General features: G+C 35.9%; 1 long non-coding RNA gene across 1 annotated transcript; it reads right to left on the bottom strand.

Annotated features, from left to right (window-relative positions):
* Positions 1–39,864: 39,864 nt before the first annotated feature.
* Positions 39,865–202,598, bottom strand: LOC116963106. Its single transcript, XR_004407952.2, has 3 exons — positions 202,267–202,598; positions 172,436–172,574; positions 39,865–39,927 (listed from the first exon to the last, which is right to left on the bottom strand). It is a non-coding gene; the product is annotated as an uncharacterized LOC116963106 (long non-coding RNA).
* Between the last annotated feature and the right edge of the window lie 72,263 nt (positions 202,599–274,861).

Genomic DNA, 274,861 nt, shown 5'->3' with positions numbered 1-274,861 from the left:
TTATTACTACACCAAAGAACAAAGTAAAATAAACATATTTTCTTTATCACTGCATTTTTATTCCTGGTGTTTTCTTCTTACATTTCAAAACAAGCATTTTGACATGGTTATCAAATATTGTTATCCACTTTGGCACATGACATAGATTTTCGTTTAGGCAGAGTTGTTTGAGTTCAGTTTGTTTTTTAAACTTTCCTTGTCTAATTTTATCCAAGTTGAACAAATATAGATGAACTTTAATACAGAGGCAAAGGGCATATCTTATCTAGCATGACAAGCTGAACCACCTCCAGGGTGTCCATCTACTGAGGAAGTCATATTCTATCTTGTCCAATGCAATTATGAAATGTGACAATACTACCCAGAAGACATTAGTGCACTTGAGCAGACTGTTCAAGCTTGCCATTGGAAAATCTGGTCAACTGACTTTCTCTCATGGCTTTCATTAGCCAAGGCTGAAGCAGGTCCTGAAACATCACTTTCACCAAGTGACAGTCTGGCTGCTGTGGTCACAGATTACTTTACCTTTTACTGTCTTTATACTCATCGTAATGACTCCATATAGAGAAAAAAATTCTCAAGAGAGAAAAAATTATACAAGAGTATAAGCATCCAACACAAACAGTGATTCCAGCTGCTGCTCAGAATATTTATATGATTTCCTTCATCCTTGAAGATCAGTCATCAGATCTGAGTGTCAGATTTCTTTTTCTTGAGTAGAAGCAGTAGTTCGCAAAAAAGCAAGTTTCTTGTTGTCATGACTTCCTAAGAAAAGATGTTGAAGTCATGGCCATTGTGAAGCCTTTTAGCATTATATCTGAAAGATTTTTATTTTTATTTTTTTTAACTTTTATGACCACTTCTGTGTCTTATTTTGTGACCTGTGATTGTGGACATGGAACCATATGATGACTGGACCTATTCACATGAATAAGCTTGTAGGCAATGCTGGGACATGCTCTCCTTTGACAGCAGAGCCTGCAGGAAGGCACTGGCCACGTTGCCAGCCAGAAGACTTCTCTGTCTATTCCTCTGGATAACCCTCATGCTAGACAAGAATTAAGTTTTCTCTATGAAGCACTTTTGTAATACACATTGTGGCAGCTATTTAAGTATTATAAGCTGTCATGGGGTGATACCAACCCAGAAGCAACTCATGAGACGTTGAGGACATCTGCCCAGCTCTGACTCATACCTCCTTGATACCACCCAAAGCACAGCCAGTGAAGATGATCTTTCCTTCAGAAATTGCACTCCTGACCTGAAATAATATGTTAACATAGAGATACCCAGTATTTTAGATAGAAATAGGAGTACAGACTAATTCTCCTAATATAATATACCTATCATATGTTTTCCCTGCATCCTCCAGAGCCAGCTGACCAGACTACTTCAGTACATGCCTAACTTTGGGTTCCACAAGCTACTTAGGTACTTAAAAAGTGACGTTTACTATAGTGTCATTAATATATATATTATTAGAAAAAATAGTACAAAGTGGAATTCAAACATGACTCCCATTTGAAGATCAAGTATTTTTCAGCAGGAAAAAGCAGAATTATGTATAGACTATAGCCCCTGTCACATCTTTCCCCTTGACAAAACATTGTTCTATGTAGGCTCTAACTTCTGGAAACAAAACCAACATATCCTCCTTTCCTAGACTGGAGGCTGTCTTGTTGAATACCATAACCATACAGTGTGCCTGCTGATACAAGATTCAGGCCATTCATTTCAAAGTCACCACCCTTGCTTTCATTTGTTCTATAACAGTTTTGCTGCTAACAAAAGGCAAATATGCAAGCTTAAAATTAAACTAATTTGTTCCCCTATACTAACGAAGCAAAACAACAGCTCTTACTGGTAGACTGCCCATATACTGCAAGCAGTCACTTCAGTGTCACACAGCATACGCATTAATTAAACCAGTGACTTTTATCCCCTTTTTGCAAAAGAGGGAAAGGGAGAAGAGTAGCAATGTTGCAAGTGAAATAAGCTTTATTTTAAAGTTGACCTCACAGCAGTATTTCTCCTAACAGACCACTATTTGCATTATTGATTTTTCAAAAGTTTCCAGCTGGTGGTCACCTTGACTAAATGTCAGACTATTTAAAATGTCATTTACAAAGGGGGCTGACTTTCAATTATGTGTGCAGATGAACAAAAGGTTCATTGAATCATCGGAAGTAAATCATGAGCCTACCTTAACTCTGACTGGTATGATTATATCAATCCACTGCTTTTTAGTATCATGACAATACACAGGACTTCACATTTGCCTTATGTATCTAATACAAAGATTTCTCATCAGTGAAGCAGAGATGTACAGCTCAGTCAATAGAGAGAACTGGAACTTAGAAGAGAAACAGCAAGACTCCAATTTCTGCTCCAGTCCAAGCACAAGCCACCACCAAGCAGCCCCTCAGTATCCAGTACGATTCAGTTCCAGTCCTTCCCCACCTGACCCAGCTGCACTCTCATCATCCCTTCAGCCAAATAAATTTCTGCTTTCACACTGTTCTCAGAAATTTCTGCCTGAGAGCACTCATGCTCTATGGAACTGAAAAACACTGCTGGAGGATGGTCAGAATAGTATTTCTGCAGTGCCTCTAAAACCTGAGAAACCCTAAGAAAATAGTATTTTTCTTGCTTCATTACTTGATCAGCATTAGTAAGTCCAGTCTCTCTCACAATTTAGCATAACTGCTTAGAAGATTCATCTGTTTGCAGCCTAATTTTCTGGGAGAGTGAAAATGATATAAATAGCTATGCTTTTCAGTAAAATAGAGAACAAACCATTATTTATCCTAAAGCACTGAGCATTGACTATTTTCTAAGCTATTTTGGCTTTGCACATCACAGGCAATTTTCAAGACTTAAACTAGAAAGATTTTGGGCCAGAGTACGATCACTTCAGAGGACCCTAGAAGTAAAAAGGGGCCTGAAATTATCCTGCAAGACAAGTCAAGGCCTTCCAGTCACACGTCATGGGAGCAGACAGCATCCTACACAGAAGTGATTCACCAAGGGAAAAGCAGTCCTCAGTAAGCAATGAGCTGGAAACAGCACAACCACGTCCACCACACATAACTTAAAATACTTAGGACTGTTCCAGACAATAATATAACACCAATGTTTTGGGTGAAACAACTTACAATTTAGAGCCTAAAACAGTCTTACAGTCTAAAATATTCAGTTTAATTGTGCTTTTTTGCAACTAGACTATTAACAGAATAATCCTATCAAGCATCTTTTAATGTCTATATATTGTGTCTAAATATTTGACTCATGTGAACTTTTTCTAAAGTTCATATGAGCTAAAGCTAGTAATTTCCAAAAATTAGGCTGGAAAATGGAAATTTGCAGGGTACACTTTTGCCACAATGCTGTAAAATCAGATCCTGATCTAAGTCAATATTCAGTTGAGGTTTTGGTGCAGGAAACGTATTTACTGCTTGGCTGATTGACTTTGGTACCTTTTGAAATTTCTAGTGTTACATTAAAAACAGCTTGGCTATTTTGCCTAAAGTATTTTTTAATGCTGTGGCTGGTCCTCATTATATTCCTCATTATATTTTTTGCAATACGCTTAGTTGCTATGTAGCCTGGAGTTCATGTACAGCTTGCTTACTCTATTTAAGTTACTACCATTTAAATTTAAAATAGTTCAACAACCAAAAACTCTGAAGTTTCCAAAATCTGAGATTTGGAATCAGGATTTTGAATCACATCCACCTTTAGTAAATATTACTGTGCCTCTACAAATAAAAAAGATGGTTGTCACTCTTGATGTAAGCACTAGTGTTTTGATTGAGAGAAAACAATTTAACAGAAACACATAAACCAAGGTTCTGCCACAGTAATGGTATGATTGTAACCAAGTTTTGCATTTTTTTTACTGAAATTGAAGTGCAAATACCATGCATACATAGTAGTTTTGTTTGTATTATCTACAACATCCAAAGTCTGTTACAGTAAAAACTGTATGTGAGATGTCACTTCACAAAATCATGACTCAAGTTTCCCTTAGTGATAGAAATAGAACAATGTGCATAAAGATTGGTGCTAATTTGGAATTATGGACCTTGAATGTCTAGAAGCTCTGCCCTTTCAAATAGGCTGTCCCAAGAGAAAGGGGAAAAGAGTAATGAGGCACATTTATGGCCTATAAATGGCACACGATATAAAAGAAATGGAGAAGGTACAAGGAGACTATCTTGTGACACACCAGCAGAAAGATAGCCAGTGACACATGCTTCCTCACTTTGCTCACCGATACCCTCTGAGAAACTATCTGTCACCAAAGATGTGCATACTGAAACCAGCACCTCCTCTGACACAGCCTGACCCTAATTTGTTGATAGTGCACCTACTTTTACTGACACTTTACTTTCAGTCAACACATCTCTCCAGCATCTGCTCAACTGCCTTACTCTAATACTGAAAACGCATCACAGTTTAAAACTCCAACACAATTAAATGAATGCTTAACATCATAATTTAAAGTACATGAGCTGTACGGCACCCTGGACAACAAAATCACCAAATGCAGTATACACAGAGCCCTTGATTATTCCCACCTCAAACCCCTCTCTCTTCCCCAGGCATTTACAGAGTTAATAGTCTGTTTCAAAAATACATTTCCTCCAGAACTCCATATGTATTCAAGTGTTTGTGCAAATATCGCTACTTGTTAGATCCTAATAAAACTGTGTACTGCTGAAAATGATTGCAACAGAGGGCAACTGCAGAAGGTCTAATCTTGCATTTCATCCCCAAGAATCTACTGCTAAACTAATTTCTCCCCCTAACAACACAAAATGGACCATAAAATTAAATTTCACAGTTGCTTTAAATTAACCTTTTGGCCAAAATCTCCATCCCCTATTTGGGCACACTTCACAAGTCTCAGATTGCTGCCTTAAAACACTTTGCTTTCTCATCTTTCCCAACACATTAGTGTGGGAAAAGGCACTATTTCAGCAAGCTTTCCTTATGCCTGACAACAGGTAAAACAGGTCAGTGAAAGTCTGATCTCTTCCTTTGTTCTCCTTATATTATCAAACATAATCTGGTGGGGAAGTGCTGGCACTCAGCTGCTTCACCTCCAGGGGACATCAGCACCCTCCCGAGGGCACCCTTCACTCTTCTTCCATTGTAGGATTATGGCCTCATGTCATTAAAGGAAGAGATTACTTGAAGTGCAATACAAACTTAAAACTTTTTGAAGTCTTAGATTCCACTTTAACTTTCTCCTAGTAAAATTTATCCTAGCAAGAAAAATAAATTCATGAAATATCTGCCTGAACACATAATTAAGTCAGTCATTCAAACTATAATGAAGAGTGGACCTTCTAGAGACCACTATTTATTCTATTTAATGATAATATGTCTGTTAGCCTCTAATACCAGAAATCCTGATTACAAATAGACCCTATTGGACATGTTACTCATACTTTCAGGAACCATCAGAAATTTAATGATTTTAAATTAGAATTAAGAATGACACAAATCCACCGTCACCATATAGCATATGCCACAGCTGGAAACAGAGTAAACCAAGCCTCCAGAGTCGTCAATTATTAGTATCCCATTTGTTTCAGAAGCTTTGTACATACAGAAATTGTGAATCTCATATTCCACTATAGGGTACAGATAAATCCAACATGCAATTTTAGTAAATTCATTTCACTTGGAAAAGTTGCAAGGAGGAAGACTAAAGGATGCTTTCTCATTACACAGTTTCAGGCTTCCTCCCCAACTTTCTAGGAAAATCCCAGTGAAAATAGAGTGAAAGCATAGGGGGTGCTTTGTACTGTTTTTTTCATTTATTGGCACATTATTACCTTATTTGAACTACTATTTATCAATTGACTGGAGAAATAAAGCATACTTCTCTATGCCTAGGTAAGTACTTTCTGAACATCACAGGATGTAGAAAAGAGGTTTCAGCTTTGAAAACCAGGGCATCAAATAGCAGCTACCAATAGAAGATGAGAAGCCATAGACTATTTGGCAGCATTATATCCAAAGAACAGGAGACACAGAAAACCTACAAAACAAAAATAGAAAAACTGAGAACATAAGTGAAAGAATGTAGGATGAATGAGGAAACAGAAATAAAAGCATAAGGATACATGTATTCTCTTATATAGAGTATTCCCGGATAAATCTCTTTGTAATATAAGATTTTTAAAGCAGAAATCATGTGTTTGAAGCACATACACCACTGCGCTGCCTTAAGCTTTTACTGAAGCCTACAACACTACCGAATATAAAGAGTAAACAATTGAAGAGTTGCAAAAAACCCCGCTCTCAAAACAGGTGAAAAAAACTGGACTTGCAAGAACCATCTTGTTCTCAGACGATTAATGGAGTATACTTTATCTCCCATTTCTCTGGATACAGCAGTCCAGTAATTACAATGTAATTGTAATTACAATGTGGAGGCACAAGAAAAAAAAACAACAAAACTTTCCTTCCAGAGAAATTTTAGTTGATGTGCTGTACTAACAAAAAGTTGAATATTCCTGTTGCCACTAGCAGCTGTTAAGAGTCAAAGTTGCAATTTATGGAATTAAATTCAGCAAAGCAGCATATCTTTCAGTGGATTCTTTCTCTTGAGCAAACTGATCTCCACTGAAACATACTCCCCACTATCTCCATGAGTGACAAAAAGTGCAACTCATTTGATATCAAAACAAATTCAAACTGAACTTCACGGGTTGCTTCACTTAACTTGATACAGGTTTCTAATAAAGATAGTGTCCACTCAATTTGCGCCTTGCCCCTTAGGAGAGCACCTACCCTTTAACATTTTATTTTTTTTTTTATCTTCTAACTTTACATAAATAAAGCCTTATTTCCCTTCACTTTGAAAGTGGCTCAGGTAACCATCAGAAGTGACTGATTTGCTTTTTGTCTGGGGCTTCTGTGTGGTCTGAGAGTTTCTGCAGCTGTGCCACATTGAAAGCTCAGTTGTTTGTTCTGCCACATTGAAATACAATTACAAATAGATTAGTCAAATTTGGATTCATTTAAATTCTAGATGGAGTATACTTTTACAAGATTACAGTTCTTTTTTTTGGTACACTTCTCAAAACTATCCTAGTAACAGAGTTTACTCAATAAGAAGCAATAACTTTATGCAATTATTAGGGAAAACAAGTATCAGATAAAACTTGTTTTTGAAAGTTGTCTCTGTATCATCAAGAAACAATTTTCAAATTCTTTCAATGTATACAGCCAAGTAATTTTGAATCTCAGTATCATGTAATTAGAAAAACTGCTATCAAACAGAGAAAACTACTGGGAGACATTCCTGGAATTAAAAAAAAAAAATAAAATTAGTCTTTATAAGTTTTGAAGAATATATATTTCAGAAAAGACTGATATAGACATGCAAGTACAGGAAGGTCAACTCTCATCAAACACATTATTTTGCCAGTTCTAAAGCTTTTTTTGCTCCAACACATTTCTAACAGTAAATCTTATTAGTTGATTAGAGACATTTTCTGCAAATAGCTCAGGTCCGAACAGCTTATATCCACTATCAAAATCAATACTAAACCTAATTTAAGATAAGTAAGAAGAGGGCAAGTGGTTCACAGTAGCTTGTGCAGATATACTGGAAATTATCAGAAGCCACAGCTTTTTGATATATGAAGATTTGCCAGAAACAGTCCACTCCCCTCAACCCCTTCCCTTCAAACCACTTGCCCTACTAAAAAAAAAAAAAAAAAAAAAAAAAAAAAAAAAAAAAGAACAGCTTATAAATTTATACATCCCAGAATACTGATGATTATGATTCAAATCTTTGTTCCCTTGTCTCTAAGAACCACAAAGTGGACACTGTTTGATATTAAAAAAAAAAAAAAAAAAAAAAAAAACAAAAACCAAGAACAAAGCTATGAATCAAAGTGTGTCTTAATACGTATCCACCAGATAGTGAATTCTTGTCTGATTGTCAAGGTATATCCCACCCACAGAGCAGTTACTCAAACTAGCAGGACTTTCACCTACTGGATCTTCAATGACCAACTAAAGCATCCATTCGTTTCTTACAAGTGTTTAAAAACATAATATTAATACTAGATTTTTCTGAATATATATATATTTTGCATACATGTCCATATATAATTAATGTTCAAACTTCTTATTTAAATATGAATATATACTATATAATAGCTCTTCAATTAAGATTCGTTCAAATAGTTAAACAGCAACAATATATTTAATTTGTGAAAAGCATCCTCCATATTAAGTATTATATGAAAAGGCTGACAATTCTTAAGTATACTCAAAGGAAAAATTATAGTTTTATCAAATCACAACTTAACACTTGTCCTATTCTAACATTTTTCTAAAAATTGAGCTTTCCAGGTGTCTCCACTTACAGCCATTTATTTTAGTAGACAAGTACTTAAGAAACCATTTTGAAAGAGCAGCAGTAGCCAAAACAATTGTTAGCCCTTCCAGGTGGTTAACTAGGCTAGATACTGAAGACTCAGAACTCACAGCTACCTGCAATCAGGAATTAACAGTGCACACAGCCACTTAATTTCAATGGGTAACCTAGTCAACTAGCAGCTCTGCAAATGTCAACTTTCTTGCTTCTTGTTCCATGCACACCAATATACTCCAAGTTGTCATTGTGCCAAGAAGGACATGCAACCCACATTATAATTGGGGAAAAAAAAAAAAAAAACAGACAGGACCCATGGGTCAGCTTGCTCTTGTTATAGGTTTCTTCAGTGAATACATTATGACATTATATCAGAATCCAGGATCTATGGTGCCCATTCCCTGGAGAACCTGTGTTCAACATCACACCTATCATTGCTGTGAGGATATAATTTTCCAAGCAATTATGTCACTGCAATTCTATTGCAGCTTGTGCTTAAGAAAGGATTTCATGCTTTTAAGAGATCACATAGTGGGCATAATTCACCTGTTCACTATCTGGAGACTGGATGTGTCCCCTATAAGAAGGCAGCTGTCCAGGAAAACTCCATGAGAAGCATTTTCAGGAAGCTGACCTGCTCTATGTTATCAGCTTGAGGCTTTTAATGGAGAGAACTATTATAAAGCCTCTTATTTTTTTTTCCTAGTTCTTTTTAAATGCCTTTGTGTTAAGTTACCAACTCAAAAATATACAATCCAAGTCCTGGCACCAGTTCATCAACTGGAAAATAAGCACAAACCACTGGGTGTTAATGTATGGCTGAACAAGTCATAGAAAAATAGTTATAATTGAGTTCATGAACTATAAACGTCACAAGGGCTCTGAAGCACCTTGAAACTTTCTAAGAAGATTAAAAAACTAAAACTGCTCTCTTTCATCCCCATACCCCCACCTTTCACACAGACATTAAAATCAAATCATGCACTTCTTGCCCTTAATGTTAAAAAAGTACCATAGGCTATTTAATCCAATTTAAATCCCAACTCAAAACTCACTGCAGTCAACTGGAATTTTTCCTGCTGTCTTCTGTAGGTGCAAGATTAACAGACAATGCCAAATGCTGATTTCTGGAGTTTCAGCATGACAGGAACTTCCACTGAAGCCAGTGATACATGCAGAAAGAACAAACTCTGAACCCATCCAGGAAATTACTTCTTGGGTAATTATCTTTACTTTTATGCAGAAGGGGGCTGTCAGCATCTGATCACTGTAGTCAGTTCAAGCTCATTTACAGGTGCTAATCAGAGCAGATTCAACCTCACCTTTTATAGCATATTAAATCTTTGAAAGCTTCTTATAAAGTGCTTCCTTGCAAAGGACTTAGTACATTCAATTCCAGTTCATTCAGTAGAAACTGAATGGGTTTAGCAACCTTCAGGAGTCAGTAATTTCTTAGATTTTTAGAGCTAGAATAGGCCCTTGTGACCACTTAGTCAGACCTTCTGCATGCAATTTTACTGAAGTCTCACAAACTGCACCTAGAATGCCAAGCAGTTATCAGGAGAATGAGAAGCAGCTGCCCTGAGTTTGGCAAACAGCAGGCAACTGAGTTCGGAAAATAGCAGGTAAGATTGGGGTGGTTTTTTGTCTTGTTTTTCTCCAAAGTTTGCTGCCTAGAAAATATTTTGAGTAATGTGTTGGTGTTTGGGGTTTTCTTTTTGGTTGGCTGGTTGGTTTTTAAACATTAATTCCTGATGACAATTACAAATAAAATATAATAACATTTAACTGATTTCTAGACAAAGATCGCTTAACTGAAAGCTTATAATGAAGATCCAGGATTTACATCACATTCCACGGAGGTCACTAATGAAGTAAGGGTTGGGGACTTCTGTAGCTATGATGTAAAAAAAAATTAAGAGTAGTCACAGGAGAGAATGGTAGGGAAATATCAACACACAGGTTTAACTACACTTCAGCTGTTGCTGGAGTACTCCTACAATTTTTGAGTGTGCTAATCAATATTAAGTACCTTGTCTCATGGAAAAACTACTCCATTCAAAACCTACCAATCAATTCACTATCAAAGCAGTTCGATTTATTAGCAACACTTAATCAGTAATGCATGAAGTATACGTTTAGGGTCAATACCAGCAATACAACACAAAAACCACAGTATTAGACCCTTGCAAAGTATTAACATGCATCTACTAATTTCCTAAGCACCCATCAACAACTGATCCCCAAAAGCTGTAATACTGCCTCCCCTCATGTTACATGCAGTTATAAGCGTTCCCCTCACCTCTTACAGAGGTGCAGGTTCCCCTGTTCACACACATCTGTTGGACCTGCAGTTGCTGCAGCTTTACACGTATCCCTGCTGCTCCCTGCAACCTACTAATCCACATGCTGTGAGAAAGCCAAAAAAGGACAGATTAAAAACCATCACTATGAATCTCTTACAAAGTCTTTATACAGGCACATCAAGGTAAGCAATCACTCACTGATTTTGCATTCCAGTGAATACGTTCAAGTAAGAAAGTCATATGGAATAGTCCAAGATTGTTATTACTGGAACTTCACTACAAGTATAAAACACTCAGATAATATAATATAATAAGACAATATTTCACTCGTCAGTGGCATTTTCAGATTGAAAGAGCTATATTTGAAAACAGAGTTTCTTGTAAGATATCAGGCTAAGTTAGAATCTATGAATGCAAAGGAGTGTGGAAGAAAAGAAACTAAATAATATATACTGTAATAACATGAGTTCTGTACTTATTGAAATGGCAATAAATCAAGCTAATCAGATTTTTCCAATGACCTTTCCAAATGAATCTGTAAAATGTCTGAGGCACAAAAATTGGTATACTACATCACATCATCTTAAAATATGATATATGGCAGTACCATAAACTGGTAAGCACTAAGAATAACTGAAACAAGTTTCTGGATCTTCTATCCTGTTCATATTCTCAATGGAACAGCCGTTATCTGATATGAATACACTCTGGACAGTAACAGTACAAAGAACTTATGAATTTTCTCAACATCTACAAATTCAGCAGAATTCCTTCACCATCATGTTCCTAATCTATTGAAATACTCTTTGTGACAGCGAGATAAAATGAAAACTATTGTCATTTTTAGGTACTAGACCATATTTTTAACTCTTAAACTTTAAAAAGATGTGTATTTACCAATGCCAATGAGTCATGATCTTTCAGCAAGACACATTTTCATTCTTTGTACAGAAGAAAATTTGCAGAGGCACCACAACTGAATTTTATGCAATCTCTGAAAATAAAATGTGTTTGGGTTATTGCTAGATGAGTAAGCCATTTCCAAGAGAAAGCAACGTAGTTTCTAAAACATATTGCACAAATTCACCAGCTAACATCCCAGAGGAAAACTGTCATTAAAAAAACAATTTGATAAGTTTGATTCCGAGAATTCTACCAGAAGTGCATCATCTAAACAGAATTACTGAAGTCAGATCTATAATGCAGATTGAAATAAAAAGGAAGTCAATACCAAAATAGGCAGGAGGAAAAAAGTAGTACTGGAAAAAGAAATACAGTACTCTATGTATTAAGTATCAGTGTTAGCAGATAAATATTTATAATATATGTATTTTATATTGTGTACATCAAAATAAATATATCTTTCTTATTAATCTGAAAAAGCAGTTAAATGTTTCATTGGCATTACTACTTTCAAATCAACATGAATGAGTAATAGAACTGGATGTGGCGTACCTCTTTGGTGTCAAATAGTATCAGCGAGCACTGACAGCCTAGCCATTTTTGAAACAGAGAAACCATATTTCCTTTCATGTATGGACAGTTAATGATATAGTTTCATGCCATTCACTATTCCATATGATGGGGAGACCTATTTTTCACAAATCAGTCAAGTGGCTGGGAGGACCCTTCTTTGTAGTCACATATGTTACCCCTTACAGTAAATCACAGCAGTTTAATTTCAAGATCCATGGAATTTTTCAGATATTCTATAGAGGTCTGGCTCCTATTCAGACGAGATTAGCTTTCTTACAACACAAAAAGTACCTAGAAGTTAGATTATAAATCCATCCTACTTTCTAATCATGAGAGCATATAATCTCATTAATATAATTTAAAATACAGACATTGGGGATGGTGGAAAGCCATGAATTAAGGTCACAATTAGAGACAATCATTTCCAGCAATTAACTTCTAATAATAATATAATAAATATAGTATTTTAGGGTTTCACAGGAGGAGCTCTGCTTTAGTCAGTATTTTTGGTTTCATAATTTAACTGTGGAATTAAAACTCATTCTATTTTGTAAGAAAGCTTGATGCAAAGACTGTAAAAATATATCTGGAGGTGTTCTGAGTACCTATGAGGAGCTTTTTGCCTAAGAGTCACTAGGAAAAAAATCACTGGTTTAAAAAAAAAATTCAAATTCCTATATCATCAGAAAACAAACCTGAGTTAAGACAAATACCCATCCCAGTCTAGTAACCCATCTCCCATAGTGGCCAAAAGAACAGTTGAAGTGGTTCATGTACTAGTCTATACTCAGATTTTTCTGCAAATACGTGATGCTTGAAACTCACATCTTCAAACTAAGTTTTATAGTACTATAAAACATATTGCTAAATTAATGCTACTATTTCTATTTCCATCTGACAGACAATACCATAGACTGAATAGTGCAAAGGTCTTTTCAAATGTCTCATCTTCAAAGCTATACAACTAGGCGACTGAGCACCACTCATCTGAAATCTTTTTTTGCCAACAAAAACTTAAAGAATTATTCAGAAATTTTTCATTAAGTATCATTTTTTCACTTCCTTGCTATAATCACTTAAAAATTAATTCTAGGAACAGAATTGGATTAGAAATGAAACCTCTACCACTTATTATTTCTCTTGACTTGTATTTGCTCTCAACTGCATCTTATTTTTCTCCTCAACAGTCTGTGTATGAGGCACACAACAAGCACTTCCTTTACCATTTCTTTTGATTAGCTTGTCATACAGTGTATTTTTCAGAAAAGCAATCTGAGTATCAAGGCACAAAACAAATATATAACATACAGATACACAGATAACTTATGGAGATTACAAGTGTACTTAGATCGGGAGTACACAAAAGTACATTCCATGGGAATTTGAATTTCTTACAGATTTTCATGTAGCGAAAAAGAATTAGCCATCTGAGAGCTAGAAAACCTTTTGATCATTTTCTTTCTGCTCTACATGCCTATGCCCAAGAGGCATTTTGTACTCATTTACACAGGGAATGGAAGGATCATCAAAAGCACAGATGCAATCTCCTTTAATTGAGGACATCTCACCTGAATTTTGTGTTCCAAAGTCCAAAAAATATCAATAACTTTAAATTTCCCTGTAAAACCTAATATGTGCAGATTTCTGAAGGGTCCTATCTCTTTTTATATAGTTGATATATTGTTGCAAGTCTCAGTTTCTCATAGAATGGTATTTAAAACAGACTAGAAATCTGTGTTGTGTCTTTCATTTTTTTGCCACAAAAAGCTATTAACCCAGAAGTCCAAACTCCTAATGAGAATTCAGCAAAATACAGGTTCAAACAAAATTCAACATTTAAATTTGAATCAGCAAAGTGAACTCTGGGGAAGGGGGGGGATGGGGGTACACCAAACAAAAAACAAACCAAAAAACCCCACAAACCAACAAAAAACCCACAGGAACGGAAAAAAAAAAAACAAACAAACAAACAAACCCAAAACACAACAACAACAAAACCAAACAAAGAGAAACAACAGCCAAGCAAACCACAACACAGGTGTTACTGTTAAATCTTAGTATAAGTTAAGGCTTTTCCCTCAGAAAACAAAATCCAAGTTAATTCCCACCCCCCATAACAAGTGACCTGGATGGTCCCTCAAGAAAAAATTGCTGCATATGTTAACACCTCCCATCAGGACTGCCAAACTAGCACAATGCAAATGAACAAAATACTAACAGGGATCAGGGATTTTAAGGAATCTCACCTCAGCTTTGTCTGTAACAGGTCAAAATTAAGAGTCTTGAATATCTACAGCTCTACCTTAGGGCATCATCCCTTCTTGACTTGCCATCCAACTTGAAGTCACCTTGAACACTCAGTCAAGCTACCACAAAGAAGCTATTCTAACAACCAGCCATGACATCCTCCATTTAGCTTTCTGTAAAGCTAAATTTCATTTGGAAAATAAAACTAACCTCCCATCTTCCTTTAATTTAAATGCAAAAGTCACCCCTGGATTTTCTAGATCTCTTCACTGCTCTTCAGTCTCACACAGACATTAACTTTCTACAAATAAAAGTTTTCTTAATATAAGCTCTATGAATTTATGTTCAGATGCTATCACTGAGCCCTATGTGAAAGTATGGTGTTCCCCAGGGTAAAACAAGAGGCAAGACTCATAAGCACACACACAAAAAACCCCAGTTTTCCACTTCTTATCTTTGCAGACCAAACTCATCCTGATTTTAACTAGCTGGCAAGATCACGGCTGAGGGTCGACATAGCAGCTGTGTCCTGTTTTCATACCCAAGTGAAGCAATCACAGGAATCAACAACACAAAAGTACTGAGTGAGCCAGATGTGAGTTTAAGGAGTAAACAGCCGGGAATAAGCTCAAAGCCTTGAATATGCTTGTTAGTCAGGGTTCATACCTTTGGCAAATAAGTTACTTATACGCAATTCCAAGTAACAACCCTCAGTGTGTGGAAATGCATGGCCAGACCTGCAGGTTTCATATTCAGAATAAGACATAATTGTGGGATTAAATTAAATGTGAGCAAGTGTAATGAGTGTGAGAGTTGGTACAAGAAATGGTAGAGGAAGAGGGGCAGAGTGGGCTCTACAAGAATCTTGAGAAACTTCATGCATTTATGTCTGAGTGAAAAATCACTGGCATAAATCATACACTGTCAGCTCCACCATAACAAACTTGTTTATCTGAATAAATGCTATTAATATTCATCTGAAACTAAAGTAAATGTGTTAAGACTTGAAGAGTCAGTATGATAGATCTATTTTATTTACAGGTTTCAGTTCAGTTTTTAGTGTAATAGACTGGTAGAAGTGCTCATGCTTATGAAGTGTTATTCACAAGTATTAAGTGAATTGTATTTGACATTGGTGTTATTTTATCTGATGAACTCTAGAAGGATCTCAACTAACTGAAATAAATTGGCCTTTATAACAAATTCATTTCAGTCTGAGAAGTGCAAAGCGGCATGTCTGAAGAGACAAAAGATCCATAAAATCAGGTATTCTTCAGAGACAGCTGCTGAGGAAACATGACAAAACCACAACTGCTTAATTATTAAGAATCTTGAGAAACCTTGCTCCTCCTCTGCTTATCTTCTAAAATGAGGCTAATATTCTTATATTTACTGTAATAATGCAGACTTGTTTTTCTTTGTCCCATGCAAGTTACATTTTAAATGACATTCACCACCTTCAATTGAGCATTCAATTTTTGTGAATGCTCTGTTGAATACATTCTGAGCTGTACAAAGTGTAGAGATGTCACCTGTACAGCCTGACTTTTGCAATCCTGAAGCCTTGTACATTGAATGATGCATGTACATCTTTGTCCTAGGTTGAGTAAGTGGTGGAGTTTTTTGGTGGCAGGGGAGGGGGTTATTGGGGCGGCCCCCTGTGAGAAGCTTCTCGAAGCTCCCCCAGCTCCAAGTCAGCTCCACTTCTGTTTGGAAACTGAGCCCATCAGCTGTGCCTCTGCGATAACGTATTTAAGAAGGGACGTGGTGACAAGCAGTGGGACTTGTGAGGAGGAGTTGCTACAGCTGCATGAACACCAAGGTCAGTGGAGGAACGGAGGAAGAAAGGAGGGGGGAGGTGTGCCGGAGCAGAGACCCCCCTGTATCCTGTGGGGAGACGGCAGGGCGGCCCCCCCTGCCACCCACGAAGATCTACGGTGGAGCAGACATTGATTTATGGCCTGTGGCTTCTGCTTGATTACTCAGGGTGATGTGCCCAAAGAAGGCCGGGGTCTCATGGGAAAAGGCAGCCCCGCTGCTGTAATTCAGCACTGGGAGGATTGCAGCATGCGGGGGAGTCCCACGCCGGAGCAGCTCGGGAAGGGCTGCAGCCGTGGGAGAGAATCCAGTCGGAGAAAGTTAGTGACCCATGACGGAGCAGTGTGGGGAACACTGCGGCCCGTGGGAGGAACTCATGTCGGAGAAAGTTTGTGGAGGACTGTCTCCTGTGAGAGGGGGACCATGATGGAGCAGGAGGAAGAACTTCCAGAAGTTCCCCCCACTCAAGATGGAAGCAGCAGCAGCACCGACTGCACCCCCCATTCCCTGCCCCCTGCGCCACTGGGAGGAGGAGGTGGAGCTATCGGGAGCAGAGCTGAGCCCGGGAAGAAGGGAGGGGTGGGGGGAAGGTGCTCTCAAGATGTGGCAATGCTTCTCACTGTCCTACTCTGTTAAGTGTTGTTAGTGTCTGTAACGTATGTTCTTTTTTCTTCCCCTAACGAGCCTGCCTTTTGCTTGTGTCCATAAAGGGGGATTATTTTCCCATCCCAGTCCTATCTCTAACCCCAAGCCTGGCTCTCTGTCCCTTCTTATTGCCGGAATAGAAGGGAGAGAGAGTGGCTGCGTGGTGGTTGGCTGCCGAACAGGCCCAAACCACAACAGCCTTTGTGTTTGTAACTTAAGGAAATAAAAGAGAACAAACTAAAAAAGTTACTGCCTATCTTGATTAGTACATTACATGTTTTAAAACAGATTCTTAATTAACAATCATGTATTAAAATTAATCTATTTTACAATTAGAAAAACAGTAAAATTTTATTATTATTCTGCATATATGAACACTTTTCAAAATGAAACCAAATCACCACTTGTTGTTCTTACTGACTACATTAGCCATGGCTGTGGCACAGAAATAAAGAATAACAGAAATAATTTGTTCTTCCAACCATTTTGTCTTTTTCACCCAAGAGGAACGCATAGGGATCTTATCCCAGGCTGAATCTCTGTCTCATATTTGCAGATTTTTGTCCCTTTTTCTTTCTCTTTTAAACATCAGTCTATTGAAGTGGCCATTTAAGTTTTACCTTAAGACAATGAAAATCATTCAAAGAAAGCCACAACACTTTAGTCTTGCTTATCACCACCAACACAGGCAGAGTCCTTCTCCTTTCCAATTTTTGTCTAATTTTTCTTTCAATTGCACTAGTACTGATAAAATGGCAAATAATAAAAAAAAAAAGTGGGTCACAGAGCTGTCACTGAAAACTCACTACTAAGAAAATTACACTGGGGATGCTTGAGCCACTACTAATGATTATGAGGCTGAAATGACAACCCTGTCCTCTTCACTGCATGTTCACACTCGAATCCCAGAACACTTTTCCCCTTATATTTTCCATAGTCTTTATTCCTGCCCAAAAGAGCTTGCTACTAATAAAGGTTTTTCTACAGCTCTAGTATCAATTCTGTTTCACTGACTATGAAACACAAGTGTTCCTAACCTGATTTCTGCTTTCACCCTATAAGCAGTACTTTAAAAATGACAGAACTGGCTGGAGCCTGATAGAACAGCTTTGTGGATATTTCAAGTCAAATAGTTTCTGTATCTTATGAAAATGTATATGAAGGTAAATTGGTAATTTCTGTTGTTAATAATGAAGCAATGTTACAGATATATTTTGTACCACATCAAAACCCACTGCTAACAGGATATGTAGCAAGGAACAAAATCAGGGTGTCTTTGCCCACTTCTCCGCTAACATTTATGTCAAAATTCTTTCATCTTCAATGACTCTTCTGTACCAGACAACATTTATTTGTTGCTCTTAACGTTTTTCTGTTCATTTATGAAGTGATGTCCTACTTGTCTTTAAGATGAGGGGTTTCATATGTGTGGAGGTGGGGATAGCATGTTGAATAGTCTTGTGAAAAGTGTGGAAGGAGTTTTACTAAATTTAAAGGCATCCAGATGCAAGATGCCCTATGAGACCATCACATCTCCCTGTACAAGCCTACCACATCCCAATGCATATTTCCATCCTCCTCATCCACCATTCTCATACAATTTTGTGTTTCCTCAGCCTATCCAAAAGCCAAAGTCCTGCAAGGTCTCCCAATTCTTCCCACACTCTAAATTCCACCTCAGGTTTTCCCATGCTGCTCTACCTTTAAAACAGCCAAGCTCTCCATGCAAATCAAGACTGATTAGTCTTTAGAAAAGATATCTGTCATGGGTCAAGTCTGTGGGTGACATGTTTTTCCTTCCCCTCATGCCCCCTTCATTTATCAGGTTTGAACTCTGAAACATAATTAGCTTAGATCATAAATTCCAAGAGTACAGATAAATCAGAAATGATAACTGGTGAAATTATGATTTTCATAGACTTTCAGTGAAATTATGATTTTCAGTTAACTGAGACCATATGAATTTTCTATACCTTTTCCTAATAGAAATTCTGGATACCATGCTACATACACAACTTGGCCATGTCTTGTTATATGTCTGTATAAGGTTGTTTCCTGATAACACATACCAAATTAACCTCCCCAAAGTTGTTGTTGTCTTTGCTGCGGGTTTGTTTTTGTTTTTAAACAGGAATTAAGGCAAAAGCTATGTTCAGAGATTTCCAAGGGGTGGGAGAGAAATCTTAGAAACAAAGTGCCCTCAGACACACTGCTACAGGCACATATTGCTCACTTTTCATTCATTTCCCACAGTAAGAAACACAGCCTCCCACTCTGTGTGATCAATTAGTGATATTTAATTCATGCAGCAGTGGGAAATATTAGAAAAGCTTAAAATAAGCCCTTATATGTTTCCAAAATATTCTAAGCTAGCATCTTCAAGTTGCAGGTTATTAATTAAATAGAGAGTGTACTAGCACAAATATATCTACCTTGATACCATAGAATCACAGAATGGCTCGGGTTGGAAGGGATCTTAAAGCTCATCTAGTTCCAACCCCCTGCCAAGGCAGGGGCACCTTCCCCCAGCCCAGGGTGCTCCCAGCCCCGTCCAACCTGGCCTGGAACCCTGCCAGGGAGGGGGCAGCCACAGCTGCTCTGGGCACCCTGGGCCAGCGCCTCAGCACCCGCACAGGGAAGAATTTCTTCCTCATGTCTGATCTAAATCTAACTTCTTTCAGTGTATGCTGACACATATTAATTCTAAATAAAAACACTTTATAGTGAGAAGATAATTCAGAATATAGTGGCACTACTCAGTTTTTCACTTTTCTTCGAAACTACAAGGAAACAGCAGAGGCAAGCCTACTCATTTGCAAGAACTGAGGCCACCATTTTAACTCACCAGATGCTGATGGGATCTGTGTCTTTATCAGTCTAAAGGTAGTGCTGAAGCTCAAGATTTTTGCTGGCATCCAAAAAGCTGACAATTAACATCTGAAGCATATAACTCCCTGGTTTCAGGTTCTCTCCAACTTTCAGTCTCCTTCTTTATTCAATTTATTTAAACAGAAATGATGCCTTAAATACTTTAATGGCTTTATTCTCTCTAGCAAGATCTAATAATAGTTAGCAAAAAAAAAGATGAGGCAATTTACACTACATTTACAGACTCTAAATGAGTCTGCTTGCTAAAGCAAATACAAGAGGATGTAAAGCCACCAATCACTTGCATAAGAATAGAAAATCATTCAGTGGAAAACGCCTTGGTAACTGAAGCACATGAAACAAGTCAAAACCACATAAAAACTGTAACATGTTGAATAAAGTTGGGTAATGAGTGCTTAATTACTTTCGTATTTAATTTAAGCATCTTGATCGCATTGTCAAATTTCAGGCAAAGTATGGCTGAAATCTTGACATTACTGTTATGCTGCTTAAATTAAACAAAATTCAGCATTGATTATTTTAGCTGGTTTTACTTAAGCAAGCTTTAGTTGCATGCAGTGGGAGGCATAAAATTTCTCAATTCATCATTCTTTCTTCTCTGAAGGTTTTTAAGTAGAATTTGGGAACCTCACATCAATAGCGGTTTCTTTATTTCATAATAATGGAATTTTTGCACCTACACATTTGCCCAAAATCACTGCTTATTACAGAGACATCACAAGACCTAACAAATTTTGAAGCCCAGAATAATTCCGCTTTCTTCCTGAAAGGGCATCAAAATTGCCTAGGTTTTTCTTGGCAGTTGCAGACTTCACTGAATTAGAGCTGTACCATGTTAAAAAAAAAATAATTTCTGTTCTGGTCATCATGTCCTGTTTGCTAGGGGTGTGCTACATACTTTCAAATTGGTATTGGGCTTTTCTGCTGTGAGGTTTTTCACCAAATATTTCCATTCATGCTTAAAGGAATCAAATAAATTTATATTAGGTCTGTAGGTTCACTTACAGCAGAAGCAGAGAAAGATCTGTCCCTTAAATTCTGTGTGACAGGAATATTGTGAAGGATTATTCTTAATTTCTATCCAGATGAGCATACCCAATGAGATGGGTAAATCCCATTGATGTAGTATACCTCACACTTGCAAGTGGCCATAGTTAATAACTGATGCAAGTGCAGAGTGTACTTCTATCAGTTATTAACTATGTGGTTATAGACAGTAGTTAGCATACATCACATTGGTGGTAGTCATAGTTACCACACATATGGGGACAACTGTGAGGCCCTGAAAACTGGTTGAGCAGAACTTTGAATAGTCGTCGAGATGACCTTGATTAGCAATAAGGAATTCATGAAGGACATACTTTGGAAAATAGGGAGAACGTCTTGGATCATAATAAGAATATCTGGGATTGTGTTGAGGATGAGTTATCTGACAACCTGGCAAAGTGACTATTCAATTAAGTGACTTGGCAATGAAACTACATTTTAAGCTCCTAAGAGTGAACGGCCCTCATTATAATACAAAAAACCACACACACAGGTCAGAACAACCCCTGCCCAGGTTAAAGACTCTTCTCCTGATCATGCATAGTGATAAAAGCCTTATGTAATCTGTATTATAATCAGTGACCAATCAGTTTCTAGTAGCCATGTTTGGAAAAGTACTAACCTGTGATTTTGGGGTATAAAAGAAGCACCTGAAACTGATGTTAGGTGTGATTTGTGGAAAATCCACAGAGCACCCAGGCCTGGATAAAATACAATATCTCTCCTAGGCGTGTTAAGATTGGCTTATTGCATGCCAGGCATGAATCTGCTTTTTGGGTAACACCATCTTAGGGCACATATTTCAAAACATGAATTTGGAAAACCAATTCCTTGGAATTCTTCTCTTGGGGCAAGCAAGAACAAACAGCAAGAGAATGCTGTATCCCTTGGACTAGGAAGGAAAGAGGTCTATACTGGACCTTCTCTGAGCCCAGGATAGTACTGGCAGCAATATTTAAATAAAGAAAATATTAAAGATACTAAACAGCTCTCAATTATTAAATTCTGCCAATTAGAAGTAAAATGAATATTGTATGAAACCCATGTATGAAACATTTATTGAAATTTTATCTGAAGGACTAATCAAGGTTAGCAGTGTCAATATGGAAGTGCTCATTACTTTTTCTCTCTCCTGTGAAAGCTAATAATTAGTGCTTCCCAAAGAGCTCTAATTGGAACAGTGAAACTTTTTTCTTCTCTTTTTAAAACAGATTCTGAAATTGTCCATATTTCATGAATAGCAAGCAATCAGAATAAAGACAATTTTCATTTACTTGACAAATGAGGCTTTTAACTTAACTCCCTCCTTTTTTTGCAATAATGAACGACTTTCCTGCTCCGTTCATCTGGAATACTTCACATTAGGATAGAGAGATTAGAATGAAATGCAGGACAAGGAACTGAACCGAGAAATTTATAGCAGTATCTCCTTCTTGTGTATGTTGCCTTAAGTAATAATATCCAGGCAACAGTCAAGAGTTACTGTTACAATAAATCAGAAAGTTGAAGAAAGACTAGTCAGAGTTGTGGAGTTTTTTTCTTCTTTCTATTTGCATAACTTATGCCACCTGAACACATGTCAATCACAGTTTACATTGATTGTGTTCTCATTGAAGCTGTGTTACTGTGAACAAATACACCTGCAGCCTCCTTCACTCGTCAAAAAAAAAGCAGTATTCCCTCTCAGCTCCTAAAGGCAGAACAAAATCTGATAGTGACAAAAATTTTATTGCTTCAAATTTAAATCAGTAATGCATATTACCCATCTCACCTGTTGGAGCAATTAAGGAAGATCAGTTCATGTTCCACCTTTTACCTCATCACAAGGACTTTGTCTATCACTTAGCTCTGATAGCCTCTTGCCAACCATCCCCATATTCAGACAGTTTTGGTGGAGGTTTAAAGTATGTTTTTATTTCTTTTCTGTAAACTATTTCCAATCCAGTTTTATTAAACACCAAGTATTCCATTGTTATTGCATGGTGCCTGTTGAGCAAAGTTTTTATTCCCTTTGCAGGAAACGCAACTGATGTCATCTACCTGGATTTGTGCAAAGCATTTGACACTGTCCTGCATAACATCCTTGTCCCTGGATTTGATGGATGGACAAGGAATGGGATCCATGGTCACACTTAAACAGTTGCAGTCAACAGCTCAATGTCTGAGTAGAGAGCAGCTGATGTCTCCAGGAAATTTTATACTTTGCTTATTCTAAACTTGTAAATAGAACAATAACAGGTAAGTCACTGATTTAAGAGTGTTGTGATCAAAAGAATGAACCAAGAGATAAGGGAGCAAGTTACTCCAACTTCGTATAAAAAAATACCTATCTGGCTAACACTAAAAAGCCTGATAAGCGTGGAACATCCTGCCCTAGAAGGCACCAGAAGAATGATGATTGTCTGAGAAGCACAAAGTTACCAAAAATTGGCGGTAACTGGGAAAAAATAAAGGCAGCAGTGGAGACTGCAACCACTGACCCATTTTAAGACCAAGATAATGTACTATCTCCCCACTGCCACCCTTTGTGCAAGAGAATTAAAAGACATTGTAACTTTAAGTTGAGATGAGGCATGTTGTTAACAAATGAGGGATAAAGTGATAAGAAACTAACCAATAGTCATTACAGTAAATGCATATTCATGTAGTCTGAAGAGTGTAAGTACATTTAAGTTCTTCTATGAGGTGTGCTAGCTTTTTGGAATTACCAGTTAGCACCCAATTCTGCACAATCATGGAATAAATATATACCTCTGCTCTGTGTGTATATTGGCATCTTGCACACTGGGTAAATGACCCCACTTGTGAGACAACACAGTGATGAGCAGCGTTCCTCAGGGGTCAGTGTTGGGACCAGCACTGTTCAACATCTTTGCTGGTGACACAGACAGTGGGATCAATTGAACCCCCAGCAGGTTTGCCAACAACACCAAGCTGTGTGGTGCAGCCGACACGCTGGAGGGAAGGGATGCCATCCAGAGGGACCTGAGCAGGCTGGAGAGGTGGGACCAGGCAGACCTCATGAAGTGCAACAAGGCCAAGTGCAAGGTCCTGCACATGGGTCAGGTCAAGCCCAAGCACAAATCCAGGCTGGGCGAGGAGTGACTTGAGAGCAGCCCTGCGGAGAAGGACTTGGGGGTAGTAGAGGGTGGAAAACTGACTGTGAGCCAGTGATGTGCCCTCACAGCCCAGAAAGCCAACCATGTCCTAGGCCTCAAGAGAAGTGTGGCCAGCAGGTTGAGGGAGGGGATTCTCCACATCTACTCCGCTCTTGTGAGATCCCCCCTGCAGTGCTGTGTCCAGCTCTGGGGACCCCAACATAAGGAAGACATGGACCTGGTCGAGTGCATTCAGAAGAGGCCACAAAGACAATCAGGGGCTGGAGCAGCTCCCCTGTGAGGCCAGGCTGAGAGAGTTGTGGTTTTTCAGCCTGGAGAAGAGAAGGCTCCAGGGAGACATTATAGGGGCCTGCCACTGCTTAAAGGGGGATACAGGAAACCTGGGGAGGGACTTTTTATTGGGGAGTGTAGGGACAAGATGAGGGGTAACAGCTTTAAACTGAAAGAGGGTAGATTTAGACTAGCTATGAGGAAGAAATTCTCTGCAAGGGTGGTGAGGCACTGGCACAGGGTGCCCAGAGCAGCTGTGGCTGCCCCCTCCCTGTGTTGCAGATACCTTAATAAAACAGTTTGAATCCTAGAATATTATTTTAATTTTAGTTTAAAAGTATGATTTTGATTTAACATGAAGCTACAGTAGCTATGAGAATATAAAGTACATTGAGGCCCTTAGGATTAAGCAACTAGTATGCTGTGTGCCTTGAACATTATAAGAATCGTTATGGACTCTGAATTAACACAATAGGTACTGGTTATGGATCTTGACTTGAAACAATAGGTACCAGAGGAAACTGGTTTGGTTGGGAAGATCGGCCAAAGGAGAAATGAGCATTAGCCAAAGACAAAATGAGCATGCGCAAGGATGGAGTTCAATCAGCCGACACGGTGATGAAGACTATCGACGACCACCAGAGGACCCCCGTCCAGTATAACCATGCATGCGTTAGAGACATCTGCATATGATAATAATTTACAGGAAATAACATGAATATGCTAATCATTGCCCTCCCCCCATTCTATTTAAAACAATCAGTAAAGATGACCAATGATTTCTGTAGAATAGGAATATAGGTAAAGTGAGGTAACTGAAAGCCAATCATTATTAAGATCAACTTAAGCTTTATGAATTTTGTTGATCTTATGTAACTATGAGTCTGCTGAAAAAGTGTATAAATATGTGGTGCTTTGTATCTGTCATTGAACACTTCTTTAGCGGAGTTATCCCCCGTGTTCCCCAGCGCTGGAATAAAGAAGTGCTTGCTTAACTGCTTTGTGTAGATAAGTTCTTTCGCGATTGCGACCACTAACACCTGGAACGGTTCCAGGCCAGGTTGGACGGGGCTGTGAGCAACCTGGTCTGGTGGAAGGTGTACCTGCCCATGGCAGGGTGGTGGAACTAGATGGGCTTTAAGGTTCCTTCCAACACAAATTTGTTTTTATGAAAATAAGAAAAAATAAATTTTTCTTCTATCACTTTGTAAAAGACAAGCCCCAAGTGACTGTACTGTGAGCCTGGGCAACGCACCCACAGATGGGTCTGGCATCATTCCTCCTGACTGATTGTTGTCTCAACCACTACTGGAACTGGGACGAGAGAAGGTTCCAGAAATCCAGGAACTGAAGCCATAAATAGGGTCACGTACAAGTCTGAAGGGGACTGGCCACACCAAATCTCCCTGTTGGCATGTCTGATGCTGGATCCAGGATTGGTGATATCTCTCTCTCTGCCCTGCCTCTCCTCTCCCCCCCTTCCTTTTTCCCTTTCTTCTAGCAAGCCAGAAAGCCAGGCTAATTTCAATATAACTAACCAATAGCAAATAGAAAGGTAATTACAGGCCAATGAGTGTAAACTTAGATAAATTTTTACTAATCATGTGACAAGATAAATAGGCTGTAGTTCCTTTGTGTGGTGTGCTAGCTTTGTAGAACCACCACTTAGTGCCCATCTCTGCCCAGACATGAAATAAAAGAAATACCTCGACCCTGTGTGTATGGGCTCGAATAGTGGGTGAAAACCACTTCTTTCGGGGATAACATTAAAGTGTTAAAGGTCCACCTCAAAGCCACCTATCTTAGGCAGTTACAACTGTGAGTGTACCAACATTTACACCCCATTAAAGTTGATGTTTGTGTGGGGACTTTTGAGTGTTAGCTCCCCTTAGTCCACACCCAGATTGGGGAATGAGTCACTCCTACCCCCTCCCCACAGGTGGGCTGTGACACACCGTTAATTTCTTTACATTAAAAAAATTATGGATTTGTAAGGGATGACTATAAGGCTGCTTTCATGTCAAACTGTTATTCGCCTACAGGTAGCTGAAGACCATGTCACAGGATTATGTATACTATACGGCTCTCCTAAAGAAATGAGCTTTAGGAACATAGTTATCTAAAATACTTAGTGGCAACATGTTCCAGGACGTAGTTAATGAACGAATATGATCAGTGATGAGGGAGAAGGATTAAGACTGATTGAGAACATTATGCAGTCTAACCAAGGCCAGAAAAATCATATATATATACACATATATGCATGCTTGGGTGGAACACTGAAAGCACTTCAAGCATGCTATTTTCCTATGGGATAATTTTAAAAAAGTAGCTTCCAGTGTATTACCTGGAAGTTCATAAGATACTACAGAAGCTAAAGAAACCAAAGAACTGATCAAGGAATAGTATAGAAATCCCAGGCAAGCACTTCGCAGAATCAGCTGCCTTCTCATACTAGGACAGATGCTTTAGAGCAACTAGGGAAATACAGTATATTTTTGAATGATTTATTAGTAGCAGAAGTGAAGGTGTGGAAAGTGATTTAAAACCACGTCTTACAGTATGTTCTGTTCAAGGCCTTGCACACCACATATCCAGAATAGTCTGTGTGCTTGTAGGACGGTTAACTGCATCCCAGCTTCTTGGTCCGCAGTGCAATACACTGAGGACAGAGTTCAGTCATGAGGAATAGAACACTTTTAGATCTCTGGGCTGAAGAATGGTGAAATGTATTAGTACACATACAGACACAGAAGTGATGAAATGCTGCAGAGTCCAAGTCCTCCAAAAAAAGATCTCGAGAGAAAAACAGTCCATACATATATTTCACTAGGGAGTTCATACATTGCCTTTGCCTCGAGATACTTCCGTTCTCAGTCTCCTAGCCTATTATCTAAAAGTATGTTTTGGCTTCCAGCTGTATTCATCAAACAGATCACTCTAATTGCCTGATATAACATATCACCTAAAGGAAAATCAATCAGAAGTCCAAAGGGGGGGGGGGGGGGGGGGGGGCGGGAAGAAAAAAAAAAAAAAATCACACAGAAAAACCCACTGCTTCCTGTCCTCATGGACAAAAAGCCACCTACAGCCTATCCATAATTAACTGACTTGGTAACTTTGGTATCTTATTCTCTTTCAAACAAATTAATTGGCATGAAAAAATTCACTGCTTGGGAACTCTGTCTTTTAGAGGTACTTCTCAAACAGTAGTTCCAGAATATTCATGTTTTAAAAGAAAAAAAAGTATCAACAAAAAAGAAAATCAATAAAATCCAGAGGTTTTGTCTTTTAATGAATCATCTCACATACGCACAAACTTTGTAGAATACTTCCTCATTCCTTGTATAAACTCCAAAAATATTGGACCAAAAATTGGACTAAAAGCAGTTCAGCTAAATGTTAATCAAGGTCCTTTCTTCAGGTTATCTGCTGTAACAAATACAGAAAGATAACTGATCTAAATACCCACTAGTGTGGCCAAATATTCCCTAGATTTCGAATAGAAGGACAGCAATTTAAAACACTCAAAAAAAATATTGTTGGAATATACATTGACATGAATTTTGGCATGTGAAGTTCACATCTAATTAGCAAGTAGTGTGGTTCAGTGTACCCATGGAAGAAAAACACTTAGCTCTGAGGATCCAATAAACACATCACATGCATTTCAGTGGCATTTTCCACAATTTTTGCACACTGAACCAGCTCTAGCACAAAGAGTGCATTCCGTCTCCAGCTGGCACAAATAAATTGAGATCTTAAACTGGACACCTTAAATGCTTAATTCCTAAAAAATTACAAATGCACTTTTAAAGAATTGCCTACCCAAACCCTCCTGAAAATTAATAAATATTTTGAAGAAATCATTAATAAAATATTGAGCCTTATAAACACTTCTAATTAAAGGTTTTCTAATGTTTAGTGCTTTGGAGAAAAGTATAACAGTTGGGATTTGGGAAAAATACACTTACACTTCTCAATACATATTATTTCTAGATGTATCACAGGCTGTCTGTTAGCATTATATAATGGCAGCATACTTTTTTGAGACATCCTACAGATGTTATATGATTGACAAAAGATTTTTTTAATAGACATATCGAATGTCAGCTGATGTTAAGAAATCCATATTAGTATAGAAAATACTTCTTTTATTAGGAATTGCATTTCTGAAAACCAACTGGAGAGCAATAAAGTAGTATTCTGAACAGTAAATTCTAAATAATATAACCAAAAGAAAAAAATAATCATGTTAATCATAGCTTTGATTACAGAAACATGACCATACTTAAAGGATATTCAAAATACAACTTTACTTTAATAGTAAAAGGAAGATGTTTTTCTACTTTCTAATGATGAGGTCTCATTACTCATAAGTATTTCACAAAACATTCTGTTGAAATATTTAACATTTACTACGAGAACACATGCAACACTGAAACAGTGGGGAAATATGTGAGAAGAATGCATCTCTTTCTTGGGCATGACTTTTGTTTTCTAAAACACTTTGCAACCTGTTATGTATACCCTGAAGCTTACTTACTGAAGAAGTCTTTCTAGTGAGGTAATTAACCTTGAGCAAAATACCTTGCTAAACCTAGCCTTGTCCTAAATGAAGAATTATAGTTTTAAATAAAGCATTGATAGTACAACATAAATGTTGAGTGAGTTTTGCTTCACTTTCTAATATGGAACAGTAGCAGGATGACTATCAGGTATTTTCAAAGCACATATTCAACCCCCTCACTAACTGAATGCAAATATCCACTTAGATTCTCAAATTACTTTTTACAAAAGATACGAGTAAAAAAAAATTCACAGTATACATAGATAAGGTCTGAGATACTGTTCTCTAACATCTCTTGCCACAGTGAAGCATAAAATACTCGACTATTAAGAAAGACAGCAAAGCTTTTGGCATGTTATTAACAGTTTCTCTAAACAGCAACCAGCATTTTGCATAATAGAGCATGAATAGCCTGAAACAGCTCTTTCACATGCAAAATGATACAAAGTCACTGAAAACGCAAAAGGTTTCATCAACCAAATAACAAGTGAAAATAATCAAATAGAGGGGCAAACTTTTAAAAGCCATGTTTTAAGCTAAGCTTGCCCTGTCATTTGTGAAACATCAAATACAGTCCAAGGAGCTACATCGGAGGCAACTTCACAGCAATTTCATTCAACTTTCCACAAAGGTTCATGTTGTGCTTCCCCCACCCTCTATCACCCCCCATAAAAGACAGAGTATAAAGGAGTATTTTGGAGAGCTGGAAACTGCAGTGTGACAAGAATCCCTTATCACAGTTCAGTCCATAGTAGAGTGTGTTAAAGTGATGGATGAGAATTCACTTTCTGCATTTCCTCTGTTAGCATTCACAACATTTCCTATCAGAACTGAAACACCCGCAGCTGTTCTTACTTTGATTGAAACAGGACTAAATTGGAGACAATCTCATGGTAATAGCAGACTTTGTTTAAAATACATACATATGCATTCATATGCTCACACTTTTTAAGCTTCTTCAGTGTATTTAAGACAATAGAGGAGTTAACTATTTGATCCTCTGGCAATTTTTCCCTAAAGCACGTAATTTTCTTTTTTTTCAAATGCAATCTACCTTTTCCGTACTGAAACCTGAAGAACATAGCAGTAGGCTATCTACCATGGTGACCAGATTTGCTCCTCCCTCTTCACAACAACAGCTAGATACTTGAAGATCATTAAGATAGTTGATTTTACATGTAGTCTAGACAATTTATTTCTCTAGTTCAGAGGTCTTACCACTGATGAGTCAACTAAAACCTTTATTTGCAAAACAGCTATCTACTTAGCTGTTGCTTCTCAAGTAGTTTTTCTTCCTGGCTGAAGTACAATTTGTACTTTTTCTTATTGAAAAATTTCCAACCTCACTTTCTCCCCAATCATATTCACCAATTAACAAGATGATTTTGAATTCTTAGTATATCTTCCAACATTTAGAACTCTGATAGCTTATTTCAGCTTGGCTTTGTCTGAAGACTGTCTATACCAATCACTCAAACCATTTATGAAAATTAATAATAGTATGGGCTGAAGCACCTGTGGATCTCCATGCAATTTCTATGAAAATACTGGACTTGCTTCTTACAGTTTTCTGACCAGTTCTGTACCACATTGATTTAATTTAATTGATTTTTTTTTCCCCTACATATAACTAAGGTTAGGCTTCTCCATCTGTCTTTAACAAGATTACCTTCTATCTACTCCCTGGTAAAGTTCTGTGCCATGTTTGATAACCACATACTTCTCACAGTGAGATTTCATGTAACGTCTGAATTGTTTAATAGCTAGCTGCTGCCAAAAGTATAAGTTCACAGAAAAATCAAGAGTTGTCACCAAGTTTAGTTCTCCCAGTCTGCTCACTATCTGCTCCAAAGCACCAGAACCAGTTCAAGGAAAGAGACTCGGTGGTAACAAGACCAACCTCTTTGGCTGCAGATAGCTTTTCAAATGATACAGCCCTCCAACATAAATCTTCAGCTTTATCAAGTGACTTCTTATAGTTCCTACTTTTCCCTCTGTAATGGGATGGTATGCATTTGTGCCTTTAATATAATTAATTGGAGAGACTGCAGTTTTCTTTAATACCTCTGAGGAGCCTCTCAGAAGATTTTACTGACCAATTCTGAGTTAAATGGGGATTGTCATACTGAAATATATTGTGTTTATTTTGTTATTATTCCTCCTTCCTATCTCAGGGATCATGACTTACACTGGTGACAGCTGCTCTCACTTAGTATCCCTTCAACCTTGACATTTTAAACACTTTTCTTCTTACCAGTTATAATTAAATCTTCAAAAGCCTATGCCTAATTACTTTCTTCTTTGCATGAAAATATTCTCTAAACACATTTAGGGAACTGTGTTCTGTTTCATCTCCTCACCAACAGATTTCTGGGCAATTAAAAATCTCCTACAGCCATCAAGTCCTGCAACTCAAATGTTGTTTAAAAAAAATGAACCCCAAAACAAAAAAAAAAAAAACAACACTCATCTATGATTCACTTCTCTTTCTTTTTTGAAGAAAAGATCGATGTTATTTAATTTCTAAGACTACTTTGAACTCACAGTGCTTTCAATTGCATGACAAAACTCTATTATACAGAAAATGTTCACTATACTATACTATATACCCCTTTCACAAAAATAAGTAAGTTTTATTTAACTTGAATCTCATTTTTGACCAACGTACTGGTCTTTAAACCTATTGCAGCCTCACTACACACATACACAGGCTTTGCCAATTGCAACAGAAAACTTGGAACAAGGGAGCAATGTAGATTACCTGAAGACTGCAAAGGAATTCTCGGAAAAATAAAGGAAGCAATTGTTTCAACACAGAAGAACTGGTTTTGTTTGCCTCAGAATGAGTGAAACCACGGGCATCTACCAACTCTATCATTAATTGTATCCTACAGGTCTCCCAATAGCACGTAAAACATCAAAAAAATCTCTATAGTAGTATTTTATATTTTCATACCTTCATCATTATGTTAAGGAAATCTTGTAAGACAGCACCACTTCTGATAGAACTCAAAAAAAATATTAGGTACTGAAGAGTTTAATATTTCATTAGACTTCATTAGATAAGAGTAAAAATCAGACCAATATCTTAATGGTAATTTACACAAGGCTGAATTAATTCTCACCTTTAAATGTATGTATTCACTGAGGCTAAATTGATTAGATAAACACATATGGGTTTTTCTGCAAGGCTCTGCTTCATATAATGCTTCAGACTTACAGACAATCCTGTCAAAGGACTAAGCTAAAACTGCATAACGCTACACTGTTAGCTTTTCTTAACTTTCAAGTGCTTAACTATGCAATTTTTTTTTTTTTTTAAGATAATATATATTAAGCAGAATAGCTATCATGTTGTGGCCCAGCCTGTACTGTGTTCCAGTTTTCCTGGCTGGTCTATCAGAACACTAAGGTCTAATTCATGTTTCCAGAAAAAAAACAATTTATGACTATTCTCACAACATGGTGAGGCTCCTCAAAAAGAAACTACATCTGCTCTGAGAATTTTATTGTGGAAGAGAAAAGCAACAAGAAAATACAGGCAAAGAATGGTAATGACAAACTAGGGGTTTTTTTGTTGTTGTTGTGGTTTTTTGTTTTGTTTTTTTCCGTAGAACCTCATTGTATATTATACCTACAAGCAAATGTATAGAGGACAACTAAGAGTCATATCTTGCCTCTTGAATAGTATGAAGAGGCAGGATAAACAACCACAGGGATACTAACTAGTGACTGGATGGAATAAAAGAGAATTTAGAAAATACAACTTAGAGCCTCAAGAAATATAGTAGGAATCTGTTGGTGTAATAAAATATGATACAGCCCTTTATACAGTAAGCATGAGATTCCAGATTAAAAAAAAAAAAATCTCAGATATAGTTGAAAAATTAAATTTATATTCCAGTAGTTCATTTTTTAAACAATTCACATTAAAACTTTTTAAATCAAGCATCCTTGTTGCAGTAATTCTACTTACCCAGAATTTTAGCAAGAATTAACTTTCTCTCATTATTTTCTCCTATCATAAAGAATATTTTACTGTTATTTAACAGATGTTCAGTGTAAATTTGTATTTAAATTGTGAAAGCTGTATTTTAAGATGCTGGGCTTTCACAATAACCATAGCCCTTCATGGTCAAGTTGAATTTCTCTAGTAATAATCTAGTTAGAGTTTATTACTCTAACAGAAGTTATACTGGTTGGTGTGAGAATATGTCATGAATATGAGTACAGATATGTATGTGTACTCATGATCTATCAAGAAAACTAGTTCTGCATTGCTTACAGCAGAAAACTTAATTACAGGCATTGGAGTACAAAGGAGAAGTTGAGGAAAAGCTACATATAATGATCTATTCAGGTTTACTACTGTCAGCATAGTTTTCAAATAGTCCCATAATGGGACTTTTCAGTTTGAAAAGTACAATCTGTCTGACTTGAAAGTTTGGCACTGAATGAAAATTTGTTAGTACCAGGAAGGGAAAATGTGGGAATTGAAAATCATTCATCATTGTAACATTTCACCATAGACTAAACAGAGATAAAAGATCCTGTAGAGGCCATAGTTTCCAGTACACCAGCTGTTTTGTTAACTTGTCATATTGGAACATACAAGATGCACATACATAAAATGATTACTTCTAGGGAACAACCTACAATATTTCCCAAGTTATTTTTACCTTTGAGCAAAGATATTCTCTAATTACACCCCAAGAATATTAATACCAAAGCTCCTTTACTGTGTATAAAATGCTTTTAGTGCAGAGGCTTTTTTTTTTAAATAAAAAAAGCTTTAGCACATTCACTGAGAATACTCCTGGCATTACTTTGCATAGGAGAAAAACTATTTCATAAAACGAATATATTGAAGGGCCTGAATCACCTACCTGTAGTTGCTAATGAAACAAAACAACATCCACCTTTCCATCAATTTTAGACTAGAAGCTTTGTGTTGAAGGGAAGTTAGATTTGAAAGGAAACAAGTTGTGAGAGAGCTAATTTTGTGTTAAGTATCAGTTACTACAGTTCAAACAGTCATGGCACCTTTTTACTGCTAAATGTGGAAGCATTTGTCATTGCTGGATTGCTATCATGAATGAAAAATGGAACAATATTAATCACAGGTCTTTTTTGGTACTAGTATGAGTTTGTAATACACCATGCAAAGAAATCTCCTGGGAAATCCAATGTGATATGACACGAATTAACATCCCCTTATTGATTAGCTTTATATCATCTAATAATAGAAAATAAAGTAAGGCTTAAGAATAATTTCATGAGATTGAATCAAAATACATTTTAGAAATTCAGCAAGTATTTCTCATGTCACTAGGATTCCTTTCAAAAAACTTCTCATTTTTTGGGGGGAGAAGGAAAAAAAAAAATCTACACAAATGTCTTGTTATAACATAGTAAAAATTAAAGCCAACTAGATTGTCATCATATCTTTCGGGTTCTCATCCTTTACTGTTTGCTAAATACAGAGTACCGGTACTAAACTACAAAAAAAATAATATGATTTTAATACAAAAACTTTCTGAACATCATCACATTGAAAGCAGATCAGTTAGGAAACTACTTCACTTTGCTGGTCAAGGTATGATTGCTTATTAATTGTAGTTACCTAGGAAAAGTCAGAAAGCAGGACTAAATTACAGAGAAATGTAATTATTTACAACCAGTTCCACACATCTAGCCTGTTTATTTTTATGCTCTTGGCAAGATTATGTAGTACAGTTATTTCATACAATTCGCGTACGTGGGACAACTTGATGACATTCAGTAACATTCCTCCTCTTAGAAATTAATCACATATGATTTTCCTTAACATCAACAGCTTCCATATTATCCAGAGTGGAGCCTGAGTCAGAATAGTGGTGAAGATCATTCATTTTAATAGCTTAGGGCAGTCATTCTATAACCTAAAATGTCTACCTGCAACCCCTATTATTATTTAGCATACAGACACTGAGCTATGTTTTAGAGGAACAGAAAACTCAAGGTATATGTTTTTGAAGTGTCTCGTTTCATTATAAACATGAAAAATGTTGGGGTTTAAATCTATATTTGCCTGTTCGTGTTTAACACTGTCTGTGCATAACCACCTATGAAAAAATGGTTTTGCAATGAAATCATTTTATGATTCACCTCTTTCCATGAAATGAAGCATTAGTTTGAACCACAAAATCATAACCTCCTCTTTTCACTTCTCCGAAGTATTTTAGAATATAATTCAGCCTAATTCTCTTGATGCCATTCACAAAGTACTCATGTCAATTATAATGTCAGCAAAAACAAATTCAGTGTTCTAATCAGTTGAAGATTTTTATTTTTTGACGTTTCATATCAGCAATTCAAGTATTCCCATCCCAAAATTGGCATAACAATTATAAGACTTTTCGAAAACTCAGAAGACTACAAACACACTCTGCTTGAGACAAAGGTCATCACGTGGAGTTAAAATGTGTTGTAAAATAAGAAAATACAGTTTTAAAGCTATATTATTGCTCTTTCACATTTTCTGTCAATTGCAGAATCTATTTTGAAATAGGCAATGGAGAACAGGTAATTACAAATTGCTTTAAGGAAAAAGGTAGTTTCCTTCTTTATCGATTCAAGTTTTAAGTGGGGAAAAAGTAAACATTTTAATTGGTAAATAAGTCTGATGTATTTGATTTTATTGTTTAATATCAAAATTAGGTTGCTTTGGAAGCAACAACTTTTGGCAAAGTTGCTTGTATTGCTTTTGAGAATAAGACTTATGGTCCTAATTCACCTAAAAAGTTAATCTGTTAACTGCTGTGGCTGAAATTGACTACCACCACATAACAAAAGAATCCATACCCTTCCAATTTTATTGATTTCTTCCAAAACAAATGAACATAACCTTTAGGCTCTAATTCACCAGAGCACTTAATTAGCACACACTTAAAACCTGCAAATCTATGGAAATTCAGCAAGAACTCTACTGCAGTTCCTCTCTTTATTCCTCTGTACTTTTCCACAGTGTTCCTTACTCACATTTTGTTCCCAAATGAAGGTGTTGCCCACAAGCCATAACACTGATTATTAATACCTTCAGTAACTAACAAATATCTTTGGGCCGTAGCCTTTCTTCACCCATCTCCAATGGTTGCAAATCATCATTTATCAATATCTAATTAAAAAAATTACTTTTCTATTTAGCAAATATTTAGAAAGAACTGTGCACTACATATGATAATTTATATAAAATAAAAATGCACATAAATCACATAATTAGAAATGCATTTCCTGCCAAATAGATCTCAACTACTCAATTTAGAATTATGTTGATTATCTAAAATTTATTTTCAGCATTCACATTAAAATTTTAAATTTGATTCCTGTACAGCTACTGTATGTACTATACTTCTGGCTGCAGGTTAAATTATACTGCTCTAAAAACTGGAGATCTTGCTTTTGGCCCAATCCATGGCTAACACAGAAAAGGAAAATGCATTAGTTAATTTCTTACCTTATACTGTTGGACAAAGAATAACTAAAATATAGATCCGCAGACTTGTTCCCTACCACATTCTCAGTTTATTAATGGGTTTAGCTAGTGCCAAGGTAACGTGCATTTTGGATGTATTCTATACTTCAAAGAGTAATCAGATTGTGCCATACACTCTACAAACTTTGGACACCTGTTAGAAACTAGTCACCATTTTGATCTAGAAATACAGAAAACCCCTATTATACCTAGAAATATAGCAATTAACATATATATAAGAAAATATCAGTTATACATAACTGCTACAGAAATGGCATAGGTTTAATGTCTGATATTTACCTAGCACTTTTCATTCCAGTGAATCCTAGTGGCTTTACAAGCTATACACAGGGATCCATTCATCCTGCACTGAACGAAAACAGTCTTGCTAACAATATATTGTGTAAAACTTGGAAATTGCCAGGAGCACAGCATGACTATCTTACCCAGATTGACATGAGACAAGCATAATACTACCCAAGCACACATTAGTTAGGACAAGACAAAATCCATCCGTTAAAAAAAAAAAAAAAATCAAGTACTTCAGAAAATCTAGGCCAAACTTTATATCTTATCTCTGAAATGAGAGCTTCCAAGAACATACTGTTGAGTAAGATCTAAAGTAATTTTAAAATCAATCTAAAGTTTTCAAGCTGTGAAAAAGTACCTTTCTACCTCACCAAAATAAAAATAAATCCCTCCATACACATAAAGGCAAATAGGTTAGGCTCCCATAAAACAAAAGGCAGATGAATAGCATAAAGTCATTTTTGGCTTGTTTTTAACCAAACAATTCTGCCATGCATTAGAAACTTCTTTCAAATGGAAATTTCAGCAATTATGTTCTAATGCATTCTACAGAGTTCTCAAAGACAACCTGTCTTCAGCAATAAAAATTTCCAAAGCCACTCAAAAATGCAATCACTGAAGAGTACTGATTGCACCATTTCCTAGGCAAGCAATACAAGCAACTGAATCGTTCTCATCAGATTCCTTTGGTACGTGGTCATTTCCTGGAGTTCCTTCACCAGTCAATATGAAAGTCCAACCTTTCTTAACAGATGAAAATGCTGCTCCCTTTCTTCCTCTTTCCCTCCCTCCTCAATACCAACCAATAACTTCTCACAAATTTGGAAATTCTGTCCCAGAATTAGAGATAGTTTAAAACATCACTGAGAATTAGACTGAAGAGAGATAGTATGAGTGTGTAGGTACAAAAGTGAAAGCACTTGCATTTTTTGTCGCTTTTCCTGACAGCCAGGGCAAAATTTTTCCTCCCAGGAACACTGTTTCCCATAAGCAGGTACAACTCTTGTTCCAATAAAAACAGTGTTTTATCTAGGGATGGACACTAAACTGGTTAGCTGTTTTCCAATATAAAAATCTGTATCCATATCCAAAAGTGAACTGCACTATTTGGGTTCACTTTAAATACCAACATGCTATGATTACAAGGCTCCTATTCCATTTTCCCACGTGTTAGCTGTTATCCAGATTTATATTCACCTACAGGTCTTCCAACATTTACATGAGAGTTTGGAATATGCAAACAGCAAGGTTCAGACTACAGTATTGAGACCTTATTGCCTTTAAGTAGGCAAAGCATAAACACTGGCTTACCAATACAAAGAAAATTATTTCACATCTCATTGCAACACAAAGACAGCAAATTGTGCACTAGGGAACATCACAAGGTGATGGTCACAGTCTACATACACAGCTTTGGGAATTACACTGACACCAACACTTCTCACCTTAATACACTGTCTAAAATGAGACAAGTCCTACAGCCCAACTAGCAAGTGAAACAGGTATCACTATTTAAAAACTATTTAAACATCTATGGTCACTTGTGCTGTGGACATTATCTAAATGCAGCTAGATAATATCTTCAAAGATGTTTTTACCATAGAACTGTTGCAGTTACCCTAATAAAATAGCTTGAATCCTAGAATATTACTTTGATTTTAGTTTAGAATATGATTTTGATTTTAATATGGAGTTACAGCAGCTATGAGAATAGAATAGGTAACTAGTATGGTGTGTGCCTTGATCACTATAAGAATCGTTATGGACTCTGAATTAAAAAAATGGGTACTGGTTATGGACCTTAAGTCAAAACAATAGGTACCAGAAGATACTTGTTTTAGTTTGGAAGATCATCCAAAGATGAAATGAGCATGTGCAAGGATGGAGTTCAAAAAGCGGACACAGTGTGGAAGACTTCTGATGACCACCAGAGGACCCCCATCCAACATAACCATGCATGCGTTAGGGACATTTGCATATGATAATGACTTCCAGGGAAAAAAAAATGAATATGCTAATCATTACCCTCCCCTCTTTGTATTCAGTAAAGCTGACCAATGATTTTTGTAGAATAGGAATATAGGTAAGGTGAGCTAACTGAAAGCCAATCATTATCAAGGTCAAATTAAGAAGCGAGCATTCTATGCATTTAATTGATATTACATAACCATGACTGATGAAAAACTGTATAAACAGTTTGTGCTTTGTGCCTGTTGGTGACGTCTTTGGTGGAGCTATGCCCCATGTTCCCCAGTGCTGGAATAAAGAAGTGCCTGCTTCTCTGTGTTGTGTAGATAAGTTCTATCCACAATCACGACCGCTTGTTTTGAAACAAGCAAAAGCACTGATTTTGTTAGTCCTAACTACACATTCTGTTAATCTGAGGAGCTCCCTTTACTTTCTGTAGAGGTACACCAAACTTCAGGAAAAAAAGATACTAAGAATCATCTGTATCATCTGCTCATATTTGTACTCCAAATTAACTACTTGTAAATTTTTCTTAATAAGTACCACACTGAGTAAGATGAACTGGTAAAATTAATAGATTGGGTTTGTAACAAGATAGCAGCCTAAGAGTTTCAGGTAATAGATTAGTTACAAACAGGGAAGACAAGAGCAGTTCTTACATAGCTAGAAACTAAGTACAGCACAGTATAGCTGGTCACAGAGCCTTTTATGTGCCTAAGAACAAACCATTTTAGCATCTTTTGTCTACCAGTAAAAGCCTTAAGGAATGCTGAGGTCTGAAAGTGTAGTGAGCCAGCCAAGAACTAAAGCATGCCATGCACAACTGCATTTTCAAGCTCAGATCACTCAGCTGTTGCACCTTAAACATAACATTTTTTTCAAAAGAGATTAACACACTCACTTCTATTCCTCAGTGGTCTTTGGAACACATAATTCTGCTGCAAGAGTGAGAGAACAAAATTCACATAACCATGCTCACAGAGCACAAGAACTGAAGCAGCAGGAGAGGGTTACTTTAGTACCTTTACCTCTTCTGAGATAGGAATAGCTATTTTAACTCTCTCTACTAGAAATTGGGTGGAGCTCCCAGACAGTTTCACAACAAACCAAAAAGTTCAACTAAAGGCAATAGAGCTGTAGCAAGGAAATGTAAACATCTAGCTTGCCAGCAAGAACACAGAAAGCCATCTAATCATCAGACATTGCTAATAATTGTAATGATAGCACCAAACCTTTATTTTCAGATTTTCTGTCTTTCCTTCAGGACTTGAGTAGAAATTGCCATAAATCATTATCTTTCCACCTGATCCTCCAACTCTGGTGCTTTCTTGGATAACCACTTGGACCTGCATAGTGAAATAGCAACAATGTGTACCCTTTAGAAACACAGACACATACGTACATGTATATTTTAACTTTCTCTGAAGTCACTGAACCTTTTCACTGCAACTAGTTTTACAATAGCAATATAATTTGTTTAATAGTCCCTGTGACTTAATAAAAATCTCTTAAAGGTTCAGTGACTACATAACTAGTAATTAAACCCACTTTGCAATAATCATGTTTAAAATACATTTATGACAATAAGAAGTTAGAAAGGATCTGTGAATTTACATTACTGCTCTCAAACAGAAAATTCAAACCCCTCTTTTTTTTTTTTTTTTTATTATGCTAAGTAGTATACATGCAGCAGAAATACTGAGAAGTTGATCAGTTTTGGTGCATGGTATATACCACATATTCTGTGTCATTTCTCATATTAGCACCTCCTCTTGCTTCATCTGCCCACCACTGTACCAACACATTTTAGAGGAAGATTGGTTTACATTTTTTTTCTCAAGGTAACACTGTATGTCTAAGCAATTTAAGAAACTTAATGTGCAAGGGCAAGTGCCTATACTGACTGGGCAACTGTGTCTAGAACCTCACTTTTCTGCCCCTTCCCAGCACCTGGGCTGAGGAGTAGGCCACAGAAGTAAACAAAGCTTCTGCCTTCATTCATATAAAAAAAAGACTTGGTTGGACATTTCCTGCATGCATGAAAGAAGAATTAAATACGTTCTGTCCCGGCAAGTGTAACATTACTAGAATGCCTTCAATGTAATCACTGGATATCTTGCTCAAAGTTTTAGTCAAAAAAAGATACAATGGATTTAAAATTCTAGATATAACTACAGGAATTACACAGAGATTTTTAAGAGATCTTTCAATACTTCAATCTAAAAAAAAGCCATAACTTTTTTTAAAACATCACTGCAGGAACTTTTAAACCAAGAAAAGATTCTCACTAATATCACTATTTTCTTTTTCAGCTACCACCACAAATTATGTTAAAAGGAAAAATTATTTCAAAAAAATAAACCACCACCATAACTGTAGACAACAGGTTTCCATTAGTATTCCATTTTATTCAAACTGCTGTAATTCCAGAATAAGAATGTCTTGATTGAAAGTTTCAGCTAGACAGTATATTTTTCAAGAGCAGCTACTTCAATATAGAAGTAGTGTGATTAATATTTAAAACTATGTTAGGTATTTTTATAGTCCTCACCATTGTTATAATCTGTTGTACTCTAGATGGTTGTGATCTAGCTAGCAAATGTCAATGGTTGGTAGCAGTATAAACAGTAGTGAGTAACTCATGTCAGAAGGATTACATAATTAGTTTTTATAATCCAGGAGTAAGAAATGCTGAATAAATTTTGCAAATGGTTCATGTTTTCTGGACCTAGACTTAAGTTTTTACCTTTACATCACTTCCCAGATATTTTTAAAAAAATAAATACACACACGTTTTTCAATTCCTCCAAGAAAAGACAACTACCCAAGAATCGCTTGGCATCAATCTCAATTTGAACTCTCAAGTTCACAGTGATTTGTGACAGGATGAAAACTCTGACAGACTACCTTTTTTATCATTAAAGATTATGAACTTCAAAAATTAGCAGCCTATCAGCCAAAGCTAGCTTTGAAAGCGTTTTGAGTGATTCCAACGGGATTCTCTGGACTTAATCAGACTACACATGAGACCAACACAAAGTTGTGGAGTTTCTTGTTTGTTTATTTTTTGTCTTTTGAAGGCCTATAATCCAATTCCATCAGTTGCCTGATGAAAAGATAACCAGCGAAAGAAGTTTCACAAAACAAGGGTTTTGGCAGCTTTGACAGTGTAAGAAATTGTCTTTTGTTATCTGCAGTTACAGATTCTGCAGCGCTGTGCCTCCTCATCTTGTGCCAATAAAACTGTTTGTAAGGCTGAATTGAGAACCAAATCGGAGGTCTGGGTAACATAAAAAGAAAAGAGATTATTCTTTATCCACGTAGGTGCCCCGATTCAGTCCCTGCCAGATCTGCACAAAACACTTGTTTTAGTATACCTGTAGAACAGTGCACTGCACAGCAGAGGCAGGAGCAAACAGACAAGAACGGCAACTCTGTAAGACAGAACTGCTACATGACAAAACACCACCCTTACAATCTTGGCTTCCTGGTTTTAAACAATCTTCTGTTGCCAGGGCTAACAGCCTAGTGATGAACTGTTCAAGAAAGAATGAAAAGGTTTTATGCTAAATTCTTCTTTAATTAGAAGAGAATGAAGGGAAACAGGTGATCAGTGTTGAGAGGCTTTACAAGTCTGCAAGGAATTATTGCCAATGGCTGCTCCTTACCAGGATTAAAATTCATCTTCAAAATTTAATACTTACATGATCAGTTGTCACAGGATAGTTTTCCTGCACAACAGACAACCGTAAACTTTACTTCCTAAGCAGGGACAGACATTTAGCACTGCCAGACAGCAATTACTGTAGCATAGCAAAGGTTTTGGGCTGATCCAGGACTAGAAATGTCAAGCACAACACAAGGCATGATCAATGAAAGGATGAACGAAGGACATTCAGCTGTTAATTTAAAGGTGCTAGGCAGCCAACTACAGAATGAAGCATTTTACATCAACCGTGGGAAAGAAACAGTAATTTGTTGTAGCAAAATACTGCATCCAGATCTTTCCCTTATGTCTTGCTAGTTCTATCTCATCATCAGTGATCAGACTTCTTTTTTTAAACCATGTGATCAAAAGACAATTGCTTATTTCACAGTAGCAGAAAGGCAAGATAGTCTGCAGAAAGAAACAATGGCATGCTGGTGCAGTCAAGAAAGCAAGTTATATTTTTTAAACAGAATTTTCTGCTGATTTTTTTTTCCCTACATCAACACATATTCCTGATAGAGCATAAAAGTAATGTCAGCTAGAGGATGTTATTCAAAAGAAGAATTTTTCATTTTTACAAGTGGGGAGAGTTGAACATCATATAATGAATCTACAGTATTGAATCACTCTGAGAAAGTCTAGTGCCTCTTAATGAGTTCCTAAGGCTGTCTGTGACTTAATACATGTAAGGTTGATGGCAACTGAATTGCACAAACTGTGATCTGTGAAGGGATATTTTAGTCTGAAGTAAATCACTGCTATGCTAGGCTGAATTTTGGTTGAACACAACAAGACAAATTGTAATATCCACCATCTGTTCATGCAAAGCATGAAGGCAGATAAAAGAAGCGAGGAGCAGTAGGGACTTGCTGAGCAGCCTGAGGAAGAAAGTCAAAGAAGGTTACTTGGGCTTAGTAGGAAGATGACTGGTTCAACACCAGTGGAGGAAAAACGGTATGTCAAATCACAGAACAGAGTAAAAACAGAGAGAAGACAAGATGATTTACTTTATTTTCTCACTGAAATGCTCATGTCAGTGAAGGGAAATGGGGGAGGGGTATGCTCATCTCCCCAGAAGCATCTGAGATGAAGAGAAACAGATAAATCAACCACCTCCAAAACCAGACTGAGATATCAAGGACAGAGCAGTGAAGACTAAAGGATTAGCAAAGATCGATCCCAAAAGACATTACATGGAAAGGGGTCCAACTTCACTCACTTCTCAACATGGCTCCCAGATTCACAAAATTCAGTGAGTTTTACCTCTTTTTTTTTCTGAGTGATGATAAGCTGCAAACCAATTTAAACATGACTTCATGTTTTCTTACTTTATTTTTTCATAGCTCTTCACATAGTCTCTTGAGAGCAGTCCACAGCAGCTATTTCATGACACAGAAATTGTACCTAGTATTGGTAGAATGGAGGTGGAGGGAAATTCACAGAAGCAGATTCATGATAGAGCCCTCAGCAAACACAAGTTGCTACTAAAAAAATTGGACTAACAGCTGCACAGAGCATTTCTTGCAATGCAACTGTGCACATGTCTGACTAGAAGCAATGGTACACAGCTCAGCTAGCAGGAGAAAATGAGTGCTGTTCCCTCACGCATTGATTACAGCATTCATAGCTGCAGAGACAAAAATCGGACATAAAATAGAATCTCCATCCCTATCATGGCTCTACAGAGAATAACCACCTTTCGGAAGGCTCAGTTTTCTTCAGATTTTGAAATAAACTGTCTCTGCATTCAACCAAGTGTGTGTGAATACATGTTCTGATTCTATAGTTTACAGTCACCAGCTCCCAGAGTTTGTAAGCCTCCTGTAAGGCAATACTGAATCTCACAGCTATAGGATTACATGTCGTCAAAAAACCCCAAAATCTTTACTTAAAAAAAAAAAAAAACACTTTCACTTCCTCTGAAATTTAAAAGGATTTAGCAGGGCAAAATAAAAATTTAAGTTGATGTAAGTGCATTATTTACACTAAAAACCAAACTATAAAACTATGTACATGTCATCAGTAATTCCTAATTTATGCCTCTATCTTACTACACTTTTTGCTGAATAACATTGTTATGCATATTACAGATCATAAAATTAGGATATATTCCTGAAGAGCACCATGAATGCAGCTAGAATAGCTCACAAATCATCTAGGAAATGATCTGTGAAATTTTCTAAAATCTCTGATATCAAACCATCAGCATTTTCTGTTAGTTGCAAGTGTACATTCAACCTAAGACAAGGAGGTGAAAGATTACAAACTCCAGGACTGCTCTGAAATTTACTTCAGTATTTTTGTTCCTCTCTTTCTTAAATATAGAAATAGGGGGAAGGGGAAATTCCATCTGCCAGCATCTGGGGAATCAGATTCCAATCTCAAAATTACTTCAAATGATCTCAAATTGCCTTTGCCTGACTCTTAATAGTTCTCAGTCTTGGCCATATCCCAGAGCCAATTTGTTTGACAAGAAATTATTTACTTGCTATATATTACTCAAACTAGATGATCGAATGACAACATCTGGACTTAAACATAAAAACTATGTCTATGAAAAAGATCTGACAGTTTTTATTAATAATATTTTGGTTGCATGTTGAAATGGGAAGTTAAAACTTAAGTATTTATTTTCCAGTTGCAAGACTGGACAAGAAAGGATTATTTTCCTTTTTCAGAGTCCCTGAATTTATGCAGAGGCAGAATACTGAAAGGTAAGCTTTTAATGAGAAGAAAAAAGCAGCTGAAGAATTTATGGAAATAAAGTTTTGTTCAAGTAACATCCTGAATAAATGAAAACATTTTTCTTTTATATTTGAAGACACACAAACATACAAATGCAGGAGTATAGAGGACAGACTAAAACTGCTAGCAGTCAAATACCTAGCTACAATTCCCCAATTCCTGAAGGAGGTGATAAAAGGAGCCTTTTAATTAAAATTAAACAGCCAGAGTAGATCTGCAAATATTCACAAAGTTTATTTTATTACTTAGGTTAGGGCCTATTGACTGTTGAGAAAACATATTTTAGTTTTAATTGCCAGAAGAGTATGTCTATTGTTATTACATAATGCAAAAAGCACTAAAACTTAAGACATATCAACCTCTGCTGAATTTTGTGCTGTTCCCTTCCTCCAAATTTCCATTTATCAAGCATTTAGCAATTAAAGGTCAACGCTTTGTAGATTTTCCTTCAAAATTTACAAAAGCTAGCACTTCCATGAAAACATTCCTGTTACTTAGATCTCAAATAGCACAAATTTCTATAGTTCTACTCACATGTTCCACTATTTGCTACAATTTATATTAGATGTAAAAATTAAATTATCAGTGCATGTGTTCACACACATTTACAAAAAAACAAAGCACCACTTAGCACACTGGCAATGACAATGATTAAATACCTACAGATTATATTAGATCTATATATAGTAGAAGTCTGACTGTTGCATAATATGTCTCCTCAATCACCCTTGGCTAATTAAATTTAGGGTCTGATAGTCCTGTTTAGCTTGGCAGCACTAATCTTGTACATGAATGTGTACATTAGTAACAGTATTAACTATAGAACTACATATATTAATTTCTTTTTATTCATAAGCACGATGTATTCCTTCACAGTTTCACATTAAATAGACTAAAAAACTGTATAGTCAAATAATGAGTTCAAACATTCTCATCACTGATGCTGCAGAATTGGGGATTCATCAACAAAAAAATATTTGTTTCAATATAGTACTAAAAATTGACTCTAGACCTGCATTGCTGAAGGGAGTTTTATGGCATTTGGTGCTAATGAGCCGAAACTTTATTTTGATCTACTTTCTTGCATGTGTGTGTATTTGCCCAGACAAGGTGCACCCTGTGAGACAGCAGGCAGACGCTGGCAGACAGAAAGCAACCAGGCAATAGCACTCAGCCTGGCAGCAGAGGTAGCAGCATTCCACTTATGCAAAAAATGAAAATTAGTCTGCTGAAGAGAAAGATCCAGATAACAAAAAAAGTTACAGAAGCTTTATACCCTTGGAGAGTGTGGGTAGGGAACTAACAAGAGCAAAACAGGTTCTCGGGAACCTATATTTGAATAACTCTTGGGTTTGCATAGTGTAAGGCAGAACTACAAACATAAAGATGAGTATTGGCAGACAATATGCTTTGGCACACAAACATTTCTGTAAGATTTAGCTGAGAGAAACCTACCTCACAGAAAAATTAAGATAAATTTCTTTGTACATTTCCTTATAAAATTTGTTATATGGGAGTTTAGCAAGAGGGTTGCTTAGTTTGTTAAATATAGATGGGTAGTTCCTGAAGCCTAGAAAATTTTGAGTTTATTGCCCACAGGCCATAGAAGTTGGTCTTTCTCCAAGTGAACACAACCTGCTTGGTTTCTACTCCAACTAACTCAAGAGCAGCAAGGAAACCCTCTGGCTTGTTCCCCCCCCCCAACCTAGAAGCTACTACCAGCAGGAACAAACCTTCTTAGCAATACAAATGACTCTTATTCCAAGAGTGAGATGTTTCTTAGACAGTTGAATTTCAAAAATAAGCCTCTGTTTCTGTAAGAATATTTTCATTCCTAAACTGCAATCACACTACACACCTTTTATATCTAGGCTGTATATTTCCAAGAGGTGATCTTTCTAAACAGGAAAACATTTTGTTTGTTTGTTTGCCAAAAGGAGCCTTTCTGTTTCACATTCAGTTCTAGAATTTCAGCACCTTCATTTAAACTAGGGGCTTAATTTCTAAGCCTTCTGTATTAATGGCTATGCTGCTAAATCTGTTTTGAACACCGAAGATGTACACACATTTGAAAAATACTTCAGGAGGCAAAGGGGCCTCCTCTCCCCATCCCAGCCCACCAATATAAAAATGTTTTTGCCATCATTCCTGAGTTGAGATATCTGTTAGACCTATTACTTTGAAAACCTCAAGCCAAGATTAAATTGGGAGGAGAAACCATAGAAATGGTCACTGGAAGAGAGACACAGCAGAGCAGAGATACTGATAGTTTCAAACTACGTAATGGATTTTTTTATCAGTTCCAATTCCCATGTGAGACATGTAATTTCCACCAATACTTGACATAACTATTGTCAGCAACTTCCATATCTTTATTTTTGGTTATGAATATTTTGCCAAATTCCTTCAACAACAGGTATTAACCTTGGGAGATAAATCAAGCCTTTATTAAGAATGCAGAAAAAGAGGGTCAAGGACATAAATAGTCTAATCCTATTTTGTCCATGTACATTGAAAATTTATCAGAGAGATCCATCAAAGGATCAAGAAACTTAAATCTAACTTTTTCCAGTACCCTGGTGGGCTGTGATGAGGACAGAAGACACCCAACTGTTGTCAGAAGCCCACCATTGTTTTTCACCTTTGTTGTAAATGTCTTTTATTTGGTAAAAAGACATTGCTCTTCAACTTTGATGTAAAGTGTACTTTCAGTTCTGATTGTTTGTTGTGTGTTTTCTTGTTTTGTTTTTGTTTGGTTGGTTGTTTGTTTTTTTAAATGACAGTCAGACTTCAATTGTTCCCTAAATATTGTTAAATCAATCTTGTTTTCTGTAATATAAGTTGTTCCTTAGTCTCCATAGTAGATGGCAGCGGGGTACTTAAAAAAAAAAATGTAACTGAAATAGCTACATAGAAACCTCATTAAAATCTTTCATCAAGCAGCATCAATGTTAGATGGTGTTTGCCAGATACCATCAGTTGTTTATGTTATTTTAACCAAACAACAAATAAACCAAAGATTTATGTTGAAATCCCTCATTCAGGTAGACAGACCTCGTTAAACTGTAGATCAACATATTTATTCTAAATACCCAGCAATTTTGTACGTAGGAAGAAATTGTAAAAATAATATGTATGAAGAAATGCACCTTTCACACATCTGAAGATTCTGGTCAAATAATCTTACTACTATTATATAACATTCAAAAATTTACAGGCAGCACAGCATCCAATATTAAGGACAAGAAGCCCAACTTTCTGCTGGAACATTTTTTACATGATGCAGGTACTGCTTTTTTGACCATAACCTTCAGTCCTCTCCCTTTAAGTAAAATAAAATTTTACAGAAATAAGCAGAGCAAAACTGGAAATATAAATAACGCTGCCTAATTTTATAACTCTTATTCCCAAAGAGGGGTAACTAAACACTGCTTGGTACAAGTTCAAAAACAGTCTAAAGTCACACAGAATGTATTTTTTTCTTTAAAACAGACAATGGACAAGTACTACCTTTCACTCCAAAAGATAAGTAAACAGTCTCAAGTGCAAAGTAACTTACAGCATAGGTAAGTAGCTCAAAGAAAACAAATGCAATGTATAGACAAGAAATAGAAATCTTTTTAGGAACCAGTAATATTTATAGCAACTAGCTGCTTCTCTGAAGATCTATTCAAGCTGCCCTCCCTAATCAGACTTTCTGTTATAGCTAGGTCAAAGGCTTACAGGAAAGAGTCACTTGCTTTGCAGTATATGCTTTTTGCTCATGTACACACTAAATGAATGCAGACAAACCACTACTATGACTGAATAGTGGTTTGGACATTGTATTCACAGCTGTAGATGAAAGTCAATAGCAACTTAATTTTGTATGCTGTTGGGGAGAGAAAAAAAAAAAAAAAAAAAAAAACAAAAAAAAACAGAAAGTTCTCAGCACACCTCCAAAACTGCAGATTTTACTCTGTGCCATTTTGATTCAACTGGTTTAAGTCTTTGGTTTTATGTATTTTCTGAAAAATCCCTTTTAAAGTAAACCTTTGAAACAGATTTATTCTTTGGTTTTGCCAGTTTACTTATCATTAGTCATCCTATATATATATCATAGAGAAGTAAATCCTACTTGAATTAGATTGAAAAAGTGTGGTCACATACCCATGAAAGTAACAGTGTCTAACTGTTCAGTCAAACCACCAAGTATGGTTAAAAAAAACACAAAGAAAACATGATGTATGAATCTGTGTGAAAGGAAATCAGAAATTTCTTAACATTTAGACTAGAAAAATATGACTGCCCTGGATTTTCTAAAAGCATCTGACCAGAATAAAATTTCCTTGCCTAAATTTGTTTTCAGATTAAAGCCTTATTTTTTCTTATTATAATATGAAAAAGGATCTTAGAGCAACGTCTAAAATATCCAGTTGGCATATCTGTGCACATTCCTCCTTTTGTCATTGATAATAGCAGAGGAAAGATTACACATGCACATCATGACAACAACGCACAGAAATAATTAAAAGGACACAATTATCTTCTATTTGATACTGAAAAACAGTAACCAGAATAAAGGATATCAAGCTTGGGAAAAAAAGAAGATAATACAGTTATGGGCTGTTCTATAATATACGGGGCATATTATGCATAGGCAACATCCATGAATTCATGTCCCATATGAACAGACTATCACCTTATTCTAAATTTAAACTATGCAACTATGCAGAACAAGTATAACCAAAACAGATAAAAATGCAACAAGGCTATACACAGAGAATATACATCTGCTCGACAGAACAAATGAATGCATAGGATCTTATTTTGGGGGCAGCCTCACTTAGGTAATTATACCACTAGAAGTAACTTCTGTTACAGAAGAAGAGAAACAACAGTAGACAAGATCTGTGAAACAGGATGCCTAACAGTTTTGGAAACAGATTCTCTACTTGCCTTTTCTGGTTTGCCCCAGTTCTTGATCATCTGGAACGCTACATTGCAATGGAGATCTACCCACACAGTGATTTCACATCTGCTCACACAGCCCTGAAAGCACTCAACATCATGAACAATTCCATTAAACTAATGAAATCATCAATGTGCTTAAAATTAAGCTCATGCCTCAAGTGTCCTGATGAACTAGGTCTTAATCCGAAGCCCATGAAATGCAGCAAGAGTTTTTGATTTCATTTCAGCAAGTTAGGGCTTCAAAGGGCTTTGGATATTAAGTGCTCTCATGAAGTAGTTTTGAATGTTTCCCAAGAAAACAGATGTATGTTGTATCTTTTTTCATGTTTATCGATTTAGCTTTTGTTTACCAAAAATTTCAGGTTGGATAATCACATTCAACACTTATGGCAGGAATTCCCACTGGAAATGCAACGTTAAATCTCTGACAAGGCTTTGTTTTCTTTCTATAAAGAAAATAAACAAAACAAAAAAGCCCTGAGGTACAGTATCCTCATTATCTGTGAAGTGGCAATCACTCAAGTTCAGTATTTGCCAATTTAAAATTGGACCTCTTTGTATATGATAAATTCAAGCCATTCTCTCTCAAACCCACCTCCCATATAATGAAGAAGATTGCCTGTCAACTGTTTAAAGAAAGATTACAGTCTGTTGCATTAACTCTTAATAGTAATATCAAGCAATTTGTTTCCAGCTCTTCCTGAAGACTAGTGATTCTTCCCTGAAAACAAAATTTGAGATTGCCTTAACATTTCTTTCTCCTTGTTGGCTTTAACACTGTGATTTGAATCCAATAAAGATGAAAAGGGACAAAGTCTCCCTGTTTTCACTTCTCTGCTATGAATGGGGTACTGACACACCTGTCTTGAACCAAAACATTTTTGAGATTCATCTTCCTACAATTCAACACAATGAATCTGCAATACTACCTTGTCTTGCAAATAGAATCTTATTGAGATAAAAGCTCTTCACCAGTGCAGGAGTACCCTTTATCATATGATTAGCCACTGATTCTCATATTCAAGATGCTGTTACACATAATACTATAATAATGCTTCCTAATTTTCATGTCCTATGATTTTCAATATACATTCAGACTTTTCTTCTGATTAAAGATCCACCATCACACTACCTACAAGCAACATCAAAAGAACCCTTACATGTTATTAATACAAACTCGTGCCACAAAAACAATCTGTTTTCTAATCATATAATCTCCATTGTGTTACCATTCAGAATAAACATTCTTATGCAAAGGAGATTGGCTTTCAGACACTATAGTACTTAACATTATCCTACTGAAAGATTCCCAAGACAGACTCAGATACACTAATGTAAATAGTAGTAGTCACTCTTCTGAAATGAAGAAGGTAAAGATGAGTTCTTGACCATTTGTACTCTAATCTCATAGTGCCTTTAAGAGAAGTTTTGGTCTCAGTGCACAAGAATGTGATCAAATGCAACACAGGTAATTACGTTCTTCCTAAAGTTCCTTTTTCATTTATCTAGTCAAACTGATTTTTATTTCCTTTACATTGTACATATTGCTGGGACAAAATTGATGCTTCATTCCACATCACATTTGAATTTCTATGTTTATGTATCAATACCTGCACTACCAAGTGCAAGCCTGCTACATATGTGGAAGTCTGTTAATTATGAATAATGTTCAGACTCGTAGTGCTATCTGAATAAATTAATGAGTCTAAGTGTACTTCTCTGTGACAGACATGTGGCTCACCATTTGGATGAAGTTCTGTATGAGACTTCCTGTATCACTTTTTCCATTATTCCTGTCCACAGTGTGGTTACCCTTATTTCTGCCGCTAATGCCACAAGACTACATTTCCTATTTATTTGTATTTGCTTAAATCAGAGCTTATTGCAAAACTGTTTAACAGTCCCATCTATGCTATCCTGCAAAAGCCACTGCATATATCCACTCAATACTAACGTATAGATATTGTAAGAGGATTAGATATAAAAGAGGCTGCAGGCTGGGCTTGCTGAGTTTCTTTTTAAAACAAGAGCTAACATTGTTTCTTACAAGTAAAATCCTACAGCGACACATCACAGAGAAATTAAAAAGCGGCTATGATCCTGTTGAACAAGTTTGAGACACAAATCTTACTTTTAAAGTTTCATCTGAACTCCTGTATCCATTTTAAGTCACATTTTATCAAATACTGCAGCATTCTTACATGCTAAGCAGAACATCATAATTCTTCCATAGATATCACTTTGAATACAATTTACAGGTTTTACTAAACAAGTAGAAAGTAGTTTCTCCATCAAAACATTGTTTTCCACATGAAAAATATAGTTGAAGTCATTTCCGTGTAAACACTGTAGCTCTGTGGAATTTGTCCACCAGATCAATTAAGATATTTACAATACTTACAAGATCCTCCCCATGTGTGTTTACAATCAGTTTCTTTTTTGACTTATGTTTACTGAGTGGAGTAAATTTTTTTTTTATGATAACCTAAAAATGTCATTGCCAACTTAGTCATTACTGCTTCTACAGTTCAGTTAATCTAATGCCTTTTCTAAAAGGTCTGTTCCTGTTGACATCACTGGGACAAGGATCAGATTTAATATACTGTTCAAAACAGAGGAGGAAAGGATAAATTTAATGAGACCCTGCTTGGAAGAAAAAGGAAAAATGCAGTAGGTCTGAAATACAAAAATAATTTATTTCATATACTGGAAATGTCAAGGCTCTTTCTTATTTAAATGCTTCAAGCTCCTCCTGCTATTAAAAAATTATTTCAACATGTCAGGCAATTTCAAATATACCAATTGTTTCCAGAACTCAGAATTTTAGGAAACAGAGGGTGTAGGGGGTTTTGGGGTTTGCTATTATGCACAAAGAATAAATTAGCTGCATCTCCTTAGAAACATGCCCATGCCATTAATATTACAAAGGATCCAACTCAGATCTGTGTGAAACATTTCAATTCTGAAATGTACAGCAGTCTGTTTTCCACACAATTATGCTGCCCAGTGGCTTTATAATGAGCATCTAAAATTTCATAGACTCAGCAAACAAATGTGATTGGTATTTTGCTGCGATCTCTGTGGGAGGGTGTTAATTCCTGTCATCTTTAATAAAACTCTTTCTTATACAGAAGCATCCAGAGCACTCAGAGTACTATACTAAAAACTGAAAATGCTACTTTTTATGAGGGTTGCAGTTTTGTTTCCAAGTTTAAGATAGTTGAGATTTTACATAGCACACACTAGCAAAGCACCTTTACTCTGTCTACATTCTTTAATTAAATTTTTCTGAAAGCTACAGGTTAATATCTCAGTAATCACTTAACTGCCAACATAAATACTATTACTTTTAAGCTCCATCTACCACAAATATTTAAAAAAAAAAAAAACTTTGTAAAAAATGAAAAATGAAGTGTTCAGCAGCTGTGTGTGGACGTGGATTTCATTGTCACATCAGTGCTATATTTATTAAATGACACCTTGATCGGTATCAGTAGGCGTATAATAAATATAACTTTAATGAAGTTACTGATTCAAATCAGTTAGGATCTCATACTTAAATTCTATTTCCTCTATCCCAAAGAGGGATTGAAATCTCCAACCATTACAGGCACTGAGCCATGAAATGTATACTCTATTTCCCCCAGTAATAAAATTTCTCAGTTGTCTAGATCAGTAATAAAATTCCTCTAAGCTTCCAATTTCCAGATCAGCAGACCGGCATTGCCCAGATTGGCAACGGGGGACAACTCAAGCAACCTGCATCCTCCACACTTACAGTAATGTATAGGTTTATGACTGACAGATAGTGGCAGGACTGTTTAGTGCAGGACAAATAACCAGCTCACAAGCTCATTCTCCACAGAACCCTACGATCTAATTACTAGTCTCCCGGGATATTTCTCTCAACATACAGAATTTCCCTTCCTAGCTGGAAAAAAAAACACACCCAAAACCAGTAACAAAATAACCCCCCAACAAATGCAAAAAAAAAAAAAACCACCACCAAAAACCACATCAACCAACACAAACATACAAAAAGCTTCAGCAAAGGGGGACTTCTAAGCACAAAAATCAACAGAATGGGAAGAATTGTTTTCAAATTATTGAAATCCACACTCAAAGGATGTTTATCATTGGATATCATAAGCAGATGACTTCTTGTAGTAACTTATAAATCTTTTAATAGGCATGAATTTGAGTCCTATTTTATTCCTATTTGAATCAAAAACTAGAGCACCCCTTCAAATATCACAGCAGTGGTTACACTAGTTAAGTAATGTATATATACCATCATATTGGTTATAAAAATAATTAACATAAAGGTCAACTTGCATTCAGGTTTCACACCAGTGTAAGTCTGAAGCTAAACTATTCATTTCAGCAATATTTGTATTTATAGCTGCATAACACACTACACTACATGTGGGCTCACCAAAGCTTTAATTTGCTTGATCATTTGAAGAAGAAACTAAACACTAAAAACTCATTACCCACTTGTCCTGGGTTGAGTGAGTGGTGGAGTTTTTTGGTGGCAGGGGAGGGGGCTATTGGGGCAGCCCCCTGTAAGAAGCTTCTCGAAGCTCCCCCAGCTCCAAGCCAGCTCCACTTCTGTTTGGAAACTGAGCCCATCAGCTGTGCCTCTGCGATAACGTATTTAAGAAGGGACGTGGTGACAGGCAGTCGGACTTGTGAGGAGGAGTTGCTGCAGCTGCGTGAACACCAAGGTCAGTGGAGGAACGGAGGAAGAAAGGAGGGGGGGGGAGGTGTGCCAGAGCAGAGACCCCCCTGTATCCTGTGGGGAGACGGCAGGGCAGCCCCCCCTGCCACCCATGAAGATCTACGGTGGAGTAGACACTGATTTATGGCCTGTGGCTCCTGCTCGGCATAATCAAGGTTCTGTTCCCGAAGGCCGGGGTCTCATGGGAAAAGGTAGCCCCACTGCTGTAATTCAGCACTGGGAGGATTGCAGCATGCGGGGGAGTCCCACGCCGGAGCAGCTCAGGAAGGGCTGCAGCCGTGGGAGAGAATCCAGTCGGAGAAAGTTAGTGACCCACAACGGAGCAGTGTGGGGAACGCTGCGGCCCATGGGAGGAATTCATGTCGGAGAAAGTTTGTGGAGGACTGTCTCCTGTGAGAGGGGGACCACGATGGAGCAGGAGGAACAAGTTTCGGACACTCCCCTCACTGAAGATAAGGGAAGTGGCAGCACTGACTGCACCCCCCATTCCCTGCCCCTGCGCCACTGGGGGAGGACGTAGAGATATCGGGAGCAGAGCTGAGCCTGGGAAGAAGGGAGGGGTGGGGGGAAGGTGTTCTCAAGATGTGGCAATGCTTCTCACTGTCCTACTCTGTTATATGTTGTTAGTGTCTGTAATAAATGTATGGTTTTTTTCCTTCCCCTAACAAGTCTGCCTTTTGCTTATGATCATAAAGGGGGATTTGTCCCCATCCCAGTCCTATGTTGAACCCCAAGCCTGGCTCTCTGTCCCTTCTCATTGCCGGAGGGGAAGGGAGAGAGAGAGCTGCTGCATTGTGGTTGGCTGCCAACCAGGCCTAAACCACGACACCTCTTCAATGACATCTTTTTTCACATCTGCAATTATATTTCCAAAAACTATGAACCAACAAAACTGTAGAGTAACCTAGGCCAAAAAGCCAATAGAATCCCTCTCAAGTACTGTAGTCTAGCACAAAACTGCTTATGAAATTAACTTTTTCAAGATTCAAAATTATAGCAAATACATGAAGAGATACTATTTAGCAACAAGCTTTCTCCAGTCACTGAGACACAATAATGGTGTAGAAGCAAATGGGTAAAAAAGGCAAGTTAATGTTCCTGACATTCATCTTCCCACAGTTTAACCAGCATAGAAACAAGATTCCTGCTTCCAGCAGTGGGCAAGACTTTAAATTCTAACCTCCAAGGGCTTTACTGAGCACTTAAAATTTCAACAACCAAATCAGGAATAAATTTTAGAGTCTTTAACACTTTGGCTATACATGTGAGTATGCACGTGTTTAGAATACCTACCTAATTTCAGTTTTATTACCCTCTCTGATTCACATATTCTCTATTCTTAACAGGAAGTCTACAGTCCACTATTTTTCTTTTCTGCTTTGCTCTTGGCCAATAATCAATTTTTCCGTTGAAAATGCTGATAGTCTTTATTTCAGCAGCTGTTTGACTTTGACAATATTCTGGAACATACAACTGCAATCATGACCTCTTATATCAACACATTGATAGGCTCTATTTCCACCAATACCGCTAATGAATTAAGTCCATTTGCTTGGAAGAGCAATATTAAGAGTGCAAACATCTTAAATAAGCCACTCTGTTTCACATGTGACATTATGTATTGTTCCGTAATAATTCAGTGTCAAACATACTGCCAGACAGTCAAACTGCAAGAGACATCAACATATAATTTCAATGCCATTACTCCTGTAAGTACTAACATGAATTTAATGTACGATCTTGCATAACTCCCCCATTTGTACATTCTACAGATGTCACATAGCTATTAGTAAGAGTAAAAATAATCATGACTTAATTAGATAGGTTAAAATCACTCTATTTTACTTCTTCCACTTAGAAGCATCTCTTACTATTGGTCCTGATTCAAAGTCATCATTCATGATAAGTTTCATTGCTCACAAGAGCAGACTGAACTCAGGGCTTCTACTCAGTAGTAGTAATGCTACAACAGATGATTCAGAAAGCCCAAAGACAGGCAAGAACAGTAATAATAGTAGTATACCAGATGCACCAGACCAAGATTCTGCTGAGCACTGAACAGCCATTATCAACATACAGCCATGTACACAGCAGCATACAGCACTACCTCTTGAAAAATACTGGGAACAGTACAGTGTAAACCAAATTGCATTAAAGTGCTACTTTTCTAGCTTTAGGAGAACATCATTATAGGAAGATGAAAAATAACACTAATGAATGGATTGATGCAAGGATTTTATTTTTTAAATATTGGTTTCCCTTTTACAGAGAAAAAAGTGATCCTTTAAATTACTATAGGATTTTCATTCCAAGAAACTGCTGGAAAGCTGTATGAGCACAATCCAAAAGGTACCTGGTTTAAGTAGAGGTTTGGTAGAGTGCTTTCTTTAAAGAAGCACTAGGCAGGAGTGCTGCTACACTTTGTCTCACTGTTCTAAAGTCTCTGCTATCCTTTATGCATTTTTGTTCTTAATAAGCCTTGGTCTTGTTCACTGTATATTAAGCATGAGGTTTTAAGACTTCAAAAAATGGTGGAGAATCCCAGTCCATCTTTAACAGAGCTCCTACAAGCACACACAGTAAAATAATGTTTTATGTGATGCATTTATTATGGTATATAAACTTTGAGCTCTCCTAAATGCTTTTTCGGCATTTAAGCAGATAAAGTTTAATTGCACTGTTACACAGCATATATGAAGTAAACAGCAAATGTGTAAATATATACAAATATACGTTCCAGAGTACATTCTATGCAACAGATATGAATACACAAAGATGTCAAGCTTAGGCAGAGAAAATGGCAATCTTACCCAAGAAATAGAAATAAAATTAATTTCAATACTAAACTCATTTGAAAGATTGCACATGTGGACATATATCTGAAGTTATCCACCAAAATGTCTCATTTCATAGCATAACAATCCTTATTTTTATTATTTGGCTTAGGGCTATGGCTATGACTTCCAGTCAATCTCTGCAAGATACTGAGTACATACCAAGAAGAGAAGATCCCTGCTACACATCAGATTCTTTTAGTAAGTGACGAACATTTGTCCTTGTAAGGTTTTGCCTGTATCACCACAAACCTTCACTGTCACAGACTCCCAAAGGTCTCTTTTACACATACTAAATCCATCTGTTTCACTGCTTTGAGACAGTTATGAAACAGAGGGACCAGCTGTCCAAACAGCCCAGCCCCGATTCTGAATATCTTGGTGGTTCTTGCAGCAAAAATAAGACAGCAAGGTCTGCCCCCCCTCCCCTCCCTCCCACAACATACACTTGAGAGGAGCTGTCAGAGGTTTATGCCAGTTTTTATAAAAAACACCCATTGTAAGAAGTTTCTAAACCTGTCACTTTCTTGTTTAAATGCTTAATTGGAAAAAACAAATAGTGATGTATATACAAAACCCATTAAGTAACCACTGACATCCCAGGACACCACCCTGAATACTCCAGCTAAAACTGCAATCGAGTACAGTTATTCACTTTGGACTGCAAGCTGTAGCTAAACACACATTCAGACTTTGTAGTCAGCATTTAACATAGCTGGGACCCTGCCCAATTCCTAGGCACTAGACTTAGCAACAGTAGATAAATATCTTCCAGAAACCCTTTCAAGTTTCTTTTCCTACTCTTAAGAACGACTGTCCTCTTGAGATGAGAGCACTGCTTAACCCCCTCTAACCTGGTCCACTATATTCCAGTTGCACCCACTACTCTGAATATGAAACAGTAGCTACTTATTTCATTCTCAGCAGCAATCTCCTCTAAACACAGTACTTTACACTGCAGTTCAGTAGACAACTGTAATTTCTCATCTGCTTAAAAATTAAACTCCGACTCATAAAAAGATGGTTGCTGTCCTTACTCTAATAATGGCAGAAATATTAACAATCTGTTTCAAGGAGAGTGGTAGGTAAATTTCATTATTTTATTTCTCAACATTTTATAGCTACAGAACATGATTTTTCAACAGTCATATTACACTGTGCATTCTCTGACTGCACAGAAGTGATAATCGCCTTTGACATTTGTAGAATTGTTATATACTTTTGAAATTATGTTTCTATAGTAAGAAAAAGTCACGAAAAAGAAAATTTCAACATCTCATTTGAAAGATGCTAAACTTGGATTGTAAAATAATCATAATCATTAATAACTTACGTAAAACTACAGAAATACTGGTAATATGGACAGAAAAACTGTCTTCCTTCTCAGCCTACTCCAATTCTGTAGGAAGAATCAATTTTTTCTTGCATAAACTAAGATCAACAACAGTTTTAGCTAACAGCTAACTAGATCTGTTCATATGTTAGATTAAGCTGATAAACCTTGCTGGGCAGCACTTGAGCTTTCAGGCCAATCTTTAATTTCTTGTTTACTACAGCCTCTAAATAAAACTTTCAACATAATGATCTAAGGAAAAGTTAACCAGATGGCCCCCCCACCCTCAGGAAACATTGCACCTGGGGGTTGAGACATGCTATTTGTTTGATAAGATTGTTTGGGCGGGGACATGCCCTTTGTTTGTTAAGACATGCCGTTTAGCTGATAACATGGGAGTTGCTAGGGGAGGGCTGGCGCCGAAGTTGTAGTTGGGGAATCTGGTGCCAGGGGCTTGGGGTGGAGGGTATGTTAAGGATTTCTTGGAACTAATTGTAATATTTCCTCCCTTTCCCCGGAATTGTGATACATATGTAACATTGTACATAATAAAAAGGAGCTGCTTTTCGCTCCAAGTGTGCATGCTTGTGGAGGAGCGATGCCCCATGCGCCCAGCGCTGAATAAACCTACCTACTTTATAACCTTACTGGTTGTAAAGTGGTGATTCTGCTCGTCAATAACAATAAAAAGTTCGGGGGTGGGGGGGGTGGCTTTTTTCCTCACACCCCACCCCCCCCCATGTTAGCATAACTTTAACTTCATGGACTCAATTCTTGTTAATAAAAGGGAAAAGCATTACATGAAAGTATAAACTGCTAACATGTAACATTAAATGTTGCAACAGTAAGTTTTTAAAAGGTACTTTAGCATAACGTTCCAACCCCCATTAGCAAGTAGAGTAAGACTCCACTTCAAAGTGTTTGTCTTTAGCCAACGAAAATACTTTTGACTTACTAACTTCCACCAAAATGGCTCATACTGAAATAACTTCTCAACATTAGACTTGAAATGCATTTATACAAACTGGTGTATCTTGCTCACTTCCTTGCTTTTTTTCTGGATGATAGAATCTGGAAAGGACACTGATTTAACCTTGAACGTATATATACACATCTGATAAAACAGTTTATGGCATTTATTAAGTTTAAATTCTGAAACATGAACATCTGGAAGTTTCATATAAAAATACTGATGGCTATATAACCACAGTAGCCAGAGGACTGTGGTTACAGCTTCTTTTTTTTAGAGGGGATTTTTTTGTTTGATTAGCTGTTATGTTTCAGGGAGTTGCTTTCATACATCCTTTACTACGCACATGCTTGGCCTGACTTTTTTTATTCCATAAATGAATAGGTGGCATATTTTTAGTAGTACAGTGAATTATTATTGCTTTATTTTTAAAGGGCATTTCCTTTCAATTAAAGCATGCGTATGTTTGCTGTGGTAAATTGAAGTTGTTATAAATTTATGTCATCTTTTGAAATTATGAAGCTGAACATCCATGGTAAATCCATCAACCCTTAACTAGTAAGTACTGCCAGTTTTGCCAGAAACAGAAATTAAACACAATAAAAATGCTGCAACTCACTAGCTTAACTCGATTTTCTTTATGAATGTTATTTCTAACACACAGAACTGTGACCAAATTAATTGCATGTAATTAAAGTCACAAAAATGGTGTGACTGCAAATACTAAGAGCCTTCAGAGGATGAATAAGCTGAAAAATAACCTTAATTTGTTCAGGCCTTATGAACTTTGTATCAGTGAAAATATTAGAAGTAGGTATCCTAATCTACAGGTTGAATGGCGATAATACTCAATTTACTCTAGAACTTCCCATTCCTAGGATGTGATTGTACACATAACTAACCTGAAACATTTAACCATAATTGATTAATCAAATACACTATGGGACAGGTAAAAGTCTGTTTAACCCTGCTCTAGCAGACATAGATCTGAATTCCTAAAAGCTGTTCTTACAAATGACGCTCACAGACGTCTTCACCGGCAACACAAGGGGCAAGCTAACCCTGGAAAGGTTCATCTATAAAATTATCCTGGCACATTGACTATGCTTGCATGTGCAAGTTTGTTTTAAGATCTGTTAAATGAACATCAGTGAAAAAACATAAGGCTTTTCAATAGGCAATAAAGACAAATCTCAGTTTCAGTCTGCCAGTATGAACTCCACAACACAAATATTAAGACTTTGGCTGAGTCGACTGTAAACACACTCTTGCACATTTACAAATTTTCAACTCTTCTGCAGATCAGGAAAGAAAGCCCACATGGAGAAATATACTATATTTCACACCTTCCATAAAAAGGAAATCATACATGGTAGTATCTTTAATCAGGTGTTCAACTTCCTGAAGTCTTCGTAACAGAAACCACTATTTCTGCTCAGAAATTAAATTCTATAAAATAGATAGAGCCAATGAAAACCTGATGGTACAGTGACTAATCATGATGCAATAAGCATGAATAGTCCAGATCATGAATAGTTTAATGCAGCCACAGTACTGTAAGTCATAATTTATTCTCACCTGTCCAACAGGAAAAAAAATAAAATAGAGTGACAAACACTGGTAAGGCTGAATTACAATTTAGGCTAATGCTGCAGGTAGACATAAATGTAACATTTTCATTAGTATTATTTCATACATTAACGGCTGCAATAAAAACAGAATAATGCATATAAGAGCAAAGATCACATTTCTTTCTTTCTGAGACAGGAAAACAAAATAAAATCTGTCTCCAATTATTTTTGCTTCTTAGTGCAAAAAAAAAAAAAAAGTTATCAGAACTTCTTGTATTTAACAGTGTTATTTACTTCAAGTGCTGAAGTTTAAGAAACCCATCTGCGCTCTTTAAATAAATACTGTACTGCACCAAAATGAACACACTGGAGTGGATATACACAGCAATTTGTCAGAGGGAAAACCGCCAGGGAACAAATGAGACACATGCAGACGGTCATCCTATTTCCTCATCTGTCTTGTTGTGTTTCTCTGACTGAAACTAGATTAAAAACATTTTGCCTACCAAGCCCAAGCACAAATATTTACCCTAATTTTTTCAGTTACAGAAAGACAAAAAAGCAGGTGAAGCTAGCAAAAACACCACTTCAGTTTGACAAAATAATTTGAGCTAATAAAATAATATAATCCAGGTCCAATCAACCTTCGTATTTTAACCTTCAATAATTTCAACACATGCATGTATCTCTTGTGTACTGGCAAAGTACACATAATACTTGGTAAATAAGTAAAAGTTACTGCTTAAAATATTTTGATTATTCTTTTGCAATTGACTTTTCAAAATCATTACATTTCTAAGTCAGAAAGCAGAAACCAAATATTTTTGCTCAGAAACATGCTTACTAGCGAATCATTTAAAATTTATTTTCTCATTCTCTTTAAATTTAAAGATGACCCTTCATCTGTCTCAATGCATTTTGTATATACATCTTCTGAAATCTCAAGGTATGTTTAAACTTTTGGAAGTTAGTAATGTGAAGACCACTGAGCAAGAGAACACGTGAACACACCACTTCTGTCAAAAAAAATTTGATATCCAGTTTTAAAAAGTTACGGACCTGAAAAAAAATAGGAATTACTACTTTCTTTAAAAGGTCTACCAGTGACATGATTGATTTAGAGTCTCACTTTTTCTCTCAGCTCAGATGGCATCCAGGTGAAAATAATAAAGGCAGTCTAGGAATCAATCACTTCACCATTTTAATTCCAACTGAAAATTCCAGACTTACGATGATGACTTCAAAGCACCATCTCCACAAGCCATTGAAGGAAAAAAGTGTTGTAGTGATACAGTGTTATTGTGTCTTTTAAAACAAGCAATAATACAAATTCAATTCTCGAAGTTAACTGAACTAAGAGGTTAAAAAAAAAAAAAAAATCAAGAGACATCTGAGTTAAAAAGGTACTAAGTTACAACTATCTTTAAACTAAGGAAGTCTTTCTGATTTGCAGAACAGGAAGCTACATATACACTAGAGCCCTTGCAATATTAAGGAAACAGGTTTGAAAAGAAGTCACCAGCAAAGAAAATTCAGACAAGAGTAGATTGACAAAACTGGTGTTTGCTTTCCCAAGAATGAAAGCCTGCACGGTTCAAAAGGGTTAGTGATTAGAGTCACTGGAATCAGAAACAAAGCACAACGTGCCAGCAGCACGCTCTGGAGAAGAACGCCCAAAGGAGAGTAGGTATTGGCATCCCCAAATTAAGAGAAATTCAGAAATACTGGGGGTATTCACGCGTGAACTGGAGGGTGGGACGCAGCACAGCAGGAGACAAAGAAGTGGCGGTGAGATGCCCTCTGCCCTCGCAGAGAGCAGGGAACGCCAGCACGAGTGGCCAGCAGCCCCACAGCTCTGGCTGGTGCCCCTCACCACCCCCTGCGCCCACGCGGGCGGCTTCCACATGCCGAGGAAACACTCCTGGGGCACCATGCCTTCCCGGATTTCCACTTGTCTCTCTTTCCTTTGGAAGAGATAGAGCTAAATTCAAAGTACTTGAGATATGTTGTGTGAAGTCTGGATTTCTTTTCATAGTCGCATCATAGTGGAAAACATTAATGCCAGTTCTACAGTACCATGCTAAACTTCCTCAGCAGTAAGGAGAACCAGAAACAACTCAGCTGCGCGCCAATTATGTTTTTAAGCTCTTCAGACATTTATAAAATATACGAAACCCTGACAAACACAGGAACACAGCATAAATTTAATTCTTACTTACCCCCCCAGGAGCAGCAGCAGGAGCCAGGAGCCGCAGGGCGTGAGGGGAACGGACACGGACAGGGACAGCCCCGAGGGCGGAACGGGGCCTGGGCCGCTCAGGCTGCCCCGCCGGAGGCGGCAGCGGGGGCAGGAGGAGAAGCGGTGGGACACGGCCCCAAGACCGCGACGGGGGTGGGACTCGCGTGGGAAGAAGGAGCCCTCCGGGCAGAGCAGGGCGAGTGAACAGGTGGTGCCCGCCGCCGTGGGACGGGGCCCGAGCCGGGACCGACCGCCGAGGGGCTGGGGCGGGTGGGTGCCTGACGCTTCCCACCTTCCAAACCCGGCCGGGTGCCCGGTGTGAGAGCTCCGAACCCACACCTGGACACAGGGCGTTTAGACACGCCGCAGTTCAGGGGCGGCACCCGCAGCTGCTCCTGCTGAAGCAAGCGGTGAGACGAGCGCTCCATGAGGTATTTAAGCACAGCCCACCTCGCAGCTGTGGGAGGGCGCTGATGGGCTTTAATTGCCTGAGTGGCCTCACCTGAGCCCCCACACCTGAGCCCCCACCTCGCCCCTGGGCCCAGCACCCCAGTCCAGCTCCGCCTCCGGCCCAAACCCAACCCAACCCAACCCCGCCTGGGGCCTTCCCTAAACCTCTGTAACGTTCTGTTCTTCTGGAAACAGCTGAGCAGATCAAGATATAACAAATGTTTGTGTGTTTTAATGCAACATTTTAAATGCAGCTCTTCCTAGGTGAGTCAGGAAAAGAAAGTTTTGTTAAATACCATAGCCTACTGGTAACTTAATGAAAAAAAAAAAAAAAAAAGATGCATGCATACACATGTGTAGAAAACCTTATCCAACAGTTCTTGAACTGAGCCATGCAAAAATTTCTGGTTGGTTCTCAGAGCTAGAAGTAAGCAGCAAACATAATATGAGATACTGCCATACTAGGAAGCATCTTAATTACTTTAATCAGCCTAGACAGCTACTAGGAACTTTAATTAGTATTTAGTAAGGTCATAAAATAGTTATTAGTATATTATGGCAACAGTTTGAAAAAGTGTAACTGGAATTCTCCAAGTACTCAGGAGTTTTGCTTTCTTTTCCTAAGTCTTCATTATCTTTAATAGAATCCCATGAGCATGTTTCTAAGCACAAAGATAGCATGGATAATAATGAATGACTATCTTAATATATCTGAAATATACAAAAAGCATCTGTTTTTGAAGTGTTTCTCATTTAACAGGATACATATTTACTCAGGAAACATCGATTGCAGTTAATTTCTAATATTCCTAGTTACCCAGTGAAATCTTTTTGAAATTGGTGGAGTTTTGTGTTTGTCTTCAAGGGGAAATGGATTTCACCGTTAGTAGTGCATGTAATTCTGAAATTTTGAGCAGTGACATTGTGGTTAAGCACCTAAAAAAGCACCTAGAACCTGCACCTTGTATCTTCGCAGCTACTGTTTCACTTGGGCACTGCACATAAGCAAGGCAATAAAAAAAATCTATTTAGTAACAAGAAGTGACAAAACACTGTGTACCTTTTAAATAAATTGATACACAGGTTTCAAGGAGGTTAATTAATTGTAACACTGTTTTTGTCCAACAGGGAATGTATCTGAAATGTTCCAAGAACGTTCAGCATTGGGGTTTGGGAGGTTTCCAAGTAGCCTTACTGTCAGGAGGTAAGAGGGGAATACCACCATTTCCCCTAAAAGGCTTGTCAGCTTGCCATTGCCATCAAAAGGAGTTTTTTCAGTTTACTGAGCTAGTATTACAGACACTTGAGTTATCCAATTGCCCATTAAAAGCAGAGCCTCACAGATAAGCCTAACTGTTGAAACAGCCAATATTTGCCCAATGCTAAGTACTGTTAAATACAGACATCATATGCTAAGTGTCTGTTTGACCTGCACTTCAAAATCTTTTGAAATTTGCCAGCATTCCCCTCCTCACCTTGTGTCATTAATTTCTATGTGAGTAATGTCAATGTTTCCCATTTCAATGTGTTTTAATATCATGTTAAAAATCTTCTATAAAAAGAAATAATTAAGGTTCCATTATTGAACATAAATGAGTTGGATGGAAATTGGATGAGTAATTATAACTGGCATTAACAAATAAATCTGCATTATATTCACTGGGGGGTTATATGATTTTTATAATGTTATATTCAAATTATTCAGAAAAATTCCAGATTTAACTAAATTTTAATCAAAGTATAGTTATAGAACTGCTGAATCTAGCCTATAGGGAATGGATTACACTCCAGCTTAAATTCTTATTCGTATATGAAATTATAATACATCGAAGAAATAGAAGTTTTAGTGAGGTTTTCTTTTTCCTTTTACCCTCCTTAAATCATATAATGTAGTAGTTGTGAAAAGCCTGATTTAACAGTCCCTACAGTGTGATGCTTCCAAGAAAACACAAAACTATTACAAGAAGAAAGCAACAGAGTAACACCCCCATAACAATACACTGTAATACAGTCTTGAAATAGATGAATATGCTGTTCCCTGAGTGAAGCAGATTAAAGAAAGAGCTAACAAAGCTGATAGAAACCTGGAATTCTTCTTCTGTGGACAATTCTAAATTAGGAGAAAGGAAAATTATTCTGCTCCAGAATGTAAAGTAGATGTGTCCTAGTTTTGCCTGCACAACAAATTATAACATCCTTTCAGGATGGCTGACTTGCTCTGCGACATGTGGACTTGAGTAAGACAAGTTTAAGACGCATCCCTGCAGTCTGTGCTTTCTATCAATCACCTTGCTCCAGGCAGTTCTGTGATTTCTGGCCTGCCGTTAGAGGAAATCCCCATTTACAGTGATGGCTGTTCTGTAACTTAAGTCACACACACACACACACACACACACACACACACACACACACACGTCCTCTGAGGAATCTAAGGGTCTAGTGCACAGCATGGGAGCACTGAATGCCTGTGTACTAAGGGTATCAGTGTATCAGGTTTTATTGCTCTCCTCTATCCAGACCTCTTTGAGACCTGGCCCATATCATCTATGTGTTCTCTTTATTATTCTCAAGTGCAGACTGGGACAAGTATCTTGTGAGGAGCAGCAAAGATTATAAAACAATTAAATTGCACAGCTTTTAAAGAAATCCCCAGAAATACAAGTGTAAATATTTTATTTAAAAAAAAAAAAATGTTATGCTCAGGTCCACATTATGCCTGTTCTGAAGACAGAAAAAAAAAAAAAAAATAGTTGGTAACTAATAGAAGCGTCTTCTTTTTTTTTTTTTTCTTCTTTTTTTTTTTTTTTTTCCAAAAAGGTGAAAAATTTCAATACTGGTAAGCCCAACTTTTTCTCTTACAATAGTGGATATCTTTGGAATGATTTGTAAGAAGCCAAACAAACTTAGATGGTGACCTGTTAGAAACACCTTATGTATCAGAAGAAGGAACTTTCAGATTCATTATTAAATTCCAGTGCTGGAACCTGAAATACATATTTTAAAATAACACTAAAACACTGTCGCTAGTTTATCCTACTAGCTGTCTGAGAAAATCTGGTTTGTTTCCCTGAATCTAGGCCACAATTTTAACTTTTATTTTAAGGTCTTTATTTAAGACTAAAATTGTTTATAAGGTCTGCTTTGTCAGTATGTCTTCTAAACAAAAGGACAAACAGTAGCAGATGGTATACAATACTTTAGAGGAAAAACAATGAGGCTGCTAAGTCTCTAAAAATGGGGCAAAAATCGATTTCAGATACTTTCAAGGAAGAAATATATTCATCCTTTTATAACTTGTGTGGGCTTTGTTCCATATATTCATTGTGCTACTATCCTCCTCAAAATGTACTTCAAAGTCAGCTGGTGTCAGTATACTCAGTGGTTTTTATAAGTCTTTTTTTCTCCCTCATGCTTTAGCTCATTTCCTTCCTTCCCTGTCATCTTCTGTCACACTACCTGACTTTTAAACACTTCAGCTGACAGTTTATCATTATCTTTGTTTATCTGTTCAAACTACCTGGCATTCAAACAGGATCTATGTATGTTATTGATGTCTGTACAGCTAATTGCTGTATCCTTTGTGCACATCAAGTTGCACATGCAACCATAGCCTCCAAAATTCCATTTTTTAGAATTAACAACTTACTTCTGTATTCCTATCAATAAAGAAAGTATTACATATGGTTCAGATACGCTGTTAAAAACTGTGGGAGGCACTCAGTTCAATGCTGCTTTTATCACTTGTCACTCTGAAATTATAATAGTAGCAAGAAAGTAAAAAGCTCTTTCATCTTCCAGGAGAGCTAAAATAGCATTTCAATGCTACTTTTGGATCACTCAGATGCAACTTTCCAGGTCTCTCCAGCCTTGCTGTGAGACAGATTTCCTATACAACATATGAACATAATACTTTCCATTACTTGAGATGTACACCCAGAAATTAAAATCATTCTTCTAGATATTCTGCCAGGAACTCTGAGACCCAATAGTTGAAGGAAGGGAAGATAGAAAGATATGAAAGACACTTTTTTTTTTTTTCACCATGTAAAGGCAATCTATTATGTAGAAAACAGTGACACTGCAAGAAGTTTGTGTGATATGGTCTCAAAGTCAAGTATTTTCCATAGCCTTTTTACACCATTTGAATAAAATTAATATGAGTTGGATGAGTAAGAGAGGTAAGACTTATATTACAGCATCTAAACCAAAGTATTCTTTGATAGCCTATATTTATATTACACAAACTGTACTTGAGACTGTAAGTCCAGAGGTAAATTAAGAATACTACCCTTAACGAGTAGCAAAAGACCTCAGAGAGAAAAATTAATAAGCAACTGGATTGCAAAGTAACATTTCCCAAATATTGTTTTGTAAGGTGTTCAGGTACTGAAAAATTCTAGTTTCTACTTTATGCTTTGCATCTTAATGACAAAATTTTGCTCTGTGAATGGAGACAGTTGTGTGACACGGTAAGCTTTCTGGTGTTAGCTCATTAGAAAGGTTTCTTCAGTCTAAAATAGCAAGACCTCATTGATTTTTTCCTGCATAATCTCTCCTAACCCACTGGTCACCACTGAAAGAAGATGAGTAAAGAATCATCTCCACAGAAAAGGGAAAAATGTAACTGATCAGAACTACATTTGTTTAGATTGCTGGATCTGAGTACCTACTGAATCAGAGAAGAAATGAGGTCTCTGCTAAATAGAGAGGGAAGAAAGATGCCAGCTGAAGCAGTCAGAAAGAAAAAAAGAAAAAAGGATTAGGAAAACACTAAATTCTCAGCCACACAGGCCTGATTTTACACTACAACACTACTTACTGTGGAACTGCATTCAGAAGATAGAACCATAAAATCTAAGGGAAGGATTATGATGCTCAGAAAAATTAAAAGATAAATACTAATACAGCCAAGGAGGGGCAGGTGCAGACATTCTCCATCTGACAAGCGTTCAGATGATGCAGAACCTAGAATATCTCTGGCTAAACTGCAGTCAGAAAGGATGTTATATCTAGATACCAAAGTGAAATCTAGCAAGGAGCAAAAGCAGAGATATTCAAGGTTCAAGGATCCCTTCTTTTCCACTTCCCTCAGAAACATCACAGGATTGTACTTCAAACTGTACCTCTTGTACCTGTGTTTTACCATAGTATGCATTTTTTGCCCAAGTGAAATGTCCTTCTTCCTAGATTAATATTTTTTTGCTTATCATTCTCCACAATGACAATCTATGTCATAGTCACCTTGTAAATAATATTTAATACTTTGCATCATTTTAAAACTCAAGTATAAATCACCTGCATAAATTAACTTCTGAAGACATCTTTTAGAGCAGTCTGGATTTGGCTGCAGATTTGTAGTCCTCTCTTCCATGTGCTTTATCCAAATGTGCCTTGATTATTAATCAGTGTGACATTGTCTTTGTGACTGAATTATTGCTTTTTTCCTATAACCTACATTCTCCCATCTCAGTCATTTTAATTTCCTTTCAAGATGTCTCATTGACAACATCTCACTGTGTTCATTCATTTACTTAATTGGCATTCACATAACTTTGAATAACATAATCTATTAATGTTATTGATTTTTGCTAGGCTGCATGCTGTATCTCTTGTAAACGTTGATTTGAATACCTGGACACAACCTTGAAAAGTTTCAACTTATAGACTGAACTACCAACTCCCTCCTGCATTTTCTTCCCACTAATTACAATATTTACATTTTAGTCTAATAAAAAGAAAACAGTGTCACAAAACAAAGACCTGTACTGTTTTAATCACACTCATAGCATTCTGATACCTATAAATACATATCTTTTATGGACATTCTGTTAAAGGTTATTTTATTGCTGTTTTGCATGACTTTGTATTATTTTTCTACTCTGAGTCACATCAAATAGTACCTCACTCCTTGAAAAAAAGCCAGTAAATCGTTCATTCATGTCTTATACAAGTCCACAATCATGAAAATAACAGGAAAACTATATGGTATGGAAAGTCAAGTGACTTTTTTTTTTCCTCTCCAGGCCTGACTGAATGTAAATTGTTATTTTTCCATCAACTTCATCTCCATATAAAAATTATATATGGGTACTACAGGTTCATAAGAGATCAGGAAACCCATAGCAGGTTATCAGCTAATATTAAAGGGTAATTCTAACTTTGAAAACTGATATAAACAATATGCTTATGCTCTTAAGCAGCGAACTGTTTGTCTGCATCTGACAAATTTCATAAGTGTGGTCCTTCTATTTTTTTCATTTTAAAATAATTATCTTAAAGCAGGTTAGAATCGAGAACCAAGTTAAAATCACCATTAAATGTGCAAGCAGACTGAAGGGACCAGGAAGCAGTGGTGCCGTCACTGATGTCATTTCACTGAGAAAATTCATTAGATCAGAAGAACCTTCTTCATCCTGAGAGCCCACATTTAGAAAAAGTTGCATATTACACTAAAACTTACAGCACATTAAAACTCAGCAAAATTTTCTCTGTAAAACAGTGAATATAAAATCCTCTGGTGACATTTTAGCTGTACCTCACAAAAGAGAATGATAGTTTAAATGAAACTGTGAAACTCTAATAAAAAAAAATCCATGTCCCTTGCAAGCACTGAAAAATGCTATTAGCTTGCTACAATGTGTCTGCTAAAATAACACATATTCTACTTAAGTGCACAACACAACCTAATATAAAATGAGGGCATTCTTTTTCCCCAGTGCGAAGTAAGGCAAACAGAGCAAGTAACTCTCAGTGCTCAACTCACTGAGAGAAACCCTCACAAGCTATACATTCTCTCATAAATCTTTATTAGGCTTTGCTTTGTATTCTGCCTCTCATGACCCCACAACATAGATTTCCACACAATTTCCCATTCACTGAATCGGAAGCAGGAAATCCTGCAGGAAACTTTTTTTTTTTTTTCTCAGAAGGGATGAAAAACCAGCATGAGCATGGAAAGGGTGAACTTTGTACACATAAGACAAAGACAGACTTCCCTATCCCACACTAAAATTTCCTAAAATGAAATAACAAAACTAGACAAAAAGAAAACGTGAGAATCTTAGACTGTGTAAAAGAATCAGGAAGAAGTTCAGCTTTGTCTCTGAATAAAAGTGTATATTTTCAGTGTATCCTCAAACGTACAGAAAAAGCTCGGACAGGCTATGATATCACTATCTCATCAATCCTTGAAAACCTGAAAGGGCAATAGCATCAAGATGAATGAGCGAGCCTGTGTTGTTTGCAGTATACTATATGTGCTGGTCCACACAATTATGAGTTATAAGTATGGTTTTGAAACAAAACATTTTAAGAAAGCTATTTCATTTCTTTCTGCAGACTGCACTCTGTATTGCCTCAGGGACATGTTATCTGAAGATTATTTTCTAGTTGTCTGTTTTGTTGTTGTTGCCAAAAGGCCTCAAAGAATGAAAAGGTGCTTTTGAATGATAGGAAAGAGATTCTGTAAGGGCATCACAGTCTCCATTTACTCTTACTCTTTCTCTCTTTTCATTAGGTTTTACAGTCCTTTTCAAGAAGTTGCATTTGAAAGTATTTTTAGAGAAGCTAAGTTTGGGTTAATGCATGAGCTAAGAAAGTCTGTATAATATTTGACTTCAGCTCTTCATATACAATTATAGATTCAAGAAAGACACATAAAATTCACTAAAGTTTTGATTTGGAAGTGTGGACCTCTGCTTGCAAATTAATAAATGAAAGAAACAAGTCTAAATGAGCCCTCCAAATAGGGAAAATTATCTTCAGTAGCTCAAAGAATGTCATTTTAAAAGGGAAAGAGATGTACTGGGGAAAAAAAAAAAAAAAAAGTGTATTAAAAAGATAACAAAAGAGAAAAGTTTTAAATCTTCACCTACATTTTCAAATGGAGAAGGTGAAAATTAAGTTAACAGTTCTAGTGACCTGACTGGGTTATGGACATGGTTTTATAAGATTATCTAGCACAAAATCACTAAAACATGGTTGCTTCAACCTAAACAAGTGGCAGACACAAAAACGAAGCATTACAGCCTGCTGAGCTTGTCTGAGCTCTGTCAGAGGTTACAAAAGCTAAAAAGCAAACTAACATTTATCAAGGTGGCAAATTATTTTTTTTCACATATTTAGAACTTCTCAGAGAAGACCCCAGTGAGACAGTAAATCATGCAAAAGAAAAATACCCCATTACACAATCTAGATTCCCACTAGTAACAAGGAAAACAGTCCAAGAGAACACCGACACAAATCCTAAAGTCGTGGAACAAATTATTTGCAGAAACTCATTAATCAGTGCTTTCTCAATGCCTTGGCTGTATCTCCTAGAAAAGCTGCATAAAGCCAGAGGTGTAACCTGCTCACTGAAATGGGTCCCACCTAGAGGGGTAAGGGATTTTGGTGCTTTGGCTGTAGACCAGGTTAAGGAAGAATGCAATAATTATACTGACTGCATGCAAGGTGGACAGCTGAGAAGACAGGGTGCTTCTTTACAGCTTGGTCAATCATAAATGTCCCTTCAGAAAAGTCTCAAGCTGTGTAAGCTTTGCTATTAAAATATTAGCACATTTAAAGTAGCAAAAGACCAGAGCTAAGTGAGCTTGAAATGCCAATTCAACAATTTAGCTTCCTCCTCAAGCTGCTGCTGTTCATTAAAACAATTTCAGTGACTGCAGACAATAAGTTATGAACTGCTCTTGTTTACGCTAGCACAATGTTAATATAATGGAAATGTGTTTGTTTTCTATGTGTTCCCATAGGACTCTACTTGAAGAATTTGGCCACATTATTTTTTCATTAATGATTCCGAGACCAATACTGTAGCGTGTATGTATAATGTTCTTACAATAGAAATCAACACCAGTGACAACTCTTTCCTTCCAAAATTATTTTTAACCTTATAACTAAAGAGATAAAAAAGCAATATATTTCTGAATTCTTCAACCACAAATATTAATAATAATTAAAATGTTTCTACTATTGCCAAATGAGCAACTTAGCAGTAACCAAGGATTCAACAGCTTTTTGTTGATTAAATTTGTGGAAGAAAAACACCAAAATTAATAAAGAGCCAACAAAAACACGAAATAAACTTTCAGAAGACGCACAGCCATGCTATAGAACATATTAAGTACAACACATGTAACTGAGGGTGTACAGACCTACAGTGCAAAAGTGAAGACTCACACACACCCTCCTACATGTGGCTATGGTAGAGTTGTATCTAATCCAACCTGGTTAAGCACAGATCTATTTGATGTGTCACTGCTAATTGATGATCCCACCTGCCCTGTGACAGTTGCCTACACAATAAATGAGCAATTCCTATCACAGTGCTGGATAAATGAAAAGTAAAATAGAAATGAAAGCATGTATCACAAACTCCAATTCTGTTATAACTATGCTTGCCACATTAATTCCTTCTTTATTAAGCAAAAATAGAATCAAATCACATAAGATTTCATATAGAACAAAGAAAATTTAGCTATACATTTGTTTCACTGGGATTAATTTAGATCTTTAAAACATGTTATTCTGCAGTAGAGTGATTCATGGAAGACTTGGAAATAAAGTTGGGAGGAGGGTGTATGAAACCTTGAGATGCCAATTAAGTTCTCTGAACTCTACTGAGGTCACTGGAAATGCAATGTAGGCTTACTTTTAGCTTGGCCTGGCTCAGCTGTAATTTGTTATCTTTACCAATTCTCATCTTTTACATCTCTGTAGAAGATATTTGCCAGCTGCTGCATACACAGCTATTGTACAACATAAGCTGGTATAGTACATAGGACAATTATTCATTTAAATAGGTCTATTAATCATTATAGTTTGTCATTTGGCACATAAAATGGGCCTGTATTCATTTTTTTCTGTGTAAAGTAGGCATTTAAAAATATTTCACTGTCAAACAGGCGTGTTACACAGCCAGTGCAATCTTTAATGCTGTTTATTTATCAAACTTAATGTAATAGGATCCCTCGACATGGTACACTGATGAAGAAGTGAGGTTCATTTTCAGAATGCTGAAATAAAGTAAACGTCTAGTGGCAGATATTCTTCACACCTTCTGTAATGCACAAATATATGTACTGTCTCAACGTGCAATAATTTCTACAGCAACCCACAGATTTTGTAAGATGCAATGAAAAAACTTGCTATAAGACCTGTTAATCACTGAAAAGTGATATTGCAAGCTACAGCTGTGGTCCAGTGATTCACAGATGTGGTTATGAACTACTGACAGATGATTCTTAGTTGTTGACATATAAGAAGTATTAGCAACTCCTGGATTTAGGTAAAATGGTGTAATATATATCATAACTAAGAGACTAGTTTGTGAAAACAATTCCCTCCTGCAATGATATGTCACTACTCACAGTCTCCAGAGGAAACAAGATCTTTTTCAGTTCATACTGCAATAAAAACCAAACCAACTATAATTCTCAAGATTTTTTCTTTTTTTTTTTTTTTAGGGAAAGAATAAAAAGCATTACAAATCTCTGTTACCAGTACAGCAAAACTTTAAATGTTCTGTGTGATAAATGTTTACTGTGGGTTATATGTGTATGAGATCTGACATTGTACTTTTTCTATTTGTCAGGTGCAATTACTTACTAGGTACTAAAGCACATAAACAATATCCATTTACCCAATGTTAATTACATTACTTTCGACAATCAAAAATAAGATTGCTGTCCAACTTCTTTCTTTCACAAGCCCAACATCCTATCTCATAACCTGAAACTGTTGTTATATGAGATGCACTCTTCAAGTAAAATTCCAGAGCACAGCTTAATCAACAGATATATTATAAAAAAGAAAACAATATTACCATTGTGTATACACACTCACGCAAGGATTTGTGATATTTCTCAAATGCTGTTGTTAAAAAGCAGAATTACAGTGTTTATCATGTGTATAGTGACTTTTTCAAGAACAGTTACAGTATTTTATAGTGTTCCCATCAATAGAGCCTTCCACTTATAACACAACTCATTAGGGAATGTGCAGGTTTATGAACCAGAATTTTCTAAAAGGCAAGTAATAACCCACCAAATACAGAAGCGTTTCTTATATTTCATGTGGTATTTATAGTGAATCCTATAAATGCAAAGTAAAAAAGATCATGACAGGAGCTAGGTCTTCAAACATCGCACAATGTTCTGAGCAGATACATCCAGCTTTTCCCCTTTTGCAAGTTATGTTATATAAGTGTGCAACATGCACAAGCTAGGAACATAACTCTGTAGGTAGCCATTTCCTTTTCCATAGTGATTTAACCAAAAAATTAATGGAAACGTATACAACAACAAATCTGAAGATTTCCCAACCGGGCCTTTCCCCCTGCTCCCCTCAGAAAATATAGGTTCCAGATCTTTTTCTAGAAGCATTCTCACAGGAGAAAAGATGACTATTTATTTTCTAAGTGAAAATGAGAGCTAGAGAACACACTTACCACAGAGCAGCCAATAACCTTATGATACAGGGCAAGGCAGGTCAAAAGGTCAAAATATTTGGTTTTAAACAGGCACAGGTGAAATCTGAATGTGCCTATCTTACCTGCTGGGGAAAAAAACCCAAACATTAACCACAGGTATACACAGGCAGGCACAGCTTTCTAAAATAATTTAGTAAATCTAACTCACCCCACATGTTTCTATTTTTATTCAGTTTTCTCTGAGTCTAACCCACCCTCTTGGCGAGCCAGTTTACTTTGCCGAATCAGCAAACAGGCAAAGAAAGGAAAAGCAGTTTGCGTCTAGTTAGCAACCTGAAAGGTGCATGAATGGGCCAGACAACCACCAGCACGAGCAAAGGGGGAAGGGTACCGGCAAGAGCAATGCTTGTGCCTCTTCAGAGGCAATGAACTGTCTACCCCAGCTGCCAAATCCACCTGCAACATCAGGCACCCTGCCCCCAGAAATACTTGCAGTGAACAGCTTCAAGAAGAAACTGAATCTTCAGGCCAAACAAATGAACCTTGGTTTTGCATATGCTAGATCAGTCTTCTACTACATTGTCATTGACAAAGAGGAGGAATGATTGGAAGAATTACTTTTTCTCCAAATATAGATTATTTCCTGAAAAGGAAGTGGTTATTTTCCCCAGTCAGCCCTATTTGAGAACATCAACATATGGAGCATGTTACACATAAGGGAGAGTGCAATATGTTTTGAGAAAATTCACAGTTTTCTAACCTACATAATGTCAGCAAAAATTTCTTTATTTGTAGTGAGTTTTCTTGAGCCAAGAAAACAACCCAAAAAAAAAAAAAAGTATTTCTATAGAGAATATAAAAATAAAATATTGGGAAGACAAGTAAATACTTGGAGAAGATCCAAATGCCATTTTTAAAGGTTTAAATTTTAATTGAATCCAAGATGATGAAGTAAGCCTTTCCTTAAGATATATATCCCTAAGAAATGTCATTTAATAAGAATTAGAGGGGAGAGGGTTGTTTTATTTTCAGTCCTAACTCTAAAGCATACATACATAGAAAAACATGCACTCATACATATTCTTTAATGGAAAGACAAAATAAATTTTAAAAGGCTGTTCAGAATGACTACAATATATTTAATCCATCAGATGAAAAAGTGTATTTATCATCTCTGTGTTTCTGTGAGCCTGAAGCAGAAAAACATAAATACAATCTCTGTGGGTGTGGAGCTATAATATCTGGTTCTTCTCTTACCTCCTTCTTTTCTTCATTTCTCTCTATACAGCTGGAATTGCACCATAGCAAAGTCTTGCTCATTTTGAAATCAACAGAAATTTTGACATTAGACATGCTAAAACATCATAATTAGAATACATTATATGTCAGTGATTTTTGTTTTTTGTTTTTTTTTTTTTTTTTTTTAAGGATCACAGGCACATGAAAGAATCCAAATGAAAAAAATCTTTTAGATGTGTGGTGTCCCTCCCCTAAAAATGTCTTTTGGTAACAGTGCTGAGCACAGAGCAATAAGGTCTCATTTACCATCAGTTCCACAAAAAAATACAGCAGATAATTCTAACAAAGAAACATGGCTTCATAGTCTCAAGAAAAAATAAACATAAAGTTAATGAGAATATAATGCCCTTTGGGACTCTGGGAAAACAGAAATAGAGGTTTTAAAATCCTCAAGTTTTTTCATTTTCCCTTTATCTATATATGATTACATTTTAATACAAAATGAAACAATTAATGAAGGTGTAAGTTCATGGGGTCCTACCTTCATGGTTGTAGTGTTCTGATAAATAAAAAAAGCCCACCAAAACAAAGCAACATGTAAAAGCACTATGTTTTTTTTCCTCTAGTCTGATGTTTCATTTTGATAGATACTATAACAAAACAATAACAACTCTTTAAATTCTGTATTCTTCGGGACAAAAAAAAATGCTCAAAACTCTTTTTCAGTACTAATAGAAATTAAACATTTGCACTGAACTACTGACTAAAATGATACTGTTAATTGATTTCCATCTGTTTCATAGCAAAAATTATTTAGAATTTTTTCTATCGTAAAAGATTTTTGGTTTGCTATGATTCTGAGATAAGGACAGAAGTGAAGAATGTTTTAAAGGTATTTTTCAACTTCTCTCTCATATTTGGCTAAAACTATGAGGGAAAGAAGGACATTTATATTTTTTTAATAACCAGAAAATTTCAAATTAAATTAAAGAAAATTAGTATGATGTGAACTCTGTGAAAGTTCAGACTTGTCCAAATTAAAAACACCAGATATCCTATATAAAAAGGCAAATAAATTGGACTTGGGAACTTCACAGCAGATATAAAACCAGGGTGCTATATTCTAATTTAAATATCCGTAAAACAATACTATCAGCACCTCAGATCCCAGTAGTAGTTCATAATTATATTTTCTAAATTAGTTGTTTTGTCCTACAGTAAAACCATAGCAACCTAATTGAACCAAAAGAAGTAGAATATATAAAATAATATAATAAATTTCCCTTAAAACTGGTGTACAACAAATATCAACTATTAACACTATAGAGAATCTCTTCTGAATATTGTACTCAATTGTTTATTTTCTCATAGGCCTATATTTGCCTTCTTAGCACATTCCAAATAATAAAATGAACTGCAAATTTAATCTCTTAGCTGTTTACAGCAGAGATCAGATTCTACTTAAACACAGTATAAAATGAAGTATAATATTATGAGCTCAAGAAAATAAATAAAATAAATATATAAAATTAATTAAAAGCAGTGGTCATTATACATGAATATTTTCTAGCAAGTCATTCTACAACTATATTATGTTATTGGATTGTACTCAAGTTATGAAATAAACTCAAGTTATTTCATCCTAAAAAATAGTCAAATTACCATACATAAACCCAAGAATTCTAAGTATATGTCAGTATTTTCTCCTTGGCACTTTTTCTTAATTAGACTTGTTTTTTACTACATTTCCAAGAAAAACATTCAAAGAAAATCATCATGGTATTATGAGATGCCCCACAAGGGACAGGGAAAGTCTGCAAATTATTCCTTGAGAACGAAAGCAAAATGCATTTCTGTTAAAATTATGTGTTTTCTCATGCAGTGTAGGCTTCCAAAGATGAGATATACCCAGAAAGCATTAATGTGGAATCTGAAATGCAGAAGTTCCAGTAACTATGGACAACTCCCAGGTGGCCTCTTGCCAAAATTTCTTGATGAGTATACAGAGTGCATCCAATTTGGATTTGTACTTTAGCCCTTGGGAAAGTCATTATCTATCTAAGGGAAAAACAATTCTCAAGTTTAACAAGCAGAAACACATTTGCAAAAAATTCCTGCTATATTTGACTGTGTGTTTCTGTTCTAAGTGACTAATATAGGGAAATGGGCTAATACAAAGAGAGAAAGGTTGTGTCTATCATCCTTATCTTTAACATAAGGTGAGATCAAGGATTGCAGCTTCTTTTCTCCTTTTTCAGTGTAACTCTTCAGAGAACTGATTCTGATTCAGATCTTGATAAAGTCCACCAAAACCAGCCCTCACAGATTGCTTGTTGTCCTTAACATCACTGATTTCATGTTTGCCTGCTCCTAAACTTCTCTCACTCTCACTGTTGCAACCTTAAATCCACTACTGACACACACACTCTTCTATAGACGAGTTATTCTGTAGCACTACCTTTCTGCCCCTCTTTTTTGCAAAACTCCTCCTCACATCTTATGAGGTCTCCCATCTGTAAGAATTCTATAAGAAGTGAGTTTTGCATAAGGAGTTTATGGATAATTTTAGTCCACAATCCATTAGTAGTTATGTCTAATCTCACTGTGTATGGGCCTTTCCTGCCTGGCTATTCAGTTTCTTTATGATTTTACTGTAAAATCTTTGAATCAGAAAGTGTTTATGAATCTTCTCCTTTCGCTTAACTGTTCTCTAAAAAAAACTGCTGTGGTTTCAACCTCAGCTTCCCTCCTAGATCAATGGAAGGTCAATGGTTAATTTCCCCTCTGCCAGCAAAAAGTCATTTTAATAGTGTATCTCTGGCCATTTTCTATTCCACCCTCTTACATGATCTATTCACATTTTGAGTCTTCCTCCAAGAAATTTTTGGGCTGCTAACAGAATTATTCATTGGGACAAACAACATTTTCCAAATAATTATCTAATATATGTGCCTAAATTTATATTTAAATGCTCACATAGCTGACGATTTTTTTCCAATAATACCTACACAATGTGGGAAACTGGATGCTTTATCTAAAACCAGAGCAGCCAGCTAATGTTAAAGCCTAGCAATTATTGGCATTGCATCATCTGCAGTGTTCATTAAAGAGTAAATATCTGAAACAACATAGAAGCCAGGATAAAAACAACCATTTTGATAGATCAGGTATATATTTCTATAATTTAGTCAGTAAAAACATAACACTTAAAAAAGTTAAGTCTTCTGAAATACAGGAGTAGATGATAAGGTACATGGAATAACTATGAGCAAAATTTCAATTGTTTCCAATCTGTTCTTTTTCACTAAATGATTTGGAAACCTATATCTGAAAAATAATTTAGCCTATAACCTCATATTTTGTTGAGGGCAAGTAAATTAAAATTCATTACTATTTCAGAAGTGTTTCGCTTCATATTCACAATAGAGTCTTGATCCTATCATAATGAGATACTATTACCAATTAGAGATGAGTGGAATGAACTGACTCACTTAATGTACACACCTGTTAGAAATTGTTGGTAAAGACAGATAAAAATGCATACATTAAAAACACAAAACAAAACAAAACCCCAAAAACCAGCAAACAAATGAGTAACTGGAAAGTCAATCTGATATACTCTTTTCCATATTCTTAGCCATGAAAATATTTGTATCCTTTTAGTTTACAAATACTTGTCTCAGTGTGGACTTTCAGGGAGAACAGTGGGAGAATGGCAGGTAGCAAGTACTAAAACTTCAAGAAACAGCATGGAAAGAATATAGAGAAAATATGTAAAAAAAAAAAATCTAAAAACTTCTAAAAATATTGTACTTTGATCTCCTGTTCTTTGTATTAGCTCTTTCTTCCCAGATCTCAGTCCCTACTGCTCACTTAAAATGAACCCTTCACAAGCATATTGCTGAAGAACAAAGATATACGAGGTCCCACTTTATGCAGGAGTTTTACAAAATGTATAGAGAAATCTGAATGGATCATAAATATGTGAAAAAAAAAAACTTGTTTGCTTTTGAAACATGCACTGTATCAAAAATATATTTTATGGAATCGAGAACTTTGGGTATAAAGTTCAGTGGAAGTGTGTACTGGTAAATGAAAAATTTGTCATTCCAGAATGACAGACTATAAATCAAGATGCCAATCATTAGAGGATAACAGATGTCTTCAATTGTCTGCCGGCTCTTTATTTTGATTTTATTGTATTACAGAGATGGCCCGGAATGCCAAAAGATAATACCTCTTTATCATGACGAACATTTGCCCTACTGAGCATCTAAAGTAAAGAACAGAAATGCCCCAAGAAATAAGATTAGCAGTACTGAAAAGGAAATGTCATGTTCTCAGCAGCTACCAATACAATGGCAGTAAACACTTTGCATACAAGCCTATTATCTACATTGCCACAGGCAGTAATAGTCTGGTTAAATAAAATTCCTTATTAAATTCAGCAAATGTTAAAAGACTAAAATAACGGAAAAAAGAAGCCAACTGTACCTGCCTTAGACTGACTAATGGATGCTAGAAGTTGATGGACTAAAATTGGAATTAGGCTTTGATGGAGAAAGTAATGAGAGAATGTACTATTCTCCTTATCAAACCACTTTTGCTCCTTTAAAAAAAAAAAAAATGAATTTCAATAAGGAATTATCGCATGAAATGGATGAAAATACACCGAAACAAGTGTATTGCAGCCCTTCTGCTACTTCCACTGTTTCTTTAGCTTCCAGGTTACTGCAGACATTCTGGGTATTTCAATAGCCCAATCCTGGCCAGTATCCCAACACAACTGGAGCAAGAATTGCCCTGACACGTCCCATGGCCACCTTCCCAGGTTTGGCTACAAGGTGAGAGACACAACAGCTGATGCCGTTGTTCTGTCTTCCTTCTTTATACTTGCTTGCCTTTTCATTCGTTAGTTTTCCTCTGCCTTTTTTTTCCTCTTCTTTTTGTCTTTTGCTTAAAGAAAATCTGTATTCGGCAGCTAGCATGGAATCCTGTTCAACATTTAAGATGATATAGGAAAATTAATGCTTCAAAAAGCATTTATCACTATCCATGTTTGTCATTCATGGAACAGTTAACAAAAACATGTACTGTGCCTGTTTCCTAGCTGCTAGCTTGCAAATAAGAGTCAGTATTAGAAACAGATACTTCCTCTTAGAAATGTTCTTTGCATGTTTTTAAACTTGTGTTGTCTTAAAAGACAGGATGTAATTTAACAATAATGACAACAGTAGTAGCCTTTCTCAACTCATTTCTGAACCATAAGAAAACATTTATGCCCAACTTTTAAGCTGCCTAAATGATTCTCAACATGCTATACAGGTCAACAGAGAGGATATAAGGGAATAAAATAAAATTTAAATGTTAATAAATACTCCATATTTGAGATACTTGGATAATTTTTCTTATAAGAACTACTTCTTAAATTAAAAAAAACAAAACAAAACAAAACAAAAACACAACAAGAAGACACTTTAAAAAACACTCAAAAGTACATCTTGATACTATTTTCGTACAACAGGTAGGCAACCAAGATTTGACATCTAAGAGTCTGAATCTTTTGAACTGAGGACTTAGTGAGAACTCAATATTAACAGATTTGATCCTATGGGCCCATTGATTATACCAAATTTATTCAAAATTCAAGAAATTTTGTTTTGCTACTGGGCAGATTTGCCTATTATCTTTGAGTATAGTTCCAAATACAGCTACTCAATACAAATATTACAACGGCATACTTAAATGGTTGGGTTTCTGGAAAACATAGTTACAAATGTCCAAACACTCAAAAAACAAAAGTGGCTTTGGCCACCAGTGCCACCTGAGCCTCTAGAGCAGTTAAGGATCTGAACAATCACAACACACATTCCAAACATTAAATCCCCAGCTATCACATTGTTCTTTAAATCCTTCTTTAACTTGAATTATCTTCCTGCTAGCTGGATTAAAATTGATGATGACTTTTGTTTAATGTAGCAAAAAGCCACTTGGATCCAAAATCTACTTATCTGATAGAATAAAAGTTCTATGTCATTAGCAAACCAAACATATCATAGTTGATGTTTTCTTATGAAGTATTACAACACAAACAGTAGTACTTGTCACTCTTGTGGTATTTTTCTAGAGATTTCTCTGGTACAAGCTCTGAAGACATTAAAATGCTTCTGGGGAAAGGACAGGAGTGTGCATTCTCTGCCATGTTGAGCTTATTCCATCAGCAGCAATATACTTGAATAATTTCTTACATGTGATAAGTCACAATAAATAAACTTCAGTCAACTATTCTGTCTTCTGTGGATAGCAGCCATCAGGGTCCTTGTGTATTTGTCATTACTCACAGCAGATTTTGCATCTTTGATAGAGACAGCTGTTAGGAAAGTTTATTGACTAATTTAATTTTATTGTTCTGATTATCCCTCAAGGAAAACAGTCAAATTTTCAGCAGACTAAGCATTTTAGACAATAAAAGATACATCTCTGTGTAAATGTTTGCATCATCTGCTCTATTACTACAGTAGTTGATGATGAAAGCTTTTTTAATTATCAAGTAATTAGAACACATTTCTTCTTCTAGTCATATTCTTAGGAAGTGCTATCATTCAGTGTTCCCAAAGACTATTTTATACAGGTTTAAGAAAAAAATTACACTCAAGTAAAAGCTACAAGACATGACAATTCTTCAATCATAAACCTGAACACCTACTCCAGTTAAAGTACAGAAGTAGGAAATATATTAGTCTGACTTTGTATTTCCCTCCATACACTCATTTAGAACAATTTTTACATCATCAAATCCAAAAGTCATGTCATGCCGAAATCCTTGTCTGAGTCTTAAGAATACATATAATTGTATTTGAATATCTGAAATATTTATTTGCTGTCAAATTGCTGAACATAATCATAATATTAAATAACTTTTTCAGAGTTCTGGAAAAAAACAGTACTTAACTCACTGAAGCTTAATTATGTTTCTGTCAAAATGGTTTAACTGAATCAGGGATGCTTAAAATCCCACAAGAATGACTAAATACTCTATCTTCTTCATTAAAGGCAGGCTAGAATAGTAGAGCAGACAACTATTTTCAACAGGATTATTTTTTTGCTGTTCAGTGTTTTATACAACATAATGGAACGCCTGTGCTCTACTAGGAAACAGTCACTAGGAAATATTGTTAACAGAAGTTTATTTCTGCTCAGGTATTGACTCAAGACTAGTAGAATAATTTAGAAGCTAGATTTGAATATAGATTAAAATAGGCACAGCTGTGAGCCAGGAGTCCTTTGATTTTCTTACCATGATATTCTTTGAAGGCTATAGTTCAGTTTTGGTCTCTTTAAAATCATCTAGACACCACCACATATCAATAAAATACCCTAACTTTATTTTATACCTCCAATTACTCTGATGTAATTCTATCTTCCATATCTTTTACATATATTGAACACTGAGTTATGATTTGCTCTGTAGTTTTAATGTTATTATGCTTCATTGAAGATTCAATATAGTTAATTTTTAAGACTGATAGCTTTTTATTTATGTTTAAGTACCTTCTGTCACTATTTTGGGAGGAATTGTTAATGACTTAAAATGATTTGGTAACAGAAATATAATTGTAAAAGTAATATCCAGAAATAACGGTAATTTAATTGTAATTTAATATTTAGAAATATGATAATAAGAACTTGTAAGTAATTGATTCTACCTTTGTTTTTATTTATAAGCAGACATCCTGTAGCAAAACTATGCTAAGCTGCCAGGACAGTAGCTGTTGGTGCTACTCTAATACTGCCTTTGCATATGCATTAAATTAGCCGAATTAAAATTTCACTTGATTTGAAAGAAAGTAGCAGAACTTAACCGTTTCACATTTTAAAAATAAATAGTAAAAAAAAAAACACCCTGAAAACTTAAAAAAAAAAAAAACCTAAAAATTTTCAATTGTTGTTTCTAGCTTTATGCAAATATCAGCATTTCGTTGTCTTTAAAAGATAATGAAATTTTTTACTTTTAATTTTTCTTGAAAACCTTTCTTAGATGCTAGCTTCACAGTACATTAAATTTTCATTGGAGAAAACTGAACTCCAGATCTAATTCTGACAGCTTAATAAAGTTAACAAAATAAAGATGCATCTCATGTGAAGGAAAGATAAGCAAAATTAAATATATGGTCTTAAAACTAATAATTAGTTACACATAAACAAGAATATAAAGAATCCCAGTAACTTTAAATCATGTTTTTTATAAGAGGAAATTGATGCAGGCATGCCTGTAAGTTACTTAACTAAAAATTGCAATTATAAACGAACATGTTTATTTACTACAGGCTAGAATTTCAATCTTTTCCTTTAGCTAGATATTAAATGCTTTTTTTTTTTTTTTTTTTTAATTAATAAAAGCATTATCAGAGTAACTTTTATGTGTAGTTGAAAATTTGCTTGGAGAGTTGATTCTGAAGTATTAAGCACAGTTTGACCTAGGTAGCATCCAGCTATTCCATTACACTTAATTGTTCTATTTCCTATAAAGTCTTAAATGTAAGGACTAATTCTGTTGCCCTAGTACCATTTTCATTTAATTACCTTGTGTGTTGTATTGTATTTCCTTGTGCAATGTGTGTTAAATCTTACTATAATTTAAAAAATTAAAATAATGTCAGTTGATTACATTCTGGCGCTTCAAATTTGCTCATGAAACTTAAAACAGGACAAATAGTTTCCATACTTCAAATTTTCATTTTCATATCAGGATGTTAAGATTTTCATTTAAAAGTAAAAATACTCAAAAGCTCAAATCGGATTTGAAATGTTTATTGTTAATGTTTGGAAATGTTTCCTACAGGGGTAGGCAAGTATTTTCCAAAGAGTGAAAAATTCGTATTCTTGCATGCATTAACACATGAAACTTACCTTCTCCAATTTAAGTTTTATATCATAACTTTTCTATAATGAAACTTGATTTTGGTGATTGGAATGCTTACAGAAAAAAGAAAACATATTTATAAAATTAATTACATCTTCTGATGACTGAGTTACTATCAGTTTTATAGAAATAGACATTTGTGCAGAATTTGATTTTAAATATAAAATCTACTTCTTTTTGTATATTCCAGTGTAGTAAAAGGTACATCACCTTAAGATGACTGTACAGAAATGTATTTTGGCTTTTTTAAAGCACCTTAAAAATTCCAAGTTATAAAGTTACAGGAACGATATTTCATTTTGCTTATCTCTAGTCAGTTTTTCCCTTGTAACGAATTAAGAGTTCATTGGCAGTGGTTAAATAAGATGAAAGGCTGAAGATGTCATGGAAAGAGATGGACTGCCATCTCTCCTTCATGATGGATGAAAGAGGCGCAGAGATACGGAAATCCAAGTTTAAGGAGAGTCCACAGCCTCAAACAAAGCAGTTGCCCACCAAATACCACCATGTGGAAAACAATGCAGCACCCTGCACGTACAGAGCACGGAAGAGCTATAGAGGCATTTCTTTCTGCTTCCCAGAAGTCCATCTAGACCATCCTTATCAGACCAGAAGTGAGGACCTATTCTTTGCTATTTCTGCAGAACCTAAGTTTTGCTGTAACATGAGAACAGACAAAATCTCATCTGTCAACAGTGCTTAGAGAAGCACTGGAACACAGAGAAAACTAATGCTACGTGGACAAGGTCACTGAGCCTGGGATACTCAAAGGTGAAAAGGAAGGGGAGAAAAATGGCAGATAATCTGACCCTTATATTGATCCTGACCTGCAACTTTCTCAAATGGGAAGAGCATTCCTGAAGATGAAAAGGTCAGACATCAGTGGTAGGAAAGAATGCCACAAATCTGCCTATATAAAATAACAGTAGACGATGTACTCCATAATATTTTTGGCCTCCACTCTTTTTTCTGTTCTGTTTGGGGGACTATCACCACCACAGCCTCTCAGCACTAACTTTTGGTAAATCCCTCCCTTAGTAGGGGGTAGTACAGGACAAAACTATGGAGTGGAGGGGAGACTGTTAAACTAACATCTTCAGTGCCTTCAGGAAAACTAAATGCAAACCCAAGCTTACTGTGGAGAGGGGAGTAATTAGTGGACAATATGTGTCACAGACTGCAGAGGAAGTAGATGAATTTAAGAGAGAAATATTCTGCTAGGAGGCCTAGGGCAAGAAGCTTAAAATAACTTATTACAATAACAATTAACAACAGGGCAAGTTGTGCTAACAAGCGTGCAAGACTATATAAATACATTTTTTCCTCTCCACAAACCTACAAATACAACCTCTTGCAAAGGAAAGGACATATATGCTTAAAATGGAACTACAGTCCAAAAAATAGATGTATTTTATAAAAAAGATCCCAAATTCTAAATTTCCTAATAAGCAATCTCTATGATGACATATTTAACCAGATTATAATATTGTTGTTCATACTAAAACAGATAAAATAAGCAATCAAACAGAAAAACTCACCATGGTATTAATTACAGAGGAACATCTATTGAAAGCTACTGCAAACCAATATATCTATTGAATTAAAAAGACATATGTTTTAAGCACAAAAGTAATATTTTCTATCAATTTACAGAAAAAATGTATCAGAATCTTTTGCATCACACCACAACTAGAAGTGACAAAAAAGGTGTGATTATTCTTTCTTTTATTGAAGCCAAATTTGCCTGCTAGCTCCACCTGCTCCTTGTTTTCCCTGGAATTTCAGAAAATCCAAACTTCTATATTCCCCACAGAAAAAACAAACTAGATATCCATGGAAACTGTTCCTGCATATGCCATCAAAGAGGAAATTGTGCCCCAACAGCCTTACAATTAATGATTAACAATTTAATTTATTTTTATCTATTAGGATATTTTTTTTAATTCTATTCTTCAAATCCCTAATTTTGGAGCAACAAATGAAGTTTGCTCCTGTATTCAAAGCATAGGGGTTTTTTTACAGAAAAAATAATAAATGGAGACCTTTTCATTTCATAAGCAAAGTTGGGGGGTTTTAAAATTTATTTAAAGTTGCTGTGATTAAAAGGGGAGAGGGATTCCAATTATACAGCAGGACATATTCAGCAAATGAGAATTTAGCTATGCAGAAAAGTTTTCTTAGTTATGTATTTCCTTGCACTATTAATTGTTTTTGCTATTTGCAAATATGCTATATCAGTACTACTCAGTGAACATGCAGCATGTGGATCCCTGCACTGCAGTTGACAGAGAGCCGTTATTAGCCAGAGTTAAAAGATTTGTGTGATCACTGTGCAGGTTTTTCTCAGCAACACTATTAATATGCAAATTTATATACTCTAATTCACCACCATTATCTTTTTGCTTTGATTGGCTCTTATACTCAAAATTTTCAAGATGTGTCCAGCAACAAAGACATATTTCAGCTTCTCATTTCTTGCTAAATGAGTAATAAACTCCAAGGTCAAATCCAGGATAGTGTAATTACCTCATTAACCAAAACCACCCTCAAGTTATCATTTTAATAGTGTTAAGGAGAGGAAGGGCGATGACCCATAACAGTGACCAGCTCTAGTTCACATTTCTGTTTCAGCTAGCCAGCACTGACTGAAGGTTCTAAATGCTTAACCTCAGCACAAGCCAGAAGTTTATTCCTGACCAAGAAAACTATTATGTGGCTTGATCAGACTGTATTCAAGTTATACATAAAAGCTGATTAACTTGACTGATTTGGGGAAAATTTCCTTGAAGAATACTCACTGTACAGGCTTAGCACTTTCTCATATGGCATTTAATCCTCATTATGCAGCAGCATGCCTCACCATTGCTATATACTAATGAATGTTTCATTCAGTGCTTTTCATTTGAAGTTATATTTTTAAAAAATTGAGAATGTATCAATTTTTCATTCCTGTGTTAAGATTCTGGTGCTGCAGCCATCACAGCCATTCACAAGCTGACCACTTCAGAGCAGACTGGCTATTTGGGGGCCAAAAGCAAGCGTCCCATGGCATATCTGCTGCTTTCACTACTTTCTGATGCCCTTTGTAGAGTCATACTCAGGTGAAAGTTGCAAACAATTCAGTTATTGTAATTTTATGATCAAAATAACACAAAGCAATCACTTTAGGGTTCAAAGAACAAACTACAACACCCTCAAGCTCCTCTAAGCCTCCTACCCTGTAGCATCCTTCTTTTTGAGCTGTGTTGTATACTCCCTAGCCAGAGCCCAGCCAAGAGGCCGCTCAGAGGCCCTGTTTGCTCATTACACTGAGTGCTTCGGTGTTTTGGCACGAGGTAGACAATACAGAACGGAGGGCTTGCTACTCCGCTCACCAGAAACAGGTCCTTTGATGTATATTCTTAAATTGCTCAGATACCATGACATGCTAATTTAATCAGACAAATGTACTTCAATCGAACAGTGTTTAATACAGTAATTAACTACTGCATGAATACCGTATTTCAGATGAGATGACAGGGTACGTTCTTTCCATATGTAGTGTTAGTATTTATTCCCACCTTGTTTCATGAATCACTGTACATTACTGTGTTTCTGTACTCATGATAACCACAGTTATTTATCCATCTACCATTTAACAAAGGGAAAAGTTGAAAAATTTCTGCTTTCTAATTATTTCTGTATTATGAAACATGAGGTATTTCTTACCGTGCTCATCTATTTTGATGACATTTGGGAAAAGCCAATAACAACACCATAAATTCTGAATACATCTGAGCCTGGCACTTAAATTTCATTTTAACATCTACAAATCTTGAACAGTTAGCATTAAAGACATATAAATCCCATAAAATCTCATTTAGCTAAGAAGCTACTGAGTTCACAAAACCCATTATGAACCTTAATAGTGATGTACCGTTCAGTTACAACAGCTTGACTAATCCAGCACTGAAGTGTGTTTTTAACATTGTGGCTTGCTTGATTTAAATAAACCATGTTAGCAATGTTATCATGTGCACAACTCCGCTCGTAAAACCCTAGGTCACAATAGAAAATAGTTGATATAAAGACTGTAAATAGCAATTTATCAACTCAGAGTCCTGAACTGTTAGTCTCTATTGCTACTATGGATTTATTTCATAATTAAGAAGAGCTTATACATCCTCTTTACTATGATTGGAGCATAAAATACTGGAAGGTCTTCCAAACAGAAATTGAATAAACAATTATGTCTAAGTTCTAGAGAAAGCCTCTGGGTTCTACAAAGATAAGGAAATATATAACTAAGCAATTATCTATGCAAAGTCATTGAAACAAATGATACGTTTTCTACTTCCATTTTATCACAGTAGATTTACCATCTGAAGAAATGTCTTCCTTCTTTATGCCCCACTTCAGATTAGAGTCAGGTTTGCCCACACGGTATCATTTGTAAGGACAGTCTATTGCCAAAAGATGGGAAGACAAGCTGACAGTGATCTAGTAATCTTCCTCAGCCTTCTAATAGTTCATTTCAAGCCACTGCGTTTAAATTAGTTAATGCTTTCTCCAAACAGAAGGAAGAAAATATGAAGCAATCAAAGAGAAGTCTCATAGGTAATGTTTTGCATTCTTCTGATACTTCTCACACAAGTCTATGTGAAAAAGTGACTCTGACACTGTCTGACCTTTTCCCTGTCCCAGGGAGCCATTATCCGCTCCCTGTGTAGAGGAAATGAATCACAGCTGCTGCAACAAGAGAGACAGTCTAAGCCTTGTGACTGCAAATAAGTATGATTTGCTCCTTATTGACTGTTTCATAAAATTCAGTGATTGCACTGGATATGTCAATTACTGTAAATTAACAGCATTCTACAGCATGATGCCATTCTTCACTTCCTGCATCTTTCATCTGGGGATTCTAAACAATTCCAAATAATAATTAAACATTTATCTGTAGAATAGTAGTTTCTATGGGAGTCAGTCATAGTCCAGCCTCTTAAGAGACAGAGGTAATCACAAGACATTACTCAATAGACAACAGTCACTATTTGTCAAAAATTACAGCAAACTGATATTTAGAATAGTACTATTTCTTCTACATGAAGCAGAACTATGATGTCCCTAATAGACATACACAAGCTTCTGAATGGAACCACTGAATATGCAGAAATTAAGCCAATTCAGGTTTTTCAGATGTATGGAATATAGTAACCTACAATTAATTCCACATTACTTCATTCTTGCATCGCTCTTCCTATGATGTTCTAAAATGCTCTCTGCTCTTTAACAGTCTGCCTTTTCAATCCCTCTCACACTTAATTTTCTTTCTAGTGTAACATATTATCTTCCCATCTTTCTGAACAACAAAGTAAAGCAAACTAGGATGGAATTCAAACAACATTACAGATATTTCGCAGTGAAATGTACCCATAAATTTTATGATCAAGGATTAAGTATGAGATACTAAATTCACAAAATAGGATTTCCCACATTCATTCTGAAGCATAGGTTTTTACTTACATGGTCATTCTGGACTTATAGATCTGTCTGCATACGATGAGAGTGGTGTGACAACTCACTTCAAATGGTTATGAATCTTTATGTTGGCTCTTATTAAAATATCTAGTTGTGCAAGTATGGGGGTTTGTAACCCTATAGATGCAAGCAGATGTATCCATCAGTTATCATCCGTTAATAACTCAATCTGATTTTAGTTTGTAAACAGTTGAAGAAAGAAAATATTATACTCCTGTGTACTCATCCATCATGAAGCTTGATGCAGTCCTCAACACCTATAATCACGTTACATACAGGTCGTTAACAACAAAGGCCCAGCTGCTCCCTAATGGAAGCTCATCCAGAAGCTGAGGGTGACCTCAACACAGGCCAAGCCCTCTCTGTTGGCCTGAGCAGGGCAGGCAGTCACCAGTTGGTCCATTACTAGATCTCCTTTCCACACCTCAGCAGGGACTGAGGGTAGACAACATCCTGGAGTAGTCCTGCAGTAATAGGAATGTCAGAGGTTAAGTATTTTGAACAGAACTTGAACAGCTTGTTTTGTACAGCAAAAAAAGGGCTAAGTACTAGAAAGATCATTTGGGCTGAATAATGGGGATTACATTTTTATTTTCCTGTGAAATTTCTGGGTTTCAAAATACTGTGCAATAACGTATCAACACTTTTCACACATCAGTTATATAAAGTTGTATTCTTACTCTAGCACAGTTCCCAGTTTTGATTTTCATTATTGGCACCACTGACTCATTGCCAGATGAAAGACAAACATTGACACGATAGCACAGAATATATGTTATTTTCAACGTCAGAAGCAACATATTGATTTACTAACATCAACTAATTTGGAAAAAAAAAATCACAACTACAGTACCAGCAGTAACTGAATTTCCTTTTTACAGCAAAACCAAAAGTTAATCTTTACTTTCTCACAGTAGCAAATGATCCAAGTAAAAACGAAATTTATAAACATCACAGAGCCTCTGAGATGACCTTCAGAACACACTCCCTCCCTCTCCCCAATGTGTTAATGTGTAATATGGTAAACTACCTCTATTCAGAAAAGAGGTATTTCTCATTGAAAATTAGGAGCAATTAAACAGCCACACCCACCCACCCCCTCCAAAAAACCACCCTAGACACTACTGTTATAAAAAAGTTCTGAATAGAAGAAGGAAAATCAAATAAAGATCCATTAATACAAGCTATAAAAAATGCATAGATGTGTATCTTTCAAATACTCACTGAGTATTTTAATTTCTATCAGGCTGCTTAGCATCCACAGAGATAACTTTCTAAAATAACTGAGTAGACTGCAGTTTTCCTTCCTTGTACAGAGCCCTAGCAGAGAATCCCTGTCACTACTTATACTGCTACAAACACGCGTTTTAACTAGACTTTATTTTCCTCCTCAGCACAAATATGATCTTCAGCTGTTGCACCCAGTAGCTGATCAGGCATCATCTATCAAGGCTGACAGCCTACTGCTCCATGATAACAGAAATCATTACTACAGGCTAGTTCAAAATCTAAAGTTTTACTAGACTGATATAAGCACAGTCTTGCTAGGAGAAAACAGACTTAGTGAGAAGTAATTTTAATCCTAATTAGACAATAAGAAACAAATGTAAACAAAACCAAGAAACTTGTCAAATGACTCCACATGGGAGGTAACGTGGGGGTAGAACTATTCTAGTTTATACTTTCACCCGAAATGATCTCAAATACAGGCTAACAAGAGATTGTTAGCGTACCTCTTCACAGTTTTTTTTTTCACTTACATCAAAGCAAGCCAACAGAGAACACCTTCCTTGTTACACAGACCCAGCAGTTCAGAGCAGAGCGGGGAATTGTCACTGCTGGAAGGCATCTCTGCCTGCTGTCAAGCTTCATTTCTGCACCTCCTGGCTAATGCTTCACTCTGGTTCTGTGGCTCCCAAACTAGCAGTTGTGACCTCAAGGGAGATCACAGCAGTTAAAATAGGGTCATAAACCAAATAATCCCGTGCTTCACAATCAGAAGTACAGAACTACTGCTCCATTTCTCCTTCTTATTGATCTACTGATGCTCAGTGATGAGGACATCACAGTCCTCCTATATATCTTTAGGCTCTTTTGTGATGGACTCTTTCAGATCCATCACCAGTATACTTATAAGAGATTCCTTCTCCAATATACCATTTGCTAAAATAAATGATCAAAGAACCTCAGATGGTTTTTAAGAGGAAGAACTGAAAAATTATTGGCAAATTAAGTATTGTTGGATATATTCAGCTTCTGTTTTCAAAATAAAATTGTCCAATTGATAATTTTTGTTTATATTTATGCATTTAATGCTTGTCAAAAATTTAATTAGGAGCAAACCTTACACACTTAGAAGCCTAAAGCTTTATGTTTTATTCAACTTAGAAATGGAGATGGGGGGGGGGAAGTAAAGATGTGAGTCAATTAAAATTATTTTTAAATCAGTTTCACCAGTGAACAAAAGCATCAATTATTTGCATACTTCTTTTACGCTTTTACAGTGAACCTTCTCCTCCCCTTTGTATTTCATTTAATCTACAATCGGCCCATTGAAAACACTGCTGGATGCTTTCAGCAAAAATCCTACTCACCTTCTGTTAGAAAATATACATCTATAACAGAAATAACTTGAGTCAACTTTGCTGCACATCTGCCTCTTCCCTTCTCTCTTTTCTTTCTTGTCAATCTTATTCTGTACTACCTAGCCACCTGCTCCTACTTAAACTTTTAAGTGTTCTCATTAATTTCACTGAATTAAATGTATATATTAAAGGCATGCATCTAAATGTGTACACTTGTAAGCATAATGAAGTGCCTCTTTTAGAACTGAAATTTCAGGATGCCTACAGATCTGGGCCTATATTTTCCAGCAGTTATTACTCATTCCCCTTCAGGCAGAGATCCTAAACACTTTCATAGCGACAAACAACTCCAGTTGCTCAAAATATTATTCTCAGCTGCAGAGGGCATAGCACTGATTTTGGGACTGCAATTCTGTTCAGGTTTTTAATCCCATTCATACTGGTACCCCAGAAGTACCAGACATGCAGATAAGGAATTCCCAAATTATGCCCATGTGGTCTCATGCCTCTCCCCTTGAGGTCATGACAAAAATGTCACTGGCCTCAGAGATTCAGAATGAAGCTTTTCATTTAGAGTTCAATTAACTTAAGCTCTTAAAATAAAAGATATCAGAAAAATGTCAGCCACTCATTCACTGAAGGAAACGATTTCAGCAATTATTCATTACTAGCTTAGTGGAAACATATTAAGCAATCAGATATGTTTAATCCTGCACTGCTGAGAACTGATGAGGAAAAGGGAGTCCCTGCAAGCAACATATGTAGCCCTAGTTTACAGACAGTGATGAAAAGCTGGCTGCAAAGCAATAGGGAGTGAACAGCTGAAGACACTTGCAACTCCTGTTTATACGTATTTTGAAAACATTTTTCTTCCTGGTGCTGAAGAAGAAGAGTCTCAAGAGTCTTTTTTCCCTTGATTATGAACAAATTTGTTCACTGCTATGAACATTTGCTCACAGAGAAATAGATGGATGTTATTCTCAAAAATAAGATAGAACTCAAGACAGGCTTTTAAAATGCCAATTTATGCCCCTCAGCCTAAAGCAGATGTGACACTAAAACAGTCATATCAAAGAAACAATTATTTCTGAGACTACTCTCCTGGTGACCTGTTTTTGGAACCATGAACCCCAATATGAAGCCTGATACATCTCTGAAAAGTGACTTCACTCCTCTCTCCCCCAGTCATTCCTGCAGTCCTCTGCAGTTAGTAAGCATTGTTTCTGAATCTCTATACTGTCTCGTACTTTCAGAGCGACCATCAGTAATTCCCAATCAATCTTTGTACCTTGGTCCTTCTTCTCCCAGAAGAGTGATAGCGGATAACAACTTATTCCAGTTCTCAAAGATGTAAATACAAAGTGCGTACAGTGAGATATAGTTGTTGAAATCTGAAATGAGATGGAAACTTCACTAGAGATTTCTTAGTTTTGAAGAACTAGCATTTTGACTTTAATAATCCAGCACAAGTCACCACAGTGCCTGTGGACCTCATTACTGAATAACGTGAGCCTTAGACAGGATTACCTTTCTACATCTAAAAGAGAAAGCAACCTGATGTGACTTAGAGTGATTTGGATGTAACATGTAATGGTATAGCTTTTTTTTTTTTAAGTTATTCCAATTCTATTAAGTAATGAGTTACTTAATTCTAGTAAGAATGAAAGATGTATCAAATAGCTGAATGCGAAAAAGGTGGACTGTCAAAGCCTTCTTCAGGAAGCATATTCATTCGCTGCTACAAAGGAAAATCCATCTTTGTTGTGGAAGTTAGCAGCAATAAGCTATGACAAGATTAATGAAAATATTCAAGTCCCTATTCCCAAACATGCCTGGCAGAAACATGTTCTGTCTTTTCCAGTGATACTGCATCTATCAACTCTCAGAACAATTTGTCTTCATGGATTTCATTTGCTATTCTCTTCAAGGACAGAGCCAGTCTCTTCCAAAAAAGTCCAAAATTTATTCCAGAAAACTTTATTTATCCTTATTCTGTATCCTCTGTGTTGGTATGACTAATGTTCTTCCTTCCAAAGATTTTCCATGAGACTGAGTCACAAAAATTACTAATCAAATCAAAACAAATTTCAGAAATGGGCCCAAATATTAATCAACAGTGGGTCTTACAGGTGTCATTTAAAAACTGGAAAGATTAAAGAAATAAAGAGAAAATTGCTACATATTTTCTTAGAACTGCTTTGTTACTGATGCCTATTTTGTCCTTTTCTGACCTATCATTACAGTTCTCCTAAGAGGGATATTCTATATGGTCTTTTGCAGTTTTGCTTTAATGACCAAACTTTATAGGGCATTTGTTCCAGTAACAAAAATCTCCGGAAGAATCACCAAGGGCAAAGTAAACTCCAAGTACTGCAGATATGAACAATCAAAACAATAGAAAGATACAGCACCTGAGAAAAGAAATGTGTTTATTTTTGCCCGCCTTTTTAGTTTTGTAAGGTTCTGGAGATTTTTGAACCCATTTCCCTGTCTTTCCTCTCCTTCAGTCAATTTGTATTATTTGTCCTTGGTTATGCTAACACCATAGTTCCACTACCCAAAAGTTTTCCAGCTGACATTGAAACATATTAGATCTCTTTTTGCCAGCATGACTCTCTGAATTCAAATACATATCTTCTGCAGATGACAAAAGCAGCATAAATGGATTGATTCTACAACAGAATCTATTTAACATTACAGGTTTCTCCTTATTTAGGTATTTGTTATACACATAATGGGATTGACTGTAGAAGACGGAAAGCAGAGACTTCATCTATATACAACTTGTGATTCTTTCCAGACTGGTACAAATTTAATCACATAAGTTCTTGGAGAGTATTTGTCATGCTCAAATGTTATATACTGAGAAAATTTAGGACAGGAAAAATCATACAGCACAAACTTTACAAGGAGAGTGTTCAGCCTCCAAATTAAACCCTTGACACTTGCTTAGGGGACAGAAAAACTACCATTTCAGCTAAAGCCTTTATTTGAAATATAAATTAAACAAAAAAAAATTACAGAACCTTTCCAGGTTACTACTGAAGGAAAAGCTTAATCCTCTACCATTTATAAAGCCACAACTCATTCTAGCTTTTAAGTATCTCAAAACTTAAATGCTAAGACTACAGACAAAGCACAGGATCTTTAAAACTAACAAAAGAGATTGTTTTTAAAAGCAGAAACAACAAATATCACCTTGGCTTCTTATTTGAAATTACATCCACATTTATGAGAAAGATTCTGAGAAATTTATGCTATTTTTTCTAGCTCTCCATCTCAAACTATACCACTGTCCTATTCTAAAGGAAATTATGGTAGTGCCAAGCAGATTATTTGCCCAGTGTGCAACTAAGATTTTATCAGACTAGGCACTTTTTTGTAACCCACACTGTCACCCAGAAACAAATAGAATTTGTTGCAGTTTCACCTCTTCTGCATCATATTCTAAAAAACCAAGAGCATCTTCTTCACAGAGAACTGGTTTGCGCTTATATGGCATTAGTCTACTACCTGGGTGACTGCAAAAATAAGAAAAAAACTGAAAGTAGGAAGTTCTTCTTTTAAAGTATTTTTAATCCCTTCTTTAATTATTTCATATTGCAATATGGATTGTGATTGAAGATGTATATCTCTTTCTGAAAAAATTACTGAACTTGCACTTTTATATACCTAACATTAAAACTATTTTGAAAAACTACACTGATTTTAGTCATCATATATTTGAGCTACACCATTCAAAGGATAATAAGACAATTTTATGAATTAGTTCATAAATAATGGAAAAACTGCTATTTAAGCAACTGATATAAGGTAATTTGATTGAAATTTTATTTTCTGGGGTAAATAGAAGTCAGTGCACCTGCTTTTTAATTTCCCAGTTCAGTCGAGTATTTATTTTTAACTGAAGAAAAAAATGGTTATTGAGATACCTAAGTGTCAGAAATATATCATCAGTAAGACTGTATTAGGGAAAACAAATTCTTCCATAGTAGACAAGTTGAAAATGAGTCAGAATTCTGTCCTTGAGACAATGAAGGTCAATTTTGCACTGGACTGCATTAATAAGCCTTCTGAGCAAAGCAATAGGTTGAGTGAAACAGTTATTCTCCCCTCTTCTGCACTCATAAAATCTCTACAGCCTTATCTGTAGAACTAAATCCACCTTAGGGCTCCCCAGAACAAGACAGACATTGAAATGCCACAGAAAATCCACTGCAAGGCCACCAAGTTAGGGAGCTGAGAGAGATGGGGGCAGTCAGAAACTGGATTTCTCAGTAAGGCTGTGAAACTTCCATGTTCGGAGATGTTTAAAGGCTAACAGATGAGAGTCTGAGAAAGCTGACAATTTTGAAGTTGGCCCTGTGTTGAGCAGGGTTAGAACAGATGATCTCCAGAGTTTTTCATGACTCTATGAATAAAAGATTTTGCTAAGATTCATCTTCTTTTAAAATACCTATTTAAGAAGTTATTTGAATCACGTTATCAGACTCAGAAGTCAGGTAGAACTAGAATTTCTATGATTTAAGAGCTAGTTCCTTACCAAATGCAAAACTGCATCACTTGATTGAAGCTAGTGATTTGGGATTATGCACTTTTGTACACAGACCTGTTATTATCAACAAACTTCTTGCCTACCTTACCTAAGCATAGAATCTTACATCAGGCAATGTCCACTTGAATGTCAGAGTAATCATTATTGGATGAAAGGATTTCAGCTAATACTAATTCAACACCTCTCATTTCAGTTTAGAGCATCATTCTTGAAAATAATATTTTAGGGCAAAATCCTAAATGCCAGTTGTCAGTCAGTAACACGTTGTCCCTCTAAAACTGCAATTTATATGGATCTTTCTACAGCTTTTTAGTCACTAAGCTTGTCAAAATAGTATCTGACACTACAGGAACCTAACAGGAATTATTTTATTTACTGTGAATGCAGTCCAGTTCAAAACCCAATCATATCTGTTTATCAAGACCTAATCCAATCCAATTGAATCAATTCTCCTGGGGATGGAGCATCATAGCAAAATTGATCACCTTGTTTTAATTGGAAAAATTTAGCAGATGCATCCTTTTCCTAATGAGGGACTACCATAACAAGATACCATCTTTCTGTAGAAAGGATTAAAGAGAAATTTTTCAGTTCTTTCTTTGTTCACCCTGGGGAAAATTTCTGAGTATCTGAAAGACAGCCAACTCTCAGAGATGTTATTGGAAACAGGTGTCCAAAAACTTTTATAGAACTTGGTCTAAAGAACCATTGTGACAACTGGCATCTTTATCATGCATTGCTGCTTCCAAGTTTAACATCCAAGCCTCAGGGGCAGGTGGTATCATACCAAACACTCCATGGAATTTATGCAGGCTATAGAAACATACATTTTATGTGAATCTAGAAATCTATTATTAGTCTCGTTAAAGTCTTACAAGTTTAACTGAAGGTTTATTATTAGTCCAGTTATGCAACTTGCTCCTAATAAAGATAGTTAAATCTGACCTTCACAAACTTTCTAATATATATTTCTTTCTCTGGTATTCCTCTGCTCACTCTGGTATTCTTCTTCTTTCTATGCTCCCCTAGGTTCACAGCTTACAGTGTTGCATTCCCTCGAGGAGAAAGAGGGACAGGGATTACAACAATTTGTCAGCATCCCACGTTCTTTGCCAGAAGTATGATGATCATCATTTATTCCAACTTGCTCTTGGATGTGTTTGGGGTCATCTTTACATTTCTTTTTTAAACACAGTGCACTTACTGTGCTTACAGCTTCCTTCTCATTAGTTCACAACTCTACATTATATATAATTTCACTGTATATGGTTATGTACTTTACTGTTTTCTCTGCTATCCCTAAAACTGGTTTTAACAGCTCTTGAGGTTGCACTAATTTAATGACAATCGGTGAGTTGTTTGTAGCTCTGATACATCTAGTATCATGCTGTGTTTGTACTTTCAAGACCTATGCTATCATTTTGTATTTGTGCATTTTGGTAACCTCTGTTACATCCTTCAAGCTGTGGTTTGCTGATAACTAAGGTTTTATTAGCACAGGTTAATCATGCACATATCTTTTCTCAAGGTCAGTAATAGTTCACTCTTCAAAACTATGATATATTTGAATACACACACACATGGAAACACAATGCCCCTGGTAACAACTTGCTACACCAGTAGCTGCTAGCTATTGCGGTATCTCCAGTATGTTATTGAAATTCCCTGACAATAATGTACCCACCACTTACAAAGAACAGTAATGAAATTCTCTCCAAGGTGAGGACCTCCTAGTTGTAATGTATATTTTTGTGCTCCATTTATAAGAATTCATGGAGTCCAGGGACTGTCTTCACGAACTAATGCCAAAAATACCAATAAGCACTAGTCCATAGGGATTATTTCTAAAACTCTATATACTGAGGGAGTCAGATGAGAACAGTTTGCAGAAAAACTTTGAGATATGAGCCATTTTAAACTAACAGAATCTTCAGACAAGTATTTAAGTTTAGACGAAGTCTATATTTCCTTACAGGTATAGTACCTGTGACACAGCAAAAGGCCTGCCTCAGTATTAGTAATTCATATGAAGAGTCTTCTGTTCATATAGTTAGAAAATATCCCTTTAAGATGACTTGTCTGGTTAGGGCTGAGTCTCAGGATGCATTTGGCATTGTTTGTCTGGAGGTGATTCTGACAAAATGGCCATGAGATTGTTGACTTCAGGATCCTGTGAGGAGGAAGAAAGGCAAAAAGCAAGATCACAACCCTGGACTTGGAGGTCATCTAGAGCTATCTCCTCTCAAAGCAGGGTTAACTTCAAAGCTGATGAGAGATTAAGCTGCTGCTGTTGAAAGTTATGCCTATTACCACAGCCTGTTCCTGATGCTTTAAGTAAATCCTATTTATTTTGTATTGGCACTGAGCAAGGAGTACACATATGGGGCAGGTTAATGTACCTCAGCTGACAACCCGTAACTTGTTTGAGAACATATGAATGTACCAGAAGTTTCATCTCTGCACCAGTAAAGTTCTATTCACTTCTGGCAGTAGCAAAGTTGTAAATTGGTCAAATATTTGCCAGAGTTCAACCATACTGGCCAGAAGTGGCTTTTGGCAAATTGAATCTCGCTTGCTATATAACTTCTGAAAAAAGGCTAAGAACACGTAATGTCAAGAAAACACTGAACATAAGAACGGGTTTATTTTAAATTTTGCCTCAGATTACAAACAATACTCAGAAGGCCCTTCTGACTGCCAGCGCTATGCTACGTTGCTGAGGTCAGCAGTGACAATGACTTCATGATTGAGTTCAGAAAGTGCATTACATGTGGAAGCACAAAGAAGGAGCTGCAGGACTGTGCTGAAGGGATAATAGTGGATGAAGAGTCTGGCATGAAGAAAAAGACAAAAACACACAGAGTATTCTAAAGGAGAGCAAAGAAGAGACATAGTAAAATGACAAACAAGGAAGATGAATTTACTTTTACTGACTGCAGAATACGAAACTCAATTGTAAGAGAGAGGTGGTTACAGATTAAAAGAAAGACAACAACGACTTACACAGAAATATTTAGCAGTACACACAAAAAGAAAGGTTGCATTTTGAAATGCTGTGTACAAAAGGTCAGGATCTGAATGTAGCTCTGGGTCAAAAGAAGTACCTTTACAATGCAGATATGTGTATATAGACAGTAGGAGCAGGTAACAAAGAATTAAGAAGTGAAGCACAAAAAGCAAGTAATAAAGTAAGATTGTGGAGGATGGGAGATAGAAAGAGAATGCAGTGACCAGTTTAAGTTTTACTTTATTCAAATTCTCCTGCCTTAGATAATGCATGAGTAAATCACAAAAGGATCTGCTAGAGTTAAAAATGATAAAATGCCACAAAACAAGAAAAGATATTAGGTGTTTTTAAAAACAGATCCTATAAAAGTGATCAATACAGGATCAGAGGACAAGCATAAAAATAGTAAGATGAAAGAAAGAACGTGACCTAAGATATCATTCTAGTCACTATTGTTATAAACTTTGTCAAAGAATGGAGAGTCTGGGAGCGAACTGAGGATTGCTGAGAAACGATACAAGATTCAGTCACAGCTGATAAGCAGCCAACAATAAGGGAACAGGGAAGAAAATATGTAGTAAACAATAATGTAAATGGAAATGAAGCACTTTGTCAGTGGGTCATTGGCAGTGAAAACGGAATTAAGAGGTGGCCTGACATAGAAGTTACTTAAGAAATGTTCAATAATTCAATCATGGGAAGAGAAGCAAATGCACTGTTCAAATTTATTGAAAGAAATGTGCAAATGTGAACAATGAGATTCACTTCAAACTGCAACGCACTAGCGCAGAGCAGCTGTAAGACTGTAAAAACTGAGATGCAGACACTACCCTTGTTTGTGGCAATGTATATCCCAATATAAATTCTCTATGAGAAGTTCAAGACAACTAAGTAGGCTCTGCCATTATCCGTTTTTATCTTAATTTGTATATACACTTTACAATAACAATTCTAGGCTAAACATTAAGTTTGCTATAAGATTATTTTTATCTGACACCACTTTCTACAAGGGCAAGAAGTCAGAGAAAGCCAACCACAGGAAAACATTATTCCTCTATGTTATCTAACAGCTCTATTGGGTGTAGTTGTCTCAACAGGAAGAGGAATTTGTCCCAGGTAAATTCCTTAAAGATTAACAATGAGAAGAGTTGTCAGTACCTTATCTTTTTCATATCATCCACCCAGAAATTCAGTTTCTTCATAGCTTTTTCAAAATGAGCCATTCCCTTTCAAATATAGATTTAGATACATAAACTAAGCTTATGCAGAATGCCATGGTAGGAAGGCTGTATTCCCAGAGCAATGATTTTCTTGCACCAAATTGTTTTTTTTAAAAGTAAAGTTGTATATTCTATGTAGTGTTAAACGCTCCTGTTTGAGCAGTAGTTTAATAACTGATCAAAGATCATCAATCTTTGGGAGAAGTGCACGTGTATAGAAGGCCAGCAGGGTTCATGTTCAATACTGCAGTCATTAGTGACCTTTAAAGAGAGAAGGAATAGAATAATTCAGTTGGAAGGGACTTACAACAATCATATAGTCCAACTGCCTGGCAACTTCAGGGCTTCAGATTTAACTAGCAAGTAACTTTTGTATTTGTTTTATAGGGGTGAATTCACCCATGTGTGTTAACTAAGGAGCCTTGAGCAAGAAGTGAGGATTGACTCTAGTTATTCAGAGTTAGTCATATCTAACTCCTTTCCAGCTGAGCCAAACTGAAGAAACTGAGAAAATTTTATCATTTATCATAAAACAGCCCAATTTTCTTACTTCCAGTTCTGCTATACTCTGTTTTGAGGCCCATTACTGTATTACAGCATTTATTTTTTTAAATCTTTATTGTGACTGTAAGGAAAAAAATATTAATATCAAAACTGATACCTTCATCTGCCTTCCCAAGGATCCCCTCTTGTGTTAATTAAACAACTGTGGTGAGAACAGACTCTCTATTATGGTGATAATGTTTTGCAGTTCTGCCTGTACACATTTCCTGTTCCCTCTCTGATAGTTGTTTCATTATACGGAATTTCCCCTATGTAAGTACTACCAATGCCATACCAGTTCCTGAAAATTCTGTATACAGAAAGTCACATGGCAAAAGCTGCTATACAAGGACGATAAGCCAGTTAGTCTTAAAATAGTTTACTGCATGCTCTAGGGACTTTTCCTAATTCTATATGCTCATTTCGGCTCTTCCAGAACATTTTTAATTCATCAACAGGGGAAAAAACAAATAAATAAATATAATCAGTTTTGAGTTCATCTAGAGTGAGCACATGGTCAGTAAGCTCTGTGTGCATATACTCTGCTTCTATTCTGCTGATATTATGCATTCACCACATGCTAAGAATGCAAGTATGTCAATTATTTTGTTCTTAGGTAAACCACAGGAAATTTTATTTAAGCTGCTTTGAAAGGATGGAAGGCTGAACCAACCCAATCTGGATGTGACCCTGATGTTCTTTCTGGACTTTAGTCTAAATAGCTGAATAGTAAATAAAAGCTTAGATATTTTAAGTAGATTTAGGTGCATGACTCACTAATATTCATAGAATTCAGTCAACTAAATCCACAAATGGCAGCCGAAAAATATTAGTATTGAACAAAGCTGAATGTTATATATGCAGAAGACTATAAAACCAATTACATTTATTTTTTTCGTCACTTCTCATAAGGCTACACAGTGCTTCAGCCTCAGAGTTGCAATTCAGATCTCTGGACCAATAACTAGTTGAGTCTGTTCCTTCAAATGCTTTGTTCTAATGTTCTCCAACAATTATAGTATGCAAATATTTTTCTTAACTACCGTTGCTTTATGCAGCTTTAAGAGGGGTTTGCCATGTTTGACTTCATTAAGTGATACAGGATGTCTCCAGGCATTTAACAAAGTCAGTTAATGAAATAACTGGCATATGCTAATAACAGCAAAGCAAGCTCAACCTAACCCACAGCAGAATAGAATTAAATAGTTCAAGGCAACATATATCAAAGGATAAAGCATTCCATCTGTCTGCTAGAGATTCTTCTCACCCTCCTGCACCCCAAAATTAAACATAGAACCTCATAGTCTTTAGACTCCTGTGCTACTTATTTACTAGTTCATTTTGCTAAGTATCTCCTGTCAACATACCCAGGAACCTGGGCTTTTGAGAAAGGTCCATCATGTTGAATAGGTTTGTGTTTAATTTCCTCTTGCTTATAAACTTTATCAGGCAAACTGATTATTTCCATGGCATTCAGCATTGTACAAAGGATGCCAGCTTTTTATCTCTAATATCTCTTGCTGTGCCAATGACACCTGCATTTATTTTACATCTCCTTTCACAGGATCTTGAAGGATAATACAGTCAGCTCAATTTATGCCTCAGTTCTCAAGACACAGGGTAAGAATATAATAAACATAACTTAAATAGACTCAAGCAAAAACAAAGCAGGACACAACAGACGTACCTCCTACATTTCATCACTCCTTACATAATGCAGATTTGTAGGTAGAAATCTCCTTGCTGAAAAAGAGAACATATATTTTTGTAATCATGAGTATTGTGCACAAAAGGATGTCTCTAACCCTTTTAAGGCACTTGATCCCATCCTTGCCATGTTTTGATAATCAGTGTTACAAAGACATCAGAACACTACAACAGACTACTGCAAATTTTTCCACAAAAACATACCATATCTAATCAACAGCAACTGGGAAAGAGTCTCTATAGGTTCTCATCATCTGTGTCTTTGAACACTTCCATTCTGCTTCAGACTATCCCACAAAGGATTCCTTTTTGGTATGATTTTGTTTACTTTTATCTTCATGTTTTGAACTGCAGCATCAGCTGCCTGTGCTTATACATCCCCTTATGGACAGCGTTGTGCAATCCAGCAAAGATTTCTAAAAATCATTCAGCAGAAGTTTTAAGTGTACACAGCACAGCACAAGCACAATAGTTAGAAAAGGATGTAGAACTAGCCATGGAAGATGAATACATCATATTTGATTTTGAACTGAATAGAAAATGAACCGTGGGCTAGAATTAGTAGCAAATTCTGATGTTCTGTGTTGAACTAATGCCAAATTAGAAAGTCATGATTTTACCAGACATATTTCTTCCTTAGATCAAACAATAATTTGAATCTCATCTGCCATTACATACAAAGGATTATTGCAAGTTGTGAAAAAGAAAAGCCTGAAGATATTAAAGAACTCCTAAAGAAATTTCTAAAAATGTAAGGCAAACGATAAAGCCAAAGTTGATACATTATATTAATAAAGTTTTAAAACTTTTGTCTTCAAGTCAAGATTTTTTTGAGATCAGCCGAACATGTTAAATGTAAATAATGTATTTAACAAGTCCAATCCCTTTTCTTAATTATAAAATATGACAAAACTGACCTTCCTAGGAATTTAAAACAAACATACATAAACTTGTTTTCTATTCAGACTTCAAACAACCCTTGGTCTTTCTTATGCAGCTTGTGGTGCTGAATTTCTGCTTCTACTGAGGAATAATTCACTGACAAAAATGTCAAAAACATTAGAAGTGCAAAGCAATAGTGACATTACAGGAAAGTCCTCAATATCCTCACCTGTGTCCAGAGACAACATGGTTTATGAGGTTCTGATCAGGGATTTTGAACAGAGAGCTGAGAAACAGATGGTGAAGCAACTCAAGAGTTGCCTCACTGCTCTCTTCCCTGCTGTAGAAACAAGTTTGTGCACAGTGAGACAACAAACTTGTTCAGGGAAAAAAACCCAAATCAAACCAAACCAAACAAAACCTTAAAAAACCCACAGAAAAACAAATAAAGGGAGAAGTCATAACATATTTTACCACTGGACTGAATTTACAGTCCTGCAATGCCTGTCCACTTCTGAATCACAGTTCTTAGAGCAGATCCTGTATTATTTTCTCTTCTGACCATAAGCAAAGGTACTAAAAATGCGGTTCATGCAAGACTTGCAGACTAATTTGAGAAACACTACTCTTACAGGCAGACAAGTGTCCCTGTGTTTTGGATGTGCAGCTGTTCAAACTTAAACTGCTAATAAGTACTGGGTCCAAAATTTTCCATGCTCTTTCCAGTTTTGGGGCTTTTGAGTTTCAATCCCTGTATAAGAACATTTTGTTTTATAAACAAAATCTTTTCAAGATTTACATAATAGTTTCTCTCCCAGCTGACCAACATATGGTTTTCCAGGAAAATAACTTACGGATAGAACTGGATGCAATACAGTCATATATACAAACATGCAGTTTTATTTTCACCAAAAAAGCGGAAGTCTTGACCTTTTTGAGAAATAAAGGAATGATAACATGAACCATACTGATTCCAGATGACCAACACATTACTTCAAAATGCACTTTTTCTTCTTTGCTTGCCTTTGCAGCGCCACTAACTGATCCTTTTATCAATTCTGCACAGAACACTGAATACAGGGCTAGGTTTTTCATACATGAAACGCTTTTCCTCATGTCTCAACACATGCTTTAACAGCAAAATTCAATGTTGTGACAATCTGACAGTATTTAATTCCCTAGGAAGCTGCTGTATTTATGTCCAACAAGTTATGCAACCAAATTTGATTAAACTTGCACCTAACACAAAACCTGAATAATGACCATAAGTTTTACCTACAGATCAGCACCTGTAAATTTCATTTATTGCCCAGTCAAGCAAATTATTCTACTTGTTGAGGCAGGATACATTGCTATAACACAGCCCAAGAGTGCAGCTTCACACTAAATTGAATTCAATCCAATTGCAGGCTACCTTCTAATGGGCTGTTGTAATCCCCCCTCCAGATGTCAGACAGATCAGTGGACTGATTTAACAAACATGTGCCCACATGAGCTCAGGATCAGAGAGGCAGAGCAGGTAAGGGGAATATGTAGTTGTCGATTGGGCTGGCAGTGGCATGGCTGTCTGGCAGGAACCAGAACAAAACACAACAGATTTTTGTTTTTTCATAGTCAGTTAAAGGCAATGTAGTTTCTTCTGTGGTGCATACATTTAATGTTTAAGTTATCTAAAGCTCAAAGACATCTCACATCTCAATATTCTGATATGCAGAGACATATGTTGTCTTTGGAAATAACCAGTAAGATTATATATTGCTGATAATTTGATTGATACTCAGTGGTGGTGTGGAGAAAATTGTTTGTTTGTTTGTTTGTTAATCTGAACTGAAAAAATATTTATTCAGACTTTTCAGGCCTATGAAATAAGCTTGTGTCCACTGCTGAATGTCATTTCACAGGAATAAAAGGTTTTTACTTTATACTGAACAGTACTTCTAGGTTTTCCTATGGTAATGTAAAGCCATCTTTCTAAATCACTAGGCTTTCTCTTCCAGAAGATAATATTGTGGAATCAATTATATCTACACTGCATAAACTAGTGCTTCCCTCTGTCACTAAAATATATGCCAACCTGCTTGCTAGGTCCCCCAGATAGAGAGCTGGAAAGGAGTGTCAGATCCTCCCAGAGAGAATTAGAAAACAAGAGAAGCAACAAAACAAGAGGGAAACCTGAAACACACATACCTTGTGCATGTATTTTTTCATATTTCTGTTAAGAAGCAGTCATGCCATAAAGGGGAGGAAATTAGGCACTGTGAGAGCCTGGCAAGGCAAGTGAAGTATGTTTGGGGTAAGGACTCACATTAATGTAATAGCATTTTGAAACCTTAGAGAAAAGAGGAGACTATAAAATCTCCTTTGGGCAGTAGGGGTATGTGCAATGTAGTGCTGTTTGCTGCAGTACTGCTGCTAAAGAGCAGAAATTACTTAAGAACAGGAATGCCTGCTGGAACAACCATAGTTCACACCACAGTCAGTGTCAGCTTACATGCGGTCTCACTGCCCAGCAAAAAAAGTGACACAGCCTTGGAGCTTCAAGGTGCTAATCTTTAAACTAAATGTTGCTGGAGAAGGTAGCAAGCAGCCAGTTGCTTAGCAGTCTCTCAAAATGAAGTCGGAGAGGAAGACTTGACATTATCTTTGTATTTAGGATAGCACAGTTCATTTTCTATGTTATCCTATTCATCTTCTCTTTTTTCTTTTTTTTTTTTTTTTCCTTTATATAAACCACTGTCAGTAATTGTCATTCCTTGAGCACTTACATAGTTTAAATTAGTTTTTCCATCTTACAGGGTAGGGGACAAAGTCCAGTGTTTATTAGTGACCTCTAGAAATTGAACCCACTCTTTGCTGAAGGGTTCCCATATAAATCTGTACTTGATGTGGAATGAGAGTGCAGAGCAATCTTTTTGAAGCAGTTTAATTATTCTAACAAAAGCAGTTTGCATGAATAACACTATTTCACCTCAATTTAATTAAATATTTGTTATGACAAATCCCCATGAAAAAGGTTTGCTATACAAATGCTTATGCTGCACTTTAAACATTTAGATTCTCTCTATGAAAAGTGTTGTTTGTTTGTTTGTTTGTTTTTTCCCTCAGATATTCCCCTCAGAATATCAAAAGTGAACACATAACACAGTTTATTAGAAGTCAGATGTTTACTGAAACATAATGAAAGACACACATGATGAAATAACGTTTCTGGCAGGAGTACTCTGGATCAAAGTATTAAGTATTCATCTGCTCACTCAAACTCAGGGAGTCCACACAGCTTATAAAGATATACTGATTTAACTGGCCTTTGCTTTTGAGAGAAATGTTCAACATGGATTGTAAAACTGGTAAAGAAACCAACTGTAACTGAGTAGTCAGCTAGGTCTAGACTGCACAGCAGTTGATACCCAGGAAATATTTCAGAGAAACTAAAGCCACATCCTCTAGTTCAGGCATAAAAAAGTTCATGGTAAAATCCACTGTTTTCTATTATTTTCTTGCTAGGAACAGAGAAGATGAGTGGTTTAAGTTCAGAAGAGATGGGGATCCCAGAATGATCTACAAGTGACCCCTTGGTTCTAACTGACTGACACTGAATAACATGGACTCTGCTGTAGCCTGCAACATAGCGAGCCCAGTTTAACAGAAGCATTAGAATACAATGACAGGGGAGGGAAAGGGATACTCTCCAAAGCTAAAAGTCCTATTTGCTCAGCAAAATCAGAAAACAGTCAGTGCAGTTTTTTCATTTTTTATTATTCTTTCAAAATAAAGCACAGCTTTAACTTGCAAAGAAACAGGAACAGTTGAAGTGTTTATCTGCTTTGCTGCATACCATTGAATTTGAAGAGAGAGATTAGCATTCTGATAACACACCCTCAGATGTAGCTCCACTAAAATTAACACCAAGATTTCTCCAAGATCATTGTGCTTGATCCTAGAGGCTAGCACACCTTTTTCCTGATGGAGGAACATAATTAAATGCACAGTTTTACAGATAACAAGTAAGTACCATGCAGAAGTGAGCCCTGGATGCTTCCCACCTTCTTTAAAATCTCTCTTGCCTATCAGACATGTCACAGGCAGATTTTCAATGTACACATCTTATTAACAGAAAACAGTAGCATTTTCTTGAAAGATCAAAAACTAGAAGTGCATTTTAGAGCACATAGTTTCTTTTTAAAAAAAAGTGTTAATCCATTTTCCAAAAATAATCCAAATACTTGAGTATTTACTTCCAGCACACCAAAGCCGAGGGAAGGTTTGCACAAAAGTACACACTTATGAAGACCCAAAGCAATGCTTTCAGAAACACCTGCAAACTTGTCCAATTAGCAAAGATTCATGGGGCTGCTCCTCAGGTGACATCACAGCACTGCACAAATTCATGCTAACTGTAGATCTGTCCATGAATGATTTTACCTGAATTACTGTGTTTACTGTGTTATCCACAGATATCTGAACTTATTTTTCAGAAGTAGTAAATACATAATTCACAGCCCATTTAAAAACAATACAAACCAGTAACACATTTTTTGTAGTACACAACTTTTACTACACCACTTCTGCCTTACCTTACATGCAGCTATATGTTACTGCTTCTACTTCCTACACACCTTCTTAGTTTTATATAAAATATCCTCTCTCAGCTATATGCTTCCTTTTAATAATAAAGATCCTTTGTACAGTCTTATAAAACTTGAATTATTGCAAGTTTCAATAACCACTTTTCTCAGCAGAGATAGAGGTAACAGACTCTTGTGCCACATACTGGCATAAGAAGTTAAATTTTAGCAGACTTTCAGTATTCATTTAGAGACTGTGTGATGGTGAACATAGGGTCTTGTTAGATCACAAATTCAATTAACTAGTAATGATTAATTCTCAGGGTAAAGGATCCCAAAGCTTAGTTTCTAATACTCTCATATACATTAGAAATATTTATTGCAACATTTTGTTACACCTCTCAGTCTAAGAAATACTATGTTCTTAATATTGCTGTTCTGTTCATTTTAATTAAAGAGTATGCACCTGCTGATAAACACAGAAAATGCTTATTCATTATCCAAAACAAGCAATCTAAATTATGCCTAACACAACTCTAGGCTGTAACACTCTTAAACCATAAGGGGCAATGATTGATATTTTTATTGTAATGGTAATTTTAATTGGAACCATGCATTTGAAGTTGACCAACATAAATATCAGTTATTAAATTATTAAAGGCATCTATTAGCTAAAAAGTATAAGCTAAATTTCCATATCAACACATACAGTTCCATAATTGCATGAATCTGAGGGAAAAAGATTTGTATCCTTATAGTCACCCTTCTGTTCTCAAATACAAATTATTAATTTTAATTCCAGGATCTGATTATATTTGAGTCACCTGAATGGAGGATTGTATATATACACACACACACTGTTGCCTGGTAAACATATATGACGCACCGAGGATCTGAGAATTTGCTTTGACTGAGTAAATTCTCTCATTTTCCCTGCAAAAGGTTTTAAATATGAACTTTTGTAAGGTGCTAGAGACTATGACATCCTGCCACCTCATAGTTCTCTATTTAGGATCTTCTTCCTACCAAGAGAGGATCAAAATAAGGTAGACTTGTCTTCTACCTGCAAAATTAAAGTAACAGCACTTCTTGCACTATTTACTTTTCTACAGTATTCAGCTAGATCAGAAAACTCTTACAGGCAGACTCTTTCCTGCCATAGCTTTCTGGAGTGCCAGCCACGCCAGTAAGAGTGTTAGACCAGTATGATTCTGCTTCACTCTAATTTCAGCCCTCTTCCTTGCACTCTTTGCTAATATACTTCACAATAGTCTTTGCAATATACCTTGCTCTTCATTATATTCTTTTTGTCTCAAAGTAACTCATATTGAGTAATCATCTCACCATAAATCCTGCAACAGCAATATCATCATGTACATTAATCAATCTTGTCAATCAAGATTTTGCATGTGTCAACATAAAGCTTAAGAGGAGGAAGGCACAGCCCAAATGATTTTTATACTTCATGCTAGATTCACCATTGTTATATGGAGCCATGTGTGTAGAAATAAAAGTAAATGAACATTTTTCTTTCCTCCTTATTTGCTTGAGATACAGCCAGTGTCTTTTCATAGGTAAAATATCAAGAGAAATATATTGTTGCCATAACAACCATATTAAATAATATTGAAGTAAAAAAGTCCTTCACAAATGTTTTCAAGCGATAAACTAATTTAAAAATGTTCACAAAGACCACTTGAAAAATAAAATAAGATATACTGGGACATGAGTCTAAAACTACAGAAGTGTTACTATAGTAACCTATGTTGTAAAGTACTATTCATGCAGTATGTTTCTGAACAGATAAATCATCCTCATTAGCAGTAAGGTACATCTCTGCAATAAGTTGGTAGAGTAAATAATGTTACAGACTCTCTAGACATACTTATGTCATTACATCTGTTTGTGTCTGGAACAACATTCTAAAATAAACAAAAAATAGCAAGATCCTGAATATAACCAAAGAACAGCAGCTGTGTTTAAAAACACAAAATATTTGTATTAACTTTGATTAAGTAATAAAACCTCAGAAACTCAGGAATGTGGTGCTCTGTTTTTAATGGGTTGAACTGAAGAAGGTGAGACATCATACATTTTATGAAATGTCTTCTGTACCTAAAAATTATTTAATGTAATCATTAGTTTGTTGATTACAATGACTTATCAGTCCAAGATTTATATTTTGCCTTTGATTCTTTGACCAAATTATATTTCAGGAGTTTCCTGTGTGGAATGGCAACAGCAGGACCACCTGGTTTGGTTGTCTTCATTTTCCTTAGACAAGAACAATTAGCTTTCAAATTGAAGTATCACTGATACTCAAAATTTTTCCTTATGAAAAATCACAGGGACCTTCTTAAAACAGATGATACAATGTGATACAAATTTCCAAATTATTCTCATGAACTAAATACTAAACCAGTGTATGCTCTGGATATTCTTGGAAGTGAACAGCTGCTGGAGATCAGGCTCACATTCATTTTAGACAGATACCTAAGCAACTTTCGAGAATGCTCTTCAGCAGTTCATTCTCAAATGTTGGCAATAGTTTCTGGGTGGACAATACTTTGTAATGTCACATAAAATAAAGAAGGACATGTATTGAAACTTTCCTCAGTCTAATCAATATAATTAATTTTAGACAAGTTAGACAAACCAGGAAAACATACTTCAAATCTGACTTTGCTTTGCATGCTGAAATATTAAAATAAAGTAAATAATATTTGTATGATTTGAAGATCATATATAAAACTGTCCTAAATTCTATCACTTTCAAATAGATTTTAAGTTAATCATTAGTAATAGCAGATGTAGGCAATATAAGTAAGAACTTGGACAAGAAATTGAATCTACCTATAAAAAATGAGGGCAATGCTGTAGCAATTTATGACATACCATCTGACTCCCATCTCAGTCCCTGCACACCTCTCTGGGACCACGTATCATGGCTTAACCTGGTTATCACACACGTACTAAAACACAGTTTGAGTTCATGCCCTCAGGCTATAGAAAATTCAAGCTAGTACAACTAAGATTATCTCATTACTTTCCATGGTCAGATGTATTAATAATTAAGCATAAGGCCAAGGTTTTTTCAATGAAAATAAAACAATATATGAAATTAGTGAATTCACAAAAAAAGCATGGATATGGGTTTTATTGTGTCATGTTTCTCCATTTCACAAAAATAAGACCAGAATGGATCTCTGAGAGCTTAGTACAAAATATGCCAAACCAGTGGATTTACCTCTGTCGCTTTCAAATCACCCAGTATTTATCAATGTTATATTTTATAAGCTGTATTTTTGTCCAAGACATATTTACAGGAGCAATGAGATAATTTTGAGAGCTGACCGTGTATAACATATATACTACTAATGGAAAAAGAACCATTCCCCATAACACTGTTAATTTTAGATTAGCCCACAGTAGTAGCACAATTCCAGGATAACACTGAAGTGATAATTCAGGTAGACAGTAGGAAGAGTGCAATCCAGCAGTAACAGAAATACAGAAATTAATATAGTTAAATAATACATATTACACAGCTAACTGACAGTTTTAAGTCCTGATACCTATTACAGTTGATTTTCTCTGATGTCTCAAGGAATATTATTGACATGCCTTTGAAAACTTTGCTACTGCCTAAAATATCAAGTATAGTAAGAAAACACATCTAGGCATCATCAGTTTGATAAGCCAACATTCTCATCTAACTAAATACTATTGTCACTCTGGATGGAGTCTATGCATTTATTATACAGCTAGCTGGATTTCTATTTACTGAATGTATGTGTGAGACTATATATAGGCATCTTGATGTAGAATATGAACACTTGCATTTATTTCAATGACTGCTATGTTTCAGATATTTTACTTTTCTTCAGCAATGTCCAAGCATATCCTTGGACTCAAAGGACCAAGTGAGAAATTAGAACTTGAGGTTTATTAATGCTAAAACAAAACAAAATGATTGGTTCTTACAAACCCTGTCACTGTTCTGCTTTAAAGGGCAGTCAATAAATTATTCCTTTAATAAAAATGTCAGTGGTTACATAGGACAGAGGAAAATCAGAAAAATAATTAGATGTTCTTGCTCTCTCCCCCTGCTGGTTCTGCAGCAACAACTGCACATGCATTTGTGGAGCTGCTTCTGGCACAACTGATTCCCTTGATATACAAACAGAAAATACACAGATGATGCCCCACCAATCACTATCCAGCAATATTAAACCACAAGATGACAATTTTGGCAAGATTAAAATAAATAAAAAAATAAAATGTTCAAAGAGACCATGTAGAAGAAAGAGATAAGGGCAAAACAGGAGGGGAAAAAAGCTTTTTTGCTGACTAAACTTAAATACATCAAATTTACCTTATGTTCAAGTGATGATATACAACCTCCTCCCCAAAGATAAATCAAAAACTCAAAAAGTTATGTCACACAGATAAACCAACTGCTTTTAATATACAAGGAAGACACAACTAAAATAAATATTGTGAGGAGAAATATTAAAAGCAAAAGAATGAGATGGATAAAAACTGTACTACTGCAATATATTAACTGTGTACTAAAGTAATAAAAAAATGATTTATCCTTTCTGTAACAGTATTTTTTTTCCTCTATAAAATGACTTACACCACCTTCAAAAATGGATAGAATTTTTAAATTCCATTTTTATTTCAATTTCTTCTGTAGTATTTCCACAGAAAACAAAAAGAAACCTAAGGCACTATAATGGAGGGCCTATGAAATGTACATAATTCACCCACTCTTTTCTGATTTATCCTGATTTTTTTATCCATGAAGCTTTTGAGAAGGTAACTCTGTATTTTTCAGACATGGGAACCAATTTGATTAAAGTTCAGAACAGAAAAGCTATCACTATTACAGCTTTCAATTAATGTTTTATCCACCAGAGGTATATGCTAAGTAATTTCATTTTGTAAACACACTGCTGAGATTTAACATGCAACAATTCATAAACATGAGCAGTTAGGTGAGAAAAAATTTATCTCAAAGTAAGCAGACAAAGTCTTAGGGTCAGTAGAGAAAAGGAAGATGTAGAGAGAAGATGAAATGTGAAATAGAGTAAATTAAAAAGAGAAGCAAATGTCACATCAGAGATCCAAGAGTGTGTCTGTACCAGGTGAACCTTCTAAAAAACCTAAATAAGCTTTTACTTGAAAATGACTGGAATAATTATGAAAGTTAAAAAGCTTAATAGAAAACTCAGTTTATACTTTCCACAGTGTCAGAAAAGGACTACAGTTTGCCAGAGCACAGCGTAATTTTTTACTGAAATGAGTCAGAGAGGTTCCCCAGGATCTCCTCATCTGTCACCATGCAGCAGGAGGTCTCACCATGCACAAGTCTCCGCTGAGATTCCTGCACTTCTGGATTCCCAGTCAGTCTGATCTCAACTTCCACAGAGAGACATGGATCAACACATATCCCAATACTGTTTAATATTTTATCAGTGACATGGAATTCATCATCTCATTCAGCTCTACTTAAACCTACATTACACAGTCCAATACCATCATTCTTTACCCTGAAATCTTTCCACTGCCATTGGATACAGTCTGCACACCAGGCACCACTTAGATTGGATTGTAACAAGGATGTAATTTGTAAGTATTAATTATTGAGTTATCAACAAAATTGATCATAAAGATGGAACATATTTGTGTCCTGAGATGGGTGCCTGAAGGGGGCCCTCAATGTTAAAAGATTTTCTTTGACACACTAAGGTCAGGAAGGGTAAAAAAGACCATGACAGCTATCAGTAATACACGATTTTCAAATCTGATACAGTAAATTGTGACTTGTTCATTTAGTAAAGGTTTTAAAAAATAGTTAAAAAGTAGTTGTATATTGAATTTAACTGCTACTTTAATGAAATTATTTTAAAACTTCTGAAACTTTTCCACTGAAGACTGAAGAAGCAGGCATAAACTAATGAAGAAAAGTCCAACACCCAATCAGAACACTCCTTAATGATCACTCCGCTTTCATGAACTGGAGTGTGCTGCTTTGACAACCCAAAGCCTAGAATGATTACAAGAATAGAAGCAGGGAGAGATATTGTCCACTGAAGACCAACCAGTTTCTCTTGTGTAGGTGATATTCATATGGCAATAGGTGAAAGGAAAACTTACCATCATTACAAAAAACTACCTGGATGACTAATGGAGAGAAATGGTACCTGAGGTCATCTAAGTTTATTCTTTTCAACTGACTAGATGTAAAAATCTGATAATCCTCTTGGAATGGTGAGCACAGATTCCATATCTAGGCTATTTCCATTGACTCTGAAGAGATTCATGCCACATGCAGAACTACATTTGATTTCTTAGACTTTATTGTAATTTTAATTGCATTTCAGTGATACATACAGGCTCAAACCCATTTGATATATTGTACCGACTATTATGAAAGCATGAGGTGAGAAAAAATCCCTGCCTTAGGTTGAATTCCTAACAGAACAAGCAGTAAAAATTTGAGGATATAAATGATGACTAAGCAAGTGAAATTATCAAGGTCACAATAGGTTTTTTGAACATTTGTCCCACAGGACAACAGCATAATGTTATCCTTTTGTATGTGAAAATATTTGTTATCTTAGCACTTTTTATATTTAAAAAAATTAATTGGGAAACAATGCCTCTAGTTCTGTACTGCCCTCAGATGAACCACTGTATTCTTTGGTAATAAAGATATTAACTCTCTAAAGAGTGGAAGAAAATGGCATCTAGTCTGTGGCCCTTTTTCTTTCCCTGTGTAAGTTTCAATTAGCCAGTGTCACCTGAATATTCTTAATGGCAAATTTAATGTTCTTAAGTATTATTGCTTGGTGCTGTAATATATTTCTGCTTAAGTTTCTACTGTGAGCAGAAAATAAGCTTCTGTATCTACACTTTTGCACTACTTCTATCTAGTGAATGTTTGCAATGTGTCTTGCCAGAGGGAAAGATAATAAGAAATCTAGTCAACGAAATTGCCCTAGAGTTATGATAGAAAGATTTGACTGACAGTGGTTTTATTTCAAAAATAACTATATTTAATGAAAGAGCTAATATAGCTACTGGGTTGGACCCAAATCCAGTCTTCCCCTTAAGTCTTTCCCATGATTTCTTTGTGGTTAGATCATAACTGTTTTGTGGACCCACATTATATGGAAGGTAATTTGTAAAAACCTGAAGAAATTATATATAGATTTGCTGTACCTTTAGTTACCAAGTTTTCAAATTTAGCTCCTGCAACATTATGCTGTAAGAACTGTTAAAATAGCAAGAACTTTTTTTCTTACACTAAAAAGAAAAACGTGCTATTTGAAAGCCTATTATTTCTACTAGCTGAAAGGTCATTCTCCTCACCCAACAGTTTTCAAATCAAATTTACCACTGATAATTCCTTCCTAACACTCCCATATGCTGTATCATTTATTCCAAGGTAAATGTAAAATGTGATAAATTACTCTTTAACAATCATCCTTGGAAATATTAAAGAAGAATTACATTTTCAAGAAAGAGCATGCAGTGAGTGACTAGTAGTAAGTGTCTATTTGTCATTGTAAACATCTTGTGGATGTTTACAACTTAGTATTAAAATAAATTTATTCCATTTGGACCACAGGTATATCTTTGACATCTACATCATTGCATCCTCAATAACCAAAAGTCAGTATAGACTGTTTTTACAGTAATAAATGTTATAAATAAGACTGAGCAGGATAAGACTAAATTCCTCTGCAATCTTCCCATCTGTTTTGGAATCACAGAAACAGTTACATTATTCCTTACAATTTTCAGGTGACCTTCAGAATATCAATTATGTAATTGTAATGAATGAAGACTAATTCTTGTAACTTACTGTCAAAAATAGAAAGTGTGCATCACCTAATTCAGGTACTGGGATAAAACATGACAGTTCTGTTAACTTCAAAGACTATTAATGGCTGGTTGAAAATATTTTTACTTAAAAGTTATTCTAAATATCTTAACAGAAAATGTTACTTTCAATGGCATAAATCTTTTTCTGAGAAATTATTTGCTTTTTGAAAGAAATATTAGCATTTAATAATAATAAAAAAAATAATCTCCCTGAAATACAATTACAAAGCAACTGTTATACTACTACATGTGATTCTTCTCCTCTCTAGCCAGAGGCTCCAGTGAGACATGATTTACATCCTGTGGTTTATCTAAACAGCTAGAGATTCCTGTGTTGCCCTGCACTAAAAAGTGTGAGAGAGATACAATATACATTTGTTTCCGACAGAGAAGCCACAAAACCATGGAGGCAATACCATGTCTGACTTACAACCATTTCTGTTAGGTACAGTGGCATTTTCTAATATTTCTACTGAATTTTAACTAAAAACACTCCACGTCTTTGCAAAAAAATAAGTGTAAATGGAAGAGTGGGGGTGGAGGGACCAGCATATTCTGACAAACTCAAGAATGTAAAGCAGATCTACATCAGTTAAATGTGATGTATAGGTATTAGAGAGCTAGCGGTGTGCATAACTAAAGCTATTGTTACAAGAAAATACAGAAATTGTAGGAAAGACTTTTATAAACTATCCAGAACAAGGACTGTTTTTTGTAGCTTACATAGTAGCACTTACTTTATCAGTGAAATCTCAAAATAATCAATGATGTAGAAAGCATTTCAAAGTGAAGGGAGGCATACGGACAGAAAAAACCCTTTTCTCTCAGCTGATGTCGTACGTTGACTAAATTTCAATCCAATGAGAGATGATTACTGGTGATTCTTTAGCTATAACAAGTTTCTCAGATGTAGCTGTCTCTTGCTACCTGAGGGACAGCTGTTGCATGCCAAACTTTTCAAAAGCTAGATTCCTTTCATTTCCCAGATCACCATAACACTCATATTTATACAGTAAATCTCAGTTTATCAGACCCTTTCATAAGAGTCATGTCTAAGCAGTTACTTAAAAATTTCATATTGGATTCCATTGGTGGTTTATGTCGTAAATATGTGACAAGTTTTTCTAACTTTGCTGCAGTTCATTCAAGATTAAGATTAAAATTTTTTTAATTGTATTCACTTTAGAATAATCTGTGTTTAGCAGATAAATAAAAAAATCTCAGAGAGTAGTACTATATAGAAAATGAACCTACCATAAAAAAATAATCCACGTAAACAAGTCTTTCATAGAAAGAAACATGTCATTCTACCACAGAACACAATACGCACAGCCGTTTCTTATTGCCTATTACCTACCCTAATAAAATCTTTCAGTATTATCTAATGGTCCAAAATGATATAGGAATGAAACAGATTTTTAACAGCATCCTCCAAAAATTTTTTAAAAACAGACAAGTGAAAGTGATTTAAATCTACAAGAAAAACCATGACAGAACTAACTTTATTCTATACCTTGATGCTAAGAGAACATATTAATACAATTCCTCCTTTAATGAAGTAAAATACTAAACCTTTAATGAAAAGATACTCTTTCTCTTCTGTGGCTGTACACATAAGTGAGCAGCATCAGTATTAACACATTTGGTCCCAAAAAACCCTTTCTCCTTACTGGGTAAACTTGCTTCACTCCACAGTGGAGTTTATGTCTGTCCCTATTCCCTCCAAACAGACTTAAATGCTTGTTCTTTCCCCACTGTGACCAACAGAAGCAAATGTTTTTACTCCTCAATCCTTTTTATTTGAAAAAGAAACTAATCGTCTTTCCAGTTAAGAAGCTGAAGCATATGAATTGCCTCCCCTGTTTTTCCCAGCAAATATAAATTGTAAACCATAGAACCTAAATCTACTTATATTTTGCCTGATAATTTTGCCTGCAACCCATAAGAACTGACCAAAAAGGATTTTGCAGGCTCAGAACTGGAGAAACAAGTTGGGTTTTGTTCAACATTTTGTACAACTGTGTATCCTTATTTATTCTTTTGCATTAGTCTTGTAAATGATTTCTAATGGGCTATAAAATGAAATTTGTTAATGTGTAGAGATTAATTTACTTAGTGATTAGAACACATAGTGGCAGATATCTAAAACTCATAAGTGAAGTGTAAAATGCACATAACATTTAAAAATTATTTAATGAAGGAATATGTCACAAAGAGGACTAACTAAATGTGACAAGAGAGTGAAAGAGAGGGCTGTATCTACACCATAACTACCACCCAGAATGGTGGGCATTTCAGACCACTGATCTGCTTAAACTCAGTCTCTCCTCCCCTGATTACCATCACTGTACGTTTTGTGTATGCTAATACACCGATTAATATTTCATCCATCATTCTTTCTCCAGTAACATTCATATATAATGTTTTTTAGTGCTTCTGAACATTTAGTTTTTACTTCAAATACTGGAAAAAAAAACCCCTTCTGCTGTTTGGCTGTACATGCAGTCCTCTGCATACCTGTGTCATCAAGACCTTCTCTCTATTGTATAATCATTTGTTGAAGTAAGGTGTATTACACAAAATAGAAGAATAGCTCATTGTAGTACATTCTTTAAGTAACAATAAACCAAGCTAATGAAAAAATATCTCTTAATGGAACTGCGTGTGTATATATATATATGTATCTTTTTTGCTTTGTTTCAAAATTTGTAAAACATGCTAATGTTATTAAGTGAATATTGTCTATGTCACTAATAATGTCCATTTTCACATACTTAATTTTTAAACTTAGTACAACATTCTTTATCTACTGAATGCTACATTTTTGAAAGAGGAGATCTGCTCAAGTAGAATATTAAAAACTGCTAACTTGCTGGCATTTGTCACCATTTCAGTTGATTTCTCCAAGCAGCCTTTTAGTGTTCACAAATTCCAAGTTACCTTTCTAGCCATTTCTCTCTGTGCAGTTGTCTTTTAACAACAGACAGTTTACAAAATGGCAGAACATATGCTTCTCTTTCCTTTGCTATAATAGGATAAGCAAATATTTTCCAATTAAAGATAGAAGGCCGACCTGAATATTTTACTGCATTTAAAAAAAACAGTTGCAGTAAAGACATAATAAATTAAAAGCTCATTGTAGTATAAAACTTCTCTGAATGATTTCTACTTGTTTGAAGAATGGCTACTTGACTATCGCTGTGAACAGCTGTTTAGAACTCCTGATTTGCAGAATGCAGACGGGTTATTTAGCAACTGGGAAAAATGTGAAGTTGAAAAGGCAGCATTACTAGAATCTAGCACAGCAACAACATGTACTTTCTTGACACACATGCAACAATAAGAGTAGGTATACTTGATGAAAACCTTATTAAAATCAGTAAAGATACAATGCAAACCAATGGCTCCTTTTGGGCCTGAATAAATAACGTAGGAGCTTAAAGTACAACTTACAACAAAAATAGCTTCACTACAAGTAATTAAATTCTTGTATGACACTGATTATTGCTTCTGACAAACATTTCCAAGGCCATTTACTTTAAGTACATATGCTAGAATAAACAGCGTTAAGCTGATAAACTGATAGGTTAACTGCTTTGTATTACTGAAATACCATTCTTGACCATGTATTTATTTTCTTTTAAATATATTACTGACATAAACGAAGAGAAGCAGTGATCTGTCCTGAGTAAATGTGTGTCTCAGCCATACTCACTGAAGTCTGCTAGGGTAAATAGGTGTAATTTTATTGAGATAAATGGAGCTGAACCAATTTTCAGCTCCACTGACGTTTATGGAGCTGAGGAAAGAATGTATCCCTTGTTTTGTAAAGGGATAGAAGAATTTAGTAAACAGGCTTAATATTAAATTTAACTGCATTAGGATCTCAGAGATACAGTATCATTTCTTTCCCAAGTATTCTGTAAAGAGCTGGCAATGTAAGACTAAGTACAGAGTTATTTTTACTTAAAAATGCTGCTCGATTGTTCCCTTTAGTCGATTTTGTTTTAGAAGAGCTAGATCACATATTTAAATTCTTCACAGGAATTCTTTGGGATTTCTGAAAAAAAATATCAGTACTACAAGTTGAAAAGAGCATCCTAGTGGAACATGAAAAGGTTCCTAAGGTAACTGATGACTTTCAAAGAATATTAATTGCCTTGCTTTCTTATAGGAGGTATCATCAGCTCAATACTTGTTTTCATGACAACTGTAAAACATATTTCTCTTTTAGCCATAGGCAAAGCATATGTTTTGTGACAGACAAAGGCAAAACATATGTGCTATATGCACAGTTACTTCAAATTCTTCACCTAACAAATAATGAAACTTTCAGGTATCATCAGAGTTCTTATTTCTCTGCAAGAGTAGCAGATCAGTAAAGATCTTCTTTACACTGGAATGGTTATGAAAATAAAAGTAATGTGAAATATAAAAAATGGAATTGGCTGGTTTTACTCTCAATAATGAGGAATGCTGTAGATCTATTCAGAAGTCTTTGATCAAACTACACTTTCCAGTAGTTTATTCTGGGTTTGTTTCTTCCCTCTCATTGTCTCTTTCTGTCCCACTTCCTGCAATCAGAATTCTAAATTCAAAGAAAAATAAAAAAGACATTTCAAAGTAATAATCCAATTATCAGCAGAAAATGACACTGGGTACGTCACATACACACCGATGTCGAGTAAGTCAGCTCTCTGCTCTGACTACTACTAGAAAGCGTGATGACAGGATACAAAGCTACTCCATTACTCCTGGGAGCCACTAAATATATGCACTATGGGGTGCAGCAGAAATACAGAGGAAATAAGAAAAAGGAAAATATAATATACACATTGTCCCATAGAACTACGCAATATAGAAAGCCAGCAAAGGTTATCCCCCCTGATGAGAGTAGAACACAGACAATAAACTGAACTGTGACTGGAAGCTGCAGTCTGTTTCTGTGAGAGCCGTACAATGGGTTTGGGCTAAACGGAACTCCTGGCCAGCCCCAAAGTCAAACACTTCCAACAGACTTGTCTGTGAGAATACTGGAAGTATGTAACAGCACTTTTCAGTCTGCTGATTTGTGACTCAGGAACTTTCACTGTTAGACACTGCATCTTCATCCAGACACAAATGACGGACTTCCAGGAGCTATTTATGTCAGAATTGAATCTGGACCTGCATCTCTAGGGTAGACTCAACTAAATTTTTGGATGTGGCAGGTTGTCAATGAAAAATTCAAAATCTGGATGTGAACTTTAGCAAGAGCTGTGAGTGATTTTGACCATTGTTAGCACACATGGATTAAATGCTGCTACTGTTGATCACATTTTAAAAAATAAAGGAGTATTTATTGATACACAAGCCAGTCTGGATTTCTTTGCCTTTCTATTACTTCCTCCACAAGCAGACAAATTTTTAAAAGTTTTCAAGAATCACCCCTTTTGGTCTACTTTATAAATACTTACATATTTAAGCAGTCACACTGAAATCAGTATGATTGTACAGTTCCCCTAAAGATGCACATGTGCAAGTTGAACATTTTTTTCAAAGTGTTACATTTTCTGATGTCCTCTTTCAATGGGAAGAGGAATTTTCAGGCCCTCACCCTTTCTTAGTTCCTTTTAAAACTAGAGGCATTAAGGGAGAGATTATGAACATTTCCAGTAGCTCCCTAGAGAGTGCATGCTAAAGATTAGTTGTATCTTCTTTTGCACTCAATTATAGAATTTAGCTAGAGATTTTGAAGGAGCTGTTTAAGCAGTTAATACTGAAGTTTTAGGGGGCAATTCTGAGAAGTAAAGCTATAGCTGTCTGTGCTATTCCTATCTATTTTTAATTTAGAAATAGATAGTTAACAGAATAGTAAACTCCTTAACAAAGAAATTATTATTTTTAAGTAGAATTCTCTTCACTTAAAATTGTTACACACATAAGAAGAGCCCCTATCTGGAAAATGCTATTTTGGGATAATATATTTATTTAGCTCAAATTTAAAAAAGGACAGATAATTCCCCTTTCCTTATAAATACAGAATTTAAAGGGTAACTTAGTAGTTATTCAAACTGTTTCAACTGAGGCATGTTATGTTGATTACAAACAGTGTAATTTTTTTTTTTTTTAAACAAATTTGTAATTCTAATTAGCATTGGCTTTCTGTCAAGTACAGTAATTAGGGAAGTTGTCAATGTCAATCCTATTATTCTTCTTGATAATGAAATTATTTAAATACCAACCAAACATGAACGTTCTATTTTTACTTGGAGAACAGTACATTAACATGGAGAGCGTAACTACTGTTAAAACCCTCATAGTGCTTAATAAATGGATCTCATCAACCAAAATTATCTGCCTAAATACCTGAATACAGATGTTCACAATTAACAGTTTAGAGAGATATGTATAGTCATCTTAAGGTAACCTAAAGTTTTGTAATTAGTCCTTAAGGTACAGAAGAGCTAGAAATGGAATAGAAATCCTTGAAGCAAATCCTCCAAGAACTCTAAGACTACTGATGACTTTAAGTGAGACTATACATCGCATAAAAATGCCTGTTAAAGGACCATAACTGAAGGACAAACCATATGACATTATGTTTTTTTAAGGCTGAGAACAGTAGACATCACCATATTCCATATATGAGGCATATTCTGAGATGGCTTCATATTCCTTCTTTTGGGTGATGCATACAGCCATTTATAACTCTACTGAAACAGCAAGGACCTTCCCAGGTGAAGGCAGCGAAAGGCATGAAACCTGATGCTTTTCTTTCCGACTCTATCATCTGGTGATTTGCTGAGTAACATATCTGCCACTGAAATAAATACTACGTAAAGCAGATTAATGAAGCCTATCATATCTGTGTTAGAAATGCAGACTGTACATATGAGCAAACATACATTTTTAATTGTATAAATATGTTTAAAAATGGAAAAGAATGAAAACAAGAAGCGTCACATGAAAATTCTGGCCTTCTCTGCTTATGAATTTAGCTAACCTGAAGCTGTGTTAGGGAAATGCATCTTGAAAAAATATCATGCATATTTGGGGCTTGGATCCTCTGCTAATATAATTTTCAAGTGTATTTGGCTCTGGATAAATGAGGTACACGGAGCTCTAATTTAGTCTTTATGTGTGTACTGAATACACTACTTTGTTACCACCCACATTATTTTCAGCAAATTCAATACCTTACAAACAATCTTTCCTCTTTTAATATATTCCAAAGTACATTTAAGGATCTTAACATACAAATCAACTCTTTTCAGAGAGCAATAAAAGCACAATAAAACAGGTCTTACACATAATCAAATAAAATAACCACATATTTAAAGGTGGAAAATGAACTCCTATACAGCTTGCAAAACTCAGCCAGTGTCCAACATTTCAGAACAAAAAAAATCTGCAGTCTGAATTCATTCAACCTGTTTGCATTACAGTTACAGCTTTCCACTTCTCTGTTTGCAAAATATACAAAGATAGAAAGGAATAAGACAGAAACTTCAGAATAACAAGAAATTACTTTTTATTCTTCCTAGCCTGTTACTATAGCCACGTATACTCATGAATTTATTCATCATCATTTAGAAATATAGACAGATATTCAGTAGGTGGGCTGTGCTTGTCTAAGAAACACTTAATTCTTAGAAGAGATAAAAGGGAAAGACAGGTTTACAAACCACTCAAGAATCCAACAACAATAGTTTTAACTTAGCTTTTTTATCACACACTTCTACAAAATTACTTCAACAAAGAATGAAAACACAAACAATTTATCCAGAAAAATAACCCCAGATTTATGTCCACTTGGTTTGGATATTAAAATACTATATATCTGTAGGAATGGCTATGAATAAACACATTAAGATACTTTCACTTAGTTAGCTTGTTCTAATGACATATATAAGGTGAGAAATTCTGCTGTTAGGTGAATACACTCTTTGATATTTCTCTGGTGGCTTTTCGGCATTACAATATAAAAGCGTTCTATGTAGGGCATTCTCCTTTGGACTTCTACAAATATTCAGAGACAACTAGGATATATACCTAAAATAAGGGCATTTAAAAGAAAACTATTAGTTGCAGTGTACAAATGACACAAAGTATGGAAAATGACAGAATTTAAAGAATAGGGAGATAATTGTAATCTTCCCTCTTGTCAATACACTATTAAAAATCGATAAACAAACTGATAAATGCCATTTATTATTTTTTCTCCAGTTCTCTTAGTCTGATATTCACCAACAGGAAGCTTTAGAAGCTTATTAAAGACAGACAAGCCATGGTACTAAGTGTTCAGTATGCTCTAGGAAGAAAAACTCTCAACTTTTAGTACATTTGGTAAGTAGGTGAAGGACTTGGCATGCCACAAAACTGAAAGAAATGTTCTAACAGGAAGCTTCCAACCATTTTTCTGATCAACACATAGTTTCACAATCACCGGACACATGTTGGGTAATAGGTCAGAACTCTTTCCATTACTAGAATGAAGGATTTCTTTGTATATATCACTGAGCAACATCAATAAATTATCACGAGTACCAAAGTGTCCCTGCCACACTTAGGTGACTAAGGCAGTCATCCAAAGTTCACTGCTAGCTAGAGAATATCCCAATAAACCAATTATGAGATTCCAATTTAGAAATGCAGCAATGACACTTCCATTTTTTACGTACACTGTGTTCTGAGAAACATCATGGTATAACAATTAGCATTTCATCTAGATATATTTCTGATGACAGTGTAATCCCAGAAATGGCAATTCTGTTTCAAGGAAAGGCCACCTTCAGTACTATAGTGGAGATAAGGTAAAAAAGCTGACCTTCTGAAGTGCAGACGTGACTCTTCCTAGCTCTCCCATGTAGCAAAGGAAGGAAACATAAAACTTATGCCCTGGTGTGCTCTTATGACTTAGGATACTAAGTATTTCGTCCGTAGCTGCTCAGTGAGGAAGGTTGCCACTGGAGGAAACAATCTTTAGTTTATCTTTCAGCTTAATAAATATCTTCAAAACATGAATTTCTGATTAACTCCAGAATGTTGTGTGAAAACACACAGCTTACAACTTTGTTGTAAGGTTGCAAGTATTTTAAGTTCAGGATGTCCAACCACTTCAAAACACAGCAAAATACATAGAAATTAAAGCAAAGTTCAGTTTTCTAAAATAAATGAACGAGTCAATAAACAAAGAATCACTGCTTATCCACATACAGTGTATGGATTTTAGCTGCCTGGACTAAAATGGCAATGCAATAAAAAATGCTATTCTTTCATGTATTACTGAAGCTGATTGAATTAATATCAGAAAATCTTCCTCTGAAATCAAATTAATAAAGGATCACTGTAGCATCAATTTTGCATAATATTTTATTTATGAGTTTATAAGCTACAATAATAAAATTCTTAATCAGATAAGGCATTTCTGTTGTTTAGAGGAAAGTACTACCATCAAAACATAAACCAATTGTTAAATCAGCAACACATCCCCGAAACCAAAGCCATCATCAGTGTGTCAACTCGTCAATAGTCATGATGATGTCAGGAATAAAACATTTCCAGCTCTACTATTAATATCACCATTTTAATAGCTCATTTAGAGGAAAAAAGCCTTATTATTTTTTCATTGCTTGAGTAAGCTCCTCACATCTGAGAATTTATCACTTTAATTAAAAAAAACCTGTTCCATGTTATTTCAAGACTATGGGAAAACCGTTTCTTTACAAAGGTGCTGAGATACTTTCATATTTATGGGCATATAAAAAACAATTTGAGAACTGTTGATTGTGTATGTTTGAAAAACACATAGATTATTGAACTCATTTTTCAGTTTCTTGCAATTCAACTGCTGCCACTGGTCTGATTTTAGAAAGTCCGTCAAACAAGTTGAGTTTAAAAGGTTGCCATCTTGAAAGCAAAAAAAGGCAATGGCTCAACAGAATATGTGTACTTACAGGGCCTCTTTTTTACATATCAATTAGGCATGTTATTTCCTTATTTTCAGGCAAAAATACAACTGTGGAAGCAATATTTTTGAAAAGGTGCATCTGAAATAATGAAAAAGGAGGTAGAATATACCCTACACTTACAAACAAAAACTGAGTGGCTACCCACACTAAATGTGCTATTAAAAACAAAAGAGGGGGAAAAAAGCAAGAGAACTTTCGGCGTCAAGCACAAAATCAGCCCCAAACACAACCACCACTCAATTTCAAAGGTCTAGACATTGTCATATCAGTGGTTATATTATACATAGTCCCGTTAATCAATAAATTATTTTTGGATAGATAAGATTGGCAGCCAAAGTTTCAAGAGCAGTGACAGGATCCACTGAAATATTAGTTAAAAGCCACTAAAAATAAGAACAATATAAGAAAAGTAAAATATCAATATACTTTCTTAAGATAATATAAAAGAAATAAACCTGAAACCTTGAAAACTATATGAGAAATGCAATAAGCTTGTAACTTATTGCTATCTGGAAACAGAAATTATAAATAAGGAGCACAGTCAGTTCCATGCAATAAAGCTGCAGATGATACTGCCATATATTGAAGTAGTAGTCTTTTTTTCCTTTAACCATTAGGAAGGACAAGAAATTCTTTGAACTATGTGCCTATAAATTCAATCTCATTTCCAAGCCATATCATATACTATTTAAAACATCTAATGGACTGAGTTTAAAAGACAAAAATAAATGCCAGTCTGGAAATACTGACAGTAACGTATTCAAAGTAATTAAACCTCAACATTATTTAACAAACCTTGAATCACTTTCTCCATTGTTGGGTTCCTTATGGAATAACTCAGTCTAACAGTTCAACACAGTATTTCACAGACTGGCATCTTCCCACACAGAGAATATTGTTCCAAATTGTTTTACTAGCAAAAATTAGCATGAGATTTTGCATTCATTTGCATGTGTCTGGGACTTTTTGCATGACTGATGTCACACTGAAGAGAAGTTACTCTCTATAATACTGCCCAAAGTATCATTGCCAGGGATTCATGCTTATTTTAGTAAACTAAGATCTCAAAAATTCATATCTATTTTATTTTCAAATTCTGAAAAAACCCTATATATATGCTAGAAATAATATGAATATATTTGGAACATACACAGAATTTAATGTATTCATACTGAGCTTTGAGAATTGTCATTTCAGTCATGTTTTCATATGTATAGTGGTTTTGGCTGGGCTAGAGTTAATTTTCTTCACAGTATCTAGTATAGGGCTATGTTTTGGATTTGTGCTGGAAACAGTGTTGGTAGCACAGGGCTGTTTTCCTCACTGCCGAGCAGGGCTCACACAGAGCCAGCCAAGGCCTTTTCTGCCTCTCACCCCACCCCACCAGCGAGGGGCTGGGGGGCACAAGGAGCTGGGAGGGGACACAGCCGGGACAGCCGACCCCAGCTGACCCCAGGGACATCCCACACCCTACGGCATCGTGCTCAGCGGAGGGAGCTGGGGGGAGGAGGAGCGAGGGGGGGATGTTCAGAGTGATGGTGTTTGTGCACAGCTTTTACTTTACCTATTAAAATGTCTTTATCTCAACTCATGAGGTTTCTCAGTCTTAGCTTTTCAATTCTCTTCCTCATCCCACTGAGGGGGAGCGAGCGAGAGGCTGGGTGGGGCTTGGCCACTTACTAGAGTTGACCCAGAACAATATGTTAAATTTAAAGAGTATCTTTCAGATTGGCTGAACACATTTGTGTTATTAAGTAGGAGGTATATAAAGGAACCATCAATGTAACATTTTTCACAAGGAAAGGAAGGTTTTCCTATACAAAAGCCATTTCTTTGTTTTTCACTCAAATTTTTTGCCAACAAAATTAATCTTTATGAAAACCTGCTGGATGTCATGGTTTTGCTGATATAATTTAGAAACTGTTTAACAACATTCTCTGTTGCTTGTGAGTTAATATCCTATGAGTTTTCAATAACCACAAGCTAACGTTTTTATGAGATACTTGGATTTCTCACTTTTGATTCATGCAAATTTTCAGATCTTGCTCCTGTATGAGACCTTTCTGTTCTATATTTAAACAAAAATTTGGCATGCTGACTATCTCTGATATATTTTACAGATGTTAAAAACCCCAAACAACTCAGTGTCCTTGTGTTAGGCTTGTACTAAACAGAGCATTACTTACTACTTATTCCTTACAAAAATTACACCAGGAATAAAATTCTCCATGATTACTCATTATCCAGACTCGTATTACAAGACAGATGGTATTAATTGGCTTACAAGAAAAATTGGTCAAAAATAATAATAAAAAAAGACATTAAATTCTAAGATGAGGGAAAAAAATTAGTCTTTTGGGGAGAAACAGGAACACCAGTGACTAAACACCCAGAATTTTAGCACAGGGATATCTTGAATACTATATAAGTTTCTTGGTTGTATAAGTAGATTAAAAACTAAATTGTAAATGCTTCCTCTGCTGTTACCACAAACAATTTTCACCTTCAATTTGAGTGACTGGGATAATCAGTGCTGAGAGCAGTATTCAGACTTTCCAAGTTCTGGCAGCTAAACTAGTGGCTTAGCCTCCTATGGCTCTCTCAATCGCCACAGTGAAAAAGCAACTCCTCCAAGGCAAGTTAGTTCAGCCTCACGTCCTCCAGAGGGTAATTCAGAGTACTCCTCTATCCCTTCACTGCCCATCTGAAGTAGCCTGTGAGACCACAGTCCTGATTTAGATACCAGTTACATGTTTACATATAGATGACATATGAACCATTTCATTCCATCCCCAAAAGTGCTTAAATTACCTCCTATGAGAGAACATGGACAAGAAATGAGGAGGACTTAATCTCTACTACCTTCTTTAAATTACTGCTCCCAAGAACAAGATAAAAAGGAACAGCAAGTGTCTAGTGAAAGAAAACAGCTGTAAATTGTTTTAGGTTAGCACAGTTCAGAGAGCAGATTGTGCTTGGAATTATTACTTTCTATAGGTAAATCCCTTCTTGTGTACTTTGTACGTATGCATCAAAGTCCATCAAGGTTTCATAATTTTTTTACAGATAATAAACATTTAACCATCTAAGAACCCTAATTTTCCCAATCACTATAAAAAAAAAATAAACAAAACAACCCTCTTTTCAATACAGATATGAGTATATTCAATTTGTTTACAACTTTCTCCCTTGTTATACAATCTCTCTTTTGTTGCTTTACTCTCCACTTTTGTACACTGCTAATATTATAATAAGTTGAAGCAAATCAGTGACTCAGAAAAACAGTCACTGATTTCAGAAATTTCCCAGGAACTGCCTTACAAGACTCAGCACATTTTAGTTTCAAGAAATTGTAATGAAACCCAGGCAAAAATATATCTTGCTAAGCAATGTATAGCTTTATCTATTCCAAGTTACACTTCAAATGATGCATCTTACACCGTAGTTGTCCCTCATTCACTCATCACATGATTTTACTCTTGTAACCAGAATATTTCCAATAGCTGTCTGTATTTTGGACATCTTCCTGTTCAAACGACCTTTCTTGGCTATTTTACATCAACCAGTCCTACAGAACAGTGAGCCTAGTAGCTGCTTAAGTGCAGTGTGCTGGTCAAACATAGTAATTCTATGCTGCGCACTGCGATTTTCAAGTAGTACCTGTTGGAGACGTTGTTACATCAATTACAGCTGTATTTATCTATACAGTAGACAGCATTATTCCAAATGAGGTGAGAGATTTGTGGAGGAAAAGAACCTTCCCTCATCTTTTGTAAGCCCTCAGAAGTTTTTATTATTTACTCTAAGAGGTGATGATCTATTATGGCTTCTGAACTTTCACCAGCTTATCTTATAAAGGAAAAACTGTGAATACCATTTTTACTGTTGGGTAAACAATTCTAGCTTATTCAGAATACGTGTCCCTGATGAACAGATATACAGATAGAGGAAGATATTCTAGCTTGATCTGCAAGTCTATTTGGCCTTCACAAGGGATGTCAAAGAAACAGAACATTCTTTTACAAACAGATCAAAGTCTTATATCTCAAAATGAATTTGAGGGTATTCCCCATTTATTACCCTTTTAAAAGTTTAGCAAGTTTTAGCTGAAAACGACTTGAGTCCTCAGGCAGTGATTAAACTAATGGTTAGTAGATGGAGAAATATTATGTTACAGCTACCATAGATCAGAGACAGTCACTATGGCCACAAAAAAACCTTCTGCCTAGGGCTGTGCCTAAATTCACAGTCCATTCCTTCAACACAAAATTAATTTTGGATTAATGGTCCTTGAAGGAATGGATAACTGAAACAGGAAGTTAACTATGGATGAGGAATGATTCACTATTTCATACTTCTATTTTCTGTTGAAGAAGCTGTAATCACAGTCAAAGAATGAATAACATGGAAAGAATTATCTTCTGTCCTTGAAATGCAGTTTAGGTAGGCTAAACTTGTTGTAGGTGTCAACAATATGCAGTATTAAAACTTTTAAAATGAAAGTTTTGATCCAAATTCTGACACTCTGAAAAGTGAAAAAGCATTTTAAAGTAATCATTCTTGCAAATGACACCAGGGAATTTTTAAAAAAATTGCTCTATGTATGTTCCATAAAAAGCCATAAAAAGAATGAAAATACTTCAAATAATTGTGTTCTGCAGGGCATTTTCACCCATGAGAGCCAGCATTTAATATTCATCACCTGAAGTTTGACATCTCATGTATGTTGTTAGATTCGGGTTTTTGTTTGGGGTTTTATGGGTTGTTTTGTTTTGTTTTGTTTTAAATACTGTTTGTTATTTAAGAGTCCCAGTAATAGATATGATGTCTCAAAAAGCTTTAAGAAATAGACAAAGTTTTGTGTGAATATTATGGTTTTTGTTTTTCTTCATCCGCCATTCTAACAGGCATAGCCAGTGTCTCTGATATGACTACAGTTTAAACTACTGTTTTGCTCAGTGGAGTGGATAGGCTCCCTAATTTTCTTAAAAATTATAGTGATTAGCTGTTAAATAAGGAAAAGAATTATCACAACTCTAGTTACTTTTATAATTAATCTAGATATCACATCGAAAAACCTAAAGCATTACTTCATTCTAACCATTTTTGAGAAGAACATCAAGTCTGCCCATGTTCTTGGTGTCTAGCTGTTTTGGTACTTCAGTGATCCATGCGCAACACATTCGCAGTCTTTGATATTCTATTCTCCTATCAACTCTAGCTGTTGCTAAATTTCTCTTTCCTCTGAAGGGTTTCTGGTGCTATTTAGAGATAAATAAATAGAAAATTAAGTATAGTCTAACCTTTAGCATGAGAAGTAAACTCCTGCACTATTATGACAAGAAAAGTCATCATCCAAGAAGTCATCTTTTGTGAACAGGTGACACACAGAGCAACAATCTTATGTACTAACCTTCTGATCTTTGTCGTAATAAGTTAATGATCAAATTCCCATAGGTTTCACTTCAGAGTAGCTACAGTTGAGAAATACAGTAATTTAAGAGCTTAAGTTACACAGACATTTATCAATAATGTTAAAAATTAAGAAAGTTATATGCAATGTGCATTCTAATTTGTTCTGCTCACACACTGAATTCCAAGCTGTGAATTTTGTTTCAATATTGACATCCTTTAATATAATGTAAAATTACCAAATATTCATCATTTGAAATGTTAGAAACATTGAATTTAAATGTTAGAAACATTTAATGAATTATAGCTGCATAAACATTTCTAGAAAACATGGTTGCTTAATTACCATTGAAAACATGGTCATAATTAATTGTTATTGTGCAAAGATATTGCAGCAGATTACAAATAAAATTATGTTTGCTGATTTAAGCAGAGAAGTTTTCTATCTTTTTTTTATCATTGCTATGAGATAAAGATGAGAAAATCTGGTAAGAAATCAGGGATTCAAACTTCCAGCTAACCCAGACATCACTCATCGTTCCTAACTGCACTGAGATGAAAACTGATATACAAACTAACAAAAGCTCTAGAAAGAACAGAAGTCTACATTCTACAAATATGAATTTGGGCTTAGACTTTCCAAGGATAAACACAAACATATAAATTTGAAATGTATGAGTAGTGAAATAATTTATATGTTTATATTTAACCATTTGTGACATGGGAAAGCAAGAGTATAGTGCAATTTTAGTCAGTGAAATGATCCAATTTGTTAACAACTTGTTTAATTATCAATTAACTGTAGAAGAAGAATATTTGATTCCTATATCTTTTTCTAAACCTTTTTTGCCAAATATGCAAAGAATAAAAAAAGTATACTTCCTATAATAGCTTAATTTTTTTTTCCACCATTATGAGCAAGAAGCTGTCTTCCAAAATAATACTATCTAGTATGTATTGAAAGTCAGACCTGACAACACCACCAATTTTTAGACTGTAAGCTTTGTTATCAAATAAATGATTTGTTATTTAAGAACTGTGACATAAACCATTTTCTTTTAAAATAAATTCCTGCTGATTAATTTCTGTACATGTAAATGCATTTATATGATAAATATAGATCCTCGCTGATCTCTAGTGCCAGTTTAGTAAAGGACATTAATTTATAAGAAGCTAGCAACAAACACAAAATTTAATAATTACTGTTTGCGTCCATGTTTACATCAAGCTAAAGTTGTCACGATTGCATTTACTGTATGTTTACATCACTTTCATTAAACGTCACATTCAAGAAACAATTTACTGATACTTTGCACCTTCATCCAAAAAAAACCATTCAATTTGCACCTGTTCACTATATTAACAGAAACTGTGTTCTAATGCAATTGGAAGTGATAGCTCAGATATCTGGGTGCCAATAAATAAAAGCACCTCACAATAAAAGTGAAGGAAGGATCCATAGCATAAAGAGAATCAAACTACTGTTCTTCAAATGCAGACTGTAATTATTTAAGCACAAAATGTAAGATTTTTAATACCCATGTTCATAAAATATCAACATAACTACTGCTACTAAATGCCTATTGAAAAGAATAAGAACCAGAATATGCAAATTGCAAAAATGTTTTCATTTAGACTATTTTCTCCATAGTGATGAATTTTCCCATTTTTACTTGAAACTTGCATCAAGCTCTGATTAGGAGCACATCAGAAATATGAATCTACTTTATGTGGCTGCAACTGAACTGAAGCACTTAACTTTTCTATCTTCAAATAACGTAAAGGTTTGCTGAAACGTAAAATCATGTGAGATACTAATTATTTGCATACAAATAACAAAACCAAAAAATTTTTACTATCTACCCTTGAGTCTTCAGGTTTTACATTTGATGGATATGAACTTCAAAATTGTAAGTACCATTACTCACTCCTTGCTTTATTCATCAAAACAACTGAACTGCAATTTTTTTCCTTCATGCAAAATCAATTCACATGGTATATATGAAATATTTCAAATCACATTATTCTTATTAATGTACAAAGCAATTCCATAAATGTAATCACCAGGGGCAATGTATTTATTAAATTGTATAAATTAGGCTGGCAATATTAATAAAACTTCAGAAAGTTTGAGAAGACATCTCCCAAATGCATTTAAAAAATAATGTTTTCTAAAAATACTTCCAGATAAGAATGTTTTTTATATGCATATACACACTTATGGGGATGTATATATTATCAAGGATGGAGGGGTGAGGCTCTACAGACAATTTTGACACAATACAAACTGCATTACCCAAGGTCTCTATATAAAGCCTTACGTAGCAGAAGTAAAGAGAAGAATTTCCTTGCTCTTTCTAAGAGAGAAATGCAGTCAGGTGAAGCATACAAGATGGGAGGGAAAACAGAACAGGTGGAGGAAACAGAGGAACAAACACACTCCCAGTTTGCTGTGGGATAGGAATCAGTGTTTGGAAGCTGTGAAAAACACAAATCTTTGAAGACAACCACTGTGCCTGGATTGTGTCTGAAAGTGGATTGTGTTGAATTGGGTTAATAAAACTTAAAGGTAAGGCTTTTGTGAAATCATGCCTGGTATGTCAAGCATTGCCTGACCTGAAACTTTCATACTATTTTCTTTAAAGAATCCTTTACATTTCAATTTCTAAGTAAATATGATTCATCCAAACTTGAAAAGAAGGCAAATCACTTTTTGCCAGGTAACAAGTACTGCAACAAATTTAAAAATCAAAGAGAAAACTTTTATCACCTACCTTTCTCTCTTTGGATGTTACGAATATGCTGAGTAGCAGCACATGAAAGAGAAACAAATTAGAAATATCCTAATATATTGTATTTCTTTTATGATATGGCAGGAAGTATGCAGATTGGATAAATCAAACTACACAACATAATTAAAAACCAAATGTAACATTCTAATGATGACTAATAGAAAATGATAAAGAGTTCATAAATAGGAAGCATTAAACACACTAATTTGTACATCAGAAGCTGCAAGAGAGCCATATATCTTAGAACTACATGTCTGCTCCCCCACTTTAGTGAGAAAACACTCAAACTAATCAACACAAGGTTACATATGTTCTAAAACACAGCTTCTGTTCCTTTAATTGCTAATGAAATGGTTGAACTTAAAAGCCTGAGCAAATTAATACTAATCTTCTATTACCTATTTAACAACTTTTGTCTTAGTTGGTGGCCTGCTCTCAGAAGCTACTTTTAACATACCTGTTCACATTAGTACTTTCTACAGGCCCTCATGTATCTTTAATTGTCTTCAACACTGGTGATCTCAGAAGAGTCGTCCCAAAGCAGTTTTGGTTTATTTGGCTTATTCTCATGAAGGTTTTTCAAATTAGTAGAGATGAGGTTCCAGTTAGGGTTTTATTAGTAACAAAACACTTCAGGGTAAAGGGGGGTATTCTCAAAGAAAACAAGAACTTTGGTAAATACTCTCAGGTTACTTATGAATTATTGTTATAGGTATGTTGCTATTTTAGACTTTAAAGTGCAGAAAACAATTACTATCAAGTTTGTGAATTTGAATATTTATTCTGCATCTATTTTGTGACTTAGAGAACATTAAAACAGGGGTGGAAGTAAGAATCTGTAAAATACTAAAGGCCTTTAATATACATTAGAAGCCAAAACCAACAGAAATTTTTTTCTGAAAGACAAAATGAGAATCAGAAATAATAATAAAAAACCCCATAACCTGTGAACAAACTCAAAATACCACAGAAAGAAGCTGAATCAGAAAAAAACAAAACAAAACAAAACACAACCCAAAAAAGCTATCTAAAGAGAAGTACAGGTTTCATCAAGTAAAACAAAAATCAGCTGAAGTTCTGGAACTTCTTTTCCTTCTACATTGTTATAAAACCAAACACACACACACACATATGTCTCACAAAATGTAGATATGCATAATGCACACACACACAGTGCTTATGGAATTGTTTCTCAGGACATAGGGATGCAGCCACAGCCAGGCTGAAGTCTAAAACTAAGACTTCCTGAGTCCAAGCGAGCTCTGCTAACCTCTGCAACAGCAGCATTTTCTTACTACAATCAAGAACATTAAAAACCAAGAACTGAAAAATCAGCATACAGAATTATATGGTACAAGGAACTGAAGGATTCCATACAGAGCTTATTAAAACATCAGGAGGGATTCCAAATTAATTCTGATCAAGTCTACTTAAAATTGACAATTTAAATGAGGTCTTTAATATGATCATATTTCCAGTTTATATATTTAATGCTTCTTTTCCTGGGATACTACTTGCAATTATTTGAAGAATAGCATACAAAAAGAGCCAAATATCTTGCTGAACTACAACTGGGTGATAAAGAGCAATCTGTAAGTATCCTAAGTATTCTTGCTGATTTAAATCTTTCTGACAATCCCTTTGGAAGCAGGAAAAACATTTGGGTAAATTCATTTAAGTCTCCTAAAAGCCTTCTGCTTTATTCTTCTGGAGTAAAACTTATGAGGTGAATTTAAATACATGCATTTTTTGGAACTACTGGGGTTTTTCATGGATATACCAGCTTTATCTAAATAGCAGGAGAGATAATGAAAATCCTAACAAATAAAATACACAACTAAATTGGATTAATATTATGTAGTACAGCAAGAAGAAGTTATGTAATGAAAAGAACAAATATTTCCTTGAAAATTCACTAATGCTGTTTCAAGACTAAGGGCACTTGCACTCAGATTACAATTCTAAAAGCTGTCAAGCATATTTAGCTACAAAATTGTTACCAAAATGGAACTGTATAACTATGCTCATCATTAACACTAAAAAAAAAAATCAACCTTTCTTCAGAATATGAGAGAAGGTGCTTATTGTACTGATTGGCTAATGTGCTGACACATATCAACAGAAATTAAGTGCTTGTTCAATAAATTTATTTTTTTTTTTACCCCTTAAATGTGTCTGAAAAGTTTAAATGCAGTTTGGGGAGTGCAAGGAAGCCTGCCTGCCCTCCTTTCTGCCATGAAAATAATGGCAGAATTTAATTACTGAAAATAAGTCCATTATCCCAAATTAAAACCATTCAAATAGTCCATTCCAGCAATACAAACTGCATTCTGACTGTAAAATCAGTTGTCCAGGTGTGAAACACCAGCCATATCTGCAATGCCACATTGTTCCTTTACGAAATGTAAGCATTAGCCTTGGGTTTTTGTTGGAGCTTTTTGTGGGGTTTTGTGTTTGTGTGGGTTTCCCCCCCCCCCTTTTTTTTTTTTTAACCATAGCTGTTACTCCTGAGACATGAAAGTGCAGGTGACTTAAAAAAAACGTCCGTTGCTTTACCTACCAGACTGATAGATAACAGAGCATGTGTAAACCCAGATCACAGAAATAAATATGAAGGTAAAAGAGCATCACAAAGGGAATACCTTATAGCGTGTGTCACAATAGCAGAACTTCATTTGTCTTTAAATATTTCCATTAAAACTCATATCCTTTTTAAGTCAGCAGCCTGCTTGGGCAGATGTACTTGTTCAAACCCTAGCAAACAAAGTTTTGTTTTCTAACCCAACCCTGTACAGAGCAGCTGGGCAGCCATAAGGCACCTGAGCCTCCACTGGTGCCAATTAATTGCCACGTGTGTTCAAGTTAACACGTTACATTTGGCTACTGGTTCATCGGTAATGAAGTTCTCCTTGAAGTATCAGCTACCAACTAAAAGAAAACCTTCACAACCCTAAAAGGCCTTATTACTGTACACCAAAATACTCTGGTTTTGTAAGAATTAAACATATAAAGGAAAAGACAATTTCTTAAACAAAGTTCCCTTCAGTACAAATGTTGAACAACTCCTTTATTGATTACTAATATGAAAGTTGGGATAATAAAAAGCAGGAATGTGAGAGCTGGCATTCATACTAGTTGCCTGCCAGCTCCTAAGGTTGTCTGGTCTGAATCACTGACCACAAAGAAACATTACAGTCCCAAACTTCAGGCATTCAAACTCATCTTTGTAAGATGCCTGAAAATGACAGTAAACACCCCAAGATGTCAAATATTCAGTGTCATCATATTAACATTAATGTGTGAGACTTCATCTAGAATATGTATACAATTATAGTTCTCAGTCTTGGAAGAAATAAAAAGGATCATCGCTGCCGAACCTGAGGTCATCTCACCTTTAAGAATCTGAAGCAATGTAAACCCCCTACAAGAAACATATGGCAAGACAGGAAATTAAACTCTGACTTTCACGTAGGTTACACCCTAAGCTTTGTACCAGCTCTTCTATGAAAAAAAATAATCAAGAATGAAAATTAACTGCATTAAAAGTCTCCCTGTAATTACCACTGAGGGGAAAAAAACCCAAACAGGTGCCCCCATCAACTCACAAAAGGTTCTACTAAACACTAATTTATGAAGATCACTTTAAAATAATACTGAGTATGCTGGGTGTTTGTGCCTCACAGAATCCTGCACACCATCTACAAACATCTGTTCTTTAAAGATAATATAATTAAATCAGGTATTGACTGCCTGCCTGCCATGGTTGATTCATCTCTAATTAACACTGCTCCAACAGTGTAGCACCAAAAAAAAAAAGAAGTCGGGGCAATATTCAGACATTTACTAGTTTCATACTTTTTAAGAAATCAAAAATTGTCTTTAAACAGTTAAAGGCTAAAGAGGAATAACCGTTACCTAGTGAGGAAGTTCCTGCATTTCTGTTTAAAAAAAGCAGCAGGCTGGCTTAAAAGAGAGCAGGGCCAGGGCCTTAACACTGATGATGAGATTTTCTCCCACAGCTACTTCCCAAGTCTAAAGAAGTTACTCTTGTGAAAGTTTATATTACTATAGTAGTCTGTATTTACCTGCTGCTTATGGGCATTCACACAATTACCCAAGATACACCACAGAAATCTGTTAAGTTTGAAATGGTACTATTTCTATTAAAAACCCAAAGGAAGCCCTGAACAGTAATTCTGTCAGTTGGAATCACCTTCTCCTGCAGTTATCATGTGGAATTTCTTGTTTAGGTGTTCCTGAGAACCAGAACCATGTTGAAAGCCTTGGCAGAATACTGTTTTCAGTGTCATTTTTTTTAAGGTTTAGAAAACACCTCATACTGAAGTGATCACATGAAAAGCTGGCATTTGAGTTTACCAGAATTATAAGTTCCAATTCTTCTTGCCATTGCAATGTGACAAGCATAATTCCATGCTTTTTTTAGACAAAATCTAAGGGTAGCAGTCCACTATAAATTAAAGATGAGTTAGTCTTTAGTGTTTAGGCCTGGTGCAAATAAACATAAAAAGAATTGGATACTTATTCCATCTGCTGAGCAAAAACTAACTGAACATACCCAAGACTGAAACATTTGACTATGTCTATTACAAAACTGACAGCCTTTTGCAAGATGTTATGTGCTTTATTTATTCTAGCGTTACAGTCTGTTCCTAGGACTAGCAATAAACACCACACAAACACCTTCAGCAGGGGAAGTCCCATCACCACACTGCACTGCTGTCACCATATCCCCTCGAGGGAAGCAACAGGAGCTACTTGCAGCCCTGCAGAGAGCATCTGTGCAAGTGGCCACTCCCTGACCCTGCTTCCCGTGGTCTGGAGAGCTCGCTCAGCCAGCAATACCTAATTTTACACAAGCATAGGAATCAGTATGTCCACAAATACAACAAAGCAACTCCAAGAAGTCCCTTGCTCACTGTAGTTCCCTACTAGCATAGTGACAGTGATACTCAAACAAATTTCAGTGTCAGTCCTCCAAGAAGAATAGGGCAAGTCAAGTTTTACAGTGGTTTAACAAGCTGCTTGCATTTTCAGGACTTATTATTGTATTAACATGCAGTATACATTCTGAAATACAAAATTTTATTCAGAATCCTGAACATTAGAAAAGTCTATAGTGTGCTTAAATAACTGTAGTACTACTATGATACAAGTTAGGAGCTAGGCACAGATTTTGAAATATGCCTGCAGATGAACACTGTAGTAGAAATTTCATAAACACATAGACACATTTTTTATTTATTGCAGGGGGAGTTGCAGATTTTCTTTACAGGTCTCATCCTTATTTCTAAATGCCTAAAAATACCATGTGAAACAACATCATGGACCTAATTCTACCATACTCAATAATGGTAGATAAAGGACACTACCAATTTTGGTGTGCTCTAAAGGCTTAAGTTCAATGTTATATAGTTCCTGGAAAAAAAAAAAAAAAAACAAAAAACCAAACACACAAAAACAAAATGGGAGGGGGGAGTAAACCCTAAATGCATAGGTTACAAAATAATTCAATTCTGCCTGAGAGAAACATGAGGATATACATTTTTCTCCTAAAGCACTACTTTTATTTGTTCTCTCTGTAATTGAAACATATATTTACTTGAAAGGTAATGCTGAGAAGACAGTTAAAAGTAAAAGAAAAAAAAAAAAAACAACAAAAAAACAACTGAAAATCACAATTAAGACTGCAGGTTACAAATAAGAAAGCTGTTTTTATGAAGAATAGTGTGAGAAGTTCCGAATGTTCAGAAGAAAATTAAAAACCAGAATGAAGTTTTCATCACCAAGAAGTTTATTCTAAATTTTTTCTCAAAATGGACAAGTCTACAAGATCCATTTAAGATGAGAGAGAAAAATACTGAAGCACTAATTAGTTTTGAGACATTTTGCTGAGAATTGGAAAGTTTGGAATCCCCTAAAATCCAGTTCAAAAGCTCCCTAGATTCTCACCATAAAAATTAATGAAATTGGCTCAATTTCTAAAACATGAATAGAATTACTTTTCTTTGATGGCAGAAGAAAACATTCTTTCAGAAAACTTACAAGTTCTTTCAGACCAAACCAAAGGGTTTATTGGAAGATGAATTCCCTCTACAATTCTTGTGACCACTGGCATCTGCTATTCTAACAAAAATAACCTGAAATGATAATGTCATAATGTTTCAAATGATTTTGCTAATAATGCAATCAGAAGTCCAGTATGATCAGCAAAAATGCCAAATAGCAATTTAAAATTCTCATCTTCAGATCACAGCATATATTTCTTGGAGACCATCTGTTTTTTTTCCATAATTGAACCTTCTCTTGACAACAATTACATTCTTCTCAGGACAAGAATGTGAAACAAGCTTCAGAAGGACTGTGCAGCAAACTTATTTGCTGAAGTTGCCTTCATTTCCCTTCCATGCATGTTATCGTAGTTTGGGGAAAAAAAAAAAAAAAAAAAGACTGACTATTCACCCTGGAACTACAAAAATTATACTACTGAAAAGAAAAGAGAGTATTATACAATATGCAAGTTGGAATTAACAGCAGATATGTACTATATAACCAGTTCATACTGTACTGCGTAGCTTCCTTCTTAAGAGACTATTCCAAGGAAGTATTAAGAATACTACTTCACAATTAGGACATAATTTCTATACAGCAGTTGAGAATTGATCACTTGTGAAATTATTTCAAGTTGGTTTCATTGTTTTTAAACAAATAATCTGCTACTGGAGAGAAAATATTTAAATTATCTTGTGTTTACATTTCAGATATATATTCACTAAAGCACATAGAAGTTTACGTAAACGTTGTCATCCTTCACTTTCTGCTGCACATCGATTCATCTGAAAGTAGTGCAGTTCTTGATCCCTCCTGAATTACTCTTCTCACAAACTTGTGCAGACTTCAAAGCCCCCTCCCCTTCATATTTGCAGCCTTCCCGAAGAACGCAAACTAACAGGTGATATATTTTAATGGGCCTTCAGAGATACTATGGCATTGCTAAAATAACACAACGCAACAGGCAGGGCAAGTCTATGTGAGATGCACAAGATGGCTTCACAGTGGCTGAAGATTTTTCTTCAATGAAAGAACTGTAAAGTTAACAGAGGCAAGAAAAATGTGATTAGGAGACAGATTTCTTCATACAGGTACTTGATTTCATAGCAGTTGGTCTCAGAGGTGCTGAGTAAAACTACACTTGAAATAATATAACCCCTAAAGATCCATACTGAACCACTGGGTAGAATGTCTTGAAAGAATGGAAATTGCAGCCCTGTTAAATTTGTTTCTTATACACAGAGAGAACATTCTTGAAGCTTAAATCTTTATTATCTTGACAGGATGTGTGACAGAGGGACGTATTTGTTAAACCAGTGACATATTGTGAGACTGCAGCTCAGATTTATGCTTTTGTCTAACCACCAGGTAGACAAAAGCAGGACTGAAGCTACTCTTTCCTCACTTTGTTATATAAGACATTTGTACTGGGTTTTGCAACTTATTATTGGATTCAGTCCTTCCAGCATTTCAGTCTAAGTACAATATAATCTTGTTCATTAGATTAATAACAACACTTCTAATACACAGCTCCCAAGGCCATGGCTAAATAGAGGGGACAAAATACAGGCATTGCTAGGAAAATAAGATATTGTTTCAGTAAAACTGAAACTACTTCAAAACAAGTTTCTTGGTAGATTGTTAAGTCAATACCATTTTACAGAACTACCTTGATTCCATTAAAAACATGGGGATTTCCTTCGTTACACAACTTCCTTGGAGTTCAGTGGGGGTGAACATTGGTACAATATAAGAACAAATATGCTGGAAAGATACTGCAATATAGACCCAGAGAAGCTGGAGAGTCCCTTAAAAGGACTCACACAGACTTTTGACTATAAAATAGCACAAGCTCAGCCAGTGCAGAAAACACAACACTGCTTTTATCTAATAGGATGTCATGTTTTGAGAAAGCACAAAACTGGAACTCAGAATGTTCTGTTTCTATCTTTGGTTCTTTATGGAGTATGAAAAAGTTGATTCGACCTCTGCATTTCTGATATCCTTTAGGGAAAAAAAGTTTTACATATCTCTGAAAAGCAGTTTAAGATGAGCAAACTGAAAGCATTACTATACAATTTAGATATTCTTCATTTTGAAAATAAGAGATCTTTAGATGATGTTTGAAGATATTTTGGAGACAGAGAAGCTTTTCAATTGTGCTGCTGCATTTTTAAATTTTTTCCAGTATACACACCTATGAAAAATTTTGATGCATCTTGAACTAGCTATTTGCTGTATCAGCTTCATACGGGTTGAAAATCCCCTGCATAAATATAAACAAAAATAATCTGAGCTAATGAATTAGTTTTGTGTTTATTATGTTCCTTTTTATCTCTTTAAAAGGAATCTAGATTATCCTGAACACTTCAGAAAAAGTCTTCAGCTGATGAAAATCATAACTGCAGTGAGTGGAAAGGTGACAGTTCATACCTGCTGAGATATGCTTTTATACTACTGGTATCTTCTGGACAACCTGTTTGAAGGCTGAGGCAGCAGGCCAACAATTTTTTATTTTGGGATGTCTTTCACTCATTAGTGAAAAAGTGAAAAGCAGAGGGTATCTCATATTGCAGAGCATATGATCACTGAAAACAAACAAACAAACAAACAAACCCACCCCAAAACCCCACTCTTGTATTTGTAATATCGCAACTATCCCATAGGGATTCAATGTTTCAATCTTAGTAGTTCTGAAGAGAAGCTTATTTAACTTGAATGATAAGGGGATGAATTTTTGAAGAAATCTCAAATTTTTAAAGACTGCACAATATTTGGAAAAAAAAGAAAAAAAAAAGGAAATAGAGATTAGGTGGAGAAGTCAGTGTAGATCATAGGAATGTTAAAAAAGGAACAGTTAAAAGTGACCTTACAGTCCTCCTTCAGCAACTGTGAAATAAATATTTCTGGTAAAATGTTATCAGAAAAAAGGCCAGAGAATTATGGCTCACTATATTATAAAGGTCTTTTACAAGCTTGTCAAAGAAACTCTAATTTCCTTCACCAAGCATTTTCTTACTTTACAACATAAAAGCAATATTCAAGGCCTCATTGCTTTAAAATGTTTTTATAAAAGAGCAGCTATAAAGTTCAGAAACCTGTATTCAGGTACCCAAAACTATCATTAGTTGTAAACAAATGAAACCTGAGCTTTCCATAGGAAGCCCATTGAAGTCAACTCAAGTCTACTCCTGTATACCTGGTGAGATAATTAAAGTGCTTAGCATTTTGTATTTTGAGACAGTTATTTTTAAATTATTTTTTTAAATGGTTATACCACCATGGATTGGAACTATCATAGCTGAGAAATATTTTATATACATCCTAAACAACAATTTAGCACTTTGCAGAGAGATTCAGGGCTCTTCTAATGCCTGACAGCAGCACACAAAGCAGAGGCCAGAAGTTTTAAGTCGTTCTGACCCATTCTGCAAGCACTGTTTGATAACTACATTAGTCTGTAAAAAATTGAAATGATCCTTTAATTAAATGGAAACAAAGATGAGATCCTATAGGAAACCTTAGTTTCCTCTATAAATCAGTCAATCTTATCTAGTCTTTCAGAAACTGCATCATTAGCTAACACTATCCAGAGCATAAAGTAAAAGTCTATGCTAACAGAAACCTCTATGCAAATACACTCTGGTTTCTCTGACAGGATTTCATAGGGGAGTAGGTGGCATAAGAACAGCTTTGCCAACTTAACCACTTTAGTGATGTCCTTTCCTGGCAGCTTTCCACCATGCATTTTATTCTCCAGGGGAATCTGCACAGAAGCATCAACAAACTGGTGTTCCTGATAATCACAGTCTGAAAAGCTTATTTTTATTTTTTTATGAGAATTATTACAATCAATATAGATTCTACTTTATGAGTACACTTATACATAGCAGCGGCAGAATCTCCACTGCCACCCACACTGCCTTGCAGGATCCTTACTTAAAAGATTACTTACTCTTTGCAAGGTGTACATGGCATTTCTAAACTACATACACTGAGAAATTTTTTTTTTTTTTTTTAAATTAACATTTCTTAGTTCCTTCTCACTCACCCTTTCCTCCACAGAGTGAGAAATCATCAGGGAGACATATGACAAACCATACAGGAAGCAACTGCCAAAATGTTTCAGTGTGGATCAAACTGACAGTTCAGAAAGTGGAAAATCCTTTATACATTTCTCATGTAGAAAAACTAGTGCATGCAGATTAGAGTGCCCCAGTTTCTTTGCAGAGGAAGTTCTCTTCAACCACCTTTTCTTTTTTCAGATTAGATACTGCTTTTCTCACTAGCACAAAATCCTAAATTCGAACAAGATTTTAAAATTTAGTTCAACAGCTAAATATAAGGATACTATGTTCATCCAATACTACAAAATTATGAGCTCCCTTTTCACTCCTAACTCTATGACTGCTTCCACTTTGCAACATAAGGAGCATAAACCAGAGGCATACAAACACAATCTCACCAAAATCTGATCTGGTTTAACAATCTCTTGATTGCCAATTACATTGGTATTGCTAATTTAACAGCATTATGCAAAAAGTGATCTATTAAGAGAAAACGCCTTAATTTCCCTTTAAAATCTCATTCTGGTCTTTCATTCTAATCAGATGCTGTCCAGCATGAAACGAGACTGGCAGTGAATAGACAGATATACAGATAGCATCTACCTTAAAGAAAAAACAGGACAAGTGAAATAATGCAAGAAGGCAATCAACAAAGATGACTGAAATTTTAAATTTCTCTGCATCACAACATAGATTAAGATCTAAAGAGAGAAAGAAAAACATACACTGCAGTACATACATTTGAAGTTGCCTCCAGCAGTATATTTTTGTTTTGCTGTTTTTGCACCTTATATACAACCACCTACAAAAAGGAGGACGATTTCAAGGAGCAGCAAGGGCAGGCTGTTTTGTAAGGGAAGGTGAGGTGGGAGCCCAGAGTCACAGCAAGGGAGGCAGGGCTGTGCCCTTGCTGACGAAGGTGCAGTGCCCAGGACCCACGCAAGGCATAGAGGGCAGGTCCTGTGATGGTCACCAGGTTCTGCCAAATGTCCAGCCCGCCAGGCATGGCTGCAGCGATGGGGCAGTCCTCGCTCAGAGTCAGCACCAGAATCAGGGAGGAACAAGACTGGGCACAGGCACACCTGCAGCACAGCTCAAGCAGAGTCCAAGAGCAAGAACCAGAGCTTAAAAGCAGCCTGTGGCAAAGAAGGGGCAGGTCTCTGCTGAGGATCCTCAAGGCTGTGTCATATCAAAGGTGGCCCAAATCCCCAGGAGAGGGCTTCTACTCTGAACTTGACTGCCAACAGCATTTTGTAGATAAAGAGTGAGTTAGAGTCATGAGGGATAAGATGAATTCCCATATTTGTTATCAACCTGCAGTGTAATTCTCAAGCAAGTCTCTTCACTGTTTTGTTTCTCCTCCTTCTCCTTGCCTGTTAAATCACACCCTCTCTCATGGAGGGACCTCTTAGCACCTGTCTGTGTGACCCAAGGTGCTATACCACAAGAAGTAGTGATACCGTTCCTCTCCCTGCTGTAAATCTGATGCTAGGAAGGGTTCACATTCGAGACCACAATTCAAACAAAAATGATGCAATTCCACCATATGTTCAGAAAAATTCTTGTGAATTTATTTACTCCAAAACAAACTTCACACATCTGAAAGATTTTAATCTCCAGAGAACAAAGATCATGACCAGTTTTAAAGAAGGTTTCCTAATTATCACAGTACAAAGACAAGGTCAGGACTGTTGTACGCAGTTTTTCTTCTCAAGGACACTACAATAAATAAAAAGTAACATCAAAAAAAATATTCTACTTCTGCCTTGAAAATGAACAGAAAGAAATTCCATCTACAGGGTAAATTTTCCAAAAAACAGCTAGCACCAAACTCAGAAATTAAAACTAATCTGTAACTACAATACTGCTAACAAAACGCTCTAGAATCAATTAAAATTAAATGCGGCAAACTTCCCAAGATTCAGTTCGCACAAAGAGCAAACGAAAAGTGTGCTCAACAGAACCATTAAAGTGTTTGAGGAAAGGATGTTGCAAAGAACGAACACTGTCTGTCTCTGAGTGTTCAGCTTTTAGTGTTTTTCCATCTATTCTGAAAGCCAGCAATCACTTGGGAGAATGATGTATTGATGAAATATACAAAAACAGATACTTACGCATCTGACTGCCTGATGGAAGAGGAAAATGATTAAGAAATATCTCAAGAGAACAAGGTCACAGATGTGAAGAAGTGAGCCTGATAGTTTCAGATGAAGTAGTTTTGGCACTTAAAATATCCTTTTAGAACTAGAAGCACAGATTTTAAAACTAATTATGACAAAGATAAAACTTTATAATGATCAAGTAAGAATGTCATGCAGTTGATATATCATAATTCAGTTCATATATTATTAGAGAAAAGTGAATTAAAAAGACCTTCTTTTGAGTTTGCTCTAAAGTTGCTATCTATCAGCTGTTTTGATATAGATAACTAAAGATGCCTATTCAATATGAAACACAGAAAATGCTGTTTCTAAATGACTAGTTACTCTAAGTATTCTTGTATCATATCGGTCTAACAAGACAGAAAGCACTAGGCAAGCCTGACTTTGATTGTGGATTTCAAAGACATCAACATGTACTGAATTTGAAACAAGTAATGCTTAGGGAATCTCAGCTATGCACTGAGTGGGGCCAGCACTGTCACAGCTCCAAAAGTTTTAAATTATCACCAAGTCTTCTTTACACCATTAAAAAGCATATTGTTTGCAAACAAAACCAGAACACTGGAAAAATAGTTGTTTAACTTTATTACAGATCATGAGAAAAATATGTTATCATTATTGTTGTTATCTTTCCTAAGGGAAGATACTCATTCTTGCTCTGGTATGCAATAAAATTATCTAAGCAACATTAAGAAACCATAAAAGACTTACATGCATGTAAAGGTGATGTTCAGGATAGAAAGTGTGCAAGATGACATTATCTGGCCTCTCAGAACCATAGAATCACTAAGGTTAGAAAGGATCTTTAAGACCATCAAGTCCAACTGTAAACGTAACACCGCCAAGTCCACCCTCTGCCTAATTATCTTAGGGGAGTATCAGGCTAAGGCCAAGTATGGGAGTGCTCGGAAATGGCAAACACAACTGCAGATTGCTACGTTGGATGTGGTACACTGAACAGCCCTGTGGCACAACTGTAACTAATTTCTATTCAATGTGCTGCTTTCCATTAAGCAGACAACATAAAAGCATTCCTTGCCGTTGTTGACCCCTTGATTCATTTTTGAAACAGAAGACCACTGTCGTTGGAAACTGAGGGACCACAAATGTTCTTAGCAGAACTAAGCTTGGGGTGCATATGTGAAAAATCATACAGTACTTCTAAAATGTCACTGAGGATCCACTTTCTTTTAATTCTACTTTTCCGCCAAGTGACTGTGCACCACTGAACGGACTGTGTAGCAGGTACCGTATGCACGTACACTGAGTCTTCTGTGCCTGTCTCATTCTCATCAAAATAACCTTCTCTCTAATTACAATGATGATCAGAAATTCTGAGTGTGAGAGAAGCTCGACATGCAACAAAACATTGAAGGCAAAACATTTCTATTTTGCCTAAAAAGAAAGATGAGTTTTTTCATTAGAAAAATGTTTTCAATGTCATTTTTTTCATCCTTCTTAGTGAATGGATAAACCTGTCACTTTTTCAAGATCAGATACACAACTTCAGTCTCACTAAAAAGTGTAAAAATTATTGCCATAACTGTAGTAATTTTTGGAAGGGCTCCTGCGTTCAGCTTCAGGGCAGGGCAGGTGGGTGTGAGGAGGGGGAGACATAGCATCCTCTGGGATGTTATAGATGGCACCCACACCAAGGACTTCAGGCTAGACTCCTGAGCTACTCTGTAACATTCAGACTTCCAGCCACAAGTGGGCAACTCAATCATAGGAAGAGCAGGAGTTCATAAACTAAACAAATGACTTTGAAGACTCTGGGACTGGCCCTGATTCTTTCTAGAACTTGATAAAGTTTCATGGATTGTGATCCCATAACGTTCCATTTCCAAAGCCAGGCAATAAAACTAGGCACCACATATAATCCAGGATTTTCAGGTACTGAGCAACTGCATATTTATTAGCATAAATAATGGCTGTAAATGTTTTCAGCCTAATCCAAATTTTGTCAACTCATATTATAAAAATATCTGTTGCAATTGTTGCTGCTAGAAAATCAACTGCTGAAGTAGTACAGTTAATGTTAAACAATCATTACCTGTGAAAAAATAAATTTTTACTGACAGGGCCAGACCTGAAGCTCACAGGCATCCATGGCACTTCTCTACTAGATTCTACAGGGGTGAATCAAGGTCCCCCGTGGAAGGTGCTCCATAGTCCGTCCCACGTACTTCAGTTCTACGAGCTGGATAGATATGGGGGTTTTTTTGATTGGTTTGTTTTTATAAATCAGGAGTATACCAAAGCTTTTGTCCACTAATCCTAGCACAAGGAATAGTCACAAGAATCATACTGACCATCCATAAATGAAGTAGAAAAGCAACCAAAAAATCTAAACAATAATTGGGGGGTGGGGGGGCGGGAGGGTGAGAGGTGTGGTGGAGGGCACACAGAGGTGGGCTATGTGTGACCTTACATATACTAGTGTAACTGATGGAAGAAAGTAGGGGCTCTCATTGTTTCAGAGTGCTCTTGGAACCAGCCAGTTGGTAGTAAGGACACAGGAATTGTGCTGAGTTTCAAGCTCTTCTGACAAAGACATGCAGCATTAGGTAGTGGCAGAACACAGGAGTTTGTCTGGAAAGAAGGTATGGATATTCTTAGACCTGTTCAGCGATTCCATAGATGATGTATTAGCCCCTTAAGAGAGAGCCAACAGAAATGTTACCTCTTTCAAACGAATTGCAGCTCTCCAAGAAGATAGGAGTAGGCACTGCATTGGAGGTAAACAATGAAAGATTTGCCTAAACCAGTAATTTCTAGTATAGTTATCTTCAGGAACTTGATCTGCTAAATATAAGGAAAACTATAAGGAACTAGATCTGCTATGTATACGGAAAAAAAAAGGGGCCTGTAGTAATCTTCACTAACAGCCCACTGAACTGATGCTAGACCAGAAAAGGGAGATACTTCCAGATATGGAAAACATGTAGACTATAACCAGATTAGCTTTAATCTGGTTAGAATATAACTCAATAGTAGCTGTAACCTTAAAGAGGAGGAGAAATGGGGAGTTCTACTGTAGAAATACTTGCTGGAGTATGAATTCAGAAGATATGGAAGTTATCAGTGTGGAAATTACCAGGATGATCAAATATGAGGCTATGGCTGGCTGGAAAGGTAAGAGGCTGGAGAAGCAGAGAAGCAGCACATAACGACATAAGTATCTCTGCTGCAGACAGGGATTAAGAACTGTGCTTTAGGGTGAAGGTACCATCCCTCTGCACTGTAGCAGCTAGAGGACAGTCATGACTTTAAGTTCATGCGCATGATTCATATTCTATCTTGGCCTCAGAAGGATGGGAAACAAACAATTTTATGAACCTAAAAGAGATTAATGGTTATTTTCGAGTACAATTCACAGAAGGTGATAATGATCATTTGAACAGCCTTTGGAAAGCTGAGTACATGTCGTTTACCTACTTATGTTTCATTTTATGGGTAAGACTTATTTTGAAAAAAGCAAATAAATCAAGCAGGAGAAAAATTATTTTTTTGGTGATCCTGCAAGGACCACAGGACTGTAAAGAGGGCTACATCAATCACTGCCTTTGTTTACTTCTAGTACAGGTTTTGGACACATTGTTGCGGTTGAGGCTACAACAGTGTAGCATGAAGACCTACTTGTGAAACACTGCCTGTTTTCCAATACCTAGATGTATCATAAATCTGTTTGATTTAGGATAGAAAGTGAAATAGTAATATATGCTTCCTTAATGTAGTTGTACAAAAACAGTAAAAATGGGCTAACAGTACCTGGCTTGCAACTGCTTGAAGGAATCAGATTGCCAGTGGAGGTACATATATTAGAATGAACTTTCTGATTTGCAATCAAGCAAAAGAATCCAAACCACATATTTCAAACTGTTAAAAATGCTCAGTCTTCTCCATCCACAGTCCTGTTCTGATGTGAACAGTAATGAAAGTAGCCTGGTTTTATGAACAGTATAGTTACATCAGCATTGCTCTGATAATTCCTGACTCATTTTTTCAAATACACAATGAATTTTACTGATCTAAAAGCAAAAGAAAACTCAGGTTATTTGGCCTTATTACTCCACAGGCTTTCACATTAACTGTGTGACTAACTGCAAGAGACCTTTTCTTTTTTTTTTTTTTAAAAAAAAGCCAAAACCCAAATAAAAATCTGTTTTCCTAAATATGTTACAATATTTTCCACTTCTATGTCTCTGCTGACCGTGCAACTTTCTTTTGTATTCTACTTTGATTATTCACTTGTGCTCTGAAACATTCTGATGTACAGTACATTTACACATAATTTTTTAAAACTGTTTTGACAGTTTGATATTTCTAAGTGGAAGGAAATACACTCATCTTTTATGAGAGAATAAATTTATTGTCCAGAGAAACAGACATAAATAACTCAAATCCATGAAAAAATATTCTGTAGGTGTTATTTGAGAACACTTCCATCTACCTATATCAAATCACAATCTCTATTCTATCTGAACCTTCCTATTCAGACCTAGGTCCAGGAATTATTAATATGGAACTAGTAGAGCCATCTGTGAACTAATCCCAGTTTCAACCCAGAACAGGTTGCAGTACCTCAGGGAAGTGTTAAGGGAGCAGAGAGTCATTCAGACATCAGGCTTGACTTCATTTCAACTTGACAGCAGCAAAAGTCACCCTGTCATCAAATACATATTCTTGAATCTATGCAATACCAACACTTTTTATTATCCTTCCAGTCTTCTGGTCATATATGTATACATTACACAAATTACTATCACAGATGGCATACTTATTATCACTTTGGACAGAGGCCACAGAGGTCCTGAACAAACATGACTCCCTATTAGTCACAGTTAAAGGACATTAATGCATTATGTAGTGAATTCAGTTGTAGCAGAAAGTAATAGCCATATGTATTTCAAAGTGGTTGAAAACATGGCATATGGGTGTATTCTTTTTCCTTTAACACCAATGTCCATCGAATTATTTTTTAATAACTGATTCTTCCTAGCTCAAGTTTGCAATCCATTTACCACACAGAAAAATCTTTCCTCTTTCCTCCTCTTGTAATGTCTTGCGCTGCTTATAGGAGCAGCTGTTGGAATACACACATCGTGCCTGTCCCCTGGGCAAAATAAAGCCTAATCTTGCAACAAGTATAGACAGGCTGGAGGGGTCACTTGTGCTGGAGGGAGTCATAGTTGGCTTTTCAACTGCAAGACTTCACTTCTACCGTGATGACAAGCTTTTATAAACCTGGGCTTTATATCTTGCCCTCTCTACTTTCTGTGGTTCATACAGTCGTTTGTCATAAGCTAACCTAAAAATCATGTCGTGTATGGACTCAAACAGTCATCAAAACCAAAATGGCATACTTAGTGCAGGAAAAAGAGTTTATACATTGTTAAAAGTTTAAAAACTTGATTTTTCATTTTCAGAAAGTCTGTGCATTTGCTGAAGACACTCTTCAGTTGTACAGAGAGCTATTCTGATACAACACGGCCTTGGCCAACACAGGTAAAAGCAGCACGCAATTCATTTAGTCATACTGTAGCTGTATTCCATCAGAAGCAATTCACTCCACTGACTATTAATGGAACTGATGCACAACTACATACTTCATTGCTGATTTCCGTAAGACCTCGATGGAAGCTATGCACTTTTCAGGTGGCTGAAAATCCCATCTTTCCCTTCTACCAATCAGTAAAACTGATTTTAATGTCTACTGAAGACCTACTGAAATTAACTAAAATACTTTGATCAGCTTTGGACCAGACGCAGCGTATGAGAGAGAGAGATACATGAAAGCTCCCACCACTTTAAACAAAAGAAAAACTGAAAACAGCAGATGACATGAAAACCTCATTTCTCTTTGAAGTCAGACTGATTCATCAACCCTGGTGGGCAGAAACTCTTATAAAATTTTAATTTCCCATGCCTTTAAACTTATTCCATTACTCTATGCAAAAGTCCATTTGCCCTATACAAAACAGAAGGTAATGAAACCAAGATTTCACCTGTGAAAATCTTGAAGTGTTCAGCTAATTATGTATGCTGACTAAGTACAGAATTCTGCCACTAGATAGGTAGCAGAAATAGAAAATTACATACTTTTAAAAAATAGAGTACTGGAGCAATTATATAAAAATCCTACAGTGTTTTAAAATTACTTTAAAAATATTAATTACTTTTTGAAGTGCCTTTCAAATAGAAAAGTAATCTGTGAAGATGACTGATTAATGCAATAGACAGAAGATACAACATAAGTTGAAATATCCTTTTCCAGTCCATCTGTTGGCCTTGTGTTCATCTGCCTGACAAGGTCTCTGTGTGCAGCTAGATTAAGCTAAAATCTGTGACACACGGGAATCATTTACCACAAAAAATAGTCTCCAAGAGCACTGGACATTCTGCATATTGGAACTGTCCTTAGTTCCAAGACAGAAGTACAATTTTACCCTTGTATTCATAAAAACCCCTTGCTTTTGGAATGCCATTTTCATCCAAGCTATTTTGTAAACAAACAAGACATCAGGGAATAAGTGGTGCTTAAACAGACTACACAAAAGATTGTGTTTGAAACTCAGTGCTGATTACTTTCATTCTCCTCTTCAACAGAACAGACGTTCAAGCATTTTTTAAAAATAAGGCTTGAATAGAAGGTAATGGTTGGCTCTGCCAAAAACAGTTGGCTTCTCAGCTGCTGCTTCAAAATAAAAGACTAGAGAGCACTAAATTTAACTCTTGTAACTATACTGAGATGTCTGAAAATTTGTTTGTGCCAGAGTAAACTAAACCCTGTTAGGTTGCATTGCTGGTACCCCTGTAGGTACTGGGGCACTGCTATTAGGAGAAGACATCTCTTCTCCAGGTTGAGCCTGGTTATGAATAGTGCCTCTACTCAGATTTCAAATAGGTTTAACAATGGAACTGCAAGAACTAACATTATAAGATGGTCCTAGGTGCTAAAAAATCATTTTGTAGACCTTGAATGTTCACATGTAGAGATTTCCAAAGGTGATTAAGGCTCACTTAGCAAATGGCTAAATCTCAGAAATGCATGCAGTCATAAGTATTAGATATTACTTAAACACCCGCGTATTCAAATACCTAGCTGGAATGCTCCAAAACTCTTTCAAATTGAGCAGAAAATGATACAAGGATTTCATTGCACATCTTGCATTTTTTAGCTCCATTTGGGACAATAATTAGAGCTTTCCCTGCAACATTTGACACTACCATCTGGTTCTGGTTTAGATAATACCCACCCACCCTATGATCTCAGGCACAGTAAGGGAAATCAATATTTTTTCATCCAGCAGCTCTGCTGGACTTCTACAGGAAGGACAGAAAATCTAGATGAGAACAGTATAAAAATACCTTTGTTCATCTCAACCAAGTAACTTGGACCAGTCGCTAGAACACTGGCTATGCATTAACAGGATAATGCTAAACATTCCATCTGTTGTTCACCAGCAAACTACTCACCGTATCAATGTCTCAAGAAACCCCACAACTGGACTAAGTCTGCCCTTTAGTAGTGTTCTACATTTTTAATAGAATCATTGCATACCACTATCCTTAATTTTTACAATCAATGATATAAAGACAACAGCCAATGATCTGAGAAGCCATAAATCTGAATTACTGCTGCAGTGACTAGAATGAAATTTCTCCAAAGCTCACTAGGATGAATACTGAAGTAAATCCCCTTTAAATGACAGTAACAGCAGGAAGCACTTTGACCTAGTTTTCAAAAGAAGTAGAAAAGAGCTGCAAATGGAAGATGGATTCCTAATTTCTTGGAATCCCTTGGAAATCTGAGCTTGTTTTCTCTATAAATGAGCCAACATATGAAGACATTTCTATCCATCTCAGTCAAAGGCAAACCACTCAAACATCTAATTTCTCTTGAATAACATCCCCCTTAAAATCATGTATTTGAGAGTACTTTTCCATACAGCTTGTAATGATTTTCTTTTTCTCTTTTTGCTAAGTGAAGAAGTGATTAATACAGACTGATTTATCATACACTAGTCCTTTCCTACACTATATAAACTGGTGTTAATATTTTTCAGAACCAAATTAGTTCCTACATTTAACAAAACAAAGTAACCATAACTACAGGATCAAGTAGATGTTGCTAATGTAGAAAGTAATCAAAAAGATAGTGTTTTGCTGTAGATTAAACATGCTCAGAAGAGTATCAGCTTCTACCGCTCATGCCTACTCTAAGCACCTCCAGCTGCTATGCAGTATCAAAGCAGACAGACCCTCAAATGCTGCACTACACCTTCTCAGGGCATGTCTGTTGTCATGCAAGTGAGAAATAGCATCAAGGGTCAAAACTGGCATAACAGAAAGAACTGCAATTTTCAGTGTCACAGACGTATTCCTCTCCACTGATGATGGACATCCCATGGTACTGCTCTCACAAACACTCTGACTATGCACTTAATATATGACAACCAATTTAAATCAGGATGTTTCAGTTTAATTTAGCTGCTGGTATCACTAGTCGTGTAGCACAAATTTCCATACATGATAATTTACCCCTCACTTCTGTGACTGCAAAGAAAATCTAGTCTTAAACCACCAAAAAGTAAGGACTGATTCACTGTTTCAATTTCTTTACTCCCCAGAATCACACTAATTTCTTAAGCTCATTAAAGCCTTTGCCAGAGAAAGTCAGCATTTCGTTTTGCAATAAAGAACAGGTGTGATCATGAAATTTAAAGCGAAGTTTTAAAAACTGAAACTAGGGTAATTGTTAAGCTTTATTGCACCATAATTGTTTTCGTTCTTCATTGTGAACACAACTGGTAAAAAAATAAATCATATCTGCTTTGCAAGGAGATTATCAGATTAAATCTTATCAACCCATTCATAAGAAATATTAAATTCCTTGTCTCTCACTCCTTCAGCTGCACTTCCACATATCTGATACTGTCTTAATCTTCATTAAAAAGAAATTATAGGATCTTAAGATGTCTTTGTGGTACACACACATTTTGCTCTAAACACCAGCCATCTTATACCATTAAAATGTGATATTGTGACAATGCTGTAATTACATTCACATAAAGATAAGCATATAAATAGCACAACATTGAGGACACCTGCAACCCAACATGCCCTGAAGATCAGCTCATACAGGTGCTTGCAGGAATGCTGTTTTGTCATTTCTCATAAGAAATATTTTCATAATAACAGGAGGTTTATGGCAAAAAATGATTGACTAAATCCATCATGCATATTACAATTGATCAAAACAGAGTCAACTACTTTTTTCCTCATGTGCTCCATCACTATATCTTCATAAATAATATGTCTATTGACTTACTCTTTATAAGTAACATTATACAATACAAAGGAAGTCTTTTACTGGGGACTAAAACTAGTATTTGGGATTATCTGAACTCTTTCTACCTCACTCATGCTACATACATTGGTCACTAATTTCCCACAGTTAAGCTGATCACATAAGAATCACTTCTCCTTTTGTAAAGCACTGTTCATCATTTACTTAAACACCCACAATAGGAAACAGTTAGACATTTCTCCTTTAAAAAAAAAAGTAATTTTTTAATCACATACAACTGTATGTCAGATAATTCCAAAGAAAGTAAATCATAACATAATTTCTTTAATTCAATAATTTATTATTTATATTATTTTCCTGACTGTGGTATTCCTTGCACAGAATGCAGCAATGGCTTCAGCCAGATTACTGCAGTTGCATAATCCTTGGAGAAAGTAAACCAAAATAGTGAGATCAGGACAGGACGTGGCCTCACCTTATGACTGAGTCACTGACCCTTGCTGAACCAATCTCCATTTGAACATAGGAAATGCTCCTGGAGTTTTTAATTTCATCAACAGGAGATAAACACTATGTCATACAAAAACTCAGCGCATGCTTCATACATTGATGAAGGTTTATAAAAACTGAATTTAAATGTTATTTTTGTAAAAAAAAAAAAAACAGCATATCTAAGGAAAGCATGCCATACTACTAACCAGAAAATTGAGACTCGGTAAAAGGTATTACTATCCCATGATCACACAGAAAGTTAATGGCAAAGGAGTAAATACATCCAAATATATTAATTCTCAGTCATGTGCCTCACTAAAATTAATGGATTTGAAAACAGGTAAAACAAAACAAATTATCATTTGAGCTGACCATGTCAATCAACCACAGATTTTTCATATAGCTACCACAGTAGCTTGTCAGAATTCTCACAGGGAATCAGTAGAACTTCCTATATACAATGAAGATGTGAACTAAAGCATCAAAACAGCAATTTCTCTGCAAGCCTTTGCAAACCATGAGATAGATGTGGCTGTATCTGCCTGTATACATGCAGAAAGTAAAGACTTCGGAGGTTTATCAAACTAGTCAGACACAAAAAGAATTTGGGCAACTCTTTTAGTGAGTTGGATGTCATCCAGGCCACAGTGACCTCCATGGAAATTGAAAAATACAGGAGAATTATAAGAGCAGTGGAAAGTTAAAGATGCAGAAATTGCTACTGGTGGGTAGAATATAATTTTTGGTAAGAATACTGAGACTTCTGCAACTGCTGATATCAAAGTAATAGCAATAGAAGAAAGAAGTTTCATTTGTTGTTTATATGTGGGTTCCTCAAGAAAGAGGACTTTTTTTTTTTTTTCATAGTTTCCTATTTTTACAGAAACAAATAAAGTTAGGAAGAGGCTTTATTTTCTTTTGACCCTCCTATTTTGGTTAATCTTAGGCTTCCTAACATTTAGCTCCAAATAGTAAAATTGTAGACAGTAATTCTACCTTGCAGACCAAAAGCCCATACAGCACTAGCTACTTCAGAAGAAGGTATAAAAGGGTGCCACTGTAGCTAAAGGTGCAAAAAATCCAATTTATCAAAGTGGAATGATTCAATCTACAAGTGCTAGACAACTGCTTAAGTGCCTCAAAAAACAGAGAATTAACAGAATAAAAGATGAGATAATGCCACAGGATTCAGCCTTCCAGGACTGTAGTTCTCAGGGACACAGTAAAGGGTTTTCACACATCACTACCAATGCTTCCCTCATTCTTTGCAGGCAACCAGTGTTTCAAAGACATAATACTAGTAGCAATGTTCATGTGTGCCTCCCTTCTCCAGAACGCAGCCCATTTGCAGTTCCTGTCTTGTATCTGTCAATCTGAGAATGAAGATTTACACCATGAGCCTCTGTGTTTTTATCCATCTAGCTATCTACACATTCAAAAATGCAAGGAACGCTAATTTAACTAGTTGGTTTAGAGCTAATTGAAATTACAGAATCTGGATGCAAATTGATAATTCATGGTTAACTCCTGTAGTTGAGGTTACTATTTAAAAAAAAATATATTAAGGAGGCAGCCTTTCCCTTTCAATTACTCTGTGTTTCTGGTAGTCAGTGGGGCTTACATCAATGGGTGTAACGCCCCACTGACTACATCTACCTGAGGTTTTAATCCAACCTCCTCTGGTTTCAGTGATCCCATCTGCATTGCTTAGGCTAATCATGCACAGCTATCTTAGAAAATAGTAACTGGTAAATTACAGAATTCTTTAAAAGTATAGTAGAAACTCTAACAGGTAAGTACTCTCCTCACCAAATGTATGTTATTATTTATTATACCACAGGAACAAATAGAGCATTACTATGAAAAAAAAAAAAAAAAAAAAAAGATCTAACCTGCTGTTTTTATGGTAGTGCTTGATTTTGAAGATCATAAGCTTTGTCCTCACACATTTTTCACTGATTATATAGATGAATTACTTTAATTCAATCTTGCTGCATTATATGTGTGTATTAGGGAAAGTAATTATAATGGAAAGTAGATGGCAATAAACGAGGGGGAAAAGGCACACAATTTTCAGTGTGTGCACAGATACCAACCAAAGATGTTTACTTAATTTTATCAAAGCAATATCTCTGGAAATTAAAACTTTAATGAAGGCAATAACTGAAGCATAAGCAAAACAATATTAAAGCCCCAATATAATTTTTCATTGTATTAAAGGTTTAAAACTGTTTTCCTTTTTTAATTCTACAGTGCACTCAGAGGAAGTTATTAGTTTTTAATATTATTATTCAGTTGTACATACTTGGAGAACAATCTACACATATATTGTCACTGGGGAGTAATGTAAGCAACAAACTGTAAAAACTCAAAAATGATCAGTACAGAATATGTGAGAGTATTTTAATAACTGGAATGAGGCTTTTTGCTATTAATGATATGCATCAAAAGCAATGCTGCTGATTCCTACTATAAAAGCATTAAGATTTGTTTCATAACTACTAGGAAGTCTCTTTGTAATTTTTCAAATTAAAAACTCTTCATTTTTATGACTTATGACTTATCAATGATTGCAGGTTTTCAGAGGCTAATATCAAGACATTCAAGATTCACTTTTGACACAGATGTAGCCCTGTAATAAATTGGTTATAAAAGAAGAAACAAGAATACACATTACAATTAACCTTTTTATTTCCCTTTACTTTGATATGAGTTCATCATTTCAATTTGTAAAAACATTAGGCTGAATCCCAAAATATAATGAGTTAGAACATTTTGTAAGGTAAACGGGGGGTTTTGTTTGCCTTTAATTTGCAACAAACTCACTCTTCTGAGATTCTCTGTCCAGCCAGAGTAGTTGCTTAGAGATTTATCAGTCCCCTTTTAAACAAAAATCTAAACCTTGCATTTCTGAAAAAGGACAATTGATTTTTTTATTAGTATCAAATCAGCAGTAACTTAACAGGTTTGATATGTCAATTTACTTTCATATAAAATTATCATTTCTTTTTTCTGCCTTGGAAAAAAAAAAGTATATGAGTTCTGTGCATGGGAGAAGCTTAATTTTCTGCAGAATGTTATATAAAATCAACTTTTTTTTTTCTTTTTAAAATGTTACCATTTGGGGAAAATTATGATGCATTTTTAAAAAAGTTGGAAAAAATGCAGTTCCATCATTCCAACAAATTGCAGTTTATAAAGAAAAAAAAAAAGGCTAAAAAGAATAAGATCCTGTGAATTACAAATTATCAAAATATACTTTGTGCCCACAAATCAACAGTAGCACGTGGCTGTCAGCAGAGCATAATTCAGTGGGAATTACAGGTGCTTGATAGTGAAATAAAACATTATCTGCTAATGATAGTTTCACATAGGATGAATCAACCCCTCTGCCATAAATGTACAAAGCTTTAAAAGAATCATTATAAACAGAAAATATGAAATGAGATCTCAGAGAGGGGAAAAAAAAGAACAACCAAAAAAAAAAAATTAAAACAAGCCCTTAATTTCTCACTGGGGCTGAAATATCTCTACCATTTCTCTTTCCAACTCACCCCACTGGTTTATCTGGCTTAAGGGACTTACTTCAGATCATATAGAACAATGAGAGATGCATGGTTCTTACTAGTCAATTTATTTTGATTTTCTCAAACATAGGTTTTTGCAAAACAGGTTATACTTATGCACCTTGTGACATCAGGAGAAGATACTCTTATTGGTAAATTGTTTGCCTTGCTTTGCTTTCCATAGATACTGCTAAAACAGGGATGTTCCAATCTTACTGAGCACGTAACTGGTCTGCTAGTGTTTATGTAAATACTGGTGACATTTGATTTCTGAGGAGGTTGTGAAGGGATGATGGTTTTATAGTATAAGGTAGTTTTTATATGACCAATACAACAGACTCTTAGACTAACTTGTAAGGTCTTTTCTACAGAGAGCACTCTGCTATCTTAATAGCCAAGACATATTCTTGAAATCTAGAGTCTATTCCTTACATAAGTACCCTTAACCTAAAGTATTTGCTTCCCTCGGCATCATTTTATTATTAAAAAAATATATATATTATTCAGAGCTAAGTATCTCCTATTGTTCAAGGTTTATTAGCAATTAACACTTCGACACCCATTGTACAAGTCTCTCCATAAGTCTTTGTAAGTCTATAAAATTAACTGGACATTTGTTCAGCCAAATGAGTTTAATTTTTGACTGTAAAAGAATATAAAGCGAAACTATTAAGGACTAATGTGAAATTATGCAAAATATAGTCTAATCACTACTACTTATCATAAAAAACAGACCCTAGAACATTCAGAATATATAACACTAATAAAATTATTAAATTCAGTCCATTTAACAGTTTTTGTTGATATGATTTACCACACAAAAAGCGTTGTTACATGATGAATTTAATGCAAAAAGCATCAACTTTCATTCCTCAAAATCATTCATTATGTCATCTCACTTACTGAATATGTTCTAAAGGATTTCATTTGAGTTCTATGGGCAATTACATTATCTTATCTTTCCTCATCAATAATCCAGTTTTTTAGCTGTGCTAAATGATAAGGGCATAGGACAAATAATTACTCACTGAAGAATCAGATTATTATGCAGGAAAACGAAGATTTATTTACATTCTCACGTAAATTCAGTAAGAAATGGTTTTGTTTCCTGAATTTGATGGTTTCTTCTATCTCTATTTTGGATCAAAGGAAAGTAAAACATTTTCAAATTATTCAAAAGGAAACACTAACTGCTTTTTCAAAAGCTGGTAGCTAATTTAAAAACTGCTGATAATTTAAACAGGAGTATTAAATTAACCAAGGCAACAAAACAAATTTTACCTTGTGGCATGTTTAAAAGAGTGGTGGTTTATCATGTTTTCAAATGGAATCCATTTTACTTTTAGCTAGGACATATTATCAGATTGGCTGTCTGCCTACAATGACAGTTTTAAGAGGTCACTTGGCATTATAAAAAACACAAAGAAAACTGCGTATGTTAAAACAGTCTGAAAGTAGAATTCTTCAGTGTTCATTGTCTGTTACATAAATGCAGGAAGAGAAAAAACTAGGACCAGAAGAAGAATATGGGATGAAATAAGGGACTGGTCTCAAATATATCAGTGTAGAAACATCATTAAGTGTTTGTAAAGTTATTTTCTGGTATGTTTACAAATCCTATGAAAAACCTCCAAATTTTCCAACTTAAGTTTAAAAAATATGAATACAATTAAGGATACATTTTTATTATCTACATTCTCCTCAATTTATTTAGGAGTTAAATGTTTGTTTCTCAGAATTTAAGTGTTTTAAGAAATGTAGCTTTCAACTATTTTGATCATATTAAGGAACCTTTATGCAATAGTCAATATTATAAAAGGGACTGATGGAATCAGAAAAATTGGCTAGAGACAAATGCGTGTACTCTGGAAATAGTCTTAAATTAGAGTAAGCATGGACTCAAGCATGTGCTGAAAAGATTAAAGAGCAATAAATATTTGTTACCAACACGGTGTGAATCATTCAACTGAACTTTGCCTTTCTCTTTTTCATGTATTAAGAAGCATTCTAGTAATTTTATGCAAGGAAGAATTTGAAAAGTCTTCACTTCATTCAGTCTCTCCAAAATCCACTACTGCTCCTACTAGAGATCTTTCATCTCAGGAAGAAAGCTGACTAACATCTCAATACTCTCATCATATTTCCATTACAATTCAACATGCTCATAGCAATTCCAGACAGTCCAGGATTATAGAAACATTCAAAATACAGAGCTAAGCATTTCTTGCACCATTTTAGAATATTAAATCCCACATAAAAGTTTAATACTTTTCCTTAATTAAAACTATAAGTATTTTTGGTGCAAATATTTAGTGATCTAGTACTGAAGATGCAAGCTGAAGAAGCTTATCACTAATTCCAGAAAGACTTAAAGCTTATCCTATGGATCTACTTTACACAGGATGACAATCACTTTCAGAAAATACAGAAATGAAACACACAAAGTCTAGTAGATACCAGAGCTTATTTACAGTTATTGAACTAGGTCTGAGTTATCTCTGAATGGGAGAAACAACTTGTGAAAAATCTTGGTGTTACAGAAATTAACTAAAAGTCTGGATTAATCAAATTCCCTTTGACTTCTGTCAGTTTTGGACTAAGATTTAAACCGGGTTTATATTAATAAAAAAGAGAAAACTCCAAAACAGGAAAGTACATTGATTAAACTCGATTGATTTTTTTTAATAATCCCCTGTAAACTTTAGTCTTAAAACATTTTCAGAGAACTTTGGTCAGGTAATGAAAGTGTCTGAGAATCAGCAACTCATCCACTAAAGGAGGTCTTGACAGAGTAGCAGAACTGGCCATAGGTCATTCATTTCTCCTGTGGCCATTTTATTAATCTAGTTAAAGATTATATTCTGACTATAGCTGCACTAAGTAGAATGCAAAACAGTGCCTTGATTTTGCTAGATGTGCTTATTTGACTTGGATGGTATTATTTCTATATTGTGCGAGGTTCCATGAAATGAACAATGGGATCTGTAACACAACTGCAGTGGCTTAGCAAAGATCTGCTTACAGGAAGATACTGAGGTGCATTGAATAGTTCTAATAAATTTGAACTGTTGATATTAAAATGGTAATATTGTGTTGCCTTCCTAAAACTTGTTCCTGATTTTGATTCCGACTATATTTTTCATGTCCTTGAAGCAAGCCACCACCACAATTCTTCTAATAAGATTCCAAACTTATTGCTTCCATTAGTACCACAGAAAACTGCCTCTCACCTCCTCATAACACTTCAAAACCCATTCATCATTTCAGGCCTCTGGCCAGAAGTTTGGTGGGTTTTGGCTTGCTTTTTTAAGCTCTTTCAGTAGCTTTTACAGCATAAGTATAAAGCTTAATGCAGCCGAGAATATTACTGAAAGCAGTCACCTCTGCACATTATTTGACTTTAACATTACTGTTTTTTCTATATCTTTTTTTTCCTTTTAAGATAGTATGTTCTTCTTGGCACCAATTGGGAAAACCATCTCCATGCATGACTCCCTAAGGTTTTTATATGTGCTTTATAAGTTAGTGTCAGTATCAGACTTAACAGTTGGTCTTGAATCCAAGTCAAATTTTAAATGGCTGCAAGTTATTTAGGTATTCACACATACATCTACAGATCCTGAAAACACTAATCTATACCACTGCTAGGAAACTCAGTGAGATGCAGAAACGGCAAATAAATATACCTCATCCCAGCATTTCTCTGTTCTCACATGCACTACATGTGCCCTAGCTGGATGGCTAGCTAAAAGAAAGACGATCTTACGGTGTTTCACAAGAAACTTAATTTTATGTTCATTGAACAAAAATGTAACTATTAACAGTCACACTTACTTGTTGGTCAAATATAAGTACCTTCATGTCTAATTTCTGGAGTTTTGCAGAACAAAATCTGAACACAGGAAAATCATTAAAATAAAAGATGGGCATAATTTTCTGGTATGGAAATAACTGCAGTAAAGCTGCATATATTTATGTTGGTATTATGTTTCCTGTGGAAGTCTTCCATTTCCTAGCCAAGTCATATTTCTTCTTTTCCACCTGATTCGTAGATTATTGTGTTTTTTTAAGCCCTGTGAGTTACAGGCATTTAAATTCTATCCAATGGTAATTTTAAAAGCTGTTGAGTGGCAGTTGAGATTTAATCAATGCCAACAAAAGAGAAACTCAGGTTATAAGGTTCATATAGGCCCAAAGGAATCCTGTGCTGCCATCACTAGGAACTTCAAAAACACACCAGTGAATGTATGTGGTACCCTGCAACCTCATTTTGACAATGTGAAGAGAGCAGAGATACCATTTATTTGTGTAAATGATTCTGCAAATGCAATTACAACTCCATCTTTCAATGGCAAAATGCCACTGTTGTTTCACTGCAAAATGTTTATGTTGCTGATCTGTAGAGTGATATAGCTAGGTTAACTTTGCTGTACAGAGCTGGTAAAAAACTTTTAAATTAAAAAAAAAAAAAATCAAGTGTTATATCCATGTCATTTTCATTTAAATAAAAAACTATAATTTGTATTCTTAAACAAATGAGGAATTGAGGAAGTAGGTGATTATTAGTTTTGTGAGAACTCACTTTTCTTTTGTTAGTCTCTGTAAAAGTTACAGAATACTACATTGTAAAATATAAAATAATAATTCCATATGAACGCTTTATGTTCACTGCATCTACCATCAAATGAACTAATTAAGAAGAGGAAAATTTTAGTGAAAAACAGTTGCAAGGCTCTCAGATTTCACCAGGCAAAACATTCACAAAACAAATACCTACATTTTACATCAATTTCTATAGCTCTGTTCCTGTCAAATCTTTCACTGTGATGTAAAGTTCATGGAAAATAAAATAAATCTTTCTACTGTATCAGAACATCAATAACTTCTCTGAAGACAGAGAGACTACTCAGAATAAGAAAGGGCTTCCGGATGAAGAAGCAAGTAATTGGATTGAGATTCAGTCCTCAACTACCTCAAGGGGATAATTGAACAGAGTCAGTTTTCAGTTTCAGTCTAATCTGAAGGCATTGGCCTCTCAAAAAAATATCATGGCAATCAGTTCATACCAACAGTATAAATTCTCGCTGTTCACCCAGCACATTTATTTTACAGATACTCTTCCATGCTAACTGCACTGTCCTAGAAGGGAGTAAAACTGAGAACAAATCCACTTTCCTTTGCACCCACGTTTTACCTCTTTCAGTTATCTTCATTTAGAGGCTATTTTCCCTTGCTCTTGTCCAGGCTCGTCTTCTGATACCTCTGTACATGCTTTAGGAGTCATACACATTTTATGAACACTTTCATCCCTCAGAACATTTGTAAAGCATCTTTTGGGTATGTTTTTCAAGGTGGCAAGCAGGTAGTGGGTATGTATAGATGGAATAACCCACTGGTGCAATAAATGCCTCTTTAGTGTTAGGAAAGCACCTACCAATGCTGATGTAGTTTAATACTAAGTAGTAATGAACATAGATTTACATTGCAGACTCCTAAGAAAATATACATTTTATGGGAAAACTTATGTAATTAGGCAGGCTGCTTTGTGTTAACACACATAATTAAGATGCGTAACCAATAACTATATTAATTCCATGTCTGATAACTATTTTGTTATTGTGTTTGATATTACTGTTGATTCAACACATCTGAGCTTGGTTTACTTAGTAGATATTTCTATAACATAATTGTTCTCTGTACTTTTTTCTGACACATTCTATGATTATTCTTTATGAAAATACAACACACCTAATGATTAGGAAAAAAAAAATCACTTCACCAGGCAAGTCATGCAGCAGATAAAAGGCCACACAAGATAAGAGTTTGTAAACAGACTGAAAACTCAAAGGCTGTAATGTCTAAATATCCTAAGTTACAATATACATAATTAAAAACATTATGGTATCTTTAAAAAAAAAATCTTTGTCAGTGCTACTACTTAAATGTTTACACGGGGAGATAAATTATGCCTTTTAAATAGAAAGCAATGTTTTTAAAATTGCTCAGGATGATATGCAAGGTGGAAGAGCTTCCTACAAACAATACAGCTATTGTTCTTCCTGTAACTCTGTTTCTCCACAACCTTCCTGAGCTCAGCTGTCAATGAACTAAGAGTCCTAGGCCCAGCTCTGACACATTGCAGGTTGTGCTTCTCAGAAAATTGCCAAGTTGTGAGAGACATCTGTAAGAAAGTCCATTCTTGTGGTAGCTCTGTCTTAAACTAATATAATTTTATTTGATGCTTGGTTCACAAGCTGTATATCCTCACCTTACCACACAAAAGTCTGATTACTTAATTGTGGGAACAGTGCAACCACCAGCACACTAACAAAACGTAGCCACCACAGAAAAAGAGAAAAAAAAACAATGGAGGCATTTTTGTAAGAAAACACAGTAAAATAAATACCAAAACCAAACCAACCAGGAGAGAAAAATCACTGTAAAAGTGTAAGTGGGATACTGAGGCTAAAGATTTATAGTACAAATACATATCCATACAGTGAAGACAAAGCATTCAAAATAAGAGCAAAATGCAGAACTGACAGACCCTGGTCACTTTCAGAATAAAATGGCAAGTTTTATGTCTTAAATGAAATGTGGTTGCTACGAATGAATGTACCATGCTGTAAGTTGAAAAGCATTTACAGTTGAGGCTGTGCTGAAATCAGAATTATTTCTCAAACCAGTGTTACATCCTCTTTATTTAATGTTTTGCAGTATTCTAACAATTAAGATTTTTGTATTAACCATCTGCATATTTTCTTCAGCTGTGACTCAATAAAGAACATTCTGTCTCATAAGCGTATTTGACTCATCACATGAAGTATAGTATGTTTACTTAAGAATAGTTGTGCTTTAGAACAAACTGTTTAACATAGGATGATGGCACCTCACCAGAAAAGGCACAAAAAGAGCTTCAAGCTTCAAGCACCAAGAAATTGAAGGAACATTAGAGTTTGCAATAATCTATATGAAACATGATTTTTAAATCCTTTTACAATTCAAAGATTTAAAAAAATATTTCCATCACGATTTAGATTGTTTAGACTACGCATGCTTAGAAAGTGCACATTGACCAATCCTGGTTAACAGACAACTCATAAGATTTTATTTCCGTTTTGAATTCTTTAAGGTTAACCAGCATGCTTGTCTCAAGACTAGTGTCTTGACTTACTTGAAGAAACTGAAGAGCTTTCTTTGTTTCAAAAGACCTGGTTGGGATCATCTACTTTTATCTATTAGCATACAAGGTAATGAAAACAGGTTTCATCATTTTTTAGATAAATTACACTGCTTTATCAATAAACAAATCTAGTTACACAGCTCTGGCATGTGCTGCTGGGTTGAGGAACAGCATAATTTGGGTTTATTTTACTTATGGAAGAGTTCTTTTGCCACAAAAGACTTAAAATATCATCTTCATCAAGATCTCTCCAGAGATGCCTATAAAGAAAGTGTTTCCTGATAAGCAGCGTTTACTGCTTGGCTGATTTTCATTTACTCCCCCCCTCTACACTTTCTTTGACAGAGTTGTAGTCAATAATGTAATTATTAAGACCAAGCAATAGCATTTCTTATTACTCTGGATACAGGATCCTAGAAATTTGTGGAATAAAATAAAACACTTTGCATTTTTAATATATTGAAAACTCCAAACCTCATAAAGCCAATCCCACATCAGAAATTTATATCTCAAATTCCACCTGGCATTGAACAATTGGCTGAATCCTCCATTTATAGTTGCTGTCACTGCAGTCAATCTCTCACACTAGTACAGTCTACACTGTATTATGTTATTCTTTGCATAAGTAACCAGTGCTTACAATAGTCACTTCTATATCGGTTTCCCCAGCCTTACCCTGCAAACCTGCCTGCATTCATCTCTATTCCACTCTCACTTACACTACTTCCTATTTATGAGTGAACATCTGGTCCTGAGCTAAATTTTTCAACCAGATGAAGAGACTGTGAGTGGTCTGTAAACATCTTTAAAATTTTCCAGACTTGGTCAAAGACTGAAAATGGAATATATTTATAAACTGTGCAATTACAGAATTTAGAGGCATTTATTTATAATCTGATCCTAACTCTTAGATATCACTTTAGAAAGTGCCCTCATCTGCCAAACTGTCTCAGTTCCAAGTTCTCAGACACCTTACAGTGACCAGTCCATTCACACACAGCTATGCTAAGTAAAACAGTTGGCAAGGATCACCACACTGTGCATAAATGCTACTTTCTAACAGATGGATACTTTTATTCTTAGCCCTTATTTCAAAAGAACACTTTGAGAGGACTCAGAGAAATATATCAAGTGTTCATTCTGTGATAGGTCATGCATACAATCCTGCTGAAAATGATGGGAGTAGTTGTAAATTATGAAAAGCTGCAGTCTAGGGTCTCGTAACTGGGTGGCCTAGATATTAATAAGGATATACATACTAATGATGATGAAGCAGTTGTCCATGGAAAAGCTGATTTAGAGAATATTCAGTTTTATCTTTCTGACAGCTCACATGGGAGCACGTAGAGTATTCATTTCTTTTCGTTGCGCTACAGTCAAATTAGAATACTGTTTAAAGATAAGGGGCAGTATCATCCCACTTCTGTGACCTACTTACTCTATTTAATACTTTCCAATCTTCATCAAGAATGGTTTACAGACAGGGTAAAATTCAACTCACAGCAATATAAAATTTCAGTGATTCCACATATTCAAAGACGACTGATTCCAGTTTTACACCAAAATAACTGAGATCAGATTATGACCTACAGCAATTTTTTTTTTTTTTTTTTTAATTTCTCACTTATCCAAATAGGAGAACAATGTCAAGGACAAAGCATTGAATTCTCTGCCCTAAGTAGAATTCTAGCTGAATAATATTTGTATTTTGGATTGTATTAAAGGATTAATCCTAGGTCATATTAATATAACTTAACCACAATTTGATCATCCATGTCTGTGACAGTTTTGGAAACAGAACCCAGAATTCTGACACACAATCCCTATAAAACCATTATCATGACACACTGTGTTTTACCTTGATATCATGGCCTGGAACATTTCTTGTGTCCCACACTAGCCAACCAAATAGTAATCATTTCCCTTACTCTGCTATATTAGAGATTTATTCTTTAAAATATATCTGAAATAACTGTTTCAATTAATTATGCACAGGTGACTTATCCTTAAGCAGAAGTTCAAGCCAATAAAAATCAGAAGCAGCTTAATCCTACTATTCTTGTGAATTTCTTGTTCCTAATCACTGACATATTTGGTATGACTAAGAATATGTACTGGTCCACTTGCCATCCACTTGAAACAAAGATAGTGAACTTCGCTCAGCAATGAGAAATTGACTGCATTTTAAATACCAGGAGGAAACTTTCTGTGCCGTCTCATGAACACATTGATATGTAAAAACTATTTATTTTGCTTCCGATTTGCATAAATTTATTAAAACAACCAAGAAATTAAATAAACTTTCTCAAGAGCACCTTTTAAAGACCTTGGTTCAATCATGGACTAGTAATATTTTCAGTGAGAATTCAATTTGTCAGCTATCACTTCATCAATACAAGTTAAGATACCATGTAGATCAGCAATGGGATAAAGAATCAATTCAATTTTCTTGTCAAAAGTATTTGTTTCTGAAAATTCTACCAAATGCAGGTGTGTGAGGAACAGCTATTACAGAGTCAAACATCTTTGAGATCATGATATTACTTTAAAGTCCTTTCCCAGACTAATGAATGAAGGCAAGTTACAGTAGAATAAATAGATGTAAAAGTATTATGTCATGCTTATGATGAAAGTCTGGCCAAATAAAAGCAGGTGGTTGATATATCCCATGGGTAAAAGTAATGGAGGAAGTATTCCCTCCACAGGTTGATGAGATCACCCAAAATTGTCAGACATTATCCTGGACAGCATATTTAAGAGCAAAACCATTTTCTGATACACATTGAGAAAAAACTGCATCGAGAATTCTCATCAGTATACATATTTGCTGACATATTTCACTTTCAGTTATTGAGAAATTAAATGTCTGAGATTGGAGAAAAATTTATGAAAGACCAACCCAGAGAATTATAAGCAAGTCAGCCCAATTTCAGTCCCTGGCACTGGGCACACAGCTGGTATGGTGACTGAGAACAACTGAAATGGATTTGTAAAGGGTAAATCATGCCTGACCAATCTGGTTGCCTTTTAGGATGAAATGACTGAATTTGTGTAGATGGAGAGAGCTGTGAATATCATTTAATGCAAGTTTAGCAGGCTTTCAACATTATCTCTCACAGTATTCCTGTATTTAAGGTAGGATGTCATGGTCTACCTGGGTGCACAGCCAAACGGGTGAAAAGCTGGTTGGATGATTAGGTTCAGAGGGCAGTGATTAGTGGCTCGTACTCTACCTGGATGCTGATAACAAGTGCAGTACCGCAGGGGTCTGTACTCAGATCTTTCCTGGTTGATAGCTTTATCTCTTACAACATAAACTGGAGAAGATGTCAGGCTATGAGATGGCACACTCCTGAAGTTTGCAGATTACACCTATGGAATAAAATAAATGAGAGAATCTAGTTAAATATTTTCAGCAAATTTGGAAAGCACAGTTTGTCCTCACACTCCTGTCTGTATTACCAAGAATAAACCTCAGGTTTATGGAAGAATCTCAATTGCAATACATGACCTTTGATCACTTTTCTTATCAAGTGTTTCCCTAAAATCAATCTTTTTTTGTTATTCCTGATCTTCCCTGATAGATATTTCATTTGCTGAATTCCAGCTAAGAAATTAGGCAGTATTTCAATCAAGATTCTTCACAGAAAAGACTCTAACTGGTGAATAAATTACTGAAAAAGACAAAAGTAATTAAACTCCCTACCGAGTCTGAAATTCTGCTATTACAATTTCTTTTCATTGGTTTAAAAAAAAAAAAAAAAAAAGATATTTTGAATTGAAAGTTTAATTGAGTCAGAACACATTTTATATGTTGGTCATAATCAACTTGAACTTATAAAGCAAAAGAAAAATTACAGAACACCAGCACCACTTGTCTGTAGTTTTAAAATAGAGAACAAAATAGTACTGAACAAGGCTATTGCTCTAGTCAGAGATAGGAGCCAAAAACAAGACATGGGAATAAATCAACAACAGATTTTTATCCGGACCTATTTTTCACATTAAAAATGTGAGTCTTTATAAAGACTTGGCATAAAACTTCCTGTTAGAGAACATGCCATCTCCTCATATATACCGCAAAAAAGCATAGAGACAAACGTAGGAGAAAACTCTCATAATTGAGCATCAACAACAAAAAAGGAAATTGCATTCAACAGACTCTCAGTTGAAGAAAAGCCTTTATTTGGACAGAGTAAAGAGATCGAGCCAAGTAATTAAAAAATGACAACCACAACATCAGGTTCCTCTGAATCCAATACATTTTATATATTAGCTGCTGACAACTATCTGGTGCCTATTCAAGATGTAAAAAAGATAAGGTTTTACACCCTTGTACTTTGGTTATACACAAAGATAATAGTTCACAAATAACAAGTGCAAGGATATGCATAACAATGTTCTAACAGTTTGATCCTTATATGATGAGCCAGAATCTCTTTCAGCCTATTTGGCCATATAACACCACACTTACAGGACTAACTGAAGCCTGCATTCTGCCAGTAATCATGGACACAAAAGGAAATAAGCTGACTGTAGCAAAGTTCTGGTTAGCAAGCCTGTACCTTGTAATATTGCCAACTTCACGGGCAAAGTAGCAACACGCTGTTGCTTTGTCAGAGCTGGCAATTCCCCAAACAATGGCTTTCCTATACCCAGCTGCTGTGTTCAAATCATTTGGTGTCACTTAAAAATGGGATCTAAATTCCTGCTTCAAGAAACACGTATTCTATGAGGACATATATAGGTGAGAATGACATTACTGATAGAGGATGTTCAGGAATATCAATTTGGTTATATCTTTTCTAGTGCCTTTTCCTTAAAGCTGGAGACATTTATATAAAAATTAACCTTTATGAAAAACATCACTATCCTTATGTGTATGCACATAAGTAAGCCTAATTCTCCCCTTTTATTGAGTGGTATTCAAAACCATCAGAAAAGCATAGCACAGGAGGAGGCCTACTGTATTGCTGCTGCCAGATCAAGTGTATCCAAAATAAGAAACTTGTTACATTGGATGGACACCTCTTAAAATGTAAGATTTGAGCACAAGAACCAAATTCATCCATGTAGAAGTTCTTCTTCCTTCACATGTTGAAGATGACTGTGGCAACACAAAAATAACTTTAAATAACTGCTGACAGTTTAGATTCTTCTTAATTTCTCGTCAGAATGCTTGTGCTAAAGCCTTTCAGTCGGTTGAGTCAAGTTTCCTATTTTAGTTTTTAGACAAGTTTGATTTAAATCATAAACAATAGCACAGCTTGCAAGATAGATTCTGCCTACGAGAACAACCTGTGTCTCGGGATCTGCGGTCCCTCCTCCATCACAGGAGAGATGCTCATTAAGTGTCTAAGCACAGTTAAGGCCTGTGATAGCTTAATGCTTGGTGCGATAGATTAATGCTTCTTGGTGTAAGGAGAGTGCACACATGCACTAGTCACAAAATCAAAGGCTGTTTGGTTTGCACAGAGAAGTCCAATGCTCACTCCACAGGGTGGCTGCACACGTGAGAGCTGGAGGGATCTGCCTTCCCTTATGTTACCAGATGTATAACTGTATGTCAAACATATAAGCAGACATACTTTCACGTGACAGTCTACAGAGCTCAGTATACAGTTGAATAAGCAGTTATACGAGCCTTTCCAGATTAAAAAAAAAAAAAAATCTGCACAATCTTCATTAAGAAACAATCTAATATTATAAGTCTCCTAAGTCTATATATTTTACAAGTCTATTTTATTTTTATAAGTCTAATATTATAAGATTTTAAGTTTTGCTCAACATGTCACTTTAACTGAGTTCTCAAAGCAGTTTGCAGTGAAAGAAACCAAATGTGCCAGTATTTACACTGATATTAGCTGAAACTGTAGGCATACATTGATTCAATACTTTTGCTAAGACAACAGTTGTGGGTAGTTTGTGCTAAACAGAAGCAAACTTAAAACAAGAAAACAATCGCCATATTTTGATAAATACTTTGGTCAGCATTTGAAAAACACTGGAATTTTTTTCTAGTACTGTTTCTGAAGGACAAACAATACATTTCCTTACTAAATAAAATACCCAGAGAAGATCCTCTTCCTGCAAGTTCTTCAGAGGAGGCTGCACTAGGGAACAACGTTGTAGGTTGTGCCTGCTGCACTTCAAGAAAAAGCACCTTTTCTGACATAAAAATTCTGGACAATATTTAACATTACAAAGTACCAAAATGAAATCACGATCAGATCAAAAGGAAAGGAACTACACTTACACATTCATAGAGGCAGCAGCAAAGATTTTTACTGAGATATCACTAAAGGAAGCTGATATAAAATAAGTCTAATATTTTTATAGCAACTTGAATGTAATTCTAATTAATAAGTTACAAATTCAATTTTATCAAATGGTTCAGTATTCTGCTACTTTACATCAAGACAGCCATTGTTCTAGTAATTGCTAAACTCTTTCAGGTGACTTGTGTTTCATCCGCATTTCTATGAACTACTTTAAGGGAGCTGTTTTTATACACTATAAAATAATTTTACTGAAAAAAATTTTGCGAGGTGACAGAAGAATTTTCACTCTAAGGTCTAGAATTTAGGAAAGGATGTTTAAACTTGGCTGTGCCTACCAACAAACTTAGAAAAAGAAAGTAGATAAAACAAAATGGACATTAAAAATCATAAAAAACTCTAATTAAAAAAATAAAAGTCATGGAGTATTACCAAATATTTGATCAGCTCTATTTTTTTCTAAACAAAATCCTGACAACTGTATGTGTATACTCATGTTTTCACCCTAATAAAACACCACATGCTAAAGTATTTAGAGCTACATGGTTTATTAATAAATTCTATTGTTGATCATTCTGTTGCTTCCTATATTACAGTAACATTTATCATTGGGAGTGATTAAGATTTTCCATTCAGCTAAACTTGGTCTTAAGTGATAAATACAAGTCTCATGCAAGTTCTTTTCCCATATTCTTTTAGTTCATACACTGATGCAGCTTGTGCATGTTGCAGAGGCAAGTACAGACTGAACGCATGACCAAGGTATGCCAGAAAATGGGTGGAGAGGGGTGAGGGAAGCCTGTCCTCAGAAACAAGTGTTACTGTGATCAAAACTTTTCTCATGATGCAAAGACATGATATGCATAGAGTTGGTCAAAACCTGAAAATATATTTGAGATTCAGGGTATAAAAATTGCTTTGACAAATTTTATCATCCATAATGAATTACGCTATGCAGATTTGCAATAGAGATGGCTGTCAGACTGTAACATAATATGTGAAGCAAACTGCTAGTGCCCTAAAGACCACTGGTAGGATAAACTACAACTAGGGAGATACCTCACTGCCAAATACATAGCACTGTATTTGAAATTGTTACCATTCTTGAATTCTGATAAAGAAAAACTCTCTACTTTTTTTTGCTAAGAAACAAAGGCTAGGCTCATAAGAAAAATAATTAGAAAGTATCGTGAGCCAAGGCATGCTCCTTACATGGAGGCATGAGATCAGAATATGCAGAGCCATATCAATCAGCAACAGAAGTAGGAAGCACAGAGGGCAGTGTGAAACCTGCCAATCTGTGAAAGAGTCAGATTTGGGTTGACAGCTACCAAATTCTGGAAAACAGTTCTCTGGCAGGTGGTTAGCAGAGACACATCACACATCCCACATCCCAAAGGTTCTAGGCATCAATGCCACTTTAGTCAATTGGACCCTAGCGTTAATCACAATTATCACTTCTTAATTATTAAAGGAGTGAGATGACTATTAAGGAGGAGAAAGTCTACAGTAGACCCATGTATCCCTTGGTATTCTTTAATATATTCAGCTTGTAGACATCTGTGCAATTTTGTTGGAGTCAAAAATCTGTATTGATTTATACCAATAAATATCTCATTTTCTCTCCTTTACTTCTTTAGCTGCTACTCCAGACTGCATTTGAGATAGACAGCTATAAAGCAACAGAGAAATCCTGCCAGGTGATAGATAATTCAATCAAATATCTTTAAACATCTGACTTTAGCAAGAATGCCAGACAAATGTGGAGTCCTGCTGTTTCAAATCTTCACTATTAGAGGCAGATGTAATTATTCACACTTAATAAATATTAACAGGCTGAATCACATTTAATTTACATTTACATTCTATACTAAAGAACAAGAGAAGCTATGGTCTTGTTTTTACGAGTAAGTTTTGTAATGCCTGAGCACCATCTTGACTACAATACACCCTTCTCAAACTTTGGGAATACCCAGAATGTACCAGCTGCATACAGACCACACACTGCTCATGCTCAATCCAGTGAAGCCTTTTTAACATTTGTGGCATCACAACCAGTCAGCACCTTCTAAATCCAAACCTTTTCTCTTTATAACAGGCAATACCAACTACTGTAAGCCCTTCAGTGCTGGCACGTTGACAAGCTCAAAATCCCAAGAGCTAAGAAAGAACAAAGGAGAAACCAGGAGACTTCAAAAAGCTCTGGGCAGGGGAAAGAGTCATGCCCGCTAAGCCATTGTTTTGGGCACCAATTTCCTCTTTAGGATCATCCCACGTTTACTGAAGCTTGCCACTGGCCTCAGGCCAGGCGACAAACTCCCGTTCAATCAGAATATGGCCAAATTCCCACATTTTGTGCTGCCAGGCTCATGCTTGCACTGTTCAATGATTCTGTATGTGCACCAAGTGCACTGAGATACTGCATGACCAGCAGTAAGCTGTCAAGTGCTAAATAAAAGCCTTCATGACAGGCACTGGACTTCTGAGAAGAAACACAATTATTTTGAATTGCTATTAAAATCGCTTCAGAAAAAGACAATCATTTCTCTATGGAGCCTGAACACATTGAGCTCCTATAGATGTGTATAGACTATACAGCTGGTGACTATAATCCTTTTTAACATAGGCATTACTGAAATATGTGAGGATGTACATCAGACAGGAAGTCAGGAATCTTTGCAAAATTGAGAGGCATGTCACTGCCAGCAGTAATAGGGCTATTGAGGCGGAGCACCCACTTCATTGTCTATTGGAATGGCCAAATAGTTGATTCTAATCCATTGCAAACACTCATTCTTTGAGCTCTCCACTCTTATGACAGCATATTCTTCATATGAAACATTGCCAGCTATAGCCTGTTTTTTTTTTATTGACATATTCTTTTTCACCTCCTCAAAGAAAATTCAGATCTGCTTCTCTGATTGCCTGTATTTGTACTCCTTTGGCTCTTAAGCCTTTCTGACCTAATCATTCCCCACCCCATAAACCTGTCACATTCTCATTTTTCTATTTGTTTAAGGAGGAACAAATTTAACACATCCATGAACAAGCAGAAAATGAAATCTTAGCAACTGAGGGCAGAGGGAATGACTACGTCTGGACTAAGGACTGCTGTGTTGCTGACATGACAGGCATTTATATCCTTTAGCAAGCCACTGTTAAGACTTTTCTACTAACGAATTATCAGTAACATTTAAGGAGGGAAACTGTAATTGAGTAAAGTACATAAACACGCAAGATCGCATCTTAAACCAAAACCAGAACTTATGCATAAAAAACCCACTCAGATATCTTCCTAAAACAGAATTCATATTCATTCTACAGTAGGCCTCTCCTGGTACTCAGACTTCATTACTGAATTCATTCAAGGGTTACAAAAAAGGCTTTGATAGAAGAAAAGAAGTAATTCCTAACTCATACCGTTGCTACTTTTGGGGGGAGGGAAGAAAAAATGAAACAGAAAAAATTCTTTTAAACCAAAACTTCCCCTGCAAACAGAAGCTGCTTGAGGTTACACATAGTATCTTCAGTAGATGTATCTAAACTATTAATTTACAAAAAATAGCTAAAGTTTTCCACATGAAACAGAAACATTTTCTTCAGTACAAGAACTAAATTATATACAATTAGCACAATACCTACATTTAAAATTTGCAGGTAGAACAGGATATTTCCTTGTTTGGAATCATAAGCATGAACTATTGAGTATAAGCATCTTATTTAATAACCTCTGAATTGCTATCATTACAAAAGTCTGACTGTTATTACTGTACACAGTTCTAGTTGTCCTACTCTGGAAGATGAAGGTAAGAAGGGGGTGTGACATAACACAGTTCTTTACCCTTCATTAACAGGAGTAGGTCAGGAGTATTTCATTAGAAAAAGATCCTACTGCAAGCAAAATTGTCCATGACTCAATACAATAGAAACTTAAAGTTCCACAGAACACCTAAGATAATCACGGTGAGAATTTAAATTGCTTGCTCATAATTTTTTAAATTATATACTATAAAATACGTTTAAAATTTTTATATTTATATATTCTAAAAATAATTAATTTGTAGTCAGGAAAAGCTTTTGAAATATGGGAAGGAAAAAAAGCTTTTTTTAACAATAGTATTAAAACTCTACCCAAGTTTATTAGCTTTTCCAACGTTTGGGGGGTGTGTGGGTGTGGGGGTGTGTTGGGTGAAGTAGGGATGTGTAGGGGTTTGGTTTATTTTTAACCAAAAAAAAAATCCCCGAAGTAGTCGTCTCCTAGAAGAGTAGATACCTTGTTACAGTGTAGTCCTGCAGAAAAATGTTCACAAAGCACACAAAAACCATGGAAGTAAAATGTTAAAACACACAGAAGATACTGAGAAGAGTTGTACCAGTGATTTGGAAAGAAACTTCAGACTGAAGAAAATATCAACTTCATTTTGGGAAACAAAGCATCTAAAACAAACAAAACAAAAAGTGTTTACAATTCAGATTTATGAAACCTGGGAAAATTTTGTCCCCCAAGAATTTCAGCCTAAATGTTAAGTATGCAGATATTAGCTCTGGTTTCTATCATCCGGGCAAGGACGAACAACTGCAGTTCAGTGGAAAATTAGTCTGATAGCTAGTGGCAGGAGGAGAGGAAATAATAAAAAATAAAAAAGTTAAAAGAATGGGTTTTGCTTATGAAGCCTAAGGTGGTGGCATGAAGTATATCACAAAACTGATTATCTGTAAAACACTGGTTTAGATTTACATTTTCCTATTACCACTGACTCGATTTGTTCTTTGGAACACTAATTATTTTACCACACTTGCTTGTCTTACTCCCTGCCTTTGTTTTTTTCCAGAAACTGAATAGAAAAAATACAGTTGGGAAAGAAGGTAACAGTGTAAAACATTAAATACGATTAAAATTATAATTTATGACAGTGCCTTAGAATAACTGCCTTATTTTTAAATATAGTTTTCCATGTTGTTTTTCCCCTTGAGGGATAGCTGGTAAGATAAAAATTGCTAAACAGCACCATGGTCCAATAAAGCACAGCGAGCTTGCAGGCAGGGAAATTTAATTTCAGGTGTTCCTGTAACATGCTCTGTTCTAATTCTGGCCATGACCTTTACCTTCAGCAAATCAATGCAACTGTTTTTCCTGGGCCTATTTTGCAGGACTGTATTTTAAACCTGGACCGGGCCCGTCTCACATTGTTTGTTCACAAAGCACTAAGTTCAACAAGTTCTGATCTCTTCTGGGACCATCAAGGTACTGCAGTACTACAGAGCAATACAACCTCCCTTTTTTTTGTGTGTGTAAGTATATATAGCTACTAGCATTTCACATTTATTTCATTTGGCTAACAGTGTGAAGAAGGAAGCAAAAAATTGGATCTCTGAGGGTAGAGGTATTTAGCTTAAGAGAAATATCGATACCTGGATAAGTCTAGCAAACTGTAAGCCAATAACAGTATTTAAAACAAAACCCTTGATAAATTCCCTTATTTTGATAAAATTTCTGTAACTACTCACTAATACAATGTTTAAGACAAACAAGCACAATATTAATTTCCTTCTTCTCATATTAGTTATGAGAACATTTGTTATTCTACATGATATGTAGAAAAATTCAGTTTCCAGTGACGAAACTATTCCAAGTTAATTCATCTTTTCCCACATGACAAAAATAAAAGCAGCAGTCAATTACTGCACATCCTTTACAGAAACCATACCGGCATGCAGACAGACCATCTAAAGAGGTCACATAAATAATTCAGTCTTTATTTTATATTTGAATACTAGTCAGGAAAAGTTTCTAAGAAGTGAACAGTTAAAAACACTATTTACCATCTTCAGATTATGAAACAGATTCTGCATTTGAAGTAACACTGTAAAGGCACAGATGTGCCTGAATAGTTATCCCTCAGTTTCTTGAAGGACCAAGTACAAACCAACCTCTCAAATGCACTGACCCATCAAAAAAGTTTATTCCAATGAGAAGAAAATAAAAAAGGTCGTTCACCAGTTAATCTAGGAACCCCATAACTGTATGCTCTTCACAAACTATTTACACATTTTCCATTACCTTCTCTCTTTCAAATTTTAAACAACTTTAAATATTTTAAATGGAAATAATAAAATTAGTTTGGTCTTCTATTTTGAGAATATTGCTAAGATTTGTCTTAAATTTGTTCCTGTGTCTGACAGAGTACATGGTATCATAGATGGTTACTTCACCTACCTAAAATTAATGAGCCAACATCAGAATTGAAGGAGACAGTAAAAAAGCCCTAGCGTTTAGATTCAGAATTTTGAGATTTTGTGAGAAGAAAATGTAACCACTGGTTTTGAACCAATTGTTCTATCACCAGTGGCTTCCCAAACAATTCATTTGTGCACACCTCTACCGAATTTCAACAGGTATATTCCAATTCATGCTAATGGAGGATTTAGCCTAATAAACAACATTCAACACATGTCATTCCATATTATTCAAATGAATGTAAAAAAACTCCTTAAATCTTCACCCTATACTTGGAATTTCACATCTAAAAATGCTAAAACCCTAAATAACTTAGTATGTTCACCCTGATCAATGTAAGGGCATTCATCTTCAAGCCCATTGACATACTGTGGCATCTCACTGACACTGACCGAATTGTCTTCAGAAGTTACCACATTTAGCATTTTGCAGAGGCATGTGACACTGGAGATGCTGTTGAAATGCCACTGAATTATTTAGTACTCATTGTACCTTAAGAAATACAAGTAGGAGCAGTCAGCATCCTTATGGACTTTCACTGAAGGCTACATGGTCTTGCATACCAGATTTTCTTCCAGTTTACCAAAGGCAAGATTGGATCTAAACACAAGAACACAAAGCAGACTATTTCTTGTGTTATTCCACACTTGCAACTTGCATGGCCTTAGTCTCAGAGGACTGCTGTTAGCTTTCTGAATATTTTACCAGGACTGCTGCTTTCTCATACACTCAAAGCATTGAAATGCAGTTGAATATAAGACATAAAACCAAAGAACCAAACAAATAATGGAGTAATAACTATAGCTGTTGCTCACTGAAAAATTATAAATGCCAATACAGTTGAAAAGCACAGTTATTGTAAAAAAAATGTTGTAGTCGCTAAGAAATGCAAAAACTACAAACACATCTTTTTAGATGAGCTATTTGACACGTTACTGAATCACATAACAGGTTTTTAAATTATTATAGTCTTGTAATTCTCGAATTGACTTAAAATAGTGAAAACATAAATTATAGTTTTTGGATTCAGAAAACTTCTAACACATAGCCTTGGGTGATAAAAAAAGTCTGGAATATAATTTCTAATATCACAGAAACTTTCATATGAAGAAATAAATTTTTACAGTAACTTACAAATTTATAAATATTTAAGTTGCCATAATTATTACCATCTGACATCTGTCACTTTTCAATATACATTTTTCCTCAAGTGACAGCAGCATTCCTCCCAAGAGCCACAGTTCAGAATTTTGAATAGTTGTGTCATTTTACAGAGGAAAAGATACTGCAGGAGAAAAAGCAGAATCCTATTATAATTTTTGCCTCTATTAATGCTGCGTGACAACTCTACTAACTTAGTCTATGTCAGGTTATCAACCGTGCAGGTCATTTCCACACCTCTTCAATAGGTGCATATGTGAAAAGTGCAAATAAAATTAATTCAGAATTGATTTTATGTTTAATATTAAGTACTGCAACTTTAATACTGCTTGTGTAGTATCAATAATACATGTTAGGCTTCTATTTGAAAAGCATTCTGTATATTAAGTATGTTAATCTACCTAATAACCTTGCCTCCATTTTTGACCAGGCAATATCATAAATTTTATAATATTTTTTTTTCTTCTATTAGATTTTTCTCTCACCGACCCCATATTTTTTTCTGTATTTAGCTATATTTTAGCTGAATTTCTGTTATCTAGGCTCTCCGACCAAAATAAGGCATTATTTATTTTTGTGTCTCAGCTTCATCATTAAAATGAAAACAAGTATATATTTTGTATTGGATATACATTCCATTGATACCTATACATGAAGATTGCCCTGTAACTAAGCATAATTCAGAATGGAACCAATCTAGAAAGTTAAGTGGGTTTTTATATTCTCAAAATATCCTCATTTTCTGTAGAATTCACAGCAAAGTAACTTCAGCATTATTTAGCACTGAATTCTATGTTTATTATCAAGATACCAAACAGAGCTTTACTACCTAGGTTGCCAGCTTAAATCAACACAATTAGTAATATCTAGAATTTTTTTTTACTCATATTGATGGTCAATGAATAAAGAGACCAGAAGTGACTCAAAAATGCAAAATCTTTTAAAAGCAGGTTAGATAAACCACACCAAGAGGCCATATGACACTGCAGATCAGGGCAAGAGAGGAACTCTGAACCTGTGAGTGCTACCGCTCTTGGTATTACCCAAATAAAATGTTTAGCAGTATTTTTGCTGGTGCAATTAATTCCCTACAACACTGTCAACTGTCCTTTTCATTCCAGGTAGAGGGATCTCCAACTTCCAGAAACAGATGGGCCTTTTTTTCTGTATTGTTCATACGGTTAGACAAGAAAAACAAAGGATGACAACACAAATATAACCAGTGCAGAAAAGCCAGGAATGGAAGGGGAGACCATGATTCATTTTGGCGAATTTGCTATTCAAAACACAGATGGTTTGTGACCTACATACTAAAAACTGCCTGCAAGGCACCTTTCCCTCACTATTACTACTCTCACAGAAGCTGCATGTCCCGTTTTCACCTCAGCAAGCAAATCTAACTTCTCTGCTTCATTTGAGACCCAGAAATCTTTTCCTCTGAATGGGAAAGATGGACTCTACTGCCTTTTTCTCCCATCTCCATTCTTGGTTTAGTGGACAAGCCTTTCTTCCACATGATCTCTCTCACTAAGGCTTAGGTCCAGCAGTGTCTAAACCCAGGATTATTGGGAGAAAGGAAAGGAAGAGAGTAACCCATACTGCACTCACCAGCCTTCGGCATCCCTCCAGCTGCATAGATGGCCTCCTTATCCTTCTGATGGAAACTACTTCCAGGGCAGCAGTGGCCTTTGCCCAAATGCTCTGAAGAGCTAAAGAATTAAAAAGAACCCCCCACCCACCCACACTTTCCAGTAGATTAAAGTATTTGTTTTACATTAGTATAAAACAACTAAGAGATGAAGAGATTAACTGACATTTACTTTGATTTTTGTGATGTTAAATCAGGTTCTCAGAGGAAGGTAGCAAGAAATGTGGAAAAAAAAAGAAAGAGCATTCCTACAGAATAAGAAACTAATTAATAGGTGGTTAGCTAAAAGAATATTTTTTTCCAGTTAGTAACCTGAAGAGCACATTTGATAACATGAAGCCCTCAAAACTTACTTCTTCTATAGATCTTGTCTAAACCAGCAGCATACTTTAATAATTTGAGTGAGAAATACTGAGAAAGTAGCATGTGAAACAGGCAGCTACATGCAGCTTTGATGTCTTCTCTTTCTCCACTCTTGAATATTGTAGTCTTCTGAAATGAAAATCATTTCTCCCCTGGCAGAGCTGCAGGTTTTTTCTGCTAGAAAACATACGGCTGAAGAGATTTCTTGGGTTTTTCTCCTTTGGGTTTTCTTTTTCTCTGGGCTTTAAATCTGATGAAGGAGGAAACTCTGCAGGCTTCCCCTTTATAGAAGACAGACTCCTGCAGACATTTGATTAAGGTGATACCTATTCTCCTGCAGATAAGTAAGATTGCCAAACAAGCTAGACAGCTATGTCACTGAACACAATCCAGTAGCCCACATGGATATATTTTTCTGTTGACAACTTATTTAACACCAAAAATAGATTCCTCCTTAGTTGCCTACACACTGCCTGTCTAGTTCATATCATATTGTAGAAGTTAGGAACCAGCTCTGAGGTCTTCCCCAGCAAAACTGACTATTTAAGAACAGCAGCAAGAAAACATTCATTTAAGCCATGAGGAGCCACAGTCAATGCCAGTTTGAAAAAAATAAAGAGATTCCTACTGATTTTGATAGAATTTTCCTCAACTCTAACCCTCAGAATTAGAACCGTATAAAACCAGAGGGAGCTTGGGGGCTTGCTGAGGGAAGAAGGAGAGGATAAGCTTTAAGAGTTCAGGGAAAAAAAAATCTTCCTGCTTTATCTAAGCATTTTGGGCTTTATGGAATAGTAACTATCCTTCTTCAAATACATGAGACAATACAGTTTAAATTTCCAGTACAAATCCGACATTATTTGCAGTGGGGTTTCTTCCTTATTCTTAAAGATTTTTAAAAATGAATGCCTGAATTCACTTTGGGTTTCAACCCAGTCACATTTTGGAGGCAAGAATGCAGAGGGTTAAACTGACAGAGCAACAGCTTCTGGGGTTGGAAGCAGTAGAAGAATAAACAGCAGGAGGCTGTGGATATGTGATGTCTGCAAACTAGGACCAACTTAAATTACAGCAAGTTAGATAATTTATACAGCCTCAAGTGGGTCATTTCATTTAACATCAAGCAGTGCAGGACAAATTCTACAGAAATAATGTACTTACCAGAAGCAGTACTCCTGGTTTAGTTCTTTATATATTTGTAAAGATATAGTTTTTCTAAAAAAATATACTTAAAACCTTATTATTACTATTGGAAATCCTAGCAATCCTAATCCCTAGTGCTTTATGGCTAGGAACTACTATTATTGATGGAAAAGAATATTGAGAAGTCTGGCCCACAGTCAAGCCAATCGAACCTGGACAATGTGTTTAAAGCCAACTGACCTTCTGATGTTGAGATAAAACATTTACCTTTATTTTCAAAAGAAAAAGGGGTCACCTACTCATTGCACAACAGAAACTACTTACAATACTACCAAACACAGAACCTGAGTTACAAAGAAAGATTTCAAATCTGGAAGATAAACTGATTACTAGTAACTATCCACTACACAGCCTCACCTTCTTCAAGTAGAATTTCTAAGACTAGTGATACAGACTTTCTCAATCTGTAGAACGTGCAGTAATTGAAATCTATTTTTTCATAATACTTACTTTTATTACCAGATAGTTTCTTTAATTACCAGATACTTGTTTTAATGCCATATACTTGGCATTATCCCCAGTAGAGCAAGGAAACGTGACAGTATCCTCTTTTTTGAAACCAAATTTCCATTGCTAAATTAACTGAGAAGTTTCAGTGACTGACAAATTTTACCGAAAATTGCAGCAACCTTATTAAGACAGATCTATTCATATTTTGTTTCAAAATTGAAAGCATACAACTGTCCAGACAGAAACTGGCACCAACATCTACTTAGTAGACAAGTGACATGACCAGTAATTCCAGTCCAGTGCACTGGACAGAATGTTTTTCTTATATCAAAGGTTGTGGTTTTATGTATCTTGACTCAGAGAGTCATCATACAGCACTTCAGCATGAAAAATGAAAAAAACAGCACAAAACCACACTCAGACACAGAGAGGGAAAAACAATAAAATGGAAAAGGCACCACTTAAAGCAATAGTGACCCCATAGTAAGTGCTCATGAAAACTAGTGAGGTAATAGAAAATAGCAGAAGAAAAAGGATGATCTTTAACTAATGTACTTTTAAGGTAAGCTTTGACAGAGAGCAGCTCTAAAGATGTTCTGAAAGATAAGAGTGGACATGTTTGTTAGCAAAAGGTAGACATTCACAGGGATAGAGCCACACAACACAACTGGGAAGTGTTTGTGACTGGAGAAGTAGATATGGAGGGGAAGGAAACGCACATCATCTCTGCCAGATTTTTTTTCCTTGAAATTTCTTTGAAGAAAAATGAGATCTGGCCCAGCTAGTAAAAAATTAAAAGCAGAATGATGTACCAACACACTGTCCACTATCACACCAGAGAGCTGGAATATGCACCATTCAGAGGGCTGAGGAGCCTGTGGATCCTCAGAGTGAGCCAGTGTGTTGAGCCAATTTTATTTTATTTTTTTGTTGCTAGGGAAATGGCAGTTGGTTTGGAGTGCCTGTCTTGCACTAGGCAAGATGAAGAATGGTTGTGTATGCACAGTTTTGGCCTGGAAATACTCTGTGGCATGCCTAGAAAGACAGTGCTGTAAGCACTTAAATATTTTAGGTCCCGAGACTCATTGATAGAATATCTCATGTCAGAACAGCACACTGGGAATTCCTCCACTAGGCATAAGCAGAAGCAGCACAAAATATTGGCCTGCTGTGAAAAGGGAGCCTTTGAGCAGAGAGGGAGAGAAGTAGTAATAAAGAGTGGGACGAAAGAAGGAGAAGAACAACCTGTGCACAGGAAGGCAGAAGAGAAAGACAGAATGCAATTGAGCAGAAAAAAACCAGACTTTCTGGATGGCAACTACTGTGTCCAGAAGCTGCTAAACAGTTATGGCAAAATTCTTCCTCAAATGTTTGCTGAAGGTTTCTTTAGCAAATTCAAAGAGAAATCTTTCAAGAAAACAGCTTCTGGACTGGAAAGAACCAAAATGTTACCTCATCTGAACTCCTATATAACATGGATTCAGAACTCAGTGATAATCATATAATCATAGAGATTCCTTCAGGTTTGAAAAGACCTTTAAGATCACCCAGTCTAACCCTTAACCTAGCACTGCCAAGTCTACAACTAAACTGTGTCCCTAAGTGCCACATCTACACATTTTATAAATACCTCCAGGGATGGTGACACAACCACTTCCCTGGGCAGCCTCTTCCAATGCTTGATAAGCCTTTTGGTGAAGAAATTTTTCCTAATATCCAATATAAACCTCCCCTCATTCAACTTGGGAAAAGAGACCGACACCAACATCCCTACAGCCTCCTTTCAGGCAGTTGTAGAGAATGATAAGGCCTCCCCTCAGCCTCCTTGTCTCCAGGCTGAACAATTCCAGTTCTCTCAGCCACTCCTCATCACACCTGTGCTCTAGACCCTTCACCAGCTTCTTTGCCTTTCTCTGGACACGCTCCAACACCTCAATGTCTTTCTTGTAGTGAGAGGCCCAAAACTGAGCACAGTGTTTGAGGTGCTGCCTCACCAGTGCTGAGTACAGGGGGATGAGCACTGACCTAGTCCTGCTGGCCACCCTATTTCTCATACAAGGCTGTTGGCTGCCTTGGCCACCTGGGCTCACCGCTGGCTCTTATTCAGCCGGCTGTTGACCAACACCCCCAGGTCCTTTTCCGTGGGGCAGCTTTCCAACCACTCTTCCCCAAGCCTGTAGCGTTGCGTGGGGTTGTTGTGACCCAAGTGCAGGACCAGCAATGTTGCCTTCTTCAGGAAAAGCTGTTCTGCCAAAACCAAAATGCTTTGTGAAGACTCCAGCTAAATGCCAACCAGAGGTCTTTGGAAATCTGCTTCGATTCCTGAAAGATCACTTCATAGGCAGTGCAGTCTGGGCTTCCAAATCTTGTGACAAGGGGTTGCCCCAGTAGTAGGAAGATACTATGCTCAGAGCTGAATACAAGGTCTATACAGAGCAAGACACAGGAAAGCCTTTTCTACCGACTATATTTCTCTCCTTCATGCTTAGTTCCTAATCATGGAATGGACCTGAGAAAAGGATTTTGACTGACAGCTGCACCCTTTCCAAACCACTGTCTTTTTTTTATGTGATTTTCTAGGTAACAATTTGAGAGATAACAGACTAAGATGACACAACACACTGTGCAATGGATGTTAGGTTTAGTTGCACTTTACTCCATAGCAAAGTAGCACCTCAAAGAACAAGGGAAATTGTCAGATGCTTCTGTTTTAACTCAGTTTAGTTTCCCTAAGATGATGCCCTTGATGTACTGAGGTTTGCCTCCTTGACCTTCCTTCCTTCCATAGCCAAGTGGCTTGGGGCTGCTGCTGCGGCTGCTGTTTTTGCAGTTTAAACACCTAACAAAGGTAATTGTTCAGGGTGCAGCTACAAGCAATATTAAAACAAAAGAATACAAATCAAAATTGTCGTTCTCTGCAGGCATGGTAAGGAAATCTGAAAATATTAGCAATGCTTCAAAAGTCTTTCTAAAAATCTGAGCATGTAGCAGACTCTTGCTTCAGGAAAGTGCTTTTACTCAGGTTCTATCCCATGTCACAGGCAATTCTGAAAGTCCCTTGAACACCTTCCTCAGCTGCTGTTGTTACTTCAAGTTGATAAAACAACCATTTTGTCAATTACTCTATTATTGAAGAGGACATTCATTGTTACTTATCCAAACATATCTATTATACATCTGTGGCTTTTAAAAGATGATTATCATTTACCAGAGAGAAATCTTAAAAGTATCACAGCTTTTTTCACAGAAGAGAACAAGCAGCAGCAGGGCTGCTTTAGAACAAACATTTCCTCTGGAGCTTATATAAACAAATATTCTTAAATCTTTTCATTTGTGGGGGTACAAGTCTTTTCAAAACGTTGTACTTTTCAAAAACCTTGACAGAATAAAATGCTGCAGGAGCTGTATACATATCAGAAAACAACAACAACAATATTGTTGCCTGGCACAGGAGACAACTTAATCATTCTGCTATTCGCATTTCTATGTTGTTTCATACGCTAGTAATCCCAAATGATAGTTTTTGATCCAGCCAAGTTTATGACAAAAAGTAACAAGTCTATGTTCTTGAAGTAGTCAATTACATTTTAAGACATCTAATTATATTAAATTTGTTCATTAAAGAAGAAAAACAAGTCAAAAAGAGCAAAATAAACTGGATTGCACTGAAGCAAGTTCCTCAGCTGGATGGAACTGAGTTTAAGAAAAAATTATCCTGCATTCTTCCCCAATAAAAGACACTAATTGTATCTATAACACACTGAGAGTCAAAACACACTGAACGTTGAACATGCAGGCATACCAATTTGTAAAAATCCACATTACAGGTGAATTAATTCCTATGGAGGGAAGACAAAGGTTTGGGTTTTGTTTTTTTTTGTTTTTTGTTTTTTTTTTTAATATATCCCTGGAAAATTAATCTCACTTTCTGGTAAGCTGTAGATCCAGTTTAGAAAAATAACACATTTGTCATGAAATACATTCATGACAATTCACCATTTTCTGAAAAATTAGCTACTTATACCTCTGAAATGTTAATGGTTCATTATGCTATTTGCTAAACAAAAGCCCTGTAAAAAGTACCAGGTTCTGCATAACATCATAAACCCATTTTAAAAACAGTAAACAAGGATGTCTTGTACTCAGCACCTTTTATCTTGTAGACTATTACTGACCAAATACTGTTAGTTTCAATGGAAGTTTGCTTTAGCTGTAGGACAAGCATATCAGGAGTGCATAAGAAGCATTACAAATGAACACCGAGCTATTCCTGTGTCTTCTCTATACTTCAAATACCGAGTTTTTCCTGCTTGTTCCTAGAGTCAAGATTTTTCTACAGAACTGGATATTCTACATATATCAGGAGACAGACTGAAATCATTTATCATTCTATACCCACCAGAATTTTCTATCAAAGGACCTTTGTCTTCACAACCAGCTCACATTTGCTTGGATTTTTTTCTTCTTCTGTCTCCAGCAACAGAACACAGACTGTTTCCAAAGGCTTATTACGTTATGCTATTTCAACCACAGAGTGTAATTTTCTAGACCTACATTACAACATTTTATTATATTAAGGGTTTTCTTAGTACATTTAGAAGTTACCTTGGGCATTTGAATTTTCATTTCCAAGTATTATAAAATTAGTGAACTTTAAGAGTGAAATATTGGAATTAAACAGTTTGAGCAAAACTACAATGAAAGTTTAAAAAGTCAAATGTGTCATAAGTGGCTGCAGATGGGTATGTAAAAGTTCATAACCTCTACTGGAATTGGAGTGGTAGAAATACAAATAATAGTCAAAATGCTCATGTTTAAACCTTACTTTTAGAATGGTACTTCTCAAAAGGTAAATTTCCCACAAACTTTTATCATTTTACTTCATCACATAATACCCAACGCATGGAAAAACTGCACACAGGACTGAAAATCTTGTTTAAAACCCCAGTATTTCTGTCCTTAAGCAAATCCTAAGTCTTCAAAGTTGCTTTCAGAAAGATAGAAAGTTGACATCCTGAGGTTTATTGCAACATTAAAATTTCTAGAAGTGGTATAGATGACATAAATATGAAGTAAAAGTTTAATTTAACAAGAGACCTAATTTTAAAGTGGATTTAAGTAAAATAATTTGTATGTGAACAGTTTTAAATGATCACAAAATGGGCAGGTTTCTGAAAGACATTTTAACAAAACTATTCTTGAAGAAAGAAAACTCCTGAATTTTTTACCTGACCAACTTGTGTAAATTATGTAAGGGACTTTTTTTTTTTAATCCCACTGGATTATTTTTGTTAAGCAGACAATTTTTAATGTTTGCTTAACCATCTTGACAAGAAATTACTCGCTAAACACTGCTATTAGACAACTCCTACAATCAAACTTACAATTTACATAAAAATTAAATATTTGTTGTATTATACCTTCTGTACAAGATTCCATTCCTCTTATAAACTTTGGTAAATGCTACTCCTTCTTCTGTTTATACTTAATACAACTTGTTCCAAATTAATTAAATACCAAAACTCAAAAAGTTTGGCCCCTGCTCTTCAGAGCTGCAGCCAGCAAAGGAACACATTATTTACCACAACAGCAACAGGCAGATAGAACTAGACAAGGAAAGAACTAGCTAGTACAAAACATAAAAATGCATTCAAAGTAAGCATAGGCAACTTTAATGCAAAATTATGCATCAAGGAGTATTTTTCCTCCTGCACTACCCTTATGTTCTGCGGATGATGTTCTTTTCTAGAGGGCCACAAATTTTTCAAATTCAGCATCTTGAGCAGCATATGGGCGTGTAATCTGATTTCACATTCTATTTCTTATTTCATGAACAATAATTAGTCATTCACAGTAACACAGAAATGAAGACTGGGGCTTTGTGAGGTCAGAAAAGCTGAACTGTACATACTTGTTTGTCAACGCAGGAGGCTGATACACAGATACATCAAGGACTATTTTTTTCACTTAAATCTGAAATCAGTAGCACAATTATGAAATATGAGCTAATCTCGGTGTAGAGAATAACTTCTACAATATCCTTTTAGGTCAGTAGGAGATGCAAAACCTCACAGGAGTTGACAACAAGTGTTTTCACTGAAAACCAGGGAAAATTTCATTTCCTAATTATTTTTTAAAGGTATAATCAGCTGCAATAGATATGTTACATCACTCACTGAAAGCACTCCAACGATAAACATATGAAGAGTTGACAGCAAGTATATCATTGTCACAAAAATAGCTCCTGTTAGTCTTGCTGTCTTACAGAGTCACACATCAGGGGACACTCTAGTTCTAATCAAATATTTTAACAGACATTTCCACCAATTAAAACTTTTTAGAGGATATCTGTAAAATTATTCAGTCTCTGACAAAGTAATATAAAGGAAATCTACAGTGAAATTCAAAAGAGGTAACCATAACACACTGCAGTTCTTGATGTTATGTAAAAATAGCATCTGAGATTGAAAATGGGACAGATACATATAAATTAAAATAAGCAGGCACGTAAATTAATGGAACAACATGAAGAGATTAACTGAAAGAAGCATATATATGATTCAATAAACAAGCAAAACCTGCTACCTATATAGGTGTTAGGAATCCTGACATCAGTAATAAGCAAGAACATTGGTAAGTAAGATTGCAAAACCACTCTGAATCCATTAAGTACAGTTAGTAACTAAGCTGAAAAAACCCACACAACTACTAACTGCATAGCATTTTAAGGAACAGCCCAAGCAGCTACTATGAAATTAAACAAAAGGATTCACTGCTGTGCTTCTATATAGCTATTTTTTTTAATATTCTTTGTTAACAGAATGCAAACCCTTTGTCTAGCTAGAAAACACTCAAAATCTGATAATGCTATGATTTCTTTATGCAACCAGATTTTTTATTTACCTTGCTGCCTACAACTCTGGGCTATAAGGGAAAAAAACATACAATAATTGCTCCATAAACACGGGAGTGTGTGTGTGGTGGTGCTGTATTAGCTGGTATAGTACTAGTGAAAATGTTTCTGGCTACAATTTGTGACAACTATCATGCAAGCAAGTGAGAAAAAGATATCTCCAAAAGAAAAATAACATACTACTTCTACTAGAAGAAACTTTTAATGACCAACAGAAAAGTCATGAACAATTTCACCTGACTTTTGACTGTGTGGGCTTTCTGATGACTGCTGAAATGAGACAAATATTGGAAGGTGCAACACTATAGTATAGGAAGAACAAAAAGGCTCTGACGTGAGCTACATTCCAAAGTATTTCTCCTCCTGCATATTTATCTGCTAAATGAAAAGCAGTTGCATACCGATGCATTAAATTTTTTCTTTATAACATAGCTGAACTTCAAGTCCTATTCATTAAAGTGATTTCTTGGCTGGCACCTTTTAGCTTCAGCTTCCTTTTGTGCTATTATTTGTTTCAGAATCAAAATAATTGCATATCCCCAGCCAGCTGTGTTGTAATGACTTCAGTATCCAATTTTTGCAGGCAACAAGCTTTCAGGACTCAATTCCTTCAGTAATTTTTACTGTAAAATTCCTGTAATCTTCCTTAGAACTACTTCTAATTCATATAACGATAAATTATTTATTACACTCCAAATTAACCATCTTAAAAAAAAAAAAAAACCACACCTGGAAGTGAGGTTGAGTCGTGAAAGCAAGATCTGATATTTGCAGATCAGTATACCCACATAGTACCCAGGTAAAGTCACTGGGTTTCTGTAGTTGCAGAAGTCTTTTGGTGCAAAGTAAAATAGATTATCAGGACCTGAATATGTAATTCCCTTCGATATAAAAAATCCTTGAAAAGAACTTACAAAAATTAGGAAAAATATCATCATAAAAAGAGCTCATCATTTTCCCTAAAAAAGATATATAAAATACATGTAAATCTTCTGTGCATATAATTCTGGCTGTTCTTTCAATTACTGTTATCATGAACAAAAACTGAGGTCTTCATTAGTTGTTTCATTTAAATTTAACTTAGGGGGTCAGGTTGCTCTCCATGCACTATAAAGATCTGTTCACTGAAAATGACATAGAAATAAGTCATAGACTCACAGAACGGTTTGGGTTGGAAGGGACCTTAAAGCTCATCGAGTTCCACCAGCCCAGGGTGCTCCCAGCCCCGTCCAACCTGGCCTGGAACCCTGCCAGGGAGGGGGCAGCCACAGCTGCTCTGGGCACCCTGGGCCAGTGCCTCACCACCCTTGCAGTAAAGAATTTCTTCCTGATATCTAATCTCAATCTACCCTCTTTCAGTTTAAAACCATTACCCGTCATCCTATCCCTACACTCTCCTGATCCAGAGTCCCTCCCCACCTTTCCTGTCCCCCCTTTAAGCCCTGGGAGGCCGCTCGAAGGTCTCCCTGGAGCCTTCTCTTCTCCAGGCTGAACCCCCCCAACTCTCTCAGCCCGGCCTCCCAGGGGAGCTGCTCCAGCCCCCTCAGCATCCTCTTGGCTTCCTCTGGACCCACTCGAGCATCTCCGTGTCCTTCTGATGGGGGTCCCAGAGCTGGGCACAGCACTGCAGGGGGGTGTCACAAGAGCAGAGGGGGAGAATCCCCTCCCTTGACCTGCTGGCCACGCTGCTCTGGATGCAGCCCAGGACGCGGTTGGCTTTCTGGGCTGCGAGCGCACATCACTGGCTCACAGTCAGTTTTCCATTCACTACTACCCCAAAGTTCTTCTCCGCAGGGCTGCTCTCAAGCCACTCATCACCCAGCCTGGATTTGTGCTTGGGATTGCTCCAACCCATGGGCAGGACCTTCCACAAGTCCTCCCATCTTTCCCACTTCCAAATTCAGTGGGTACAGGGAATGCACTGTTCCCATGCGCTGTACCATTATTTTTTGAGATTATTTCTTTGTACAGTTATGTGAACAAGCTAGAATAAAAGTGAAAGTATTCAAGCGCTTTCTTTGTTCCACATTAGGGGTTTCCTTTTTAAGCTGACCTTATCTGATGGTCATGAATTCAGCATAACCATTTGGGGCAGATATAACGTCCATTTGGGGTGTTTTTTCCCTACTCCTGGGAACAGATCTGAGGTCCAGGGAAAGGAAAGAAGAAAGTATGTAGGAACATAAAGAAAGCACTTCTTTACGCCTCTCTACTCTTCTGAAAAAAGGCTGAGTGGCAAAGCAACGTGGATACTTCTAACGAAGATAAAAACTGAATAGAGTACTGATATATATGTAGTTTAATGCTAAGAAGCCTATAGTTTTCCAGAGAATGGCAACCTTGACAGTAATACTGCATGAAGTAGCTATTTGTTCTTCATTGTATAACCAATGTTATCGATTCTAACATTAACTGCGTGGCAGAAAGGGAATTCCATCTCCTGTATAGACTGGCTCATTTTTGGCTTCTTCAGTTGGTGATCCTCATGCTGAAATATCCACAACTATAGTAGCCATTTAGCCTAAGAAAAGCCTTTTAGCCTGTAAAGAATGGCCTTTGTCAGCTATTTGAGAACAGCAGACTATAGATTAAAACATTTTTAACAAAATAAGCAGTAGTAATTTAATTTGAATGCAAATATATTTTTTAATTGCCATTGGCCAAGAAAGCACTGGCACTGAGGAGGAATCTTTTTGAAATGGTATTACAGAAGGGAAAGTAAATCAATAGAATTTTATAGAAATTACTGTAGAAAACTGTAATTCATATAGAAAATAGGGTTCAAAGTCTATTTAAAAAAAAAAAATAATTTTTCTCCCAAAGTAACAGTGCTTCCGCATGACAGACAAGTAAAATCTAATAGACCTTCTACTGTGAAGACATAATTTCCATTATTTTTTATGATACCAGATGATGCAGAAGTCACTTGCAGGAACCAAGTGCCTGACAAAGCTAGACTTCTACCACCAAGAATTAACTGACAAAATGATGTCCCCCTTCGAACCTTTCTAGTTAAGGTCAGATTCTGACCTCTTTTTAAATAGTACCACCTTATTCCATGACTGAATAATACTTGTCTCAGTGAGGCTATCACTTTAAGCATTCCACTAGCTAAATAAAACCACAGACAAGCCATGAAGAAGAAGGTCCTGATGTACAGGTTTTCCCTGCAACCTGATCTCAGCCAAATCCAGGGTACTAAGCCTGCACCGCAGACTATATGACATAAAATTATTCTGGGATGAATCCATGGAGGAAAATTTTGTCTTAAGCTCTTTAGTATTTAGTGAGCTAAAGTAAACCTTAATTCAACACAGTGTAAGAATACGGAAGACAACTTTTTAACTATTTTTCAGATATTTACATAACAGCTAAACAAACAAGGAACATATGGCTTTCCTCTAAAAGAGAAATATGCCTGGTATGGCAGTAAACAGAAATATGCAAAGCACAATGAATGTTCCTTAAGAATCAAGGAAAGAAAATAGCTCTTTATAGCCACTGAGTGGACTTCTAAAAGTGAAAAAGTTGAAGAAAATTACTGAGGAGGTTTAGACTCAAGGGCACAGATCTTAAGATTCTGACTTTTCATAAATGCCTGTGCTTTTGATAAGCAAGTCACATTGTGTAAACATTTTATCTGTATTATAGAATCTGTCACCGGTTTTCAAGAAGAAAAGCTCTACAGGGTCTTGCTTTTTCTGTTGGGAAAAAGAAAAGCAGGCATGGATGAAAAATTTAGACTGTTTTGCCTTCTACCATTACAGCTGCTATTAAAAATATGCAACGTAATGTATATTTAATTACTTTTTATATTAGTGTGAAGTCTGCACTCTCCATTGGACACACTAGACCAAGGAAAAAACTTCTAACATCACTGTGTACTTACATGGTACGGATTATGGACAAATTTTATAGCAAACATTGTCAAACTGCTGGTGAAAAACTGTTTGCCACACCAGTACTTAAAAATCCAGAATGAATTTAATGAAATTTCACCTAAAGTAGCAGAAAACTACTTACCTTAAAAGAAAGCTGATTTGTATGGCTTTGCTGAATTTTTTTTCTAGTCATGTACTATGGAAATTGACTTCTGAATTTGATCTGCACAGGATTAAGCTAATGTTTTATAATTAGAACTGAATATCTATCTGCACAGCAAATGGTTATATACAGTTGGACTCCTTCCTAACTCATGTGATGTTTCTAAGGGACATAGATTTTTCAATTTATATGCAATTTCTTCCTAAAGCACAAATCTTTAAAGTGGTACCATTAGTCTACAAATGCAAATACAAACAGTTTCCCAACTCCTACCCAGGTGAGCTGTGTTCTTTACACACAAACCAATTCTCAATTGTTTTGTAGAAAAATGGTTCTATCTGGGAGTCTTAGTGGACAAACAGTAAAAAGATGACAGAACTGATTGGATATAAGTGTCATTGCTCTCCTAAAGACTTTCCACAGCAGGTCACTTCAGTATGGGCAATAAAAGGGAGCTTAAACCTCACTGACTAAACAGGAAAACAGGCGGTAAAATGTCCAACTACTTTTGAAGATAAAGCCTTAGCCCTCCCTTCAAAACACATAGTAAGATGATTTCTACATCACTTGAAAATAATTTATAGACTAAACTATGCACATTAGGTAACTAAAAATAGTCTTAAAAAAATCCCAAAATTAAGCATGATGTCTATACCTGTTCAGTGTCCATACCAGTTTCAATTATGAAAAAATGTAACCTATCAAAGCATTATAAAGGGACTTCATATGTGAAAGATTGGTACTTCAATTTCTTGAGAGAAACAAAGAAACCCCATGAACAATATATCCGCTTCTCATTGATTGCTTCAGCTTTTAGCATTATATTGAGATGAACAAATTGTGATTTCCAGCGCACCAGAAGCCTCCCAGTCACTTCCGCACACTGCTGAAAAACTTTTCTCAATCTCCCACAGACAGATAAAAACAGCCAGGAAAACTGTCCTATATCCAGCCATTTACTTGTGGAATGCCATGCTCCTACTTTTCCATAATATTCTACAACTTACTACTCTAATTCTTCATCCTCCTCAATAGTAAAAGGATTCATTGTGAAGCCTTTTGTCACAAGTCAATTATTCACCACTGGCTAAGGGTAGAAGTTATCAGAAGCAAATTCAGTGGAAGTGTTACACACTTTAATTAAAGAGTACCTGCAGTCAAATTTTCAAAAGAATTCACAGCTCTTTAGACACCAAAGTGAAGGTTTATTATCAAAAGAATTCAATATGCAGTATGACCATACACAAAGACAGACTCTTAAATTAAACCAAACTATTTCCCTCTTTTCTAACACATGAGGAAAAAAACTAGGGATTACTGAAAGTTTACGTTGTGTGCCAGAACTAGTTGTCGTCCCATACGCTTGGCTCCAACAACAGAACAAAACCAAAACAAACTATTTTGAAAACTGGGCCATGTACTTTGGTGACTGAATCCGAGCTGAGCTGAACTTTAAATAAATAACATGGCTCAAGAGACAAGGGTAAGGCGGTCTGTAAATGTGATCAATAGGGTCTCAGTGATAGGTAGCACTGCCTGTACAATATACTTTAAAGAGCCAAAGGACAAGCCCGGTAATCACTTTAACACGGATGAGTAACTGGTGTTTTAGGAGAGGGAAAAACTACTCTAGACAAAGTAAGAGTTGAGCTATGGCATGAAGGTTACAGTTTACACTCTCCTTTGCTTTACCAAACAAAGCATCCACGCATGAAAGAACTGTGATTTAGCAACTAAAACTACATGACAGAAGCAACTGAGCAGTCTTAGAAAATAACATGCTCAGGATTGCCCAAAACAGTGTAGCTGATTAGTTTCAGGCCATTTTCATACCTTACTTGATGAACTTGAGCAGATAGGGAACCACCTTCTATGAGCTTTTGTTACACACCTGTATTACATGCAGCTTTTGCTATAAAAATTCAGTTCCTTTGAACAGCTGTCAGAAAACTATATTTACAAACAAACTCATTATTACAACTTAAAAATTTGCTAAGTAATATCTACTCCTTTTCTCTGACTTACAACATAATGGCACTAACATCTAAATATTCATAAGTGACTATCATTATTGATGTGCTGATTCAGAAAGTTTGCAATTAGTAGTTTTGACCTACCATATCTAAATTAATCAGAAACTTTCAAAAAAGACAAAATTTTCAGAGCAGCTATAATAAGCGTGATGCGTTTAAAGACTTATCCACTACTGATACACTGCAGAAAATGTATGGATTCTAGACACAGAAGTCAGCAGCACAGTGGAAAGTATCAAAAAGGCAGCAGTGAACCTCTAAAATGTGAGATTCTATACAGCTGCACTAACTTTAGTGGAACTAAGTCCATTTATGTTGGTATGGCTAAGAGAAGAAGATAAAAAATACATTTTAAAAATGTATATATGACAGCATATACAAAACAGAGGCAAGTGAAACATATCTGTTTCTAATTATTTCACTATAGGACCAAATCAGCTTTCAAAGCATGATGCCCATTTCAACATATTACTCAGTTCACTGCACATGAAATATAGTCAGTCTACTGCTAATTCGGCCACTAAAACTAGCTAATAGTATACATTCTCTTCGGAGTAACTTGTGTTGTGATAAATCTATCCCCATTACAGGAAGATGCATTTAGATTCCAGAAAACTGTTTTCACACTGGAATCTTTTGTTCTGCTGTAGCAAAATATACAGGCACTATTTGAATTATGTAACACAAAGCACACTGGCCGTGGGGGTTTAAACTAAAACACCTATCCTCACATCCCAAACCACATTCTTTACCTTCTTAGGCTTTAAATAGACTTGCAAGAATTAGGGCAAGCAAGCTTTGTTCCTATGTTCCCATTAAATACAACTGAAAAAAAACCACAGGATTGGGTTAAGAGACTAAAATCACTAAAAAAAGCAGCAAAACTTGCTTGGAAATATTTCATTAGCAGAGATGAAGTGGCACACAATTTATTCTGTTCATGACAATCTAATTTGCCAGACAGGGCTTCCCCATGGATGCTTGTGACCTGACCATCTCCAGGAAATTCTTTCAGCTACTCAGTACAGCTGAGGGAGATGTAGAGGCCAGTGTGACCACAGCATAGTTCTAGATGTGGAGGAGCAGAAAAATTGCAGCTGGTCTTCCAGCACAGTACAGTAAGTCACTAGCTCAGGATCTCTGTAAAACCACTAGAATAACAGTATAAAATTGAGGTTCAGGACAGGTTTCTGCTTCCAGAAAGATTAAACTAGCAAAGATTAAGCATGAGAGTTATCGGTACAACAAATTTGTCCAGTACAAAGGAAAAAGAAATGAGGATATGGAAAACAGATCCAAACTTGATACATACAAAAAACACAAGGGGGTGCATTTGTGTGTGGATGGGAAGGAACCATTGAAAATGAAAAAGGAATCAAATATACACGCTTCCAAGCTCCTTAGAGAACACAGGCTTTCACAATTCTCCTCCTCTGTTGGAGTGCTACAGATACTATCCCAGCTGAGAGACAGTGAAACATTAGAGACTACTCTTCCTTCGCACAGTGATAGACAGGATCCCAAGTCAATCAAAGCTCTGCAAATGGCATTGCCCTAACTTCTGTTTGGAATAAAAACAGGAAAAGAGCACCAAAGGACTCTACCATTATTTAAAGTAAGATGCATTAGAATAGACTAATACAGCGTAACATTTCCATCACAGGAAATTTAGCAATGCTGATCACAGCAGATTAAAACAAAATAGTCAGTAAGCAAATCTGGTCACTTTGTACTTGTAAAGCTGTTTCTGCTAATCCTTTCCAGAACTATAGCACATTCTACACAGTCCCTTAAAATACATTTTCTTTTTGTCCCTCACCTTGGGGGGCTTATGCATGGTTTTGCATTGCTTCCCCAAGAGTTTCTAACTACTTCTTTTGCTGCAGTACACTGCTGCTTGCATCCTCCACCCCATCTCCCACCAGAGATTGGTCAGGAGTTCTCACTGGAAGCACAAACTGTTGGTCTTCCTCAGGAAAACACACACACATGGCAAAACTGGTAGGACAAGGCATGGAGGTAGCTGCCCCCCACCTGCTGGACCACTGTTACTTATAAACAAACGAACACTGTATCATAAAGTTTCACTAAACCTGGTTGCTAGAGAGAGAGAACGCACTGGGTTACCAAAGGACACCACCATCTCTAATGCTTGTGCTGGCTGGGGTGTCTCTTTCTGAGAAATAATCCTGCAGATCAAATTAAAGTAGCTTTTGACTCTATTGTGCATGTTTCAATCTAAGCAGCCTCAGGATTACTGAGCGAGCAGCAAAATCCTGCCCTGAAGCTTTCCTGAACATTTATTTAAATACTCATAATCAATATCACAAGGACTCGGAATTAGTGAATTAAAATATAAATTAGGTTGGTAAAGCATTTGAACAATCCTTTTGTTAAATTCCACATATTTACTACAAATTAAAGCTACTTTAAACACTACTTATTAGGTTACAAATGATCACAAAATTTAGCATTTTCAGAGGAAGGCAAGCATCCATCTTCTGTCCAAAGCTTGCTAATGAGGATGAAAGGATGACTGAAAACAGCAGTAACAGAAAATGCTGAATTATACCCCCCCACCTCTTGGATACACAAGTTAAACTTGTTACAGGAAGGGGAATCATGTTTCACTTCTGTGACGGTTTTCATGCAAAGCTCTCAAAACATAGCTTGCATCTTTACAAAAAAAAAAAAAAAAAAAAAAAAAAAAAAAAAAAGAACAAAGAAACATACCACAGATCGAGGCTCATGTTTACAAACAGTGAAAGGCAAGCAGCAAGCACAGGCCGGTGCCCGCCGGCCATGGCACAACTCCGCCCCGGGGGCCTGGCCTCCCGCCTCACGGTGTCGGCCCTCAGCCCCTCTGCTTCAGAGAGCTCGCTGTCACAGCACAGTGCCCAGGCCGCCAGCACTTTCTGGCATTTAAGCATCCGTAGAAAATCCTGGTTTTCCCCATTTCATCATAGCACCTGTTCGACAGTTCAGCTGTGCAGTTTCGCTGCGCCATGCTGTGGGGGAGGACGGACAGAGGGACAGGCGTCTGATGGGGCCGGGGGCGGCAGCGCGGCCGGCAGGCGCCATCCCACGGCCCCTGAGGGAGGCGGCCGGGGGGGGCGCGCACAGCTTTTTTAAAACCGCCCCCCTTTAAAAAAAAAAAAAAAAAGAAAAAAAAAAAAAATTCTACTGAGCTTTTGTACACCCTTTCTTCCCTTTTCTTCTCTCTTCCATCTGCCTCAGGTAATTAATGCTCATCTCCAAGGGAGTCATCTAAAAAGATTTGCAGCTGCAGCCATTTCACCATTTGGCAAATTGTGCAATAAAAAGACTACACATCCACATCTAAATCCACGAAAGGTTACTTGAAAAATTCAGGGGGGTCGTTTCTCACCCTTACAGTGGACAGGACTGCCAAAGAGTGCACCACAAATACCACCTCTTCTACAGGATCCATATATTTTAAAATAAAAAAATAATCTGAAGGCCTTATCTTCTGTGGGCATCCTGAAATATCCATCTTGCCTTTTGTCGTTTCTCAGCTTAAAATACAAAAGACCTAGCATATATGCATTGTTGCAGTACCCCCACACCCCCACCCGCAAAAAAAAAAAAAAAGTCTCAATTTTTAAAATATGTTTTACATGGGAAAACACAGACGCATGATCAGTAGCTAAGCAGCACAGCAGCTCTAAGTACAACAAACTGGTCCCTGAAGTTCCCTCTGGCCCTACTAAAATCATAAAAGATTTGCAAAGTGAAGATTTGTACATTCAACCAGGCAGACTGGACTGCATATTGAAGCACTGCAAAATTCTGTTAGTGGCAAAAATACATTCCACATTCTCAGATCTGGTAGATGAGCTCTGCTGTTGTACCTACCTCAGCTGCTTCACCTCAATATATCAGGCTTAAATGAAAACAGTGGGAAGCTTACACACTTGCATTAAGTGATTTTTTTTTTTTAATTAACATACTGCTTATGAGTTGTTTACATACCTAGAATTTGTGTCATGTATTTATGATCTGCCTGAACAAATAGTTGAAAGATGACCAAAATCTGATATTTAAATTGAATTGCAGGGTTCAAAAACTCCAGCTGGCACATACTAAAAGTCTTTAAAGTTTTATCTTGATTATTTTAGCCACTATTGTTAAACTAAAAAGGTAATTTCAGAATAAAAGCAGCTTGGATTCTACATAGTAGCAAGGGATGATAATTGAAGTACAGGTATCATGCAAATATATAATGGCAAAGCAATAAAACTTTAGTAAAAATTTGTCATAATACAGTAACATAAGTCTGAATATAAAAACAGATTAAAGTAATGTTGATTTCATAGAGTTCACTTCCTCCTAATGAACAGTAATTTTTTGTCATTCAGCTCTGGAATTTATTTCTACTACTATTTCATCTCTAATCTTTTGTTAAATATAGTGCTTAAGAAAATCCCTTCCCTCACTTCTCTAGCCTCAGATCACATAGTCACAATTAGTTCGAAAAGTCATTTTGTTCTTGCCAAAACCAAGAAATAATTGTTCTCTGTGTAGGTTTCATTTTACTGTGTTCTTTAATTTTTTCACTGTGCTCATGAGACCACCTTAATACCTTATAATAAACTAATAAATATAAAAATACCCCCAAATCCCTTAGAATTAAGTATATTTTAACAATTGGCATTAAAATATTTGAAATTAAGTCTTGTAAGCCTGACTTTTACTGAGAAGATGGTGATAGCATCTGCATTTGACCTGTAACAACATACCGGTCTTCACAAAATATAAATCAGCATAGGTTTTTTTTTTTTCAAGCCAAAAGCAGGTCATTAGGAAATTTAAGTGAAGCAAGAGCATTTAATTCATGGTAACCAAAAGTAACATCTTTTATTCAGTCTGTTCCAGAAAATATATTCAGCTTTGCCTTGGATCTGGGTTTAGAAAAGGTGCTGGTTTTGGTTGACATAAGTTGTGTATCTCTTTTTCAATTCTCTACATGAGATTAGAATTCATATGGTATGAACATTTTTCTTATTTTGAAATATCAGTAAACTTCAAGGCAGAAAACCTTTTCAAATCCCTGAATGAAAAGGCAATAAATTTAGATCAGCGTTATGCAGAAAAGTCACATTTATCTTGGTCATGGCTTCAAATACATAGGAAACCCCTGCCTAATGGACTGTTCTTTGTGTTTCTCACTCTTCAAGTAGTTCTTCTCTGAATGTTCTCATAACAGCTTTTCCTTCAGTAATGATGATTTAATATGAAATAGAATTTTGCTTTCATTAGTTCACTTGTAGGGGCTAGCATACCAAATGAACTTATTTTCACTTTTCAATTAAATCAGTAAGCACAATTAAACATACATTCACATTCATTTATTCCATGACAGAAAATAAATTGTTTTAAAGAAAAATTCTAAACAGCTTTGGAATCTGTGGGAGTTTTGTGGCGATTATCTCCTGTAATGAACAAATCTAATCTTCCTGGGGGTTTTCCTTAATCCAAAAAAAAAAAAAAATGTTTCTTTCAGTTTACTGAACACTGGAATTGCAGAACATCAGACTCCTTAGTTTATGCAGGCACTGAGACTGAATGTTGATGATCACTGCAGGTTGTGTGTATTCATATGTGTGTATTCACATATGAACATGTGTATTCATATTCACATGTGTACATGTTGTATGTGTGAGAGAAATAAATCAATAGGGAAGGTCAAAATAAGATTTTCTTTCCCAGCCTCCTGCTTTCAACATGATTCTTCAGTAGGTAGATCATAAAAGCATTGGTCTGTAGTCTTGAAGGGGAGAATATTATCCAAGGAGGATTGAAAGGGTAGAAATTATGAAACTTCACACTAACAAACTGGGCCAGTAGGTTTATCAAAGTAACATCTGTACTCACCTAAAGCAGCACGACCCATCTCAAGAAGGATAGACAACTGGTAAAGAACCAGGGAGGGATGTGATAAGCAGTCAAACGCATATACAGAACAGCTTCCTTAAGAGACGCAACTCGTATGACTGTCCTGGAAAATCATGGGGAGAAAAGTATCTATAGCAGTCCCTATCTCTCACAGCCATGACTCGTTTTTGAACTTTGGCTTTGGTGTTGCTTTTTTTTTGCAAAAACAACTTATTAAGGAAATGTTGCTGTATGAGACAGTCCATGGAGATTTTGCTGTCTCCACCATTGTGGAAATTATTTACACATTTTTCTAGTATGAAAAGTAACATTGATCTCCTCCCATCATTATTTGGGAAGGCAATAACCATCTGATTCCAACCTATATTTTGCTATTTAGCTGAAAGAGTAAATATCCTCCTTATCACAACACTGTTCAAAATAAAATCAGACCTTCACAGTACAGGTCTTGCTATGTTTTATGCGAACGTATTGTAGAAATATGCAATGTAGTGATGCACACATAATTTTATTCATTTAAGATTTCTATACTTCAAAATTTTGGAAGTATCAAATACTTTTTTCATCTTTCTCTTCTATTTAATTATTTAAAACCCTCTAAATTATGCTACAATATTTTAATAAATTTTAATAAATTATGCTACAATATTTACTAAATATGCCTATATACAGTCATATAGAAAAAATAGTAGATTTAAAGTTAGGCAATATAACTAATCCCACTGAATTAATTGTTTTAAAAATGACAATACAAACATTACACAACAGATTCTACAACAGCAGGGCAGCTATTACAGTATTAAGCTGTAGTTACTGTGCACCAATTTACTAACAAAGGTCAAAGCATTTAAGGCATCTTGATGCAGAAATTTTACATGGTAAATATGAATATTTTGCAGATGCTTTCTGGAAGTTTTTCCTATGGCAAAGGAGGACAGCAGGAGAGAAAGCATGAAAGGACTAGAGGAACTGATTATTCTATATGAAAATATAACAGAAAGATTGTTTCATTAGGTTGTGAAATTGAAAAAGTAGAATCATAGGAATCTCAAATAAAAACAGTCATGATTCCCCTCCCAAATTAGCACATGACAAGATGCAATACTTTTCTTATACTGCGGCTGGTTTTGTATTACTCATTCACAGTCTGACTCCCAACAGAGAGAAGTCTGTGAAATAAATACATAGCTCAACACTCAGTGAGAAAAACTCAGTATTTCCTTTAGAAATTACCTATCAAACTCAGGGATGACTTAGTTGAGGAATGAGGTCGCTATAAGAATGAATAGTCTTTGCTTAGGGTGATAAGAACAAAGTTACAGTAAAAGAAGAGTAAAGAAGTAATTGAAAATTTCTCAGTGTATTCTTCAGTGTTGTATCAACACAGAAATATATAGAACTTTAGAGTCATTAGGAGGTCTTTAGGTATCTTTATTTTCATTAATCAGGTTAAATTCATTAAAACACTGTAATGCTGCCTGCAAACCTGTCCCTCCATGCAGTTCCATGAGCTAGGAGAAAGTTGAGAAAGGTCAGGTGCCCTTATGTTGACTTCCCCAACTCTGCAGCTGATATAAAACTGAGATCAATGTGCTTTACACAGCATATTTTGAAGTTAGAAAGCATTTTGCTTCTTTTGCATCTAAGGACAATACCACTATTTCTTCCCCTAAAGTTTCCATCTTTTTATTTTAAAATTATTTCAGATTATACCTGTGTTGGGTTTTACCTATATCAGATTCTAAACTGCGTGTGGAAAGGCCATTTCTTCTTACCACACTTAGCACAATGGTAAACTCTTCTGGGATGGACCCTAGGTGTTAACATAGGTATAATTGCTAACAATTATTCCAGGCAGGATGAGAGGCTTAAATTCTGGGCCAAATCCTGCAGATCTTTCTTCCCAGTGGTATATTTACCAATGTCACATATTAAACTTTGGCTGCAAATCACAGATTTATTTGGGGATTTTAAACCAAGGTAGCAACATTGTTTCTGACTGTAATTAACAAATTAGTTATGTGCAATTTAAAAGATAATGTGCTTCCCTGTCACACTTCATTTGTTATTCATGAGACGGCATAATCTCTCCTATTTAGCTTTTAAGTTTCTTAACTTAGAGACTCTGTGCCAACCAAAGTGTTAAAACTCACATATGAGAAAACATAAGTAAAAAGAGATACACAGTAACAACTCAGATCCCAAATCATTCTTAATAGACAAAAGCATGGGAAATACATACTGTTGGCTCTAACCCTACAGTAGAAGACTGGATATAGCACATTTGAATCCTGGACTTGGCCCTGTCCCAGCCTCTACCACTTTGTGATAATTTCTCAAAACTTTTTTTCCATCTCAGAGATTTGGAAGCATGCTTACATTCTTTTTGGTAATCCTGTGAGGATAAATTCACTGACATGTGCAAGCAGTGCAGATGCATCAACATCTGAATACATACACAGTCTTAAAACAGGAGTAGCTTTGATTCTGGCTGCTGTCATTAAACCAACAGGCATTTTCATAACAACAAGGGAGAAAACACCCAAAATCTAAAAGTGCATTAAAAAGTACTTTCTCTCCATTGCTCAAAACCTGGAAACTGCTACCCTACCCAACCTGAGAAAAGTGAGGCATACTTTGTGAAGGATTAAAAATGGCTTCCCAATTAAAAAAAAAAATATTCATTAAGAGAGTGATAATTTCTCTTTCTTCAGACTAGAATCAAGTTGACCTCTAAGAAAGCTTAGGTAAGGGCAGGAAGTGACAGTAACCATGAAATGAAAAGTCTGCCTAAAGTTCATTTCTGATGCTAATGTGCTTTTCAGTTCTTCATGTCAGGAAAATTGTAGAATGATTCTGGAAAAGTTGAAGAAATAGACACTTACTGTTCTGACTTTAAAAAGCATGGATCAAAAATTTAAACTAATATGTCAAATTTTTTTATAATAATAATTATAAAAATATATACATACAGACAGCCTTAAATAAATCATATCAACTCCAGGGGAACTGTAAGCAAGTTCTGAGCTGTTTCAAAAGTCAAAACATATTATCTGCAGCACAAGGAAGTTAGTTATTTGAGTTAAAATTTGAGGTATTTTTTAGAATTTCAGCTTTTTCCTTATAGATCCATGTTACTGAAAAGGAAACCTTTCATTTACATTAAAAAAAAAAAAAAGTAATTATTCTGTTTCAGACTCTTGTCAGGAATAGTGGGAATGAATTGCTGTTATAACTTCTAATTTGAAGATCTGAACTTGAATCACAGCTATCTGTAAAACCTTGACTCCCACCTTCACTTAGTTTCAACTTCACAACATGAAACTACTGGAATTTATGAATAGCATTATAAAGTTATTTTCCTGCACTGCATGAGATTTTCATCATGCTTTCCCTTGATTTTTATTCCCTATAGGTCGTCCTTAACAAAATATTCAGTGGTGATCAACATTAGACTTTGAAGAAGCTCCACACAAACAGGATTATGAGAGCCAACACTGCATTTCCCTTGCAGCTATTTTTAGTCTTGTCACACCTTGCAGATGAGCTTGTTTTGGAATGTCAATTCCCGAATTTCAAGAGTCCTTGCCACAGCAAACTGCAGGAGAACTCCATAGTATCTCATGCCGCTAGGATGTTTCAAGTGAGGCTACAGCCTCCATTTCACAGACAAACAAAAGACTATAAACTGATCACTGATGGGTTAGGAAAAATAATCCACAAAATTACAGTTGGGTGACAAAATATTTGGGGAAAGCATCATGGTACTTCCTTACTTTCTGTACTATTCCCTTTACAACTGATTTTTGCCTACAGTCAAATGTGGGATATTGGGCTAGGGGAAACTAGCTGATGCACTTTGGTATTTCCAAATGTTTGGCAGCCTACTATGAGCAGTAGCACAGCATAACACACAAACACACACTCTCACACTCTTCTAGCTAGAATTATATGACCTTTTGTTACCACACCTTATGAAAGGCTTATTACTTGCTGGCTATCTTCATTTTCCCTCTTTACTATGCTGTTTATGTAATTGTAATGACTTGTATTAGCTATTTTTAATTAAATGAAATACATCAAAACCACAAATATTAATGGAGAAGGAAGTAAAACCTATCAAGCTCAGTGGACTTAAAAACAAAAGATTAGCTGTAAAAAACAATATTAAGCTCAGAAGATTAGTGTTAGTGAATAATATTTCTATACATCACTTCCTTCTACTCTAGCTAATGAAAAAAATAACTGCTCCTTCACACTAATCAATACACTGTGCAACATCTAGAAAATAAACTTTTATTAGTGTTGTAGAAACATGAACCTTTAATAACCTGGCTGACAAAGCTCAGAAATTAATTTTCTGTAAATATGACCTATATGTGCAGGTGGAACATGCTTCTCAGATCTGGAGTAGCAGTAGACCATTCAGAGTTCAGCTGTTTGAGTGCAAAACTCAGACTCATGTGATCACTGCCACCTATAGTACCATACCTTGGTTATAATTCACATTACCTTCTTATTCCACCAAATATTAACACTACAAGCAAATTCAGTTTCATTGAGGCTGTTGTTTTACACTGGGAACATACACTTAAAGTAGATGTTACGTTCTAGTAAAATTCTTAAGTGTGCACTTAAGTTTAATTTGACATCAGTCATACAACTCAGTGAATAAAGCTAAGCACATATGTTACCTAACAGAGCAGAGATTTCTGGTTAAATGGAAGAGGGAAGCAGTTTGTTCTGAAAGGTCAACTGCTGAGCCTGAAGGACTGTTGTTAAACAGGCTATTCGAGGATCAGCTTGGACCCAATTTTATTAAGTATTTACACTAATAATACCCCAAAGAGAAGGCTGCTAATAACAATAATTTTGATAAAGTATTGCCAATACAGAGGATCAGAAAATCAAGAGGAACTGAATAAGCTGATTTAGTGTACAGAAAATTTAATAATATACCATTAATCTAGAGTGCAATATCATGCATTTCAGGACTGGTAAAATTGCTGTAAAAAGCCAATGCTCATCTGCAGCAAATCACTGATGTTACTCTGTGTGACTATGAATCATCAGTGTAAGTCTGCGTTGGAAAAGGATATTGAATTTATCAGACAAAATATTTCTAGACAAGGTAAGGAAGATCAATACTGTTGTATAAGTCACAGGTGAGATATTGTCCAAACATCACATCTGGACATCAGAAATATTATTTGTGTCTCCTGTACTCAAAAATATGGCTTTAAGTTGGAATACATACAGAGAAAAGCAATAACTATGAGCATAGGACTAGTTTATCTACTTCACAAATTATATCAAAGTAGTATGGTTTGTACAGTCAAGCGAAACTAAGATTGATGGTATGATAATAGATAATCTTCTATAAAAAGAAGTGAGCAAGAAGGTTAAACATGAGGAAGGAAGGAAGAACAGCTAGAAAAAGTAAATGCCCATGTCCACATTACTATAAAAGGATAAGAAACCAGCCACTGAAATACCAAGACTGAAAATTAAAGGAGTATCTAATTACCAGAGTTATAAAACTCTGGAATAGCTTCCTAATGTTACGAGTAGTTTAAATAAGAGCTGTTTAAATTTCTGGTTGGGTTTATATAAACAATTGCCAGAGACAGCATCAGCATCCTTCCTCAAAGGCAAGCTTTACAACTTATTAGGAAAACTGAGAATGACCATTTTTTTTTTCTTCCTTTTTTTGTATTTAGGTTGTTTTCAACCAAGCCTGTACAATATGGGCCTGCACTAGGTTTCACACAGCGCTATAAATTAACACAAACGTGCAGCAAGGTACAGCACAATACAATTCCCTCAAATTTCCACTAGTCGGAATTAGCCAATAATTTATGCATTATGCTTTTTCTTCTAACCGTATTCCTAAAAACACAAGCTGTTAGTTTTACAAACAGTCCTTGAAATTTGAAATTACAAAGTGGATTTGAACATAATAGCTATATGGTATATTTCTCCTCATAGAGGAGGCAAACATTTTAGAACTGTGTTTCCAATTGATATAGTTGCTTTTACTAATGTAAGCTAATATGCAACAGAGTCACAGCAAAACATTTTGGCTCTTCTATCCTGAATAATGCTTTCCTGCTATATAGTTTTTTCAGTCTTTCTCCTGGATCAATTGCCCTCTTCTAAAAGTGGATGCTCCCACTGCCTTCCCTTACATTTTTTCCTCCTTTTATTGCTTGGTTTTGTTGCTTGTGTTTTTTCTTTCCCCTCTGACATTTCCAGATAGTCCTGCCAATAAACTCAGACACTGCATATTTCAAGAAAACAGCCATATAAACTGCAAATGCAAATTAACCACATTTGTTGAAAAACATGAACAAATAGTCTCCAACAATAAAAGGCCTGTGATATTTGTCCTCATTACCACAGTAGCCTAAGTTTCAGTCACGTAAATCACTGGGAAGCATACTCTTGACTAGGCAATCAGGGTAAAATGCATGGTAAACAAAAACACCTACTGAGAACTGAGAAACAGATGTTCTGGTAAAAGAGAGATAAAACATAGCTGAAATGCTTATCTGGAAACTTTGCCTAGAATCTGAAAAAAAAAAAAAAAAGTTATTTGCTGGAAGTTTTTCTGTGTTATACTGCATGAAGAAATCTATTTTCTATTTTACTGATTCTTCAACAAAAGTATAAAAAAATATAAAACTAACATCTGTGCTAGTTCATTAGTCTGTCCTAAGCAGTGATGAAATAATATTGTTTCCTTGCAGCAAGAAAGGAGGAAGACTGGTAGTTAACCCTGGACTAACCCTGTTATGCGATTTACGTGTTACTTTTACAGCAATGCAGATTCCCAAGAAACTTCCAATGATTGGTCATAAAACATGTTACAGGTTGGATTTTGTTCAGGACAAAACATAGTATAATACTAAAAATTTAGAACTTGAGTTCATTTGTTGATCATTCAAGATCTGAAATTCTGTCACAGAAGAGATTTTTAGAAGTATGGACGCTTCCACAAATACTTTATTTCACTGGTCATTACTATATTAGCACAGAGCATCTTAATTTTTCAATAGACAGATTATGACTACTTATAACATACAAGAACATAGAAAAGTGAGAACCCCCCTCCTCGCTTGGGCTTCTGCCTTAGGACTCAGTGAATTACAGTCTGGGATCAACTGAAGGAAACCCAACAAAACAAGTCTGATAGGAACATGTAGCAAAATCTGGTAAAGTATCTGAAAACTGGGTACATACAGAACATTATTGTCACATATACATTCCAAGTTTCCAACAGGTTGTGGTTTAAAGGCTCCCTAAAGCACAGACTGTGCTTTTCACATTGCACTTGATACTTCTTGATAAATTTTCTTTGAATTAATCAATTGCTTTGGAGCCATTTACATGTTTGGCACCCAAAAAATCTTACGGCAATGATTTCTCATGCTGAAGGTACATATTATGTACTTTTTTGTTTCTTTTACATCATCTGTTTCTTGAGAGTTTCACCTCAAACCCCTCAATTCCTTTTCTTTCTAAAAACTGAGAAATTACTAATTATTCTTTTTTAATTCCATGTCATTCAACTTTCTCAGTTTCCTAAGCTGAAAAGTCTACTCTGTTCACCTTCCTCCTCTATGAAAGGCCATCCCAGTCTTCCTGTTCTCCTTTCTTTTTATGTACATTTTCTAGTTCTCTATTCTCTTAAAAACTGTGCAACTAGAATAGCACAGAATAGAAAGTATCCATGCATCATACTATAAAGATGTTTTTTTGCTTTACTTGCCATTCCTTTCCCAATAATTCTAATATTCCAACTGCCTTTTGATTACCACTAGGGACTGAACTGACAATTTCTAATGAATAGTCTTTTCTGAGTGTTAATAGTCAATTTAGAACTCATCATTTTACAAGTAGTTACAAGGACAGTGCAACTGTACTACGTTTGGGTTTTTTTCCACATGTAGGACTTGGCATTTATTAACTCTGACTGATTTTCACCTGCCATATTATTAGCTCAGTTTCTTAGTACTCAAGTTCACTTAGCAGCTTTTTGTAGCCATATTGGTTTTGACTTTTTCGTATCAACAAATTTTCTTACTGTGCTACCCACCCAGATAATTTATAAACAGTATAGACTTAACCACAGATCCCCACTAGTATTCTCCCTCTATTGTAAAACACTGACTGTTCCCCTTCTCACTCCTAACCAGTTGTTAATTTACAAGGTGGCTTTCCCTCCTAGTTCATGAGGCTTACTGTCTTTAAGAAAATTTGGTAAAGACCTTGTAAAAAGCACTTTGTAAATACAGATTCTTTGAGGTAATCGTTAACCATGTATTTATTTCCTTTTTTAATAAAAAGTTCTTTTAAAACAGCTCACATTTATTAGTTGTAACTTTGTTCTAAATAAATTGATTTGGTTTTTTTTTTTTTAACATTTTGTAAAAGTTTATATCGCTGTATTATCTAGTGCTACTGTTTATCATACAGATTTGCTTGGTGTGGTGTGGAAGTCAAGCAGAGTAATTTATCATTTCCATATTTTCATTATAGATCTTAACACCTTGGCACTGAAATTTCCACATTCCATTCCTCTGTTATTCAGGCCAAACTTAACTGACAGTTTGGGCACACTGTTCTGTTCATCCACCGCACTGCACTGATGCCTGAAATTTCAGGGGCTAGGTGTCACTGAAGTTTCTTAATCATCTCTAAAACAGATAGTAACATCTACAGTAACACCTGCCACTTTTGCTACACCCTTCCATGTCCAATCTTTTCCTGAATTTTAATAAACTAAAAAAAAACACCCCATAAATGGAAATTTAATCAAATAACTTTTCTAATACTAGAAAATACTTTGTAAGTTTTGTATTTGATTACACCACTATTTAATGGCTTTGATATTTCAAAGAGCTTCTCGGATGCATTATATATACAATGTGTAGTAAGCCATTTTAAAACATTTTTTTACCTGCATGAAAATATTTACAAAAAATAAAATAAGCATGTGTACCAAGGAACAGTAGGACCCAATACCAGTTTACTTTATTATAAAAGGTCTATTTTCACAAAGATAATTTCACAGCATTTATGAAGAATTCAAAGCCTTGAAAACTGAATTATATCTAGGACCACCATTGTGATGGTTATAACTTTAAAAAAGAGGGTCTTTCTGCTCCTCTTTTAGAAGCATGAATGTGAGGAAAGCAATTGGACTGAATCTAGGGCCTACTTTATTGCACAGATCTAGTACACGGTCTTCATTTTCCAGATATAGAAATGATAATAAATTACTCCGAGCTGTAAACCTGCATGTAATGTGTGAGAGCCACTACTTTTTCTTGCTATGGGAAAATGAGAATGTAACAAATGGCTTAAGAAGAAAAAATTTTAATAGGAAACTTTTTGTAAATAATTTGGCTCTTTTAGTTGTTTCCATTTATATTTTTGACTTCTCCCTTCTGATAAATTGGGCTGAAGAAATAACACAATAAAAATTACATGGAAATGTGGAAATTTAAGAGGGAGTGTGTTTTAACTATGTTTATATGCTTGCAGAAAACATGTAAAGTTCATCATCAGAAAATGAGGGAAATATTATATTGCTATTTTTCATTAGCCTAAGATGACTAAACTCTCAATGAATGTCTTAATCAGAGATCTTTATGAAATAGAATCTTTCACGTATTAGAAGTAAGAAGGCCTTTGGTTCATAAAACAATTATGCTGAGCTTATTTTTACCACAGTCTACAAAGAAGGTAATCCCTCTTATTAATGGTTCAAATATCAAATGCAGTAGACAGGTTTAATGGAATTATTTTTTAATCTTTTCACTGTCACCACAAGTGCCACCTGACATTAATCCCCTGGCACTAGTAATAAGATTAAATGAGAAATTTTACCTTTGGCATTATATGATAGACTAAAGCACAGGAAGAAACCTCATCAGTGGTTTAAAAAAGATTCAGTGTCAGTTGTACAGTAACGTAGCAGATGTTCTCTATGGGAAAATAGCTATGATTAGTAAGCAAAAAATCATTAATTTTTCTGTCTAGTGATATATTATAGAAAAATATTCTATTAACCACGTAATCTAGGAATGGAGCCTTTAAGAGCTGGAAACACCAAGCAAATAGGAAGGTGAGGCCTAAGTGGATGAAAAATAACCAGTATAAGCAAAAAATAATAAAAGCTTTGAAGGAATGCTGGAAAAGTACTTATCAACAACAACAATAAAAGTATCTGTCATAAGGCCAGAAAATGCAGGGATAAAGTGAGAACTGCAAAAATCTAGATGAGTCATACCCTGTAAAAAAAGCTAAAACAAATAGAAAAAGCATCTTCCGTTTCATAAAGAAATTGAGAACAGAGAAAGGAGCAGCTTGCTTCTAAGAAAAGAGGATGGATTGGAGATGAAAGGTAATTTAGGTTTGACATGAAACCAAATAATAGGGGTCTCAATATTTAATAGAGAAAACAACAACAAAAAAATGTTAAAAAAGTACGGATAAAGTGAAAACTATAGTAAAATAATTTTGCATATTTAGTCACACACCGAGTGAGAATGGTCTCAGACTCTTTTTAACAAACATGTAAAGTCAACACTGATACCATATCAGTGAAAAACAACAAAGGTAGTATTTTAAGAATGGGTGAAGTAATTGATCTTTAAGTCCAATAGACCTTCAATAACAAGTAAGAAGAAAAAAAATGAAGGGTAATTAGTCATAGAGCTGAGTGGATAATGAAATAAACTGCAAGTCATTTACCAGAGATACCACATTAGTTTGGCTGGATAGGCTATGCCCAGCCTGGCTGTCAATCCAAATGAAATGTTATAGATCAAGTCTACTCTGGCTTTGTAAATCAGCATAAATCATATACTGGAGAAGACCTCATTAAGGAATTGCTTAAAGGGGACATGACAACGGGATTGACAAGAGGGACTTTCCCAATTTAATTACTCAGTAATCATTTATTAATTTTTTTTCAATGATGACAGTAACAAAAAAAAAGAAAGTGCCTGTAAGATTTGTTAATGACTTAAATTTAGGAGGATTAATGAAGAGAAGGATCACAATATTATCCCAGACAATTCAGATGATGGAACTAAATCAAAGTGCAAGGTCATAGCCTTGGGGACTAATAACCAGAATGTCTGCAGTATGTTAATGCAGCTTGAGTAGGAATGGCTGAGGAAGAGAAAGACAAAGACATATTAGCCACAAGATGAAAGAGTCCCAAAATAATGGGGCCATAAAGGAGTAAGTGCAATCCTTACCATGTTTCAGTCTTTCAGGCAAATAAGACAGAGATGAATAAATAAAAATACTTTTTTCAAAACACAAGTGAGTCCTCATCTGATCTATCACACATTTCCAATCACCAAACACAAAGATTATGAATTCAGACTGGAACATGGAGCAGATCAGAGGAATAGATATCTCATAAGAAGAGACAGAGGGCTTTGCTTATTTAGGCTAACAAAGTAAACAGAGAAGGAAGAGCTGCTCATCAGATGGGTAAATGTTAGGTGAAATAGCTATATAAAACAAAGGACAACTCAACTTCACTAAAGACAAGCACATATGAGATTTGGATCCTAAACTCATATTTAAAAGCAATTTCTGTCACTTCCACCAAAAGTCAGAATACAGAAGGCATGCAGCATTTGTCCCTGACTGTCAAGCATTTACAGTTCAGCACCAAACAAGACTTCCAGATTATTGAATGTGAACTAGATTATTTGGGAAAACTGGTTTCACATGTCGGTAAAAGTTGCTTGAAAACAGTCCTAAATTTTAGACTAGGAATATTACTTTATTTCAGTTAATCTCAAGTTATTTCCAAAATTTTATCCTAGTGGTACTTAAGATCCAACAGTCTATGTTTTGCATAAAATATGACAGGGAAACCTTCTCATTTTAAAAGCGACCTTTTACCTCTTCCAAGTCACCCGTGTTCTGCTCAGTTAACAGATTCTTTCAGAAACTGTTTTCTCTAATTTTGAAACACGAGCAGGTGCTTCGGGCAATGCCATTTCTGTACAGCAGTCGGCAGGCAGCCCAGAGGCTATGGAGGCTCATTTTAATTACTTGGCACCTCAATCCAATTAAAACATACCATAAAGGTTAGCTGTCAGAATGAAAATTTGGTGCAATTTATCTAAACCACTACCCATAACCAATACACAACACAGAAACCTTTCCAAACATGTAAGATGTTTTACTTACATTTGAGATTACATGAGAATTTTATTACTGTTTTTAATACTTTTCAAGTATTTCTTTTCAAGAAATTCAGGTGATCATTCATTATTAAGCTAAAAGCATCCTGTTATATTGTTGCCTTTTCTATATTGTGAAAAGTTATGTGTCTAATAATTTTCCCTATGACCTTGGGGACAACAGCCATTTTCCTTAGATAGCAGAGGGGAAGGAAATGGGTTTCTCCTGGAAAGACTCAACTTTTGATTTTCCATGTTACTTCATGACTATTATTAATCTGAATTAAAATCTAGTTGGGATATGAAAAGTCTATTCTTCCTATATTTGTATTGTAGGACACAGTAACTTCCTACCTTTCACAGGGTGAGTGCAGTGATCTGAATTTTCTTTGCATGACTTAATGTTATGAATGAAAGCAAGAAGTGGAACTTTTAGTGTTGTTTTGGGTCATTTTAGTATCCCTAGTCCTTCCCGGACAGGAAAAGTTCTTGTAAAGCTAGAAGTGAAATAAGAAAGGAAAAGATCTCCAACTAATTTTTAAAGCTTTATGTTCTTGTTTATACATGGATCCTGCTGATATTTGAAACAACTTCACAAACTGATTTAAATCTCAGTATTTATACTTTCACCAAGTACAGTGTAGGATGCCTCTATTTAGGCTCCATGGATAGTTCCACATCTGCCCACTGATTTATGAATTTTTCCCTTCATGTGATAAATTATGAGTTCACAAATGTTTTCTAAAAGTCTGTCACAATGGAACATGAAGCACAAATGCTGCCTTCAGACATTGCTACTATGTGCAGACACAGAAATGCTAAATGATTAAAATATTTTTGGAAAATGTTTTAATGTATATTGTTTTATGATAATATTCTTAGCAATAAGACCAAAAGACACAAAACTAGACACAGCTGGTTGTATTCTCTCTACTGGTCAGCAGCCTATAACTTCAAAGTTCACCTTGAGGCTTGCAGTTATTATTCATCCATTAAATGACAGTCACTGTACTAGAATATTAATTGCAAATTTGTTATTGGCATCCATGAGATGAGTATTTGTCCCACAGTCTGTGCAGAAAATACTTTCATTTTATCCCTATAATTTTCTTCTTCTCCTTTTCCTTCAAAATCACCCCAAAAATCTCTTAAAGTACTGTCAGAATGGTTATCCTCCTGGTTTAAACAATCTCTACACTACAGTCACACAGCACATTCATTACACTGCAAGTCACTGATTTTTTTTGCTACATAAAGCTGAATTCTTATATATGGAAATGCATAGTCAGTGTAGTCTAAAAATATTAGTATGTTTAAAATATTTGCCAATCCCTTTATTGTTAGTATAAACTGTTCATTAAAATATAAATGAATCCAATAGGAAAAAAAAAAATGAGTCAAATGAAAAAAATGCACAAGAATCCTCTAGAATTTTTAAAGTTGTATACCAGATTTGAAAAACTGAAGTATTGTTGGAAGAAATTTACTATTACATGTATTTATAATAAAACAATACCCATACATTTGATTAACATGTAGAAAATTATGAACAGCTTGAATTTTGTAGAGGTGACCAAATAAAGATTTGCAACACTCAAAGGCAGAAGAGACAGAGAAATGATGTGCCAAAAATTCAAGAAAGCATTAAGACCAGAAACATAAGGCTTGGCTTTACACAAAAAAAGACAGTGCTTTTTTAAGGCCATAATCAGAAAAGCTGCCATACATGATAAAAGAAAAGCATTTTGCCTGTGGCAGACTAAATCAGAATAATTATATAAGTTTCAGCTCTCTAAACCAAGCTACAAGAATACTTAGGTATGCTTAATTATTATCATCATAGGTTTTTCGCTAATAGTTCCACATTTTAAACCCCTTGGGTTGTCTCCAGGAAAGATACCACTCTATTTTGAAGGAGATCAGAAGGAGAATTCTCTCTGCCAGGAGTCAGAAAAATACAAGGAAATAATCCAGGGAAGGAAAAAAAAAAATCTATAATTCTGTCATATAACATTTTATCAAAATTATTTTCATATAACATGACAGATGTCAGAAAAGAATGAATAAGGTATGTAGCTAAAGTTACTGATTACTCCCATCTAAGCAAAGTCTTGCTGTTGCTTTTGGAATTCAGTGACATGTCCATACATACGCTAGCGCTGTGGTTACCTTGATGCTCTCAAGCTCTTGCTCACATTCTGTTACATGCCAAAAAATTATTGAACACCTGCTACTGGAACATAGGTCTCCCAAACTGTTACCCTAAATGTTACCAGAGATCCTAGTGTAAAATACATCGTTACTTCCTTTGTTTATTAGGATACAGAATATTGTGAAAGCTCACTTCTACCGCATGTATAGATTGCCATTCCCTTTGGAATGGAGTAACAAGGTTTCAGAAAGCTGAAATCACTCAATACAAAAGAAGCATTAGAGAAGCAATAAATTGACATTACTCTAAACAAGAAGGACCAAATAGTTAATTGGTTTAGAGGCAGTGGTACAAAATAAGAAAAATGACTGCATTTCATGTGTACTTTTTGCTCAAATTCAAGAAAGCCTGTTTCATCCCACCAAAGATGGCTTAGGATGCTTACATAAATCTTTTATCTGAAATAAAATTCTTTGTCAAGATCCTTACCCTGACTTTTGCATTCCCAAATAAGGAACAAGCATGTTATCCTGTTCCTATTTCAGGAAGCACACATTTACCTTTAAGCATCCCTGTAATGGTTTCTTGTTTTTTCATCAACACGAGTAAGACAACAGATTCTTCAATTTCTCCTAAAATACTGACAGCTTTTGCCTGATCTTAAAAATACTGAAAGTCAGACAGACATGACTGTACAGAGTTATATCCTAGCCAGGCAGTGAAAAGTATCTTGTCTTTGATGAGATTCCACCTGGAGTACTGCATCCAGTTACGGTGTCCCCAGTACTAGAAAGACACAGGGCTGTTAGAGCAGGTCCAGAGGGGACCACAAAATTGATCGAAGGGCTGGAACACCTCTACTATGAAAAAAGGCTGAGAGAGTTAGGGCTGTTCAGGCTGAAGACCTTATTGTGGCCTTTCAGTATAAAAAGAGTGCTTTTAAGATAGATTTTTAAAACAAAAACAAAACCAAACAAAAACAAAAAACAAAACAAAACAAAAAAAAGAATCTGTAGTGACAGGACACAGGGGCAACAGTTTCATACTGAAAAAGGGTAGATTTAGATTAGATGCAAGGAAGAAATTCTTCCCTGTGAGGGTGGTGAGGCCCTGGCCCAGGGTGCCCAGAGCAGCTGTGGCTGCCCCCTCCCTGGCAGGGTTCCAGGCCAGGTTGGACGGGGCTGGGAGCACCCTGGGCTGGGGGAAGGGGGCCCTGCCCGTGGCAGGGGGGTTGGAACTAGATGAATGAGCTTTAAGGTCCCTTCCAACCCAAACTGTTCTGTGATTCTATGATCTTTGCTGGATGTCAATCCACAGTCTAGCAGTTGGCCCAACATTTAATTTGTTTATAAACAAATTTCCATACCAATGTGGAGAAAGTGTTCTGTACCAATCAGCAAGTAAAGTTCAAACCTAGAGCATAACTCTTGATATTTTAATCTATAATGATTTGAAGATATAATTTGTTCGCAGAACAATTACAAGTTTCTAATGGGATGTTGTTGTTCACTACTGGCTTTTGACAGAAGATAGTAGCTAAATAATTTCAGGAGGATAATGGTGCTGCCAGTGACCTTAACTTGTTGGAATTGAAAAACATACTTTCCAAAACTAATTTTCACAAATCAATTTCATTGTAAGATAAGGATCCACTAGTGAGGATACTTTCCAACAGCATGAATGTACTGACAGAAATACAAAATGACCTGTAAGATAAATTATTGTCCAGCAGGTATTGACATGCCATCTTCAGATGCCTTAGTTTGTTTCCTGTGCCAGAACAATGTGGGTTCCTGGAGCACAGGAGAGAAAATTATTCATGGGGATTCTCAGGCTAACACTAGAGAAGATCTGCTAGGTAAAGGTGCATAGAGTTCCTCTTGTCCTGGGTATAACACCTACATGCATATAAAGCATGTGGTGGGCTCTTTGGCATGCTTCTAGATATGTAAGTCAACAAGCCAAAAGCAGCGCAGCATAGGCAATAAAGGAAAATTACCAGTGTGCATTACATCATCAAAATCTGGTGCTGGGCAGTTGGTTGGTAGAAATGACAGATACACTCACTTTTGCCTAAAGCTGGCAGGCCAGGGAAAAATATTGTATTTGCCATCAATTCACACATAAAGTGTCTAGAAGTGAATTGGGTAATGAAATTACTTCTGCCATCTAAAATGGCTTATGAAACAGCTGCTAGAATTTAGAAACAAAACAAGATCTTTGGAATTGGAAAAAGGTGTTTATTAGAAGCTTAGAAACAGGGTTTACTGATCCAAAAAAGACCTTAGATGTTGAGCCCAGCAAAAATACTGATGGGAAGAAGGTTGAATTTAATTTCAGTCCTGCATGAAGTTACAGAGTAAGGAGGACACCAGGTATATAGAACCGGAATCATAATTGTTACGTCAAAGCTAATCCCAAAATTTAAGAGTAATGCAAAAGCTATACTGAACACCTGAATATATAGACTGAAGTCTTAAAATTCCAGAATGTGTACATTGTGGAGACTAAGAACACCTTGGATACAAGTTTACTTGTATGCTCTGCTTGTGGTATCACACAATTAATGTGCAGAATGCATTAAACAGATGCACTCTTTCAAAATGGGGAATACAAAGCAAAGTTTGTATAGCTTTTCTTGTGCTATTAATCTTCATTTTGTAAGTAGTAGCACTTAATCACTTGTTTAGACCATCAGCTGATTCTGTCTTTCTTGAGAAAAATTACAAGACTTCTGTTGTTGAGCACTTAACCATGCTGATTTCCAGGCAACATCATCATGTTATAGTATGACTGTTAGGAAAATATACAAATTCTTTGCACTATTACACCCTCGATTTGCTTACAGAGCTGATTTGCTTTGCAAAACATTTAAATTTAGCTGGAAAATGAAAACAATTTTGTTCCAAGAGCATAGTCCTTTGAAAGCAGTAACTGCTGCATAAATGAACTGAGAAATATATAGGCTGCATAACTTGCCTTAAATCAAGTGTCCAGCAAACATGCACAAATATGCTTCTGAGTTTCTGTTGAGGGGTTTTTCTCTAGGCAATATTCTCTAGCATAAGGATTTAAACCGATGCCCTACTTCACATAAACATCTTTGATTTAGAAAGGTAATTTCTGCACTATGATTTCAAGGTGGTTTCGTATTTTATCCATTAGAAGCCCTCTCAAAGTCAGAATTTTGTCAGCATAGGAAACTAACATGTAAATTTTCTACTAATAATCAAAAGCTTCAAGACAATGTTTTCAGCTGTCATTTTATGACAAAAGCCTAATTAGGGTGCATTTTTTATTAAAGAAGCAAATACTAGCTTGATGTATGAGTGCTCTTTCACTGATCATAAACAGAACACACTAAATTTGGATGGAACTCAGTGCAAGACTGCCCTCATAATGGATAAATCCTCAACAAGTTTTCAGTGAGATATGTGTTTATTTTTTTTCTCTAGCAGTTAGTTCTCTGTAGTTAACAGATTTTAAGTGATCTGAAATTCTATCGCTGCATCAACTACTTCAACAGCATTCATTCCTTAACTCTAAGTAAATCTTCACTTCGTACCTCAAACCTTTCCTAAGATATATTCAACAATTTTTATTGCCTTTGTTTTACATTTCCCTACAAAATAACACATCAATTATATTCCACCCACACCTATCTGTTGTCTGTTGATCAATTTAATCAATAGTGTTGTGAGATGTGCAAAGTACCTGAGAAAACAGTAAGCAGAGAAAAATACAAACATTTTTATTCATCTCAATAGTCTATAATTTTTCTGTTGTTTTTGTTGAAGATGTAAAACACAAACTAGCAGCATAAAGATACTACATGCTTAGAACTCTTTACCTTCCTGACATCCTTTTACTTTTCTTGGTAAAGTTCATAATTCAATACAAGATAGACATTTCTTATTCTTATCACCATTTCTGTGTGGCAGTTTTCCTCCAGTACTCCTTGGTTCATCTGCTTAACCAGCCAAACTCACTTAAAATAGCCACCAGCACTGAAATGTTCTATTTTAAACAAACCCTTTGTTTGAAGCACCTCATTCAACTTTTCAACCCCTATGGGAAATTTCAGATTCATGCCATTTTGGATTAGTTTCTTACAATGATTACATGACAGTTGATAGGTTGTAGCTGTATCTATCACAAAACTTTCCTGATAAATGTATTTCCACAATTCTCTAAAGTTCTTTACAACTCTGCTGTAGTAGAGCAAGTAACAAATTCTCACAGCAGTTGTGACTCAATCTTGCTTGAATTCATGCAAATTTTACATTTTGGGTTTTTTTTTATTGTTAAATAAAAGCTATGCTTCTAGAAGTTTACATTGCATTCTCATTAACAATATAGCTTATTATTTTCCATATGACAAACGTGACAAGTGTATTGTTTTTCCTTCAATAAATGCATATGTACATGAAACATACATGAATGTCTTTCCAGTGACAGGTTCACTATATACAATATTTCTTCACTTGCTTTTTCAGCAGTTCACCATATTCTTAACATTTAATAGGAAACATCTCTCGCAAAGCAAAGCTTACTTTGAAATCCTTACTCTAGCTTTCATACCACTTGTGGCATTAATTATGATGTAGATAAGCATATTAAGTTTGTTTGGGGTTTTGTTTCCCCATCAGATTGCAGGGGATATTGTTGGAATATACATACATATTTACATTTTAAAGAATATCTGCTTTTAAGTTTCCTGTGCACGCCTGAAGCACGCAAGTCTGCCCTGCATTGGTAAAAACAATTTGCTTACTACTGGGCACAGCGAGAGTGAGATAACACAGTGGGCAGGGCAGTGGCCCCTCCAGGCAGCGCCCATGCTCCCAAAGCCAAGCCAAGTGAGCGGGGCAGCCCCACCGTGCTGCCTGGAGCGGCTCTGCCCCCGGCCACCGGCCGCACGGCCTCGGCAGTCAGAGCCCCGAACAGGGCAGTGTGCTGGAGGAGGCCCTGGCACAATGGGCAAACATATATGACTTTGGCAGCATACCTGGCACTCTCCTACTCTTACTGGTCTGTTGCCAATCTGTTGGTCTTGGGTTTGTTGACATATCACAAGGAACTAGGGTTACGCTGTTCTTTCCTTTGGCTTCAGTATCCTTGGGTTGGAGCTCGAGCTGCCAGCGGTATTTGTCAGCTGACAACAAAAGCAGAAAAATTAGTTACCTGAGGTGAAGAGCAAAACTGATACTTCAGCTCCACTGTAGGTAATAATCAATCGTGCTATTCAAGGGTAGAACCTCTCATGCTTAATTTCTATTAGTTATCATCTTTTACTAAGGCATTGTGAAACAAGATAAACACAATAGTAACGTCACAGTTATTTACGGTCAATGCCCATGAAAAACCTTTCTACTTCCAGGTTTAAGAGTATCCCTCTTCACAGCAATTTGCAAACATGTGCCTAAAACTCACTAACTCTAAACAGCTGGCTTCAGTAGAAGACAATTAGCTTCAGAGTCCTAAAAGAGTACATTTGTATCTACTCACTCACATACACACACAAATCAAGATAGTTCTTGCTGTTAAGTAAAACTAGAACAAAGACAGTTTGTGATAATTCTGTAGGACCTCACAATTTCTCTTTAGTTTTCATCTGCTTGGATTTTACCCTAGAAAAAATAATTTCATGTTACAAGTTAAATGTAAATTTTACAAAAATTTGAAATAATGCAACTTTTATACTAGTTCTTTTTTTTTTTTTTTTAAATGATCTGTTTGCTGTCCAAATTAAATGCTGTATTGGTCTTCCTACCTGAAAAGATTCAGAATTACTGCTAATGACATGTTTATGCTTTATGCTTGGGACTCTTTCAAGTTATGTCTGCTAGTTGGAATATGACACCAACGTGCTGAGTGGTTTGCAGTTAACATAATAAACGTCTGTTAGTCCAACATGAAATATCAGAACATAATATGAATCCTGCCACTGGTCTCCTATGCATCCTTATAGCAGTTTCTTGTGGGAAAGATATGGAATGTCTTTAATTTAGAAGTGTCTTTCTTGAATCTGTCATTAATTCAAGAAATGTCATTACTACAGGTTTAACCTTTAGCTCTACAATCAATAACCTAATGCTTCAGTAAAAACTGATATTTTTATACTAAGTGCTGTTGCAAATCTCCAGTTTGCATTTTCACCCTTTCTTGCATGAAAAAGAAAAATAAAATCTGTACAAGCACATTACAGATATATTTGTTACATTTTCAGTTTGTCTGTTATGAATCTGTGGCAGCCGCTATGCAGATATCGTGCTAGGAGAATACCTACTGGGAGTCAGACAGAGTCTAGGACTTGCTGTTAGGGAACCGCAGGCCTCTCTCATATCTGATATATTCCTACATATATCACTGTCTCGTTCATTGAAGTCAAATTTATGAAGTGCTCTCCAATTTTGGAAAGTCTCAGTATTTGGATGTTAGTGAAACATATTGCAACTGCTAAAACTTCGGGGTTTTTAAGAGATAAGCATAACTGTAATTGTGCTTCTACCGAACTGTCGGAAACTGAGGCAGTGATAACATGGTCCTGAATATGTCTCCATTAACAATTGTCTCATGTAAAACAATTACTCTGCTTTCTGTAGACAGGTATAGATGAAAAGATTTACAGTGCTATTACATCTGCTTTTATGCATTGCTTAAGACTACTGTTCAGTATTGCAGCATACCCAATGTTTACATGAGCTCATTACTTTCAAAAAATTCTTCTCCGGGGGCGGGTATTTCCATGCTTGGTCTCAACTCAAAGGTTAATTTGTTTAGAAAACTGCTGTGAAATACTGTTTAGTTATTTCTCAGAAGCAAGACTTTTGATGAGCTTCAGGAAAGAGAGAATAAAAATTTACAAGAAATTCAAACATCATCTCTGCATGCTCAGAAGCATCTGCTAAGAATTTAGCAGTTTTTAATGAATCCCCCACTGCTTAGGACATTGCAATGATGTGTTCCAGCCTGTCTTAGCAAACCCATAGGACAAAATGCAGGTGGGGAAAAAACCCAAAAGATAAATATGCCTTACCAAAATAAATTTAAAAATAACATCAGTCTTTCAAAAATGCAGATTAAGGACTGAAGGGTGCAAGCTAACACTCATTACTGAGGTTTGGTGTCTTCAGTTTTAGGTAGGTGAGAATCTGGACTGTAGGGCTTACTGCTGGGAGTAGTCACACTGATTTCTGTGAAATAATAGAAATCAATGTGACTACTCCCAGCAGTAAGTGCTGCTCTTAGCTGTAAGCACTTACAGGCTCAGTCCTTAAGAGTCTATGTGTCTATATTATTTTTGTGCCATTGTTCTCACCTGTACTTCAACCTTGAAAGGTGTGTCTAGGTAAACAACAAAAGCAGAAATGTGTAAAACTCCCACTCATACTGTACCATCCACCTGAATAGACTGTCATTCCCTTGAAAGACTATTAATCTCAATGTGATGTCAACTGAAAACCTGAACATAATCACAGAAATTATTTCAGTTGAGCAACCATGACCAGTGCTATCCCAGGGTACTAGACTACATTAGGAAAATAAGTGGTGTTTTAAAACTCATTTGTCTATGCTGATCATAGCCTGGAAGAAGTTACATTACAACCTTTTTTATGCATGTACTGCCAAGAAACTAAGCCAGGGTTTTCAAAACCTGAGAAATGTCTGCCTTACGGACATAAAATTTTAGCCCTAACAAAAGGCTTAATTTTAGCCAGATACTTTCAAGACTGCCTTGTTGCCTGGTGCTATTAAAGCCCATCGCTGCTATTTGTACCTACAATATTGAACTTAAATTTACCAAGGGTATGCCAGCTTGACCTACACTCACACATTCATTTTGAATATGCACATCATGTGATCATAAAGTCATGGGATAGCTCAGGTTGGAAGGAACCTCAAAAGGTTGCTAGTCTGTATTCTTGCCCAAAGCAGGGTGAGACCATGTTGCTTAAGGTTTTATCCAGTTGAATTTGGAAAACCCAGAAAGATGGAGACTGTGCAATCTCTCTTGGCAGCCTGTGCAAATGCTTGACTTTCCTCATGGAACAGGTTTTTCCTTACGCCCAGCCTGAACCTCTCCTGTTTCAAATGATGCCCATTTGTCTGAACCTCCAACCACAGTCCACTGTAAATCACCAGATTCCATCTTTTTTATAACCTCCTGAGAGGCATTGCAGGGCTGTATGTGCTATGGGTCACATATACCAAAGACATAGCAAGCAGGAGGTTTTAATATTAAATATTGGTCTGAAAAGTACTCCTCTTTTTCACCTCCGTCCTCTAGATTAAGGGCATCAGGACTTGTAGCATTGAAGGCCTAATCTTGGGATCCACATGGGAATACAACATAGCATGCAGGATAACAGATTTTTGCAATAATGTAAATTAGACTGTCTGCATAAGTATAAACCATATACACAGAGAAAGTGGACCAAGAGAGCTGCCCATGTAAAGAGGCATTTGTATAAAAAGCACATTCTGTTAAGTGTGTTGCCTTGTGGACTCAAGCTGTTTCCAAGTCTATAAATCCTGAAGATAAAAATTCTTCCCTGAGCTTTTGCTTTCCTCTTAGTGTAATCCACCACTGTTCAGGAGGCAGCCATGACAAAGTCCATACATGAATTAATGCCTTCGAGAATAGGAGCACACCTACATGGCTTAATTTGGTGCTATATTTACGGTATTTGACACAGCTTCACATTTTCTGGTACATCAGTGTGGCTCGGTGTAATATTATGTATGCTATAACTGTACAGTTACTAGGTCAGGTCTCAGGAACAGCGTACCTACAGTTCAGACTAGTTTGGACATCTCTGCTCCGTGCATTATTGATACATACTTTGTACTATGAAGCTCTTATACTAGTTGTAGAAACCTGAATAAACTGGAAGAAAACTGAATCCTAATGGATTCTTCATATAAAAGGTAGATGCAACCAGCAATGTGTTTCTAAAAACATTATGTCTAGAGGAGCGGAAACATCCAGCTTCAAAATATTTTAGCTAAAATGTAGCAACCAGAACTATTTAGCTAGTTTAGGTAACACTACAGCAAGCCAGTGAACAAAGGACTGACTGGTGGCTGTAGAAACAAGACAGGCATCAGGTCAATGACTATTTTTATTGATGTCTTTGCCCATGTATCAAAAATTACTCTTTTGTAATTATAATAAAAGGAGAGAGGAGGAATTACTCTGGAAGCTAATCTGGCAACATTTTAGGAAGTGTGCCTTAACTTCCCATCTTTTGTCACTAGCTAAGTACAATTATAAGCAGGTCATTTAATCTTTTATTCCAACCTTTAACTGCTTTCTTTTGGCTGTTCAGTTTTGAGATCTCCCTCTCACTCAGGATCTTACAAGTTGTTTTACATAATGAAATTACTCAAGGTTTCTAAAGCATAAAATTGTAATAAGCATTTGAGAGCTCTAGAATGAAGCAGTACAACAATTTATAGCTGGGGAATGGGAAAATGCATTCCTCTTTTCTCTTACTTAAATCTAAGGATCAGATACTTCATTCTGGATAACTTAACTTTCCCTGCTACAAATAAATCAATGCATAGACAGAAGGTCTAGCAGGTGAATCAAAATAAGGACCTTCCTCATGACTCAGTCACAAAGAGCTGTGATAAACTTGTCTAGCGTGGGTCATTTCTTGTAATTCTTACATCCGCACACTGTCAGGATAGATTGAGAGCTCTGGTTTAGGAAGGGGAACAAGAAAAAGATAAATGAAAGAACTGTGCAGATGAAATGTAGTGGCACAGAACACAGGCAGAGATGGCATACACATGGAGAGATATATTCAAAGAAACTGCCAGAGTTATGCAGCTAAACAAGTTCCAATGGATACAAGCAAAATGTTTTACTGTGTGACTTTTATGTCATGCTTTTTCCTTTTATAGTCAAAATAAGCTTACTGCTATTCCTAGCCCACAGGCAAGAGTAAATCAAGCTGTCTTCCAGCTTTAAATCAGCAACTTGCACACTACAGTAGGATTTGCATCATTTCCATCATTCTATGTTAAAGCAGCCATTCCGTGCCTTTTTATGATTTCTCATACAACCACACCTGGTTAATCAAGAGCTATTTATGGTTTATGTTTTTCCCCTAACTAGTATTTTTAAACAGCAAAACACTTATTTCATGGAATATCCTTGAATTTAGATTAGCCTTAATACCCATCAGGCATCTATCTAATCCAGTGGTTTAAAAGAAAAATAACTCTTCTTCATTATTAAAGCTTAAAGGAAAAATAAAACAGTAATAGCTGACAGTATAATGGAATAATAAATTTGCACTGTATTTGCCTATATGTGTAGAAACATATATTATTTAGGTATGTTTAAAAAAAAGACCAGAAAATGGTGACAATAACAAATGTGTATTGCAGTAATTACAGCATTTGAGAACATAAAAGTATCTTCCAGTTCAAATACTGTCTTATGATACAGAATATGGAAACAGAATCTTTTTGTGAAAGAAAACAGTTTCTCTCCATTCTTGCCATATATAAAGTTGCAAAAATAGTGTTTCTCTAGCTAGCAACTATGATGGGTAGAGGGCTGTTGGCTAGCTAATCAGCTATAAAAGACCCATTAGTGGCTACGAGAATATATAAATATGACTGACTGTCTTAAAATTTCAGCTATTAAAACTGGCAGGGAAAATAGAGCAGAAGGAGCTGACAGCTAACAACAAGCTTCTGTGTAGAGGATTACATGCCCAAGCAGTAAGTTTTCTGTGTCTCATTTCATGGTTATGATTGACAGACAGCACACTACACCTCTTTTCTTTTCTATCTCCATATTATAAGCATTTTCACATTTGTTAGAATTACCCTAGGAACTGGTATTATGAAAATATCCAGGCTGACTTGCATTAATTCTCTTTCAAAGCTACATCAGTGGCCTAATTATTTGTTCCATTCTAATTTAAAAATTATTTCTGATTGTGTCCAGAAGTAATAACATTTAGCAGCCCAGACCTTCAATTTTAGAAATTGTAATTATATTCCCATGGAATACTACTATAAGCCTCCTATACGATAAATATTTTATTGTTGTGATGAAGATTCACTTTTTTTCTTACTGTGGTTTTCAGTACAATTAACATACACAAAATAGTCATAAAAGGAAAACAAAATGGCAATACCAAAGCAAAGTTGGACAAAATGAAATAAAAATGTTACCACCTGCTTTACAGTGATTAAGATTTTGCATTATTTCTAGTGAAATTTAAATTTTCAGAGATGATGTAAAAACTGATTGTCAGGAAAATTAGGACTAACTGACTTCAAATGGAGATCAAACAGCCATAAATCTAAGTTAGCTCTATAGATCAAAGGTTCAAATAAATTCTAGTTAGTTCCAACACGTGGCTTATTTTTCAAAATGAAAAGAAATATTGCTGTATGCTAGATGTTATAAGCTAACCAGATGGCCGCTTGATAGATGTCTATATTAGAGGAACTGCACTGCACCCTTTCATGCAATAAAAGCAGAATCTGTGTTTCATTTGGATTCCAATCAATTTTAATTCATTTTTACCAGACAATACAGGCAACTAATGATTACTCAATTAACCTCAGAGCACCATAGTAACCAGTGAATCTCTAAGAAACATAATTACATAAATGCATTCTGAACCAACCAAATAACATGGATCAAACAAACTGCGTTAAAATAAAATGAAAGCAAGAATAGCAAATTCCTAAAGCTTTGTATCTTCCCAGCTTCTTTTAACAATAATTAGCAAAGAAATTGGAAGCACAAAGCATGCAATTTTGTGCTAGTATCTACCTAGTAACAAAGACGGAAATGTCTTAAGGAGCCTTAACTTTTTCCACTGTATAAAATGTATGTAATGAAGATTGAAGATGCGTCTATATATATGTAATCTATGAAACTAAAGAAAGAAAAAAACCAATTACATTAACAAAATGTTTGCTGAAGAGATTGGCAGTAGGTGTAGAACCCACCAGACCACAAAAGAAACTAACCTCAGGAAAAGGCTGGAGTGACAGATATTCTGGGTCAGTGAAAAATTAGACAAAGAGTAGACATAACCTAAGAAAACTAAAGACTTTCCATTAAGGGCATATGGTTCTGTGAGACAGTTCTTAATACAGAAGGCAGTAAAAACAAAAGCTTTAATTTCTTTCATCATTTAGCAAAATGTGCTAAGCAAGAGTGGAAAAAATTATCATCTGATATTACTGAACATATCATAAAGAAAATAGATTTTAAGTCAATATACTGGGAACATTTCTTCCATTAACATATAATAGCAGTGTTATGAAACGCTAGAACTAAGGATGTACAATAACAGCATATCACTATTGGTTCATAATATAAACAGTTTTATGCTACTTGAAAATTTCTGTCCTTTATTGTTTCTTGTCTACTATATCCACAGAACGAGTTTTGAAAAAATCAATGCATAGTGTGCATGTTGTATGATATGTTCCATGACAGGAACACATTCTTTAATATTTCTACTTGCCATCCTGTATTATTTAGCATTATTTTTAATATTCTATCAGAAAACACAAAATAACTGGGAATTTTTTTTTTTAATTAAATCATTAACTACTTCTGAATAGCTTGCCCTTCAGGCTTTTGTGCACTATTCAATTTCTATGATGAACTTTTAAGTTTATTATTATACTGAGAAACAGTTGCTTAACCAAGACTACTTTTGCTAGTGCTTCCCCCACCCTTACTCTTCAAAAATTCTTCTAATGGCAAGAGGTACACATGGCAAAAAGATGCTAAATTTCAAATTATTTGCAGCGAAATTCACACTAGAACATTGAATATAAAGCAGCCAAAGACATGGCCAACACATTTACCAACTGGAGTACAAAATGTGTTCTTGTTTTGTAATTCCTGATTTATATGAGGCAGTATAAAATTCGTACATGTCTATCATAATGGTACAATTAAAATCAATATAGCTAGAATAATATAAATCAGCCATGGAAAATCATTTTTGAGTGTTTTAAATTAATTTCCTGGGGATGATATAAAATGTTTATTTCCATGTAGATTGCAGCTGGGAAAATTTGGAAACAAGTGAGAACAGACACAGTCATAGGAGGGGAAAAAAGAAATCCAGGGAGATCAATTCAAGTGAGAGGACTGTGGAAGTAAATGAAGTTGCTTTGTGGAGTTAAGAACTAACAGGAAAGCTCCACAGACTTGAAAGGAGAGCTGTGGTTTTTTCATTATATGGAGAAAGGCCTAAAGATTCAGTTGGAGTTAGAGCCCTTAGATATACAAATCCACATTCAAACAGGCTGAAATCACAGAGAGGGAAACACATTCTCAAAAGATGACAATATTTCTGGGCCTGAACATCTTCAAATACACTGATTATGAGGAGATCATAAAAAGTGAAAAAATATATATGTATATTATAAAGTTTGTTCCTCTGCTCATTCCTATCAACATTAGGACTTTGAAACACAATCAACTAAATTTAAGGTAACTTAGTTATTTTTCTTGATAATAAAAAATATGAATTTCATCCTTCATAAAATGTTTGGTTCAAATCTGAATTCTGATCACCACTCCTTAAAGAGCATGCTCTTCTTCATCCTCTTCCAAAATTTCAATGTGACATCTTTCCAGTATATCTCTCTTACCAGCTACGTAGCACTACCTCACTAACTATTCTTCAAATATATTACATAAAAAGACAACACACATTAAAAAAAAAAAAATCTTACCTCACAGATCTAGAAGTTTTCACATTGACCTTCTTCTAGCAATATTGGCTAGTGTGTTAGGAAAATTATAAAGTTCACACAAAATTACATACCTTTTGAAGACTTGCAGACAGACCAGACATCTCTGCATTTCGTACATTTGTTTTGGCAGTTGTCAGATATCCATCCAAATCCATTGGGAAAAAAATATAAAAATTATTATTTTAAAAATCTAAATGTTTAAATTATAAACTTAAGTCTTTTCATTTCCGGCTTCAAAAAAGGTTCTGAGTTACAGAGCATCATCCAATAAAGACAAGTATCTCTTCTAGTACTGGCAAACATTTGTGACAGGGATAAAATTCTCTATTTTGGCTCCTACAGTATCACTGCAGGATTTCTGTCTAGAATTCAAGAAAGATTTATTAAATATTCATATTTTCTTCAGTTCTGGCAATCAATCTGCAATCATCTACTCTCTGTACCATACCATGTGACTGATCTGTACCATATACAAAATGAGAGTTATAAAACTGCCGTCATACTCAGAAAGGCAGAATATATTATTCTCATCTCTAGGACAGGTCCAGATCATCATTCCTACTCTTCCCTCTCAACTCAACACTATCCCATTAGAAGACTGTAGCAGTGAAGCAGGAGATTCAATGTACTTAACCTACAGTCAGACTGTTGGTTACTGCAGAGACAGCTGGGAACTCATAAGAAAAGCTCTGAAAATACTCAAGGAATTCATATTTGAATACATGTGGACCCACAAAGGGGTAGTAAGATGTGCTGGAACAGATAAAAAGTCTCTCAGCAAGCTATGCATAGTGTTTGCTTCAATATACCTCTGTGAGCATCTTTTAAACATTTCAGGCTGACACTACCTCACTGGGACATGGAGTTGCTGATGCAGGGCTCAGAAAATACCTTTTTTTCTGCAGTACATGAGTTTTGTAATTTATTAGAAATCATGAAGACAAAGAATATTTTCAAAATGCTGCTTGACTATAGGAAATTACAGCAAAAGCTGTGAGGAGTGATAAGTGGATGGAATTTAAGAGGACTTTTTTTTTGGTTTCCTTACTATTTGCCATATACTAAGCTCCTACCTACAATTTCATAGTGATTTTCTCTGAAGACAGCTTGTTTGGGAATTTGAAGCTTTTTTTTTAAAAAAAAAAAACAAAACACAGTTTCACCATTTTACAGTAGAGCAACTTACAGGTTTTCTAACACATTTAAATTCTAATCTATCCATCTTTAAAATCTTCAGCAAAAAGTGATAAAAACTAGATTGTATCCCCACCATATGCAAAACCATGAGACTCATTTAGCATATCTCCCATTCTAACTACTTCAGAGACTATTTCGGAGAAGTGACTATGCAAAATTATCACTCTATTCCCTAACCTTATGCCCTATAAATACACATTTGATACCGACTTTGAATTTCACACTAACTTGATAAAAAAATTATTTCAGGATCAGAATCTCAGCCATAATGAGTCTGTCTCCATGCAAGGATACAAGCTGAGCAAGTAGAAAAGGGAGCCTATGCCATTATTCTCTCACCTCCAGCGTAGACAGCCAACCACCATAAAGATACTTTGCATAATTAAAAAAATTCCCTGAAGCCTTCTCTAAGTTACAGTAGGAAGGCAGAGAAACTGCTATATCAGGTAAAGCTTGCCCCTGGCTCAACTCGTTTGCTTTATCCACCACTGCAGTGTTAAACTGGATACACAGGATCTGGCCACTCACACCAAGCTGTAGTCCAGCTTTGCAATATCCACACTTCTACAACAGAGAACAGGGCACTAAACCTTTGACCTTGTGTTGCATCTAGAAATATTTGAACACTGAAAACTGCGTGCTGCAAAGCACACCCAATGCAGTCCTTTTGCATTACTTAGATCAGGCAGAGATCAACTGGAAAAACCCCTTTCACTAAAGTCCATAAGACAAGCACCAACTCTGCTGGAACAAGGCTGCATTGCTGAGGTGAAACTCCACTACTGCTTGCAGCCCCCCCCAAGTCTGGCTCCTCAAAACAAAAAAGCTGCCTTTTTTCTAGGACACAAATTAAACAAAGGAGCTCACCTAAGTCTAATTTAATCCATGCACTTTGCTTTATGCTACCAAATGAGAGCATAGAGAATTAATTTACTACTTTATTCAGTGTTGAAAGCAGTTATTGAAAACCATAATTTTTACTCAGGCCATCCTACTGCATTAATTTCCACAGTGTTGTCTTAAAACATTTGACACAGCAGTTCCTTGCATAACCCAAAGGAATGCAATAAAACCTGACTTCACAGCAAATAGAAGGCAAAAGTCCTTATTCTTCTGTGAGATTCCCTAAAGAGAAAACTGAAGGAACCTTATTTATACGTTAGGTATTTGTTAATCAAGAGGACATCACAACTCAAAATTGATACTTGCTGTTAAGATTCTGATAAGCTGTCGGTTTTCAGTTCAACAAAGTGATTGAAAATGTGACACTGGATGGTATCATAAATGTTATCAGTGCAACAACTTCTTGAAGAATAGCACTTTACCAGAACTTGGGGGGGGGGGGGGGGGGGGGGGAGGTGCACGGGAGGAAAAATAAGTTTTAGTAGGAGCCATTGCTGACATTGGAATACCATTAATGGCAATGAGCACTCGAATCTGTGCAGGTATATTCACAGACTTAAATATGTCTTGAGGAAATAAGAAACAAGTGACTTTCGTGCAGTTTTAGTATGACTCACCGGACAGCATTTCTTGTGAACAGCTGATGCATACAGGTGGAAGTGACTCTGCTATATTACTGTCACTGATGTATAGGAGGCAGTGAAGAGTTCAGGTAAGCAGGCTACAAGTGCAGCAAGCCAACCAAGAGAACAAGTATAATCTTGAATAGACCTAAATGAATGTTTTGAGTCAGTTAAAAAGTCCTGATGGGCTGAGACAATCTGAAATTACATACTCCTTTTTCACTTTAACAATGAAAGAAATTAAATTTTGAAAACAACATAACAGAGTTTTAAAAAATTTTTACTGAACCTGGGGTTGTTTTATTCAATCTGGTATTCTATGCATGTCTTTTGGCTAGGTCTCCTGCACGGTCAAGCTGAGGGTCCCAAATTTTTCTTGGCTGCCAACATATGTAAAAGAAGCCTTTCTTGTGGATCTTCACATCCCTTGCTAGTTTGAGCTCAAAGTTTGACTTCTGCAACTCTGTACACTTCAGCAGTGTCTCCATGTTCCTCCCAAGTACCTTGTCACTGCTTTCTCCTTCTGTGTGCTTCCTTTTCGCATCCAAGCTGAGTGCCCTGTGCATCCACGCTGCCTTTCTGCCACTCTTCATTGACCTTCTGCAAGCAGACTGTTCTAGTGCTCTAAGGAGACTATCCTGGAAGATCACCCAGCTCTCCTGGACACCCCCCTTAAGCCCTCCAGTCCCATTCACCATGAGATCCTGCTAAGAAGATCTGCAAATAAGGCAACAGTGTGCTCTCCTGAAGTCCAGCATTATAATTCAGCTGTTTTGCTCTCCCATTGCCTGACTAGCATCCTGTCACAGATAGGTGTCTTAAATGTGCATTTGTAAGAGACCTAGCTAATGTGAGCTGTTAGATTACAGAAAGAAAGAAATATGGAAGAAAAACACATATTCCTTTTTCATTTGCTTTTTCCACTCTAGGAATCTCAGACATAATTCAATCTAAAAGTGTGATTTATGGGTTTTACATCTCTCATATTTCTTCCCAGCACTACAAAACCTTACAAAGCAACAGAAAATGGTTAGAAAAAAATGTCTTCAAAAATCAATTCATGTCTTAGATGTTACAGAAGAGTTAAACTTTCCAGTAAGTGTGTTAAACAGATGCATCTACCAGTGAGTAAACAGCAATTCTGCTTTGTACTACTAATGAGATTTCTGGTTGAAGATCAGGTTTCTTATGGAAGTTGCTACTTGTTATTTAACATCTTAGTGTGTAGGTTTGATAAAATCAGATCTTTATTACGATCATACAAATAATTTAAAAACCTCAATTACTACTGCATAAAAAAAGGGATTTTTAAAATACATTTAATTATCCATGGCTAACAAGAGTGTGATATCCACTTCACAGTAGCAGTCGCTCTAGTTTTAAGAGAAGACTCCATAAAATATGCATTGACATGCGCATAGAAGGATAGAAGGGAGATCAGACTGCATTACAAATGCTACCCAAGAGAAACTATATCTTGAAATTTTATTTTTATCTAGGCTAAAAAAAAAAAGAAACACCAACCAAACAAACATCATCCTGGGATTAGAGAAGGCTACAAGTCAAACAAAAGCATTTTATACAGTTATTCAGAAATAAGATGTTAGTTGCAGTTAAACCACCAAATGCCTCAGTAATCAATAACAAAAACACAAAGTAGGTTACACATTAATTCTGATTTTGTTCTACATATAGAAACATAGGACATTTGTCCACTTCATATGTCACTAAAAAAACCCACTTTCAACATATGAAAACTTACTATTTATTTGTCTTAGTCCTTTCAAAGAAATATGAAGATTACCAGTCACTGTGCTTTACTGGTTTATGAATAAAACTAAAACCAGGTCCTTCAAAACCAAAGCTGTTTTATTGATCTAGAAATGAAAATCTGAAGAGGGTAGAAAGAAGAATTGTAAGGCAAAATGGGGAACCTGCAGGGCCCAGAGATAAACCAACACAGAAGGTTCAGAGCTCATTCTTTAGCTGGTTAGGTTTTTAAAAAACAAATGTCACTGCTGCCCATCTCCTCAGAGCTATGCTGCCCATGCTTAGTAGAAGCATCAAGAGCTACTGTCCTCCAGGTGTTCTGAATAGAGGCAGTGGAGGCTGCTACACCTGCATTGCCTCTGGGACCCCAAGTGATCTAACCAGAGATCCAGCTTTTCAATTTATGAAACAAATGTCCATGAGCATTCACAACAGATTTTATATCTTTAAATATGAAAGTATACATGCACATACAAAAAAAATTAAATTAGATCAGTTTGGGGAGAGGGATGGGGGGAAGGTTGGTCCCATTTTTCAACACTATGAAGTTTCAGATTTTGTGATAAAATATGAGTCACAAATAACTTGCTTGCATGATTTCAGCAAAGTGCATGTGGAAATATTTTCCACAATGCCTAAACTGATAGTTACCACATTGTGGCTGTGCTAAGTGGTAGACACCAACTTACCTTTGTGATGGATTTGTTGTTGCTTAAGTGTGATTCATTCTGAAAATATTTACATATTGTCCCAAATATGGAGTGGTTCTACACTGATAGAGTAAGAGATTAAATGTAGCAGCATCAATTTAAACTTAGCTGTTATGAAAATGCATCTCTGGTATTATAATAAATAGCTACCTTTCCCCCCTGCTCCTTAAAGAGCATTAAGCAGTTTCAGCCTCAGAAAGACAAAGCAAGTAAAAGGTGATCTTCTTCCTTTCGCAGTCAGGGAGACAAACCTTCTGGGATATTATTACACTGACAAGTTAAGAGAAAGTCATCTAGATTGTAGATTCACTGTCTTTAAGCTATTCTACAGTATGTACCCCTAGGGATGGTTTTATGCTGTGACAAAGATGCAATAGCTTACACTTTTCTGAAAGTATAGGGATTTGCATTTAAGCAAATCAAGTTCACAGTGAAAAGCTAATACAAAGTTATCATACTTCAACAGAGAAATAACTTTTTCCCTTCAGCTGTCAAATTTCATTAACGTTATTTCACAATGGCTATTTTAGGATAAGCTTATCAACCACATCTTTCTCAATTATTTAAAATATTTTTTAGCACACACACCCCCCTAAGAGGTAGATACTGAAAATTAATCTTTGTGGGAGCTGCCTTTTCTCCATGAAAAAAAATAGCCTTACAATACTTTTAATTGAAATCATCACAACAGTTTTTTTTTTTTTTTCTTTTTTGCTTGAGAAGTTGGGAGAATACCACAGGATGCCCTGGGAGTCCATCACTTGGAAAGAAGCTCTTCTCTACACTAATGGAATTGTAAGGATCAGTAACCATTTTTACTGACCTTAGAGGAAAATTAGTTATATTAGAAATATTGGCACTAGGATGCCAACATAGCAAAAGAGGGATTTTATGCTTACTGACACCATGTTTAGATGATGGTGAGAAACTTAGAAATATCAATTAATCATAAAAGCTAGTAATAAGATAAGCTACTGAGTCCTGTATTTTTCTGTTTGCAGTAGCATGTACTTATAAAGAAATGCTTTGGAAAGCCCCAGGATATTCTTCTTCTTACATCTATGGTTGCACAGTAAGCTTTCTCGTACTGTTCCTTGAGAAGAGTCTTAAAACAGTCATCCAAAATCAGCACATGAAATAATTAGCCTTTTGCAGAGCTAGGCAGACATCAGACCTACTGCATTTAACATTTAAGAATATTAAGCATTTTACAGACTGTTTTCTCATCTTTAAACTCCAGAATTTTTTTTCTCATCCACTAAAAGACATCTGTGACAGCATCTAAAAATAAGATCCCTTAGGTAAGACTACTTGGGAAACAAAACAGCAGCAACCTTATTTTTATCATGTTCACTTACTCAGTTCATATTAAAGTGGTTAAGATACTCACTTATTTTAACCTAACTAATCTAGTTGACTATCTATATTTTGTAATACAAAATAGTTTCTTAATGGTCTGAAACCTAGGCTAGCTTGGAACAGATCAAGAAATAAGAGTTTTCTTACTAAACATTAGCAAGTCATATTTTTTCTGCTTAGCATCTACTACTACTAGGGAGGATATATGGAGAATAATATTTTATTTCTAGAAAATGTGATTTTATATTTCTCACAAAAATAAATATATTTAAATAAGTCTATTCCCATTCAGTCTCTTTCAGGCTCCACATGGACCATCAGCCATCTTGTGGATAGCTGATGGAGAAAGAAACATTTATGCCTTCCTACTGCAATTAATTAATAGAATAAACATTTAAGAAGTTTTTCCCATTTCATAACATCCAGTAATTGAACACTGAACAGCCAAACAACTAATGCCACAGATATTTGAGTCTGATAGATAAGCTGAGCCCGGCTTTGTGAGCTACACATTGCATCTGAAGGGTTAGGTTAGCCCCATGATTGCATAAGGACATACCTGCATTGCTGTTGAGCTGGCTCATCCCTTCCCCCTCTCACTGCAACACGTCTTTGTCCTATTCTTAACAAAACAATCCACTTTTAGAAAATAATTACTTTATACGGGCTCCAGCTATTGACTAGAAATAAGTTTCATATTTTTACCTGGTCAATAAATCACATAAGAGTCCCCCTTTCTTCCTATACAGACATTTGAGAAACATATAGTCCTGAAGTTTTTCATTTCTATTTTATCTGAAACAAAAGAGGTAGATTTTCTTCAAAGATAAATAAAATTTGGACATTATTCTGTGAAACCCTATGGGCCACAGAGCCACGTCCATCAGGGCAGGCAGGAGCTCACTGGTGGGTACAGCCCAGGGAGCCCCAGACAGACCAGTACAGCAGGTCCCCAACAGCAGCCCCAGGCTCCAGCTGTGCCCCCCCAGTCTTCAGGCAAAAGCATGGCCACCAGTCAGGGCCGAGGCTGACCCAAGCAATAAAAAACAGGCAGCAGGACTGAAAAGGGGCAGACTTCCAACCAAGCATGGGAAGAGTGGGAAAGCCTCCCACCTGAACTTCAATTGAGCTGAGCCCTTGGGCAGCAGGTGGGGGCCAGGTGGGGCCACTCTGGGCAATCAAAGCCCATTAGTGCCCTGGGCTGAGGGCTTCCTGCAGCCCAGAAGGAGCATCGAAGTGCCAGAGCAGGAGTTTGCATTTAGCCTACTGCTGAATATGAATAGATTTTGAAATTATCTATTTGGGAGTGAAAAAAAAAGGAAATAATTAGTCCATGATGGAAGAACTACTGAATGACAGTTATCTGTTCGCCATCAAGAGAGGTGAAACTTGCTAATTTGTCTTATTTTAATCAGGATCAAGTACATATGACAAACTGTTTCAAATCATTGCTACTCAGGGGGTTGATGACAGTCTCCCAGATACATCTGTTCTTTAGTTCATTAGTAAGCTTCCCAAAAAAGTAAAATAGATCCCCTTTCATTTGCTTAAAAGAATAAATTCCTCTATTAAGGATATACATATGCAGAACTGGCTCCTTCATTTATTTCTTTGATCCTATTTTCCCAGACATGAGAACTCAATTTGTCCAAGGGTAATATTCAGCATTATTACCCTGAAAAAAGCAGAATATGTCTCCTGGCCCTGCCCATGTCAGAATCTTCAGTAGGTAACAACAAAGATGTGTAAACAGTGTTAAAAATACCGTCATGATACCAAAAAATAAAATTTAAGATGCTTTCCAAGCAATGCCAATATAGGTCATGCAACTTGCTGATCTTCCTGTGGAAGAAGCCTAAGCAGCCTCCTAAACATATCCTTCTGTTTTTACTAAAACTTCTTTTCTTTCTTATTACCACTTCCCTTGATTTTCATTCTTCATGCATGTTCCGAAGTCTCAGCTTAATTTGACTAAATTCACAATCATTTTATTTTACACTTTTGCCACTTTTATTTTCTGGTATAATTCAACTTATGTACAATTTCAATGCATGGAGATTTCTGCGTATCTCCTCACAGTACCTGGCTTCTGGGGTAGAGGCTTGAGAGGCAGGATGCTTTGTGCCTCAGTTGCTCTTTGTGAACCTGAGAAGCACTGCTGTATGTAACTCGTATGGAATTAAGGAAACAAACCATGCGGACAGAGTATTTTCTGCAAAAGATTTGCTTGCACTTACTATATTTGTCCTCAGAATTAGAATCCAGGAGACATGCACACAGCCGTTCTTTTGTTATTAGACTACCTGTCTCAAAATGTGATTTCTTCTACTAATACTGCCTATAATCTCTCACTTCTCTGACACCACATTTTTTGTTGTGAATTTACAAAAGTGATTACTATGGGATGGAGGCCATTCTGGTTCTAAAATAAAGGATGTTTCTTTTGAAATTTCTGCAAGTTGCAAATTGGGTGATAAAGTACCTCAGAGAAACAAGAATGTTCAGGTCAAAGCAAAGAGTTGGGTCTCAGAAGGTGGTTCCATTTCTCCATGTATTTAGGGTTTTTTCCTGGGCATTTTAAATGAGTCTTTCTGTCACTGTTCCTATTACAGAAGACTAATACTTCCTTTCTCCTGTCTTCAGGATTTTCCTTTTTAGTTGGTAAGCTCTTTAAGGCAAAGACTGTTCATACAATGTCTAGTACAAAAGGCTGCTGATTTAACTTCTGGCTTCTGAGGTACTATTGTAATACAAATGATGATACTAATCATATTGGGTGAGTCTCCAGAAACAGGGCATTTTAGAAGTCTGGTATAAATCAAAGGAGAGGAAAAAAACAACCTTATAAACATGGTGGTCTTAAATAAAAAGCTATTCACTTTTTATTCTTCATTAGGTGCCCCCTTTAGTTGGTAATGACTGGCAAATTAATGTGTCTCTTGCAAAGGAAGCCTTTGCATCACTCAGTCCTTTGTAAATCTTTAGTCAGATTAGAGGATTTTTGCCTTCTTTCTTCTTTATCCTTAAAACGTTATAAATATTTCTTTTCCATTTTGCTCTCCCACTGCTTTAGACATTGAGATGATTTTATATCACAACCACAGATAAATTAAAATGACTGGTGTGAGGTTATAGATACACACAAGAACAAAAGGAGTGATGACTGAAGAGAGAACTGCTTTAAATTATTCAGAATGCTTCTTTTTCTTTCCTTGGGTTTTTGAGAGCAATTGAAAAAAGTGATGAATGAATATGAACACTGCATGAGCAATCCAGCAGTGTCAGACCCAGAGTTAGTGCCGTGTGCATTTTCCTCTTTTGATCACCCAGTTCAAAACTTGTACAGGTCTTTTTAAACAATTTACCTCTTTCTGTTTAAATGCAGAATTTAAAGGTTGTCCTCTAATTCCACTTCAGAAATTCTTGCAGCAGTACATTGAAGTACCTACATGGTACATACCCATGAGAATCATAATGTTTTCCAAACTTTTTGTTTAACCTTGATACTATTATAAAGGAGAATCTGGTATCTTCAAAGTAGTGAAAAAAACAGGAATAAAACCAGAAGTTTTCAGTTCCTCCCTTCCACTTCTTGAATTAAAAAACAGTGAAAATATTTTTTCCCTTAGATGTACTATCAAAGTGATGCAGCAATCAAAAAGATACAAAAAAAAAAAAAAAAAAAAAAAAAAGGCTGTTAATCCATGATTTTTTGAACAAGAAAAAAAAATATGGATAAAGATGTGTGGGGTGTGTGCACATGTGCTTACTCAGATAGAGTTAGATAACACATTACGTAAATGATCTGTATGAGCATAAGTAATGAGCTCTGTTCCTTGCTAGATGCTCACTTACACAAGCAGAACAGTGTTTATTCCCCTTCTTTTCTGTTGGAGGCTAGAAAGCGGTGACACCGTTTTCCCCATAAATCAGAGGACTTTTAAGAAAGTTAATTTTGATCACATTAACATCTCTCCTTTTTATTAGCCGTGCCTTCAGAACACAGGGGAAATGTTGGGACAGTATCAGCTGCCAAAGCCAATCTGCAGAAATAGAGAAAGCCTTTCTTGTACCTGACTGGCAACTGGGCACAGTCCAAGGATAACAAGAACAACATGTGAAGCTGGCAGAAATGAGCAAATTAGCAAACAAATGCACTTTAGAGGATATTTTCCAAAGATTAAAACTGGCTAAGGCACTTAATTCTCCCTGATTTTGTGAATCAGCTGTTCACAAGCTGTTCTAAATTGTTTCAGATAGAGTGGGAGGAAGAAAGATACCTGTTTAAAGAATCAGGATTATAGAATATCGCTCCTGCCAGACATACATAAATACCATTCTTTTCTACAGTTTTACAAAAAAAAAAAAAAAAAAAGACATATCTTAATTGTTACTACTAGGTTGCAGCAGTGAGTAGAGGGCAAACGAAAACTGGAGGAACAAAGAGAGAGAGATATGAATATATATATATAACTAAACATATATAAAGAGAAGTAATATATATGAAAGCATTCAAATAATAATTATTTTTACTGACATGGCCAAGGCCACATAGGCTCAAAGACGACTGTTTGATATATGTTCCAGGTGTTTGTCCTTGGAGGTTTAAGGTTTCAGCTGTATTCCCAACAATGTTACAGCTAAATGATGGGGGACAGCAGGGAAGTCTTCTATGTCCTCCTGTGATTTTGATAATATTGAGAGCTGAAGGGGTTCAGTTTTTATCTTAACTCAGTTTAAAATCAGCACACCAAGTTGATGAAGAATATAATGAAATTGCCTTAACTATCAATTGGTTTTGTTTTGTAATACAATTTGATCAATTCATTTGGTGAAAGTGTTTCCTCCTTTTTCTCAGGATGTTCTAGTAATACTTTTGGATTCAACTTTATCTTACTTTATGCTTTTTAATTGATTGGCATGAAATGTTGTAAGTCAGACTGACAGCCTTTGACAACCATTTTCTACCTAGTTTACACAAATTTAATTATCCACTTAAGTTGCAGATAGGGGCAAAATCAGTCCTTCGGTGACTTTTGCGATCCTCCAAAGGTATACATTGATATTAATTTCTCAGCCCTTTAAGAGTTTTGAACTCCTCTCTGTTTCTACTTCTGCTTTGCAGTTTGCTCTCTCCAATAGCTATAACTGTGCTGTGAACGAGATCAGTGGAGTGACCCTAGCCTAGGAAAAAAATCCATCAGCTATGAGGAGTAGGTTAGAATCCCTGAAGGGATTTCTCTCCGTTGCCAGTGTGTACATATAAAGTTTATGAAATGAGGGCATAATGCAAAAAATATAATCCATGTATAATAGACAGCCTCAGGACTGCATGTTATAAAGAATACTATATGCAAAGAAAGAGTGTCCATAAATAAATTGTTGGCCTCTGTCTTTTCCTTGTCACACAAGGACCATACAGTTGTCTGTTTTTCCCATTATGAGTCCCCAGTAGTTATCACAAACAGAAGCCTTCTATTCATCTTATTTAATGTGACTTTGGATCCAGTGCTCAGTCAAAACAAAGGAAAGAATTATCTATACTTCCATGGTTTTGGATAAGACCTTCTCAGCTGGAAAATAAGATATATCACATAACATAGGAAGTACCAGAAGCTTATCCTGCAGCAATATTCTGCCTGTATTTCTTGAACTGGGGTTTTTTTGACTCTGATGCTATATTTTGTTCCTTCTGGCAAAAAAAAAAAAAAAAATGTGAACCAAATCCCATTACAATGAATGAATGAAAACACTCTTGGCTAAAATAACTATTGTTTTATAGCATTTCTCATTGATAAATCAGTGTAATTATCTTTATTTTTTTCAGGGTAAAAAGAGAGGCACAGTGAAGATATGTGATTTATCCAAAAGTCTGACAGCAAAGGCAAAGAATTCCAGAGCCTGAATCCAGGGCTCAGAGGATTATTTCCTCAGTTTGGGACAACCTGACAATCAGGTGAGATAGTCTTCTGGTTTATGTTTTACATACTGTGTTTTCTAGCATAGATTTAGTTCATTTTTTATATTATTACTGAAACTTTTGCAGTATAAATTATTAGAACACTACTGTCTTTTTTTCCATGATACAAGTTTTCCTGAAAAATTCTGCCTGAAGATTGATTTTCTGCAAAGCATATAAAATACTACCACATTAGGAAGCTGTGAAGACAAAGCTATTCTGGAGCTCAGGCTAGGATTATTCAATCCAAAACTGTCAGGGTACAAATGAATCTTTCTATTCACAGTTCTTTTTACTTGCTGTCTTGGCTTGTTTTTACTTTGCAAAGTGTACTTTTGATCAGTAAAGGAGTTAATAAAGGGTTAGTTGCTCATTTTACTACTGCACGCAGGATACATACATACGTTTCTGAAACATGATTTCTAGGCTGATCACTGACACCTAATGTATAATTCAATTTTTTTTGATAGACTACATGTATACTGAAACATCTCATGGTGTCTACATTTCTTAAGATCTGTAAATTTAATTAAAGCAGTGGTTCTCTATACAACTATTTAATCTTAAAGCAATTAACTGACTAGTGTAGTTAAGCTTGTTCATCCCAGCAACCAGAGATTCCCACCACTACCACTCACTTCCCCAAAATTATTTGTCTGATTTCGCAGAGCATCATTTCAATTCCATGTGTATCTAAGTGTGCTGGCTCTAATTTCTGTCCTTTAAGAGATTTGCTTTTTTTAGGAATTGCATTATTCTTTTCTATTTAATGTTTACTTTTACTATATATTATTATCCTTTTACAACAACTCAAAACCATGCTTAATTTACCTTTCTCCTGGCTTTTTAAATGACTGCCTGGTGCATATATGTCAGATTCAGGGTGTTGAAGAAGGTCAGAGCAATGACAGCCTTCAGGGCTCTGCCAGTGAATGCTAAATTGCCTACTCATCACTCATCACTACCACAAGCTCATCCAGAAAATACAGCCATAGCATAATGGAAGCAGTGCTTGAATAAGCTTCAGACCTTCTTTTCATCACTCACAGCTTTCCAAATTTTACAGTTAAGGCCTGATTTTCTCAGCAGCAAGCTTCCTCTCATCACCCTGACTTTCAGAGAAGTTGAGCATATAGCTCCTATAATTCCTACTTCTCTCACCATATCAAGGCCTGTTACTGGACAGCCTGATGGTCAGCAGCACTGGCTGGGGAAGCAGAATGTTACTGGGGTGAAGGAAAGGAATATATGGAAACCAGACTCCAAAACAAGTTAATAGTTTTAGGGGTATCCTGACAGCAGTATCTATTAAAGTCCCTTACAAGCATAGAAGAGAATTCTTATAATTCTGTTTACTCCAGTTGAGGCTGTTGAAAGTCTGAAGGTATTAAATCTGAAGGTGTGTTCCCTGTGATAACTTTTGTTTCCTTTTTTATTAAAACAAGCAACACACTGTTTGTTCTTTAACTATGTTCATGCCTGCCACCAAATAAACCATTCTATTAATGATCTTTTACTTTCCAGTGTTGGAAGTGCCCAACAGAGATATCCCACAGCAACTCAGATAAAGTTAAGGTCCTATTAAAGTAATTTATGTCCTTAAATTAAGTTCGTGCTTACATTCTTTTGAAAATAGTCTGTTCAAAAAAAGTGAAGTTGAAAATGAATACATGGCAGATTACACATGTACTGTGTATCTCTGACTTCTGTATCCCTTTCATCCACTTTGGGCCACATTCTAAAACCTCATTTGCATTAAGCAGTACCTTACATCACTACAGTAAGCAAGATACTGCCCAGCTTGAAAGAGTGTTTCAGAATCTGGCCATTTATAAACAGTATTTTCCTTCAACTATGAGTACCACAAAAATAACTAGATGCTGACAACTGAAATGAGATCTTATCATCTAATGCATAATTACCAGCTACGAAAATGCTGCCATGCAACTTTCATTCTACAGTGCAGCAGAGAAATCCCATTAGCTTCAGATGCTGTTCCTGGTGACGGTGACCTGTAGCACGGAAGGGCTAATGGAATTTCACAGGTGTCACTGCAGACATAATCTGAGAGCAGTGCAGTTGTGCAAGGGTAGCTGAGAGTATAATTTAGCCTGCAGAATATTTGTTTGTGGGGAGCACATATATGATGGAAAGAAGCCAGTATGACTGGTGGGGTCTAAACTGAGTTTGAAATGTTGGCAGTGGGGAAAAAAACACTTTTCAAGAGTAACTTGCTGACATAAGGTGTGGAAATTCATGAGACTCAGTGATCCACATCTTTCTGTCAATATGTCTTGCCCTTTTGTGCCTTTTTTGATGGTTGAACTGTATTTTAAACAATTGAAAAGGCGATTTAAAGGGCCAAACATGGAGATTTCACCAAAACCATAAAAAGATTTCTTAAAGTAAAAATTAATCAAGAGTTTTCTTAATTTGCTCATAATTCTAATACAGTGCCGTAATGTCATATATCAATTTACACAGGTTTTGTACACTTGTTGAAGGAGACATTTTTTCTTTTTGTCTATCCTTGAACATGTATTAATACATTTATTAAAATACATGCATACTTCCAATGTAACTTTTAAAGAAGTTCTCATTCTGATCACTAGTTCAGATCCTACTCTACCATCAGTTAATAATCCTAACTTCAATATAGTGATATACTGATATTATTTTACCACTGATGAAGATTACAATGGTTGGATAAGAGCACTGAGCTTTTAGGTCTTGAACGTATCAGTGTAAGCATGTAAAGGATTTTATTCCATTGAAAGAACTAAATGGCTGAGGTTTCCTTTTTTATGACAGTATTATGAGACAAAATCTTTCTTTAACACTGAGGAAAACTGACACAGGACACAGTCTGCTCCTAGGCCTCAAAAACTAGGAAAAGTTAGAGAGAAAGTATCGTGTCAATCTTCTCACATTCATACTGTTTTTAGCAAACTCCAGCCCTCCTTTCATTTCCAACTCCATTAGGTAGTCAAAATCTCTAAATATGCAAACCTCAGGGAACCTGAACTGCAAACCAAAACCTCCACAGTTTCCTCATTCACAGCGTCACCAACCGCACTGAGAGCAGCAGAAGCAGATGCCACACAGTCCCTTCCACGTAGCAGGTCATTCTGCTGCAACGCTGGGGCAACCCTGGAAGGCTTTGTGCAAACCCACCACACGCTCCGCTTTTCTGCCTCCTTCCTTCTACCCCAGCTTTAAGTGTTGGGTTTGCACTGCAGCGTATTGGCCATCAAATTAAAATTCAGCACATTCTTTTATGGGATATTTTCCTTTGCAGACAAGTGGCAGTAAATGTTCTGCAAATGCACCCACTATATAATTGATATTACAGGAAACGGCATATATGTGAAACATGAAAGAGAAATCCTAGAGATTTTCTTCTTAAAGAAATAGGACAACCCCTCCTCCCTCCAATAAACTATTAAAAGTCATCAAAGTAAGTGGGGTTTTAAGCTCTTCATCTCTCTGTATCAATTCATTTGCATTAAATCCCATTAATATTTCACTTAGTGTTCAAAATTTCAATTTTTGTGGTTAGGAGGGGGAGCTATCACTTCAATGAAGATTTATTTCAGAATGAATGTTCAAAGCTGCTGCATACACTGAACACTTTAATGCAGGCACTGCACTGTAGCAAGTTGAAAGGAAATCTCATTAGGAGAGGATTCCAGGACAAAAAAAACCACCGTCTCCGTCAGTGCTAATTAGCAACTTTTTCTGCTGTTTCAAAAGAAGTTCCGAAAACTGAATGAGTAGATGGATTATTTCACCCCAGTGGTATTCTTCCAGGTCAAGGGTGAGACACCTTATGAGTGTGGTGCTAGTTCTTGTTCTGATCCAACAGCTAAATAGGCTGCCAATGTCTTAAACCAGTAATAGTCAGAAATTCAGGTCTGCAACTCTGTAATAACAGAATGTGCTGGGTTTGGCTGGGCTAGAGTTAATTTTCTTCACAGCAGCTCATATGGGGCTGGTTTGGATTTGTGCTGGAAACAGTGTTGGTAGCACAGGGCTGTTTTCCTCACTGCCGAGCAGGGCTCACACAGAGCCAGCCAAGGCCTTTTCTGCCTCTCACCCCACCCCACCAGCGAGGGGCTGGGGGGCACAAGGAGCTTTTGAAAGACATTTGAAAGACATTGCACTGAAACCATGACACAAGACATGAGTGCATTGGTTTGAACAGAGGCATAATCAGTAGGGGCAATAAAATGCCAGTTCTGATTACAAGTTTGAAAGCCAAATAAAAGCCTGCTGAGGCAAGCTGCATATTTCTACCACTTGTACTGCAGCACAGCACTTGTGCATGGTGAGAGGTGACTAGGGAGGATTAGCATGACCTTTTTTTAATGAACAGGACCGTAAGCTTTTAGGGACTGGGTGGTAAACAAAGCAAAGAGCTGGAAAAGAACAGAAATTACATAACTTTTACTAAAGTTTGTTTTTCTTAGCTTTGATTGTTAAATTTGTAAGGTATTTTCCCATCACTGACGTTTAATATCAATTGTGTATCTTAAAGCTGGGATCCAAATTTATCGTGTGACCTCATTCAAATTGCTCAGACTGAACTTGTCTCATTTTTAGCTACTAAAAAAGTAAAAACAGAAAACTCAATGCACAAGGTCAACGCATTATATGAAAATACAGTAGAAAGTTACACTATTGGATATGAAATCTGAGACAATATTGTAATACTCCAGATACCTGAAGATCTAGAGAATTTGATCACTAATTCTACCTGTGTCATTTGACTAGTTACATTACCTTGATGTGTCTCACAGTCTCTGTGCATTGTAACTACTAAAACTTCAATGGGAAAATCAAAATGGTATCTTCTGTCTTCTCTGTAAGACTTCTGTGCTTTCATGCTTACTCCTATTTTCTCACAGACAACATATTGTCCGAGCCATTGCAGTGGAGCATGTATCAAATAGAAATCTCTAATGCTTCCAAGGGAAACTGGTTTCAGGGGTATTTAATAACAATGTCCTCCATGTCTCCAATTGTGTGCAGTCTTCCTTATTCCTGAGCCAAAAAGGAATTTATGTTTCCTATCTCTATATTCCATATTTAACCCAGACACTGATGACACCCAAGGGAAGCATTTGCACTTTCTCAGAACTATACTGTTTGGGCAGAGAAGGCCAGTATTGCCAAAGTTATTGCAGCATGTGGTTGGAAAATTTTCTGGTGGAGAGACTTTTTATTGCAGTGTCTTTCAACAAAGCAGCAGTTTATTTGAAATTTCCATGACTAACTACAGGAACACTTTGAAGAGATGTTTCATTTTTACTTAACCATTCCTTCTTTTCTATATTTTGTATTGCAAAATGCAGTGTATCAAGCAGTTTCATGAGCATTGGAACTAATGGAGAGAGAATTTTCAGAGCATTTATGCTTCATGGGAGACTGTAACTAAGGAAAGCATTGTGAAGATATCTCCCATTAACCAATATGGGATCCTAATGAGAGAAAAATTAACAGATTTACTGGATTCTCTCTTTTTAAAGAAAATATTGGAAAAATAATACAGGAAATAAAATTAACAATAAAAAATAATAACATAAACAAAGCTGTTTCCAAGATTTGGGCATTCCTAAATATTTTTTCATGTGAGTTCTGTGGTGCGTAACATACAATGAGTTCAAATTCCATACTTTCCTTTAAAGAGCTCATTTGCAAGGCTATTTCATAAAATTTGTGAGAATTTAATATTACTAATCCATTTAAAAATATGGTTTAAATTCACCAATAAGTTAAAAAATAATTTCAAGGCTGATGATTAACATACTTCCTTAGGAAACCAGGCTAAAAAGTGAAATGACACTATCAAAATCACCACAGAAAAAAAAATATTTCCAGTGATGCTGTAACAGGACAGTTAATGAGGTCCAAATTAAATGGCATCTTTTTTTTTTTTTTTTTTTTTTTACTTGATTTCAAATAAATTCAGAATTTTAACTGCAATTTGTAATTTATTTTGGGATATAAATTCAAAGCTTTGGGCAGGGACACTATTCAGGTACCTCACTATTATTACTGAGGGATCTAGTTATTGAACCTGATCATGCATTTTGCTTATTTCATCATTTCGTGTATTAATGATGTTGAGAATACACCTCTAAAACAAAAATGTAAATAACAATTCAACTTGCCTTTCTCCTCCAGCAGCATCTCTCTATTATTTAAAGACCTCAGACTAATTCACAGATAAATGACCATCTGCCCACAGAGAGAAAGAAAGCAGAGGATGAGAGAACTATTTATCCAAACTTTGGACAATAGAGAACAACAGAATTCAAATTCAGATTTTGTAATTCCTCATCTCTTGATTTAGCTACTAAGACTAGAGAATCACTGGGGAAGAGGTCATGGTCAACAGAGAAACTGTACATTTCCTTTACCATCTTTGGAATTAATGTCATACTTCTGTATCATACTGTACAGGTAATCATTCATTTAATTTTAAATTAATGTTTTTCAATCAAATACAAAGAATCCCCACAGAATGAATGATCCGCAGGAAGCATTTCTTTCTGTAAATGGAGCTACCATTAAACCATTTTTATCCCAAAAGGTTCGTGCGTGCATCTATTACAGTGATTTTGTTATACTGCATTCAGGATGGATGTCAAGCCAATGCTTTTAAAGAACTGCAGAGGACCCTGGGCAGTAAGTTGCTTAGTGAGGAAGCCACAGATAAAATTCAGTGCAGATAAGTGAAGATGATGCAGCCAAGAGAAAAACTATCCCAAGATTATTATGCAATGATTGTCTTTCAACTGACAGTCACATAGGAGTGAGATTTTTATGTTATAATACATATCTCTGTGAAAACATCAACTCAGTGCTCAGTGATGGTTAGAAAGCAAACTTAGTGCTATAAGTAACTGGAAAGCAATAAAGACTAGAACAGACAATGTTATTATGCCACCGCATAAATTGGGAGTCTGCTTCCTCTCAAAAAGCATACTGTGGAGATGGAAAAGGTACAGGGAAAGGCTACAGGAATATCAAATGTGTGGAATAGCTCTTGTAAAGGGAGCAACTGAGTAGATTAGTATTTTACTGTTTGAAAAAGAGACAACTGAATAGAAAGAGGTCTATAATACTATGAGTGGAAAGAAGACAGTGAATTGAGATTGATTGTTCACTGCTTCTTCCAATACAAAAGGGGAAGGGAGTGAGAGAGGAGAAGAAATCAAATAAAATTGCAGGGCCAGGATCAGAGCAAACTTCTTTGCACAATGTCTAATGGTGAGGTATTTCTTCTTATAACATGTATTTAAGTTCTATACTAGTTATGATTTACTTTCCAAAGAATTCAGCATCTGTTAAAAGACTACATGGGTTGAAAGAAACATTAGGCAAAATCACTAAAGAAATTCCATGAGTCCCATTAAAAAGCAAAGATCTCTGCTTCAGGATATGTCTGACTCAGAAATCACTCAAAGCTAGGATATTCAGAGGACATACTGCTACATGTTTGCCCAGGCCCCTAGTCTACCCTGTACTCCTGCATAGGTTGATGGCCACCATCACAGACATGGGATGCTGGAGTAGACAGACCTTGGTCTGACTCTATCCTTATTTCTACACAAAAATTCTTCTAATAGCCACAGGCATTACTCAACTAGAAGCTAGCTAGTTCTTTTATCCTCACGCTGCAGATTTCTGACAATTGTCTCTGACAATTGGTCTTTAAGAGTAAATTAGATGATAGAAAAAATGTTTGGTAGAACAGTCGTCTCTATCAGTCTTTGTGTATGAGAGAGGGACAGAGAAAAAAAGAAAGAAAGGGAGGGAGACTAGTTGCTGGTGCTTTAAGTAGAATAAAAGAGTCTGTGATCCAATCCCCTTTACCAGGAAAAACTGCAAGTCAGATCATCGGCTGGGTAAATTCAAATAGTCCTGTTGCAGTCAATGGAACTGCACTGTCTAGCCTAGCAGAGGATTTAACCTGAATTACTTAAGCCTCAGAGTGGCTCTTAGGTTTACAAAAGGATGTTGCTGACACATGGGACACTGCAAAATTTTTCAATTTGTCCAGCTGGTTATAATTTTCACTGTAAGTCAGATCTCAGATCCATCTACTCTCTTGCCCATTAATTCTGCTCTAAACCTGACCTTGTTTGTCCCTTGACCCTGTTTTGCCACAGTTCATAGTAATTCTTTTACTTGTGCAGCTCCATCTATCTTACAATCTTTGCCTTCTTTCTTTCTTCAGACCTATATACTATAAAAATATCCACTAAATTTTCACGTGCTGCATAATGTGCCAAGTTACTTCATGGACAATCCATAAAATGCTGATATTGTTGACAACAATATCAAATATACTACATAGTTTATATAAAACTATTTTTGTGTTTCAACATGTGAGCATCAGTCCCTACAAACAAGATTATTTTAATTAAAATTTTAGCCCAAGAAGAAAACCAAAAAAGGTATTGTCAGTGTTGGTGCTGTGCTGAAGAAGTCCTGGGAATAATCAACAAGTGAACATTGCATTAATGGCTTTGCAAACAAGCAGTTCACAACGGAAGGCAGTAAAGCAGTCTTCAGACACTGTGTCAGTTTACATTGTGAAGTCTCTAGAGCTTGCAATTTTCTTTATGTAAGTCAATGTGTTTTCTACATGTATTTATCACATATTATTTTGGGGGAAGGTGTTAATTGGAAAGTTTGGTTAATTTGAAATATTTTCTCTGCATCTTTCATAATGTACAAAATACAACTACAGGCAAACAGACTGATTTTCCACCTGCTATATTAAATTTTGTAAGCTGAGTAAAGCAGCAAACCATACTAGGGTAAAATCCACCTTAATGATCCTTGTTCTAATTGCACCTTTTATAAGGACAATATTTTTAAGAAGTTATGTTACACTAGGCATGTGGGTATATATAACATGTGGCTAAACAATATTTGAGTTACAGTCCTAATGACATTAACAAATTGAAGTCCAATTGATGTTTACATCTTCAGTAGATACCGTTAGGTTCAGTGGTTGAGAAGCTTTTAGATAAGAAGCAGGATTAACCGTTCTAATAGGCAGCAACAACACAGCATGGCTAGAGCAGGAAAGAGAGAGGAGTGGGAGCGCAAACGGCAGCACCTGTGCGCACAGCCAAAGAAACTGCAAACCCAGGGGTGAGAGAGCCCTTGAGTACAGGGGCTGCCACAGGTACCAGGCCAACTGCATTGCTGGCTTTTCACAAGGCCTGCAATGCCTCACCAGGTCAGGTCTCAAAACCTCCTCCTTCTGGTCTGAAAATTTAGTTCTTCACTCACTTGTGAATTCATTCCCTACAAAGTGCAACCCTGCAACACGCCTAAACTGTGTACCACAGGGGAGCTTACACACACCCGGGAGGACAGCAACAGAAGTAGTTCAGATAACAGAAATAGTCTAACTGCTTCAGCAGTGAGAAATGCATGAGCTAATTAACTCTGTTTCTTCTCAGTGGGATAAATTAGCCTTTTCAGAGCTCCTGCAGCTAGACTGCACCTCATACCAGGCTAGCTAGTGTATGTAAAGCCAGGTTCATCAGGTCCAACAGAGGGTAGGCTCTGTAATAGATTCATTGTAATTTCATGTGACATAAAACAGCTCCTCTGAAACACAGAAAGATTAATTTCTTCAAAATACAAAGTCTACTTTAAAAGCAGTGAAACAGGTATATTTTATTATTTCAAGTGCTCACCGGCCCACCTAAACACAACACTTGAAGCATCCCATTCTGCTTGTAGACTCTGCCCATTCTGGGGGCTAGATGCAGCTTCCCACCTAATCTTTGTTATCTTAGAAAGTCAGTATTTACTTTCCTATCTATGCCGCTGTTTCCCCTTTTTCTTTTGTATTCTGTAACTATGTGTTATAAGCTACCTTTCATTCAAAATGCACACTACAGCACACTGGATGTGTTGGATGTGTTGCGTGTGCAATGTGGAGTGCACTGTCAGCTCTTTGTTAAATTTCCAGATATCTTTCAGGCACTTGACATCCTGGACAAATGGGCAGACTTCCCTTCTTCCAAAATTTCTTGTTGGAAAAGGTGATCATGTTCACAGAAATCCAATCATATGGTAGCCAGTATCTGACCATCTGACATTATTATCCTTTTCATATTACTGGGAACACTTCCATTAGCAAAAAGCCACATTGGTCTCAAGAGAAAATAGAAGATGCCAGATTGTTACTATCTGGTAATAAAGAGAAGTAAACCAGTGAAGAAAATCAAGCTGTTCTCAATGACAGTAGCTTACCATCTAGCCCTTGCATTTCAGGATCATTCTAAAGAATATTAAAGGTGCAAATATAAACTTAGACTTCTTTTGCTGCCTGCCATTATGAGTCTTCTCAATATCACATTAGTGAATACTTCTGTCTCAGCTTAGCACATTGCAGAACAACTTCCACATATTGCCAGCAATGTGGCAGTTGAGGTAATACCCATGTAGCTGTGCTAATGACCTCTTCTGTGTTTACCATATGTTGTCATTCCCCCAGAAATTAAGTAACTGTTTTACAAGAGCTTCTGCAATTTGACAGTCTTTAGCAGCTATTAAATGCAATGTATGCTTGAAACAAGGGATAATGGCATTAAATTTACATCACAGAAAGAGTGGTAATTTATAAGCACTTGTTGATTTTTGTAATAGCTTAACAAGGAATAATGGCAGATCTCAGTTACTGGTAAACACAAGCATGTTGTTTCAATAAGATTTTGTTTACCTTCCACTATGTTATCCTAGTTTTACAGAGAAAAAGAAAACAAAAACCAAAAAAAAAAAACCAAACCAAACCAAAAATCACAAATGTAGGAATCTTAGTTAGATTTTCCCTTGCTGACCTGGCAGTGACTTGATTCTGCACCAGGTGTCCCTGAGGGACAAGAGGACAGAAGGGCAGGAAAACCTCCCGAAGTTTACTCCACTTGGGCTGGATGGCAAATTCAGCTAAAGGCATCTGTTGTGACTCTAGTGGATCCTGTCTGAAGCATCAGTTTTATACTAGAATTGAATTAAAAGATGAAATGGGATTTATTTTTTCAGTCAATTGATGAAAATACCTGGGGCCAGGTAATATTTTAAAGCCGGTTTTGCCAGCAGTAAGAAGCTTCATACTCACTCAAATACTCCATGCCCCAGAGATTGGACTCACACCTGTTTTGTTTCTTGTAGGTTGTCAAGAAGAAAGAGAAAAAATAAATAAAATAACATACTTGAGCGTTTAACCCCTGGGTCAGATTATAGGAGAGAAGGAGAAAAAAAATCTACTTCAACAGGTTTAAGCAGTACAATAAATCTGTTCTGACAGATATTTGACAGCCATGTTTTTACTGACCTCTTTCTGTTTGAGGAGATGAGAAGAAAAGCAGTGCTTATTGAAGGTCATTTTGGAACAAATAAGCAATAAAAACAATCAGAAAATTGATATGATTTTGCTGCACCAGCTATTGGCCTCTGTGTGTGAGTTTAATAAGATATGAATTTAGTGCACTGTGCTTACCTTTCAAGTCTGGCAAAATACTTGCCTACGTTTACTACAAACCAAGAACACTTTAAAATATATATTGTATTTTAAATATATACTATATTTTAAAGAAAGTATTTTTCTACTAATGAATATGAATATTAAAATACTCCTGGAAATACAGTGCCTGGAAGCAATTCTGTGATGCCTTTTCTATGTCAGGCAATTACCAACAGGAGTACATTTTAAGACTAAATAATTCTAATTGAATATAGTTCATGAACATTTCAACGAGCTAGAAACAAACACGGCATTCAGAGAAGGAGAGGCTCTCCTGTGAAGTTGCACATCTCATTAAGCAAACATAAATAGAATGTCTCCGTCAGGATTGTTGCTGCATGTCAGTTGAAGACTATGGAGCTGTAATGATTTACATCAGCTGATGTAAATCCAGACCCCGATCCAGATCCTTAACAGTTTATTGTTATTTTAGTTTATGCCAGCTGCATAATTTTAGGTGGAAAATAATGTTGCTACTGAAAAGGAAGTATTAAATCATGACAGGAGAGAGAAAATTTGAAAGTCACAGTGAATTCCTTCGTTTAGTACTTTAGGTAACGCTATAATGCTACAGTGTCAGTTTTAAGGATGGTGGATTAAATAGCCAGGAAGAAATGATCTTTTTCAAAATTACTTGTAGATTCAAGGAGAATACAAGGGAAGAAGGCAAGAATAATCCTGCTGGGCCAAAACAAAGGTCCAATTAACATCAAACACCATCTCCATACAGTTACAAGAAAAATATACAGAGGATAAAAGAATGGGAAATGTAAATTTGATACATAAGTACTCTCTAACCTCCAAAAATTTTCAGCTCAAGAACTTTCTGATTTGACTGTAACTAACTTCACCAGTTTCCCACTGTATCTATATCAGGAAGAACAGATGGCAAATACTTTAGGAATCTGTAGCCATCCAGCCTTACAGAACAATACAGATTAAAAAACAGGGGAATCCTAACAGTGCTGGAACACTGACTTTATCTCAGTAACAGCAGGAAATAGGAAAAACTTATCTAAGATACTGCATAAGAAGTGACACTGAAGTTTTACAAGAGTCCAGGAAAATTAGATGCCCAGATCACTCCAGATTTCAGAGAGATTTAGGACACTTACCTCTTTTGAACATTAAATATGATATTTCAGACACTACTGATATTTCTTCAGGACAAGAACATACACATCAGACTGTTGATGATTTCTGAATTATTTTGCAGGACTAATGCAAGTTTTTGTAGACATGTTAAAAGCTAACTGGACATGGAAAAGTGGACATGCTTTTCTTAGTAGTGGTCCTTCCTACTTCAGTTTGGATCTCATTAGTGGGACAGCATGGTTAAGTTTTAACTACAGTGAACATTCTAAAATTTTTAAGCAAAATTAGGTTTCCGATATTATATGCAGAAAGTAATTTTTTTCTTCCTTCAGAAAATAACTTTTAGGTTCCCAGGAGACAACAGAATCTACAGCACAGAACCTAGAGCAATACAGTAGGAAATATTCTCACAAGGTAAGATTCATTTGTAAGTGTTGATCTTTAACTGTGATGTAGACAAGGTCTATTTTTACCCTAATATCTGTAGATTAAAGTCTCTCTAAAGTCAAGGGATATTTTAATAGTCATCATTCAAAAAAGGCATATATATATATGTATAATAAAAGCTATTTTTGTCTCCTAATTAAATATGAACTAATATTACCATTTCTTTTTATCTTAACACTGCTCTTCCAATATTGATATCTGAAATTCCTTTAAAGCCTATCATTTTGGAGTAAGGAAAACTGAAAGAAAGATTTAAGAATAGAAAATTATACTGTAATTTGTATTGCTTATTTGGAGGAACAAAAAGAGCTAGGTTATGTGGAGTTAGAAAACTGATACCTAAAACTTATTCTTCAGTCTTGGATAAAGAGAAGAAATTAATTTGAATATTATTTGAAAAATTCTGTATTTTGAATTGTTGTGTCAGTATCACAGTGACATGTAGGGCATCAATCAGTCATTTAACAATAGATATAGTTCTTGATTTTCCAAAATTATGTTTTCAAACTTACTACATACATTTCTTCAAAGACTCATTGGGGGATTTGTGATGGATACAATTTCATTTTGCTATACTCCAAAGGCTGAAACTTTGATACAAGTGCTCCTTACGCCATGTTTCAAAGAAAGATGGAACACCTCAGGGAGCTATTCTGTATCAGACTACAGTTTATTGTATAATTGTAGCTTGTCAACTCTTTGTCATCATTTGCAGTACTTAATTTTAAGCTTGCACATTTCATTATAAATAGCTTACTGTAACCTCGATAACTCTATTCACTTTCTGTTGATGGCTCTTGAGCAGCTTATAGCATAACTAAAACCAGATGATAAATATTTTATAATGGCATCTATTGTCACCTATTTATCATTCATAATATACCGTGAATGCGCCCTAAAATAAGTACTAACATTTTACAGATGTTGTGCTACCACTAACATATATTTATATATATTTTTAATCCTTTGTAAGTCATACAGCATTGTAGCAGTATTAAAAAACATATTCAAAAAATTGGTGCACGTTCAAGTGATTGCATCACAAAGTCATTAGTTGTTTGAAACTCCCATGCATACCACATCTTGGTTGATAACTAAGTCACAGCATAAGGGAATGGTAAATTTATGCAATAAGACTTTGTGGAAAGAGTGACTATATTGTATAATATTCCTGGCTAATATACTCTGTAGGGCTCTGGAAGGCTGTGAAACTACAGGAAGCCTGTGAGAAAGAATACCTAAATGGAATGATCAGCTGTGTTTGATTTTCACTCTTCTCCTGTTAAAGAAACTTTTTTTAAGGCTGGATTTAGTTCAGATTCAAAGCTCCATTTTAAATCAACCATACAGCTAAATTTGCAATGTCCATAACTGGGGAAAAAGCAATTACTGAATGATCTACAGAAATTTGGGAAACAAGAGCAGGCAGCATAGAAAGACTCAATATTATTAAGAATAAAAGAGAGTGAAAAGCATACAGAAAGAGTGAGAAAGTGACAACAGCAACATATATTTTTACTATATAATCTTGACATTTTTTACACAAATAATGAGATAATCTCCACACATGATATATGCAATTAGGACAAAGATATGAAAAAGATAATCCTTGAGAAGATTTTTGTCAAAAACTTTTGACTACTATTCACCTCTCCACTCAAAGTCATGGGATCTGAAGTTGTATGAATAATTGATGCTTCAGGTCAGAGTTCTTACTTTCTCTATTTTTCTTGTCAGATGAATAATTCATTATTTTTGCAAAGTGGAATGCTTTAAATAGGAAAGATTAAGAGAAAGCCATCTTCACATGCTACATATCACTTGACTTAGAAAAACAATATACCTAAGTTCCTATCCCTCTTCTGAATTTGGCAGACAGCAGAGATGGATCCATATCTCTCAGATGCTGAGAAGGTGTGTGAGTAGAAGGAACACAATTATGTCTATTGTAGTTCTAGGAATTGTACCTAAGCCTCTTGGACAACAAGCTCTCAAAAAAAAAAAATTATTTTGAGTAATGCTGTTTCTAAGTTTTCTAGATGTATTACTTTCCTTTGCCTAAATTTGTTCCTTGAAGTTGGGTCAAGATGGCAAACAGTTTGTACTGCACTGAAATTCAATTTTTTAATGAATAAATGATTCCCACAAAGATTTCTGCCAGCTCTGATGCAATCATCTATTCAATATGAACTGGTCTATAGATACTGTAATCTTTAACAGTACTTCATCTAGTAGTGATTTTACCTATGTGTTAGTATATCACCTGTCTGAATTCTAATATATCTTATGAGACATTATATTTTTGTCAGGATGACTAAATGTTGCAGTCAGACTTCTAGTACTCATTGTTATTTGAAATCTTATAAATCCATAAGATGGATTAATTTCTAGGGCATTCAGAAAGATAAGACAGAAGATACTGACTCAGATCAGACATGACGCTGCCTGAATCCTCCTCAAGCCCTTCAAAAATATTGTTTTGATTCTGAGTTTTTATTTATATTTTACTTTTAAAATACTTATTTGGACCTTCCATGACTCTGACAGCACCTTTATGTATCTTCCTTTTGATAGTAAAGCTGAGATTTCCAGATAACTGGAATGGAGCCACTTAGCAGAAGTTGTAATTATTCTCTGTGTGCTCTGTGCACAGTGAAACAGTTTGAACAGGAAGAACTGGAAAGATCCATCCCAGAATACTTAGAGTCACAGTCTGTACATTATTTTTAATGAGCAAGTAACAGTAGCTTCAGCTGACTAATGTATATAAATTTAATGCTGGTTTAAAATACCCTTTGCATTCATTAGCCGATAGGTGGCCAACCTGAATTCTATAAAACTGTCAGCATATTCCTACTTTTTGATAACAAATAGCATCCTTATTGTTTTAAGCTTTTCTCTCCAGACACACTGAAGTTTAAGCAAGTCTGTTATCAGAATACAACAGCTCATAATGTTTTTTATTACTACTTTAAACCTTCCTCGATTTTACCTAAACGGGTAGCATGGGAATTTTTTTTCTTCTTTCTCTCTTTTTCCCCTTCTTTTTCCATATTAACTATATGGCAAAGATTTGTGAATCTTCAAACTTCTTCTAATAAATGCATAACTAAAATGTTTCATCTACTCAAGCAAATTTTTAACTTAGCTCAGTATTTCAGAGTCCACAATGAGCACTCGAACACTAATGACAGGCTGCAAGCTATATCTAGAGAAAGACCAGGAACAGAAGATCAGAAAATAAGGCCAATGGGCTCTATAGCACCATATTTCACTGCTCAGATATCCAAAATAATATGCATTACAGTTTAATTAGCCTGTCTGTGTAACATTTGCCTTTAAATATTCACCTATGGCAAGTCATCACAACAGCCCATCTCATGTCTGCCTCCGAGATATATCACTGCAATACCGCTGTTGTTTTCCAAGTTTGTAATTAATATTCATCTCCTGAATAGCTCTTTATGAAGATTCTCAGCAGCCAGTCTGGACGAGGGATTCCCCCTGAGTTTTCAAGTACTATTTTATTGTGAAAAGTTTACACACTTCATTCATACTGTGAAAATCAGATAGGAGGGAAAACAAGCAGGAAAAGTTTTAACTTTCTGAAATGCTACCGCTTGTTAATTGTGTAAAACTAAATAAAAACACTTAAACTAATGAAACCTTTTTTACTAAGTTCAACATATTGACTATAAAATAGATAACGCCCTTTAAATCTACATATTCATACCTTTCCTGATGTGAACTTTCATCCTACTTCACAGCAGTAACCTGAAAGAATGGAGAGCACATGAAAAAAACAACAAGTATTCTTTTTCTCCTCTTTCCTCTCTCTTCCTGCGTTGGTAGAACTCACTGAATAGGAAAGTGAATTTAATTTTCTCTCCCTCCTTCTGTAACATTATGTGGTTCTGTACTGCTATGGTATGTACAGCTATGTTTGCATAAACAGGAAACATTTCCAAGGCATAGAAAACTTGAACTACATTTATTTTAGGGTATCCCTAAGCTCCTCCAGACTACTCTAAGCATGATATGCATGTTATTGAAGTGCTTCACATTCTATAATACATTTATTTTCTTAACACCCTGTGTTTTAAGGTTACTATTTTCTCCCTTTTACACAGAGAAACTGTTGTAAATTCAAGTTCATGCAGCATAAAAAAATCTGGGGCAGAATAGATTTCTTCTCAAAAGAAGGTTATAGCAGACTTAGTAACTAGCAACCATTTATCATAAAGATTTTATTATAAAATCATAGCTTCAGGCTTCTAACTTCATTATGTAGTTTACATATTACTAACAGTTATTATTATCTAACACTTAAACACATGTCCTAAACAGAACACCTGACAACCCATAAAAATCCCACCAATTTCATTCTTCTTATGCCCTCAGGAGAAAATATAAGTAATATAACAAATGTTACTCTTTCAAAAGAAAACAAAACAAACCCCTATTTATCTAACCTAGGCTACAAATGGTTACAGAAGAGGAGGACACATCCTTTGTTTTAAAATGGACCTAGTGGTGATAAGTGTGGATCCAAAATACATCTAAGTGCAAGCTTCAGAATAGGAGTGTGTTCCAAGTCTCTCTAATTTTCTTTCTAGGTGTGATTTGAGTATCCCACTCCTCCTTTCTATACAGGATCTCCTAAGAAACCTATCTATGAGTCTGCTGATGCCATCAATTAATCTAGGAGTCTTGTTTAAGGAAATCACACCAAGGCATTGACCATTTGTGTTATCCACTCTCTAAATCAATGTCCACCTCCTCATACACACACGCAATCCCTGGTTTAATCCTTTTTACCCCCTCTGCATGCTCCACTGCAGATGGGACTTTCTTCATTCTACTGTAACACAAATGTACGGTAAGAGTGATGAATGTGACTAGTTTCACGATGCTGCTATGTCAGATTGTACATCCCCAAATTCTCCACATTCATTTATAAAGGACTAAGATCCTGTTACTATAGTAACTGCAGTTTTACATGCCCTGACTGTTCTGTCTTTAAAAGCTTTGCCACAATGCTGCTGCAAGATTTTTTTTTTCTTTCTTTAATGCTATAAATCATGAGTTCCTCACCAAGCAGTCACATATAAACATTTTGAAACATTTTTCTCTTAAAAAACTCTAGTCTTTAATCCTGTCTCTCCTGAAAGAGTCAAAGCAGTAAAGGAGTGATTTGAATCAAAATTTTAAATCAAGCAATTTAAAATCAATGTTAGGTCTGAGCTTTATAAAAATAATGTGAAAAAAAGGTGCTTTAAATTTTAACTGATAATGCACCAAATTATAATTTTTAACATAGCACAATTGATAAGAAAACTTATTTAAATTTTATAAAACTGCCATAAGCAAGACCCATTGTATTAAAAAATAAGATCCAAATCCTTCACAACCTTAAGCTAGAATATAAGTATGCACATCTGATAAGAATCTCCATAAATCTTGCAGAAAACTAGGAAGAAACTTTTTATTAGTAACTTCTTGAAGTCTAAAATGGGTGCCACTTCAAAGAAATTCCTTTGATGTTAACATTTTTTAAATTGTTAGCTTTGTTACACTTAAATATATGTATGTTATTCTACAGGTAAGTACCAGGACACTGCTGTGTGGCAGGAGCTCACTAGTCATCACCATCAGACTCACAAGGTATGAGCACAAATGACATTTGCCTGGAAGTTCCCCCGGAATCCACTGGCTTCCTGATCCCGCTGTGTATTATTGACACACACTGTGCCACGGCCCTACCTTTGTCTCTGATGCTGCTGCTCAGGGGCTTCTTCTGTAGCACACGATGCTAATTAAAAATAATGCCTGTTTTGTGACGGTGTGTATTTTAATATAAATAGTGGCAGTGCTTCACAGATACAAAGAGGTAAAATTACTAAAACCAAAAGAACCAACTCGGAAAAAAACCTACAGGTTCTCCATCATCTGATTTTCATCTCCTTGTTCTTCCTCAACAGTTCCTTTCCCTACTAATCTGTCATTTGGTTTACTGACTAGTCAAGTCAATCTGTATATCTGACAGTGGATAAACATTTCAAGCTCTGGATACCTTCCTGTTACTTTTGCCTTTTCCATCAGTTACTAGATTCTGTATGTGATAAGACTGCCTTCCCATTTACTTTATCAGCATACCAGAAAAACTACGCAGTAGTGCAGTGTCTCATCATTTGAACAAGGAAACTCAGGAACATGGCAACCTAAAATGAAAAATGAGCGCCCCATTTCCATACCACACTTCTGATTTGTGAGAAGCAATTTAGCATGACTTAAAAATTTCTGATATTAACGGCACATCTGCTGAGGAAAGAGATTTTTCCCATTATCAACCACTGTACACAAATTCCTCTGATTAATGACTATTCTCAGGTGCTTGTATCTGACAAATACAGTCCTGGTTTCATTCCCGGATGCTCTGCTCCCAGCTGTGGGATATGCATCTACGTCATGATTTCTGCTGAGATTACTGCCTGGCCTGCCTTAAAGAAATCTTCATTTCTCACAAATCTCAGATTGTGCTACTTGTTGAAGTATGAATTTAGTGGCCACCTCACCCCATGCTGTTCGCAGGGCTTTGTCTGTTTGCCTGCAATACAGAATTGAGTGCATGGAATGGCTACTCAGATATCCAGAAGTGACCAGTTAGTATATTCTGCTTTCTCTCTGGAAAGTGGAATTTGAACATGTCTTCCATTAGCCAGTGATTTTCCTCTCATCACAATGCAAAGAGCTCACAAAACACAGTGTGGTCAGTTGGATTTACTTACCAATCTTCATCCAAGATGCATCCTGTTAACTCTGGATAAGGCTGCACAGCCTCTGTGCCCTCAGACTGGCTCAGCTTGTCCCATTCCAAAGAGCACGGCCAGGCACAACTTCTCCTTTCAGCACAGCTGCCTTTGGTACCTCTCAGGGTTTCACTTGAAAAATGCCAACCTTGTATCTGTATCGTTTCTAAGCTGCCTCCTAAAGCATTGCTCTAAAACTCTGTAAATTTGAATATTTTGTGACTGCTAACCTGCATATTATTTCTTCAACTCTTTTAATGTTAGTCCTTGGGTCCGTATCTTTGAATGCTATCTCCAGGGTTTCTTACTTGTACATGCAGAATCCAGAAAAATAGTTGACCAGCAGTTTAAATTTCTGACCTTCTTCCATAGCTATAGTTTAGAATAACTATTATTATTCAGGTTCTTGGCATATATCTGAAGTCTCTCAAAAAGTGTTAAATAAAGATTACCCATTCACTATTGCAGAAGCTGTTCCTATCACAAGGTACTAATCACTGACCAGCTGTGACATCTTTTTATACTGCTAGGTGCCTTTGAATCAGAGATTACTTCTCTGCTGCCTGAAAATTCTTTTCCCACCACAAAGCAATTGATCCAGCTAGCAGGCGTTACAGAAGGTCAAATGAGGCCATTTATTTCTAGAAATATTCTGTCTTTACTTGTTCTGGTACCTAATTTAATCATGTGGTTTTAGGATACTTTAGGACCCATGTCTCATTTTATTATGCCCTATAGAAATCCATCTCCTTTTCAACATCCTTATACCTTGTTAAAACTTTAGAAAAGCCCGAAAGGAATTCCTCCTCTTCCCTCTTGCCGAGATTATTCTGGAGTCATAGTGTGATGAAGCGCATTGTTTTGAACTACCCTGTCTCACTGAAATGGTTGATATTTGTGTCTATGCCAACTACTGTAAATTTTCAATGCAAATGCCTTGTAGTTTTTTGGGTCTGTCTCTCCACACTTTCACAAAATAAACTGATTTACTCTCAGATAGATCTGGTCCAGATGGCACTTTTTGCATGGCACTGGATTTGCAAACACAGGGTCTAATTTTGAAGTTATACTTTAAAGCTTAACAGATGCTATGGCTGATGGGAGTTTTGCGAGCTTGCTTGCTTTGCTTAGCAATGACAGTGGATAAATACACAATATCTCATAAATTCTATTCACGCCATCATCATTGTTGTGGCAGCTTTTCTTGGTCTGGAAGACTGTAACATCTTATTTTTGAGCCAGCTACCAACTGTCTCACCGTCAGTCAGCACAGCCACCTCCAAATATGCCCTCAGGATATCTGTGGAAGAGAGCGCCATTTTGTTTCTGGTTTGTGAGAGTAATTTCTGGGGACACAAGAGGACTAAATTTTGAGTAGATGAAAGCCCTGGTATGATCCCAAGTTTTTTGCCTCATAATTTACATAAATGAAAGATGTGAAAAAATATAAGCACTCCTGAAGGCTGAAACTCTGTTCACTACCCAAGCTGTGAGGGATAGTGCACTCTAATTTTATGAATTCTACCTTCATGTTTCACATGAATTTTTTACAGAACTAATATAGAAGAGCTGTTTAGAGGTTAGCAAGATTACTTTGGTATTATCTTATCGGTTGGTTTTAGTTACTACAGATGGAAAGGAGGCCTTCAGTCCAAAAGAAAAACTAAATTGCAGATGGTGGCATAGATAGATGTTAGCAGCTGCACAATTAGACCAACATACAGTCTGTAGTTACTGCATCTCTGTGCAGAATCCAGTAGTACATGCTGTACATAATCTCCAGATATCATAAACCTAATATAAAGCTCATATACTAGTGTTTACTGCAAATAAAATGTTCACAGACTTGCAAGTGAAGAAAGTCTCTTTTTTTGCCATATTTAGAAACACAAGCATGAAGTCTGAGTGAAGGAAGAACAAGGTGAATGAGTCATAAACACCTCCCTCCCTTTCTCCTGTTCCCTCAGAAAAATCTTAAACATTGGAGCTCATTTTAGGAATAAATTTCTTATTTTTCTTCTCATAATCCTTCCCACATGTCAGTTAAGCACAGTTGAGTGCACACAGCACTATCAGCTTGGTAACCTTTTATTTCAGTGTAGGACAAAACTAACCAAAGGAGAAAAAAACAAAAAAAAAAACAAAACAAAACAAAAAAACAGTTTCTTTGAATTAATGATTATTTCTAAGATCCTTTTCATCCACATTTCCTCTTAGACCGTCCAATTGAGTGTCCAATTAACTAGGGATGAGAAAACCACATAAGATAAAAGAAGAAGCTGCAGCAGTCTTCACTAATTCTTCACAATGAATCCAGATCAAATCTCTTAAGAAGGTCAAAAATCTAGGCTGTTTTTTTTTTTTTTAATATCCATGCTGTACTTGTACTCTTTGTTTTCAGACATAATAATTTGCAAAAGCTAATTATTCTGGTAGCAATTGCAGGAAACAAGTACGAATAACAGTATATTTATGAATCACCCAGGTAGGGCATTTGAATGAAGCCTTAGGCCTATATGTAATTCATGTGTACAAAAATGTGAATGTCAAATTTATACATGTAAACTTCTTATCAATTTACGTGTAAAGGTATAATTAAATACAAATGACGTACTGTTTTTTAAAGACTGGATCCAGAAAGAAGTTAGCATTTATATTTAGAAAGATAAATAAAATCATGGAATTGAAGGCAGCGCAGGTAGGTTTGACTTCACAACAGGAAAGCTTGAGGGAGGAAGATATTTTTTTTTCTTTAATGATGAACTGTCTTGCAACTAGAAAGTGCAAAATAAAGATGCATGCAAATTTATCTGACACACATACTTCCAAAAATGTGATACTAGTAATTCACATGGTTTTGGTCGATGGAAATTTTAGAATATTGAAGATTAACTTACTCAGTGCAAATCTCTGGCTAACTATAACAGTAGACTAGTGATGGCACAACATCAGCTTCTCCTATAGCAGCTTAGCATTTTCAGTTTGTGTATTCTAGGACTCGCAATATAATTTTCACATCAGTTTGTCTGGTTCGCAGACTATTCTTCCAATACTTCATAAAAGGGCAGAAAGATCACTCTCCAATACACAGATTTTTTGTACCTACTTTAATCATTCTTTGAAAGCTCCTGAGACTTCCTCTTGAATCTAGCTAAATGGAAAACCTCCACTTCAACAGCTCATTCAGAGAGATTAAATTCTGCCTACTACATGATTGAACACATTCCCGATCAAAAAGTAGCAATCACTGAATACATCAATGAACAATGACATTGGGGAGGGCATTGTTCTTCATTCTGTCCAGCAGACCATGGCAAAACACCTCTTTCATATCAGAGATTGCTACTGAACAAGTCAGCGTTAGAAAAGCACCTAGTCTTGTATTCTTTTTTTCCTACTTTAAAAAAAAATTGAAAAAAATATATAAAATTGAGCAAGTTTCTGCCTTAAAATTAGCAAATTTATTTAAAATCCCATTTAATTTTACATGGCATTAATGTTTTAAATGTTGGGATTGATCATCCTGTAGCCATACCATTAGGCTTTTCTTCAGGTGTGTCCACAGGGGGAGTTTAGTGTGACATCCTAAATACTTTTACCAGGGAGAGATCTTCTCTCACATGTATTTAGAAAAATAGAATGAATTAATAAAGAAATAAATGTAAGTTTGGGTAGAGGTTTTAGAGACATATGACTGTTCTCTGCTAAAAAAAAAAAAAAAAAAAACCACAACAAAAAAAAAAAAACAAAAAAACAAAAAACAAAAAAAACATAGCTCCATGTTTCAGGATCCAGGGGTTTGAAAAAGCCAAATTATAACAGTTTGCAATAGCAGATGATGAGGAATTAGACACAGGCAACACAAGATCCTTACTCTGATATGGTCCTACCTTTGAGATATGGTGAATGCCAAGATGGTCAGAAGCTGGAATATGGGACATATGATGAAAGGTAGAGTACGGGGTTGGTTTAGTCTTAAAGAGAAAAGTCTTCAAGGGGAAGTCCTATTGGTCTCTTTAACTACCTAACAGCAGGGCACAGAGAAGATGGAGCCAGACTCTCCTCAGGTGTGCACAGAGATGCTTCTCAGAGTGGAAAGACATAAGAAAATGAACACAAGTTGGTACACAAGGGCAATTCTAACTCAATACTAGGACTGTTTTGGTTTGGTTTGGTTTTTTTAATATATGGGTGTTCAAACTGGAACAAGTTGCCCAAAGACAATGGTGAATCTCTACCCTTGTAGATACTCAAAATTTGACTAGAAAAGGCACTGAGAAACCCTGCCCTAACGAGCTCTGCTTTGAGTGGGAGGTTGGATAAGATGACTTCTGGAGGTCTCTTCCTAGCTAGTGACTCTGTGTCAGGCTTTCAAATTTACTGCATTTCACTCAAATTTGACGTCCCCTCAGTTTCACCATTAAGCACTGCTGTTCACGTCAGAAATACAGACAGATGATCTTTATTTTTAATAATAAATAAATGAATAGTTTTTAATAAGAAAGACTTATGGTATTAGGGTTACGGACAGAAAATAATTTATACAAAAAAAAATTAATACCTTGCATTGATAGTTCTGGGTCTGCCACATTTCAGGTAATTGACAGGAAGTGCATCTCACTCTTGAGTCTTGGCATGGGTGTAGGGACACATTTGAAATTAGAAACTTATCTGACCAGTTCCATTCAGTAGCTTTCTGCTATAGTACTTCCCACTATGCAGGAGGCTGGAATAACAATGCCTTTTTTCCTTTTCTCAAATACAGTTTCCCGACACTAAGGGATTCTTAACAGAGTTATACCACTGTGTGTCTCACTGTCTTCTCTGTCTAGAATGCCAAAAGCCCTACATTTCAGAAAGTTATCTTGAATACCTAAGTTTTCTGTAACAACAAGTTAGTATCTCAAAAGCATAGGGAAACATGATGTATAAAGTTTACAGCATTAGCAGCTCTTGTATTTAACATTGACTCAAAACATAATGAAAAGGTTAAACCTAGCTACTGAAATCTACTACTTTTATTGTCATTTTCCAGTCTGCTAAATTGGAATTGGAGGCAGTTTAGCTCTAATGCAATAATACCAACTTATAAACAACATTTAAAAATATGTTTTAACTTTTTCTTCTGCAGCCTACTTTTTCTTGCCTGAATCACTTGCTACACATGAATTATGCAGCTCTCATTGGCATATGGAAGGAGGCAATAGTTACCAAAGGATTTAATACTTCTGGTGCTACAGGTAAAGTACAATTTTAAGGTTTTCTCCTCTTTCTTAAAGAGTGGAAGAAGCAAATGATAAAAAATACCTACAATCTCACTTCAGTTTAAAGCACAATCATTTAATTTTCTTAGATATGGTTTAAAAAAATAGAAACTTTTTAAAAAAAAATCTATATTTCCTCCAAGTAGCAGAGGGGAAGTAAATAAAAACCTAAAAATAAGGCAAACTTGAAAGGAAAAAAAAATGCAGATGAGAAATGATCATTGCATTAAACTAAAAATGCTTTGCAGCAGATTCTGGACCACACCTTCACCTATATAAATTATTGCTACTGCAGTGAAGTCAATAAAACTACTCCAGTTGACTTTACTGAAGGATCCAGCTCTCTGTTTTCACTACATTCTTTCCCCTCAGCTCACCTTAGGTCAAAGAATTGACAGGTGACATGGTCTACAGAAACCTCAGCTATATCGAAAAGTCAGGGTCTGACCCACCAGTGAATTAGCTTGTGTTTATTGCTTTGCCTGACATAACATTTTAAAGAATAATTTTGAAAGTTACTTTTAATGAAAACATTAACTGACTTATTAAATTAATATACACATTGCTGATGCATATTTCCCAGGCTGTATATGACATCTATTAAATATATATGTGTAGGTATTACCCCTACGTTTTCTTATGAGACAATGTAATTGATCAAGTGGGAATATACTTAGTCATTTTCATGGCTTTTCTGGACATCTTAATCCTCATAGGTATAAATTAGAGTGGCAGATATACTGGAGGTTTTCCAAGTTTGTCTTCTAAATTATGAGCTGCTCAGCAAAAGCTATGCTCCTGACTGCTTTGCACAGAATATATAGTCAGGGGAAAGACCCAAACAGAACAGAAGCTTGAAACTAAACCTATGTGAGTCCACCTTCCCTGCTACTGCCCTCTCTCACTCACATGTAGAGATACATTTGTACACGTTACAGTCTAAGTTTTAGTGCATTTATTTTGTTTTATCTTACTTTCCACTAAGCAAACCTCCAAAAATTATCTTAGGTGCACAGTGAAAATAACCTGGCACACAATCCTTCCTCTGCTGTCTTTCCTCCTTCCTTCTTTTCCCTTTTCCCACCTTTGTATTAACTTCTTGTTAAGTCTTCCTCTTTCTTATGAGCAGAGTTACATGTCATACATATAGATGTAATACTTCCCTGGAAAATACACATGCAACACTGAGTATTTTTAAAGAAAGCTGTCAGAGTGAACCTTTTTGTTTAGTTGAATCCTATATTCAGGTTACGTATCTCAACATGGAATTAAAGTAAGAAACATCAAATGATTAGCCTATAAATATATACATATATAGTTTCAAAGTTTCCCACTGAAGTGTCCAATATTAAACTAATGAAATAACACTGCATTACAGGTATGAAGATTTACTGCATATATTTACTGACATATTTGAAGAGTTGCTTTCAATCCAGTGGCCCTACTTTTATCCCTAATTACAACTAAGTCACATTAAGGGTTTGGGCAGCCCACGCAGCTCCTCCTAAGGAATAGCATGGAACCTCACTCATATGCAGAGTGTCTTACTCTACTAGCAATGGAGTAATTTCCTTTATGTCATGGAGAAAGACCTCACTGCAACTTGAATTAAACTTCTCCTTAATGCCAGTTAATTTTCTTCCCCTCCCCATCAATTTTCCTGCTGTGAGAATTAAGATGACTCACAGTGTTAAAGGGATGTAAATAATCACTGATCACTATTTGAACCTTTAGAATGAAAAAAAGAGAGAGACAGAAAAAGAAAACAAGACAATACAAGCCAAAACATGTAAAACTTGAAAGGTTAGGGTAAAAAGCGGCAAAATGGAAACAGCAGTAATCATAGAAACGGATTTATGAAGACCTGATAACTAGTTCGTTATTCTATCTTATTGCAGAAGAGTAAATAAAGCCTCCCATGAAAATTAAAAAAAAAAAAAAAGCAAGAGAACTTGACTTAGAGAAGGTCTACTGTAAGTGAAAGCCCTACTTCCACTGAGCTTTCAAACTTCATGTTAAATCCCATTAGACTTCAAGGGAGAAGAGGCATGGAGAAGACAAAAGACCAGATAAACTGGGCAATGCCTTCACCACTATCTCTTAGACCCTTTGTGAAAATAGAAAGCTCCAGTTGCAGTAATAGCCCTAAGTACAGAAGAACCTTTGCTTTGTAAAGCTATGAGCCGATGTGTTAAGCTGCACCCTGATTCACACACCTATTTATATGCTATTTAAATATGTGGCCAGTAATTTTGCCTGGTGCAGTATTGTTATTGCTTGCATTGGAGGCAATCAATCAAAAATACAATAAAACATTTGATGAAAGGGCAAGAAATAACCTCTCATGACAACATCTTGGTCATATATGATTTGTTTCCTGAAATTGAGGTCCTAAGTGGTAATTCTGTTCTTGACCTTATATTCATTCCAGGCTGTATGTCTGTTGTTATAATGAGATATCTTGCTGTTTCTTATATTCTTTGGCATGTCATTATCTTTTTCTGGATTTTTTCTGTCCTCACTTGATGATGCAGTAGGAGTCATTCCTTTAAATCAGACTGCAGTTATCTGTTGCCAGTGGGTTTGTAAAAAATGTTTGAAAATGTATTCAAAATCCACTACTTCCTGCCAATAAACAGGAATGGAAATTGAGGGATTTTGAGAAGAAGTGGAATTTCTTCTGGAAACACACAGAATACACAGGTCATCTGAAAATTGCACAGAAATGCAAGACACGAGTGTCTCTCATATTTTGTACCTGAGCTCTAATGAAAGTGCTCAAGAAAAATAAGCACATCCCAGGATAATGATATGGTAAGAAATCTTACATGGCTCATTTCTTGAATTTCATTCAAACCAACTATGGTATGTATATCCAGCTTTTGCAGAGGGCACTAGAAAGCAGGAAGGTAGTACTCAGAAATAATTATGAAGCAATCAATTTACAATTCTGTACTCAGGTACAGAAAATTTAGGATTTTAACATCAGTCACTTATGTACGCTCATGATGAAAGAGTAATTCCCAAAGAGGTTAAAAAACTTGTGCAAAGTCATAAGATACAAAATAACATTTTTTAAAAGAATATCAGACAGAAATTCCACTACTCAGATATACAACTGCAAATTATGCCCCTGCAGTGAATGGAAAGAATGGATATAGGATATTTTATTGGAAAATAGCATCTTTATGCTGTCATATATCAACATTATGACAAAAATTAAAGATGATCATAAATTACCCTAATGTAGCCATGCAAAGAAGTAAACCAGTGTTAAATAAATATATGCACACACTTACATTCTCCCATTCACTCTACTTGAGCTGTAGGTTCAACTGCAGTACAAAGTCTGAACACTTACTATTTCTGAAAACTTGCTAATATTTAAACAGGAAAAAGATAAAGAGAGGACAGGGTGTGAGCAAATGCTTGTCTGTGCCTTCCAGACATGCTAGTCAATGGTAATGAGAAAATGTAGGAGATAATTTGATTTTCTGAAGAGCAGCAGATGATCTCTCCTTAGGAGCTGAAGTGGAATGCAGATGCCACTCCTCTCCTGGACTGTCTCTTTAGTTGTGTAAGACTCAG

The sequence above is a fragment of the Tyto alba genome, unplaced genomic scaffold (genome assembly GCF_018691265.1).
Source record: "Tyto alba isolate M040663 unplaced genomic scaffold, T.alba_DEE_v4.0 Super-Scaffold_1000006, whole genome shotgun sequence".
Classification (NCBI taxonomy): Eukaryota; Metazoa; Chordata; class Aves; order Strigiformes; family Tytonidae; genus Tyto; species Tyto alba.
Note: the sequence above shows the minus strand (reverse complement) of the source record. Positions and strands in the feature narration are given on the sequence as shown.